The 284939-nt window shown below is 46.1% G+C and overlaps 7 protein-coding genes and 1 pseudogene across 19 annotated transcripts; 5 read left to right on the top strand and 3 right to left on the bottom strand.

Moving 5' to 3' along the window:
- The first annotated feature begins 65094 nt into the window (after positions 1-65094).
- Positions 65095-89156, top strand: LOC111156922 (ArfGAP with RhoGAP domain, ankyrin repeat and PH domain 3). Its single transcript, XM_022518065.1, is given in 34 exon segments — positions 65095-65116; positions 66711-67251; positions 67368-67429; positions 67536-67647; positions 71529-71729; positions 71888-71957; positions 72207-72327; positions 72426-72610; positions 72711-72817; positions 73074-73089; positions 73091-73274; positions 73371-73456; positions 73594-73776; positions 73920-74055; positions 74670-74786; positions 75213-75360; positions 75469-75571; positions 77423-77642; positions 78349-78412; positions 78912-79075; positions 80906-81118; positions 81409-81514; positions 82739-82886; positions 83168-83236; positions 83967-84041; positions 84139-84253; positions 85906-86034; positions 86114-86247; positions 86482-86564; positions 86880-86915; positions 87050-87113; positions 87202-87339; positions 87545-87583; positions 88118-89156. Coding segments are annotated over 33 exon segments (4629 nt in total). The 5' UTR covers positions 65095-65116; positions 66711-66727; the 3' UTR covers positions 88595-89156.
- Positions 89157-91210: 2054 nt separating this feature from the next.
- LOC111156957 (FCH and double SH3 domains 1) lies at positions 91211-101075 on the top strand. Of its 3 annotated transcripts, none has more exons than XM_022518135.1 (20): positions 91211-91308; positions 91542-91639; positions 92237-92282; positions 92686-92753; positions 93107-93242; positions 93329-93465; positions 93561-93624; positions 94428-94556; positions 95041-95163; positions 95345-95440; positions 95765-95890; positions 96293-96397; positions 96587-96748; positions 97604-97732; positions 97818-97901; positions 98079-98196; positions 98313-98533; positions 99310-99397; positions 100446-100501; positions 100630-101075. In XM_022518135.1, the coding sequence occupies exons 1-20, from the start codon at positions 91288-91290 to the stop codon at positions 100693-100695; spliced, it is 2073 nt and encodes a 690-aa protein (XP_022373843.1). In that variant the 5' UTR covers positions 91211-91287; the 3' UTR covers positions 100696-101075. The 3 variants fall into 3 exon arrangements, with proteins under 3 accessions (XP_022373843.1, XP_022373844.1, XP_022373841.1); XM_022518136.1 differs by having other exon boundaries at positions 91283-91308; positions 93101-93242; XM_022518133.1 differs by having other exon boundaries at positions 91283-91308; positions 93086-93242.
- Positions 101076-101147: 72 nt separating this feature from the next.
- Positions 101148-105136, bottom strand: LOC111156958 (RELT like 2). The gene is made up of 7 exons (XM_022518137.1): positions 104506-105136; positions 103843-104089; positions 103393-103458; positions 103220-103286; positions 102593-102778; positions 101945-102320; positions 101148-101817 (listed from the first exon to the last, which is right to left on the bottom strand). Exons 2-7 carry the CDS (start codon positions 104024-104026, stop codon positions 101785-101787), a joined length of 912 nt encoding a protein of 303 aa, XP_022373845.1. The 5' UTR covers positions 104027-104089; positions 104506-105136; the 3' UTR covers positions 101148-101784.
- A 294-nt stretch (positions 105137-105430) lies between these two features.
- LOC111156912 (histone deacetylase 3) lies at positions 105431-120642 on the top strand. Of its 5 annotated transcripts, none has more exons than XM_022518042.1 (15): positions 105431-105550; positions 105658-105740; positions 107061-107203; positions 112379-112460; positions 112591-112647; positions 112768-112823; positions 113200-113333; positions 113865-113945; positions 114298-114371; positions 114535-114599; positions 115660-115749; positions 115873-115931; positions 116222-116301; positions 116560-116717; positions 119986-120642. In XM_022518042.1, exons 1-15 carry the CDS (start codon positions 105496-105498, stop codon positions 120053-120055), a joined length of 1287 nt encoding a protein of 428 aa, XP_022373750.1. In that variant the 5' UTR covers positions 105431-105495; the 3' UTR covers positions 120056-120642. The 5 variants fall into 5 exon arrangements, with proteins under 5 accessions (XP_022373750.1, XP_022373753.1, XP_022373752.1 ...); XM_022518045.1 differs by lacking the exon at positions 119986-120642 and adding an exon at positions 118134-119936 and having other exon boundaries at positions 105432-105550; XM_022518044.1 differs by lacking the exon at positions 119986-120642 and adding an exon at positions 118129-119936 and having other exon boundaries at positions 105432-105550.
- Positions 120643-122943: 2301 nt separating this feature from the next.
- LOC111156878 (diaphanous related formin 1) lies at positions 122944-210133 on the top strand. Of its 4 annotated transcripts, XM_022518005.1 has the most exons (29): positions 122970-123086; positions 147606-147632; positions 148623-148778; positions 151205-151306; positions 151653-151783; positions 151955-152041; positions 152888-152951; positions 154194-154333; positions 156037-156145; positions 156987-157097; positions 157257-157375; positions 158023-158139; positions 158754-158869; positions 159611-159675; positions 160992-161171; positions 161911-162603; positions 163431-163545; positions 164030-164038; positions 192511-192609; positions 196514-196608; positions 196882-196983; positions 197210-197449; positions 197583-197712; positions 198399-198523; positions 199138-199302; positions 199430-199565; positions 201654-201740; positions 206493-206548; positions 208161-208259. In XM_022518005.1, exons 1-29 carry the CDS (start codon positions 122970-122972, stop codon positions 208197-208199), a joined length of 3732 nt encoding a protein of 1243 aa, XP_022373713.1. In that variant the 3' UTR covers positions 208200-208259. The 4 variants fall into 4 exon arrangements, with proteins under 4 accessions (XP_022373712.1, XP_022373713.1, XP_022373710.1 ...); XM_022518002.1 differs by lacking the exon at positions 206493-206548 and having other exon boundaries at positions 208161-210133; XM_022518003.1 differs by lacking the exons at positions 147606-147632; positions 206493-206548 and having other exon boundaries at positions 208161-208318.
- A 2213-nt stretch (positions 210134-212346) lies between these two features.
- On the bottom strand, positions 212347-244850 carry LOC111156924 (protocadherin gamma-C5). Of its 3 annotated transcripts, none has more exons than XM_022518070.1 (4): positions 244806-244850; positions 228527-228585; positions 220021-220109; positions 212347-214342 (listed from the first exon to the last, which is right to left on the bottom strand). In XM_022518070.1, the coding sequence occupies exons 1-4, from the start codon at positions 244833-244835 to the stop codon at positions 214116-214118; spliced, it is 405 nt and encodes a 134-aa protein (XP_022373778.1). In that variant the 5' UTR covers positions 244836-244850; the 3' UTR covers positions 212347-214115. The 3 variants fall into 3 exon arrangements, with proteins under 3 accessions (XP_022373778.1, XP_022373775.1, XP_022373776.1); XM_022518067.1 differs by lacking the exon at positions 244806-244850 and adding an exon at positions 231541-234167; XM_022518068.1 differs by lacking the exon at positions 244806-244850 and adding an exon at positions 232120-234167.
- LOC111156925 (protocadherin gamma-C3-like) lies at positions 242249-244870 on the bottom strand. The gene is given in 3 exon segments (XM_022518071.1): positions 242249-242337; positions 242340-242387; positions 242390-244870. Coding segments are annotated over 3 exon segments (2583 nt in total). The 5' UTR covers positions 244836-244870.
- A 39438-nt stretch (positions 244871-284308) lies between these two features.
- Positions 284309-284815, top strand: LOC111156974 (annotated as a pseudogene). Its single transcript, XR_002641266.1, has one exon. The product of XR_002641266.1 is annotated as a 60S ribosomal protein L21 pseudogene (transcript).
- The last annotated feature ends 124 nt before the right edge of the window (positions 284816-284939 follow it).

Raw genomic sequence — 284939 nt, 5'->3', positions numbered from 1 at the left:
AAGGGACCATGGGGTCCACTCCGTATCCTCAAGCCCCCTCAGGGAGCAAGTCTCAGAAATGTCACCAGCACCTAGGGTATCCTGGGAAATGTCAACAAATGCTGATTTAGGTCCCTTAGCACAGGGTGGAGTCAGCCTTTCTCTGCAGAGCCTCCTTCCACCATTTCCTAGGAGCAGAAGAAGCAGAAGCCAAAGGGCCCTTACAGCAAGCCCAACCCCACCATTTCATAGATGAAGGAACTGAGACCCAGACTCACAGAGCAAGCTGGTGGTTTTTTCTCTGCAAACACTGAGGACCCTGATGGATCTCCGTGCATCCACCCTATTCCTCCTTCCCTCTCACCTTCTGTCTTCCTCCAAGCCCTGGAGCCTGTACCCCCTTGAGTCAAGACACTGATTTTCCAACAGCCAGGGGAGCAGACGGAGGGCCTGAGGAGCAGCTCCAAGCTGTGGGCTAGGCATTGGGGGCTGCAGGATGGAGAACAGCTTGAGTCAGCACCACGCAGGCCTCTGTCCTCCTCACCCCCTCACTGGACTGACACCTGGACCAGGCTCTTGCAGAAGAGAGAAAATAAAGGTCTTGCTGAATGGCATAGTGTGGGCTGACAGTAACCTCCATGTGCTCTGGGCACGTGCCAACCTCTCCAGGTCCTGAGTGGCTGGCACTCCTGCCATCTCTCACCTCCTCCGTGGGGACCCCTTGCTCCATCCTTCCCACACCCTAACCAGGGAGGGCTGCTTCTCACCTCAGCCCAGTCACTGCTACTGAGGCTCTGCCCGTTGGTTTTCACCTCCACTGGCCAGCAAAGGGGCACCCCCTCCCATCCCAGGGACTCTTCCCTGGAGCCCTGGGGAGTCTGGGTTCCCTGTTTTCAGCTGCAGGGTTCACAACTTTCTCTTTTGCAGGCCGGCTCGCAGTTGTATCCAGCGGAGGCTGAGTCTTCTATGTGCTGTGTCTGTCTCTGCTTGCGTTGAGAAGAGTGAAGAGAGGGCCTGTCTGCATTTGTGCGGAACCCCCATGCCTGCCAGATCACAGGTGCACACTGAGGAAATAAATACTGGAGGTCCCAGATCAGGCCTGGACTTGACTTAATAGTCTGTACTTCTGCCCTGGAACACCTCGCAGGTGATTTTCCCCATGGATTACAAGCTCCTTGAGGGCAGAGATCATATCTTTCTGATTCACTTCTACATCATTAGTGATTAACTCAGTATCTGGCCCACAGTAGGCACTGAATAAATCTTCATGCAAGGGAATATGTAAATGGATGGAGAGAGAGATGGACAGATGGATGGAGGGACACATAAATAAATGAATGATCGAAGCAGGTTATTTTTCTCCTCTTGTTATGGTGGGGAAATAAGAAAGAGGATGGAAACCTGGAAGAGGCTTCCCAGACATTAAGTGGTAGAGTCAGGATTTCAATGCAGGGAAAGCTGGCCCAGGTAGCTTGGACTACTGACCAAGGAGTAAGGTGATAAGGGTGGGGTGACAGGCAGATGGAGAAGCCTCAGGACTGAGGCCCAGGCAGAGGGAGCCTCTGCCCAGGAGGAAGGACTTTCCTGGAATTATCTTGCCTCCAGGTGGAGAAGCAGGGAAGCCTAATTTGTTTTCTCAGCTCCCGGAGCTGGGTCCATAAATCATGGCTCCATTTAAGACACGGGTACCTCCTCTCTAGAGACCTAAGTGTGACTTGCTACACATTCCCAGGGACATGGGGAGGCTTGCAGCCTCCATGTGCTGGTGCCCATGCCACCCCCTGCCCAGAAGAGAAGGCCTGGCTCCATGGTGCCTGCCAGTCTGCTGCTGTGTGTGAGGTGTGCAAGCCCATGGGAGGAGCAGGTGGGGGAAGGGGCCCAGGAAAGGCAGGGAGCCCAGGGAGGGGGACAGTAGAAGCACAGCAGAGGCCCTAACAGCCTTCCTTCAATCCCACCCACCATTTACTGAGTGACTCCCTTGTGCCAGACCCTCTGCTGGGCACTGTGACCCCGGGGATGGCTCGGATGCAGGAGAGGGGGAGGGAGAGGCAGCTACAGAGACAATAATCACAACGCGGATGATAAGTGCTTGAGAGGGATGTACAAAGTGCTTTGGGAACTCAGAGCAGCAGGCCATTCATTCTTCCCTGGTGGGGAAAGATTTTGGAACATGTCACAGAGGAGGAGCTGTTTCAGCTGGATTGGATCTTCTCAGAGGTTGGAACAGGGAGGGAAGGGTATTTTAGGCAGAGGAGTATGTGCAAAGGCAGGGGATATGAGAGTAGGAACCAGAAAACTTCTGTATGACTGGGGCAGAGGGGAAGCAGGAGGAGAAACTGGACAGGGAGCCTCAGGCCAGCATTTGCAAGGCCATGAATGGTCCTACTAGAGTGTTTGGACTTGATCCAGTCGTGGGCAAAGGGGAGCCATTGAAGAATTTTAAGCAGGGGTGTGACAGGACTAGATTTGTGTTTTAGAAAACCTTCTCTTGGGGAGATAGAATGAGCCAGGACTGTGGCCAAGGGACAGAAAGAAGGGAATGGATTCTGGAGTTATTTTGGAGGAAAATGAGCAGGACTTTTTCCTTCCTAAGTAATTATTTTGGACCTTCTTGCCTTGCTACCGGGGCTCCATGTTCCCCAGGGGAGGGAGTTGCTCCCTCCTTTCTCTGTGTTCTGGTGCAGACTTATGCATTCACACAGCTGAATTATAGGGTCTGATTGACTGACAAGAACTGAGCAGCAGAACTGGCTCCCAGTGGCTGGGGAGTCCTGCTCTGAGGATAAGCTGGTGACTTCTCTGCAATTCAGTCCACAAGCCCCCCAGCAGGGTGAGGCTTAGTCCAGGCCTCTGGGGAAGGCCCATGACGTCCTCCCCTCCCTCTTTTCCCTTCCATCCCTTTCTCCCTTATCCTCCTCCCCAGAGCCCAAGCTTTCTTGCTGGGAGGCTCTCTGAGCCAGCAGAGCTGTGGATGAAATGGTTCGGTGGCTCCAGCCCAGCTGCTGCCATGGCAACCAGGCTGCCTGCCAGACCCACAGCCAGGAGCCGACCCAGCATTCCTGCTCTAGAACTACAATTCCCAGAATGCAAAGCACCTGGGACTGTGAGAGAAACCCATCTCTTAGATGGGTATTTAGTCAGAGGCTTCCAGCTTCAAAGAAGATATATATGGGCAACCCCAGAGGAAGACAGTATAGAATATGGGAAACTGGGGGGCCAGAAAGCAAGGCATACTTCTGGGGAGGCCTGGGAACCAATTCCTCCTTATGGTGGCCCGCTGGACATCTCAAAAGGAGGCCGACAGCTACAGGAATATGCAAAGACTGGGGATGGGTACTAGTCCTAGTTTTGCCACCAGCCTGTGGTGTTGCTTGACAACTTTATTTCAAAAACCACCTACTACCTTTGAGCTCCACCAGCGCCTTCCTGGTCCGAGCCCAGGTGGCTGCAATGGGCTACTGACTCATCCCTTTTCCTCACCCACAACATCCCCCCTCCTTCTTCATACTGAAGCCTGAGTGACCTTTTCAAAATGCAATTCTGATTATATCACTGCTGCCTGTGCCTGCCCCCCTGCTGTTTAAACTCTTCCGTGTTAAAACCCTTTGCTCTTAGATGAAGAAATAAATTCTTTACCTCACCTGACAAGCCCTGCATGGTCTGGCTTCTGCCAGCTTCCAGGCCTTCCCATTCACCCCACAACTCCAGATCTTCTGGTTTGTTACTTCTTTGTGGAAGACATGCTCCTTTCTGCCACAGGGCCTTCACACACGCTTTTCTCTCTCTCCAGAACACTTATCCCTACTGTTGTGCTACACAACCTTCTCCATCTCAGAGAAATGCTACCTTCTCAGGAAATTTCCCTGCCCCACTTAACCAAACCAAGTCCCCCTCTTAGGTACCCTTGTCAGCAAGATGAACCTCTACAAATACCTACCACAGTTGTAGAGAGTAATCTGTATGATTATTTGACAACTATCCATCGCTCCAACAGATTGCAGCCTCTGTGAGAGGAGGGAGGGTGACTTTTGGCCTGCCACCGCATCTTCAGAGTCTAACACTGTGCCTGACACATGACTGATGCTCAGTCTTGAACAAACCGTTCTAAGCCTCAATCTTCCCAGCTGAGGGCCCACCACAGGCCACATACCATGAGAGGTTGTACCAGGGACATGGTGGTGGACAAGACACAGAGCTGTGACCCCTCCTGCCATGGAGCTCACAGTCTAGTAGGGAAGACAGACACTGAATATGTAATGACAAGGGAGCTGAGTGTTACAAGCAGGAGAGGATGTCAAGCTGTGGTAGTGGAAAGCCAGGGGATCGGGAAAGGTCCAGCAAGGAACAGAGATAGGAGTTATCAGATGAGAGGGATGGAAGAGTATCAAAGAGCATTGTAAGCAGAGGGAAGAGCATGAGCCAGGGTGCCACTGAGGCAGAAGAGAGCCTGAAGTACTTGAGGCATGGAGTTAGGCCAGAGTTGCTGGAGCGTAGAGTGAATGGAAGGTGGTATTAGTTCCATCGATGGGCTTTTATTTTACTGGGAGGAAGTGGCACAGATGAGCTGTCCTTTCAAACTGGTTAGTCCTTGTCTTCCATACCTCCTCCCACCACTCTCAGGCCCAGGTGGAGGTCCAGCATGAACATATCCAGGTTGTCCCACTGCTCAGGCACGTTGTCCTGTACCTTCGAGCACCTACCACTGTATTTCAGGTGTCCTGTGTGGGCCATGCCTGTGTCTGGTACGAAGGGACTGTGACATTTGAGCTGGGGTGGGCTGGGAGCGAATGCAAGGGTAGCAGTCAATCAATCCTGGAGTATACATTGCTGACAAGTCTGGGGGAGGTCCCCTGAAGAGGCGGGGAGCCTGGCCTGGGGCTTGAGGGTGGTCTGCTCATCTTGCTTGGGAAATGAGCCATGACTTACCAGCTGCAGAAACATCAATGTGTTAGAGAACAGAGGCCTCTGAGTATGGGACAGGGAGGGGCCCCTCTCCTCCTCACATCTGTTGCCGCCTTCCTCTTCCTCCAGGCTCCTGGGTCAGATGCCAAACTGTCCTCGGTAGGCTCCCCAAAGGAAGGGGAGCTTTTCTTTTGAACTTGCGGGCTCTTGCACAAGTAGCTCCCAGTGTGTGGGTAGAGTGAGGTGACAACTGGCTGGAAATAATGGATTTTAACTTCCTCCTTCCCCTGCAGGTATACCAACAACACTCCTTACACACACACACACACACACACACACACACACACACACACAGAGCAGCCTAAGCCCCTGGTTCTGCTGAGACCTCCCTGGAGCAGGAGCCTCCAGTTCACCCATTCCCCAGAATAGTGTTTCTGAAAGTGTGAACTTCAGACCCACTGCATCAGATCACGTGGAGTACTTGTGAAGATACAGGTTGCCAGGGGACTCTGAAGCAATGAATCACAGACCACATTTGGAAAAGCTTTGTTCTGGAGGATACCTAATTCTATCTAAAGAACTAATGAAGCATTCCCTTCCCCAGAAATGTGTCCCCCAGTCCAGCCAGTGATGACATCTTTGGCAATACCATTCTGGACCCCTGCCAGGAGAGCAAGCCAGCCTGCCCCTTCAGATCTTCCACCACATGCAGTCAATAAATATTTAGCAATGACCTACTAGGTGCTGGGTGCTGGGGTGCCATGAGCAGTCATGATTCCTGCCCTATGGGTCTTCTAATTTAGGAGTGAGGACAAATATTTTAAAAGCCAATGAATAAATAAATAAGATAATAGTGGTAAGAGCTCTGAAGATGATAAAACAGAGCTATCAAAGAAAGCAGTGGGGGACCTGCTTCATTCAGGGGTTCAGGGACAGAGGCCACCTTGGTTCTTATGGAAAACAGCATTCTGAAAGTGAAAGAAAAAACCTTTCCTCTCCCTTTGCTACTGTTTTTTCCCTCTAGTCTTTCTTTTCTTTACCTCTGCTTGGCACTATTTCTCTGGTTTGACTCCCTCTTTGTCTCCTTCATTCTCTCCTCCTCTGCTTCCCCCCCACCCTCTCCCATTGCCTCCCTCTTCATTGAATCCCACCTCCTGCTCTTCTGCTTCCTCCAGAGAAACCGAAGAAACCAGATCTCCCTGCCTCTCTAGCCAGCCAGCAGTAATTGAGCTGTGGTCTTGCTCAAGAGCTGGCCCTGAGACCAGGGCTAGAGGAGGTCAGAGGGGAGCTGGAGGTGGAGGGAGAGCCGGGGAACGATGGGAAGCAGGGAGGGGCTTAGGGAGGGAGAGGGCACTCAGAAGGGCTGGAGGTGGCTGCTGAGCCAGGTAATCTAATCAGGGGGTGAGTCATAAAGATCACTCACTCCCCTGCGCAGGACAGCCTAAGAAATCACATTAATTTGAAGAGGGTGTAAAATCCACGGAGAATTCCCCTTTCTCCACCACACACATGAAGATAAACTGTCTTCAGCTTCCAATATGATCTTACAACAGCTTGTCAGTGACAAAACAGCCTCAAATCCTCCCATTTATCAAACGGCCAATCCTGTTAGCAGCTTAAAAGAGACATAATTACCTGCGGCCTTTTGTGTGATTCTTTATACTAACGCCGCTTCCTTCTTCCTGGCAGCATTCCAGAACGTGAGCTCAGAATTCATTCCTGGTGACTGGGGAGATCATCAGAGATGCGAAGTTGGGGGACGGGGCCGATGGTTGGGGTGGGAAGTTCTGCACCGCGGGCAAGTCTCGGGCTGTGATGTGAGTTAGCACCACGGACAGAGCCAGAGCCGGGAACCTAGGAGCAGATTCCTGAATGGTGGGGTAAGCAGGAGCCAAGGCCAGCCCGTGTGGGCAGAAGCCCGTGGACCGGTCAGGAGCCTGGCAGGCATCTCAAGGACTAAGTTTCAGCTGCCTTAACAGAACAGTGGAGACAACCTATGGCGCATCAGTACTGACAGTAGAGACAGGGCACAGAACAGGCTTGGCCTGTAGATTAGTAATCTGGGTAGAATTTTCCACCCTCAGACAGAACCAGGAGTCCCCTCTTTTGACTCCAATGTGGCTGACATATTTTGAGTTTTTCATGACTTCAGACTCTGCCATGCTGCTACTGGGGAGAATAATAAGGTTCCCAGCTAACATTTACTGAATGCTTGCTATGGGCCAGGTCCTGTTCTAAGCACCTACTATATGTGATCTTAATTAATATAAACATCATGAGAAATCTGTTCTATTATCCCATTTTATAGATGAGGGACCAGAGGGTGGGTGAGGCTGTCACATGTCCAAGGTTCCCCAGAACTAAATCAGACTCCTGGTCTGTGAGCTCGGCTGCCTACAAGGCAGGCTTTGGCCACGGTGAGAGATCAAGTCTATGGCTCTGGGTTGGTCTCTCTCCCTCTCCACACTTCTTGCTATTTCTCAGCCCAGTCAAGGCAGGTTTGGGGAGAGGGGTGAGATAACCTCATGACTAACCTTTTCTTCCGTGAGAAATAAAACACCTCGGAAACTGATTTCTCTCTGGCCAGGGCTGCTCAGCAAATTCACACTTTCATTTCCCCAGCCCCGCCCTCTCTCTGCTGGCCCCCCCCAGGACTCTCACTTTTACCCATTTCAAGAGGCCACCTAACCCCATTCCCCCCACTGCCTACTGCCAACCTCCTCCTTGCTACTCCCCACACTCTTCATTTTCCAGCAGCCCCAAGGGAATCCTCTACTGGGAGGAAACCATCAGAGTCTGTTTGGAAACCAGAAAAAGAGGCAGGCAGTGAGAGAGACTGCAAGAGATAGCCGAGAGACAGAATGAAAGTGAATCCTGAAGTGCTGCTGAGTTAATGATTGTGGTCAAATCCTATTGAAAGACAAAGCCCGGATTAGCTATCTGGGGGTATCTTACAGAATTTCTAGGACTCAGCTTTAACTGAGTTGGCTCCCTCTGCCCAACAGCCCTCCATCCTCACACTTACTGTTCTCTGGAACTGCCTCCCAAGCCAGCATCCTTTCCCCCACCCCAACCGGCCTCAGGGCATTCATCACTTGGGTTAGTGATTTATCAAAGGCTCCTACACAGTCGCTGTTGGCAAAATCGATCTGTGAAGAATGGGACCAACCCAGGGTCCCCTGTTCTCCTGAGCCCCCACCATCAATCTGCCCCAGAGGAACTCCATGGCTCTGATATCAGCCCTGCCCCCACTGCCCCACCGTCACCCCAGCTTTGTTTGGGTCTCTGGGATCCTTTCTGTTCTCAGAGAGAAAAGAGAGAGGGAAGGAAGAGGGAGAGAGAGGTGAGTTAGTGCCTTCTCTTAGATGTTTATTTTGTTGTTTTTAAGTGAGAAAGTCCCAGCTCTATTAAACACAATCAATAGCTGGCCCAAGAGATGCTTCCCTTCTCTGAGACATTTGAAATCTGGTCAAATCATTTCGCCCCAATACAAAGTAATTTATCAATTTCAAAACCCTTCTAATCAGTGGAGACTCTGGAGTTCCCATTCCTGCTATCTTCTGCTGCATGCAGTGTGTGTGTGAGTGTGCACGCGTGCGCGCGCACACACACACACACACACACACACACCCCTATGCACAAACTCCTCTATCCTCTCTGCAAACCCCCTTCCCTGCCTCCTTCCTCCCTCCCTCTTCAGAGGGACTGCAGAGTGTCTTCCCGCTCTGCTCAGCCTCCAGGCTGGGTGCGGTCCTCAGTGTCTCCAGCCCAGTCTGTGTGCTCCTGGCCCAGGGAGGCTACAGAGCCCTCCAGGTCTGTGATGCTTAGCCCTAGGGAGCTGGATGTGGGCACGGGCCCAGCCACGTGCTGCTGAGTGCACTTCTCTTCACCCAGGTAAAAAAGCCAAGTTAGGGGGATTTCTATTCACAGAAGAGGCCAGTACTGGAGCCGGGGGTGGGGGGCAGCTGGAAGGGGCCCAGGGCCACTAAAATCATTCCCTAGGACCTCGGCTTTGGTCTCCAAGGGGCAAGCGGGATCAGCTGTCTGGAGAGGGGTTTGCTGGCTGAACCTGGGGATGATGTCACAACACTCTCCTGCCTCTGAAGTTGCTATTTTTGCCTTTGAGGACAGCCTGTGTCTAAAGGGAGAAAGCGACAGCAGTGAAATCACCTTGCAACTCACCCTCAAGCTCCCAGGAAGAGCGGTTGGAGCCTTTGCAGCTCCATTAGATTGGATTCTCAGCAGGTCTTTTGTGGCCACGGCTGCAGTGACCAGATAGGCCACTGACCTTTGGGGAAGGGCCACGTACTGAATGGCTGATTCAGATGCTCTCCCTACAGTGGGTTCTGCCCTGTTGCTCCCTCAGAGAGCAATGGAGGAAATTGCCTGAGGCTGCCCCATAAGGGAGCTCAGGAACACAGATGGCACAGGAGCTAGGGGAGACCTCCAACCACACAACGGTCAATCCCAGGGCCTGACCCTGAACTTCTGGGCTCCCCATTAAGGAGTTCCTTAAGAGACAGCCTGGGCAAGAAGGACACTCAGACCCTTCTCTGTCTCCCTGAAAGCAGGAAATAAATCTCCCACGTGAAAGCTACCCTTTCTGTACCAGGAGATAAAGAGACTTCTTTACCAAGAGATGGGAAATTTAGACCAAGAAGACTGTATAAACAACCCTTGTTACTTATTACTAACTTACTAACTCCAGTTCCAAATCCCATCGAGAATTCCCTACTAATGGAAACTCCCAAAGTTAAGTTTTCTTTGTCTTATCACTTCCTCACAAATTTATTGTCTCTTTGTCTAAGAAGTGTAAAAACTGCCGGCCTTGCTCATTTCTTTAGGTCTCAATTTCATTATTGGGCCTCCGTGCACACATAATAAAACTTTGGGGGTTTTCCTCCTGTTACTGTGTCTCGTGTAAATTTAATCCATAGCCCGGCTGGAAGACCTTGAGGATAAAGGAAGAAATTTCCCTTCCTTCTAGTTCAAAGAGGTGAAGTCATTTGTCCCAAAGCACACTGAAAGTGAGGAATAAACCTGGGATCCAAGTTCTCTGAATCCACGTCCCAGAATCTCTCGTCATTCACTCACTCCCCAGACACAAGAAGAACATCTTTCTCACTACAAATGTTATGCTTTTCTTTTTTTAAGATTTTATTTATTTATTTTACAGAGAGAGAGAACAAGCAGGGGGAGCAGCAGAGGGAGAAGGAGAAGAAGACTCCCCGCTGAGTGTGGGACTCAATCCCAGGACCCTGAGATCATGACCTGAGCCAAAGGCAGATGTTTAACCGACTGAGCCACCCAGGGGCCCCAAATGTTACGCTTTTTTTTTTTTTTTTTTTAAAGGTTTCTTTATTTCTTTATTTGACAGACAGAGATCACAAGTAGGCAGAGAGGCAGGCGGAGAGAGAGGAAGGGAAGCAGGCTCCCTGCTGAGCAGAGAGCCCGATGCGGGACTCGATCCCAGGACCCTGGGATCATGACCTGAGCCGAAGGCAGCGGCTTAACCCACTGAGCCACCCAGGCGCCCATGTTACGCTTTTTTAATGGCAATTGAAAATGAGCTGACATTATCCCCCTTCCTCTGATTGGGAAATAGAGACTTCATGATGAAGTGATTTGCCCAAGGTAAAACAGGAAATAGGAGGCAGATGTAGATTAAGCCCAGGCCTTCTGATCTCAAATCAGGAGTCTTCCCCGTGGCACCACAACACACATTCACGATGGGCTTGTTATATGCCAAACACTGTCCTGCAATCTTCAGATCTGACATTGTTCTATTAGCACTCCCTTCTTCTTCTTTTTTTTTTTTTTAAGACTTTATTTATTTGAGAGAGAGAGAGAGAGAAAAAGCATGTGGGGGGGGCAGCGGGAGAGGGAGGGAGAGAAGCAGACTCCCCACTGAGCAAGGAGCCCTACCTGAGCCTGATCCCAGGACCCCGAGATCATGACCTGAGCTGAAGGCAGACACCCAACTGACTAAGTCACCCAGGCGGCCCTAGCAAGCCCTTCTGTACATGAAGAAAACAAAACTTTGAAAAGTCCAGTATCTAGAGACCAAGCTGGGATCCAAACAGTTTCTCTGACTGCAGAATTTGAGCTCTAGGTTATACTGGTTTACTGATCATGATAAAAGCACTCACTACACATCCAAATAACCAATATTTATTGACTGAGTATTCACGATAGATACAAAGTTCACAGCACAGCTAGGAAGATGAGCTATAAATTCTGGACTTCAGGCTGGCAGCTGGTCCTTGGTCCACCCTATCCCTCCCAACCCACATTTCCCGAGCACTCACTTTGTGGGAAGCACTGGGCAGGGCCCCTTGAGTGTACTCTCTCTTCGGATCTACATCATAAATAGAATTTTCCTCATTTGAAGGATGTGGGAACCAAAGCTCAGAGAGATTCCATCACTTGTCCCTGGCCACATAGCCTACCAAAGAGACATCAGTGTAGAGGTGTCATTTCTCTCTTCCACCTTGCAAACCATTTGGGGACAGCACTCCAGTCCTAGCTCCCCTCTAGGGATTGCACATGGGGATTATAAATACCACTTCGAGGCGCCTGGGTGTCTCAGTGGGTTGAGCCTCTGCCTTGGGCTCAGGTCATGATCTCAGGGTCCTGGGATTGTGCTCTGTGCTCAGCAGGGAGCCTGCTTCCCCCTCTCTCTCTGCCTGCCTCTCTGCCTGCTTGTGATCTCTCTCTCTCTGTCAAATAAATAAATAAACTCTTTTAAAAATAAATATCACTTTGCTGGGAGTTTGAGAAGAGAGGAGGAATATGACACCAAGGGCCACTGCAGCTGAAGGGAGTGTCCAGTGCTACCGAGAGTAGGGAGGAGCATAGGTCTAAGACTAAACCCTGCTGGGAGACGTGTGGTAGCTGAGACTCATTGAGGAAGTGATTGAGAGAGCACCTGAGTCTTGGGAGCTCCAGTGCCATTACTGGCTTGGATCCCCCAACCCCACCTCTCAAAAGCTGACGACTGCCCAAGCCTCCTCCAGAATGGGCCGGTCCCCCACCCAGAGAATGGATGCAACGCGAGCCAGCTCCAGACTTGCCCCGATTGCTTCGCACATTGATGGATGAAAGTGCCTCTGCAAATTGGAAAAATAACTAATGTACTACTCCCAGACCCTGCTGCCTGAGAGTGGAGGGAGCTCTTCTGGGTTAACCCAAGAACTGGGAGGAATCAATCCCCTGAATAACAACCCAAGGCAGCAGCAGGGAGAGGCTCCCAGCCTGGTGGGGGTGGAATTACATTTCCTACAGGGTATTCTCAGTGTCGCCTCTCATCACCATAATATTTACATCAAATGCAAAAGGCCTCTTCGGAATAAAACCCTGAGGTTGTAAATGCCAAATCCAAGAATGTCACCGAATGCAAAAGATCAGGTTCTTTGAGCAGCCGTCTCTCCCTCCCCACCAGGCAATGCCTGCCACAACCCTCTGGCGTGACCGGGTGGGCTCCCGAACAGTCCTGAACCTCAGCAAAGATCAGGAAAGGTTGGGAGCATGCAAGCAGCTGAAGGGTACCCAGCTCTGGTCCAGAGATGCCAGGCGGCCTCATCTCTTCCACCTGGCTTCACACAAAAGTCTTTTCTCAGACAAAAGTCTGAGAAAATGTGTCTCCACATACTTCTTATGCAGAAAGGCAGGACAGGTCATTCCATGGACAGACAGACAGGCGGAGTCTCTTCTATGGAGAGAGGCTCACAGCTCAGTGTCCAATGTAGTTTGCAAGCCAGCAGCCAAGTTCTCTGCCCATTGTGCCCCCTTACTCCTCCAACTGCCCCCTTGGGTACCAGGAAAGATTTTCTGAAGTCATTTGTCCATCAAACATTTATTGAGCACTTACTAAGCACCAGGCCCTGGGGATACAACAGTGAATACTTTGAAGGAGCTTATGTTCTAGTGGGCAACACACAAGGAACAGGTTAACATACAAATAACTTCAGATACTAAGTGGTGTAAAGAATAGAAATTGAGATGAAGGGGGGCGCCTGGGTGGCTCAGTGGGTTAAAGCCTCTGCCTTCGGCTCAGGTCATGATCCCAGGGTCCTGGGAGCGAGCCCCGCATCGGGCTCTCTGCTCTGCGGGGAGCCTGCTTCCTCCTCTCTCTCTCTGCCTGCCTCTCTGCCTACTTGTGATCTCTGTCAAATAAGTAAATAAAATCTTAAAAAAAAATTAATAAAAAAAAAAAAAAAGAAAGAAATTGAGATGAAGGGATAGAGAGGGAAAGAGCAGGCCACTGTTGCCCAGGTCATCAGGGAAGGCCTCTCCAAGGAGGTGGCATTTGGCCTGAAGAATAAGAAAACCCTCCATGAAGATTTGGAGGGAAGGTGTCCCAAAAAGGGGGGCAGCAAGTGCAAGAGCTTTGGGAGGAGATTGGACGCCTGTGCTAGAGGAACAGAAAGAGGCCTGTAGCAGGTTCAGGGGGAATGATGGGAGGGGTGTGAGGGAGGTGAGGTCAGAGGGGCAGGATCTTCCCAGCCAAGGAAAAGAGAAAGTTTTCCTGCAGAAGGCACTGGGAAACCCTGGGAGTGATTCAGGCAGGGGAGGGCACTATGTGATTTACATTTTTAAGTTCTGCTCAGATAATGAACGCTTGGTTGAGTTCTGGTTTCACAACTCATTCACCGTGTGATCTTGGGCCAAGTTCCTGCATTATTAAACCTTCGTTTCCTTAAGAACTTCCTGGGGAGTCAGAGGATGACATGAGCTAACATCCGCAGTGTGTCTAATTCAAGACCTGGTGTCACTAGGTGCACAGTTAATGTCCCACACTGTGTCTCTCCTGCTCGGTCTTTCCTCTGGGCCCTAGCCTGGGCCCCATCTCTCTGTGGCTGTCCACTCTGTGTGCATCCAGAGCTTAGTGAGGGTCCCACCCCTTTGGTGATAAGACCTCAGACTACACAAGGGCTCTCCAGGGGCTATGGGCTGCCCGTGGAGGGCCAGGCTGCCTGGGCACATCTGCATGCAGAAACTGCATTTCCATGTCCTTCACTGTACCCGTAGCGCAGGCAGAGCATCCGGGAGAAAGGTCACCAGTGCCACCCAACTTCATGTTCCTTTCCACTCATCTGCATTCCTCCCCAAGTCCTTTGTGCCTGATCTTTGACCTCGGACGTTGAGGGCAAATGAGAAAAAGCAGCAGGTGGAAGAAACTGGAGAGAGAGAATGATAAGGGCCCTGTTGGGCAGCTTAGAGACCACGCCAGGGCCAAGAGCAACCAGGGTGACCCCTGCTCCTTCCTAGAGCTGGGCTCACACTGCATGTAGCCCCAAAGTGGGGAGGGGGTGGCAGCTCAGAGACCAAATCCCCCAGCAGCTGCCTGATAGCCACTTGTCCACTTGACTGTCCTCAAGGGACAAGGCGCTTCTCTTCCTCCCCTCCCTTCCTGCGCTGTGCTCCACGGAAAGGATGTGATGAGGTTAATTAATTGCTTATAGAAAGTTCTTTAAAAGGAGGAGAAGAAGCAAGGGAGCCATCATGTCTGGGAGCCAGAGTGTTCTCGACACAGTATTGGCAGTCACGTCCTGGCGGCTACAACAGGGGTTGGGGGTGCGGGGCAGCAAAGCAGTTTGTGGGGGAAGGGGTGAGGGGAGTTTGTGTCAGTGGCTGCAGGCAGGCCCTGGAGGACAGTGGGGAAGCAGAGGAAAGGGGCATGGGAGAAGTCTCAGAGAACAGCCTCAGGCAAATCCCCAATCCAGGAATGTTTGGGGAGCCCAGGGGAGGAAGGGTTTTGTTGGGCAAGTCTGTGTGGGGGCCAAGGGTACTGACTGAAGTTCTCAAAGTGAAACTTTGTCTTGTCAATTCCCCACAAATGTATTGTCTCTTTGTCTAAAAAGTATAAAAACTGCCTGTCTTGCTCATTTCTTTAGGTCTCAATTTCATTATTGGGCCTCTGTGCACACGTGATAAAACTTTGGGTTGTTTTTTTTTCTCCTGTTAACATGGCTCATGTAAATTTAATCCTTAGCCCAGCTGGAAGAGCTTCAGGGTAGAGGAGGAATTTTTCCCTTCAGCTGGCAAGGCCCAGGTCGGTTCAGCCCAGTGCCGGAGGCAAGGAGGGGAGAAACACAACCCAAGCCACAGGTGCGTCTCCTTCTCTTCCCAGGGGCTGAGTCTGATGGCAGGAACAGGGCCACCTTGCCTCTACTCCATCCCCAGGCCTGAGCCCTGAGCCTTGGGAGATCCTCTTCCCTCCCTCTTTTAGGGATCAGCTTACTACATTATCCATGAGAAGCTCTCCTGCCTGTCCAGCTTCTCAGAAGATTTGTAGCCCAACAATATCCTCCAGTTTTACCTGTGGGTCTGCTGGCCTTTGCATCCCCACCCTGCCCGGAAGCATTAACATGGGGCAGGCTGGGGGGCGCCTGGGTGGCTCAGGTCATGATCCCAGGGTTCAGGGATCAAGCCCTGTGTCGGGTTCCCTGCTCAGTGGGGAGCCTGCTTCTCTCTCTCCCTTGTGCTCTCTCTCTCACTTATTCTCTCTCAAATAAATAAATAAAATCTTTAAAAACAAATGAAAAAACATAGGGGAGGCTGGCAGCAGGCAGAGAAAGTTAATGCTGCAGGAACCCGGAGGTACTGACTCAGGTCCTGAAAAGCTCCAGTTCCTTCAGCGGAACATTTGCAATTCTCCCTGCACACCCCTTCCGCCCATTCCCAGCCATACAACCAGCCTGCTGCATCTCCAAGACTTTGCCCTGAATGTGAACCACGTAAGGGCTGGCGAGTTAGGTCGCTCACCTCAAGGAGCTCCCTTAGCCTACAAGCTTCCTCCAGAGAGCACCAGCGTCCACCCCTCCCGTCCTGTCCTTAACACTGGCTCCGTCTGTTCTACCAGCCCTGTCAAGGACAGCCCCCTGCAATCTGACCATGGCAGCAGCTGGCAGGGCCCGAGGCTGCACTTGACATCCTGATCCAACCATATTCTCGGAGAGGAAACAGGTTGAGAGTTCCGCACGCTTGCACACACCTGCATGTACCAGGCGAACACTCCCTCCCTCAATGTCAGCCTAGATGAGAGAATTGGTTCTTAGATTTCCTGGGTCAAAGATCTTCTGGCTTCGATGAAAGCCAGACACCCTCTCCCCAGGAAGATGCATACATACACGTTTTGCATGTCCTATCAGGAAGGCTTGGAATACGGGTGGCCCTTCCCCTGATTGCTGCACTCAGTAGCAAACCTTGTCCACAGCTTGGGGTTCTGGGCAGCTGGGGATTTGGCCAAATCCCTGGGTGACCTTCTATGGGCTGAGTTTTGGGAAGTCCCCAGGAGCAGCTCCAGGGGGTTGAGCTAAGGGGCAAGAGAGATCTGAGCCACCTCCAAGGCCATCTCCAACTTTCAAATGTAAAGACTCCACGGTTCTGTCCACATCCACCTCCTGCTCACCGAGGCAGACCAGGCACAGTCCTCCCTGCGTGGTCATCTTGGGACACACAAGCTCTGAGCTCCGGATGTCTATCTGAGTCATTACACAGTCTGACCAGGATTTTGCTATCTACAGTGAGCACCAACCATGTGGACAAGGAAGCTGGGCTCTGTCTGGCTTCAAAATTTCCTGAGACTGGGCACAAACCCACTGCTTTGGGTTCAGTGCACACCTGCAAACCATATACACGCACCGGCACGCAAACCACACGCACACAGACCAAGACACACACAAACGACGTGAGAGCATGCGGAAATACACAAATCAGAAACAAGAAAAATGCAAAACTCCAAAAAGCATATAGATGAATACGCAAACCGTTCCCATACACACAATCACGTCCTGCAAACTGCATGTATACACGTTCATGCTCTAACACATAACTCCCATTCCCATTCCCATGTTCTAGGGACCATTCCAGCCCAATTGACTTTCTATTTCTCTCTGCTATGCACTCTCTGTAGTCTGCTCCCCAAGACAGAGTCACTCTTACCTCTTTTCCTCACCTGGCAGATGCCGAGTTAGCCTAGGAAGCCTCTGTATTGGGGTTTTCCTAGGGCTGCCATAACAAAATGCCACAAACTTGGTGGCGTATAACAACAGAAACGCATTCTCTCAACAGTTCTGGAGGCCAAAAGTCCTAAATCAAGGAGTCACCAGGGCTGGTTCCTTTTTGGGGGCTCAAAGAGAAAATCCGTTCCATGACTCTCTTAACTTCTGGTGGCTACAACTCTTGCCATCCCTTGGCTTGTAGAGACATCGCTCCAATCTCTGTCTCTGTAGTCACCTGGCTTTCTTCCCATGTGTGTGTCCAAATCTCCCTCTTCTTATAAGAACACTAGGCACTGAATTAGGGCCCACCCTCATCCAGTCTGACCTCATCTTAACTTGCTGATGTCAACAAAGTTTCTATTCCCAAATAAGGTCATATTTGTAGGAACTGGGGATTAGGACTTGAACACATCTTTTCAGGAGACACAATTTAATATTCAACAGACTCTCAGCCAAACATTTCCTTTTTCTTTTTCTGTTTTTTACAATTTTATTTTTACATAAGCTACACATTCAACATGGGGCTATAACCCATAACCCTGAGATCAACAGTGATACACTCCACTAAGCCAGCCAGTCACCCCCAAGTTTTTCCTTTGTCTATGAGTCCTTCCCTGACCTTCTCCCTAGAATGGCTAAATTTCTCCTTCCATGTGCTCTCCCCATCACAGCACTTAGCTCGTATTATTGTTATTGCTTCTTTAATGGTCTCTCTTCCCAGCTCCGAGGGGCTGGGCAGTCTATCTGTTTACTCACCACTGTAAATCTAGCACCTGGGATAGTGCCCAGTTGGGACACGGTCTCAATAAATCCTTGTTGAATGAGTTGAACCATTTATACACATGGCACAAATATGTTAATCATATCCACATACATAAGCACATACTGTACATATGTGTACAAACATGTAAATCAAGTGTATACACAGACACATGAAAACTATTTACCCATACAAATCCAGGCCTTGAATGCAGTCCAGCAAGTTCTAATTAGTCAGCCAATCATGGCTGAGTTCCCAAAAAGTCCAACCCTTCTCTAAGTGCACTGGGAGAGGCAAAAAAGGGTCACCTATGGTCTCCTGTCCTCCAGAGACTGACAGACTAATTGGAAAAACAAGACTAATACATGATGAGAGATACTATAGTATTCAGTTCTATTTTGTGAGCTATGAAGGCTCAGAGGAAGGAGCTCTTGTGGGCTAAAGTAGTCAAGGGAGGCTCCCTGGGAGCAGGGGAAGGTCAAGCTTGGCCCTCCTGTGTGGGCAGGATTTAGAAAGACAGGAGAGAGAGAAGAAGAGATAGCATGTATAAAGGCCCAGGGGCCAGCTTATAGACCCATGGTGAAGGGAGGAACCCACTCTAGTAGCTGGAGTATTAAGGGGAGATCTGGTTGCCGAGGCTACCAATGCCAGGCTAAGGATTTCTGGCTTCTCCTGGCACAATCAGTCTCTTCCTGCCAGGGGCAGGGAGTCATTTCTCCAGAGTCCTGTGATCCGGGCTTCAGGGAGCTGGGAGCAGACAGGGATAAGGTAGCTGTATATCTCAAGCCATGAGAACATGGGGCAGTCCCTGGCAGGGCTCCACTCTTCCGTCAGAAGCCGTGGGTAGCAGCAGCACCTGCTGGAAGAACAGGGTCAGGCTGAATGACTTGTCCCTCCACCCACTCCTTCCCTGGGAGAGGTTAGTGACAAGGTGGCAGAAAGCTTCAGTGATACCTTTGTTGGCAAAGCAGGCCCTGTCAGCCACCGATGACAGGGTGGGGGCGGGTGGCCAAGGGGTAGAGAGAAAGCCTCGCAAAGCTTCCTTCCAGGCCCTAAGCCCTGGCACCAAAAGTCTCCTAAGGGACAGGCCACGCAGTAATGAGAGGGGTAACAAGGAAGAGGGGCCACAGGGTCTGCTCTCACCAGGGAGGCTGGAGAGATAGTGAGCTCTTCCTTTTGGTACTGGAAGAAGTGAGAGTTTGTTCTAGCAAACTGCAGAGACACAGAAGGGCTGAGTCTGGGGCTTGAGAAGCAAATACAAGGCTTCTATTGTCTGACAGTTCCCCTCTCTCCCTTTGAAATTGTCCATTTCCTAGGGACATGGAACCAAAAGTAGTAGTTGTCATGGGAGTATAGAGAAATCACTAAAAAAAGAGTGGAGACCGCCAGGAAGAGGAGAGGAGCTAGGGGTTCAAGGATAGGAAATCTGGTCTGAGCACCTTTTTACCAAGGGACACTCTATCCCTGTCCCTTCATATGCTGCTCAGAAAGACGCCCTGTGGATAGGAGGAAAGAGTAAGGCCCCGTCTGCGTGAAGGTGAAGTGGTTTTGTTTTTTTTTTAAATATTTTATTTTTTTATTTGACAGAGATCACAAGTAGGCAGAGAGGCAGGCAGAGAGATAGGAGGAAGCAGGCTCCCCGCTGAGCAGAGAGCCCGATGCGGGGCTCCATCCCAGGACCCTGGGATCATGACCTGAACCGAAGGCAGAGGCTTTAACCCACTGAGCCACCCAGGCGCCCCAGGTGAAGTGGTTTTCTTAAACCTGCAGGATAGGGTTCTAGAAATCTGTTCCCTGGGGGCACCTGGGTCAGTCACTAGGGAGTATCTGTGCTACCAGGTGGAGTTGGAACCAGGAGCCAGGGAAGGACTGAACCACTCACTGGCTCCCAGACAGCACCGGGGAAGGGCGGGGGCTGCTTGCTCTGCAGTGACACTGGTCGAGGCCCTCATGCAGGAAATAAGAATAGGGTACGCATAACTCTGGAGAGCCAAGCTCCTAGGTTCCCCCAGAGTTCCCCACAAGCCTGGGACTGTTAGAGCCCACTGCCTACCTTCTCCTCCTCTCTAGAGAACCACTCTCCCAAGTCGTGGCTTAGACAGTGAGATTGATGAGGGAGGGGTTGAGGTCGTCCTAAGTGTCACCTTCTCTACTCTTCCTCTTTGTCTAGCCCCTGACCGCCTCATGGCTCCCCTCATGGCTGCTGGGCCCCATGAGCTTCTGTGAAACCCCATTTCCTTTCCATTCAATGACACAGTCCCTCCCTTAGACTCTGACTTCTGTCCCACATCCTGAGCATTTCTAGGCCAAAACCTCTAGCCACGAGGATCACAGAAGCCTGCTGGCCCGGCAGCTCCAAGTAGGGAGGAACGCTAATTGGCATTAACAGAGCCCAGGCCAGCAGCTCACAAAAGATCTTCTCTTCCTGACCAGAGTCATGCCTGGGGCACGGCCAGCTTCTGGTGTCTGCTCATGGGGGGAGGGGCTCCTTTGGATAGTGGCCAACAAAGAGAGGGGGTTCCCCACTGGGACTCTCCTGCCGGGGCTCCACAAGAACCTGGCCCTTCTTGCTGTCCCTCAATGCAACCCATCAGGTAGCCCAGAGCACACCGGGGACTCGGTCACCTCAAAGCCTACCTTACGTGCTCCAGATTGCCTGAGTTCCAGTACCGCATGTAACACGTGTGAACAGAGGCCAAAAACAGTGCCTCTGTTTTCTTGTCTGTGAAAAGGGAATAACACCACCTATCTCCCTGGGTTGTCATAAGATGAAGTGCTATCCATTAAAAGCTCCTTTCACAGTCCCTAGCATGCAGTGAGCACTCATTCCATAAACGGGAATTGCAGCTATATGATTAGGATTATTATTTCTTGGACCCACTTCCTTTTGTTGGAGGAAGTTCCCATTTCAGGACTTCAACATTGAGCAGAGAGAATGGAACATGCACCCCAGGGAAATCTGTTGAACAGATGGAAGGAAAGGAGAGAGAGGAGGGCAGGAGAAAGGAAAGCGGATGTATTTGCCACAGGTAAAACATTTTATGGGTGGACAAGAAAGACTCCCCTTCCATGGAGCTTCCATCTAACAGACTGTCATTGCCTAGAATTTCAACAATGTTGATTCATTCCTTTGAGTAAAGCACTGCCCTCTTCCTACACACGGGTCTCCTTTAAGATGCAAACAATCACACTTTAGTTTGAATGAATTAGAAGACTGACCAATGAGAAGAGGTGGTTTGAAGCCCTAGAGCCTTTGTGGGGAGGAAGAGAATTTTGATGTGGAAAGTGCCAAAAAGGGATCATACAATTTTGCAGGAGGCTGGCTCTAAGAAAATTGAGTGCAGGACACTGCAATTTCCCTTTGTAACAGTTCAGATCGGACAGAACCTCATAGGCAAGAATGTCTTCCTTGTCTCTGTCCCAAATCCTTCATGCTATGGATTGTAGAACAAAATAATCATCTTTTTCTCCACGTTGTTGGCCCAGCACAGAATGTATGACTGCATTTGTTCCTGAAGATTTTCTTTTTCTCGAGGTATGAGCTATCGACATGCAATCTCAATCATAAAGTGATTTTCATTTACTGGGGAAATTTGAAGACTATCTCTTGCCAGTCTGAGGTTAAACACAGAGGAAAATTTAAATGCAATTTTCCTGTTTGAGAAGCAGTTACAATATTTTTAAGCAATTGAAGCTTCAAAATTTCAAATTCAACATGCAGTTAGGCCTCCACCCCAGAAACTAGGAATTTGCAAAGTTTACAAAACAGTGGAATATCTCCAAGGCTTTTCCCAAGTGCTGAGTCTTTGAGTGTTTCACAAATGAAGATGTTCTGGGAGACAAGGTGCAGTTTTACGGGCATTTGGCGTTTGGCTGGAGCCTTTTAAAGCAAATGTTACATGGGGGAAACAGTAGAAGAAAAACGCTATAACGAAGTATCAGAACAATAATACATTTTAATAGCATTATTTATCAACATTTATCGGCATTTGGAATTAACAAGCACTCCAGTCCATCCCCATCGAGCATTTGCAATAAATTTCAAGGGCTTGTCTTGCCTTTGGCACAGAGAAGATGACCCAGCTAGGATCCTTGTGTAATTTTGCAGGGGCAGATTTTGGATGCAGGGATAGAGAGCACAGACACAGAGACCATAGCCAGCGCCCCCGTTTTCCCTGGTCCACTCCCCAGGCCTGGAGAAGCCAGTCTCCTTTAGGAGCTCCCCACAATCCTCTTCATGAACCGTACCCACTACAGCAAGCAGACAGAGGCCTCTGAAGACACGTGAATCACACTGTCCCTTCTGCCCACCAAGGCAACCAGAGGGGCAGCATAGGGGTCCTATCTCCATAGCCACAGCTGATAGGACCACTACCAGGCATGGGGTAGATGACCCTCAGGCCAGGAACCTCTGCTGGGGTCTGGTGGCAGGAAAAAGGTGACTCAGGTCAATCAAATTTTCTCTGCAGGGACTCTAAAGAGACAGGCATAAGGACTATGATGGATGTGTGTCATTTTTCGCCGGTGTAGCCTCATGTCACATTTTCTGGTCATAGCACCCCCATACTCCTTAGGGAGCAGCTCTGGAGTTAAGGTGATCTGGTTCCGCCCCCACATTCGGGGGTATAGCCGCAATCCTAGGTCTGGCCAGTCAGCAGATTTTATTCTCTGACCACAGCGATGCGTTCCAGAGGGGGAAGTGAATTAATTAAGGTTTTGGTCTGGCTACGGTAACGAAGAAACTCAGAGCAGTGGCTTCAACAGGACAAAAGTTTATCTCTTGCTCATATAAAAGCCCAAGTGGATGAAGTAGTCTGCTTCATGAAAATCCTTAGGAGCCCCTGGTCCTCTATCTTGTTGCTCTGTCCTGCTGGCCTTACTCTCGTCGCACCATGAGTGTGTTCCCACCAGCCAGGAGGCAGAAAAATGGAAGGGGGAACTTGGGCTTTCCTTTTAAGGGAACAATGCAGAAGTGACACGTATCACTTTTGCTTATAACCTATTAGCCAGAATTTAGTCCCAAACCACACCTAGTTGCAAGGGAGGCTGTACGGCCAGCTCGAAACTTCCATCATGCTAGAGGAAGAGGAGAATGGCGATGACGGGACAACCAGGGGCATCATCACCGTGTCTGGAGAGCGCGTTCAAAGATAGAGTTAACAGTGAGGAGAGACAGATGACAGATGGCAAGGACGTCATGGAGGCCGGCAGTCCAGCCATGCCGAAAGGCAGTTCTAGTCTATTTTTGATTTTTCAGTTATACCAGCCAAAAAATTCCTTTTTTTCTATTATTATTATTATTACTATTATTTTGCTTAAACTAGTTGAGTTTGGGTTTCCAGCTCTCAAACCTAAAGAGTTCTGCTAATTCATGGCAAGATCAGAAGGCAAAAGATGATAAGGGAGGAAGAGGGCAAAGGTACCATGAAGGGGAAGCCAACATCATGAGGAAATGGGACCCTCAAGACAGAAAAGCAGAAACCAGAAGACATGGAGAAGGTATAGTCAGTGGAGATGGTGACAAGGCAAGAGGTGAACACAGAGAGAGGCTAAGCCGCCTAAGCTACCCCCTCCTCCTGCAAGGGACCCTCCTGCCAAGTCACTTTGAGGTTCAAATTACCTTCTAACGCAGTTACAAGGTATGGAGATATATATTTATATTAACATATAATGTATTATTTGTTTCAGGGGTAAGTTATATATATATTTTAAAGATTTTATCTATTTGAGAGAGAGAGAGTGACAGAGAGAGCACAAACAGGGGGAGCATCAGAGGGAGAGGCAGGCTCCCCACTGAGCAGGGAGCACACCACAGGAGATCCCAGGACCCCAAAATCATGACCTGAGCCAAAGGCAGATGCTTAACTGACTGAGCCACCCAGTTGCCCTGGAAGGTTGTATTATTCTTCAAAATATTTGTCCTCCCTCTTTTGGGTGCCCTTTCTAAAGGAGGAATACCCTTCCCATTGATGTCAGGCTTGGCATAGGATTTGCGTTGACCAATAAGTTATGAAGGGAAGGGCTCCTGGGTGGCTCAGTCATTAAGTATCTGCCCTTGGCTCAGGTCATGATCTCAGGGTCCTGGGATCGAGCCCCACTTCAGGCTGCCTGCTCAGTGGGAAGTCTGCTTCTCCCTCTCCCACTCCCCCTGCTTCCTGTTTTCTCTCTCGCTGTCTTTCTCTCTGTGTCAAATAAATAAATAAAATCTTTAAAAAAAAATAAAAGATATGAAGGGAAGCTTTAAGACCTAGTGTGCTCCTTTGTCAGCCTGGGCTCCCAAGTGAAGAAAACACGGAGCAGGGCTGCAGCAGGCCCATGGCACACATGTGACATGAGGGAGAAATAAACATTTGTCATAGGCCTCTGAGATTTGGGGATTGTTTGTTACTGCGGCATAACTTAATGTAAGCCAACAGATACCAGGTCTGTGTTTACTGCAGTTCATACTGATCTTGAAACATGATAGCTCATCATTTCCTGGATTTTAAGGCACATACTGCTTGTATACACTTTTTTCTCTCCTGACAACTGAGAGTTCTATCAATGAAGCCAGGAATGACAGGCCTACATTCCATGATCAGGTACTCCTCTTTACTAAGTCTTCTCCAGTTCTTATTCCCCAATAGTTCCTGTAGCCCCGAGAGGACGTGGAATAGATCTGATTATTTTAAAACTGGGTAAATGCATAATATAAGTAATTTCATATTTGCAAATTTTACCGAACGTTTGTAATACAAAATCAGCAGTGGATCATTATAAAGATGTTGACTTCTCAAACTTAAGGACATTGTGGGTTAGGGTCCATGCTGCACTGGCAATGATAATGACTATGGTGACAAGAATTCGTGGGGTACTTTCCCGTTTCCAAAGTGTGTCACGTATTTGCCTGCTTTAAATTCACAGTAGCATATAGATATTATCCCCATTTTACATACAGGGAGACTGGGGGTGAGAAAGTCAAAGGGATTGAACAAATTATGGAGCTGATACTGCCTCTCCCAGCTCCTTGTCCCGCCCCTTCTCCCCTGCCTGTTGCCTTAGGCACAGCAGACACCCCCTGGAGAGGAAGAGGGCACCCACCTCCATGACAGGTGCTTGGGAAGGGCAATCAGGAAGCTCGTGATTTGAATAAATAAGTGAATATGTGACTAAATGGATGGATGGATGATGAATAAATGGATGTTGGATTGATGGGCAGATAAGTAGACGGATGGGTAGATGGGTGACGGTAAGATAAATGGCTGGTTGGATCTCTTTTGTATGGATGGACAGGTGGGTGGATGGATGGAGTTATATGGTCTGAGAGAAAAGGCAGTGGGGTTCTCCCAGCGTCTGGAAAGCATGCACACACACTCCTAGTACTCTACTACCCAGAATGCCCTACCCTTGGCCAATATCTTACCCTTGCCTGTCCAAGTATTTCCCTCACCCCCAAGATTAGAATGTGTTTCACCCACAAGGTTGTCTATTGCTACTCTACAGTTGATTGGCCGTGTTCACGTTATCTCTCCATGCCTCAGTTTCCTCCCAAGTAAAATGGAGATGAAAAGAGCACCTCCTTAGGGTTGTTGTGGGAATACATAATATATGAGATCATTTAGTAGAGTGCCTAACATATCAAAAGTTCTCTATAAATAATAACTATTATAATTATTATTCCCTGAAGTTTAGGATGGTTGCCTGCGGCGATTAAGGTAAGTCCCCAGTAAGCACACCATATTGTGATTAGGGTCTTTAGCCCTTTTTCATTAGTGGTAGAACCCATAATAATACAATAACCTTTATTTTATTACACAGCCCTTGGAAATTGAGGGTTTCATCCATGTCAATTAATTCCTTCGCAGCCCACGTTGGCAGTGACAATCAGAATGTCAAAATGTCTCAGAGGATTCCTAGGAAATCTGAGGCACTTCACGATGAGCCTGCCCGGGTGAGAGACCAGCCCGAGTGAATCCTTAATGCACTTCACAGGAAGGGGTACTCTCCTGAAATGCTAATACAATCAACCTGAAAGGCAAACTTCCAGCTTCCTGCTCTATGATCAGACCTGCGCTCCCAGAGTTGAGGTCCAGGGATGAGGCCAGAGGCCCTGCTCCCTCACCTACCCTGCTGGGAGCAGCAGCCAGTCCTCAGTCCTCAGCACTATCAGGCCCTTCCTGTCACCCAGATGGACTCTGGCCACCCGGACCTAGGTCTGTTCCGCAACCGCAACCGGAGGAAGCCCGGCCAAGAAACTGCCAGGAAGTAAAAAAGGGAGCTCTCTGGGTGAAAGAGGGACTGCCTAACTCCCAGTGTTTGCTCCCGGGACCCAGTCTGTAACACCCTCTGGAGCCAGACTGCTTTGGTCCAAACCCTGATTCCCCCACTTCCTAGCTGCCTGGCCTTGGGTACATTACTCAGTCTTGCATGCCTCACTTTTCTCATTTGTAAAGTGCATATGATATTACCTGCCTCTGGGGGTTGCATGAGGATTTAATGACTTAATAAATATAAAGCACTTAGAACAATGCTTGATGCAGAGAAAGCACTGTATACATGTTTACTCTTACTATCCATTCTTAATTCCTTCATTCATGCATACCTTACTTCTTCCACCCATCCATTTATTCCTGGGCTCATGCGTACATCCAGCTAACATCCCTATGTGAACCTCTGATGAGGTCATGTTAAAAATAAAAATGAATGATAAATATCAAAGTTAGATTTGAGACACAAAGAGCTACTAATGGGGAGCCTGGGGAAGTTTTCCTAGACCTCCACTGTATGCAGGCAACCTTCTACAAGATCTCCAACTGTACGGAAGAATTAATTGTGTTAAAATGTCCATACTACCCAAAACAGTCTATAGATGCAATGCAATCCTTATCAAAATACAAACAACATTTTTCATAGAACTAAAACAAATAATACAGAAATTTGTATGGAAACACAAAAGACCCCAAATAGCCAAAGCAATCTTCAGAAGGAAGAACAAAGCTGAAGATGTCATAATTTCGGGTTTCAAGATGTGTTACGAAGTTGTAGTAATCAAAATAGTATGACCCTGGCACAAAAAGAGTCACATAGATCAATGGAACAGAATAAAGATCCCAAAGACAAACCCATGCTTATAGGGTCCATTGAACTACAATAAAGGAAGCAAGAATATACATCAGAGGGGCACCTTGGTGGCTCAGTTGGTTAAGTGTCTGCCTTCGGCTCTTGGGTCATGGTCCCAGGGTCCTGGGATCCAGCCCCAAATCCAAATCCGGCTCCTTTCTCAGCGGGGAGCCTGCTTCTTCTGTTCCCTCTACTGTTTCCTCACTTGTATTCTTTGGCTCTCTCTCTGTCAAATAAATAAAATCTAAAAAAGAAAAAAAAGAATATACATTGGAAAAAAAGACTGGCTCTTCAATAAATGGTGCCGGGAAAACTGGACTACTTCCTTACACCATACACAAAAATAAACTCAAAATGGATTAAAGACTTAAATGTGAGACCTGAAACCCTAAAACTCCTAAAAGATAACACAGGCAGTAATCTCTCTGACATTGGCCTTGGTAACATTTTTCTAGATATGTTTGCTCAGGCAAGGGAATAAAAGTAAAAACAATCTATTGGGACCGCACCAAAATAAAAAGGAAAGGAAATTAAAAGTGAAGAAAGCCATCAACCAAGTGAAAAGGTAACCGACTAAATGAGAGAAGATATATGCAAATGCCATATCTGAGAAAGGATTAATATCCAAAATATGCGAGGAACTTATACAACTCAACACCAAAATAAACAAACATTCCGATTTTAAAAATGGGCAGGGAACCTGAATAGACATTTTTTTCACGGACTTCCAGATGGCCAACAGACACATGAAAAGATGTTCAGCATCACTGGTCGTCAGGGAAATGCAAATCAAAACCATGATGAGATGCCACCTCACACCTGTCAGAAGGACTAGAATCAGAAAGACAAGAAATAACAAGTGTTGGTGAGAATGCAGAAAAAAAAAAGAATGCTTGTGAACTGCTGGTGGGAATGCAAACTGACACAACCACTATGGAAAACAGTCTGGAGTTTCCTCAAGAAGTTAAAAATAGAAGTATCATACAATCCAGTAATCCCACTACTGAGTATTAAGCCAAGGAAAATAAAAGCACTAATTCAAAAAGATCCACGTTTTCCTATGTTTATTGCAGTATAGATGTGGAAGCAACCCAAGTGTCCAATGATACATGAAAGAAAATGTATATAAATATACATACAAATATATATAATATATACATTTTGTTGTTTTGTTTCAAATTTTTATTTAAATTCTAGTTAGTTGGGGCGCCTGGGTGGCTCAGTGGGTTAAAGCCTCTGCCTTCAGCTCAGGTCACGATCTCAGGGTCCTGGGATTGAGCCCTGCATTGGGCTCTCTGCTCAGCGGGGAGCCTGCTTCCCTTCCTCTCTCTCTGCCGGCCTCTCTGCTTACTTGCGATCTCTGTCTGTCAAATAAATAAAATCTTAAAAAAAAAAAAATTCTAGTTAGTTAACATATAGTGTAATAGTGTTTTCAGGAGTGGAATTTAGTGATTCATTACTTATGTATAACACCCAGGGCTCATCATAAGTGCCTTCCTTAATGCCCATCCCCCATTTAGTACATCCCCCTGCCCTCCTCCCCTCCAGCAACCCTCAGTTTGTTCTCTGTAGTTAAGAGCCTCTTATCGTTTGCTTCCCTTTCTTTTTTTCTTTCTTTCTTTCTTTTTTTTTTTTGCCTTCCCATATGCTCATCTGTTTTGTTTCTTAATTCCACATATGAATGAAATCATATGGTGTTTGTCTTTTTCTGACTTATTTCACTTAGTATAATATACTCTAGCTCCATCCATGTCATTGCAAATTGCAAGATTTCATTCTTTTTTTTTTTTTAAAGATTTTATTTATTTATTTCACAGACAGAGATCACAAGTAGGCAGAGAGGCGGACAGAAAGGGGGTGGGGAGCAGGCTCCCCGCTGAGCAGAGAGCCCGATGCAGGACTCGATCACCAGAACCTTGAGATCATGACCCGAGCTGAAGGCAGAGGCTTAAACCCACTGAGCCACCCAGGCGCCCCAGATTTCATTCTTATTGGTGGCTGACTAATAGGACAGTATATATGCCAGGATGTATGTGCATATATATATATACACACACACACACACACATATATATATACATACACACACACACATATATATGAATGATATGGGAGATACATATATATCTCTCCCACATCTTCTTTATCCATTCATCAGTTGATGGACATTTGGACTCTTGCCATATTTTAGCTATTGTTTTTGTTGTTGTGGTGGTGGTTATTGTTGTTGTTTTTGAGACACAGAGAGAGAGAGCACAAACGGGGGGAGGGTCAGAGGAATAGGGAGAAGCAGACTCCCCACCAAGCAGGGATTCTGATTTGGGGCTCAATCCTAGGACAATGAAATCACAATCTGAGCCGAAGATCAGTGACTGAGCCATCCAGGCACCCCTTTAGTTTAGCTATTGATAATGCTGCTATAAACATTGAGGTGCATATGCCCCTTCAAATCTTTTTGTATTTTTGTATCCTTTGGGTAAAAACTTAGTAGTGCAATTGTTGGGTCATAGGGTAGCTCTATTTTAACTTTTTGAGGAACCACCATACTGTTTTCCAGAGTGGCTGCATTCCCACCAACAGTGTAAGAGGGCTCCCCTTTTCTCTGCAACATCTGTCAAGAACTTGCCAACATCTGTAAAGAATTTATCAAACTCAACACTCAAAAAACAAATAATCCAGTTAGGTAACAGGCAGAAGACATGAACAGACATTTTTCCAAAGAAGACATCCAGATGGCCAACAGACACATGAAACGATGCTCAACATCACTCATCATCAGGGACATGCAAATCAAAACCAAGATGAGATACCACCTCACCACCTCTGCCAGAATGGCTAAAATTAACAATATAATATATATTTTTATATACACATGCAATGGAATATTACTCAGCCATAAAAAAGAATGAGATCTTGCCATTTGTGGCAAGATAGATGGACCTATAGGTATAATACTAAGTGAAATTAGAAAAAGAAAGACAAATACCATATGATTTCACTTATATGTGGAATCTAAAAAACAAAACAAAACAAATGAAAAAACAAGATTCTTCAATACAGACAGTAGACTGGTGGTGGCCAGAGGGGAGGGGTTAGGGAGATGGGTAAAATAGGTGAAGGGGATTAGGAGGTACAAACTTCCAGTTATAAAATAAATAAGTCACAGAGATGAAAAGTACAGCATAGGGAATAGAGTCAATAATATTGTAATAACGTTATACAGTGACAGATGGTGACTACCCTTATTGTGGTGAGCACTGAATAATGTATAGAAGATGTTGTACACCTGAAACTAATATAACACTATATTTTAATTATACTTCAATTAAAAAAAATCTTGGACCGTATGCCTTTGCTCACGGAGTTTTCTCTTTGGAGGATTCTCTCTCTCCTTTCCTCTTGGAAATCTCTTACTCATCCTTCAAGGCCCAGGGCGAAGGTTACCTCCTGGGTGAAACTTTTGTTAACTACCAGTCATAACTGTTTTCCATCTCTTTCTTTTTAAAAAAGATTTATTTATTTATTTATTTATTTATTTATTTGACAGAAAGAGAGAGAGAGCAGATAAGCAGGCAGAGCAGCAGGTAAAGGGAGAAGGAGAAGCAGGCTTCCTGCCAAGCAAGGGGCCTGATGTGGGACTCGATCCCAGGACCCTGGGATCATGACCCGAGCCAAAGGCAGATGCTTCACTGATGAGGCCCCCAGGCACCCCTGTTTTCCATTTCCTTAATGAATGTTTGTTTTAATGAGTAACAGGTTTATTAAATAAATAAAGCCTCCCAATGCTCTTTGTTCATATTAATATTCTAGCCTGTGTCACCTCGTATTATAATTAGCTACTTGTTGCCTTCCTTTTACCTAGAACACTCTTTCCCTACCAAGTAGGCCATTTCTACTTATAATTCAGGTCTTGGGTTAGAAGTTACTTCCTCCAGGAAGCCTTCTTTGACTTCCCAAATGTCATCTTGCGGCCTCTCCTGCAAGCTGTCACAGCTCCTGCTCCTCCTGTCTCACCACACTGGCAGGTAATCCCTGGTTCATCTGACCATCCCCCTGTGGACCACATCTTCTGTGAGGTTAAGGACCAGGTTGGGCGTCCCCAGTATCCAGTAACATGTCAGGTGCACGTGTCCATGGTAGGAACAGGCCCTCAGAGAGGTGTGGGCTACACAAGCATGTATGGCAACCCTGCCCTGGAATGGTGCCCGACCCGGATATTTGGCAGTAGATATTTGGTCAGTTCATAGATGGTGGCAAAGCTCAGCCATCCTCAGCTCTCTGTGCCCTGTGTCTCCCTGTTGCCACTCCAGGCCCCACCCAGATGGGGCAAAGTTGTCACAGCCCCCCTCCTTCCTCTTGCAGAAGCTGTCCTGTGTTTGGGAGTTCCCAGACCCCTGGAGGTAAGTGGATGATGAAATGGAATGGGATGGAAAGAGGTGGGTTCCATGAGCCTGAAAGTCAGGAGGCTGCTGCTTTCATCTTGATAACAGGGAACTCTGAGTGCTTTCTGGGGATAATGTAGGCCTCACTCCCCTCTCCCTCCAGATCTGCCAAAGCTACCTGAAGCCCCTCCTTCTCAAAATATTTAGGCATTGCAGGACTGATCCCACAGAAGGCGGTGTAGAGGAGTGGTTAAGAGTAGACCACATTCTAATTCCAGACCACTTTTTATGGCCTAAAGCTGTGTGGCTTTAGGCAGGTTGCTCACCCTTTCTGAGCTTCACTCTTGTCTGTTTAAAAATAATACCTCACAGGAGAGGTGTGAGGATTAAATGAAACAGCACAAGGAATATGCCTGAGTGAACGCTCCATAATGTTTGCTAATATTGTTATTTTGTTATTAATCATCATACTGGAGCCAGGTAGGAGCTCAGAACAGATGCACGGTGTGGCGTGGATCCATCCCCACCTCAGTCCAGCCCCTCACCGAGGCCCAGAGGAAAACGGGGATTTGTCAGAACGCGATTTGGCAGCACAACCAAAACATTCACGTCACACCTCACATCCATGCTCTTGCCTCTCCGTGGTCTGCAAAATGTCACTGCTGAGTGGGAACTCGCGTCATTCCTTTCCCTGTTGTTCGGAGGCTACGTATTTAGTGGAGGCTGAGACTGGCTTCCGGACTGAAACTCTGTCTCTTTAGCACCTACCAGTCCCGTGAGCTTAGGTGAGTCGCTTAGTCCCCCGGAGCTTCAGTGTCCTCATCTCTAAGATGGGAGTAATTATAGGAGTTCCTGCCTTAATGTGAAGCATCAGTAAGATAATCAGGATATGAGAGGAGAGCACTTAGTATGCCGCCTGGCTCAGAGTAACAGAGTAATAACTGTTCATTCTTATCACCTTATTTTATTAGCAAATCTTAGGATACATGACTATTGGGAGAGGGAGAATTTAAGCTATGTCCTTGATGGAGGCTTTTACTCTTCCTGGAATCCGGGCTCTGGTGCTCCTGACAAGTCACACCCCCTTTCCATCTCAAGCCTGGGGCCCCCCAGGATTACTTCCCCACTCCCTCCCACATTGTCCCTCCAACTCCACCCAGGCAAGCTGTGGCCTTTCTTTTCCTTCCTGGTGGGCCCACCGGGGGTCACTAACCTCACGGCACTCTCTCCAGCATTCCAGCGTCTGTGAGATACAATTCTTACCAGATGCCACATGCCAGAGGAACCAGGGCACTCTGGGGCGGGGCTGGCTGCCGGGGCTTGCTGAGTCTCCCACGACAGACGGAGCCTGTGCTGACCATGTCAGCCGACAGCACACTGCTGCGGGGGGTGCTCCTCTGTGCTCTGTTCCACCTGTCTGCAGCTGGAGCTGGGGGCTGGTCCTTGGGGATGACCAACTGGTCTGAGGTTGGTTGCCAAGTCAGCATCACCATCCTCATTCCAGTGTCATCCAAAGAGCTGTTTGTCTTTGTAGGTCCCAGAGCACCTGGCTGTGTGGGGGCCCCTTGACTCTGTCCTACCTGGGAGGTTATCTGGGCAGGGAGGACCCTTGGCCCCACCCCTGGCCCTCGCATCTCCCACCAGCTTCCTTTCTGGGAGCAGATCCAGGGCTCCCACGTCCAGGTGCCCAGAGGCCTGAGGAGTTATCGAGACCACTGAACCTGACATGTATAACTGTAGGAGATGCCAGCCGTTTCTTCCAGATGCAGGCTAAAAATACAGAGGAGCGAGTGCCTTCGGTAATGGAGACTGTAAGAGCCTGTGACATGCGGCAACGGCTGTGCGGCCGCTAATGAGCTCAGAGCATTCAGTGCCTGCGCCCTGAGTGAGCGCGTGGGCTGAGAGCATGGAGCGGGGTGTCACTCAGCATTTGTCCATCCTGGCTCAGAAACCTGGAATGTTGGTGTGGGCCAGGTGGTGGGGGACCAGCTCAAGCGACCCTCTGACATCCAGGTGGGGAGACTGAGGCCAAGTGACTGGAGGTGGGGAGACATAACAGGGAGAGGCAGAGACTTCAAGGGACCTCTGCCTCTCTGGCTCCCCATCTTGCTCCCAGCCCTGCACCCCCAAAGCCCAACATGAAACCTGCTCTGGGAGACCCTGGTGAATGGGTGATAATTGACCTAATGAATGAACAGATGAATGAGTGAATGACAATCATCTTCCTCACTGCGGCATAAGCCTTCCCGATTGATGGGGACTGTGACTCAGTCACTGCCGCTCCGAGAGAGAGGGGCACAGAGGACACCCACAAACACTGCTTGCTGAATGAATGAACACCTGATCTGCTTCTTGATCTAGCCCCTTCCTGAGGGTGGAGACAAGGTAGCCTATGAAAATCGTGCTGGGGGGTCTCTCACTCTTGTCCCACGACTCAAAGAGGCACGAGAGAGAATAAGTAACAGCTGCAGCAGAGTAGACTTCCCTTAAACTTCATTGGCTCAGTCCTAAGAACTCTGAACAAACTCATTCATTCAGGCCTCACATCCAACCTTACAAGTTGAATTCTGTGTTTTCCCCTATTTTATACAGAAGTAAACTGAAGGGCTCGGAGAGGTGAGACTTGCCCTGGGTCACCCACCAGGAAGAGGTGGGGTCAGTATTCAAACCTGTGTGCGCCTGCTCCCTTCCCTCTTTAATCACTGAGCTACCTCACCTTTCACAGAGCACAGCAGCAGTGGAGGGGAGATTCGTGGGCCAGAGAAAGCCACAGAGAAAGCCACGCGTAACAGAAGCAGAAAAATACCTGCAGGGCCCATAAAGTGTTTGATAAATTCCAGGAGAAGAATAGGAAGAAATAATGAGCATTTGTCAGAGCCTTTTATAGCATATAAGACGCTTTTGCCTGCATTCTCTCATTTGATCTTCACCACAGGCCTGGGAGGAAGTTATTATCATTATCTACATTTTATTGGTGAGGAAAGTGAGGCTCCCACACCTCCCAGCTCGGCCAGGCAGGCTGCATTCCTGGGGGTGAGTGTGGATCGTGGTGCCCTGATGGGGACTTGCTTCTCATTACCTGCAGGTTGTCATAACCTCTCCCCAAATTGTCATTGACTCAAAGCCTAAATCCAAGCCAGGGGCCGTATGACATTTCTGGGCTCCCTGTAATCACGGGGAAAGGCCAGCAGGGGGCAGAGTCCAGACCGAATGCCACCTCCTCCAAGGAGCCTGCCTGGACCTGCCCACCTCGTGAATCTCGCTCTTCTTGAACTGTCTATCTCGAGCATTCCTATGGCAGCCCCGCCCAAAGGAGGGCGGGGCTTATTATCTGCATCGCCGCTGCAGGTACTAACCGACGACTAGCCACCCTAGGCAGAGGGAAAAAAACGCGTGCTGGGGCACTGGTTGGTGATGGTTTAAGGACAGAAGGTATGTGTGGAATGAAACCAGAGCCCCTTGCCCTCTCTAGGGCCTTTCTGGCTCTCCAGCTCCTTCCTTAATGCTCCCCTGGAGAAAGGCAGTTCAGATCGAACACAATGGAGGACCAGTGTGGGGCTCCTGGCCTATTCCCAGCTGCACTAAATTTGCACTGCTGGAAAGGGAATGGGGGTATCAGGAAGGGATGCCCTGTGATCATTTGGAACGTTCTCAGTTCATCATAGAGCCAGTTGTGTACGGATCAGTCTTACCATCTTTACTTTTTGTGTCAATTCAGGTGGATGGAAAAATATAGTTTCCTACTAACCCCACAAAAATGAGAACCCAGATTTTATGTAATTGAATTTTTTGTACTCCAGTTAATGCCTACAGTGCGGTTTTGAAGTCCTTGTAATTGAAAAGGGGGAGCCAGAGCAGGAATGTGCCCAAACAGGATTCAGGCAAGCATTCACCAAACGTATCTGGAGCCCCTCCCATGTGCCAGGCACCGTTCGAGACTTGGAGGCCACAGCAGTGAACCAGGCAGACGCTCCCTATTCCCAGAAGTTTCCAGATCAACAGAGGACAGGCAAGCAAACTTGAGAGCATGGTAAATGCTCATAGGGGGTGGAGAGAAAGATGTTGTTTAGCCAGAAAGCCATGAAAGCTCACAGGAATCTCCTGACCCAATCAAGGAAAGAGGAGGCCCCCAGAAGGAGGTGGACCCTTGATGGCATCCTTAATGGACGTACAGGAGGCAGATGGTGTAGTGGTGATTAACTCCCGAGCTGGAACCTGGCTCTGCTGCTTCCAGCTGGTGACCTTGGGCAAGTCACTATACCGCTCCATGCTTCAGTTTCCTTATGCGTAAAACACGGGATTGTAATCCTAATTGACCCTATGGGGTTGTGAGGATTAAGTGAGTTAATACATGTAAAGTACTTGGAACAGTGCCTGGCAAATGGTGGGCATCTACTACCTGTCAACTGTGATTATTTTTCCTCATCACTGTTGTGAGGATTAAACAAGATAGCATTTGAGAAGCACTTAGCACAGAGTAAGTGCTCAATAAATGTAAAGTGCTATTATTTTTGTTATTAAGTAGGCATTTACCAGTAGTAGCCGGGTGGTTGGGAGGGGTGAGGAGGAGAGGAATCCAAGGCAGAGACAACAGCACAGGCAACGGCCTGGAGGCCAGAGAGAGCCTGGTGCATGCAGCAAAGTTTAGAAGTTCAATGAGCCTGGCACAGAGCCTGGGTTTGGGAGAGATGCAGGATTGGTCTGGAGGCGGGGAGGGCAGGGGCTGGATCTGGGGGCTTTGGGACTAATGAGCGCCCTCCCCTCTCAGACAGCTCAGCTGAGGATACCTAGGCTGATGCAGGCTGGCCAGGGGGAGGGAGGACAGGGAAGGGTGAGGGTGGGCTGCTCTGCCCCATCCCCCACCCGCCCTGTGCTCCTCCTGGAGCTGCAGGCTGTCAATTAGGCAGCCTCACGCAAAAGGTTCTCTTTCCTCATGCGATACATGTCACATCCGGGAACGATCAAAACAGCTTTGCTTTGGCAAAACGTCTTGTGCTACGTGTTTGTTCTTTGGTGTCTGAGCGTAACTCCTGTTGTTTCTGAGACACCTGTGATTTGCTGGTCCCTGACAGCCATTACCCACTCAAAGTCTCTGCCTGCCACACAGCCTGCCTGGCGGTACCCCTGTTCCTTTCTCTGACGTTCCCAGAGCATTCACTGCCTCTCCAGGCTACAGGGGTGGAGGCTGGCACTGGATGAGACACCACCTGCAAGGATGGCCAATTTTTGAAATCACCGCTACCATTTGGGAATACCAACTGTGTGCCAGGTGCTTTGAATGCCTTATTCATCTGCCCAGTCACCCCACAGTTAGGCCTGGTGATCTCTATTTGACGGAGGCACAGTAAGGCTGTGGAGCTCGCTCAAGTCCACCCAACCAGTGAGTGTCAGAGGGAACACTGCCCTCAGCGCCTCAGCCGTCCCCAGGTGACTACACCAGGCTGCCTCTCTCTGGCCCCCTGATCCTGAGGGAGGGACTTGGGGACGGTTGGGAGGCAACATAGGCAGGTCAGCAGATGAGAAGTCAGCTCACCTGACCCCAGGACCCCTTGGCCCCTGAAAACAGGCCTTTCAGAGAAACCGGGCCCCCAGGGTTGACCTCCAGGGCTCTGGCCCTGAGGAGCAGCTCCTGCAGGCAGCCCCTTTCCTTTCTTCCAGATCCTGCACTCACCCTTTGGCCTCTGCCGCCTACCTACCAGATCTCCCTTTGAGTTCATACATGTCAAGCATTCCATCTGAGTTAACGTATTATTATTATGGGTGCTATCATAGCCTATGTGAGGCTTGAGGACCCTTCCCTGTTCCCTGCCATGCTCCCCCCCATCTCACAGCTTCCCCACTTTTTGGGACCTCTGAGAGAGCGGGAGCTGAAGGAGGTAGAGATCCTGTGTTTTATGATAAGCTCCTTGAGGGCAGAGCCCTCCTATTCAGCCTTGTTTCCCCGGTGCCTTGAATTACAGCAGGTAATCAGAAAATAGCTGTTGAATAATCATATCCACAGCCGCTATCACTGAGCTGCACGGAGCACGTCACTTTGTGACCCTATCTAGTTGTGGTGGTGACCATATAAAGGGGGGATTATTTTCCCCACAAATGGCAAAACAGAGGCTCTGAAAGATGTTTCACGGACCCCATCGAAGAGGACGTAGAGCCGGGATTGCAAACTCAGCGTTGCCTGACTCCAGGCCTGTGTTTCTTAACCTCCTCCCCCACCTTAGACTCCCCCTTCATGTGATCAGTCAATGAAGAATCAGTGAGTGACTTGATGGAGGAGTATCACACGTGCTCCGCCCCCAGCTGCACCTGGTCTGACCCTCCCACAGTGTCCCAGGACACTAGAACCCTCTGCCCATCCTGTCCCCTCCCCTGACAGGCCCAGGGCAAAGCATCTCCCAACAAGGCTTGTTATTTCTAATCTTAGGTGAGAAGCCTCAGTTCAAAGGCATTTCAATTCCATTCGAGCCAAGGAACAGTTCTCACTTTGCCTCTCTGACCCCCTAGTACCCCCCACCTCCTCCTCCAACTGGCGCCAATAACACAAGATAAATCTTTCCTCAGAAATATAATAGTTGTTCTTCCTCTTCCCGTTGAAGCCTCTGCCAGGTAATTAGCATACGCTGACACCTTGATAGACGAAAAGAAAGGCATGAGATAATTCCCTTTTTCTTTAACCATTATAGTATGAAGAAGCCTTTCAATTTGCCAGTTACCCAATCCAGCATTCCTGAACGCAGCCCACCGTGTGACATGTTATTCTAGCTGATCCTACCATCTCTGGTATTCATCACCCACCCCGGGTCACACTTGAGAGAGCAAATTCTCCCTCTTCACACTGACACTTCTCTGGTGGGAGGGGCAGCTGCGGGGGACGGGGCGGGAGCGTGGGGGTGGGGGTGTTCAGTTGGTCTGGAAGTTGTGGGGATGATGTGGTCATACTTGGTTGGGCGCCCCCAACTGGCAGGATGAGGTCTTGCAAGGGCCTTGTACCTCTCTGGGACCCCTTCAGAATCCCTCCTCACTTCCTCTTTCCTGCTCTCCAAGAGAAGCAGGCCTTTAACCAGGGCTCTGGGAGTCCCTGCATTTGATGCGGCAGGAACCTCAGCTTGCAACTGGTGGTTTTCTCTCTACACACACACACACACACACACACACACACAACACCACGCACAAACGCACACTGTGTGAGCTCATCATGGGTCTTGCAGCCTGGAGTTGTGCCCGACCTCTTTAGAGGTACTCCATGGCCCTATCTATGCTCACATATATATGTTTTTCTCCTTGTCCTTTTCAGGTGTGAGTGGTAGGGGAATGAATGCCTTCATTCACTTAATTCTTTCATTTTACAAATAATTTATTAAGTGTCTGCTGTGTGCTAGGCACTGTTCTAGGTATTGAAGAGAGAGCAAGATGGACAAGACAGGCTAGGGTCACAGCCTCACAGAGTTTATAACCAGTCCAAGGAGGCATACAAGGAATTATTATTATTAATACATCTGTAAAAGATATGATTTCAGATGGTGACACATGCTTTCTAGGGAAACAAAACAAGTGAGTGCTGGGGAGGGAGTGGGAGGACTACCTGAGACAAGCTAGCCAGAGAGGGCCTGAGATTTGAACTGATGAATGGATGAAGGCTTACACACTGGCTAGGGAAGTGGGAACAAGTAATCACAACTCACAAACCAGTCTGAGAAACAACAGTTGGAGCCAACACTTTGGAGGGGTCTGTCCCGTCCTGACATAGCTCTGACTTTCCCTAGCACTAGGGAAGGTGGAGCAGGGTGGCCCAAGCAGCTTGCTCCTCTGTTGGGTGAGGGGAGAAGTAGCAGCCTGGGTCTACCAGTCAGCCGGCCCTGTGCAACGCTGGTGACCAGGCCCTGCACACCAGAGCAGAAACCAAAACCCGATCAACTGTGTCATCCTGCCAAAGGCTGGCCAAGGGAATCTTCTGCGCAATGCTCCCCCACCCCCGCCCCCCGACCCTGGTTCCTCAACCCTCTTCCACTCTGGGCAGGAGGCTCCACTCCTCCAGTCTTTCTCTCCCCTGTTTGTCCACCTACTCTTTCTCTTGGCTGAGACAGATTCCTGATACCCTTACTGGGCCCAGGGGCTGGGGTTTGGGGAATCGGGTTTCTGCCCCATCACCCAGGATTTGCCCTCTCTGTCCCTTGCCTAAGGATTACCATGATTCTCTCATTTGGCTAGTGGAGGCAGGAAGAGGGACGTCCAGGGGTCCCTGAACACTACCAGATCTCCAAGCTACCCTGGGGTCTTTCTGCTCACAGACCTCTAACCAAACCCCAATCTTTGCTCTTGCTCCCCTTCCCCTCAATCCAGGATCCGGCCAAATCCCTTCTCTGAACAGCCTCTGACAGCTCAGGCTGCTATGTTCTCTCCCCTCCCTGACCACCCACTGCATATATTGACTGCATCGTGCTTTCTGGCATTTGCTTTGACCTCGGCTGGCATTTGCTTCTGTTCTACTGCAGGTTCTCATCTCACTTGCCTGTCAGTTCTCCCCCAATGGACTTTAAATAATAATAATAATGATAATGATAATAATAATGCTCCTTCATATATGGGAAACCACTGAATACTCCTACAAAGGGCTTATATTTCTTTTATCTCTGTCTCCACAACCACCCTAGAAAGAAGAAAGTGGGGATGTAGAATCCTTCCCATTCTACAAATAAGGCAACTGAGGTTCAGAGAGGCTTACATCAGAAACCCCTCACCCCAACCTGCTTCCCCTGTCCCAGATCAGTCATGGGTACCACAGGTCACCAAGATCCCTAGACAAAAATTGGGCAACATCACTGTCCTTCACTGCATCCTTTCTCTCACAGCCAGACAGTCCACAGACTCAACAGACACCTACATGTCTTCCCAGACCACTCACTGCTTTCCAGCTCTACTACCTAGGCCCAAGGGAACTGTCTATCAGCCCTCCCCGGGGCAAGTGCAAAGTTCTCCCTTCCTGCCCCCACTACTGCCCCCCCACCGCCACCCCATCCTTTCCATACTCTGCATCGCAATGGTCTTTCTCTGATGCATGCATTCATTCATTCATTCCTTTATTCATTCATTCAACAGACAGTCATTGAAAGCTTACCACACGCCATGCCCAGGGCGCAGCAATGAACAAGACAAAGCCCTTGCCTTCATGGAACTTCTATTCCAGCAGGGAGGTGGAGAACCAATAAGAAATAATTAAGTCAATGTATAATATCTAGAGAGTGGTAACTGTCATGGAAAGAAAAAAGCAGAGGAAGGAAATAAAGAGTGCTCAGGCAGGAGAGAGGCCTGCAAGATGAGGGGGGAGCCCTCACTGAGCAACATCTGAAGGGAGTGAGGGAGGAACCCTTGCTGACTGACACGCAGGGCTCAAGCTTCCAGGCAGATGGAACAGCAAGTGCAAAATCCTCAGCTGGGACCAGGCAAGTTTATGTTTGAGGAAGTGCACAGAGACCAGCAAAGCTGGAGGAGTAAGAGAAGAGGGAGAGGCTTGGCAGGAGGCCACACCTTGCAGGGTTTGTAGGCCATTTTAAAAACTTTGGCTTTGACTGTGAGCGCAGTGTGGAGCCATTGGAGGGTTTGAGCAGAGGAGTGACACAATTTGATTTACATTTTAACAGGATCCCTCTAGCTGCCTCGCAGTGAACTGACTGTAGGGGAACAAGGAGAGAAGGAGGGAGACCAGTTAGGAAGCCATTGGAACAGAAACCAAAAACTGGATCAACCGTGTCATCCTGCCAGTGGCTGCCCAAGGGAACCTCCAGCCCCCCATTCCTCAACCCTCTTCTACTCTGGGCAGGAGGCTCAGCTGCCTCAATCTTTCCTTCCCCTGTTGTTCCATCTACTCTGTCTCTTGGCTGGAACAGGTTCCTGATACCCTCATTGGGCAAATCCTTAGATAAGGGACAGAGAGAGCAAATCCTGGGTGATGGGGCAGAAACCCCACTCCCCAAACCCCAGCCCCTGGACCCAATTATTATTTTTAATTATTTTATAATAATTATTATTAATACCTTACTAGGAATATACCCATTTTACAGGTTAGGAAACTGAGGCACAGAGAGGTTAAGTAATGTGACCGAGGTCACACAGCAGGTAAATAGCAGACCGAGGATTTGAATCCAGGCATCTGATCCCAAAGCTGTTTCTTTCACCATGAGAGACTGAAATTTCAGTTCCATAACCAGCCATGAGCTCATTCTCTTAACCTCTGTGCCTCCCAGCAGGCAGTTCCACACGCCTAGAAATTTTCCCTCCCATCCTTCACACATCCTCAGCCCTACCCCCTACTCCTTTGGCTAAGCAGCCTCCCTCTGGGAAGCCAGTTAGGGAGAAGTACCCCTGTTCCAAGCTCCCACGGCTGCCTGAGCTGGTGGTATAGGTCTGCCCACCCTGCCACCAGAGAGCCTGTCTAGGGACCCGATCTCCTCTACTAGATACAAGCTCTCTGTGCACGGAGGCCAGGCCTGCCTGTCTCACCACTGTGACCACAGGGTGGAAAAGCACGCTTGGGACCCAGGCATTCAACAATTACCTGTTGAGGGATGGAGGAGACACAGTTGAGCTAGGTGTCTGCCCCACTGCTTTGCCTTCTCACAGCCCCTACACTGCTGCCTCGGTGATAGATAATAATACTGGCATTAAATTCTTGCTTTGTACCAGGCACAGTACTAAGCACTTCACACCTGCGATCTCATTTTCCTCTCCATTTCACAGGTGAGGAAACTTCACCTCTCCAAGTTTCATTACCCAGGATCAAAAGGTGGTCCCAGGATGCTACACTAATAGTTGGTGAAGGGAACTGAGGACACTGGAATGAACTGGTGCCTGCTTTCTCTGTACCCACAGCTCTCAGCACAAGGCCAGGTGCAGAACGGATGAGCAAATCTGCAGTCCAGCTTTCAGGCCAGAGAGGAAGGCTTCCTCCTTTCCCTGAGAGCTTCTCTCCCCTGCTTCATCTGCCCCCTCACACCCTTAATAAAGGCCCTGAGAGGGGCCGATTGAAGGGTGTGATTTCCTCGGGAGAGTGGCAGCATTTACATGGGAACATTCAAACAGGAACAGAATTCTTCCATGGGGGCATGGGCTCCAGAATACAGCTGTGGATGGAGAGCTGTTGTTGGAGGAGGAGGAGGGGGGTCAGGGGATGGGGAAATGATCTTTTATTTATTTATTTCCCTCTCCGAGCCTTCACCTTTCATTAAAACAGCCTCCGGATGTAGGTGCAATCAAACATTCATTAGACAAGCAAGGTGCATTAAAAAAAAAAACAAAAAACCAACAACGCCCCGAGGAACACACACGCGCGCGCGCGCGCGCGTGCACACACACAGCAATAATCAATCTGTGAAAAGAAACTGGTCCTTCAGGCAGGAAAAGCGGGATGTGTTCCTCGGCACCGAGCTCCCTGGGCCCAGCGGCTGTCCGTAGGGACCGTGACTCTCTCTCTCTGGCCCCCTGTGAGCGCTCCGTCAGTAAGTTGATCATCCAGGAGCTATGACCCTGAAATCTGGGCCCTGCGTGCTGCAGGGTGTGCGCAGGAATCGTCCCAGCCGGCGCGCCTGACACAAGGGGGTCCTTCCAGGCCCTCCCAGTCTCCGCCTCGGCAGGTTTGCCCACAAGACTGAAGCACACACAGAGTTCTCCCTTACATCTGTTCGCACATCCTGACTGGAGGCTCAGACTCTGGCCCTGGGGATCGTCGTCTGCACAAGGCAGCGGGCATTTTTCCCAAAGCCCGGTGGTTGGGGGAGTGAGGAGTGGAAGGCGGTTGTCCCGCGCGACGTCGGCCCTCCTCCATCCCTCAATCACGACCAGCTTCCCGGAGGAGGGGACGACGCCGAAGCCGGGGAACGGGGGCAAGGAAGTGGCTCGACAGATGGGGAGTGGGAGGCTCTTCCAGCATATGGGGCCGCGTGGGCGGGAGGAGTCTGGGCCCGGCGAGGGGGAGGGGGCGGAGGGCTGCGGAGACAGTCCCCGGAGCAGGCACGCGCGCCGGTATTGGGGTGGGCGTGTGAATGGGATGGAGTGGGGAAGAGGTAACCCTCCAAAGGTGGGGGCCGAAGACCAGGGGGCGGCCTGGTTGCCGTCACCCCGGAGCCTGCGGAGGGCGCAGCACTCCGAGCGCCTTGCACAAGGGCGCCCCCTGATGGCGCCTCACGTGTCAGACACATTTTCCATTTTTCTGTTCGGTTTAACAATCCTTATTTCGCCCTTCCTAGGAGCCGGGGGCTGGGTTGGATCGTTGGAGGATACTGCTGTGTCCATTTTTCAGCCAAGGAGATGGGGGCCCAGCGAGATCATACACCAAAAGTGCATGATAAGAGCCAGGGTTTCAACCCAGGCGTTCATTTACTCAACAGTTAAGAAGCCCCTACCTACGGTGTGCTGGGGGTTGGGGATAGTGCTGTACACAAGACCGACCCTGGCCTCCTGGGGGCTTACAGTCTAGGTGAGGAGACAGCACACAAGTAAACAAATAAATGAGCAAAGTGATTTCAGTGCTGTGGAGGAAATAAACCAGGGTGCGGAGCTAGGCAGCGACTGTGCTCTCCAGCTTCCCCCAGCCTGCCTCCCCCTCACTGCTCCCTGGGGGGGGACTGGGATTTGTCAGCTTTGGCTTCAAGGCAGGCAGCAAAGGTGCCTCGGAGGGTGAAACCAAGGCGGGGAGGGAGGGGCAGATTCCAAGGCCAGGAGCTGCTCCCACCCTGGCCCCCCTCACACGTACCACCAGCAGCCTCAGGCTTTCCCACTGTGGCCAACCAGCTGAATTATTTCCTTATCTCAACCCAATGAGTTTTTAATCTGTCTTTATACAGAAGCCTGACTGCCTGCACAGGGATTATTACCGAGTTCTCTGCACATCGATCCTGCCTCCCCTGTCTGTTCTGACCAAGTGAGGCTCTGAGATGGAGGCAGGAGGGGGTCTCTGCCCTGGAAAGATTTAGAGAGCACTGGTGCTTGCCTTGAGCTGGGCAGAGGGGGTGGGGAGGGGGCCTGCAGCTTTCAGGCCCAGATGCTCAGGATTTCTGGAGGACTGTCCTGCAAGGGGATGGGGTCTGTCTTCGGTGTGAGGGAAGGGGTAGGAAAGGGTGAAGCCCTCCACTGAGCTCTGGAGATGGGGCTGTTCCAGCATGACCAGGTCACTATCTGCTCGGGAAGACTTAAGCAACAAGAGGAGAAATGAAAGGAGACAGGAGAGGCTGGGACGGCCTGGGACAGGGACAGATCAGAAGAGGGTTCTGGTCTCAATTTTGCTCTTTACGTGCTGTGTGCCTTTGGACAATGACCTCGTCTTCTGTGAAATGGGGGTGGTCACTGAGTCTTTTTAGTGAGGTGGTTTGTGCACATGGTCTTCACATGGTTAAATACTCAATAGCGTCAGCTCTTGTTATTAATACCATTATCTGTAAAATGGGAGTAGGAGTCCTGGTTCAGCTTCCTGGATAGATCTCTTAAGAGACTCAAAGGGACAGAGGCGCCAGGCCCACGTGAGGACTACTGTCGATCCACAGCTAGCTCACCGATGCTAAAGGGGTGAGGAGGCGTGAGGCAGACATACAGGTTACTCCCGCACTGGGTCAGTGACAGACACAGTTTGACAGCCGTTTAGACGTACAGCCTGGATATACCCTCCCCTGCCTGTACACCTGGCCTGAGAGCAGGGAATGTGGGACAGAAGCTCCCACTTGTGACTTTCCATCTGCCCTGGTGCCACGGGATACTGGAGCGTGGCCTTTCAAGCATGCAAATCTAAGCATCTCATTTACTGCCCTGGGACAAGCCCCAAATGCCCCAGATGTCCCCGAGGGAGTTTTCTGTTGCTGCCTTGCCTCCCACTTCTCCTGGCTGCTGCATCCAGAGCCCCCTGGGGTGCAGGCCACGGTGTCCTCAGCCCCTCATGCCTCTGCCTTCGCCAATGCAGTTCCTTCCTCCTGGGAGACTTTTCCCTGCAAACTCTAAACCCTTGAGGACAGAGACTTGGTGTCTTGGTTCTGCAAAAGTAGCTGACCCATAACTATATGTTGAATTCAACTGATTCTATCCCCATCCTGGCCAACTCTTTTTGGCCTCAGCTCAAACCTCACTGGTGAGGAAAGGACTTCTGCTATTGGGGCTGCAAGGAGCCTGTCAGTTTCCCCTTCTAAAGCCCGTTGCTCTTCCCCTTGGGAAAGGCCAATGCTTGGCATCCATCTCCTTTGCTAGCCTAACCCCGCAAAGTCAGGATAGCTCTGTCTTCTTTATTGCTCTGTCTTCAGTTATCCGGCATATAGGAGGTGTTCAAGATGGATTTTAGATGAGTAAATAAAAGAATGGATGTCACTAGGACTCCATCCTCCTGCTTTAGTCCCTCCCACTGACCCTCCTTCCCTGTCTTCAGAGACATGACTTCTGGCATCTCAGGGCCAGGTCTTTGCTTTCCAGCCTTTTATCTCATCCGTCCACAGCCATCCACTCCCAGACCAGGCCCTATGAGGGACATCGCTCTGGCTGGGCCCTTCCAGGCTTGCTACCTCTCACAGATGAAGAGCTGGGCCTGCTCTGAGCTCCTGGGAGCTGGCCTGGCCCTAGGCAGCCTGGACCCACCCTCCTTGCCACTCTCCAAAGAACACAGCTCTGGATCTGCAAACACCGGGAAGCAGGGCACCTCTTCCCTCGCCAGCCAGCCAGGCCTAGCAAATGCCGAGTCATTGCCAGCTGCTGCCTGCCTCCAGCTCCTCCAGCCTAAGGAGCCACCAGGAGCAAACCCAGAAGAACCACCCCTGGCAGCATCTGAAGCCCTTAACACCTGAACCCAAGGAGTTTCTGCTCCCTTCCTGCAGATTCCCACCTTTGCAACAGTGCATGGAGGCCCTAGAACCAGGAATTAGGCTTGGGATGGAAAAACCAACGCCATGCCATCTCAGTGCCACCTCCCCACACCCTGCCCTCTATCACCAAGGGCCTTTGAATACATGCTGACAGCCCAGCCTCAGTTTCTCTACGGGCCCCCTCTTTTACCAAGGGGCTGCCAAGGGAACATTTACAGGCCTGAGACAAAGCTTCGGGGCCTGTGAGTACGGACTAATAATTAAGTCCCTACAAACTGCCTATAGATAAGCATAATCCCTTGGGTTTATAAAATCCTGAACATGTTTCAAAGCTTTTTTCACGTATATTATCTCATATGATCTCCCACAGTAATCCTATTGGGTAGTTACTGGAAGGGAAATTAATGTCCTTATTTTGTAGAGGAGAAAACCAAGACTCAGAGAGGGAAGCATCTTGTCTGAGGTCACACAGTCCCAAATACAGGTTCCTCTTAATCATCCCTTGGCCCAGGATCCTGGAGGAGCTTCTGGAGCCCACCCCTTCAGCTCTTCTGCCTAGTCTGCTTTTCAACAGCAGCAGCAACAACAGATAGCTGTTGAGTGTATATATGCCACTTGAATTGGGTTATACCATTTAATTCCCAACACAACCTCATGATATTGGCAATATTATCAGCCCCCATGTTACAGATGATGTGGCCAAAGCTCAGAGGAGCTATTCACAGCCAGGGCATAATGCTGGTCTGTTTGAACAGTCTGACTTTAAGCCCATTCTTAGGCTCTCCCTGGCTTAACTGAGGCTCCTTCTCAGACCCAAAACCTCCAGAATCTCCTCTCTGGGGTCTGGGATTCTTAGGGGCATCTGTATTTTCTATGGTTCTATACACTCCCAGGTCACTCAGTCATTCATTCACACTTTCACTTGATAAACATTCATTGAGGCTTTCCTGTGCATGTGGCATTAGGAAAACCACAGTTATCAGTGGCTCATCTCCTGCTCTGGAGGGGCTACCCCAGCTAGAGAAATCTGAGAAGGCTTCCTGGAGGAAGGGGAACCCAAAAAGAATCTTGAGAGATGAGTAACGGGCAGGCAGCAGAGAAAGAAGGAAGAATATTCCAAGCAGAAAGAGCCAGGGGCAAGAGAGAGCAGCACCTGTTCAGGGACCCCCCATAGGTGAGAGAGCTTGGCTGGAGGAGAGAGGTGAGGTGAGGCTGGTGCTTTGTTGGAGGGGGGCATGGCAGTGATCTGACCAGGCTTGTGTTAAGTATGCTGTGGAGGCCATGCGGACAGTGGGTCTGACACTGGGGATAGGGTCCACTCTTGTGCGAGATCTTTTACAGTCACTTTTTGTCCTAGATCCTTGGAGCCAGCTCTGCAGGCTGTGGGAACGTGGGAGGGCAGGCTTCTAGAGCGCCCTTGGCTGAGCTTGGGAGAGACTGTGGAGGCCAGGTTAGGGAGACGGTTTGTGGATGGGGTAAGATATGAGAACCAAAGTTTCCCCACAGTGGTCTTCAATGAGGTACCCATGTGAGAGCAAGCATAAGGAAGGGCATTCTAGACAACGAGAGCAGCTTTGCAAAGACCCAAAGGCAAAATGCCCAAGACCAGCTGTGGAGCAAGAGTTCTTCAATATGGCTGAAGCCATGGTCTGGGCTGGGTGGAACCACTTCTGTGCAATAGGAGAGAACTCAGGCCTTAACCAATAAGAGTCCAGAGGCTCTGCAGATGGGACACTGAGTGGCAAATCCCAGCTCCTACCAGCTGTACATGTCCTTGAGCAAATTACTTAATTTCTCTGGTTCTTAGTTTTCTCCTCTATAAAATGGGATTGTGAGGATTATACAAAATAACACACAAAGCCCTTGGCATATAATAAACAATAAATACAACCTAAATTATCATCCTTACTATGATTAACAGTTCTGCAGTGGGAAATCTAAAGGGGAGTACCACTTTGTAAGGGAGGAATTTCATTTTAAAAAGTAAAAACAAGCTGCAACGTGTGCTTATCTATAATCTCCACATTCACAGATATGTGTGAAATTTCATCTGCAACTGTTTTCTCAGGGTGGCATCCCATCCCAAATCAAATGACGATGTTGGATGCTGGATGCCCTCACAGGAATGACAGGGGCATCACAGCAGCAGACAGCAGGCTTAAGGCTTGAGGCGGGTGAAGAGGAAGGGAGAGGGGGCCTCTCTCCGTCCGTGGAGGGAGTGACAAATCCCAAAGTTTTCAGCCAGGATGGTGGGGGGCACTTTGGGGCTTGGGAATGGCCCTCCCCAGTTGAGAGTTAGAATCAGCCAGGTTTTTCTGGAGTGAATGTGGTGAGTAAAGAGTGTAGGACACAGCCTCTGCCTCCAGAAGTTTACAGTCTTCTAGGCTATAAATTGAATCACTTAGAATCTGAATTGTTTAAACTCCAGGATTAAGATTTCAGGTGTTAACTATGAGAGGCATAGATCCAACATGGTCAAACAGGCAAGCCAGGACCAAGAAGGCCATGCTCCTGAGTCCTACCTGATTGGAATCCCACCTCCATCTATGTAATTGGGAGCCTTAGACAAGCTACTTCTCTAAGTTTGGGTTTTTTTATTATACTGGACTGAGTATTAGAACTCCCTCAAGGGTTGTGTAAGATTCCATGAAATAATGTATGTAGAGTGCTTGACACTCGGGGCCTGGCAGGTGATCAGAGCTCAAAAGCAAGTAGTGGTCATTGCTGATAGGATGTCCTTCTCCTTCCAGGAAGTTTGATAGCCATTCTCGTGACTCCATAGAGGAAGGTGAGTCAGGGGCCTCTTGCCTGGGGATGACAAATGTCTCGACCAGATTCCTGTCCCATTAGGCAATGGCAGGTGGGGGTCCGGACCCAGAAAGAGCACTGTGCCCTTGGGGGCACAGGACAGGGTGAGATGTGCATCAGGGGAGCTGGTATATGGTCTGGGTGGAGACAGGGAATGAGGCCAGTCATTTTCCAGGCCTTCTGAAACTCAGAAACATGAAGTTTTAAAAAACAGCACATACACAAAGAAATGGTTTTTTTGCAGCTGTTTTGGCAGTTGGGGAGTAATTTACCAACTTCAAGTTCAACTTAATGAATTTAGGGGTAGGCAGCTTCCCTGGGAATTCTGCTTCCTAGTAATCTGTGGTTGCCCAGACGGCAAAGAGGGCCGGGCAGGTGGTTGGTGGGGAGCATTAACAGTAACACGTTGTGTATTTGTCATCAGAATGGAGCCCCCGGGCACAAGGGTAGTGCCCAAGGCTGCTCAATGGTGTATTTGTCATGTGGCCACTGACACAATCAATTGACCCTCTTACACACCGGTGTTTATTAGCCATTGTATAAATATTTCACCCCTCCCCGGCTGACACATAATCTCTTCTTTGCTGCCTCTGACAAATGAACATTTCTCTGTAGACTCTTAAATGAGTATGTGTCACAGCTATGTCACTGATTAATTTTTTTTACCACCACGAACAACGATGCATAGAAATGTAACTTATATTCATTTCCCGGCTTGAGCCCAGCTGTCTAAAAAATTCCACCAGCAGCTACAACTGACAGACAGCTATCCCAGCACTTGGGCGGGCCGACATGTGGTTGTGTGAGTGTCAGCTTGTTAATTACGGGCTTTATCTTCCGGCCTGGCTGCCGAGTAACCAGCCACAAGGACCTTAATCACTGCTGGGGCTGCGAAGGGCCTGCTTCAGAGGGCTCCAGGGGCTGGCTCCCCAACCCAGCCTAACCACGCACGTTTTTTTCCTCCAAACATTGGCCACCTTTTCCTCTGGGCCTTGGTTTGGGGACACCCCTGAGGGCACCCCGGTAGCACTCATCGCCACCTTAAACTCTTTAAAAAAAAAAAAAGATTTTATTTATTTATTTGACAAGAGAGACACAGCAAGAGAGGGAACACAAGCAGGGGGAGTGGGAGAGGGAGAAGCAGGCCTCCTGCCGAGCAGGGAGACCGATGCGGGGCTCTATCCCAGAACCCTGGGATCATGACCTGAGCTGAAGGCAGACACTTAACCTACTGAGCCACCCAGGCGCCCCATCCACTTTGAACTCTTTACCCACCGATCTGTGAGACCAGGAGGGGAAGGGAGGGTCTTCTTGGCAAAGCATAAGTGGATGCTCCGGAAATATCTGCTGATATGAAATCAGCTAAGGTGCTGTTACTACCAACATACCGGGCCGATTGACATGTATTGTTTGCTTCATCTTTTCTTTTCTTTTTTTTTTTTTTTTTAAGATTTTATTTGTTTATTTGACAGAGAGAGATCACAAGTAGACAGAGAGGCAGGCAGAGAGAGAGGGGGAAGCAGGCTCCCCGCTGAGCAGAGAGCCCGATGTGGGACTCGATCCCAGGACCCTGAGATCATGACCTGAGCCGAAGGCAGCGGCTTAACCCACTGAGCCACCCAGGCACCCTGCTTCATCTTTTCAATGAATATTCTTGGAGCCCCTACTCTGCATGTCTGAGAAAAGGTGACCATTGCTTTGAGAAATGAGTATGTGGTTAGACTGGGGTGGGACGCCGGCCTCTGGAGCCTTCTAAAGTTGGCTCAACAGTGATTCAGGTCCCTGTGGCTCATTTCTTGGCAGTTAGGCCAAAAGGAAGTTTAGGTTCTGGTGGTAGAGAACTGGAGGTTGTTGGGGTACACACTCTTTGTGCCCTGGTTTGCAGCTGAGGAAACTAAAGGACCATTCTTGCCATGGGAGTCATCTCACCCCAGAACCAGCATACTGAACCATTTTCTGGCAACCACCCTGACCCCGTTGTCCTTCCCCCACGGGCTGCCTCAGTTTCTCCTCCACTATAGCTCCCCTCCCCTCCCTTCCTTTTTTCTCCTTCACACTTGCCTCTTCCTGGCAGATTCTCGAGTCACCTTGGGCTTCAGAGCCGACTCAGCATCCCTGTTCCCACCCTGACCCCGTCCATCTGCTGCTTCCCCCTCCCCACCTACCTACCCACTGGCATAGGACTGAACCTTCAGCAGGTGTCTAGGCTGCCCCCAGCCTGCCCCCTACCTCCGTGCACCTGTGTCCCGTGCACCTGTGTCCCCTCCCTGATGTCATGTAACCACTGGCTGGGAGCCAAGTGTATGACACCTGGGGACATTTCCAGTATATTAACTAGCTTACACCAGCTCTGACATTGCCCACAGGGCTCTCCAGAGACTGACCCAAGAAATAGAGAACCTTCCCCCCCGCACATTCAGGGAACTGATACTCCCTAATGCCATGCCCAGGGAGTCTACATGAATGGGTTAAAACCACTGATAGGTGTGGCGAGGCAGAGAGCATGGAATGGGAGTCCGCCTGCCTCCCAGTTCCTCTGTTTACCCACTGTGCGTCCTTGGGCATGTCACTCATTTTCTTCTTGTTTCATGCACTGGGGATGCTAGTGGTGATTTCACAGGACAACTGGGAAGGTGAAAAGAGCTCCCGTGAAACAACACCCAGCACGGTAGCTGGCACATCCCAGGGGCACAGTCAATGGCAGTTTCCTTTCAAAGAAAGAACTCTCAACTCTGTCCCATCTTGACCAATATTTCCCTGTGAGAGAAGAAGAGCTGGCCGAACCGGTCTCCTGAGACACAGGTATGACATCCCCACCCACGCCCAACCTAGGAGGTGGCCCTCTGAGACCCCGTGCGGCAGGTGACACTGCCGCCCTCCTTCCCTCCCAGCCTGAGGACTGGGAAGGAGGGGCAGCTCCAGGCAAGGGGATAAAACTGCTAGGGGTGGGGCTGCCCAGACGTTGTGCCCTGACTTTGATAAGCATCAGCCAAAATGATGGCCATGTATGAACGTAAAGGACATATTTATTTATTTGTCTGTTTATTTATTTGACAGAGAGAGAGCAAGAGAGGGAACACAAACAGGAGGAGTGGGAGAAGGAGAAGCAGGCTTCCCATTGACCAGGGAGCCTGACGCGGGGCTCGATCTTGGGACCCTGGGATCATGACCTGAGCAGAAAGCAGACACCCAAAGACTGAGCCATGCAGGCGCCCCTAAAGGACATGTTTATGTGCATTATCTCACTGGAAAGACAGAAACACTCTGAGTTCGGTAAGACTGACCTTGTTCCACTGGTGAAGAAACTGAGACCCAGAGGTTAAGGAAACTACCAAAGGTCACACAAAACCAGGACTTAACTGAACTGGAGCCTACCGGCTTGCCCCCCAGACCTCCTTCCCCACTAAGCTCACCAAGCCCTGGGGTCATGCTCCTGGGAGCCGGCAGCACCTGCTCCATGATGTCATCGAGGGCTTACACTATGACGTCAAGGATTCTTCCCGCGGGGACTTGGTGGCATTTAGGGCAAGGTCAGAGGAAGGAAAAGCCTAGACGACAGAGCTGGGTTGGGACCGGCTGGGGAGGGGGTTGCTGCAAGAAAGGGCCCACACAAAGAGCTTCGGTTGGAGGCTTGGCTGTGCCATCCCCCATAGATTTCCTTGTTCGAAATGGAGCATGGAGCCCCGGAAATCAGGACAAAAGCACCACCCACAGCTCTGGTCTCGATGAGTCAGATTCCACCTCCCACAGCCTCCTCCTGTGTGTGTTTCTGAATGTGTGTGTACCCGCGCATGTGCCCTGCCAGTGTGTGAGGCTGTCAGCTGTGCACGCGTGAACGCACATGCATGCACACGGATGAGGCCACATGGGCACACGCCTGAGCGTGCCCATCTGTATCCTTGTCTCCAAGTTTGAGCCCCGAGAATAGGATGACCAATGGGGTTGGTGATAATCACAATATAAAGAGCTAATGTTCAAAGGCAGCATGGTAAGCACTTCATACCACACAGCATTGTGTGGAATCTTTACAACAGCCTTATGAAGTGAATACTATCATTATTCCCATTCTACTGATGATGAAACTGAGGCTCAGAGAAATTAAGCTGTTTTTCCAAGGCCACACAGGCAGGAAATGGTGTAATTTTCAGATGGCAAAGTGTGTGCTCCTTAAGATGTGGTTCCCTCCTTGCCCCCTCTAGAGAGTTTGGAGACAAGACCCCAAGGGTCCTTTGTAACCAGAAGCCCCCAGGGTCCCTGAAGAAAAGGGGGCCAGAAGCCAGCTTTGGAAGAGAAGGGGGGTAAATAGCAAGATAGATGCCTGAGCAGGAGGGGGCAGGGCAGCTGTCTCTCAGAACAGGTGTCAGAGAAGCTGTGACAGCCACTTAGAACCACAGTGGCAAGCCTCCTTTACATGGCGATTTGCATATATTTGCATGTATTTGCATCACCAAATCTGTGGAAACGGCCTTAATGGTCCCTGCCTCAGAAGACAGGCAGAAGCTGAGAGGGTGGGAGTGACAGGGAGGGCCTGGGGAATTCAGGAAAGGAACGGAGGGAAGAGGCAGTGCTGTGGAGGCACTGGGAGGTGCTGGGCACTGCTCAATTTGGAGGAGAAAGCAGGAAGATTCTCTCCCAGGTGTCCTGGGAAGCCTGCTCGCCATGAGTCCATCCCTTGAGGGCGGCAGGGAAAGGGGTGGGAGATTCAGAGAGCGGGGAGAGCAGAGGAGGATTTGGACCTGGGTGGTGGGCAGCGCTCGCGAGGAAGGCCGAGGCTCAGACCTGGGTGGGAACCCCCAACGCGGGGTTCTGGGAAGGCTGGCCAGGAGAGAGAGAGGGCTTTGCTCTGTGTCTCTCCGCTGGGGGGCCGCCCACTCGGCGGTTCGAGCTCTGTGGCTCGGTGTTGGGGCGCCATCTAGTGGACATGCTCGGGAAAGGACCCTCTTCCTGCCTGCTCGGGCGCGGCTCCTTCCTTTGGGTACCTGGGCAGAACGTGTTTGGGCTTTGCCAGTGCTGAGAAGGGGCATGGTTGCTGAAGTAGAGGCTCCATTTCAGAAAGGCCCCCTCTCTGCTGTTTTCCTGCCAGGCCCCATTTACTCATGTTTCATATTTTGCCTCTGAATAAGCCAAAGAAGCTATGCTCCCACTTCAAGGGGGAAGCAAGAAGGTTAATCATTCTCTGAGTTTTGTCCTAGATCCCCACACACCTGCTAACACCTAAGAAGAGCCAGATCCCAAACACATTCTAGGACATTACCTTCAAACGAACCTCAGCTGATGCTGGCTACCTTCGGTAAGTTCTGAAATAACGCCAGGTGTTCACCTGACACTCGCCTTTGATTGGACCCCGCCACTAACTCCTGAAGAAACAGGTATGCCAGACCTTCTTCAGTATCAACAAACCCCTACCCCAAGCAATGACAAGACTCACTCCTCTCTCCAGACACTCCGCCTGCTCTCCTCTGTCACTCACACTATTCCATAAACTCTGTTTTCACTTTCTCTGGCTCACATTTGATTTCCGTCCTACGGTCAGCCTCTTGCCTGACCCTGTGGGACCCTCCTCCAGGTCCTCGGACCCAACCTGCCTGCATCAGTGCAGGCTGCTCCTGCAGCCCACATCTGAGTGGGATTTTGATTTTGTGGAAGATCACTCTCAGGGAGCCTCCCCTGGGGGCTCAGGCCAGGCTAAGTTGGGTGGATACAGCTGAGAGGTTAAGAGCTCGGGCCTTGGGGCTCCTGGGTGGCTCAGTGGGTTAAGCCTCTATCTTTGGCTCAGGTCATGATCTCAGGGTCCTGAGATCAAGCCCCGCATCGGACTTTCTGCTTGGCGGAGAGCCTGCTTCCCCACCTCTCTCTGCCTGACTCTCTGCCTATTTGTGATCTCTCTCTCTGTCAAATAAATAAATAAAATCTTTAAAAAAAAAAAGAGCTCTGGCCTTAAAATTGGGAAAACATGGCTGTGCTGGTTGCTAACAGTATGACTTTGGCGAATGAACCTTGGGATCAGTTATCTCATCTGTAAAAAGGGGTAGTAGTATTTACTTGTGAGAATGAATAGAGAAACATGTTAAGAGTTTATCGGTCGGGTCAGGACTAGAGAAAAGCAAGTGACTGGAGCCCAAAATTTAAGGGACTTGGCACTTGTATGACACTGAGAGCTTCTTAAAATTTGCACCCTAAGCTCCTCATTCTTTTCACCCTAGTGCTGGCCCTGCTTATCAGCACACTGCCTGGCACAAGAAGAGTGCCTATCAACAGGAGTTATTGTTGATGCTGTTATCATGTGGTTACTGAGTGAGGATGTTAAGGCCTTGGGAAGGCAGCACCCTGCCCCAAGACCCAGGAGGAAGTAGGACACTAGCTCCTGTCTAGCCTGGTCTGGCAAGGACGTGAAGCAAGACTGGAGGCCAGGGGGTGAGGGACCTGTTCCCAGTGAGTCAGGATTAGAGAGGAAGTCGTGGGCAGATAGGAATAGAGGGGAATATTGGGTCCTAAAGCTTGTGTCCCTTCTCAGATGACAAGGGACTCATAGATGGTTTGTGTGGTATGCTGGTGGGGTTTGAGGTGGACACGGCCCTCTGAGGGGTGACCCTAAAGGACAGTGGTGAAGAAAAGTTCCACCCAGTGTGCAAAACCTTGAGCAGTACGCTCAGTTATCAGCTTCACTTGGAGGTGAGGTGGTCTGAGATGTGGATATTCTCTAATTCTAGAGAAGTAGGGAATGGTTTGGCTCACTGGTCAGGAGCCTGGAAGGTACAAAACCAAGATCACTGACAAAGAGGACTAGGGAAAGGTAGATGGACAGACTTCCGGAAGTGGGCACCAAATGTGCAAGCTTCTGGGTCTCCAAACCCTACAGAGCACCTGCAGCCATATGCAGACAGAATGATTCCCGAGGTGAGAGCCCCTCTTCCTGTCCGCCCCAAATCCATGCACAATAGCTTTTAAACACAGTGGCCATGGTGCCAGGAATGGGGGCAATACTTGGGCCCAATACCTTGGACTCCCCCTCATCAAGACTGAGCCAGTTCCAACACTCTGAAGGTTCCATCTTTCTAAAGCAAGGTCCACGCCAAGCAGCAGGTGTGGTTCTCCTCCTCAGAAGATCAGCCGAGCTCCTGGTGGCAGGTGGGTTGCCCTGAATCCCTTCCTTCCATCCTGGAGAGCACAGTAATTCATCCTTACTAGAACCAGTGTGTGCTTGGGGTTCAAGATTGTCTTCCTTGTCCACTGTGCTTCCACGAAGAAGGTACCGTAATGAGGTCACCTCAGACTTATGCACTTTCAGCTCTTACATTTAGATTGTGACCCATTTTGAGTTAATTTGTCATATGCTATGATGTAATAATGATATGGTGATCCATGCAACAGATCCATTGGTCTTACTTAGTTGTGCCTTACCACCCAGAAGCAGGGAGCCTTGCAGAACAGTGGGGCAGCCTGTTGGAATGCTCAGAAGTCACCAGCAGCAACATGACACATGTGGGTGTGGGCCCTGAACTCCTGGGCATGGTGTTTGATTCGAATAGCACCGTGTCCCCCACACCTAGAAATTACAGGTCTCAGAATCAATGTGGAAGTGGAAGTGGCCCATCTCACTCTTGGATCTGCACAATTTTTGCTTCTTGTTCCCAAAACAGTGGGCTTTGCCAGTTAGAGGTCCTAGTTCCCATGAAGGCAGAACTGTACTAGGAAACACGGTAACGTCTGCACTAAAAAGGAAGTTGTGGCTTCCACCTGGCCCCTTTATGCTTCTCATGCGGGGGGCACCAAATAGCCAAAAAGGACATTCAATTCTTCGTTACCGTACCAGTCAAGGTCATTCATCCTGGTGACCATGAGGCACAAGAGCTGTGGGTGAAATGCATGTAGATGCAAAAAGGGCAGGGAAGGGTATGCCTGTACCCAGCCAGGAGATTCACCCGGCATCTCCTAGAACCTTCCACCCAGTTGTAATTGGCAATGGGCAGCCTCACCAAGGACAGTCCCCAAAGGGAAGGCAACCAAGGGATCAGAGCTCTCAGAGATGAAAACCTGTATCATCTCTCCTGGCAAGTAGTTGAGCTCTGCAGAGGGTTAACTGAGGGAAGGAGGAGGGAGACCATATCAATTACAGAGTTGGGACCAGCTACAGCAGTGGGGACAATGCTTGCTTCATTAACCCTCTTGTCTTTATCTTCCTTGATTCACATCTAGCGTCACCTTGAAGGGGCCTTGTTTACAGTGGATTATACCTCCCTTTCTGGGGAGAAAGTAATGATAACTTTGTTAACATGGACAAAAACGGAGGCCGCATGTTGTAGTAGGGAAGTCCTATGTAATGCAGGAGTGTGAGTGGATCTCAGTGGCACAAGGGTTAGATTGTACTGAGACACAAACCTTTCTTCTCGAATGCCTTGACTACTTCCCTGTTCTCTCTGACGTTGCTGCTCACCTTCGAGTGTAGATGAAAGGCCACGCTATGTATGTGGGACCTGGTTTCTGAGTGCTGCCAAAATTGGTTGACAGAACCCAGAAGCTTGGGGTGAACCCTGACCCATGGGGATAGGATATGGTTGGAAGCTGTGGGCTACTCCAAGGTATGCTTCCTCTTTACGGTCTTCTAGAAGAGTCTGACCACAAACTGAGTATACACACTCTGGCAGTGTATGCAGTGTATGCAGTGTCTCTCTTTGGCCCATATGAAGCAAGTCAACACAGTAAGGCATTGAACACCCCCTGTCTCATGTCTTCCCCGCCCAAATTTTCCTCTTCCTTGCCCTCAGCCCCCTGGACTTTCACCTGAATCCTGGCCACATGCTCTGTTCCTAGAGGACCTAGACAAGGGGTTTCCGAGAGCTTTCTCCCCCTGTGTGGCCCACATTGGGGTCAGTCCCAGAGCCGGAGTCTGACCACTCCAACGCTGCTGCTGAAACCAGAAGAATAGAGAGACCCTGTGGGGGCAGGAACTGACCAACTTCTTTGCAGATGGGGGGCAAAGGGGTAGACATCTGAGAAAAAAAGGAGAGGAGGGTGGGCAAGAACAGCAAGGAGGGAGAGGAGAGCAGAGGGTGGAAAAGTTAAGTCCCAATGAAGGTTGTCCCCTGTAAATGGGTCTGGTAAGAAGTTTTCTGGGAAGGAGTGGCTGGATCCAGCAGCACAAGGGAAGACAATATTCTTTCCTCAGAATGAGAGGACACACCCATCCATGCAGGGCAGGGAGTGAGTTTCTCTGAGCCCCCCAGACCTCCATATTCCTGGGTGGGGACAGGGTCTGACTCTCAGATGTTCTGGAAAAACAGTAAAAACATCAGGACTGAGCGGGTGGCACTGGGGGCGGGAGGAGGTAGCCGCAGGAAGAAGGTCCCGAGCAGCACACAGTGATTGCTCCCTTTTCCGGTGCAAGGAGGCCTTGAGGGGCTGGACTCGAGTCCAGGGACCCACCCTCTAGGCTTAGGTCTCCCACCCTCTGACTACTCCAAATCCCTCTATTCATAAACACTGTGGGGCCCATGGCACAATCCCATCTCCAGAGCACAGCCTCACATTCCAATGGAGTTGTAGCTGCAAGAGGAACCGGCCCAGTGGCATTTGGGTGGGTGGAAGCAGGGCAGGAGGAAGTTCAGGTCAATACCGAGAGAATCTCCTGTTACCCCTGCACCCAGCCCTTCACTACCTTGCCTTTCTTTAGATATGTGGGGAGTGTCCCAGGCTAGGGGCAGAAAACTAGGCTTACAACTGTGGTCTGTTAGTTCCTGGGACATCCCAGTCATTCCACCTCCAGGCAAGGACCCACTTTTCCTGCGTTTTTGAGGCGGAAAGAAGGGCAGAGTAGAAGGATCTGAGCTCCAGCCAGTCAGCTGTGCTTGCCTGGGATACAGAAATGGGACCAGAGGGGCCCATCTCTGATAGAGCACGTGGATATTTTTCTAAGGAGGAGTCCATAACTGTCATCAGATTTTCATAAAAGTTTATGATCTGCTCGTGCTGTCCAGTATGGCAGCCACTAGCTACATGGGGCTGTTTAAGGGTAGATTAAAAATAAAATAAAATAAAATAATACAGCTCTTGTGGCTCACCAGCCGCTTGTCAGTGTCTTCATGACCATAGGTAGCTAGTGGCTACCATGTTGGACAGAACAGATGCAGAACATGTTCCTTAGTAAGAAAGTTCTATTGGACAGTGCTGCCCATCACAAAAAAATTTTTTTCCACTTTACTGAGGTATAATTGCTCAATAAATTGTCTGACTTTAAAGTATACAACTTGATGATTTGATTTATATATATATTAGGAAGTGATTACCACAATGAAGTTAGTTAACACATCAGTCCCATCACATGTACCGTTTTGCAAGTATGTATAGTCAGAACATTTAAGATCCACTGCCTTACCAAATTCCAAGTATACAATACAGTATTTTTAACTATAGTCACCGTCCGGAACTTTAGATCCCACTCCAGTAAACCTGCACAGGGAAACTGAGACCTAAAGAGGGGGGTCAGCTGCCCAAGGCCCCAGTGGAAGCCAGTGGTAGTGGCAAGATGAGATGCCCTTCATAAAATGTAAGATTGTATAAAAATATCTTCTTATACCTACAGCTCACTGTTCCACAACAGTCTGGGATGGCAGAAGACAGGGCTCTAGTTGGGGCTCTAGATGGGGGGAAGGGCGAGGTACTGAGTTTGTTCCTCCCCTCCCTGCTCCCTGTGTTGGGGGGGTGCCCTAGCCCTTTAGGATAAAGAAGGCTTAGAGGACTGGGACTCCCTCCCCTCCCCCATGATGACCTCATCCTCACAAAAATGTGAGAAGGGCAATGGGGAGGGGCTTAATGGAGAGCAGCTGGAGAAGGGGGTGTGTGAGTGGGGGAGGTGGTGCAGTCCTCAGGCCAGAGAAATTGGAGGTGGGGAGAGCTGTGCTGATCCTAACATTCTCCCTGCAGGCGTCTTCCTAAAGTCCAAGTCTGTACCTATCACCCCATGCTTACACTCTTCTTGGAATGGAGACCAAATCCCACCCAAGGACTACAAGGGTCTACATGGCCTGGCCCCTGAGGTCTCACCCTTAATCTCAGGTGGCCTCAAACTCCCATCTCTTTGCTCTGTCTCTATTACTAGGTTTGCTCCCACCTCAGGACCTTTGCACTTTTGGTTCCTTGGCCTACGACATTCTCTTCCCACCCCCAGTTAACCCATCTTTCTGATCTCAGCTTAATTAAACACGGGTTCTAGGAGAGGCCTTCCCAGACCCCCCAGGCTAGGTCAGCTTCCTCTGATGTATACTCTTATACTGCTCACCTTTGTAACATTCATCTTGCTTTGTAACGACCCTACACATTTATTTGGGGGTTCTTTGGTAAATGTCTCACTCCCGTAGTAGACCAAGCTCCACACAGTCTATTTCTGCTCACTGTTATATCTCTAAACCCTTGAACAGTGGTTAGTCCAGAAGAGATGCTCAATAAAAATCTGAGAAATAAATGAAATGATTGCATGGAAGTGTTCCTTCCTACAAGAAACATGCTCCTCAGAGTCCATGCCCACTCCAATTGGCCCATCTCGTTAGGACCAGCAAGGGTGATCATGTGCCCTCTACCACCCAACAGGAAAGCAGGAGAACCAATGAGGAAAGCAGGAGAACCTGGAGGCCTCTGGAGACAGTCGAGGTGATCAGGAGTGCGGGGGTGCCGGGATACTGGGTGAGGAGTAACACAAGTGGTGGAATCGATAAGATGACAACCTTGGGAGGTGGGAGAAGCATGATGAGAACAATGTGGTCCAATGTGGCAATAGGGTGGTCGATGAAAACAAGATCCTGGCATGTACCAGAACGAGGGAGTGATAGGTAAGCTGGTTTTAATCCAGAGCCGCTGTGGAAGTGACACGCAAACAGAAATAAGGAATGGGAAACATTCACTGAGTGCTTAGAGTGAGTGCATCACACCCTTTCCATGTACCCGTATATTTCCACAGATGAATCTTTCCAACAACCCTGTGATAGGCACTGCTTTAACCTCTCCGTTTTGCAGAAAAGGAAACCAAGGTGCAGAGAGATTAAGTAACTTGCTCAGGTCACACAGCAGGTAGAGGTAGGTCAGGAAGGGACTCTGGAGCTGTCCTTACCTGCATCATTGTACCATCCCCTTTTGGGGGACAAAATGACCTCTTAAGCAATTGCGGCTATAGTGGACCATGATTTGGACGGGGAGGTGGAAGAGCAAAGAGAGAACTGGAAAGGGGTATTGGGACATTCCCTTCCCCAATCCCCACTGCTTGGTTCTGCCCTTCTTCTGCTCACTGGCACCCCTTTTGTTCCACGCGTCAGTCACATTTATTCTTACTCCTCCTTCCCTGCAAAATGCCAGCAAGGCTGAGTCAAACTGCACAGTAAAGAGTATGAGTGAGAGGAAGACTGTGCTGGCCAAGGGGAGGACTTTAGGGAGGTGGGGTGTAGCTGAGGGAGAAGTCCCAGACCACTGAGATTTATGACCAACACAGAAGGGTTGCTGTAGGTTGTCAGATCTTTTGAGAGATGAAACACTGAGAACCTGTTCATTTTTTTTTTTGGTTTCTGGGCTGTCCCTTATTTTTAAACTGTGGCTCCATGCATACACTGGGTCACATGAGCTCTACGATTGTCATTTGGATTAGACCAGGGCACGCAGATCGGATGGTGATGGTCAATAATGGCGTTTCTCTTGCCAGGGCGAACTGGTGGGAGTCCAGGATTAAGATTTGGAGAGGGTCCTTTCCTATCACCCTGAGCCCAGCAGGCCCTGAAGGATTCACAGGCGATATCCCAAAAGGGAATGGCAGTTCAGCCCAGATTCCCATCCATGGCAGTAAAGTGAGTAAAGTGAGTTCCCTGGCTCAGCATGGCATTGCTGATCTTGCTGTAGTAAACCCCTTGGACAATGAGGATGACGGAGGTCTGGCTAAAGGGCAGGGATCCACGACAACCTCTCAAAGAGGCAGCCCCTCCAAGGGACGCTAGCCACCCACGCAGTCTAAGTCTCACTCCTATGAACTAGTTCACCTCTCACACGACCATTCCCCTATTCTCTTTTCATAGGTGACTTCAGCTCTTTTAGGGCATTCCGTGACCACTCTCTGTCCCCATCTTTCTTAGACCAAGAGTCCTCCCCTCATCTAAATCTTCTTGGGAGGCATATACCACCCCAAGGGAAACAGTTGACTTGCTTGCTCTACCCCACTCTAAGTACTCAGGAAAGATCAATCCCAGAACTCTGTGCTCCCCTTCCTTGAGCCTACTGAGCTCCCTTCTGCCCACCCACTGGGGACCAGGGCAGACATCTGCTGCTGGCTTACCCTCTGAGTCCCTGTGCCTGCACACCAGACCTGGTCAGTACTCTCCCCTTCTCTGCCCAGGCACAGAGGAAGGCAGAAGATAGCCTTAACATCAGGATTCCTGGGAGTTTGGAGAAAGAGACACTGTATCCAAGCTCAGAGTCACAGAAGCTTTAGCCCTTACCTTCCAAAGCCTGAAATGTTTCCATTCACTGCCTTCATTCTCACTCATCTCTATCTTGACCTGTTTCTGCCCTTAAGGAGGTTGAGAATGGAAGAGAGAGTGGGGAAGGAAAACCCTTGCCTCTGGAGCCAGAGCTGCAGGCCCAGAGATACACCCTCTTCTAGTTCTCAAGGACCCTAGAGTTGGCATTGTCTTTGCCCCACTGGGCTCAGGCTACACCAATCCTTTGAATTTGCTCTGTCCCCTCAGTGACAGATTAAGGGGACAAAGAGAGAGGCACAGACACAGATAGAGGTACAGAGAGAGAAAAGGCAGAGAGATGGACACACAGAGAAGAACCATTAGAAGATTCAGAATGAAGAAAGAAATGTATTCAAAGGAAGACAGAAAGACAAATAAGAAGAGACAGAAATAAGAGAAACAGAGAAACAGATATGAGAGGTGCATGGTAGAGAGAGACAGAGACAAAGAGAAAGTGAGAAAATCAGGGAGAAAGAGGGAAGGGGGGTAAACCCAGGGTTCAGAGTCATCACCCATCCCCAAAGGGTTGAACCAGACAGGGAACCTGGGTCTCAGGAGAGAGCTGGGTCTCCCTCTCTGCAGCTCAGCCCTGACACTCTTAACTCAGGTATCCTTAATGTGGAGTCACTAAACTTGGATGGGAAAAAATATTATTTTCACTAATCTCTACTGAAATTTAGCATTTCCTTCAATTATGACAGTAGCCACAAACCAGTCGTATTAGCCATAATTATGGCTTTGCCACCAATAAAAATCACTTATATTTTTGTATCCTATTACAGTATTGCAGATATTTTGAAATATCATTTATGCTCCTCACAGCTTCAAAATTATGTGAGGTATCAACCCATTGCTAGATTTTATTTAAAGCATTAATAAAGAAGCACATATATTATGGTATCACATTAAAATAGTTTTATAACTGTATTACAATATAATTGGTTTCCTTTGTAATCTCCTACATATTTCATTTTATGCATTTTAAAGCATTATTCTGAGATTGGGTACCTAGGTTTTACCAGATTGCCACAGCGGAACTTGACACACAAAAGGTTCAGAACTCCTGCATTTAGCTCCTGATCAGGACCCCCCAAAACCTATCCCTCCAAAATCCCTGTGCCCCATAGTAATTTACCTGATTCCTTTCTTTTGTGGAGTTACAGGGAAATGTGGGAGAGAAAGGGAGCCAGGGGCTGGGATAGGGATGGAGAGAGCAAAGGAAGGAAGGTTGGGAGGAAGCATCCCGGACCCCTATGCAGCAGAAGGAAAGTTCAAGGGCACGGGGGACTCTTGAGTCAAGGTCAGCTGTCAGAGGAGTCCCATTCTTTTCCAGGAATGGGCCTACCTTAGGATCTCTACTAAGCTTGGTCACTGGCTGGAGACAGCCCTGTGGGATGCTGGCCTTAAACCAGGAAAGAATGGATTTCAGAGAGAAGCAGCTGAGGTCTTTGGTCAATTTTCAGTCTTTAGAGTAGGAGGTGGGTGAAGAGCATTCTCCTGTCCCCACAGTTGCCCATCCAGAAAAATGTCTCCTTATCTGCAAAATGGAGGTGATAAAATCCCCTATCTTAAGAGTTGTGAGAATTAATGGAAACTTGCAAAGCAGTATTTGCACAGGGCCTGGGACAGAGTCAGCTCTCTGTCAGTGGTAGCCATTACCATGGCCATTTTAATGATTAATTATTATTATCACTCTCTCAGAGAGAAGAGCTGCAGGAGGCTGAAGATGGCACATCCTCTCCAAGCTGGAGCAGCTGGGAGAGGTGGGGACCACTTGTCCACACTCCCTTTACCTTCTGCTGAGGCAGGGGTCTTCCCCTAGCTACTGACAGCTCCTGTGTCTGCTGACTCACAGCCAACTTCCTCTCATACAAACAGGAAAACACAGCCAGACAACGGTGCTCGCCTCCTCCCCCCTAACCCCAGAGCTAAGCCAGTCCAGCTGTGAGGGGGAAGTGCCTCAGGTTCTGGGGGACAGACTCCAAGGCTGGGGCTCCAAGCAAGATTTGGGAAGAGGAGAGGATCCATTTCTCTTCAGGCAACAAAGCCCCCCACCCCCACCCCAATTGCTGTAAGAGAATGAGAAGGGGTTTCTCCCAAGGAAGAAAAGAGTGCTTACTGGGTCACTGTGTTTGCAAGGCACCAGGCTTGTCCTCAAAAGGGCAGTCCCAAGCCCTGGTTTGGGAGTAGGAGTGTGGCCTTGCTGCCGTTCACCTCCGAGAAGAGACTTAGGCATGGCCCCTGGGGAGGGAGAAGCGGATGGGGACTCCTCGGCTGGGCATCTGCCCCTATCCCCCCAAGGGGTTCCCAGCTTGGAAGGCTATGGCTCTCCGAAACTTCTGGATGCTTGCTCCCGTCCTCCCATTAACAGGGTGCCAGGGTCCAGCCACCGTGCTGGGCGTGGTAGACGGCCTGCCACTCTGGGGTCTTAGGGCCAACCCCTCGGCCTCCTCTTTTGGCACGACGGGGAGGGAACAGCAGATGGGATGCAAAGCCGTGCTCCACACAGCGCCCTCTTTTTTGCGCTGGTTCTACCCCTGTCCCACCTCCATTCTGGGCTCTGCCCCTTTGTCCCTGTCTCTAAGTCTGTCTTGGCCTCCAGCTCTGTTCCGGTCCCTTTCTCGGCCCCTGAGAGGATAGAGCTGGCCAGGCCCCGAGATAAGCGCCGCGGTTGGGTAAGGAGCCCGGACATTTTGAAGGCCGGCGCTTGCACAAGGAGCGGTGGGCAGCCCGGGGAGGGAACCGGTCGGCGGGGCGGGGCCCGGCCCGTCGGGGGAGGGCTGAGGGGAGGCGGGGCCGGCGCGGCGCGGCCCGAGACTCGGACGGCGCAACAGGCACTGGGAGCGGACGGCGGCCGCGTAGTGAGGTGAGGACCCCCGCGTCCACGGGCCCCTGCTTCCCAGACTCCTCCCCGTCCCCTCCTCGAGGGCTCCCTCCGCGCCGGCGGCCCTCCCCTGCCCCCTCCCCGCCGCGACCCGCCCCTCCCTCCGGTGGCCCGGCCTCTGCCCCCTCCCTCCTTGCCCCCTCCCCTGTCTCAGCCCGCACAGCCCCGTGCTGCCCGGCCCGCCCCCGCCACTGCTGCCCCGGCACACCTCTCGGTTCCAGGTCCCGTGCCCTCGGATGGGTCTGAGTCACTGGGAAACTGGGCTCTGAGTCAGGCCCTAACAAGCTTGGGGATGGGGCCTGACCGCGGAGAGGCAGAGAGGCCAGAACTGATGCTGGGGCGACAGGCCGTCCTAGTCAGGACCCCACAGAGAGCAACAGGGAGGGAGCCTAACAGGCAGAGGCGGAGAGACAGAAGTCTGGATTCATGTACATCTAAAGGTCTAGTTACAATTGGAGACTGAGGCAAGGAGAGGCTTAATGATAGCAAAAGAAGGAGAGGAGCGAAGATGGATTTAGGTAGAGGTGGGGACTGATGTAGTGCTGTAGAGACAGGAACAGGCAGAGAGAACACTTCAGGGAGACAGAATTTGAGTCGAGTCCAGAGAATAGACCAGGGTCAGGGGCAGTTTGGCAGAATGGGACAGAGCCTCAGAGACCTGAGCTCAAGGGCAGGTGCAGGGAATGGGAAGGTTCTGGAGAGGAAGACTTGGAGAAAGCAGGGGCAGAGGGATGTCATTTCGCACTTCTGAGTCCCTACAGGAGGGTGCTCACATGTGCATACACATGTGTGAACATGCTGCAGGTTGGTGGAGAGGGAAGACCCTGGAGTACCCCTGGCTTCCTGTCTGCCTCTCTCTGACCCGATTCCCCACCCTAGCCTCACTCCAAGTGGTCTCTGCCTCGGGCCAGGTCCCTACTTGCTGGGGGACTTAGGGCTCTCTGGGCAGCCTGACCAAGGCAGACAGGATGTGGGGGCGGCCAGGGCCGGAGGGACAGGAAGGAAGTCTGAGCAGAGACAATAGGTGGAAGGGGAGGAGGAACTGGGAATGACCAGGTTTAGGATGGCCAAGAGCCTGGACCTCGGTTCTGGAAACCAGGGGGAGTGGGAGCTGCACCTCCTCCCTCCTTCCTTCTGCTATGCTACAGCTGCCCCTGTCCCCACTTATACCACATCATGGGGCCCCTCCTCCCCACCGTCCCACTTCATTTTGTCCCTGCGGGCTTCTCTCCTCTTGCCCTGTGCTTACGCGGTTGAGTGTGCAGGCAAGCGGAGGCAGACCTAGGTGGGGCAGGAGCTTGGGGGTCAACACTTCCACCAGCTCCTTGTGAGCCTGGGGCAAGCCTCTTCCCTTCTCTGGGCCTCAGTGTCCTCACCTGCAAATGAAGGACTTCTATAGTAAGAAAGCCCCTTCTGATGTTCTGGGATGGCTCTTCCTCCAGATTGCCGGCCACTGGTCATTTTTCTTTGGAGGAAGACTGAAGTCTGGTACCTACCCCCATCCAGACCTCAGACTTTGGGACAGGGAGGGGGAATCTCAGCCTGAGCCGTCCCTTCACCCTGCCGCTCCCCCCAGCAATGGCTTGAGCCCCCATGGCTGCCCCTCAGGACCTGGACATCGCTGTGTGGCTGGCCACGGTGCACCTGGAGCAGTATGCAGACACGTTCCGGCGGCATGGCCTGGCCACGGCGGGTGCAGCCCGGGGCCTGGGCCACGACGAGCTGAGGCAGTTGGGCATCAGCGCCACAGGGCACCGGAAACGCATTCTGCGCCTGCTGCAGGCAGGTGCTGCAGAGGGCTCCCTGGGTCCCCAGTCGGACAGTGCCATGGAGCCATCCCCTAGCCTAGCGCCCCAAGCCCAGCCCCCCAAGCCTGTGCCTAAGCCGAGGACGGTATTTGGTGGGCTTAGTGGCCCTACTGCCACCCAAAGGGCTGGAGTGAGCCCAGCCCTCTGGAGACCCGAAGTGTCCAGGAGCCCAGAGTCCAGCCCCAAGTCCCCACTTCTCCCCACCTCCTCCTCCGAGCAAATTTCAGCCTTGAATGCTATGGAGATGATGCCCAACGCCATCTACTTTGGCCTGGACTTAAGAGGCGGGGCCCAGACAGCTCAGGACATGTGAGTGGGGTTGGCTCCCTTGGGAGCCAGTGCTGGGTGGGGGCTGGGAGGAGCAGGACATGAGGGCTAGTCCTGTCTCCTCTCTCCCTTAATGATCACTAAACCTCTTCCCTCAGGGCCCCAGATAGCTCCCAGGCAGCTGCCCCTACCCCTGCCCTCAGGCCCACAGCAGGCACAGGTAGGTGGGTTAGCATGGATTGGGGGGAGAGGAACAAGGCCCTTCAGGACTGCAGACACTCCCCATCTGACCTCTTCCCTGTCTCCCCCATTCCTCTCCCTGCCAGTACACATCATGGACCCTGGTTGCCTGTATTATGGTGTCCAGCCTGTGGGAGCCCCAGGGCCCGCGGACAGGAGAGAAGGCAGAGGTGTCTGTCAGGACAGGGCTGAACAAAGGTGAGTGGTCAGTAGGGTGGTGATGGCAGGAAGAGGGATGCTTGAGGAGCAGTTGGCGGTGGCTGTGTACCCATTATTCATTAAGTGTGTGTTCAGTGTCCACTGGGTGCCAGCCGGGTACTCTAGATACAGCAGGATTAGGAAAGACCCAGTCTCCTCCTCAGGCAGCTTATGATTCAGTGGGCCAGACAGGAAAGGAGGCAAGCAGACAAATGGATATGTGACTTAAAATAGGGAGAAGTGCTTTTCATGCTTTCGTTGTTATATTTTTGTTTTTGTTTTTTAAGATTTTATTTATTTATTTGATGGAGAGACAGTGAGAGGGAACACAGTAGGAAGTGGTGAGAGAGGGAGAAGTAGGCCTCCCATAGAGCAGGGAGCCTAATGCGGTTCAATCCCAGGACCCCAGGATCATGTCCTGTGCCAAAGGCAGATGCTCAATGACTGAGCCACCCAGGTACCCCTTCATGCTTTTACTTAAGGCATCTTTACTGAGCACGTACTGCATGCCAGATATTGTAGATACTTGGGATAGATCAGAAATCCCAGCCCCTGTGGGCAGATAGTCAAGTAACAATAGATACAATAAGTAAGTTATTTCATATGTTAAAAGATGGTGAATGCCATGGAAAAAAATATAGCTGGGTAAGAAGGCCGGGATAGACTGAAGGGGATACACCCTGCAGTTTTTCATTAAGAATTGCCAGAGTATGGGTGCCTGGGTGGCTCAGTGGGTTAAGTCTCTGCCTTAGCTCAGGTCACAATCTCTGTGTTCTGGGATCAAGCCCCGCATCGGGCTGTCTGCTCAGAGCCTGCTTCCCCCTCTCTCTCTGTCTGCCTCTCTGCCTACTTGTGATCTCTCTCTCTGTCAAATAAATAAATAAAATCTTAAAAAAAAAAAAAAAAAAAGAATTGCCAGATTGTGATTTGAGCAAAATGAAGGGGGTGAAAGAGTTAGTTGTGACAGTATCCGGAGAAAAGTGTCCCAAGGCAGGGGGCAGTGGCCAGAATAGAGACTTTCAGGGGGGCCCAAGAGTGGTGACAAAGCCAGCAGGGCTGGGTCAGAGTGGCCAGAGCAGGAAGACTGGGAGATGACGACACAGAGGTCAAAGGGGCCAGATCAGGTAGGACCTTGTAAGGACTTTCGCTTTGACTCAAAGTGAAAGGGAAGCCTTTGGGAGGGTTTTGCCTTACATTTTAAGAACCCCTCTGGTCACTGTGTTGGGAATGGTCTGTAGGGGGCAAAAGCAGAAGCAGAGAGACCAAGTGAGGAGGTGGCTCCCGTAATCTAGGTGAGACACTTCCAGCGAGTGTCACGGTAGTGAAGATGGTGAGAAGTGGCTAGATTTGGGTTATATTTTGAAGGCAAACTGTCCTAAGAAGTTGGGGTGTGAGGAAAAAGAGCAGTCAAGAATGACTTCAGAGGTTTCAGACTGAGCTTACCCTGTCCAGTGTGGTAGCCACTAGCCACATGTGATTACTAAATACATGAAATACGGCTAGTCTGGAGTCAGATGCATTGGAACTCTACAACTACCAAATTTCAGAGACTTAGTATGAACAAAGCAATACTGGGTGTGTGTAACAGAAGTAGACATAAATTATCTTACTTTTTATACAGATGATATAATAAAATTTTAATATTTTGGATATGTTGGATTAAATAAAATATATTATTACAATTAGTTTCACTTGTTTCTTTTTATTTTTTAATGTGGCTGCTAGAAAATCGAAAATCACGTGTGTGGTTCTCACATTGAGTTCTGTTGGATAGCGCCATTTGAGCAACTGAAAGTTCCTGGAATTGCTCTGCTCTGAAATGGGGAAGACGGTGTATGAAGCTGGGGGTTGGGGGGAGATCAGGACTTCCATTTTGGGCATGCTGAATTTGAGGTATATGTTACAAGCCTGAGAAGAGATAACAAATAGGCCATTGGATATCCAAGTCTGGAGTTCAGGGGAGAGGTCTGAACTGGAGATCTAAATTTGTGGGTTGTCAGCCTCTCGGTCAGTGTATGTAGCTGTGAGTGCGTGTCGCTAGAGCAGAGGGCCAAGATCAGAGTCCTGGCACACTCCAGTATCAAGAGGTTTGGGAGAAGAGGAAGAACCAGCAAAACAGACTGAAAAGGAATGGCTGGTGAAGGAAAAGGAAGACTGGGAGAATGTGGCATCCTAGGAGCTAAGGGAAGAAAGGAAGAGGGGGAGGTCAGTGGTATCAAATCCTGCTGAGATCAAGGAAGATGAGGACTGAGAATTGGCCTCTGGCATTGACAACATGGAGGTCACTGAGGACCTTAATAGGGGGTAGAGGTGAAAGCTGCCTCAGAATGGTCTCAGGAGGTAACAGAAGAAGTTGGAATGTATAAACAACATTTTTGAGGAGTTTTTCTGCAGAGAAGGGCAGAGAGTTGAGTGGTTGTCGATAGTGGAAATGGAGCCAGGAAATGATTTTTGTAGGATGGACTGTTATGTATGTTTATAGGTGGAGTGGGAGAGAGGGATCTGGGAGGGAGGGAAAATTAGCTGCTGTAGGGGAGAGAAAGGGGAGAAAGTCTGGAGCAATGTCCTTGCATAGGTGAGAGGACAGTGCTCAGAGGAGGGACTGGCTTCAGACAGGGATGTTTATGATGGTGGCAGAAGGAATGCAAAGTATGTGTGAAACTTGGTAGGTGAGGCACTGGGAGTCTGTGGGGTTCTTGTCTGATTGCTTCAATTTCTCAGTGAAGTAGAAAACAAAGAGGGTAGAGAGGTGGTTCTCAACCTTAGCTGTGCTATAGCTGGGGGAACTTTCAGAACTAGAGATGCCTGGGCCCCACTCCCAGAAGATCAAACTCAGGGGTCTAGTAGGGGGCCCACATACCCGTATTTTAAGGTTTTGCAAGTGATTTTGTGCTACTGAGGTAAAGACTACTGGAAAGTGACAGAGAATAATAGAGGACTTTCTGGGAAGATGGTGTAAACAAAGACCTAAAAGATGGGGAAAAGCAGACTGGGGAAGCATGTTCTAGGCAGAGGCAGCCGCATGTGCAAAGATTCTGAAAGAGAAGAGAATGTGGCTGAACGGTAGAAAGCAACGGCGAGGATGATGCAAGAAAAGGGCAGGGGATTGGCCGAGGGTCTCATTGTATAAGATTTTGCAGCCTGTGGTGAGGAACTTGGATTTATCCTAATTGCAAATGGGAATTTATTGCAGGATTTCATGCAGGAGGGAGTGAAATGATCTCACTTGCATTTTTATTTTTATTTATTTTTATTTTTAAATATTTTTATTTATTTATTTGAGAGAGAGACAGTGAGAGAGGGCATGAGCGAGGAGAAGGTCAGAAGGAGAAGCAGACTCCCTGTGAGCTGGGAGCCCGATGCGGGACTCGATCCCGGGACTCCAGGATCATGACCTGAGCTGAAGGCAGTCGCTCAACCAACTGAGCCACCCAGGCGCCCCTCACTTGCATTTTTAAAAGAGCATTCTGGGGTTGGTAGAAAAACGGGTGTTGGAGGGAGGCCCTGAGGGGAAGCAAGTGACCAGTCAGGTCACCCTACTGAGAACCGACCAGGACTTGGTCCAGGGAGGGAAGGTCAATCCCTTTTTGGAGAAAGGACTGAGAAGACTTCTCGATCAGATACCAGCATCTGTGACAGAGAGCAAGATATGCAGCCCTTCCCCACCTTTTCTACCAAGTAACACTAATGGCAGAGGAGAGGGACTGAAATTGCTCTAACCAAAAATCTAAGTGTGCTCAGGGAAGAAACTCTAGGCTAATCTTTTGTGTTCCCAAACTCCCTATTTCCAGGACCTGCCAGGCATCGTACGAAGCACCGCAGGTGAGGATGGCCAGGGAACTGGGTCTAACGTGTGTTTCTCTGTCTTGCCCCACATTAAGGCTTAGCCGGCAGGATCTGGAGGCACGGGAGGACGCAGGCTATGCCAGCCTTGAGCTGCCTGGGGATTCCACCCTCTCACTGCCCACCCTGGATGTGGAAACCAACGATGACCTCATTTCACCCTATGCCAGCTTCTCCTCCACCGCAGACCGCCCCTCACCCCTTCTCAGTGGCTGGCTAGACAAGCTCTCCCCTCAGGGGTGGGCTGCTAGGGAGGGAAAAGGAGGGAGGGGAGGGAGGAGAGGGAAGGATGAGGCTGGGGTGGGGTGGGGGTCAGGTCTCCAGAACTCCCAGACCCTAGGAGTCCCCCAGGATACAGCCTCCCCTGCTCACTCATCTGGGCCCCTCCTATCCCCAGAAACTACGTTTTCCAGAGGCGCTTTGTGCAGTTCAATGGAAGGAGTCTCATGTACTTTGGCAGTGACAAGGTCAGGATCTGGCGAGAGGCTGGGTCGAGGCTGGGGAAAGGGTGGGGGCTGAGGACTGGAGGATGGGAAGCCCGTGGTGGGGGGTGTCACCATATGACTGATGTCAGCATCTAAAGTAGCTCGCCTAGCGGCCATACCCCACTGCCTGTGACATGAGTACTGACCTCATTAAAAAAGTTGGTGCCGGCTCCCAGGTCAGCACACATGGCTGAGTTTCTGTCCCTCTGTGCCCCTGGACTGTCTCTGCAGGATCCCTTCCCCAAGGGGGTGATCCCTCTCACTGCCATCGAGATGACCCGCAGCAGCAAGGACAATAAGTTCCAGGTCATCACCGGCCAGAGGGTATTTGTGTTTCGCACAGAGAGCGAGGGTGAGAATCAGGGCCTGCTGTGTGCCCCCCGGGTTGGGGCAGGAAGGCCGCGTAAGGACACGGCCCGCTGGCTCACCAGCCTCTCTGTCCCCCACCAGCCCAGCGGGACACATGGTGTTCCACTCTGCAATCCTGCCTGAGGGAGCAGCGCCTCCTGGGCAACCCCCGGCCCCCTCAGCCACCCCGACCCCTCCGCACAGGCATGCTGGAGCTTCGAGGACACAAGGCCAAGGTTTTTGCTGCTTTGAGCCCTGGAGAGCTGGCGCTGTACAAGAGTGAGCAGGTGAGAAGGGCCGGGCCAGGGCCAAGGAGCCTGGCCTAATCCATTCTGGCACCTTACTGTCCCTGCTCCAATGCCACACCCTCTCCCCCATCCCCACCAGGCCTTTTCTTTGGGCATCGGGATCTGCTTCATTGAACTGCAAGGCTGCAGCGTCCGGGAGACCAAGAGCCGCAGCTTTGATCTGCTCACCCCCCATCGCTGCTTCAGGTGGGGCCCAGACTGGCAGGAGGCAGGGCTGGGGGAGAGACTTGAGCAGGCGGCACAGGGCGGGCAGAGGACTGAGGCCTCTTCAGTAGGATGTCAGTGGGTGTGCTCTCACAGGAGTCCAGTGAACAGGGTCAAGGTCTCAGGAGGGTCTAGACTGGCCCAGCGGTGGCCAGTGGTGGCTCCTGCAGGAATGGCCAGTGGGATGGGACAGGTTGGAGGGGTCTCCATGCCCACAGACTGGCTGTCCGCCCCTCAGCTTCACAGCCGAGTCTGGGGGGGGCTCGGCAGAGCTGGGCGGCCGCTCTGCAGGAAGCAGTAACCGAGACCCTGTCTGACTACGAGGTGGCTGAGAAAATCTGGTCCAATCGGGCAAACCGGCACTGTGCGGACTGTGGGGCCTCCCGCCCAGACTGGGCTGCTGTCAACCTGGGGGTGGTCATCTGCAAGCAGTGCGCAGGTGAGGGCTGGGGCCTTTGGCTGAAACAGTGAGAGGGAGGGGGCTAGGTCGGGGGGCTCTGAGCATCTGTGCCACATACCCTCCATACCCTAACAGGTCAGCACCGGGCCCTGGGTTCTGGGATCTCCAAGGTACAGAGCCTGAAGCTGGACACAAGTGTTTGGAGTAATGAGATAGTGCAGGTGAGGAGTCTGAAGAGGGAGAAAGTGGGAAAAGGAAAGGAGAGCATCCCAAAAAGGCCTTGGGCCCAGCTTGGGGGCAGAAATGTCTGAGACCCTTGAGTTCCTCTTACTTGCCTCTGCCCCTTGTCATCCTGCAGTTGTTCATTGTCCTGGGAAATGATCGTGCCAACCGCTTCTGGGCAGGGGCACTACCCCTAGGCGAGGGGCTGCATCCAGACACAAGCCCAGGGCCCCGGGGAGAGTTCATCTCTCGGAAGTACCGCCTGGGTCTCTACCGGAAGCCCCACCCTCAGTATCCAGATCATAGTCAGCTTCTTCAGGTAGGAGCTGATGGGGAGGAGGGTAGTCTCTAAGTTGAAATGCCTAGACTTGGGGTGGTAGGGGCTGTTTTTGATGACTGGACGACTGTCCCCATGCTCTCAGGTTGGGTCTTGGCACTGACAGAGGCCCTTCCCCCCTGCAGGCACTGTGTGCCGCTGTGGCAGGACCCAACCTCCTGAAGAACATGACCCAGCTCCTCTGTGTTGAGGCCTCCGAGGGTGAGGAGCCCTGGTCCCCCGCAGCCCTTGATGGCAGCTTCCCCGGTCTCCAGCTCCCAGGTAATTCCCACAAGGGTCCCCTTTCTCACATTCCAAGAATTCTCAGCCCTGACCTGTGCCTTGATTGTTCCAGGAAGCCCCAAATATCCTCTTCCTCAGGCCATCACAATAGCCCAGTCTGGGCAGTTTCCCAAACTTCTAGATCCCCTAGGGTCTATTTCCTGATGTCATGCAATGCCCAGTGGTGGCCACTGCCTGGGGTGGATCTGGACATTTGAGGTGTTAGTGCTGGTTTACCCCTGACAAGGTGAATCCGTAAGCGAGGTCTCATCTCCCTGGGAGAAGTCTGATCATAGAAGTGGTCATCTAAAGAGGCTTTCCTCCAGTGGTCAGGGCAGAGGGTCTGAGACACTTATAGGATGGCCCACGCTCAGAGGCCCCCACCCTTGGGCTGACTGGCTGGTGGGCTCACTGGTGGGGACAAGAAGTGGGCAAGGGCTGGAGTCTCACTTCCTGCCACCCTCTTTTCTAATGTGGGAGGTGAGGAGTCCGGCTCCACTGGGCTTGACTTGGCCATGCTGCCAGTGGAATCGGGTCCCACTGTCTTCCTTAATCTGATCCTTTTTCCAGGGGGCTCGGCCATCCCCCGAACTGACAACTTCTTCCCCTTGCAGACCCTTCCCCTGGTGTATACAATGAGGTGGTGGTGCCCGCCACTTACAGCAGCTTCCTGTACTGTGGTCCCATCAGCAACAAAGCTGGACCCCCACCTCCTCGCAGGGGCCGGGATGGTGAGAGGGGAGCCGAGGGTGGGAGGAGATGGGGCAGAAACTGGGATGAGCAAGAGTGTACCACAGAGGGCTGGGAAGGGCAAGCAGGGCCATGTCCTGGCATGGGCTGGGTGCTGGGAGTAACAGGGGGACCATACTCAGTGGCAGCATTGGGTGAGAGGCTGAGAGCCCGTGCTGTGAAGTCAGACTGCCTGGGCCAAATCCCAGCTCTGCTACCTCCTATTTGTGTGCTTTGGGCAAGCTACTCAAGTGGTTGAGTTTCCCCATGGGCAAAAGAGAATTGAAAGTGATGCCTACCTCATAGAATTGTGACGATCACATGATGTCATACATAGGCAGAGGGTATGGCATGATTGTCTGGCAAATGGGAATTATGACAGTAGGGACAGAGGTGCTTTGCCTGTTGACCATCAGCCTCCTCCTTAGCTCCCCCCAGACTATGGTGTGTGCTGAGAGTGGCTCTGGAAATGTTTGCGTCGGAAAGCAGCCCTGAACCCCTCAGCCTCATCCAGCCCCAGGATGTTGTATGTTTGGGTGTGAGTCCCCCACCCACAGACCCAGGTGACCTCGACAGGTAACTGCACCCAGCGCTCCCTGCACCCCCACTTTGGCCTTCCCGATCCTGAGCCTGCCAGCCCCGTATTGGTCCCCTTTCTCCTCCTTGACCTCACTTTCTCTCTAGATTCCCCTTTTCCTTTGAGCTCATCCTAACTGGGGGAAGGATCCAGCATTTTGGCACAGATGGAGCTGACAGTCTGGAGGCCTGGACCAGTGCTGTGGGCAAGGTGAGCCAGCTAAGAACCCTCCCTGACAGTTCGTGGTTTTCCTGTCCCCAGCTGCCCCCATTCGCCCTCTCTTGTTCCTATAACCACTCCCACCACTGTCTACCGACAACTAAGATTAACTGCTGTGCTAGGACCAGTGTGAGGTTCTACTCACTCAATATCTCATTTAACTCTCACAGCAACCCACAGATGAAAGGATTATCAATATTTGACATATAGGGAAACAGAGTCACCGAGGTTATGAAGTCACTTGGTCAAGGTCACAGAGCTAGGAGGCAGCAGAGCCCAAGATCGAAAACAGACCTCTGTCTCCAAAGGTCATGGTCCAAACCTGACTGTGCAGGGCCTCCGCCCAGGGAAAGACTGCCTCTAACTCCTACTTCCCCCTCCCCCAAGTTCTCCCAGTCCAGAGGGAAGGCTGCATTTACATGCCCAGCATCTTCATTCCCAGGCAAGCCAGTCTCTCTGTCCTGAACCCTCTCGCTGGAGTTAAACATTCACACCCTAGAATCAGACATGCTGGGATCTGAGTCCTTCAACTCTCAGCCTCATGAGCTTTTCCACAGGGATAGAGTGGGTATATAAGACATGCCCCTTGGGGTTGAGGATTAAGTAACATGTGAGGCCCTTGCTGCCTGGCGCACACAGACCCTCCATCTGTGGGTGATGAGGATGCCAGTCGCTCCCATCCCTACCCAGTTTCTCTCTCAGCCCTGCTCTACCGTCAGCTCGTCACACTGGCGCCCTCCTGACAGCCTGGCAGAAGGCTGTGTACCCTGGTGGGATTGCACTTCCTCCTTAGCCCCTTGTGGCTGCCACTGCACCACCTCTGCCAGACTTCTGAGCGGCCACACTGCGGGGTGCCTAGTGACTTCCCATTACCAAAGCCCAAGGGCCTCCTCCTGGCCTTACCTGGTTCGCTCTGCAGCCCATGACACTCCTCTGTGGGAAATGCTCACCTGCTCTCTGGCCTCTGACCCCACCCTCCCCCACTCTGCTTAGAGGAGTAGAACTCCTGCCAGCAAAGAAGTGGTCTGTGTGTCCTTTCAGGGCTGTGTCATGGCCCTTATGGCCTCCAGGCTATCTCCTCTGATTGTCAGCTGCACTTTCCAAAAACATAGCTCATCCTTCAAGGCCGTGCTACCCAAAGCGCAGTCTGTAGCCTGGGACACCACACTGGCTCATTCTTTGTCATGGCCTCTGGCAGAATAAGAACAGAACTTGAGAGGGAGCGTTCAGAATCTTTCTTAACAATGGAACAAAGTGATTTTAGGTGTAGAATCTAATTTCTTAAAGTGGGGGCTTATATTTTACATTTCTCTTTTCATTTCACTTTGCTAGTAGTTCTTTCTTCTTCTTTTTTTTTTTTTTTAAATGAAAGTTCTGGTTAGTAACAGATTGGAATTTTGAACAATAACAACAAAAAGAAGAACCCCGTGTTCCTTCCCCACACGTGGTTGGGAAAGCACTCCTTTGGGACCACCTCAAACCCTTGTTTCTCTATGAAGCCTCCCCGGCCCCTTAGGATGCTGGGATTTCCCAGGGCATTGTGACTCTTCAGTTATAGCATTTTGGCTCCCTATTCTTTCTGGCCCCGATACCCTGCAAAGGGCAGGAGGCTGCCCTGTGTTCGCTGGAGCAAATTAAATTGAACTGAATTTCTTTCCTTTCTCCATCCATCTCCTGTCTCCTCGGGTCTTTCTTCTGCTCTCTCCAATCCCTTTTCATTCCTCTCTTTCTTTTGCTTTCTCTTCGTATTATTCCCTATCCTTGTCACTCTTATTTCTCTCCCCTACATCTTGTATCTTTCCTCACCCTCTTTGTTCCCCATGTCCTCCTCTTGCCTCACAGTGGTTCTCCCCGCTGAGCTGCCACCAGCTGTTGGGCCCCGGGCTGCTGCGGCTGGGCCGCCTGTGGCTGCGCTCTCCCACCCATTCAGCCTTGGCCCCTGGCCTCTGGCTGTCAGGGTTTGGACTTCTTCGTGGTGATCTCCTCTTCCTGTGTCCAGCATCGGGCCCTGGCCCTCCAGCCCCTGAGGACATGGTGCATCTGCGGCGGCTACAGGAAATCAGTGAGCAGGGGTGGGGACGGGGATGAAAGGTGGCCATGGAGTAGCGGGCAGTGAACCTTCATCTGTTTGGGGTCCCTATGGAAAAGAGCAGAACATAGTGGATTCAGGCATAAGCTCTGGAGTCAGACTGCCCAGATACAGAACCCCATCTCCATCACTTCCTAGCTATGTGACCTTGGACAAGTTACTTAACCTTTCTGTGCCTTAGTCTCCGCATCTTTACAATGGGCACGATACAAGAGTTGTTACGTTTCAAATGAAGCAATGCATTTAAAACACTTACCAAAGAGCTTGGCAGAAGGCATCTTATTAGTGTTTAATAAGTATTATTATATGTTATTAATGTTACTGTTAGTATTACTTGGAGTTGCTTGCTGGTTGGGGACTAGGAGAGGGGACTGGATACTTTCACTTCTTCCTCAAAGAGGAACAGTGTGGGATAATATCGGAGGGCTTTAGAGACAAGAGACCTGAGTTCAAGCCTAGATTTGCTATTTTATAACAAGTAAAGAGATAAGAAACTTAACATCTCTGAGCTTTAATGTGTCACCTGTAAAATGGGGATAATAGTATGTAACTTATAGGATTTAATGCAACATTCTTTGAAGACTCCTAGTCTGGCATCAAGATACCTTGAATACTTAGTGACTTATTGGTCAATATGATGAAGAAATTTTGATGATAATGTCTGATGATTCTTCTCCAGGTGTGGTTTCAGCAGCTGACACCCCAGACAAGAAGGAGCATTTGGTCCTGGTGGAGACAGGAAGGTAAGTGTTAACCCCTATCCTTGACCCCACATCCCTCTCTCAAGAGCCCAGCCCCAACCCTCTACCCTGGTCTGCTGGACCATGCCCACTTCCTCAAATTTGCCTGCCTACTGGGCACCTGGGTGGTTCAGTCGGTTGGGAGTCTGACTTGAGCTTGTGTCTTGGTCTTGGGGTCCTGGAATTGAGCCATGCGTGGGGTCTCTGTACTCTACAGGGAGTCCGTTTGTCCCTCTCCCTCTGCCCCCCGTCCCCCGCATGTGCATGCTCTCTTTCTCCCTCTCTCTCAAATAAATAGATTAAATCTTTTTTTTTTTTTTTTTAAAAAGGAAAACCTTAAAAAAAAAAAAGAAAAGAAAAATTCACCTTCAGGGACCCTGTCTGGTTTGAATGTTGCTGCCCCCTGCTGGTGGCTCTGGGAGGTCTGGTCCTTGCGATCCCGGGCCTCTTAGTTTAAAAGACCCTCTGGAGCTAGCTCTGACTCAGGCATCTCGGGTCTCAGGACCCTGTATCTGCAGGGGGAGGGACGGCTGGATTTCTCAGCATGGAACGCAGCCATTGAGGGGGCGGCTGGCGGGGGCGGCACAGGGCTGCAGGAGCAGCAGATGAGCCGGGGTGACATCCCCATCATCGTGGATGCCTGCATCAGTTTTGTCACCCAGCACGGTGAGTGGGTACTGGCCAATACTGAGCCAGCAGGGGATGGGGGACATGGGCACAGCCAGAGGGTGTGGTCTGCCTATAAGAGCTTTGTCTCCAGAGACTACAGCCTAACAGCAATCCACTGTATCTCTGTTGGCAAGCTGCTTTACCTGCCTGAGCCTCAGCTCCCCCATCTGTAGAATGGGGCTACTAACAGTCCTCATTTTCTAGTATAGTTGTGATAGTAAGATAACATATGGAAAGCTTTTAGTGCAGCACCTGGCAGCTAGTCAGTGTTCCAAGGTAGTTGTTGGTGGGGGCATGGGTGTGAAGGAAGAGGAGCACTGAAATAGGACTAGAGGGCCATAGAGAACAAAGAGAGGGCAGCTACAAGGCAAGAGCCAAGCTGTGCAGCAAAACACTTGAAGGTCTGAGCAGAATTAGTCCATGCAGGCATAAAGGATCAGCTCTGAAAGTGGTTCCCAGAATTCTTTGTGACTTTTTGACCTTTGCTTTTTTTCTCCTGCCCAAGGAAGGACTAAGTAGAATCTAGCTTCTTAGCAAACCTCCTTTTTAGAAGTCTGGACTCTTGAGAAGGAAAATTCATAGAAAACCAAGAAAGGCAGTAAAGGGCAAAAAAGGCACATCTATGAACTACAAATAGCATGGAGATTGGAGAGTCGGTGGCTAGAGACATTCTCCATACCTTGGCAGTAGCCTCAGGCAGTGACTTCCCTACTCCCTAGATCCCATCGTCTCTCAGTCTCCCTCATGTTCAAAAGAAGAATATGGGTGTTCATACCCACACTGCCGCTCTTCATTCAGCAGATGCTTACTGAGCGGCTCCCGTGTGCCAGACACTGGAGATATAGCAGTGAAGAGGGAAGGTTCTGGAAGCTCAGGGACTAGTGCGAGAGATAGGTGATAAGTAAGAGAAATATAGTCAGTGCTTGTTATTCACGGTAGTTTTGCTCTACGAAGTTACTGCAAACACTGAATTAGTGAATCCTAAATCATTACCCCAGTGGAAATACAGAGTCAGGTTCCTGGGAATCTCTGGTCACCTTTAATCAAGTGATCAACACGTAAAACTCATTTGAAGTGTGTTTCTGTTTAAAGACACTTTATTTAACATATACTTGTGATCTGTTAACTTTGAACTCACAGCCAGCAGCAGTGTAACTCACACAGGGGCAAAGCTTATCTGACTCACATATTCTCTCCATAAGGCACACACAGCCTTCCTGCGCTTAGCAACACTACACAGCCCTTCAGCACTTCACCTGGAGGCCATTTTAAACAGTGAAACCACCCAAAAAAAGCAGAAGAATGCAAAAAACGTGATTCTATATATATACCATGAAAACTACACTTGTTTACCATATGAGAGCTTAGCTGGGAATGTATCCAACAGGCAACTCAAATTCTTTTCCACTCGGCGCATGTTCACAAATGACTGGAAAAGTGCACCGAGTATTGATTTGGGGGTTACAATAAATTTTAGCAAGTAGATGAATTCACAATGTGGAATTTGTGAATAGGGAGGATCAACTGTAATGTAATTTGGGAGTGCTATCTCAAAATCAAAACAGTGAGGAGACAGAGAGCGATGGAGGCTATGTGGAATGTCATGGTTAGGGAAGAACCTTCTGAGCAGGACTTAAGCAGGGTCTTGAGCATCAAGATCCTGGAGGCAGACTTCCTCCTCTCTGGGCCCCTTACCCCAATAACGATACAGTATGTCGGTGGCGGGTGGGAGGATCACAGATACTGGATACTGGGTGGGTAGTTGGGTCTCTGGGCAGTGGTGAGCAGAGATGCTCAGTGGTGAGTGGAGATGCTGGCTGTTCTCAGGGCTCCAGCTGGAGGGCATATACCGGAAAGGAGGTGCCCGTGCCCGTAGCCTTCGGCTCCTGGCTGAATTCCGGCGGGATGCCCGGTCAGTGAAGCTCCGGCCAGGAGAGCACTTTGTGGAAGATGTCACTGATACACTCAAACGCTTCTTTCGAGAGCTCGATGACCCTGTGACCTCTGCACGGCTGTTGCCTCGCTGGAGGGAGGCTGCTGGTACTCCCAAGATCCCTAAGAACTCCTTGCAGGCAGGCGACCAAGGGGATGACCTGGAACTCCACCCTCCCCCATCAAATCCCTGAGGCTGTTTTGTGGGATTTGGCAGCCTGCTTCCCCGTTGCTCCCCTCCCTCATTCTCACTCCCCAGGATCACTCAGGGACACAGCTTAGGTTAAGGTGGGAAGGGGGCAGAGAGACATCCATTCTGAGGTTGTTTCTCTAAAATTCCGTCCTTGCTCCCTTCCCTGATCCTCTCCACCGCCCCCCCCCCCCCGACTCCATCCCAGAGCTACCCCAGAAGAATCAGCGCCTGGAGAAATACAAAGAAGTAATTGGCTGCTTGCCCCAGGTCAACCGCCGCACGCTTGCTACCCTCATCGGGCATCTCTATCGGTCAGTATGGCCAGACCCTCTGCAGGCTCCTCACTGACCCTTTATCACCACTGTCCAACTCCTTCCACCACCCTACTCCCACTACCTCACATTTATTCATTAAGTGAAAGTGTCAGTTAAGTGGACTGCAAACAGTTAAGTGAAAGTGTCATAGCACGAAGGTTCTGAGTGTGGACTTTGGGGTCAAGCAGATCTAGGCTGTACTCTGGCTCCACCATTCTAGCATGTGACTTTGGGTAAGTTATTTGCACTCTCTGAGCCTCAGTTTCCTCGTTTATAAAAGGAAGATGGCGTAATGAATAGTATCCACCTCCTAGATGATGGGAGTTAAATGAGATAATCCTTATAAAATTCTTACTACATCTCCTGGCATGAAGGTAGTAAGCATTCAGAAATGGTGAGCAACCAATGTTATTTTGTTCTATTATTCATACCAGGCAAAGGGCTGGAGGTAGGAGACACAAAGAACAATAAGATGCAGATCCACCTTGATCAGCCTATTGGGGAGACAGGTCTTTAAGGGATTCCAAGGTGAACCCTGGCTGTGTTGTATGGATTACTCTCTATCACAGGGATGGGCCAACTATGGCGCATGGGCTGTATCCATCCAACTGTCTGTTTTTCTAAGTAAAGTTTTGTACAGTTTCTGGGTGACTTTGTCGGTTAAGCATCTGACTCTTGATTTCAGCTCAGGTCATGATATCAGGGTCGTGAGATTGAGCCCTGCATTGGACTCCCTGCTCAAGGGGGAGTCTGCTTGAGATTCTCTCTCTCTTCATCTCCCTCCGCCCCTCCCCACTGTGTGCTTGCTCTCTCTCTCAAATAAGTAAACAAATCCTTAAAATAAATAAAGTCTTGTACACAAAGTGTGAAGGCACACCCATTCACTCATGCAGTATCTGTAGCCTCTCTCATTCTACAACAGTGGAACTGATGAACTGGACCAAAGAATGTATGACCCGCAAGCTTAAAATATTTACTATATGTCCCTTTCCAAAAAAAGCTTGCTGCCCCATACCAGAGTTATAATCACCCATTCCTCACCTGTCTCTGCCTTACACTGGGATCTCCTTGAGGCCAGTGTTGTGTCTTTCAACTGCATCCCAAGTGTTTAGCCCAGGACTTAGCATACTGACTCTAAGGATTTCCTGAATGAATGGATGCATGGGCAAACAGGTGAGCTCAAGCTGCATCCCTTATGACCCGTGTTGCACCCCTCTGCAGGGTACAAAAGTGTGCCGCTCTAAACCAGATGTGTACGCGGAACCTGGCCCTGCTGTTTGCACCCAGTGTGTTCCAGACGGACGGGAGGGGGGAGCATGAGGTGCGGGTGCTGCAGGAACTCATCGACGGCTACGTCTCTGTCTTTGATGTAAGCTCTCCTTACCCCCGACTATAGTCCTTTTTCCTGGATTCTGGGGCCTGGGCCCCTCTATCCCATAACCTCACTCCAAGTGCCCTTGCCCCCTTGGTTTTTAGCTCTTCTTGCCTCTAATGCTCTCATTCAGGTCTTCTGGTCTTACAAACTCTTCCTGTTTCCCTCTTTTCCTAGCACCCCGCCCCCTCACCCCCCAGTCCCCCGCCACCCCGGCCTCCCCCCTCCCGCCCCTACCTGTCCCACAATACACATGCTCCTTTTTGGCCCTTCCACAGATTGATTCTGACCAGGTAGCTCAGATTGACTTGGAGGTCAGTCTTATCACCACCTGGAAGGATGTACAGGTAACCTGTCCTGCCCTTAGACTCATGAGTGGAACGGAAGGGGCTATCAAGATAGGAAGGTGCCCTTCTGCTGCTGGACATTGGCCCTCACCTTTCTGAGACAGAGGGGAAACCCAAGAAAGGGAGTGCTTTGGGGAGAGGGGTTTGGTTTAGGATTGGCTCTGTTTATTCCACCATGAGGATCCTTCATTGCAAAATGATGGCAGCATACTTGGGTTCCGCCTGTAAGAGATCCAGGGAAGAGTTAGCTGAGGTAGACAAAGTGGTGAGCATAACAGCAGTAAATACAATAGCAAACAGCTAAGCACTTATCTTCCAAGCACCTGTGATCTTGCTGTAGCGTCACACAACTCCATGAGGCAGACAAAACCATTTTTTTTCAAATAAAGAAACAGAGGCCTTGAGGGTCCCTTATTCAAAGTCCTACTGTATCGAGTGTCAGAGTTGGAACCCAGAGAGTCTGACCTTAGACCTGTCCTTCCAAGCATATGCTTCACTGCCTGGGGAAGTACCCATACAGCCTGAAGATGCGGTTCTACCTCTCCTGGGATTCTCCCTTTTAAGGGCCTGAGCCACACTAGAGATGAGGGGTAGGAGGAGACTTTTGTGCCCAGGGTGGCAGGGGTGGGTGTGTGGAGATAAGAGCTTAGGAGGCAACATAGGGAGTCCTCTGATCTTGATTTTTTGCATCCTTTTGTGTCCTCCTGACTTCATTATGCCTTCCCCTCAGCTGTCCCAGGCTGGAGACCTCATCATGGAGGTTTATATAGAACAGCAGCTCCCAGACAACTGTGTCACCCTAAAGGTCAGTCCTGAGGGGACAGGAGGGGAGATGAGAGGATTGGGGGTGCTGGGTCAGTGGACTGACCGGCATGGGTCCTCTGCTCTTGCTCTGAACCCAGGTGTCTCCAACACTGACTGCCGAGGAGCTAACCAACCAGGTATTGGAGATGCGGGGGACAGAGGCTGGGATGGACTTGTGGGTGACATTTGAGATCCGTGAGCACGGGGAACTCGGTGAGCCTGCCATGCGTGTGTGCTTGCATGTGTGATGGGGGGTCAAAGTTACCAATGCTTTCTGGGTTACCAAATACAGTGACACTGTCATTGTGCACGTGCAGGGACATTCCCCTCTGTTGACCACTCCCTCTTTCTCAGTACTCTCTTTTTTCTTGACTTGTGGGGACCCCACAAGTCCTTGGTTTCCCTTCCTCTCCAAAGAAGGCTTTTCTTCCTCCTTTGCCTACATTCCGAATATTGGAAGGACCCAGAATTCAACCCCAGACCTTTTCCTTTCCCTATCTTCATTTCTCCTTGGATGACTCATCCATTCCAGTGGCTTTAAATGCTGTTAATAAGCTGGATTCTCTGGATCATGACCTGAGCTGAAATCAAGACTTGGATGCCTAACCGACTGAGCCACGCAGGCACCCCAAGCATCTCTAATTTTTTTAAAGATTTTATTTATTTATTTGACAGAGAAAGAGATCACAAGTAGGCAGAGAGGCAGGCGGGGCGGTGGGGGGGGAGCAGGCTCCCCACCAAGCAGAGAGCCCGATGCAGGGCTCGATCCCAGAACCCTGAGATCATGACCTGAGCCGAAGGCAGAGGCTTAACCCACTAAGCCACGCAGGCGCCCCCCAAGCATCTCTAATTTTAAACATGCGAGACTGAACTCAATTCCCAGACCTTTCACCTAACAAAAAGCCTAGGCCATTTCCTAGTTTTCCCTAACTCAGTCAGTGGCCCCTCCATTCACCCAGTAATCAAGACCAGAAACTTGAGTGTCCTCCCTTTCCTTCAACTTCCCACCTAATCCAACCAACGAGTCCTGCTGATTCTATTAGAATCTGTTGCTTCTACCCATTTCCACCATTACCACCAGCCAGGCCGAAGTCACCACTAGCTTTCTGCACCCAACATTAACCACTAACCCCAGAAAAGGAATAGCTGGCCTGCATTCCCGTCTTGCCTCCCGACATTCCATTTTCCACACAGTGGTCAACATGCATTTCAAACATAAATCAGATCATGCCATTACCTTCCAATGGCTTCCCACTGAACTTCAAATAGAATTCAAATTGCTTATTATGGTCCACAGACCCCGACTGTCTGGCCCTTGCCTATTTCTTGGACCTCATCTCACATAACTCATTCTCGGTGCTCGAGCCATGCCAGCTGTTTTTCAAACACATCTTTCTTGACAAAGAGCCTTTATTCTGGAGCTGCGTCCTCCCTGAAATCTTCTTCCCCTGATTTTAGCATGGTTTGTTCTTCCTCCTCCTCCAGGCCCCAATCTCAGCTTCAAATGCCCCCTTCTCCAAGACCTTGCCCAGTCATCACTCTGTCCCAGTAGCTGTCCTCCTCCTCTCTCTCAACTTCTTATTGTTTCTTTCAAAGCATTTAATTATTTGCAATTTTTTGGTCTACTTACCTGTATACTGTCTGCTCACTCACTTTGCTGTGGGTTTTGTGAAGGTAGGCCATGGGTTCCATGCTAACCATCATATCCCTAGGGCCAGCAATGCCTGGCAGAGAGTTGGCTCTTAAATAAATACCTGTGGCTGGGCTGTGGAATGGACACACGAAAGTGACTGGTGGAAAGGAGCTGGAGGTCCAGGGCATGGATGGATATTCTGGTTGATACCTGCTCCTACTTTACTCCTCAGAGCGGCCACTTCACCCCAAGGAGAGGGTCCTAGAGCAGGCCCTTCAATGGTGCCAGCTGCCAGAGCCCTGCTCGGCCTCCTTGCTCTTGAGAAAAGTCTCCCTGGCCCAGGCTGGCTGCCTCTTCACAGGTGAACCTCCTCCTTCAGCCCAGCACCCCCAGGCCTCTCCCCCAGGACCCTCCTACGAGTATCATCTGTTTGTGCCCAGGTATCCGGCGCGAGAGCCCGAGGGTGGGTCTGTTGCGGTGTCGGGAGGAGCCACCCCGCTTACTGGGCAACCGCTTCCAGGAGAGGTTCTTTCTACTGCGTGGCCGCTGCTTGCTGCTGCTCAAGGAAAAGAAGGTGAGGTGCTGGGGGGAGTGGGGATGGATGCTGGAAGCTCCTGAGGAGCAGCTATGCCTGCATCAACCTTCTCGCTCCATAGCTTGTGTGCTTATCTGTCTCAGTGCTGCCCTGGTTCTTTGACCTCTGTGATCCTGTGAGCACATAACCCCAGTGCTTCCATGATTTCTTGACCTGACTGATTGTGATCCTTCTCTCACCTCTTGACCTCACTGACTGCCTTCTTGTTCTCAGAGCTCTAAACCAGAACGAGAGTGGCCCTTGGAAGGTTCCAAAGTCTACCTGGGAATCCGAAAGAAGTTTAAGCCTCCAACACCGTGAGTTTTCTTCCCCAGCCCACATTTCTAGGACCTTGCTGCCATCACCCTTCCGGCATTTCTTTTTCTCTCTTTCTTTCTTTTTTTTTTTTTTTAAGATTTTATTTACTTGACAGACAGAAATCACAAGTAGGCAGAGAGGCAAAGGAGGAGTCAGGCTCCCCGCCAAACAGAGAGCCCGATGCAGGGCTCTATCCCAGGACCCTGGTATCATGACCTGAGCTGAAGGCAGAGGCTTTAGCCCACTGAGCCGCCCAGGTGCCCCCCTCTTCCGGCCTTTCTAATTGCCCATCTCTGTTGTCCTTTGGCTCTTAGGTGGGGCTTCACGCTGATACTGGAGAAGATGCAGCTGTGAGTACCTCTCGGCCTGGCTTCTCCCCTGGCCCAGCCCTGCACCATGTCCTCTTCCTCTCTACTTTTTCTATTCTCCATTGCTATAGCTACAACCCCTCCTCTCCAGCTAATTCCCCTCTGACCATCCCCAGATACCTGTCCTGCACTAATGAGGATGAGATGTGGGACTGGACCACCAGCATCCTCAAAGCCCAGGTGAGGGGACGAAAAGAGCTGAGGGTGAGGTCAGAGGTCCTAGCTGTAGTCCCATGCCCACTGTGCCAACTCCTTACTCTCCCTGCAGCACGATGACCAGCAGCCAGTGGTCTTACGACGCCATTCCTCCTCTGACCTTGCCCGTCAGAAGTTTGGCACCATGCCTTTGCTGCCCATCAGAGGAGATGACAGTGGGGCCACCCTCCTCTCTGCCAACCAGACCCTGGTGAGGTCCCCCTGGCCTGCTGCTGTGCCCTCCTGAATCCTGCCTGTGTCCTTGCTGCCCTGCAGGTGGGAGTGGTGTGCCTGCCTGTCTGGTGCCCGCCTCTGCCTTCTCTGTGTCCCCACACCCCACCCTTGCCTTCTGTTGCCAGACCTCACTGTGTCTCTGTGTCTCTCCCTCCCCTAATCCCCATCCCACCTGTGCCCAGAGGCGACTTCACAACCGGAGGACCTTGTCCATGTTCTTTGTGAGTACTGTACCTGTCTCAGCTTTGTGCCCCTCGGCCCCGTGTTCCTCTGCGCTGCCTGAATCCATGTGCCCTCTGTATTTGTTTGATGCAGGGCCATCTCTGTGTGTTTGTGCACGTGTGTGTGTGTGTGTGTGTGTGTGCATGAGACAGAGAGAGAGTATTGTGAGGGGCCAGAAGGAATGAGGAAAATGAGGCATGGGAGGATATGATAAGGAAAAGGGAAAGTGGTCACAGGCTCTGAGAAACAGAAGGAAAGTGGTTAAGTGAACACATCTTGGAGCCAGAGAGACCTGGGCTGAAGCCTCAGTTCTTCCATTTACTCACTGTGTGATCTTGGGCAACTTACTTTACCCCTCTGTACCTCGCTTCACTCACCTGCAGTGTAACCCGTTGTACAGAGTTGGTTTGATAGCACACATGAAAAGTATTTTACTGCATCTGGCCCAGAGGATGGGCTCAATAAATGTTAACAATTACTAACCCAGGAACTCTAACTCTGTGCCTGCATCATGCTGCCCCATTCCCATCCAGCCAATGAAGTCATCCCAGGGGTCTGTGGAGGAGCAGGAGGAACTGGAGGAGCCTGTCTATGAGGAGCCGGTGTATGAAGAAGTGGGGGCCTTTCCTGAGCTGACCAAGGACACCTCTACCTCCTTCTCCACAATGAGAGAAAAGACAGCCAACCCAGAGACCCCTCTCATCAGCCAGAGGTCCTTTGACAAACCCCCTTTCCCCAAGGCAGGTGGCCTGGACCCAGAGCAGAGGCCACCTGAGCCCCCTCCTGGACCCCCTTCAAAGAGCAGCCCCCAGGCACATGGGTCCCTAGAGAAGCAGCTGCTCCAGGAGCTTAGCAGCCTCATCCTGAGGAAAGGAGAGACTGCCATAGGCCTGGGCAGCCCCCCGCAGCCCTCCAGCCCCCAGTCCCCAAACTCCAATGGCCTTCTGACACAAACACCTGGTTTTCCCACCCAACCTTCCAGTTCACCCTCCAGCCAGCCCCTCACATGACCCTCAGACGAGTAGTCTGAAGGGGAGGGTAACCAGAAGACCCAAGTTCTCACCATGGCAGACACTGCCGGGAGTCTCCTCTGCTCTGGCTGGAAAGGCTCCAGAAGCCAGTGTGGTGCTATGGAAAGAGCACAGGATTGAGGGCTCTGGACTCTCCTGCCTAGAGAGGGTCAGACTACGGCCCCTCACTGAACCTCCACTCACTTATATGTACCATGAAGTCACTGAAATAAGGAGCCAGGGAACATCCAACTGTTTCTTAGAGCTGTAAGCCCCACATAACTTCCCTCAACAAGTTGAGGGAACTCCTGCTTTATACATACGATATGCAGGAGTTCTGTAACAGGTTTGGGGTTTGAAAGGAATAGTTTTTACTGCACTAAGGAAAAAAAAAAGGATTTGGAAGCCAGAAAGCTGAATGATCTCCAAGTCTATCTAACCCCAATTCCTACATTTGGGGACTATGCTGCAGACCTAGAGGGTGGAGGTTGATTGGGGTTGGGAGCTGGGGTGAAGAGGGGCCAAAAAGGATGTGTCACTGTTAATAAATCTTGGAACCAGAAAGCTATTATTGTTTATTTCATTCATTCATTCAACAAATATGTATTGAGCACCTAATTAGGTGTCAGATCTTCAGGGTAAAGTTTGTCTGGGTGGCTCAGTTGGTTAAGTGTTTGGCTCATGTCATAATCCCAGGGTCCTGGGATTGAGCCCTGCAGCCCCGAATTGGGCTCCCTGTGGAGCCTGCTTCTCCCTCTCTCTCTGCTGCTCCCCCTGCTTGTGCGCTCACACGCTCTCTCTCTCTCTGTGTCAAATAAATAAAATCTTTTTTTAAGATTTTATTTATTTGAGACAGAGAACAAGCAGAGGGAAAAGTCAGAGGGAGAGGGAGAAGCAGCCTTCCCGCTGAGTAGCAAGCCTGATGTGGGGTTCAATTCCAGGACCCTGGGATCATGCCCTGAACTGAAGGCAGATCTTGTCTGACTGAACCACCCAGGCTCCCCAAACAAATAAAATCTTATTTAAAAAAAAAAAAAAAGATGGGTCTTGCTTTTATGGAGCTCCCACTCTAGCAGGGGAACAGAAAATACACAAATTAATGCAGTGTTGTGAAGAAATCAAACCAAAGCAATGTGCCTGTGGTCGTGGCCTTTAGGCTGGGAAGATGGGGAAGGCTGCTGTGAAGAGTTAAAGAAGCCAGACATGTGAAGTACTGAGAGAAGGAGCACTCCAGAAGAAGAGGGAAAGTGTCAGGCATGAAGGCTCTGCGGTGGGAAGAGGCTTGGCCTGTTGGGGAAACAGAAAGGAGGCTGGAGTGGCTGAAGCAGAGTGAGTGGGGAGACAGAGAAGAGTATGGGCTAAAGGGGGAAAGACCGGCAGAGGCCCAGTAATGCACAGCCTTATAGGCCATGCTAGGGTGTTTGGATTTTATTCTGAAGCAATTGAGTAGTTTGAAGGGAGAGAGTGATGAGATCTTATTTCCTTTTAAAAAAAAACATCAATCACTCTGGCTGTTTTGTGAGCAGTGGGTTATTGAGGTGGTGGGGGGCGGGGAATGAGAGACCAGATATTAGGCGACTGATACTGGGGCTTGGACTAGGTTGGTGGTTTTGGAAATTGAAGAAAGGTGATTAATAAGAGATCTTTCAGAAATAGAACCTACAGGACTTGCTGATGGAAAGAATGAGGGATAGGAGAAATGGCACAATGACTCTGGGTTTCAGACTTTCCTAACCAGATGAAGAGAGGTACCATTTAGTGTTTTGTCTGGGGAAGATAACTGGAGAAGGATCAGGTAGAAAGAGCGGATTTAAAAATTTGAGGTAATTGTTAGATCTACAAGTTGGAGGTGTCAATGGGCTGTTGGAAATGTGAATCTGGGGTTTGGGGCCACAGATAACTGCTTTTCCAAGTCGGGGTGTGGGCCAAGGATAGGTGAGGGGAATGAAGAAAGGGTGTGGGGATCCTCAGAAAGTAGGGATTGCGCTGGTAGAACCTGGGGCACAGAGCCCGAAAGGCAGACCCTAATGGTGACAGGGCTTCCTGGGGTGCCAGGCCTTACACCCATCTCCCCAATTACATCCATTCACTGGTATCATTTAGTTTCCATTGGCCCCTGACATACCTTTCTTCCTCTGGGACTGGCTTCCTCCTGGCTCCGGGCAATCTTCTCATCACCACTCACTGGCTTTTCCAGTTCTGTGGGAATTTGGAAAAGGTCAGAGAGCAGCCCTGTTTCCCTTGTCAGAAGCATCTTTGCTCAGGTATCCAATGACAAATTGGTCACAAATTGAGTTCCTCCTCTTCAGGCGTCACCCTTCGCGCCCGAGGGAGGACAGGAGGACCGGAGATCTGCATATGTAAATGAGTGATTCGTAGTAATTACGGGCTGAGTCAGTGGCTCCACTAGAAATAGAACCCAGGCGTCTTGACTCAGAAACTTGGGGTTCCCCTACCGCGCAGCGGACGCCGCGTCCACTCTGCGGTCCTGACCCTTTCCGGGGCTGCCGCAGCACCAACAGAAGTTTCTTCGGTTTCTCCGCGGCACCTTCGCGCTTCGCAGCCCTGCGCGTAGCCGGACCAGGCGTGGGCGGGACGGGGGCGGAGCTGGGCCAGGTCCGGGGCGGGGCTTTGGCGTGGGCGGGGCTTCCTCGAGTTCCGGAGTCCAGTCGCTTCCCTTGGCCAGAGTGGAGATGCAGCCGCCGCCCCGAAAAGTGAGCTTGGCCTGGGAATGGGGACTCCTGGTGGGCTGGGGGAATGGTGGGAGTTGAGGGGGTCACCGGAGCCGCAGTGGGGGACGAGGAGTTGTAAGGGTTCGGGGCCTAACCCTGAAGTAACCCAGGAAACACCCCAGTCCCTCCCCGGTCCCGCCCCCTCACCGCTCCCTGCGCGGAGTGTTTTTCAGGTCCCGGCGCCAGGGGTCTTCAACCTCTTGTTACCCCCGCAGGTGAAGCCGGCCCAGGAGGTGAAGCTTCGCTTCTTGGAGCAGCTGAGCATCCTTCAGACCCGGCAGCAGAGGGAGGCGGATCTGCTGGAGGACATCAGGTAGCTTCTGATTCCTTCCACCATACCCTGACCTTTGCGGTTGCGCGCCCCTCCTCTCCTCGAACAGACCTGGGTCAGAGCTGGCCTGGGGAGGGGAAAGCAGGGGGTGAAGGGTTCTCCAACCTGCCCATTCCCGGCCCTCACTGTCGGCCTGGCTCTCCAGATACCGGTAGGGCTTATCCTTCCTCCTAACCCAACACACAGAAACACACAGGGACCCTCTCTCAAACCCATTGACTCCACACCCCTCCCTCTGCCCCACAATCAAGCTTGGGGCAGAATCTCCCCTCCCTCTTCCAGACTTGTTGGAAGGCTGGAATGTATCCAGGCCCCCATTCGTCCTCACCTCCAAGTCCAAAGATGGTTCTCCAGAGGTAGGGAGGATCCTGCTGAGGCTCTGAACAATGAGGTAAGGTTGTTCTGGGTTGCAGCTGCCTGAGGTGATCTCAAGGACTCTCTCTCCAGTCTCATTCCTTCCTGATGTACTCACACTTTAGGTCTGGCTCCCCTCTTCTTCCTGCCCAGGCTGAGGAGAGGATTGAGGGTGGGAGAACAGGACCAAACAGTGACACCATCCTGCCCCTTTAATCTTCATAGGTCCTACAGCAAGCAGAGGGCAGCCATTGAACGAGAATATGGACAGGTATGGGACTCCTTTTCCTGGACTTTCTCTTTTGTTGTGGCCTCCTTTGCACATGGCATTGTTTTTCTGCACATACTCCTCTTCTGGCCCACGGCAACGGCCTTGAGTTAGGCAGACTGGTGTCAGATCTCTCATGCTACTTGTTGGCTGTGTGACCTTGGACAAGGTGCTTAGCCTTTCTTGGCCTCAATTTCTTTCTCTGTAGAGTGGAATAATAATTGTAACTTTATATAGGATTGTTGTAAGGATGAAATAGGTAAATCACTTAGAGTGAGTGGCACATAATATGCATCTGATGAATAGCGTTTATTATACCTGGATTTTATTATACCTGGATTTCATGTTCTCCCAGTTGTTGAGAGTCTTTGAAAGGTAACTGAGTCTGTGATGACTTTCCCACCAGGCACTTCAGAAACTGGCAGGGCCATTCCTGAAGAGAGAAGGGCACCGGAGTGGGGAGATGGACAGCAGGTGCGTCCCATGGATGGGGGTAGTTCAGGGGACCTAGAAGGGGTGAGGAGCCCAACCCCAGGAACCTATGGGAATAAAGGGCCAGTGAGGGGAGAGGGCATGTGAGCTGCAGGTAGAGCTGACACAGCAGCCCGAGAGGAGCTGACCCAGCAAGGACACTGTGGGTGCAGGCGGAGGGCATGAGTGATCCTTGTGGCTGAGCTAATGCGCTGATCGATTGATAGGCTCCCAGACAAGGGGGAAGGGAAAGCACTGTGTCTCCTATGGTGTTGGGTTTGGTGGTGGGGGGGAGTGTCTCATGAAGCTTTGGAGTGCTCTCCTCCTCAACACAGACCTTCTCTGGGGAGAGGCAGGATGGTGTTTGGTGCCTGGCGCTGCCTGCTGGATGCCACCGTGGCTGGGGGCCAAGCCCGGCTCCAGGCATCTGACCGATACCGTGACCTGGCAGGGGGCACAGGGCGGAGTGCCAAGGAGCAGGTGCTCAGGAAGGTATGGCTCAGTGGATGGGATGAAGGAAGAGCTGGCTTGGGGTAGAAAGTGGTCTGGGTCAGGACTCTGTGCGTACACGCCCTTAGGGAGCAGAGAACCTCCAGAGGGCGCAAGCAGAGGTGCTGCAGTCTGTCCGGGAGCTGAGCCGAAGTCGGAAGCTGTATGGGCAGCGGGAACGTGTGTGGGCCTTGGCACAGGAGAAGGCGGCTGATGTCCAGGCTAGGTGGGGTCATGGGGAGTTGGGAAGCCTGACTGGGAGACGGGAGCCAAGGCACCACAGCTGAGCCTAACCTTGACTCCTCTCCCTTGCCTGCACAGACTGAACCGAAGTGACCACGGGCTCTTCCACACTCGGACCAGTCTCCAGAAACTCAGCACCAAGGTTTGGGGGGACGTGGACATGAGTGGAGGTGGGAAAGAGGTGGGCAGAGTAGTCTAGCAGTTTGGAACCCAAGGGCATAAATCTGAGAGACTGAGATGAATCCAGGCTTCCCTACATCTTCAATGTGTGACCCTGGTTAACTTGATCTCTCGGAGTTTCATGTTCTTCATCTGTAATGTGGAAATAGTATATTTCTTTTTTATTCCTTTACCATGCATTTATTGAGGACTCTGTGCCTTCAGAGTCTGATGAGGGGCAGATAGATAGTAAGTAAAGAAACAAATAATCAGATTAAGTGAAAACAAAACAAGGTGCTATGGTAAAGGGTAACAGGGTGTAATTTAGAGAGAAAAGCTATCTGAACACATGGCCTGAATGGCAAGAAGCAGCCAGCCATGCAAAGATCTAGGGGAAGAACATTCCAGGGAGAGGAAACGGTGAGTGCAGAGGCTCTGAGGTGGGAATAGCTTTGTGGGCTTCAAGAAACAGAAAGAAGGTCAGTGTGGCTGGAGCACTCTGAGCAGGGGGACAGGCACTGTGAAAACAGGTCAGAGAGATTGCAGGGGCCAGCTCTTGTTGCACCTGGCAAGCCACAGTAAGGAGCAATGGGATTTTATTTTAAATGGACATAGATGCCACTAGAGCATTTCAAGCTGGAGTTGTTGAGTGTGCAATATGTTTAGTGTAGCACCAGGTGCATAGTAAGCACTCAATAATATGAGAATCCATGCTGGATCTGGGTTGGCCTTGGAAGGATCCCACGGGTCCAGGGCTTCCTGTTGACACCTGTTTTCTCCTTCTAGCTCTCTGCCCAATCAGCCCAGTACTCCCAGCAGCTGAGAGCAGCCCGAAATGAGTACCTGCTCAACTTGGTGGCCACCAATGCCCACCTTGACCACTACTACCAGGAGGAGTTGCCAGCCCTGCTCAAGGCCAGTCCCAACCCAGATAGTCCTGCCTCTTGGCATGGGGGGGGGGAGGGGGTGTTGTATGGGAGAGCCTCTCCTTGCTTCCTACCATCTTCAGGCTAGGTGGTGCTAAGGTCCCAGCCTGCCTTGAGTGGCTGTAAGTTACATCCTTTAGTTCTGGTTTGGGTTTGTCTTCTAGCTGGCTACATGACATTTTGCAGAACACTTAGCCCCTCTGAACACCTAGTTGCCTCATTAGGGACAATTTTTGTTCTGCCTACTTTATAAAACTAATGGGGCTCAGGCGAGAGAATGGATATGAAAATGCTTTTTAGACTGTTAAGGTCTATGCATACATGAGGGCCTATTATTAGAAGCAGTAAAATGTCTCATTTCTTCCCTCTTTCCAATTCCTCACGCCCATCACCCATCTGAACCTGGGCAGAGAGCTTGCTTTGCAGTAGATGCTGGGGGAAGGGTGGGGTCACGATCTTGGGGTTCTCTCCAGGCCCTGGTCAGCGAGCTGTTGGAACACTTGAGGGACCCCTTGACCTTGCTAAGCCGCACTGAGCTGGAAGCTGCAGAGATGGCCCTGGAGCATGCCCGCCGTGGAGGGCAGGCAACCTCCCAGGTGAGGGCCGTGCCGTGTACGAGCTCCTCAGGGATCCCCTTCACCCTCCTCTTCAGTACAGACCACCCACTCTGTATCTGCCCCTTTGATTTTCACCTGTCCTTCTTTTTCCGAGAGGGGCTGGGGATAGGCTTGGAGGGGTAACCCATGAGTGACTAGTTTGACCTTTTTGAACCCCCAGGTAAGCTGGGAGGAGGATCTGAAGCTCTTTCTTCAGGAACCTGGAGTATTTTCCCCCACACCACCTCAGGAGTTTCAGCCTGCAGGGACTGATCAGGTGAGACTTCTCTCTTCATTGGAAGCCAACCACCTGTAAAGGGGACTGTGGTTTAGGCCTACTCCCTCATCACCCCTGTCCTGATTAGTGACTGTTAAACTGTGGAGAAGGGGTTTCAGAACTCTAGTTCCTCTTCCTTCTTCCTCTGTCCCATTTTGGGGACTCTCTGTGTGTCTCTGTCCACAGGAATGCACACCTGTGCCCTCACCTCTTTGTCCCTGTGGCTGGAGAAGGTTAGGACAGGGAGAAGGAAACAAGAAGGGACTGTAGAGAAGGAGCAACATCAGGTTCTCCTCTCAGCATCTGTGTACACTCTTCACATAGGTTTGCACCCTGGAGCTGGAGGGGGATGCAGGAGGCATGGCGGGGGACCGTAGCCTGGAGAAAGAGGTTCAGCGCTGGACGAGCCGAGCTGCCCGAGACTACAAGATCCAGAACCATGGGCATCGGGTGAGGTGGGGGGTGCAGGTGTTGTGGGTGGGTGGGAAGCGCTGAGAGACGAGGACTCCAGAGTCAGTGGGGGATGTCATAGGGCTGCATGCAGGAGAGGAAGGAAAGGGATTTTACTGCAATAGTGTGGCACAGTGGTTAAGAGCCCAGCTTTCAGAGCTAGACCCACCTGGGTTCGAATCCTGCTCGCTTGTTTTCTCATTATGTAACCCTGAGTAAGGGAGTGACTTAATCTCTCTGGACTTCAGTTTCCTTATTGTGAAGTGGGACTAATAACAGTCCCCACTGCATGAGGATGATTAAGTGACATAATGCATGCAAAGCAAGTAGCAAAGTGCCAGTCCATAGTAAGTTGTCTGCATAGTGTTTCCACCCACCCCTGTTCTCTGCCTTTCCAACCAGGTGCTGCAGCGGCTGGAGCAGAGGCGACAGCAGGCTCCAGGGCGGGAGGCGCCAGGTCTAGAACAGCGGCTGCAGGAAGTGAGGGAGAGCATCCGGCGGGCACAGGTGAGCCATAGCCCTGTTCCTGGGACCCCTGAGATCCCACCTGCTCACACAACACCCTCCTGCTGTCTAGCTACATGGTGGGGAGCAGGGAGGTGGGAGGTAGAATGTGGACATGTTTGGGGTGGCTCCACTCACCACCCAAAGGCAGGCCCATCCATGACCTTGGTTGATCTCTCTTCCCCATGCCAGGTGAGCCAGGTGAAGGGGGCTGCCCGGCTGGCCCTGCTCCAAGGAGCTGGCCTGGATGTGCAGCGCTGGCTGAAGCCAGCCATGACCCAGGCGCAGGATGAGGTAGAGCAGGAGCGACGGCTCAGTGAGGCCCGGCTGTCCCAGAGGGACCTCTCTCCCACGGTGAGTACCCTTTGCTCCCTACCCCTCTACACCTGGGAGGGTAAAGGGTAGATCTCCCCAGAGGAGGTCAGACCCTATAAAATGGGCATCCCAATAGTACTGAAGTCAAAGAGGTTGTTATGAGGCAGGAATGAAGTACGTATACTTTTTTGTATAGTTCGTAGCACAGAGTGCTCTCAGTGAATTTTTATCGTGACTATAGGATGGCAGTTATGAACTAAGGTTCTGAGTATGGGCTCTGGTTTATGCGCCAGCCACTCCACTTACTACTAGCTGTGTGGTCTTGGAAATTGACTTAACATTTCTGAGGCTCAGTTTTCTTATAAGTAAAATGAAGTAGGTGGCTCAGTTAAGGGTCTGAGTCTTGATTGCGGCTCAGGTCATGATCTTAGGGTTGTGAGATTGAGCCCTGCATCAGGCTCCATGCTCAGTATGGAGTCGGCTTGCCTCTCTCCTTCTCCCCCTGCCCTGCCCCCCAGTGCATGACATGCATGTGTGTACCCTTGCTCTCAACTAAATAAAATCTTTTTAAAACATTTGAAAAGTAGGTAAAACGAGATGATATAGTTATGCAAAATATCAGCGGGTTATTGTGAAGTTTCGATGAGGTGCTATACATAAGATGTTAAGTGTCATTCCTGGCCCATGGTAGGCACTCAGTACTGGAATTTTGCGATTGTTGTTGGTGTTACCCTGCTCTGTGGTGATTTTGCTTGTGATACATGGTGGACAGATGGGTGGTATTATCTTGGGTATTGATCTATTGGTGTTCTTTAAGGGTAGAATGGAGGAGTGGGGATTAAAATGGGTACTTGAGAGTGGGCCCCCCAGTGATGTCTGTTCTCTGTCCCCCAGGCTGAGGATGCTGAGCTCTCTGACTTTGAGGAATGTGAGGAGACAGGGGAGCTCTTTGAGGAACCTGCCCCTGTAGCCTTGGCCACCAGGCCCCTCCCCTGCCCAGCACATGTGGTGTTCAGCTATCAGGTATCAGGTGGGCACGGGGGCGGGGACCTCAGAGAAGTGGGGATGGGAGACAGCCATGTCCTGAATTCTTCCTTGTGGGGCCCAGGCAGGGCATGAGGATGAGCTGACCATCACAGAGGGCGAGTGGCTGGAGGTCATAGAAGAGGGAGATGCTGATGAATGGGTCAAGGTGGGTATGGACCGTAGGTTCTGACCTTGGCAGTGGGTGGGGGGGTGCGGCAGTGGGAAGAACTTCTCTGTGGCTTGCAAGGACCCAGCCAGACAAAGCTGGAAGCCTGAGGAGGAGGGCTAGGGCCATGGGCTGCTGAGTCAAGTCTGCTCTCTGTTCACATTGCTGCGTGAATAGGCTCGAAACCAGCACGGCAAGGTAGGCTTTGTCCCTGAGCGGTATCTCAACTTCCCGGACCTCTCCTTCCCTGAGAGTGGCCACGACAGTGACAATCCCTCAGGAGTAGAGCCCACAGGTAAGAATGGGAAATTCTGGGTCAGGGGACCTTGAGTCATGGTGGCCCTGAGGTGTCATGGCCCAGGGAACTACTCCCCATCAACTCCCCTCACCACCTCTCCTGGGCTTCTGCAGCCTTCCTGGCCCGTGCCCTATACAGCTACACAGGACAGAGTGCGGAGGAGCTGAGCTTTCCAGAGGGGGCGCTTATCCGCCTGCTGCCCCGGGCCCAGGATGGAGTGGATGATGGCTTCTGGAGAGGAGAATTCGGGGGCCATGTGGGGGTTTTCCCCTCCCTGTTAGTGGAGGAGCTGCTTGGTCCCCCAGAACCCCCTGAACTCTCAGACCCTGAACAGGTGAGGCTTCCTTCTCCCTGGGTCCCTAGGCTTCTCTGAGTTGAGCCTCCTACTCCAATGAGGCCCCATATTCATCTGAATGCCCCCTTCCTTCTCCCGGTTTACTTCCTACATTGGCTTGGACCTCCCAATCTCCTTTGGCTGGGCAGAGAAGAGGGAAACTTAGGCAGTTTTCCCTAAGAGTTTGGTGGTCCTACTTTAGTGCTAGATCTGAGTTTAGATTCATACTGCGTTGCCTTGGGCAGTGATATAAGCTTGGTGCTTACTTGTCATCTGGGAAAACTGGGGTAATAATACCTACTTCAGCAGCCCAACCCTCGTGTCTAGAGATAGGGAGGTAAAGCCCTTAGCACAGTGACCCAGAAGAGGTCGTTTAATATATGGTACCTACTCTTACAGCAGGAAGAGCCTAGGAGAGGGAGTCAGGAGAGCTGGGTTCTAGTTGGGACTCTACCACTAACAGGCTCCATGCTTTTCAATAGATGGCTTAACCTGAGTCTCATCTCTACAAGAAATCATAAAACAAAACTCCCTACTTCATGGGATGGTGTAAGGAATTAATTAGTGAGCATATGTGAAGTGCTAACAGAATGTCTGGGTCATAGTACCTATTGGCTATGGAAGTGTGTATCAGCTAAAGCCCCCATGTGTATAGAAGCATCTGGTTGCTGTCCAAATCAAGGAGGATGGGACAGGAATTGAAGATGAGATGAGAGGAAAAGGTGATGAAACCTTCCTGTGTGCCAGGAATAACCCCATGTGCCCCTCGTTCCTAGATGCTGCCATCCCCTTCTCCTCCTAGCTTCTCACCTCCTGTGCCCACCTCTGCCGTGGAGGGAGCCCCTGCACCTGCATTGCCTGTGGGTGAGTAGAGGGCACTGGGGGCCCTGGGAGGGAAAGAGACAGGCAGGAGGAGAAAGGTTGCCCTCGGCTTCTCTGCCTGCCCTCAGGAACCTCCTCCATCAGGCTCACAGAAGCAGGATGGTGAGAAGAGCTTGGGCTTTGGAGGGGAGGCAAGTGCATCATTGAGACTTTGCATATGACTTCCCAGTGTGTGGTTTGGGGTGGGATATTGAACCTGCCTGGGCCTTTACAGGGTGAGGAGAAAGGTCTCTATTTCACTGAGTTGTTGTGAGGGTTAGGAAGATGGGCCTAGGGGTGCCTGGGTGGTTCAGTCGTTAAGCCTTCTGCTCAGGTCATGATCCCAGGGTTCTGGGATCAAGCCCCGCATCAGGCTACCTGCTGAGCCTGCTTCTCCCTCTCCCACTCCCTCTGCTTGTGTTCCCTCTCTAGCTATCTCTTTGTCAAATAAATAAATAAAATCTTTAAAAAAAAAAGAAAGAAAGATGGGCCTAGCATTGTGCCTGGCACATAGTATGCATGCCTGCAGTAGCTGTTTCCTCATGAAGGTTATTTTACAAATTAGCCAGCTTTTCCCACTACGCATCCTCTGCCTTTAATGTTCTTGAATCCTGTAAACACTTTAGTTTGTGTCATCATTTTCCTTCTTGGAATGCCCACCTTTTCTAAAACCTTCTCATACTTCTACTTTCTTCACGGAGCCTCCCTCCCTGATCCCAGAGGTCCCTGTGACCATTTTCTGTACCCCCTGCTCCAGCCCCTATAGTTCACTTTGAATGATTTAGCACAATCATTCATTGTGTTTGTTGGTTTTTCAGTACTGGGTTCCTGACAGCCACTGGGAATGGGGGTGGTGTGAATCCCATCACCCCCTCTCAGCAGTTGCCAAGTAAGTGCTGAGGATGGATAGATCAATGGATCTTGTGGCTCTAAGACTAGGGACTATTCGTTAATTCATCAAATATTTACAGAGTTCCACTGTTCTAAGTGCTGGAGATGCAGCGATGAACAAAACAAAGCCTGAAGACTGACTTGTGGCTCTTGTTTGCAGACCGAGATCTGGACTGCCCTGGACCCCTGGACATGATGATACCTCGACTCAGGCCGGTACGGGTCCCTCCCTTGGAGGAGATTGTGTCATTCCAACGTGTCCTGTTTTGTCTGCGGGGCTGAGGGAATGGACAGGGATGTCCCCAAGGGAGGGTTCTGGAGCTCTGATTCTGTGTTCTCTACAGATGCGTCCACCACCTCCCCCACCAGCTAAAGCCCCAGATCCTGGCCACCCAGATTCTCTCACCTGAAGCCAGGGGGATTGCTGTCCCCCAGTGATGCTGCTGTCCCTATACCCAAGATGTCAGAGAACAACCCCTCTATGATCTGGAGTAATAACACAGCCAAAAGCTGGAGTTTCCCCCATTTCCACTCTTACCTCCAGGGGTAGAAACTTTCCCTCTCCCTATTTCCAGAGCTGGAACTCACTCCTTTCCCCTCATCATAATTCTACTATCTCTAGGGCTGGAACTATCCCTCTTTCTTCTGCCACCACCCCATCTCTAGGGTGGTAAAATGGATTGTGAAATCTCTGGGGCTGGAACCCATCTTCCAAAGTCTTGAGTGGCTCCAGCCCATCTGTGTCTCCACCCTGACTCTGTGACGCAGTCCACTGGGTCTGTGACCCATGGCCACTGGGGTTGGGGGCTGGGACAGGAGCAGGCCTGTCAAAAGGAGCTGGAGCCAGTATGCAACACAGCTGTAATGGTCTGAGCGGATTTATTGACAGTGAATAAAGGGCACTAAGCCCAAGCCAGGGCCTGGACCTCTTTTGCCAAGAGGGCAGGGGGCCTAAGGTGCTATTGCTTTAGGGGCCCACCAAGGGCAGGGGCCTGCTCCCAGCTGCCACGCTCTAGCAAATGGAGCGAGATAATGGGGAAGGGGTCAGGCGGCCTGTTGGCAGGCAGGGGAAGTGAAAGATACTGAGGGATGGGGTTGAGACTTCTCCCGAGGTCCCCCAGCCTGAGGCCATGCAACTCCAGATAGAAGTAGAGCTGGTTCCTCAGGTGGGGACAGTGCTGTCCAGTGGAGAGGAGGGCCTTCATGCCCGCCCACCCCCTGGCCCTGCCAGCTGGTAGTCCATCAGCACAATGAAGAAGGAGGCTTGGAGGAGAGGAAGGGTAACAGTGTTGCTTTCTATTCAGGATGTGTCTCAGCTTTCCCCTGGGGGCTGCAGGACCTTCCCTGTCTGCTGGAGCACATGCCCACTCCCCATCACTAAACCAAAGAATTTGCAGCAAAGGCCATCCTGGGGAGTACAGTGAGCTAATGGGCTTAGGTGGTGTAAGTAGGGGGTGGGAAGATGAGATTATCTGATTTGGGGCCCAGGCAGACTCACCTCACACACCCCCTGCTCCCCGTGGTGGGGATACCTGTGAGAGAGAAGTGGTCAACAATGGGAGAAGAGGATGTGGGTCCAATCAGTGCTACCTCCCCCTGCCCCCAGGGTAGGAGGCAATAAGAGCTGAGCCCACCATAGCCATGCCCATGCCTTCATACCTGGTGATCTGAGGTGTCCAGTTTGCTTGACTGTCCAATTGCCTCTCGACTGGCCAGTCCTGGGCTTGGGCCCCTCTCTCCAGCCCCAGGCATGGGCTCTGCGAAGGCTCTAGCGTTCCCCTCAAGTGCACAAGGGATTAGGCTGCCATCCCTGAGTCCTCCATTCTGCACTGGGGGACTGGCGAGGCCTGGGGGCTGTGGCCTTTCAGGGGGCACACTCTCAATGGCAGGTGTCCCTGCCCTGGGCTGCCCTCCCCCGGACCCCTGACTACCCGCTGTGTCCTGCCCTCCACCAGACCCCCAGCTCCTGTCCGTGGGAGAGCCATCACGATGCTCATGTAGCCCATAGCGCTTCTCAATGTGTGTCACCCGGAACCTGGGAAGGGAGGGAACACTGGGGCTTAAGACCACAACTCAGAGACTGCTAGGCTTCCCCCCAACCAGGGACATCCTGGGTTTCATGGTCACTTCCCTCTGGCCTGGGGGGAGGGGGGAGACTTCCCCAGATTATGGGGCATATGTACAGCCTGACTTCTGCTGTAGCTCACAGTCTAGGAGAACAGAGCTGGGGCCCACCTTTGGAGTCAGGTGCCTGGTCACTGGGGCTCCCACCTCAAACTCCCTTTCTCTGGGGCTTTCTGTCCCCACCTGCCCACAGAGAACACGGTGGTCTCTCCAGGCCGGGGGCGGCTCTTTCCTTCCTTGGAGCGTCCCTGACGAACAAGCGGGGGCCTCTTGTTGCGGCTGCAGTGGATACAAGGGGCTGCAGAGCCCAGATGCACTGTGTGATGATGGGAAGGGGCTCCATCTTGCAGGCTGGAGGTGGCATCCACGCTGGACGATAGGGAAGAAGGGAGCACAAGTGACATTACCATTTCCTTTCCTTTTCCATTTGTGTCTGTTCTTTCAGCTTCTTAAATCCCCAGATGCCACGCTTTCCCCAGGCCCCAGCACTCTTGTATTTATCTAATAAACACAATATTCAGATTTTAGTCATCATGTGTTCTCTTTCCCAGGGTTGTTTGCTAAAAAGAGGGCAATGTTTAACCCAAAGGAATGGCACAAGGGATAAATGTCAGGCTTGATGATATCCAGATGGGAAGTATGGTTTGAAGGACTCAGATTTCTAGAAAACTTCTTTCTTCTTATAGGCTAGCCAGCTTTGCCTCCCCCCTGGCCCCCCAGACATGCGAGGACATTGGGAAAGGATTGTGCTGGAGGAGAGGGTACTCTCCAAGGCAAGCTAAGTCATGCTGGCCCTTGTTTCCAGCTCACCTGGACAGCTGCACTGTCCCTTCTCCTTCACTGTCCCCCAGCATCTCCTTCAAGGCCTCAGCATTGGCTGAGGGGAGAAGGAAAAGAGGGAGTCAGTGGAGGTGGAGGTCAGGGCAAGAGAAAGTTGAGCAGGGGGCAGGGGCTGGGAGAGCAAACGGCCAGTCTACACCCACCTTCATTTTGGATGATGCAGCGAACAATCCTCTCTACGGTGTCCTCATTCATGTCATCGTCTTCAGCTGAAGGATGAGAGGTTGGCAAGGAAGCAGGAAGTGAGTCAGCTTTGGGTGGACATTACCTGGTGGCTTCTGTGGCTTACTGCTCAAGACCTATCCCTTTGTCTATTTGCCATCATGCTGGATGTTAGCATTTGGGGGCCAGGGCAGAAAAGATGGGAAAGTCAGTGGGAGCCCAAGACTATCAACAGTGGGCCCTTCCCACCCATGCTGCCTTTCCTAGGCTTGCTTTCAGGGTGGTGTCATCCCAGTTGCTGACTCAAGAAAGCATCATTAAGCCTTGGTCAGGATTTGGCCTGGGTCTCTTGATCAGGAAGTCAGAAAGAGGTGTGGGGTGAAGGAAATGGGAGGAAGGTGACTGAGCCGGGTTCTAGGCTCCTCACTCACGGGGCTGGAGCTGGGCATCGTCGGGCTCCGAGCCCCTCGACGTGCGGCAGCGGTAGCCCTTCTTCTTGAGCACGTGGCAGATCATGAAGCCTACGAGGCCCATGAGGAAGAAGACCAGCACAAGCAGGAAGAGCATGTATAGCCCATGTTGGGGCGGCTCCAGGTCAGGCTGTGGTTCCGACATGAGGCCCTGGGGGGCGAGCGCGGGCCAGGGCGCCTCCTGGGGTTAGGGGGCTGCAGCTAGGGACTAGGGGAGGGATAGGAATTCGGTCCTCAGGACCCGAAACCGACGAGCCTCTGAGGTCCGGCCCCACCCCCCTACCCAACCAAGGAGCTGTCCGTGCCAGGGGTGCTGGTCCGGGGCAAGGGTGCCAGACGGTGGCTGCGCAAGCCCTCTTCCACGACCCTGATCCTGCTTCCCCGACGCCCAGAGCGTTCCCCTTTCCAGCTTGTCCTGAGCTTCCGTCCCTCCCAAGGACACTGCAGAGCGAGATGGGACGGAATTCTCAGGCGGCCGGCGCAAGAATCGCGCCTGAGTCAGCGCCCGCACCTCCTCCGCGTCGGCCTGAGCCAGGCCTCTGCAACCCCCTCCCCTGCCTGTATTCCCGCACAACGCCACCCCTTTCGGTTCCTCCCATCCTGACCACTTGGCCCACTCGATACCGGTGGCTTGGTTCTGGCTCCGGCTCCGGCTCGGGTTCCGGCTCCAGGGACGTCCTAGTCCGGCTTAGGGCCCCCGACGCCCTCCCGGCGCTCATCCCTTGCTTCCTCCCCCTCCCCCCCTCGCCGCCTCACCGGCTCCGGGCTCTGGCTGCAGATACCGGTGCCGCGGCAGGCGGGGGGAGGGAAGGATGAAGAGGGATGCGGGCTGGTTAGGAGCTGCGGCTGGCTCCGGACAACTCCGGCTGTGGGAAGGGGAAGGAAATGGGGATGGCGGGGGGGCGCCGCCGCAGCCGCCCTAGGTTCCCAAATGCCTTCTCCAGTCGCCAGCCCGGGACCAGGGGGCGGAGCGCAGGTGTGCGGGGCGGAGAGACAGAGCCTTGCGTGCTTGTGAGCGCAAGTGTGGGGCGCGCGTGACTGCGCCGCCCCCCTCCGTCCCCTCCGGGGGGAGTGTGCGGCGCCGAGTCAGAGTTCGGGTGGGGAGGACAGGCAGTCAGAACAAAGTGCTCTCCACTGTTCTATCCTGCATGCTTGCCTCATCTCCTGCCCTCAGATGCCTCGGTCTGGTGGATAGCCAGGAATCTTCCCAGCGGACCAGGGGAAGCTTGCTTTCTGTACCGGAGAGGGACGCAGTGGCGGTTCTCCGGAGTCTCCTAGACTGGTGACAATGGCCTGCGCCCCGTTTGGGGCAGCTGGCTGGACGAGATGTCTCGGATTCCCGAGGATTTGACCCCTGCCCGGGAGGAGATGACCCTCGCATCCTAGAACCGATGCTACCCGTCTGCCGCAGAGCGCAGATGCTTACGCTCCGGAACCTGGAAGGGCGAAGCCAAGCGAGGGGCGGAACTCCGCAGGGGGCGTGGTCTAGGAGGCGGGGCCTGGACTTCCCGGTTCCGCAGAGGCAGGCTGCGTGCTGACGCAGCACGTAGGAGCGGGGGTGGGGCAGGCGGCCGGGCGGGTGGCGGAGGCGCGGGGCCTGCTCCCGCCGGCACCATGGCCAAGACCGTGGCCTATTTCTACGACCCAGACGTGGGCAACTTCCACTACGGTGAGGGAGCAAGGCTGTACGCGAGGGGCTTCGGGACGCGGAGGTTTCGAGGCGGGGGCTAAAACTCCAGCGACGGGAACTGACGAACTCTCTTCTCCCACCCCCAGGGGCAGGGCACCCTATGAAGCCCCATCGCTTGGCATTGACCCATAGTTTGGTCTTGCACTACGGTCTCTATAAGAAGATGATCGTGAGTCTCCCCATCGCTGCTGGATATTGAGGGTGCGGGCGAGCTGTGTGGCCATAGGATAGTTGGGCTGCCCTGAATGCACCAAGTGCGACCCACCCTTGGGGTGGGGGGCAGGGTGGATGGAAGCAGCCAGGACCACCCGCCATCAGCGGAGTGTTGGTGGGTGGGTCCACCGACTTAATGGAAATTATTTTTTTACCTTAGGTCGGCCACCCTTTGACCTCAGGTATATCAACCTCGGGCCTATGGTTAGGGTGGAGTGGGGGGTGGTTTGAAGAGAGAAAGTGTTTCCTCCCCAGCGTCTTAGGATGTGGGCAGTGCTGTGGCTTCAGGAGAGAGGGGATGGATCACTTTATCTGGATGTGCGGTGTTCCCACCGCAGTTCTCACCCTTTCACTGCCACCTCTAGCCACCTCCAAGGAGCTAGAGCTCCAGGGAGGACTCTGGAGCCCTGTGTGCAAATGTGCATGTGTGTGTGGAAGAGAGCGGGAAGTGTCCTGGGTACTTCCCTACCAACTTAGAATATCCCCCACAGGGTTCTACTTAATTGCTACCCAATCCTCCATCTCCCAGATACATACATGGAGGTGGGCAATCCCCAATTTGGAATTTATAGTTGTGATAGGCGATTGTAACAGTTAAGCTCAGCCCTCATGCGTCACAAGGGGAATTAGTCAACAATATGTTGTCCACTGTGCTGAGGCACAGACAAGTGAATTAGCTACAGAAAAGACTGAGGTGATGTTAGTGCATGAATCTATGACTCCCTTGAAATTGTTTGCTGGTATGTACCCATGTGCATTTTCTGGGGAGAGAAGCTTTTTGTTCTTGCCCAGTTTCTAAAGGAGTGTGTGAAATTCCCCCAAAGGTAGTAAGTTTCTAGCTTAGCACTGTGGCTCTCCTGGGTTTTGATTAAAAGGTTGTCATATATCCCATATTATTTAACTCTAAAATTAAGAATTCAGAGAAGAGAGAGGATGGAATCAGAGGCAGGGGGAGGAGATGAGTATGAAAAGAATAAAAAATAGGTGGATAAAGGCTCAAGGTTGAGAAAAGATGGGAAAGATTAGGCTGGAAGTGGGAAGGAGAAGGCAAGTGCACTGGTGTTTAGGAGGCTTGATCATAGTACCCCAGCTGGCTCATCAGAGCCTCTCTTCTTCACTGACCTTTGCTTCATAGAATAACAAGGATTGGAGGGGTAAGGGGACTGCTGATGTGTGTGGATGTGGACAGTCCACTGGGCTGGGTTCAGTGTGGGCAGTCTCAACCTAATGAATGGGACTGATCTCGCCGGGGTTCACCTTATGTTTCCATCCCGAGGTCTTCAAGCCATACCAGGCATCCCAGCATGACATGTGCCGCTTTCACTCTGAGGACTACATCGACTTCTTGCAGAGAGTCAGCCCCACCAATATGCAAGGCTTCACCAAGAGCCTTAATGCCTTCAACGTGGGCGATGACTGGTGAGGGGAGAACTGGGATTTTTAATGCCAGCCATTTCAAGGAGAACATTTGAGTGAGGTCTTGTGGCAGCAGTGGGAACATATGAAGGGGGTCTGTGTCAGTGAATCATCATTTACTCATTTGTTTATTTGACAAATAATGGCCGTTTGCTCTAGGCCAGGCCCTGTGCTAATTGTTGGCAATGCAGTGATATATAACAACAAAATTTAATATTACAGTTGTGCTAAGTCCTGTGAAGGAGAGATATGTGGCTGACTGAGAGTGTATACGCAGGAGAATTACCCATCTTGGGAGTTGGCTGGTCACTAGAGGCTGGAGGAAGTAATGGAGGTTGAGGGGAGATCTGAAGAAAGAGTAGGAGATAATTAGATGAAAGGTAGTTGGGCACATAGGTGGTGAGGGCAGAAATATTGTGGGAATTAGGGACAACATGTGCTGAGGGTCTGTGAGAGGTTGGTGTGTTCCTCATTTGAGGAACAGAAAAAAGGTCATTCACTGAATATGAAAAGAAAAGTGATCTGAATCGCGGTTAAAGAGATGGGCAGGGCCTTTAAAAATTAAACAGCCTCATGATGAATTGGGGCTCTTATCCCTAGAGGAGAGGGAAATTATCAAAGTGTTCTAAAAGCAAGAGAGTGATTTACATTGAGGGAGGTTTACACTGAGCTGAATCATATGAAAAAGACTCAAGAGTTGGGCCCTGTGGGGAAGGGAACAGATAACAAAGATAAGCCATTATCCTTGCTTACATTCTCATATATATTCATGAAAACATAGCAGTCATAACAGCTACCATTTACTCAATTTATTTTTAGACTTTTTTTTAAAGGAAAATTTCAAACATTTCTGAAAAAATAGTACAGTGAATTCCCGTGTATCCTTCACCACCTGAAACGTTTATGAGCATATAGCCAGGCTTGCTTCATCTGCGTCCCAGATTATTTTAGTTTGGGTGTTTTTTTTTGTTGTTGTTGTTTGTTGTTGTTTTTTTTTTTTTTTTTTTGGAGGGAGGGGGCAAGCCAGCAGGGGCAGGGTGGCAGGGATGCAGAGGGAGAGGGAGAGAGAGAATCTTAAGCAGGGTCCATGCCCAGCTTGGAGCCCATTAAGGACATGGGCAGGCACAGGGCTTGACGCCAGCTGGATCTCACCACCCTGAGATCATGACCTGAGTAGAAATTAGGAGTCTAATGCTTAACTGACTGAGCCACCCAAGAGCCCCTGCATCTCAGATTATTTTAAAGCAAATCCCAGATGTCACATTTTTTACCTGCAAATATTTTATTGTGTGTCTCTAAATGATACTCTTAAAAACAATCATGCACACACACACACACACACACATTGTCATTATCACACCTAAAAAACAGTAATTCCTTAATACCATCATATTTGCAATCAGTATTCAAATTTCTCTAACTGCCTCCTAATTTTTTTCTTTTTTGCAGTTGATGTATTTAGGATCTAAATAAGGCCCATACGTTGTATTTGGTTGATACGTCTCTTAAGGTTTTTAAATCTGTAATGTTTCCTTCTCTAACTTGAATTTCTTCCTTTTTTTTTTTTTTTAAAGATTTTATTTATTTATATGAGATACAGATAGTGGGTGAGAGAGAGAGAGTGCGCTGCGGAAGGAGGGGCAGAGGGAGAGGGAAAAGCAGACTCCCCTTGAGCAGGGTGCCTAATGTGGGGCTTAATCCCGGAGCCCTGGGGTCATGACGTGAGCCAAAGGCAGATGTTTAATTGACTGAACCACCCACATGCCCCTGTATCTTGAATTTATTTCTTGAAGAAACCAGGTTGTTGGTCCTATAGAATTTCCTATAACAGCAACTACTGAGTGCTTACTCTGTTGTGCTGAGGTTTGCTGGTATATCCACTTCATTCTTACAGCAACAGTGAGATGTAATAGTCCTTTGCCTTAATTTAGGGATAAAACCAAAATTTGAGGAGATTTGGGTAACTAACCAGAGTTAACAAAACTGATCAGTCAAGGTGGCAGGATTCAGATCCAGAGACCTGGTTTTTATTTATTTTGAATTTATTCTATTTATTTCAGTTTTTTAAAAAATTATTTATTTGACAGAGCAGGAGCACACAAGCAGTGGGAGTGGCAGAGGGAGGGTGAGAATCAGGCTCCCCGCTAAGCAGGGACCCCCATGTGGGGCTTGATCCCAGTACTCTGGGATTAGGACTCAAGCCAAAGGCAGTTGTCTAACCAACTGAGCCACTCAGGCACCCCCAGAGCCTTGGTTTTTAAACACTACACTGTTTCCCTGAAAGATCCTACTGATGGAAGCACTTCGGGCTGGAAGATAGAAGGCTGGCATTGAGCACCTTCCCGGGCTTATCCCTACACCCTTGTTTTCACAGAATGCCTTCCTGGAATGCCCTTTGTTTCTCATTCAACCTTTCCAAGGCCTTCCTGGCCTTCACACCACCTTCAAGCTTCACACCACTGAACCTTTTTTTTTTTTTTTTTTAAATTAAGATTTTTATTTATTTATTTGACAGAGAGAGAGAGATCACAAGTAAGCAGAGAGGCAGGCAAAAAGAGAGGGGGAAGCAGGCTCCCTGCTGAGCAGAGAACCCGATGTGGGTCTCTATCCCAGGACCCTGAGATCATGACCTGAGCCGAAAGCAGAGGCTTAACCCACTGAGCCACCCAAGCACCCCCCACTGAACCTTTCTTGACCACACCAGGCACAGAGATCTGTCCAGTACACATTGCAGTAGTCATTTGGTGCTTGGTTGCATGCTGTCCTAGGAGATTTCTTGTTTTGTTTTGTTTTTTAATGATTGCTGCTACTGTTGTTTCCGAGCTCACTTTGCAGGTGTGGGAATGCAGAGTCAGCCCTAAGGCCCCAGCTGGGGCTCTATAAGTGCTCTGTGCATTTAGGGAATACTACCACTCAGCCCTTGGCACCGCATCAGTTGTACTGTTCGACTTAAGCTACAGTCATGGTTATCTCTGTATTTCAGATGAGAATCAGGTATTTTCCCTTTTATTTTTGATTGTTTTCAAATTAATCTAATATAAAAAGCCCAATTATACTGCAAGGCTTTCAATGGGGAAAAAAAAGTCCCAGATCTTTGCCTCCCACTCATAAATCCCTCTCCCTAGGGGCAGCCACTTTCAGCTCATTTAGCTATTTCTTCTGGTATTTATCTTTGGGTTTCAAAGCAATGATACTAATCTACTGTTACAAATAATCTGTGATACTTAAGTAATGCCTACTCTGTGTCAGGTAGCATTTTAAATGCTTCAGAGGCATTAGGTCATTTAAGCTCCTCAATCTCTGTGAATCAGGGTCACTTATTGCCTCCTTTGACAGATGAGGACACTTAGGCACAGAAACTATAAACAGCTTATCTAGTCTCATGATCATTGGTAGGTGTTAAAAAGTCAGGCTTGAGGGGTACCTGGGTGGCTCAGTTGTTAAGTGGCTACGTTTGGCTTGGGTCCTGGGATTGATCCCTGTATTGGGCTCCCTCCTTGGTGAGGAGCCTGCTTCTCCCTCTGTCTGCTGCTTCCCCTCCTTGTGTTCTCTCTCTTTCTCTGTCAGGTAAATAAATAAAATCTTAAAAAAAAAAAAAAAAAAAAGAGCCACACTTGAACTTAGGTAGTCTGGCTCTAGAATCTGGGCTCTTAAATCAAGCTGCCATATTATCCTGTCTCTTATAATATGCTTGTGTTGCTATTTTTCCACTTTTCAACTTCAATCATTGCCTACAAAGCCCTTAGTATGGGAAATGAGCATTTAGTCTCCTCATACTATCACCCTGGCTTGCCCTCCTGTCCCATCTTCACAATATAGTTAGATCACAATTTTTATTAAATAAGCATTCTATGTTTACATTGTTAGAATCTTGAAAAATTCACTTACTATAGAGTCTAATAGTATACTGTGGTTTAGTCTTACTTCCTGTATATCTTTTTGTTTTTCCTAGAGTTGATAATTGCATTGTTTTTTCATTTGCTTGGTTTTCTGGGTATTAATCATTAATTCTTCCCAGAACCTTTGAGAAACTATGAAACTCTCTATAGCTTTCTTTATCACATGGTCAAATGTGTCAGCTGCACCATTTTCTATTTTTGAGACTTAAAAGTAAAAATCTTTTAAGCTTTTCTTTTTCATAAGTTAAGTTTTTGAAGGTATAATTTGCATGCAGTAAAATTCGCCAGTTTTAGGTGTGCAGTTTGAGAGTTTTGTTAGTATGTATCAAAGTATACATTATTTTCATTTTCCCACAGAGGGCTCTTATGCCCTTTTATAGTCAATGTCTTCTCTTCAGCTTACCTCTAGGTGACAACTGATCTGAGATATGTCTCTATATTTTGCCTTTTCCAGAGTTTATATAAATGGAGCTTTATAGTATATAATCTTTTGTATCTGGCTTCAGGCCTCTCCTTTTTATAAAAAAGAAGATGGTAATAATTAAGATTAATATTTATCGATGTGTAGAATACTAGGTACCACACACTGTGTTAACTGTGTTAAAGGCTTTCTGTGGATTATCATTATTACTATTTCAGGTATATAGGAATGCAGCTCTTGCTTAAAAATGTGACTTTTTTTTTTTAATATTTTATATATTTATTTGACACAGAGAGAGAGCGAGCGTGCACAAGCAGTGTGGGGGGGGAGTGGCAGGCAGAGGGAGAGGGAGAAGTAGGCTCCCTGCTGAGCAAGGAGTCTGATGTGGGGCTTGATCCCAGGAGTTTGGGATCATGACCTGAGCTGAAGGCAGACTTAACCAACTGAGCCACCCAGGCGCCCCAAAAATGTGCGACTCTGAAAGAATGTTATTGAACATTGTGTTAAAATATGAAATACATAAAAGAACATTGAAAGAGAAACAAAGTTTATGTTCCCTCTCAAATTATTTCTTTTATGGCATGTGTTCTTAAGTACCTAGAAGCTGCCTACTTTTCTTTGCAACCAGGATACAAACCCCCTGACAGAGTGAAATGCTTTTTTACTTCCCATCCAGTGCCTTACACAGGGCTTGGTATACAGTCCAAAATATTTGTTGAATAAATTTGCAGATAACTTAGGTATATAGGGGCTGGGAGTTTATTGAACAATGGAGGTTGGAGGGGTGTGGACTCAGGGGAGAGGTGTAGGAAGGGTCTAGACAGGTAAAGGGCTCTGACTTGCTTCTCTTCCCTGCAGCCCAGTGTTTCCTGGGCTCTTTGAGTTCTGTTCCCGTTACACAGGTGCATCTCTGCAAGGAGCAACCCAGCTGAACAACAAGGTGACTGTGGCCCCGAGTCCTGTTCTCCCTTTGGGGTGGGTCCTTCTAACCGAAGGCCTTAACCCTGACCCTGAGCTTCCAGCTTTGTGGGTGGGCGAGGAGGACTGTGAGTTGGGTGTTTGTTTTTCAGATCTGTGATATTGCCATTAACTGGGCTGGTGGTTTGCACCATGCCAAGAAGTTTGAGGTAAGTGAGGAGTTGATGGGGGAGACAATGACTGCCCTGGTGTAGGTGGTCAGGATGATAACAGGGGGAAGCTGGGGAGAGGAATCATTACTGCATTGTAAGATCACTGTCTCACCACAGGCCTCTGGCTTCTGCTATGTCAATGACATTGTGATTGGCATCCTGGAGCTGCTCAAGTAAGTAGCCTGGGAGGAGATGGAGGGACTTATGAGACCCATGGCCGAGGCGGTATCTCACACTGTGCTGGCCCGTGACCCGTTCCTCCAGCCCCACACTAGCTTCTCCACCGTTCTTAATGCTTTACTCAGACTACTTTCCCATGCCCTGCTGCACACTCCCTCCTGCCTGCTCACATTTCAGTCTTCACTACACATCCCTCTCCTGTCCCTGCCGCCAGGCTGGAGTCCAGAGTTGCCCGTAGGGAACTGGTGGTATTAGGTTTCAGGTGACTTGGGCTTCATAATTCCAAACCTTGTTTTGGGAGTTGTGGGTTGGGGGTTTTCTTGCTGGGGTTCCCCTCTACCTCAGACTCTGGCTTGGCTCTCATCCCAGGTACCACCCTCGGGTGCTCTACATTGATATCGACATCCACCATGGTGATGGAGTTCAGGAAGCCTTCTACCTCACTGACCGGGTGATGACAGTCTCCTTCCACAAATATGGAAACTACTTCTTTCCTGGCACAGGTATGGGAGTAGGGATGATCATCCCCTTTACACCCTCAGCTCTTTGCCACGACAGCCTCCTGCTCAGCCTTCAGGTCTTGGCTCAAGTGGCTTCTCTTCGGAGAGGTCCATCCTGACCACTGCAGTTAAAGTAATCCCTCCTTCCCTATTACTCTGTCATGTCACTATGCTTGCTTCTCTCAGAGCACTCACTGCTGTTTGTATATATGGCAGTGTTTTGTTCTGTTTCCTGTCTCCCTTATCATGCCCATCCCCCAGGAGTATAAGCTTGGTGGGATTTCATTCATTTCATTAGTTCTCTCTATTGCTGTAGCCCCAGTGCCTGGTGCACAGGTTGGCTCATAGTAGGCCCTCAAAAATTATTTGCTGAATGAATGCAAGCCACAAGAGATGAAGTGTCTCTAGAGAGTGTGTGGTGGAGGTACACAGATGTAGTGAGAGGCCCTCGGTGTACAGATTGAAGTTGAAGCAGATGGGTTGTGGGTGTCCCCTGTGTATAGCTCCTACCCCCTACTCTCCACTTGCCTATAGGTGATATGTATGAAGTTGGAGCAGAGAGTGGTCGCTACTACTGTCTCAATGTGCCTTTGCGGGATGGCATTGATGACCAGAGTAAGTATCGAGGTCATTTCCCTGCTTACTAGGCCCCTTCGTCCTCCTTGAATTAACGTCTTCTGCCTGGTATTGTCTACTGTTGGGCCAGGTGTCCTTAAGGATGAACCCCCCGGAAATTGTATGCAACATATTTATGTGTATGTGCATTTTTTCTGGGAAACGGGTCATTAGCTTCCATCAGTCACTCAAAATGGTCTGGGACCCCATCCAGAAGCTTAGAACCAATTATTTGGTTCTTTGGGTTGCCCCTTTTCCTGGGCTACATGCTCTCTCAACCCCTTTTTTCCTTTTGTTCCCTGTCTCCCCATCCCCTTGGGGTGCCAGGTGCCCATCTTTGGCCCTCTCCCAGGTTACAAGCACCTTTTCCAGCCGGTTATCAACCAGGTGGTGGACTTCTACCAACCCACATGCATTGTGCTCCAGGTAATACCGCTGGTGCTTTTTTAAGAGGGCTCTGCCTGGGCTTAGGGGAATAGAGCAGGGAGAAGGATAGCCCCTGCGTTTGTCGGGGAACAGAAGTGAAGGACATCTGGGTCATTCTGATCAGTCATCTCACTGCAGCTGCCTGGGGTTTTGCTTTTCACAGTGTGGAGCTGACTCCCTAGGCTGTGATCGTTTGGGCTGCTTCAACCTCAGCATTCGAGGACATGGGTGAGACCTGCTCTCCTCTGTCCCTGGTTTTCAAGTGGGTTTGGGCCTCAATACGTGGAGTAGGGGTAGTTGGGGAATGGGCCATAGGAAGACTAGAAAGAGAGAGTCACTCCCAAGCAATGAGAAGGGTCCATGCGGAGGAACTGAGACAGGAAAGAGCTGGTGTAGCCAGCCAGGAGATGAAGTCAGAGTGGGGAAGCAAGATCACAGGCAGCAGCCTGGAGGTGGTTTGACGGGAGGCCCAAGAGGTTGGCAGTGGTGAGGTCATGCAGAGCCCTTAAACCCTGGTGAGAAGTCTGGATTGAATTTCAAATATGATGGGAAACTGTGGGAAGGTTTTAAACAGGGAAATGACATGATCCAATTGATTTTTTTTTTTAAAGATCTTACTTATTTACTTGAGAGAAAGAGAATGAGAGACTGAGAGTGAGAGGGGAAAGGTCAGAGGGAGACACAGACTTCCTGCCTATCAGGGAGCCTGATGCGGGACTTGATCCCAGGACTCCAGGATCATGACCTGAGCCGAAGGCAGTTGCTTAACCAACTGAGCCACTCAGGTGCCCTCAAATTGATGTTTTAAAGTGACTGCTCTGACTGCTGAAAGGAGGAAGGCTTGGGGGTGGGGTGGGGGACAGGAGTGGAAGTGTAAGGCCAGTTAGGAAGGTGTTGGTGTTGCCCAGGCAGCAGACGTCATGCCTGGGTCTAGGTGGAGGAGGCGGCCAGTGAGAAGTAGGTGATGGGAGTTGTATTGTGGAGGCTGGAACTGACAGCACTTGCTGGTACTTCGATGAAAATAGTTGATTAACAGATGAGGTGCCAGAGTGGGTGTTGAGCTGGAGAGAGGTGGGAACGCCCAGTGTGTTTCAGTTTTTACTGAGACACACCATATAGACAATAAAGTACACATATCTCAAGGGTATAACTCGGTGAATTTCACTACCTAGATCAAGATTATGGAAGCTTCTCTAGTTCCCTTCTGCCCTTTCGAGGCAATACCTAGAGACGTATACTTTGCCTTTTGATTACTTCTTCCAGCCATTCCTCTGGTTCCTTCTAACAGGGAATGTGTCGAATATGTCAAGAGCTTCAATATCCCTCTACTGGTGCTAGGTGGTGGTGGCTATACTGTCCGAAATGTTGCCCGCTGCTGGTGAGCATGCTCCCTGGTTTTCCTTCTCCCCCTTGTCCTATGTGAGTTGGTGAGTTGGGGGCTCCCTGAGAGGGCTGGAGGGCCCACTTGCTCAGCCTAGCCCACTTTGCTGTTTGGTTTCAGGACATATGAAACGTCACTGTTGGTAGAAGAAGCCATTAGCGAGGAGCTTCCCTATAGTGGTAAGGACCACTCTCTGATAACCCACAGCAGGAGGCATTCTCAGAAGACCTCCAGAATGGCATAATTTCAAGGCAGATGGGAATTTAAAAATTTTTCTTTTTATTACAGATAGGAAATTTGACACTCTAGGAGCCCTGCAGACTAAATCGCTGAGTTCAGAGCAGGGAAAAGATTAGACAGCTATTATGCAGGGGTTTTGGATGGGAAGGAAATAGATTGGGAAGTCTTGGGACCTGGTTGTCTCTGTCTGAGCCATGCCTTCTCTTCTAATCTCCCTTTCCCCATTTAGAGTACTTCGAGTACTTTGCCCCAGACTTCACGCTCCATCCAGATGTCAGCACGCGCATCGAGAATCAGAACTCACGCCAGGTAGCAGCTGAACCCAAAAAGATGAACCCAGGGGTGGGGAGGGCCTAGGAGAGGTACAGGATATGGGGAAACTGGAGAAACCGGAGAAGAGAAAAAAGTTCTCAGCTGCCCTGTCACTGTTAAAACTAAGACACAGCCCAGGTTAAAGTAGAGGCAATCGGACTGGGGGGATTAGAACTAGGATCATAGGGGTGGGAGTCAGCTAGAAGGGTGGATGCTCTGGGAATCACTCACTCCGTATTCCAAATCCCCAACCAGTATTTGGACCAGATCCGCCAGACAATCTTTGAAAACCTGAAGATGCTGAACCATGCACCCAGTGTCCAGATTCATGATGTGCCTGCAGACCTCCTGACCTATGACAGGACTGACGAGGCTGATGCAGAGGAGAGGGGTCCTGAGGAGAACTACACCAGGTCTGGGGCAGTGACTTGAGAGCAGGGGTTTCCAGCAGGCTTGTCGGGGAAGTTAAGAGGGAAAAAGTATATTAGAAGGCATTAGCTTAGGGACGCCTGGGTGGCTCAGTTGGTTGGACAACTGCCTTCGGCTCAGGTCATGATCCCCGAGTCCTGGGATCGAGTCCCACATCGGGCTCCCAGCTCCATGGGGAGTCTGCTTCTCTCTCTGACCTTCTCCTCACTCATGCTCTCTCTCACTGTCTCTCTCTCAAATAAATAAATAAAATCTTAAAAAAAAAAATAAAAAGAAGGCATTAGCTTAATCATCCCTGGCTTACTTCCTTTGGGATGCCTGCCCTTTGCTCTTTTGTAATCCCCCACTCTTTCTGTATGTGTGATTGTGGCATAAATAAGTAACATATTTATTGTCAGAATTTTAAACGGCACCAAAATAATGTTAAGCTTGCATTCACAGGATCCTAGACCAGTTCCACAAAGTAACCAATATTAATAGTTTGATTTATATCTTTCCAAATAGACTTTTTCAATAGGGTTTAAGTATACTATCCAGCATGCGCATAGTAACACAAATATACATACACATGCATTCTTAGAGCTTGTGCATCTTTTTTTTAAAATGCTATTTGGATCTGTACTGGTTTTTTTTTTTTTTTTTTTTTTAAGATTTTATTTATTTGACAGAGAGAGGTCACAGGTAGGCAGAGAGGCAGGCAGAGAGAGAGGGGAAAGCAGGCTCCCTGCTGAGCAGAGAGCCCGATGTGGGGCTCGATCCCAGGACTCTGAGATCATGACCTGAGCTGAAGGCAGAGGCTTAATTCACTGAGCTTAATTCACACGCTTTTAAACAGCGTATTTTTCCATGTGATTATATATAGATCTGCTTCATTATTTTATCAGCTGCATAATATTCCGCCGTGTGGCTGTAGCATAATTTAACTAAGTACCATAGATGGCATTTGTATTATTTCCCATTTTTTCATCATAACAAAGATGTGGCCCTGAACCCCCTTCTGTGTGTATATATATATATATATATGTCTTTGCATGCTTGTGTGAGTGAATTAGATTCCCAGAATTGTTTCTACTTAGGTCAAAGGCTGCGTGCACTAAAATTTTTGGTATCTGCTGCCAAATTGCCTTCCAAACAATCTGTAAGGGTTTATAATCTTTCCAGCATTTTACTGGCTCCTTCCAGGTTCGGAGCTCTACAAGTCACTGCTCACATACTGCTATTTAAGGTCCTTTGATTTCTTTCCTCTGTTCATTTTTTTCAGATATAATAATTACATTTACAGTTATTTTTTTTTTAATCTTTATTTTTCTGAGATATATACTAAAATACAGATGCATTGAATTAGGAAAAAAAGAAATTCGGGTAGAGGTGTTTTTTTTTTTTTTTTAATCCCAGAATAGGCTTTTCTGAAAAATGAAGGGAAAAGACAGCAGAACACAGAAGTGGAGAAACGGATGCACTTAATGGAGAACAGATACCCTTACGTGGCTGAGGGATAACCACAACTGGACACTTGCACCTCCCACTCACTGTTAGAGGTCTGAGCTGACTCTGCTACAGAGTCACATGGCCTTCTCACACCCTTCCAGAATCTGCTTCTCTGTATCAGAGGTCAGCTTCCATATCTCTCCTTTAGGCCTGAGTTTTATTGCTTGGACCTTCGGGACTAGTCCACTCCTTCTCCTCCACGAACACTGCTTTATTCCCACTCCTGGTTGAGGAAGTATCTGAACATCTGGCCTCAGGATTCCTTTTTAATGTCTCACCACCTTGTCTCCTCTTTGTCAACTTCTCCAGATCTCTGAAGCTTGACTTCTAGAAATTGATTTTCTTAAAAACCTGCTTTAAGTTACTCCTTTTGGTTGAGTTTGGCTTTTTCATCTGTGGTTCTAGGCTGGAATCTGGGCCTAATGTCTGTACGATACCACCCCCTCTCAACAGCCAGCAGCAGCTCAGGCCTCTTCCTGCCCTAAGCCCTCCCTCCCTGTCAGACCACCCACCAAGTTCCTGTTCTTTGATGCCTATAGCTCCAACTTGCGTATCATTTGCAGAGTAGTAATAAGAGGAGTTACGACTTTCTGTGGGTTTGCTAAGAACCAGACTCAGTACTAAATGCTTTATATTAAAACGTACATACCATCATGTCATCATTCTGCTGTCATCAGACAACCCTGAGAGGTGGCTGTTAACATTCAGTTACCAGAGGAGGAATCTAAGGCTCAGAGAGGTTAAGTAACTTGCCAGACATCCTAAGGCTAGTTAAATACCAGGGCTGAGAGTCAAACCTGAGTCTCTGACTCAACACCTCCACACCTGAGGCACTCAGAAGTAACTGAGACATTGCTTACCAGGCAGATAGGGCCTTTCCTGACTTTGTTCCCCAGCTTCTCTTTGATGACTTTCTCCCTTCTTTCTTAGTTATCAGCTGTGGGCAAGGTAATTTAGTTTTCTGTGTTCTCCCAGAGAGGAGTTTTCCAAAAAGAAAGAAATGAGTATTGAGTACTTACTGGGCCCTGTGTTGCTTTCACATCACTTCACTCGCTTCTCTGCTTACAACTCTCCTTTCCATTGCTCTTAGAACAAAACCCCATTCTCTGATCATGGCTTTAAAGACGTGCTGGTGCTTACCTATGTCTGTGGTCTCATCTGTAACTACTCTCCTCCCTGCACACGGCTCCCCGCCATCCTAGCCTTATGCTCTTCCTAGAATACATCAGTCTCCCTCCACCTGATAACTCTGTATTTGGCTTTCTTTGCAGCTCAGAATGGGCTTCTTGAGATCTCTGCCTGGCCAGCCCCTTCTCAGACTTGAAGTCTTACCTTCCTAGAACAGCTGTCTCTAATAATTCTGCCTGGAATGTGCCCCTTTCCACCCTTCACTCTTGGTCACATCCCTTTATTTCATTGTGTCAGAGCACTTGCCAAGATGGGAAATTATCATCTTTATTTATTGACTTTGTTAGTTGTCTTGTTTATTCAGTAAGTTTATTGAGGATAGGCAGAAATTTTATCCAGCTTATTATCTACCATATCGCTATGGCTTATGATGGTGGCTGGCATGGAGTGTCTCTCCATAAATGTCTATTTAGACTGCATGAATGGATGGGATGGATAGTGACCAGTATCTGCCAATAGGAGAAGAGTGGTTCCTGTATAAAAGGGGCCTAGGAAGTGGTTCCGGAGAGGGTAGCTGTGTGGGAGAAGGTGAGAACCTGGAGAATAGGACCCTGATTTGTCTCCCTTGCTTTGCAGGCCAGAGGCACCCAACGAGTTCTATGATGGAGACCATGACAATGACAAGGAAAGCGACGTGGAGATTTAAGAGCAGCTGGGCTTGCTCTGTCCTGAGGAATTCCTTTTTACCTCTTGTTTGGGCAGGAGGGAAAAGATGTGGCAGCCCCAGCCCTCATGGTCACCTTCTGGGCTTTTACCAGTGCTGGAAGAGGGTTTGGAGACCACATCTGGTATTTGAACCAATGTCCCCTTTCCTCTTCTTCCCAAGGCCTGACAATGGTACTTATTAGGGATCAGACAGGGACAAGGATAACTTCCTCTAGGATATCCTGGGTAGTGGGCCCTAGAGGCCAGTCCCTGCCATTTTGGCCCCCTTACTCCTTCCCTGCTTCCCTCCAACCTGGAGACTTTTAGGGATGAAGGTGTAGACATGGCTGATGTTGCCGATTTTCTTCTTCCCTGGGTTCTCGTACTGCAGGCCTTGTTTCCAGTGCAGGTGAAGAGTGATGGATTTTAGTGTGCTCTGGCTCCCTAACACCTTAACCCCAGATGATGGAAAGTACGGTTTTGAGTCGGGGGGGGGGGGGAATGTGAAAATGTCCTGTTCTAACTTTTGGCTTTATGTCCATTTTACCACTGTTTTTATCCAATAAACCAAGTTGGTATTTTTTGTAACTTTTGCCTTCCTGGGAATATTCTTAATTCTTGCTAGCCGACTGTGTGTGAAAGGAGGGGGGGGGTGATGATGTATATAATAAAAATCGTAGTTAACATTCATTCAGCACTTATTTAGGCCCTGTGTATGCATTCTACATGGATTGTGTTACTCATATATAAGGAGTTAATAGAGCATTGTAATTATCAGTTAGATAAATGTGGGCAGATTATTGGTTTAAGAGCGGGAGTAGAAGATGAGTTCAGGTGTTTGAACTTGGGTGTTTGAAATGGTGTGATGCTAGTTGGTGAAGATCTACTGGGATAAAAGATGTCAAGTGCTTGTCACTGTGCCTGACATAAGTAGTTCCTCCTTATTTTAATGTCTGTGTAAGAGCGATGGTAGATACTATAGTAGCTGCAAATGTGGACCTTTCCCTAGAGCAGTCTACAATCCAGTAAGGAGTGAGATAAGTGATATAGCAGATGTAGACAGTGGTATGAGAAGGAAGAATGATAGATGGATCACTCCTTTCATGCTTTGATCCTGTCTGTCAGTACTCTAGCTAGAAAGTACGTAGTTTTTGAGCTGTTTTGGACAAACTGAGTTTGAAGGGTGGGCTCGACAGTTCTTTGCAATCGCCCCCAGGCGATTAGAAAGTGGAATGCAAGAGATGAAGGCCAGCTTTCTGAGCCAGCCAGCATTGGAGAGTCCCTGTAATATCCCAGGCTCTAGCCTGAACACCAGGGTCTCAGAGTTGTTGAGTCACTGACTCTACCCTCCAGGAACATATATTTAAAATCTTTTCCAGCTGCAGGTAAGATAATTAAGTCAATACTTTGCGGGCCTTCTGGGTGCCACATAACTTTACACAAGAGGAAGAGATGTAGCTGGGAGAATGGATGAAATTAGGGAGAAAGCAAGCTGGTCAATCAAAGAATACTCTTGGAGAACACCTGCTCTCTTCACTCAGGTTTGGTTTATGTCAGTAAGAAATCCTGGTCAAACAGGACTTCACAGACCTGGGTTTAAATTTTTGCCATTTATATGTCCTTGGGCAAGTCACTGTAACTCTCAGAAGTCCACATTTTCTATCTGTAAAATGGTGAGACTAGAGGAATCTATCACATGACAATGTGAGGATTCAGTGAGGAAAAACAGATTTTTGTTTTTTAAGATTTTATTTATTGAGGGAACACAAGCAGGAGGAGTGGGGGAGAGAGAAGCAGGCTCCCAAGGGACTGGATCCCAGGACCCTGGAATCATGACCAGAGCCAAAGGCAGATACTTAATGACTGAGCCACCCAGACACCGCCCAACCACCAAAAAAAAAAGTTTTTTGTTTTTTTTTTTAAGATTTGTATTTATTTATTTGACAGACAGATCACAAGTAGGCAGAGAGGCAGGCAGAGAGAGAGAGGAGGAAGCAGGCTCCCCACTGAGCAGAGAGCTCGATGCGGGGCTCGATCCCAGGACCCTGGGATCATGACCTGAGCTGAAGGCAGAGGCTTTAAACCACTGACCCACCCAGGTGCCCCCCCCCAGAAAAAAGTTTTACATAGTGCTGGGTTTAGAGCAAGTGCTTGGTAAATGGTAATTATTACTGTGTAGTCACATGTTGGCAATAGTTTTTCAGATTAAATAACAACTAGAAAATAGTAGACCTGCGATTCAAAAGTAGGTAATGTAACTCCAGGGCTAGTTGAGTTCCAGTCTAGCACTTGCTCTGGACCAAGCTCTGCTTTTAGCACATAGCTTTCAATAAATGATAATTTTTTCATGTGCTCCACTGATAGTGCACACATAAAAACTGTACCATCCCTGAAACACCGGCACTGGATTTTCGGCCGAGATGACACTCTCTCTTACTTGATTTTTGGTTTAGATATTATCCTGTTCTAGGGTGTGAGAGGGTCTGGGCATTACAGCCACGTGGGCACTGCGTGGGAGCGGGAAGGCTTGCGCCGTGCAGACCGCCAGGTGGCGCCATCCCGGGTTGAGGCCGCAGAGTTGCACCGCCCATACAGCCCCCCCCCACGTGGGTCCGAATGGTTAGGCCCGCCGGGCAGGTAGCTTGCTTCCGCGACTTCCCTCCACCCCCTCCCCCCATTGGTAGGAGCTGCGGGTCCGGGCGGAAGTGGGGCAGGCGGGCGGGAGCGAGGCGTCGCCGTTGTATATTCATGAGGCGCGCGCAGCCCGGCATACTAATGAGGCGGGGCGCGGCGGCGGGCTGAGGAGCTGCTGGGCGGCGGCGGCGGCAGCGGCGGCGGCGGCGGCAGCGGCAGGTCGGGAGGTGCCGGACGGGAGCGGCGTTGGCGCGGGGTCATCTCCCAGCGCGAACCTAGACATGGACCCCCTCGGCGGGGGCCAGGGCCCCGGCCGCGGGCCCCGGGACAAGAAGAAGGGCCGGAGCCCGGACGAGCTGCCTGCGGCGGGCGGCGACGGCGGCAAATCCAAGAAATTTGTGAGTGTCCCTCCCACCCGGTTCCCTCAGCCTGGCCCCTTAACCGCCCTCCGGTCCACGGAGACCCCCACAGCTGGCCCCAGGGTTGCACGCCTGTCTCTAGGGAGCCGCCCCCGCGCCTCTCTTTCTGGGTTTACTGGGTCCCGGGCTCCACAGTCCGACATCCTACCCCTCCGGGAGGGACCTAGGGAAACCCCAGAGTCCTACATTGCTCTCGCCCTGGCAGCCTCGGGGCTTTCTTCACACCTTCCCGTCCTCCCTCCCCCCGCCCGCAAGCCAGCTCTGCCCTCCGCCCGCATAGCCTGGCGGGTCTTAGCCCCATCCCTTCCCTCTTAGCCCCACTTCCTTTCTTCTTCTCTGTTACCCGCACCCGCCTCTGTCTTGTTCTCTGTGCTTTTCTGGGTCCATTTTCCCTTACTCCCCCCTCCTTTTTTTTTTTTTTTTTTTTTTTTTTTTTTTTTTTTGTATCCTCTTAATTTGCTTCTCCTAAAGGTCACTTCCTTCTCAAGATTGATCCCTTTCACCTGCTAACTTTCCTCTCTCCTAGCCCCAGCTCTGGGCCCTCAGCCTGGTGTCACCTGATAATCCTTCCCCTCTGGAATGTTACCTGACTTGGGCCCTACCTTCCCTCCTCCCTTACATGTTTGTCCTTGTGATGGCAGGAATGGGTTCCTGCCCAGGTCCATCCATGGTCATTGGGCATGACGTTAATTTGGTTCCCGGTATAGCTCCATCCAGAAAACCTGTCTCTTTGCCCTGTTGCTTATCACTTTTCAGGGGATTAGAACTTCTCATTATAATGATGTGCCCCTCTTGACCTAGGTTGGTGATTTAAACCTCTCCCGTAGGGAGGAAGTTACGCTGCAAGTCGAAGAAGTTTCTGAGTAATTCAGTTGCTTTTTGTACGTTTCCCATGATAACCATCTCAGCTTGTCTGCCACCTCCTGTGTGACAGCCTAGTGACATTCCTTTTCTGACCTGTAGAAGAGTATGGCTTTCCTCAGGTGCCAGTGACTTCTAATCCGAGTCTGAAGGAATACTGATATTCTTGTAACACTATCATATTTCATTATCTTTGCCTGCACTAAATCTTTTTTACTCCTTTCTCCAGGGAGCTGTTTGCTTTTTACTGTAAAAGCTTTGAGAGATATGGGGCACTATCCAAGAGAGGGAATCTTGAATCTTAGTAATCATTTGCTAGTTGTAAATGTAGTTATTTAGTCTTGTCTTCCAAGTAATTATGCCCTCATCCCAGGATCTCTTTGTACTAATCAACTGGGTTCTGACTCTTCGCTCTTTCTCTTTTCTCTTATCCCCAACCTTTAGTATTCTGACCCAACTCCACAAGTTTGGGTAGAAAACTGATAAAATGATGGAAACAGGAAGAAAATTTTCTTTGGGACCTAGAGGATTGAGATGTGGAGAGCACTAAGCAGAATTAAAATAGTGACTCATCTCTTCCTACCTATTTCTAGCAAGGCAGGTGCTTCTGGACTGCCCTTTCCAGTGACTTATGGGCTGTCTCAGTAACTGCCTGTTTTTCATGTGAACATCTTTTTTTTCCAGAAGTGTTGGGTTAGTGGTAGTGATGACCCTTCCCCTGTGGCGATTAAAGCAACATTTCCTTATGTTTCTTTAGGATAGGAATTGACACTCAGAGAGCTTTCCTTCTAAGACTTAAGTTCTGGGGCCCATATTCTGTTTTTATTTCTGCATATATATCTGTTATTTTTGTTTTGCTTTTGTTTCCGTGGGTACTGTTTGACCTTCCTCACCCAAATTCCAGTTATTCCTGCTAATCTATAGTGAACTCTGTGACTTTTGTAAATGTTTTTCAAGTCCTTTAAATAGAGTTTTATTTGTGTTTTTGTTTTATCTAACACTTGTGTGTTTCACAAGTGAAATTGTAGAAATCTAAGCGCATGTTAAAGTTGAGATACGTGAGGAAACTTAACTTTTCACCTGTGTTTTGGAATGTCCATGGAGTCTTGTATATGCTGAGTGGATTTGGCTCAGTTTTTGGTATTTGCTTTACAGAGGGTGGAGCTGAACCAAGTTCTCTTTTTCTGAGGTGTTGGTTTTAACTCTTAGCCTGCTGAATTGTTTAAAAAAAATACGGAGAACAGGTAGTGAGAATTGCATTCAGAGCTAGATGATTGGAAAGTTTTCTGAAAAGTAATGCTACTTAACTCCTTTCTTGCCAACGGTAACTCACCTCAAGGCATGGGAATTTTCTTTCTCATTGTTCTTTTTATGAGAAGTCTGTGGCAATGAGAGACTAGGAGAAGCATTGCAATCCACTTCTCTTTGTGTCTGAATGTGTGTGTGGGTGGGTGGAGGGGGAGAGATTGCTGGTGTGCTTTTGTTACCCATGGCTTAATTTTTTGAACTACAGGCTAAAAGCAAATTGAAAGCTGTTTTCCCTGTTCCACCTTTGCTAGAGTGTGTCCTCTGGAATTCCATAAAGAAGGTACTTTATAAAGCTGCACTGGTTTGGACCTTGTGTGCCTGAAGGTTATTTGTTTGCTTCTGCAGAATTTTTTGTCACTTCTGCTGCTCTGTACCTTTCCAAGCTTATACAGGTTCTAAGTATATATCAACTGAATGGGACACAGAGCTTACTTATTGCTGAAGATGCGCTCTTAACTCTCTGATGCATCTTGGGTAGAAAGCACATGGAGTCGAAGTTTAAAAAGTGGTTGGGAATCACCTTTTAAAAACACTTGGTTGTTAGAGATGCTGATGTGTGTGGCTCAAGCCAGATTGCCTGGTGTTCCCCCTTGATTTTTCAGGAGTCTTTCTCCTCCTGGGCCTTAAGCATATCCTTTCTCCAGCATTGTTGTACTTTGTTTCACAGGTCCTTAGGGTGAAAGAAAATAAAAATTGGGAACAACCAGAATGCATTCTGATTTTTCAGCAGCGATGAATGTGGGTGTCAAATAGACTGCTGGCTGAAATATGTGTAAAGGTAGTAATTACAACCAGAGTGTTAGGAGGCTGCAGAGTATTCCTGCATTTTATAAACTACGTGCCTTATACAATCAAGAGGTGGTTGCATTCTAAGAAAGAATATTGTTTCCTGAATCAGCTAGGGGCATAATTTTGTAAAACATGAGTTTTAGCATGGGATTAGAGAGAATAGAATATACGTAAGTTTTAAGATCTTGTTTAATTTCGGATGTGTATATTGAATTTTCACCAAGGGGTAGTTTCATGCCCTTCTAAAAGCAGAGTGATAATGAAAGTATAAATGTTTGGTTGTAGACCCCTGTCCATCCAAAAAGAACAGTCAAAGATAAACCATGTCAGAGAACTTTATACAAGTCATGTGGGTTTTTTTTGAAAGATGATAAACACGGGGATTGCTTGGTTTAGAAAGAGAAGGGAGCCTACAGGAATGTTTCTGAGGTTTACGATGACGGAATGATACCTTAAAATTGCTGCTCTTTTCCTGCCTTGTCTTTGAAGAGGTAACACAAGGATCTACTTGGTCATGTTTTATTTACTTGTCTCAAAGGAAATCCTCCTTTGCAAGAGGTCAAACTGAGGGAATGCCTCAGAATTAAAATCTCTGCCTTTGGAGAGTTGATAAACATTGGGATACTTTTATTTCAAAAAGACCTGAAAATTTTATGACTTGTGAATTATGTTTATTATAAAACCTGAGAAAATAGTAATAAGTGAGAAGTGGTTTAACTTTGTTGCTGGGCATATGGGTCAGAATAGACTAGTTTTATTTCCTGTATGATAGAATAACCTTTTGCTATCCCATGGGGCCCTCTGTATTTTATAAATGGATTGCCAAGTTATTCCTGGACAGTTATATTTTCTGTGATATATAATGGAGGCTTAAAAGATAAAGTTGTACCTCATACGATTTAGAAGAACAAGTTAAAGTCATGTTTATTAACAAGAAATGGTAGGTATTATAAAGAAAAAAAGGTTTGTATATGCAGATGGTTTTTCTCCCATTTTATGTCTCAGTTGAAGTCATTCATGATTGCAGAAAGCATTTCGATTTGAAACAAACCATGTATTACTTACCTGCTTTTCTTTATTATGTTGAGCCTCCTCTTCCCACACACTCTTGTTTGAAAGCAGTAGGAAAAAAATGTACCTCTTACTAATGAGCAAAGCAACATTTGGTGTTTGCCCCTACTTAGGGTTATATGACACAAAGCCAACCCTCTCCCCTTGCCCAGCTACTATCATTCCCTCTGTCTTTGTTTTTATTCCCTGTCTGCTTCTCTGAGGGCTGGTCCCAGTCCCATTGGCAGCTAGTCCTTTGAGGAATCAGGAATGGTAAAAGTGGTTGAAACTAAAATTTCTTAAGCTTCAAAGCTAAAATTGAAAAATAAAGAATGTTTAAAGACTGGAAACATATTTTACTTTCTTTTCCACCTCTCTTTTACTCTTTCTTTTTTCGGGCAAACATTAGAGGATTCCTTTTTAATAAAGTAAAAGAATTACTGAAGGAAAAGAGAAGTGTTGAGACCAGTATTTTTATGAATTTTACCACTGATTACAGGCTAACTGGATGTATCATTGTTCTTTCAGCTTTGAGATTCTTCCATTCATTATTAAAGCTTGCTGTGAATGGTAGCTTTAAAATTTTAGTGTTGTAAGGGGCTTTAAATGTCATCAAGTCCAAACACCCACTCAGTGCAGCAATCTCTTCTTACATTTGGAGTTTGGAAACATCAGGGGCTATGGGGTGGATATTGGATAAATGAATGGAGGAATAGAAGCTAAAATGTTGGATTCTGCATTTCCTTTAGTAAATTTCAAGATCTTGGAATAGCTAGAATAGTAGAAAGAGGTTATATAAGCAGAATGGATACACTAGAAGCTATGTGACTGAGAGGGAAAAGATTGAAGAAACTGGCTCTGTGTTGCTTGGCTCACTGACAATCACAGAGTTTCAGTTTGTCCTATAAATATTTGCTTAAATTTCTTCCCTCTCCAAGAAGGGGGATGGAACAGGTAAAGGAGAGACAAACGAAAGTTAGTATAATGAAACTGAATTAAGAGAAACACATGGCATTCTTATGTGGAATAAGTGTGTGAGGAGGGAGAGATAGAGAAAATGGAGAGAACCTCAGGCAGGCTCCACGACCAGCATGGAGCCCAGTGCAGTTCTTGATTTCACGACTCTGAGATCTGATTTTGAACCAAAATCAGGGGTTGGACATTTAACTGGCTGAGACACCCAGGTGCCCCTGTGGAAGTGTTCTTATATGGAAGATAGGAGATTCCATCAATGGTGGTAGTTTTAAGTGGTCCTTAGGTGGTAGTGACTTTGGCATTTTGTTGTGGTAGCGGATAGAGGTGGAGTTTATGGTGTCCTGGATTATTTTTCTGGATTTTTTTTTTTTTAAGGAATTTCTATTAATCCATGCAAGGCCTGGATGAATTTTAATTTAAAAAATTTTTTAAAAGATTTTATTTATTTAAGATAGAGTGAGAGTGAGAGCACACAAGGGGGGGCGTGCAGTGATGCAGAGAGGGAGGGAGAAGCAGGCTCTCCACTGAGCAGTGAGCTGGATGGAGCCTAGGACCCTGGGATCATGAGCTGAGCCACCCAGGTGCCCCTCTGGATTTCTGATTGTGTGATTTATTCCCTATTTTAGAAATACTGCTGTGTAAAAACATGGAATTTGCCAATTCCTTTTAAGATTTAACATACTTTAAGGATCCTGATTTATAAACTCCCTTTGATCCTGAAGGTCATAGAAAACCAAGAAGTATACCTTGGTATTGACCTTAAATCTCAGGTAAAGCTGCCTTTTTTTTTTTTTTTTTTTTTTTTTTTGGTAGGGCTCTGTTTAACTTTCTAAAAAATTGCCAAACTGTTTTCCAGAGTGACTACCATTTTACGTTCCCACAAACAATATATGAGTTCCAGTTCCTTGCTAACTCTGACTATGATGACCCTTAAATTTTATCCATTCTAGTGGGTGTGTAGTGGTATTTCATTGTGGCTTTTATTTGCATTTGTGTAGTGTTGAGCATCTTTTACTTTGTTTATTTGCTATCTGTATATCTTTGCTGAAGTGTCTGTTCAAAATTTGTCTTTTAAAATTTTTTATGGTAGTCTAAATGCAAGTCATTTGTTGGATATGTGTTTTAAAAATACTTTCTTTCTCCTGTGATTTGCCTTTTCATTTTTTTAAAACTGTGGAATGAAGAACAAAGGTGTTTAATTTTGAGGTCCACTTTTTTTTAACTTTTTGCTGTTTGTGTCATATTTCAAAAATCTCTGCTAAAATCACAGCTCCTAAGATTTTCTCCTTCTGTTTTCTTTTAGAAGTTTTATAGATGAAGCTCTGAAGTTCTCTACTTTTCTGCTGTGGATATATTAGTTCTATTCCACTCATGCTGTTTGGGGTGTAAATTTTGATCTATAGGCAAAGACAGAACATTTCTGTTACTTGGAATTGGGGAACCTTTGAGATTCAGTTTGTCCTGATGGCATTTTCATCTTAATATGTGGTGTTAGAAACCTTTTGTTTTTGTGTACTGTGTGTGTTACTGTATAATGCTAGTCTTCCTATCTATAAATGTTAATGTATGTTCAGCATCTTGATAGATAGGAAGGTGAATTCATCCCAGACGGGAAGGACAGGGAGTAGTAGTAATAGCAGTAGCAGTAGTAAGAGCGTTTGTTTGTTGCATACTTATTACAGCCCTGGGACTCTGCTAAAGAGCTTTCGATTCATTATCTCATTAATTTCTACCTCAGTCTTATAGGCACTATTGTAATTCCCATTTTATAGGTAATTGAACTGAGACTCAGTGAGATCAAGCAGCATGCTTTAGCTCGTAGAACTGGGATTCAAACTGAGATCTAGCTGATTTAAAAAAAAAAAATCTTATTCACTACATTGTACTGACATTTTATAAGCGTCCAGTTTTTGCACCTGGAGTATAAAAGAGTATTCACTGCTAGGAATTCCATAGAAAATTTTGATGTCATCTGTTAAGTCATTTGATGACTGGTCAATTAAAACTGGGCTGCCTTCCAATTCATTTGGTGGGAAAGAAGTTTGTGTCTAGATGGACAAAGTGCAGTGGTTAAATGGCTAACTGCTTTTTGCATTTAGTCATGTAGACTTTGGAGTCTTTGCAAGAATTATAATTAAACCTTTCTTAGGCATGAAGAGGTAGCTATTTCAGTGTATCAAAACCAGTCTTTCTTTTGGCTCATGAGTTATTATGAAGTTGCCAATTACTATTTTTAAAAATGCAACCTTATCTTCTTTATAAATGAAACACCTCTAATAACATCACCTGTCAGTTGTTTTTAGTTGTTTAAACTGATGACAGCAGCAAGCAGTGGTGACAAATGAGAAGGAGGAAGTTGTTGTTAGACCACCTCTAATAGTTATCTTTTTGTATTTTATCATTTTTTTAATAGATTTTATTTATTTATTTGACAGAGATCCCAAGGCCACCAGAGAGAGGGGGGAGGAAGCAGACACCCTGCTGAGCAAAAGAGCCTGATGCGGGGCTGATCCCAGGACCCCGAGATCATGACCCGAGCCAAAGGCAGAGGCTTTAACCCACTGAGCCACCCAGTGCTCCTCTTTTCTGTATTTTAGAAGTGGCATATGGTATCTTTAAAATCCTCTCGTTGTGGCCCTGAAACTTGACTCTAAGGATTGTGACTGGTTAATAACTCCAGGGTCTCTTCGGAGTCTGGGGCCTACTGATGTTTGTTCTTTAGACCTGGCAGTTATTTGCCCGTGGTTAATAATTAAGACATTGCCATAGAGATCTGGGTACCCGGAACTAGGATTTTCTCTATGACTAGTGGCAGAGAGTAGAGAGTAGAGTTTTTCTTGTCTGAATCCACATGGATCCAAAAGGCTAAAGATCAGGAAGTCATGTGGTTGTCCTATCACGTGTCCTGTTCAGCCCTTGCTTTTTTAATACATTGTCATCTCAGTCATGTCAGTAGGAGAATGGGTAGGAAAAGCTCAGAGGCTATGGACACAGAGGGTGAAAGCTGTAGAATTTCAGAGAAGTGAAGGAATTAAGTGGAATGAGTACTGGACTGTGAGTCAGAAGAAAAGTTTCAGAATCTTAGAATGCTGCAAGTGAAAAGGATGCTAAAAATTATTTCATTCAAACCCTTTATTTAGAAATGTGGGTCTAGGAAAGTAGTCTGTGTACATTTATAGCTAGACCTAGGAGTAGAACTCTTATCTTCCATTCCCACTGAAGTATTCTTTCCAAATATTGCTGTTTAGTCAGACTCTGCTACGGATTAACCATTTGAACTCTGGGCAAGTCATTCCACCTTTCTTGGTCTTTTCTTGTAATATTAGAGATTCAGCATAAGTGATTTCAAAGGCCTGTCCTTATGTCCCAAATTCAATAAAATATCTAGGATATAATTGTGGACAGTTATAATTAATTTCATAGAAGATGTGGAATATGTCTGCCCTTGGAGGGAAATACAAGGGTTGGCAGAGAAGGGAAGGGATTTCATGGTGTGGGGAGCGGTGTGAACAGAGGATCAGAGATAAGAATGTGTGGCTGTGGTAAAGAAAATGGCCCAGTTATAGCAGTCAAGAGGATTTATATGGGAGATCCGTCATTTAAGAAAGGTGAAGCCACTTCATAGGGATTTTTTAAAAAATATTTTATTTATTTATTTGACAGAGACACAGCGAGAGAAGGAATACAAGTAGGAACAGTGGGAGAGGGAGAAACAGGCTCCCCGCTGAGCAGGGAGCCTGATGCAGGACTCTATCCCAGGACCCTGGGATCATGACCTGAGCCAAAGGCAGATGCTTATGACTGAGTCACGCAGGCACCCCCATAGGGATTATTTTATTTCTGTTAAGGGCTTTTAGGTTCTCTTTCTGTAGAAACATGCAGACAGCAGGACTGAAAATTAGTGTTTTGTAGCATGTCATGGTGCATGTTGATGAGCAGTTTCTGGCCATGCGAATGTGTGGTGGTGACAGTAAATCAGCATATCCAAGAACAGAATAGGTAAGTGTTAACGTTTCAGCAGATCATTTCTGATACCTAGATGGAATTTAGATTAAGTTTTTTTGATTTACAATCCTTATCAATTTTAATACACCCATCTTTTCAGACTTTGAGCGATAAATCTAGATTTTAAAAATATGACTCTGGCTGGATCTCAAAACTGGATAGCCAAATTGTGGGCTCAGGTGGGAAATCCCACCATGGGGACAATCAGAACTTATCTTTGGGCTGTATTATTTCTTCTTAAAAGTTTCCTATAATGCCGTATGGGTTTTGCTTGCTTGCTCTTTGAAGTGTTCTTTAATCTTTTGTGAATGAAAAAACCCCCACATACATATTATATATAATATATATAGAGAGGGAAGAGGCAGCTTTTTGGGGGGATCTTATTTCTCATGTTGCTTGTGAGGTGCCTAAGCCCATTGGTGGTGTTTTGCTCACATTAGCAATATCCTCTTATGTATTTTAGTTTTAATGTTAGTCTTGGGAGTCTTGAGATGATTTTCAAGGTCCTCCATTTCTATGGTCTAATGTAGGAGATTGGCAGTTTAGAAACATTAGTCCTCTCTGACCAAGGGAACTGAGGTGAAGAGAACCACTAATGTTAACTGTATCTGACCAGAAGAACTCTGTTGAGAAAAGTTTATTATTCTTTAGAGATAGTATGTTCTAGTTTTGTGTTTAATGAAAGAAACTGTCTGTAGGATTAAAAATCTCTGCGTTATTTTAGATAGTTCTGCCAACTTTCAAACCATCATTTTGAAAGGAAGGGTTTACAGGGCTGCCAGCTTTCAACATTATGAATGAGAGCAGTATTTGACCCAGTTCTGTAGGGATTGTTAGCATACATTTAAAGTGAATAATTGGTAAGTCCCCATATTATTTTAATCTCTTGGTATCATGGTCTTTTAGGGCTATCTAAAGGTTTACATAGAATATTAGATAAAGAAGACAAGGATGAGTCTCCCAAGTCTTCAGGATATGTCTAGGTCTCCACAGAAGGTGCTAGTGACCTTTTTTCCCCCCTTCTAAAAACTTACACTCCTACCCATAGCTAATCTTCAATTTCTTCATTTGGTTGTAGAAGCAAAGTAGAGTGAAACTGTTCTAAAATTCTCTCATGTCTGCATGCATGGGACCTACAGAGATATTTTTAGTTCTGTTAGTTTTTATGAAAGATGTGTATTGGGCTCCGCAGGGATAAAGTTTCTAGTGATTCTTGATTCTTGTATTTTAGAAAGATGGGAGTTGGCTTTAGTTGGCAGCTCTTTGCATCCGCCAGGGCTTGTTCGTTACTTACTTCTAGGCCCATGGGTGACGTCTGTTTCCTGTGATTGAAACCACAAGAAGAAGTGGTGAGAAGCCACTGTAGGATATGCACTATCAGGCAAGCAGCAGGCATTGGGCTACCCTCAAAAAGAGCAGTAGTAAACTAAGCACAGTCTTTAAGGGCCTCTCAAGAGACTATAGAAATGATCTGATCGAGCTTCCTCATCTTAATATGAGGAGGTCACTGAGGCCTGGAGGTACTAATTTGCTTAAGGTCATGTATTTAGGTGAACTAGCTTTTAGACTATTCATTATTATTTTGAAAAAAGATTTTATTTATTTGAGATAGAAAGTGATAGAGAGAGTGCACAAGCAGGTGACAAAGGCAGAGGGAGAAGCAGACCCCCTGCTGAGCAGGGAGCCCCATGCGGGGCTCAATCCCAGGACCCCAAGATCATGACCTGAGCTGAAGGCAGACTCTTAACTGACTGAGCCACTCAGGCGCCCCTCATTATTCTTTCTTCCATTGCTTTGTTACCCCTAATTTTCCTAACTGTGCCCTGCCGGAGTGTTTCCTTAAGCAGAGTACTACTGGAGAAGAGTAAATACTAGTGGGCATTTTAAATATGGGAATTGGATAATGTTGCTTTGCTTTTAGGTGCTGTGCCATGATTTTTTTAACGCTCTTTTTTTTTTAATCATATACATATATTTTTAAAATAACAGTATCTAGACCCCAAATTTCTACTTTTCATTTTTTATTTCATTTTTATTTATTCATTTATTTATTTATTCATATTTATTCATTTATTCATTTCATTATTATTTAGTGTGTGAATATTTTAGTCATTATGTCTGTGCACAAACGTTTTTACAGTTGCAATTATAGCTTACACAAGTTTTATGCTTTTAAAGCAATTTATCATAAACATTTTCTAGCTTTCTAATCTTTGAAAAGTGTTACTTTTGTTATAAATGGAAATGTATTTTTTATTATAAAAGTGAAACACCTATTTATAAGAAAATATAGATGTGGGGGTTGCTGGGTGGCTCAGTTGTTAGGTGTCTGCCTTCAGCTCAGGTCATGATCCCAGGGTCCTGGGATCAAGCCCCGCATCCGGCTCTCTGCTCAGGGGAGGGTCTGCTTCTCCCTCTCCCACAGCCTTGCTTGTGTTCCCTCTCTAGCTGTCTCCCTCTCTCTGTCAAATGAATAAATAAAATCTTAAAAAAAAATACAGGTGTGTATGTAAATAAAACAGTCCCCTACCTTGCTTTCCATTTGTTATTTATTTTTATGTTTACATTTTGTAGCCTAAGGACTTTGGCCTGAAATTGTATGTTTGTGTTAGAACATACTTTTAGCAATTGTAGTGTGGAACTATCAGCAGCACCGTATTTTAACTCTTACTTGTATTTCTGGTGATAGAGGAATAATAAGATTTCACCTCATGCTCTCCTGCTTCTCTCCCCTGCCAGATTTTCTCAAAATCAGATCTTATTCTAGATTTAAATAAAATGTTTTCATACGATCATGTCTGTGTAATGTAATTTTTGGATCAGTTAAGCTGTTATCAGTAGGCTATGATTATTTCTGGGTGTTTAGGAATGATGTGTGGATAGGAAAAAAGGAGGTGTAACCATCATTTCGAAATGAAGGGTTTGAGAATGGGATTTAAAACAAGGTGGCCTGATTGGTCCCTGTATGTAGAAGTAATATCAGCTGCAGGAACTTCCTGTCAGCCAGGCCTTGGGTGTGTCATACATGTGCTAACCCTTGAGGAAGAGTAGATGTCCTGCTACTCACATCACAGCAAGGGAGGAGAAAACAGTTGCTACGGAGATTGGGAAACAGCATTCCTGAGTCACTGACTGTTTCCAAATGAGTGGACAACACCCCCTTTTTAAAGGAGCAATTACAATCTAAGCTCAGGCAATAAAGAGAAAGGCCCACACTAAGAAAGTGAAGAACAAGGATCGGTATTTGCAACTGGAGAAATGTGCCGAAATTTTGGGAAAATAGGTTAACATTAGTTATTGTTTTCTATACAGGCCCCCGGCCCATCTGATGTTCCTATGAAATCTTTCATAAACCAAATGACATAAAGCAAAGAAGCACTTACCAGTAATTTATATGGAAACATTTTCGAGCATTCCTAAAAATAACCTCTCAGGCTTTTCTGGTAACTTCGGCCACATCTCACTAACAGAGGCACAGAACAAATGGAGATAAAGCACAGATGCTTACAGCCACACTTCAGATTTACGGTGGCCTGATGTTGAGATGCTGAGCGTAGCCCTGCTTGGGGTGTGCACTGCCTCTCGCATAACAGTTCCCTGCAAAACAAATGCTGGATGCTATTTTCGCTTTTCACCGCCCCCCCCCCCGCTTTTTTTTTAAATAAAAGTGAAAATCTTTTAAGGATTTCTTACAGTTAGCAAAAACAGGTACTGATATAGGTCTTCAAAAAAGCAAAGTGGCCTAGCATGAACTGTTGACAAGTGGGGGATACTGCTGTGTGTCTTCAAAAGTTTTATCAGAACCTTAGGATGTTTGAAAGGGAGGAAGTTTTGCTTACTGATCTCTCACCAGATGACAGAATATATGTGCACTTCCTTCCCGACAGCAGAAGAGATGGTCATGTCTGCCACACCTTTTGACACTTGATAGGAAACTAGGCCTTCCAGAATATGAACACTTTATCTGTTGGCAGCTTGTTGTCCCAATCCATGGGTGGTTCATAGTGCAAGGGGCTGGCAGTTAGTTTGGATGGACTTGTCGGGGGAATGCAATGTTCCCAGCCTGGTTTCCACCTGCTCTGCTGAGCTAGAATAGTGAAACCTGAGTGGACTTCCCTTCTTTTCTTTAGGCTATCAGCTATCTGGGATGCAGGCTATGCTAGTCCCGGGCTTTAAAATGAGCTGAGCGTAGGCAAAATGTTACCTTTTCCTTTTCCCTAAGAGGCTTGCCTTCTTGAACTAACAGAGGACTATTAGAATGTATTTTGACCTGACAGAGGATTGAATCTTAATGTTAAGATAGTTTTCCTTCATTTTAATCATAGCTGGGAAATGTGGTTTATTTGAAAGCAGACTCTCACCAACTGATTTAGACAGTTGTATGGAAATTGAGTTTGTTCCTTTGCATTTCTAAGTAAATTGCTTCAGATTTACAACTAAATTACTGAAACAGGTAATGATTAATTACCTAATGTTCTTTGTAGGACATTTCTAACTCATACTTGACAAACATCACTGCCTGGAATCTCTCAAGGCATCCTGGGTGGGATCAGTAAAAAGATACTGGCTCTGGAAGGCAGGGGTAGATTCAAAGAACCCTCTTAATTAGGGCTCTTTTTTTTTTTTTTTTTAAGGTTTATTTATTTATTTGACAGGGAGAGACAAAGCACAAACACAGGGAGCAGGAGAGGGAGAAGCCTGACCTGGGGCTCAATCCCAGGACCCTGAGATTGTGAGCTGAGCCGAAGGCAGACCCTTAACTGACTGAGCCACCCAGGTGCCCCAAGAACTCTCTTAGTTAGGTTTAAGAGCTCTTGGACTCTCCTCTACTGCGTTCCTTTCTTTTCTTATATGAATTTTAACAAGCTAACTATCTAGTTCTGAGTTGAGCTTTGGGGCTGCTAAGGCAGCATGAAACTTAAATGGATGAGCTGCGAAGGTCTGACTCCTTTAGCAGTTTTCCCATAGTGATCATATTGAGCATGAGTGAGCCATCTCCATTTCTGGGGACTGCTATATAATCTTCAGGTTTCTTTCCCTCAAACCCATTTAACTTATTAATCTAAGTTAGCTTTATAGTTGATGTTTCTCAGTTCCTGGTCATTTTTGTGCCTTTCATTTAGTCTTCCTTTTTCTTGGAGATACCCGTTTTCTCTTCTTTTCCTCCCCTCCTTTCCTGTCTCTTTTCTTTCCTTTCTGGAAGTGGGTACTCCAGTTCTGCACAACTCTTAGGTTTAGGCTTTTGACATCATTAAGTAGTGATGTCAGACTCTATCTAATCTGTTTCTCTGCAAATGGTAGATGAAATACTGACTTAATTCAGTGTCATCCTTGGGCCATTCTTTGAAAATGGAAGGGAAAGTTCTCTACATTTGAAGTTCTCTACATTAGAAGATACCTGTTATTTTTTCTCTCTAGTTATAATTGACTTCTAAACAAGGACTGGGAATTGAAGAAGGGAGGCTGAAAAGTGTCATATGTTCCATCATCATATATTATTTAATTTTTACAAAGCACTTTGCAAAACAAGGTGCTTTCCATCCATTTTATTACTTTTCATACCAGCCTTATGAAATGATACAGTCCTCAAGATAAGAGTGCAACTGTGATAAAAAGAAAAACTCAGCCTGCCCTTACTGTCGCTCAGTGGAGTTGTGACAAATTTTTTGTCTGAGCTGGAATGGGATTCATTGGTAATTAAATTCAAGTGCACATGATAACTTCCTGTTACCTAAGGAACTATCCTAAGGAACTGAATGTCATTACTGTGATAGAATAAAGAGATGAATCAGAGCCAGACCATGCTCTCTGATCTGTATGATTCTGAATGACACATACCTTACCTGGTCCTTCCTGAGGATCTGAAAGAAGATTGTTGTTGGATTTCCATTTTACCTATAGGTGGCCTGTGTCTTAGGGTTTACTGCTTTTCAAAGGATGTGGAAGACTCCCTAGGTGACATGTGTCCCATAGTTGGATATTTTCCTCAAGGTCAACTCAAAGTGTGTTAAGTACCAATGAGCATTCCCTGTTCTCATGTATAGGGAAAGACATGACTCTTCAAGGTGTGGTCTTATGGTTGACTGACCTGTCCATAAGTCACATTGTCACAGACTTTAACTTAAGGAATTTCCTAGGTTTGCCTAATTTGAGTAAAGGAATTAATGAATGAATATACTATGCTTAGGATTATGCTCTTAAACCTATGCTGATGCTAATTCTTAGAATATTTATTAAATAGTGGCCACATCAAATGAACAAGACTTGGGTTCCTGCCCCTAAGCAACTTACAGTCCGATCCCCAGAAGCAGTTACAATAAACAGTCTGATAAAAGATATTGAGAGCCTGCCCTTGGTACGTTCTTTAGTTCTTTTTGCGAAATGACTGACTATGGCTAAATGTATAGTTGATAGATGAGGAATAGTTTTTTTCCTTTTGTTGTTGGAGCACAGTGTCAACTAGTCCCCTCTTCAGGTGTGTATTTTAAAACAAGTCTTTATGTAGTAATAACATTGCAGTTACCTTACAGAATGATCTCTTACCACTCCACTTTATGATCTCATAGTTCCCAGGAGATGTGTGTGTCTGCTTTGGCTTTGTTTTTAATAAATAAGGGAACCGAAGCATGAAGAATTAGTGATTTGCTCAAAATCGTACCTGTAGTTTTTTAGGATACCATAAATAAATAAACCAGGAGTCATAGTCTTTTTCCTTTAGCCAAAGTTCTAGATAAATTGTAATTTTGTCAGTTTGTTTAATGTATTAGTTTCCTCCTGCTACATAAGAAACTCAACAGTTTAAAAGGAAAACCCACTTATTAGCTCATAGTTCCATTAGTCAGAAGTCCAGCATGAATAGTGTGGCTGCATTCTCAAGAGTTGTCAGAGGCCAGTTCTGATCTGGAGTCACTTGGGGAGAATCTGCCTCCAAGCTCATTCAGTATTGGCTGAGTTCGGTTCTTGCCATTTGGAGCCCTTCATGCTCAAGTCAGAAATGACATATTGAGTCCTAGTGTCTCTAACATCTCACCTCAGACTTAAAGGGCAAGTGTGATCGGTTCAGGCCCGTGCAGATTATTTCCTTTTCTTAAAAGTCAATTGTGCCGAATAATAGAACCTAATCACAGGAGTGGTATCCTGTCATACAGTCCTGGTAATTATACAGGATGCATATGTCAGCTAGGAATCTTGGGGAACATCTTAGAATTTTATCTACCACTCTAAACATGTCCCTTATACTAGATTAGAAAGCCCTTGAGCAAGGGTGGATGTCAGAGAGGGAGAGGTATGAGTTGACCATCCTGAGGCAGTTAGTGAATTGCTTTGTGATTATAGGTATTTTAAGAAAACCTGTAGTTCCAAGGGAGCCTGGGCCTCTGGGCCTCTTAGAATCTTCTGGTGGTAGTCATTTAGCCAAGAGCTCTGATATGTGTGGTTTTAGCCTGAACAAAAATTTTTTTAAAAAGTGGAAGAAGAGTAGTGGAGGAATGAGCAAAAAAATGGGCGAAGGAGATTATGAATTTGCAGTTACAAACTAAGTCATGGCGATAAAAAATACAGCATAAGGAATATAGTAATACCGTAATACCTTGGTGAGCATTTGATAACATATGTAATTGTCGAGTCACTGTGTTGTACACCTGAAACATACTGTATATCAACTATACTTCAGTTACAATTTTTAAAAAGATTAAATATGTTAGTCTGAACAAAGTATTTGGAAAGTACTGAGATACAGGCTTGCAACTGGAGATTTATATTGTCTGTGCATGAGCCACATGTTTCATAAGATTATCATCCATGATTAACTGTTCTTGTGAAGCACCGTGGTAGGAATTGGAAACACTTTTTACTATGTAATATACTCTGTTTAAAATAAAGTTTAATCATATTCTCTTATTAGATCTTTGCCAACCTCTCTGCTGCTAAGGATACTACCTCACTACTTTTTGTTTGGCTATGTGAACATCTTGTGCCAAGAGACCATCCTTAATTGTTAGAGAATTCTGTCCTGTTTTCCTGCTGAGTGGGAAAAGTTAAAGATTCAGGAGTTGGGTAGAGGTGAGTCAGTCTCTGGAATGATTTTCTTATAGCCTTGAGTTTAAAAATTTGTCAGTTCTATTGCTAGGCAAACAAACAGAGGGTACCTGTATCTAAAAGACTGCCATGTTTAGTCCCATCTACTTACTTTTTAAAGATTGATTTATTTATTTCTTTAGGAAGAGAGACAGCATGTGTGGGCATGGAGGGGAAGGGTAGAGTCCTAGGAGGGGGAGTCCAGACTACTTGCTGAGCACACAGCCTAACATGGGACTCAGTCCCACTACCCTGAGATCATGACCCAAGCAGAAACCAAGAGTTGGACACTCAACTGAGTGTGCCACCCAGGGACCCCATTATCTACTCACTTTTTAAAAGCTGAAGTGTTAATAGGTATAACCACCACCACAACAAATCCAGTATGGAAGAGAAGTTTTATAGTTCATTTGCATTTGTTATGATAATAATCAGGGTATGTTTCATAGTCATTAAGTCATGATTAGTTTTGCCTCACAAGGCATACCTTGGGGTCTTTGGACTTTTTTATTTTTGGTTTCTTATAGAAGCTAAACTGTGAAGTGTCTAGGAAGTTTATTTCCTGTAGACGGTAACCAGAAGATTTATCTTACCACATATTACATTAGGATGTGGTGAGTGAATCAGAGCCTTGAATTGTTCTCTAGAAGGGGGACTGAGGGGACAGCTTTTCATTTTTATGGTGATGGATGGTCTTAATGCAGAGCAGTATCCATCCAAATATATTTTGTTTTATTTTTAAAGTGTATTTATTTTTGATCATGTTATTTTTTTAAAAGATTTATTTATTTGAGAGAGAGAGTGGGGGCAGGGTAGGGGCAGAGGGAGAAGGAGAGAGAAACTCAGGTAGACTCCTTGTTGAGTGCAGAGCCTGACTCGGGGCTTGATCTTATGACCGCAGGATCAGAACTGAGCTGAAACCAAGAGTGTACCCTTAACTGAATGGGGCATCTAGGCACCCCATTTGATGCTGTTACTTTTTTTTTTTTTTTTAAGATTTTGTTTAATCTTTTTTTTGACAGGCAGAGATCACAAGTAGGCAGAGAGACAGGCAGAGAGAGAGGAGGAAGCAGGCTCCCTGCTGAGCAGAGAGCTGGATGTGGGGCTTGATCCCAGGACCCTGGGATCATGACCTGAGCCGAAGGCAGAGGCTTAACCCATTGAGCCACCCAGGTGCCCCGATGCTGTTACTTTTGATGCGGTGCAGCTTTGAGTAATTTCTGTTGATTTGAATAAGATTTGATAACACAGAGCATCTTTTGGAAAAGATGAAGGTCATTTTGGTAAATGCCATTTTGTTGAGCTCTTTTCTGGTACCAGCTAATGACCTTTAGAAATAAATTTTTTTTTAATATATATTTATTTACTATATATTTTACTATAATATATTTTGTATTTATATACTATTTAATATATTTTACTATATATATAAATATATATACTTACTATATATATTTACTATATATTTTACTATATATTTATTTATTTAAGTAATCTCTACACCTAACTTGGGGCTCAAACTTACAACCTCGGGATCAAGAGTCACCATAGTTGAGCATCTGGCAAGGCTGTAGTGAGGGTCAAGTACTAGGAATCCAAGAAGAATATGGTCAGAGGAGTTATACTGCTTTATACTTTCTTTTTCTAAGCTTACCGTGGCCAATCTTAGTTCTTCTGGATAATTCAAACTAGAAAAACTCTGTGGGGTGGAGTTGACTGTCCTTGAGGTCCAGGCAGTAGACCAAGGAAGGAAAGGAAGAAATTATTAACATATGTTTCCAATAAGCCAAGAATCTGTCCGGGTCAGACTCACCAGGTATTACCAATTTAAAAGCCCAGAACAAAAGTGGATGATGGTGGTGACAGTATGGGGAGTCAGGTCCCACAGTCCCCTTTTAATTGTGCTCTCTGGCAAAGAACAGAGAAAATCTTTAAAAAAAAAAAAAAGAATTTGGCCTTTGATCTCAGTGCAGGTCTTTTTTTTTTTTTAAGATTTTATTTATTTATTTGACAGACAGAGATCACAAGGAGGCAGAGAGGCAGGCAGAGAGAGAGAGAGGAAGGGAAGCAGGCTCCCTGCTGAGCAGAGAACCCGATGCAGGGCTCGATCCCAGGACTCTGAGACCATGACCCAAGCCGAAGGCAGAGGCTTAAACCACTGAGCCACCCAGGCGCCCCAGTATAGGTCTTGATCTCAGAGTCATGAGTTCAAGCCCCATGTTGGATGCCATGCTGGGCATGGAGCCTACTTTAAGAGGGGAAAAAAAAAAGGAAGGGACTAACTAATTGGAAACTCAAGATGCACAGGTAAAGTATGTTAACCATGCACTTTACTATGAATAGACCTGTATAATAGATATATAATGTGAGTCCCACATGTAATTTCAGATTTTCTGGCAGCCACAGAAAAAGGCAAAAAGAAAAAAGCAAAAAGAAACATGTGAAATTAGTTTTAATAATACTAATTTAGGTAATCCAATAAACAACAAGATTTTAGTATGTAATACATATAACAGCATTAATGGGATGTTTTATATTGTTCTTAACACTAAGTTGGACTCCAGTGTATGTTTTACATTTATAGCACATCTCAATATATATGCTAAATTTTTGTTAAAAAATAGTTGGGGTATATTTAAAGATTTTATTTATTTTAAAGAGAATATGAGTGCATGGGGAAGGGGTTGGGTGGGGAGTAGAGGAGGGACAGAGGCAGAGGAGGAGGATGGGGCAGGCTCCACACTGAGTGTAGAGCCCTACGTGTTGCTCCATCTGACAACCCTGAGGTGACCTGAGCTGGAACTGAGAGTTGGATGCTTAACTGACTGAGTTACCCAGGCGCCCGAAGTTGAAGTATATTTAGATTTGATAAAATTTATGGGTGAAAGTAGATTCACATATCCAGGATATTCCAAACATACTTAAGTTTAATAATAATAATAATAGTAATAATAATATATTAGTTTTTAAATTTAAATTTATTTAAAATTAAATACAATTTGGGGCACGTGGGTGGCTCAGTCAGTTAAGTGTCTGACTCTTGATCCCAGGGTCCTGAAATTGAGCTCCACCCAGTGTAGGAACTGCTTCTTAAACAGCTGCCAGCCAATCTTCTTATTTTAGGCTCCTCCTCCTTCCAGCCCTCATTTCCATAGGTACGTCATGATGCTAATTCTTGTGCCTTTTGATAGTCTTTAAATATAATTACAATTGGTTATTGTGTTTTCAGCTTTCTTAGGTCTTTTGGGTTTACCACTAGTCTATTTCCCAGCTTCAAAATTTGGTTGAAGTTGTGCTGTTCTTACTCTTTCCAACCTGATAGTCTCCTTCCTTCCATCATTGTTTTCTTTCCAAAAAGAATCTTTTTCTGTAGATTTAGAAGGTTTTCAAAAGGGGAGAAATTAGGTGCTTTGTTCAGTCTACTGTCTTTTATCTAATATTTCCTATTAATCTGTATTCATGAGCAGATTTTGATATTTTTAAAAAGATTTCGTTTAGGGGCGCCTGGGTGGCTCAGTGGGTTAAGCCGCTGCCTTCGGCTCGGGTCATGATCTCAGGGTCCTGGGGTCAAGTCCCACATCGGGCTCTCTGCTCGGCAGGGAGCCTGCTTCCCTCTCTCTCTCTCTCTGCCTGCTTCTCTGCCTACTTGTGATCTCTGTCAAATAAATAAATAAAATCTTAAAAAAAAAAAAAGATGTCGTTTAGTATGTATGCTTCTTTCAGTATCTATAGTTAAAGGTTTTAGAGGAAGACTCAGGAGCGACAGGAAGATGAAGTATTTAGTCCCAACAGGTTAGGAGAGGAAGGGTTTGGTTTGGGGGTTTGGGGGCAGAAGAGAATTGACAGCAGGCAAGGAGAATGGTGAGAGTAGAAGCATTAAGAGACAGGTAGGGTGATGAGAGAAAATGACAAAAGCTTGGGCATCTGGGGGGTGAGGCACAAATACAGCTCCAGGAGCATTTATCTTCCTGGATACCCCTATTTTTAGTCATTTATACATTTTATGATCTGGGAATTCTTGTTCTTTATCTCAGAATCCACAGCACAACTAAGGATATAATTAAAATACTGAGTAAAGCTTACTGTTTGCAAGCATAGTATACAGAGATCTATAAGAAAAACGCGTAATAGTAAGTAAACAATACACCCTCAGTACAGTCTAGCAGCGGTCTACATTTCAGTAATTGAATTGAGCTTGCTCTTGGGGTGTTTTGTTGGGTTTTGAAACAGAATTTTGCCTATAGGGTGATTCGCTTTGCTGGTAGTTGCTGCCCTCTGTTGGACATTTTGGGAAAGTTCAACTTTGATCCTGTAGGCATCATTTTTGCTGTCCATACTCAAACTGAGTGCTAAAGTGTGGATAATTTTTTTAAAGTAATTAAATCTGTTTTTAGTAATGCACCAAAGAAAGCAAGAGAATGTGGTATCTTCCTTGTTATGAAAAGATATATTCACTTTTGTTTCTAAAGGCAAGAGTATGGGCCTTAAATGGGAACAAGGCAGAAGAATTTGGGGAATGCAAAGATTTTAGGCTTTGGAATCTGAAGACTAGAGTTCATACCCAGCTTGTTTCTGATCACGTGACCTCAGTGATTTACTCTACCTGTCTAGGCTTCAGTTTTTTTCATTGACACAATGAATTGATTTCAGAGTTTTTTCAGGGCTCTTGGCAGTTTAGGAAAGCAGCCCCAGATTATGGTATCTATTCGTAGGAAATACAATGACTAAGTCTCAGGCTCTGCCCTGAAGGAACTTAGTCTGGAAAGGAGCAGAGGAGGCGGACAGTCAAAAGACAACTGTAATCCACAACCAGTGCCACGAGACAGACAAGCACCTATTACATAACATAAGGAGAAACATAAGGAAACATAAGGAGAAGTACTTGTCCAATTAGAGTTGGTATCCTACTGCAGGGCCTGTTGGAGTTAGCCTTGAAAGCAAAGTCAAGACTGAGGGAAGGAGCAGCCTAAGGAAAGTCTGGGGTGGTGAGACAGCAAGATCTGTTTGTGGACCTGTAGCTCGTTCAGGATGCCCAGAAGATAGAGTTTGAAGTAGAGGGTTTATGACAGTTGGGAGCCATTGAAAGGTTTTAAATGAGGAAATACTGTGGACATTGTGGCATTTTAGAAAGATTACCCTTGGATACAGTATGGAGAATGGATTGGTGTAAGGTAGACCGGACTGGAGGCAGGGAGATCAGTTAAGAAGCTTTTGTAGTAAGTCGAGCAGGAGATAATAATGGCAAAAGCTTACATAGTGGTAGTAGGGATGAACAGAAGAGAAATGAAACTAGGCAGAAGGAACCCGTTGCTGGTTTCCTTTTCTTTAACTTAGCCTGCAGCTGTGAGCAATCCAACTGGCAGTGATTCATTAGCCCCAGGTTCTGTTCCCTGTGTTACATCCATCCCAGAATTGTTAGGGTTGTTGCTTGGTTCTGAAGGAACATTTTGAGTTTGGAGGACAAGTTTCTGGAAGCAGTTACTCTAGGTGCACTTAAGTTTAATCTTGGCAGTGGTTAAATTGTACATACTCATCCTTTTTGTAGCTTGTTTCCCCTGTGAATAAGGATGGTGACAAAAGGAAGTGTTAGTCTCCTTCAGTGTTGCTGCCTGCTTCACCATCCTTCTGCCTTCTCTCCCCAGTAAGAGGCACACACAAAGTAACTATAAATTCTGTTGATGCTGAGCAAGGTTCTTAAAGCTTCAGGTTTGTGATTAGCCCTCAGTCAGTGGAAACTTGACCTCCTCTGGACCATGGAGGGAAAAGTTGATTCACTATTTAACCAGATATAATCAAAGTCTGACGTGGGGAACATGAACATAATGGTAGAGATTTTTTCTTATCCGGAAAAAGGTTAGTAAAATAGCTCTGTGGCAGGGTGAGAGCTAGTTTTTCTTTCTTTCTTTTCTTCTTTTTTTTTTTTTTTTTTTGTGGGGGAGAATTTTTTTTTTAATAAAGATTTTATTTATTTATTTGACAGACAGAGATGACAAGCAGGCAGAGAAGCAGGCAGAGAGAGAAAGAAGAGGAAGCAGGCCCCCCACTAAGCAGAGAGCCCAGTATGGGGCTCGATCCCAGGACCCTGGGATCATGACCCGAGCTGAAGGCAGAGGCTTAACCCACTGAGCCACCCAGGTCCCCCCTACCTTTTTTAAGATTTTACTTATTTATTTGATGGGGAGAGAGACAGCAAGAGAGGGAACACAAGCAGGGGGAGTGGGAGAGGGAGAATCAGGCTTCCTGCTGAGCAGGGAGCCCGATTCAGGGCTCCATCCCAAGACTCTGGGACCATGACCTGAGCCGAAGGCAGTTGCTTAATGACTGAGCCACCCAGGCGCCCCTAGTTTTTCATTAGTTGAGGAAGGTTAGTCAAGAGGCCTTTGCTATATATATTCTTGTAAAAACATTAAGATAAAGAAGTACGGTTTAAAATTAGGTATTAGGACAAAGAATTCTGCTTTATCATCCCTGCTATTTTTTTTAAGTACAGCATGTATATGGAAGGGAACATAAAACACAGAATTATTAAATCAAACACCCATGTAATGATCATCCGTGTCAAAAAATAAATATTGTGAGCACCTCAGAAGCCCCTTTGTCCCCTTACGCAGGCACAACTTGTCCACTCAGCCCAACTAAGCATGGTTTTGACATTTGTGATAATCATTCGTTTATAATTTTACCTCCTAAATAATAATATAGTTGGCATGTTTTTAAGCTGAATATGAAAGAAATAACTCATTTAGTTTTAATGTTTGTGAGTTCATTTAATTTCTCTGTGTAATTGTTCCCCATTGTACATGGTACCAGGTTACCCATTCTACTCTTGATGGCTCTTTGGATTGTTCTCTGTTTTAGATATTGTTATAGTTTTGCTGTGATCATTCTTGTTACATATATCCTGGTACATACATGCAAGTTTCTGCAGGATAGATTTATAGAAATTGATGTGTTGAGTTGTATATGTGTGTATTTAACTCTATTAGATAATGCCATGCTGTTTTCCACAGTGGCCATAGCAATTTACATTACTGCTGACTGTGTGAGAGCTCCCGCTGCTCTCCAACCAGACAGACAAGAAAATGTTTGCCATCTGTGAGAGTGTGAAGCGATATCTCACTGTGGTTTTAGTTTGCATTCCCTCGTTTACTGATGAAGTTGAGCATGTTTCATATGCATAGTGGTCATCTTAGAGTCCTTGAGATTCTCTACTTGTTTTCCCCGCCAAAGAGTCCTATGTTAGTGACCTTGAAACTCCTTCATGCCTCTTACATGGGAGAATGTGGTAAGGAATAGTTTGCTGAAATCTTTAGATTGTAGGAAGTACCTTAGATCCTTTCAACTTACTGTTTTTCTCCCCCCAACCCATTTGGTGTTGGGGAATTCCACTGATCTATCTTCTTTTTCTTTTCCCTCCTTTTTCTTGTTTCCTAGACTCTGAAGCGGCTCATGGCAGACGAGGTAAGGAAATTTTGTTCAGCATGTGCATGTTCCAGCTCATTTCCTCCACTGTGATATTTACCACTTGTCATAACTTTGACTTCCTATAACTTGAAATGGTGATGTTGGTTCTGTTCTCAGAACCTCCCCAAATTTTTTCCGAACTCTTTGCTCTGTGTTTGGCCCATTGCATGCATCCCCCTGGGACATTTCATTGGCTTCCAAGGGTAGCCACATTCTTTAAACTCATAACTGACTTGCAGTCTGAATGCTACTCCCATCGCTTGAAATCCACAATGCTTAAAGATACTACTGTTATTTTCAAACAGGTAGAGCTAACAAACTTCAGCTTATTGGTGGCTCTTTGGTTTGAGCATCTGTACTGAGGTTTGGGGAATGGGTCATGAGTCTTGGGTTGACAGAGAGATAGCATACCTACCCCTGAAGTACACTGTATTCTTTGCAAAGGGGATTTTGAAGACTATATATTGAACTTTTGCTGCCTCTATAACACAGGGGCTTTGGAGTGTACAGAAGAAATGTACATGAAATGTACAGAAAGTAATGGTTCCTGGTTTTAAGGCATTTACTTGTTTATTCTTTATGACCTATACCTACTAAAATCTGTGTTCATACTCACCTCTGGAAGGGAGGGACCCTCTGAAGGAAACAAATGGCATTTTACTGAGCAAACTCTATATGTGAGGTGTTTTCAGTTCTGTATAGCTGAAGGGCTTAGAAATGGCCAGAGAACTCAAGAACAAGGTATTCTCTTTGTAGAGAAGTTTCAAATCTTAATACTTCAGTCCTCTTACTTTTGGATGAAGATGAGAGTACAGAATGAGTATACTAAATTAGGTAAGAGATTTCTTGTTTTAATGTTAGAAGAATCTTAAGTGCCCACAAACCAGAGGAACCATGCACGTATAAGAAGTTAGAGAGTTGACTACTTCATGTGTGGTTTGTTGTGTGAATGAAAATGGATCGCTAATAATTTTTTCTCTTTCTCAGCTGGAGAGATTTACCAGTATGAGAATTAAGAAGGAGAAGGAAAAGCCCAATTCTGCTCATAGAAATTCTTCTGCATCATATGGGGATGACCCCACAGCACAGTCATTGCAAGATATTTCAGATGAGCAAGTTCTAGTACTCTTTGAACAGATGCTGGTAAGTTTTCCACCCCAAAACTGCTTTTTTTCTGAAAATGCATTTGTGGGCCTGGTGGGCACTCTTTTGGGCATGATCCCCCTTAATTAGCCCTTAATTACAAAGAATTTCGGGTTTAACAGAGAATGTCTTAATAGTCCTAATAACAAAGGTACTAAATATACAAGCACCAGTCCATAGATGGAAATCAATGAGTTAGACTTGGACATGTCTAATGGATGCCCACCTTGTTAATGTCCTTCGGCACAACAGTATGTTAACCACAAAGACCTTAGGCAAGTGGACCAACTCATGTGGTGGTGTGGAGACCACTTTTGGGTTAGCTAGGGTGGATAAAGTTTTAAAGCATTTGCAATCAATTTTATATGAAAGGAGACTGAGGCATGGAAAGTCATCATTTACCCACGGTCTTCTATTTAGTGGTGAATCTGGAGAGATAATTCTGATGCTGTAATTCCTAGAAGACCTTTAAAGATTGTGGATGAAGTCAGTTGAGTAATGAAATGCACAGGGATGTGACTTGATTTCGTGTCCTCCCTGAGGGACACTGAGTGAGCAGGACACTCAGCGAATGCACAGTAGTGCTAATAGGTCTGGGAAAGTTGTGAGTACATGGTTCCAAGGTTTCCTATAACCTATATACTTGATAGATGATCTCAGATTCAAACAGAGATTAGCGGCAGGCCTAACTTAATAAAAGCATGGGTGTAAAATTCTTAACACTGGGCCTGGTATATAATAAACACTCAGCCAGTACTATTATTCTTTTTCACTATAGATTTCAGTTTGTCTCTCAGTCCAAGTGCTGTGAGAGCCTAAGACCATCTTTTGGGCTTGGATTGCAAATGTACATGTTTTCAGTGCCAAGAAGGCAGGAACAATAAGTTAAGCCAGATAGCAAGTGATGAAGAGGAGGGACTGTGGTCAAATGCAGAAGGACTTCAGGTGTTTTTGTTAAGAGGGCCAGGCCACAGTTCAATGCTGGTAGCTTCTGTAGCACTCCAGTTGGAAATGCCCAGTAGTACCGGATATTTCTGTTTTTCTAAAGAAGTCATAAATCTTCAATTCTTGAAAATAGTAATTGTTTAATAGTATCAACTATTATAGATAGCATTCAGATTTTACCAGTTGGTCATTTTCTTTAAAAAACTGTTCATTCAGGGGTGCCTGGGTGGCTCAGTGGGTTAAAGCCTCTGCCTTCGGCTCAGGTCGTGATCCCAGGGTCCTGGAATTGGGCCCCTTGTCCGGTGCTCTGCTCAGCAGGGAGCCTGCTTCCTCCTCTCTCTCTGCCTGCCTCTCTGCCTACTTGTGATCTCTGTCTGTCAAATGAATAAAAATAAAATAAAATAAAATAAAATAAAACTGTTCATTCAAATCACAATTCCACATAAAGTCCCTTGTACTAATGTTCTTTTAAGTTTTATTTCATCATAGGTTTTTGTCCGTCTCTTTTATCCTTGATATCACTATAAAAAATTGGTGGAGGAAACTGACCCATAGAGTTACACAGAATCTGAAATTTGATGATTGCATCCTTTATATAAAGTCTTCCAGATTTAAAATGTTGAACTAGCTAAGCAAAGCGTACCTTGTCTTTGGGTCTGATTCAGCCTGAAGGCCCCCACTTTGCAACTTCTGTGTTCAGTATATATGTAAAAGGAGGAAAAAAGCACCAGGAATTGAGTCAGAAAAACATCACACTTGTTTTACTATTTAGGGACAGTGTTTCCTTCTCTTTCTCTCTCACACACGCACACACCTGGAGACAGAGAAGAACTGGAATGTATCCGTTTTCCCCCTACCCTTTCCCCATTTCAAATAATATTTTGAACTTACTGGGTTAAATTTGTGCTCACTGAGGCAGTGGGCTCAGACACATGGCCGTACACGTAACAGGCTCAAGTTGAGCCTTTTCCTCAATACCACATCCAAGTTACATCTGTTTGAGGGACTTTATTACAGGGTTTCTAGTTCTTTCTTCGTGGGAAAGGAGTTTGTACAGAGACTGAGTTAACCAGTGCTAATGGGTGTTTACACCCTAGAGTGGTGCAGATCTTATGGGTTTGGAAGAATCTGGTCATCCAGAAGAGATTGTTAAGACCATCCCAAGTACAAAAAACATAATGTGTCCTTTTGTTTCAGTAATAAAAAATAGAATTTTCATCTAGCTTAAGAGTATATATTTGTTAGGAAAAACATTGTGTATAAAAGTGTCTGTAGGAATTTAGGCTAAAATGTTAACCATTAACATCCCTGAGGAATTTTCATAATCTTAAATCTCAAGCGATCAGGAAAGTTTACTGATTCAGTAAGCATTTAATGTGTTTAACTCTTGACTAAGTATACTAAATATTAAACACTGAAAACTTGTAAGGAATTTGATGCAGTTTTATTTTCTTCCCTTTTTTTCCCCCTCTGTCTACTAGTTGGATATGAACCTGAATGAGGAGAAACAGCAGCCTTTGAGGGAGAAGGACATAATCATCAAGAGGGAGATGGTGTCCCAATACTTGCACACGTCTAAGGCTGTGAGTCCTGGGGCAGGTACCCATGCCATGGGACACTCTGCCCTTATCTTGGACCTGTTTGTTTTACCAGTGTTGTAGAACATTTTATGTCTACACCAGTCTTATTTTATTCTGTCATATACTCATGTTTTACTGTCATTCAAGTTACTGTTATTAAGATACTTTTTACCTCATTCAGTCTTCATGAAGTGTGTTTGGGGAATGAGATGGGAAATTCTGAGTCCCACAGAATTTGGTGCTATGTATGATGTGTGTTTGGCTTGATATTCAAAAGATAATGACTAATGCTAGTCCAGTTTATGACTGCGTCCAGTATTGACTGATCTTCCCGTATGTTCCTGTCTAGGGCATGAGCCAGAAGGAGAGCTCTAGGTCTGCTATGATGTACATTCAGGAGTTGAGGTCAGGCTTGCGGGATATGCCTCTGCTCACCTGCCTGGAATCCCTTCGTGTCTCCCTCAACAACAACCCTGTCAGGTGAGGATTCTGAGGTGGTAACAAGAGTGAGATCCCAGGGTTAGGATTTATTGGTGGGTATCGAAGATCAGAGGAGCGAGGATGTTTGAGAGTTCTGGGTTGGGGGTAAAGAGTTGCTTGGGTGGATAAATATTGATTTAATATTGCATTGTCTCTGTCGATTCCTTATAGCTGGGTGCAAACATTTGGTGCTGAGGGCCTGGCCTCTTTATTGGATATCCTTAAACGACTCCATGATGAGAGAGAGGAGACTCCTGGGTGAGGACTTCCAACTTCTGACATATTTTCGGTGGAGGGTAGTAGGGGACTTGGCTCTTTGCTCTATAGGAGAAAATGGCACTAAAATGAGAAATTGTAGACTAGGAGAATATGCTGTTAGTTGCAAAGAGGGTTTGTCTTTGGGCAAACTAGAGGATGAGTGATGATTACAGACATAGCAAAGGGAAGAGGAACACAGTGGATAACATAGGCTGTGGACCACATAAGATTGTGGGTCTGCCAGCATAGGTTCTCACCCAATCTGGAAGTGGGGTCAGCATTCATTCAGAGCTCCCTTGGGACCCATTCTGGGTTATATCCCATTCAAAAGTCTTAAAATATTCTTGATAAATTTGGTACTAATTTTCTGACAGTCTTCAGGGTTGGAATAGTTCTTGGGATATCTTGGACTGTCTTAGGCTACCTTGAAGTCAGCCTGACCCAAAGTGACTTCTCTACTTCTTATGATCTTTCCAAAACCAAACATAGGGCCCCTACCTCCTGAATGGACAGGCTTGAAGCCTTTGTCTTAGTGAGGCAGGCAATAATAGATGGGATATACTCCTGATCAAATTTAGCACTTAGAAGCCTAAAGGGAGTTAAACAAAAGATTTTAATGTAGTACTAAATTTTTGGATTACGAGAAGAGTAACCAGAGGTTTGATGATGGCAGTTCCTCTCATCTGCTTGTTTTTGTCAGTGTTTCAAGGCAAATTGCTATGTCCTAGAATTTACTCAGCTACTAGTTGGGGATGTTCCAAAGACCTGTGTGTTCAAGATTGAAAAGTCAAATGGGAGAGGGGTATACAATAAAGGGAACTAATGAAGTATGTCTTCTACACACAGAAGCTATGATAGCCGTAACAAGCATGAGATCATCCGTTGCTTGAAAGCGTTTATGAACAACAAGGTGAGATTTTTCCTATTCTCATTCCAACCGTCATCATGACCCCTGTTCTTTGTTTTCTATTGGTAAACTCTAAAAAGGACCTAGGAATATAAAGTTCAAGACTGTTAGCTTTTCCTTTTAGTATTACAGCTTTTTGATGGCCGCATATGTATGTTTCTGTGGACCTTTTTTTCCCAGTTCTGATGTCTGTTTCAGAAGGTAGGCTCATTTTCTTTCCTATTTTTATACTTTGTTTTGCTAATTCTTGAATTTCCTAATCTGTATTTATTATTTTTGGAAGATTTATTTTCTGTTTGTTTGTTTTCCATACTCCTCCTACTGTAGAATCAAGCTACCTTACCCTTCCTCCTTCCCTGCTTCTTTTCTTTGATTTGTTCTTTCCTTCCTTCCTTCCCTCCTTCCTTTCTCCCATTTAAACTCTGGGATCTCACAGTTGTTTGCTCCAGAGTGCAGATCTGTCTTCCTCATTATTTAATTTTGTTAAATTTACTTACCCCCATTGGATCTGAGAGGCATTTGAAAGAAATGTAAGAATCAAAGTTTTTTTTTTTTTTTTTTAAGGCCTGGAATTGTGTTGTATCTAATGTAAAAGTGTATTGCTTCTCAGCCTTTTGGCTAAGATCAAGTGTAGTATCTAATATAAAATTGTATTGTATTTATACTCATCCCTATTTAGCTATGCTGGGAAGAGGTCTCCTCCTGTATTAGTTTGCTGTGGCTGTTATAACAAAGCACTACAAACTGTATATTAAACAACAGAAATTTATTGTCTCACAGTTCTTGGAGGCCCTAAATCCAAGTATTTAGGTATTTGGTAGTATTGAGTCCTTCTAAAGGCTGTGAGGGAGAGTGTATGTTCCATGCCTCTCTTCTGGCTTCTGGTAGCTTGCTGTCAGTCTTTGGCATTCCATGGCTTTTAGATGCCTCACCCCAGGGTCCGCCTTTGTGTTCACAAGGTGGTGGTCTCCTGTGCATGTCTGTGTTGACATGTTTCCCTTACGGGGACCACAGTCATATTGGATTAAGGGTCTACCCTACTCTAGTATGAGCTTGTTGTAACTTACCTAATCACATCTGCCAATGACCCTATTTCTAAATAAGGTCATATTCTGAGGTATTGGGGCTTAGGACTTCAACATAAGAATTTAGGGGGTCATCATTGAACCTATAACCACCCCTAACTTAGTCCTTGGTCAAATGCTGTCATCATTAAGCCTCCCTTCTCTATTCTTATCCTTCCAGTTTGGAATCAAGACCATGCTGGAAACAGAAGAAGGAATCCTGCTGCTGGTCAGAGCCATGGATCCAGCTGTTCCCAACATGATGATTGATGCAGCTAAGCTGCTCTCTGCTCTTTGTATCTTACCACAGCCAGAGGACATGTATGTAACTGGGTTATAGCTCTTCTCTATTCTCTCTCTTTCTCTCTCTTTTTTTTTTTTTTTTTTTTTTATAAGATGTATTTATTTGACAGAGAGACAGCAAGAGAGGGAACACAAGCAAGGGGAGTGAGAGAGGGAGAAGCAGGCTTCCCACTGAGCAGGGAGCCTGATGTGGGGCTCAATCCCAGGACCCTGGGATCATGACCTGAGCCGAAGGCAGATGGTTAATGACTGAGCCACCCAGGCTCCACCAGGCCCCCTCCATTCTCTTTATGACCACCTTCCCTAGTCTAGAGGAAAATTGAGTTGATTGGGTGTCCACTTTATCTTAAATACTAGGTAAGACCAAGGCATGAACACTGAATCATAATGGTTTTTTTTTTTAAGTTTATTTATTTGTTTATTTTAAGATTTTATTTATTTATTTGACAGAGAGAGAGCACAAGTAGGCAGAGAGGCAGGCAGAGAGGGTGAAGCAGGCTCCCCGCTGAGCAGAGAGCCCGATGTGGGGCTCGATCCCAGGACCCTGGGATCATGTCCCGAGCCGAAGGCCGAGGCTTTAACCCACTGAGCCACCCAGGTGCCCCTGAATCATAATGTTTAAGAAGGACTATGAGGTGTTTGGCGCCGTCCTCAGCATACTGGTGGTTATCAGAGGGGTGATCTGCAAGGTGTCTGTTACTGTCTCTATCGCCTAAGGCAAGGGTTACGTTTACTTTGTTTTTTTAATTCAGAAGTAACACAACTTTATTTTTTTAATTCAAACAGAAAAGAAACATATAAAGTGAAATTTAATAGCCTTATCCCTTCAGTAAATCCTTTTCTGCAGAGGCAACCAGTGTTAATGGCTTGGTTATAGTCTTATAGATTTTTTTTTTCTTCCTAGCACAAATAAATTGTATTTCTTGGATTCCAAGATGTTTTCTGTCACTCCAAAAGATAGAATTTTAGAATTAAGGAACGATGGCTTATGCCTATAAAACGAATCACATGCAAAGAATAGATTTTTATTGCTGTGGAACAGTGTGGTTTAATAAAAACTAAATCATACCATTCATTTCTTTCCACCTTTTCTTTTTTTTTTTTTGTTAATTTAACAGTTGATCTTAAACAGCTTTCTATGTTGGTACTTAAAGATCTACCTTAACTTTACTGGCTGTTTAGCATTCCAAAGTATATATGTCCCATAATTTATTTAACAGTTTCCGTGTTGCTAGACATTTTAGGTGAAATTTTTTTTTTTCTTAGCAGATTCTGGCTCTTGCTGTAGGTGATAAGAAGTTTTACTGTTACACATGATGCCATAATGAACATCTTTGTACATACATTGTTTCATATTTACGCATTTATGTTGGATAGGTTTCTAGAAGTATGCCAAAAGTTATGTGCACTTAAAATTGATACTGTTATCTACCCTTCCAAAAGTTATCCCAGTTTATACTCCATAGAACAGGTGTTCTAATTTGGTATCCATAGAAGAGTCTAGGAATGGGTTTTAGGAAATAGATTTTTCTAAGGAGATTGTCCTTAGCTTTCACCAGATTCTGACCCCCAACCCTAGGTGATGAGGAGAATAATGGAAGTCTGGACAGTTGATAATGTTCTATTTTCTAACTGATCTGTGCCCCTGTATAATTTACTTGCTATGCCTGTCTGTGCCAGGGGACTTAGACATTTCTCTCCCTTTCCTTTCTCCTGGGCAGGAATGAAAGGGTTTTGACGGCGATGACAGAAAGAGCTGAGATGGATGAGGTGGAACGCTTCCAGCCATTGTTGGATGGATTAAAAAGTGGGACCTCCATTGCACTCAAGGCAAGTATATCCTCCAAAACTGTCCAAGAATAGAACTCAAGATGAAAGGACTTAGGTTCATTTGACCTATTGATAGAACACATGGAATGGTTCCCAGCTACAGGCATTCCTTGGAGATACTGCAGATTTGCTTCCAGAACATTAAAATAAAGCCAGTATCTCAGTAAAGTGAGTTAAATGAATTTTTGGGTTTCCTAGTTTCATGCATGTAAAAGTTATGTTTACTCTATACCGTGGTTTATTAAGTGTAAATAAGATATGACCATGACAAATAAAATAATAATGAAAAAGTTTGTAATATTCTGAGAATTACTAAACTACGACACAGAGACGAGTGAGTGAACAAGTGCTGTTGGAAAATTAGCACTGATAAACTTGCTTGACGCAGGGTTGCCACAGACTTTCAATTTGTAAAAAACAAAAAAAAACAAAAAAAAACAAAACCATACTATATAGTGCAGTGTGATAAAGTGAAATGCAATGAAATGAGTTGCATCTGTATATGTTTTATATTTCAGGATTTGTTCTGAAGGGAAAATGATTATCCTTCTCTCCAAGAAGGCAGAGAAAGAGCAGCTTTCCTTATTATGAGATGGGGGAAAAGGCATTCTCTCTATTTATATGCTAGGAAAGCCAAGGCTGAGAACAAAGTCTCCCCATCAAATCCTTGGAAGCATTTAGACCTCTGAGCTCTCCACACCTGGGCTCAAATCAGGTCTTACTGCTCTAATAGGAAGCTGTTCTTATCGTTTTTGTACTGCATCTTCTACATATGCATGTAAAGAGAATGGAATCTTGATCCCTAGGAATCAGCAATGACACGCTTCCGAATTTTCTTTAGGTGGGCTGTCTGCAGCTGATCAATGCTCTCATCACACCAGCTGAAGAACTTGACTTTCGAGTGCACATCCGAAGTGAACTGATGCGCCTGGGGCTGCATCAGGTGTTGCAGGTGAGCCACAGCTCTCCATTAGGACAGCCACGCTCTCATGGCCCCATCATCTCTAGTGTCACTTTGGTTTTCTGTTTAAGAACCAGGTTGAAAGGCTTGGGTTTCTAGCCAGCAGAGGACACTTCTGGGTTCCCTGACTTGTACTTTGGTTGTTGACAGGACCTTCGAGAGATTGAAAATGATGATATGAGAGTGCAATTAAATGTGTTTGATGAGCAAGGAGAAGAAGATTCCTATGACCTGAAGGGACGGCTGGATGACATTCGAATGGAGATGGAATATCCTTTTATAAACTGGGTTCAGGACACATGAGACATTCAGTGTAGATCCCTGTATGGAATGGTGTGGGGTGATGACTCAGAACAGGGCATCAGTCTGCGTATCTTCTCAGTAGATGAGGCAGGTGTCTTTTGATTGCTGTGGGCTTTATTTCGCTCAGCATGTACTAGAGATCTTTGGGTTCCTTGAAATGGAAGTAACTATCAAAATAAGTATGGACCTCCTAGAATATGAAATCTTAGCTACTGTGGTATAGAGCTGGTCTTTGGAGAATATGCATAAGCCAGGGGCAGGCTTGTGATTTTGCTTTCTTCTCTGTGTCCCTGAGACTGACAGAGGGAATGGTTTGGCTGCATACTGCTACTTGACACAAGTGACTTGTGTGCAGTTACCTTATCACTTCTGCCTACTGCTTCATCTCCAGGCCAAGTACTGGGAATCCTTTATCTTTGTGTATACCACCACCCAGCTCACTGGTCCTTCAGCCTAAGGAAGCTTATGGAGCTTAAAATTTGGGGTAATTTACAGGAGAGGCAGCTGTTAGAATAGAAGTGGCATCTTATGACTTTTGCCAAGAGCAGGGCAGTCCACCTGTCAAACATGGTTTCTAAATATATGCTTTCCTTAGCTTCTTCCCCCTTTTCACCGACTTCAGTGATGTCTTCCAGATTCTCTTAAACACAGTGAAGGATTCAAAGGCAGAGCCACACTTCCTGTCCATCCTGCAGCACCTGCTCTTGGTCCGAAATGACTATGAGGCCAGGTAAGATGGTATACCTGTGAGAAGTATTGAATTTGAGCCTAAGTAGAGAGAGCAAAATCCTTAATTTCAAAGACTGTCTGTAAAGGGAAAAAGAAGAGACAAAGGCAAGGATTACAGTTCATTTTTAGTCACAGATATAAAAGGAGTTGTTAGTTGTCCTTTTAATCTGACTGAAAAGCATCCTTATGGAGGAGGTCAGACTATATAAGGTAAAATGTCCCTTTTTTGGAGAGAGGAGAGGTGAGGTGGGGTTATGATGATAGCAAAGGGAGGTACCCATTTCAGGTTCTTTCAGGTTGCCTTGAAGTAGAGGTTCAGGGGTAGTGCTATCTGTTACAGAAAGGCTTGAGCCTGAGTTTTAGATGGGAAATGATTGGCACCAGGAGGTAGATGGCAACAAGTTTTGATTATCTGAAGAAGATGGGTAGCTGTTGTACAATAGCGAGTTTCCTAACATGGCAGTGGATGTCTGCTAGTTTTATGAAAAGGTCTTTTCAGGAACACATCCCCTCAGGTCTCTCTCTTATCAAAGCAGTTAACTTTTCCTGATCCTGAATGCTTTGGAAAATTATATTTTGGTTTTCCTCTGATAGCCTTCTTCTCTTCTTCCATAGGCCACAGTACTATAAGTTGATTGAAGAATGTATTTCTCAAATAGTTTTGCACAAGAATGGGGCTGATCCTGACTTCAAGTGCCGGCACCTCCAGATTGATATTGAGGGGTTGATTGGTAAGTATGTTCTCCGATCTGTCTCCTTAAAACATTGCTCTGCCTTTCATGTTTTCTCTTTCTTCCAGTGAAATTTTCAGGAAAGGTATCTTTCTAGTCTCCAGGTATTTCCATTTTTGTCTTTAGGTGATAACAAACTTCTGTGCTAGGAACACAGAGACCTTTAGTTTACTGTTCTGTAAATCTAAAATTTACCCATACTCAAACATCACCCTACCTTTTTTTTTTTTTTTTTTTAAAGATTTTTATTTATTTATTTGACAGAGAGAGATCACAAGTAGACAGAGAGGCAGGCAGAGAGAGAGAGAGGGAAGCAGGATCCCTGCTGAGCAGAGAGCCCGATGCGGGACTCGATCCCAGGACCCTGAGATCATGACCCGAGCCGAAGGCAGCGGCTTAACCCACTGAGCCACCCAGGCGCCCATCACCCTACCTTTTGAAGGGACTTTACCTATTAACTGTGATTCCTGCTGGTCTTACAGATTTCTTAAGTATCACTTGTGGGCGGGCACTCTCCAGGCCATCCAGCACGATGGCCTTACTGTATAACAAGCACTCAGAAATTGCCTGTTGAACTTAACTGAAAGATCCATTTCTTTGTCTAGAGCAGAACGTTAAGAAGGGTAATAAAAATAAGCAAATGGACAAAAGATTGTCCTTTGGTTATATTGAAGGATGGAGGTAGTGAGAGGGAAAGACAAGAGAACTGGGAGCTTCACTTACTGGACTCTTCCTTTTCAGATCAAATGATTGATAAAACAAAGGTGGAGAAATCTGAAGCCAAAGCTACAGAACTGGAAAAGAAGGTGTGTGTGTGTGTGTGGGTGTGAGAGATCAAACAATTGAGGGCCTTTCTTTTTTATTTTCTTCTTTTTTTCTTTTTAAGGATTATGATATTTTTTCTGACATGTGAAACTGTTACCTGTGATATTTCGCAAGCATTCAGCCCCCAGTAGCAGTTCCTGGGGGAACCTTTCTGGCATAGGTTCGTCACTGGAGAAACTAATGTGGACGTGATGTGGAGGAGTTAGTGGTCCGCAGTTCGGGAGCCCCTGGGTAGGACAGGAACGACAGATGACTCTCATGTATAACCGTTCCTGGGGTTTTGCTGGCATCTCAGGCCACTTACCCCAGAACAACAGGGACTGGAATATGTCTCAGTTCCTTTTTTCTCTTCAGTTGTTAGGACTTCTGTTGTGGTTGATAGGGTTTTGCTCCTAGAAGCGGTTGGGATTATACACCATAGCTGCTCTGGTGTAAATGTCTTAACAATGTTAAAAATTTGTAAAAAAATTTAGGTTTGTTCTTGTTGTTTTTGCCACACCCCCCCACTTTTATTTTAAGCAAGCGCAGGGGGCGGTGGGGGGAGGAACACAGGGAGAGGAAGAGAATCTTAAGCAGACTCCGTGCTGAGTGCAGAGCCTGACACAGGGCTCAATCTCACAATTCTGAGATCGTGACCTGAGATGCAGTCAAGAGTCGGTTGCTTGACTGACCGAGCCACCCAGGTGCCCTGTTTGTTTGTTTTTTAATTGAAATACAGTTGACACACAATGTTAGGTTAGTTGTAGGGGCACAACATAGTGATTTGACAAGTCTATACATTACACCATGCTCTGCACAAGTGTAGCTGCTGTCTGTCACCACACAACACTCTTATGATACGGTTCACTATATTCCCTCTGCTGTATCTTTCATTCCTGTGACTTACTCCGTTTCTGGAAGCCTCTACCTTCCACTCCTTCACCCATTTTGCCCATCCCCCATCCCCATTCCGTCTGGCAAACACCTCTTTGTTCTCTATTTATCAGCTCATTTCTGCTTGTTTTTGTTCGTTCATTTGTTTTTTTAAATTCCATGTGTAAGTGAAATCGCACAATATTTGTCTTAGGTTGTTTTATGTTTGTTTTTAGAACTCCCAAATTAGAGAGACTGGAAATAATCTCTGGTTCCCTCTTCTTTAACCCTGATTTTGATTCAAAATTATAGTGGCCTTTTTTCCCAGTCCTTTTCTGGGAAAGTGAGCTCTGTAAAGGATTGGGACAAAACAGTGAATTTTGGGGACTAACACTCTGCTTCTTCCTGGACAGTTTACTAGGAGCCTAATTCCTTTCTCCTTTAGTTGGACTCAGAGTTAACAGCCCGACATGAGCTACAGGTAGAAATGAAAAAGATGGAAAGTGACTTTGAGCAGAAGCTCCAGGATCTTCAGGGAGAAAAGGATGTCTTGAATTCTGAAAAGCAGCAGATTGCCACAGAGAAACAGGACTTGGAAGCAGAGGTGTCTCAGCTCACAGGAGAGGTAATGTCTGAGCAGGGAAGGCAGAGTGACCTGTGCACCATCAGCAGCCTAAGGATGGGCCTGTCTTGGAGCAGGAGTCAGTCATCTTACTCCTAGGGAAGGTTTACTTACCAATAGGTGATCTAGTTAGATGATGCATCTTTTAAAAAATCATTTAAAAATCATCTTTACCAATAGGTGATAGCATCTTTTAAAAATCATTTACTGTAACACACAAGATAGAAAATTTGGAAAATAAATAATACAGAGAATAAAAGGAGTCATAGAACTACCCAGAAATAAAACTAAAAGTCATCTCATAAATTCAGGAGTAAAATCCCAAAAAACTAAATATGTTTGCTAGTTTTCTCTTATTTTAACTATTTCTGGGCAGATTAATGCCCACACTCTTTGCAGTTGCAGTTATTTAAATGATACATGATATCTGATAACTTGATCACTTATGTGCCTATCTCACTAGAATATTTGATTTACTTGAATTTTGCATTTTCTAATTAAAGGGAGAATTTAACATAGAGGTTAAAGTTGCTTTTTGAATGCAAAGCATGCTGAACTAAGAACTTGAAGACCTGAATTCTAAATATCTATGTGACTTTAGGTGAATCATTTCATCTGTCTGACTCCTTTCAGTGTCTTCATGCATAAAAAGAGAACTCTGGATTAAGTAATTTTTAGGTCCTTTCCAACCCCAGTGGTCCCTGAAGTGGAGTGAAGAGTTCTTCCATTGATGTTCCTCTAGGTTGCCAAGCTGTCCAAGGAACTGGAAGATGCCAAGAAAGAAATGGCTTCTCTCTCTGCTGCAGTTACTGCTATAGCCCCTCCTAGCAGTGCTACTGTTCCCCCTGCTCCTGGCACTGTTACTCCACCCCCAGCCCCTCCTTTACCAAGAGAGCTTAGCATACCCCCACCACCTCCTCCTCCACCACCTCCCCCTCCTTTGCCTGGGCATGCTTATATCCCCACGCCCCCTCCTTTGCCTGGAAGTGTTGGCCCCTCTGTACCACCTCTTTTGCCTGGGGGTGCTAGCATCCCCCCCCCCCCTCCTTTGCCTGGGGCTACTGTCATCCCCCCACCCCCTCCTTTGCCTGGAAGTACTGTCATCCCCCCACCCCCTCCTTTGCCTGGAAGTACTGTCATCCCCCCACCCCCTCCTTTGCCTGGGAGTGCTGATATCCCCCCACCTCCTCCTCCCTTGCCTGTAGGAGCAGGAATGCCACCTCCCCCTCCTCCTCTTCCTGGTGGTCCTGGAATCCCTCCACCCCCTCCATTTCCTGGAGGTCCTGGAATTCCTCCACCTCCACCTGGAATGGGTATGCCTCCACCTCCCCCTTTTGGATTTGGAGTTCCTGCAGCCCCAGTTCTACCATTTGGATTGACCCCAAAGAAGCTTTATAAGCCAGAGGTGCAACTACGAAGGCCAAACTGGTCCAAGGTGAGAATTTCTGTCCATTTTTTCCTCAATAGATCTTAAGAAACCAATTTAGTTTCCTACTTTGTATTTTGTGCCCAGGTGGGCTTCCGTTTCTTACGGTTGGCATCTTTCTATCTTCAGGTTCCACTCTTGCCTATGTTTATTCAGCACATACTAGGCATCTTCTCTGTGCCAGACATCACTTTGGAGAATTCTTTGAGCCTTTTACTCTGCTACAAAACCTAAACATATCCTTAAGTTAATGTTTTTGGCCTTTTCTTTGAGGATATGAGTGCCATGGTTATCCACAGTTTGATAATAGTCGTTTCACCAGGCTGTAAGCTGCTGATAAAGGTGCTGATCTGAGAGCTGTGGATTGATGGATACGCTCTGCTACCTCTTCCCTGTAAATGAGCTATAGAGGACATGTGTTCATGGCACAGTATTGTTTCCTCTCTGTGTTCGAGGCCCCTATGATTCTGCTTCAGCCTTCCGCTTCCAGAAACCAAGTAAAAGGAGCTTAGGGGTTTACTTATAAAATGAGCAAGTATGTCATAGTTAGCCAAATTGATGGGGAGAATATAATGTAGAATAAGAGAAGATGTGAAACACAGCCTCAGTACTTCTCAGTTTAGAGGATTTGAGGTTAGAAGGAGGATAAGCAGCATAAGTGAACCTAGCTCTTGTCCTTCCACGCGGAGCACAGCTCTTCTGTGTCTCCAGTTGGTCACTCTAGTAAGACATTGCTTAGAGCCACCACCCACCTCACCCGCATCTTGGTCAGTTTTCTAGGATGGAAAGTACAGGGCTCCACTTAGTAACACTTAACACCCTCCCCATATCCACAGTTTGTTGCTGAGGACCTGTCCCAGGACTGCTTCTGGACAAAGGTGAAGGAGGACCGCTTTGAGAACAATGAACTTTTCGCCAGACTTACTCTGACCTTTTCTGCCCAGACCAAGAGTGAGTACCTTCCTCTTTCATGCACAGGTCCAGTATAGGACTTTGAGTATCCTTTAAGTCACTTCCCTTCCCTGGGTGAGAATTGAAGAGAGGTGGTTTTTCCCATTCAGAAGAAATTAAGATATTTTTGTATTATGGGGACACTGGGGTTGGGAAAGAAAACTTGTGTTTTCGTATTTTTCTTCCCCAATGTTTTTCACATGTAAGTATTTTTTATCAGTATAACATGTTGGGGATATGAGATTAAGGTGACATAAAGCTCATTATGGGCCCATTTTGATAATACTCTTGAACGGATTCTGGCACTATCTTTAAGGTACCATCCCAGGCCTACAAACGTAATTATTAAGGGTTGGGCCAGTCTTTAACAGGTTAGGTAATTGAGTGACTGTCTACAATAACAACCATGTGTGATTCTTTTTCTTTTCTTCCATTTCTTTTCAATATCTGATGCTTTCATCTTCCTGGCCCTTTGTTCTTCCAGCTTCAAAAGGTAAGAATACAGAAGAGCTTTTTAATTGGGTATCTTGAACATTAGAGACAAGATGTAACAGATGTAAAGGAATTTCTCTTTAGAAATCTGAGATGAGATAGGGGATTGATTTATCTTCTGTCTCTCTCTCTCTCTCTCTCTGTTTTTTTTAAGAGTCCAGAAGGACCTGTAGCTGTGGTGTTTAACTGACAGCGTAGACAGTTGTTGTAAGTTTAAGTCGAAGCTGCCATGTAGTTGTTCTTTCTTCAGAAAGCGAGGGACTCCGCATCGGGCTCTCTGCTCAGCAGGGAGCCTGCTTCCCTCTCTCTCTCTGCCTGCCTCTCTGTCTACTTGTGATCTCTGTCAAATAAATAAATAAAATCTTTAAAAAAAAAAAAAAAAAAAAAAAGAAAGCGAGGGACTCCTTAAGTACTAATACCATCAGCTTACATTACTGTTGTGTTTTATAGTCTTCCAAGTGCTTTAACACATACTATTTCTTGGACCTGCCCAGAAATCTTAAGAAATAAGCAGGTTGTGTATTATCTCCATTCTGTAGCATGTTTGAAATGAATATAGGTTACTTGTCCAAGGTCAAAAGACCAGATCCAGTGATCTTGTCTTCTGGTCCATGGTTTTTTGCATAAATTCTCGCTTTTCTTTTTCACCTTCATACCTTCCCCTTTGTTCTAGAATTGCTGATCTGTTTTGCCCTCTTCTTTCTTCACTTCCTAATTCTTGTGGTTTTGTGCTGCCTTGTGACAGGGCACTTGTAGTTATTTCCCCTGAGAGACTCAGTGTTTGAATTTAATGACAGTTATGGCCTAATAATTTTGTATTTCCATCTTACAGGTTTTTTGTTTCCTTAGAGGTATATTTTGACCCTAGTGATGAAAATTAAGTGCAACTTTTGAGCATTTCCCCCTCTTTTCTCTGCCACCCTCCCGCCCCCAGTAAATAAGCATTTAATATTATTTTTTCCTTAAGTGAACTGATGGAACCAGGCTGCATTTTGTTCTATTAAGGAGCCTAACACTGCTAGGTGCCCTTGGTGGCCCCTACTTAGGTGTGTCTATCTGAGAGTATAAGATTGCTGGGCTCAGGTGTGACCTCTTGCCTTTCACTCAGGGCAAAGTGGCCTTGTACTGTAGAAAAACTGTCATCTGCTGAACTAAAGTGCAGCCAAGGGGTTGACTTCTACCTGCTTAGTGAAAAATCTGGGGATAGTGACTACTTAGGCTATTCTAGTATATCAGCAAAGACTAGTTGGACAGAAAAACTCAAAATCAAATGATATCCTAATTTGTAAGTTCACAGAATCTACCTCTGCGTTGGCTTCTGGTATAAGTCCCTTTCTCACACCTGTGCTCTGAGCACCACTGCACCTGCACGCTGGCTGGGCCCCTTTCCTCCCACCTCGGCCACCCCCTTCTGTACATTTGTATTACTAGTGATTATAGTGAGGTTTTCTGCACTTCCATGGTTTTCCTTGGCATTTTATTTTCACTGATAGTGTTTTAAAAATTGATAGTGTTTTAATTGATAGTGTTTTAAAAATACTCCAGCAACGGGCACCTGGGTGGCTCAGTTGGTTAAGCAACTGCCTTCGGCTCAGGTCATGATCCTGGAGTCCTGGGATTAAGTCCTGCATTGGGCTCCCAGCTCCACGGGAGTCTGCTTCTCCCTCTGACCTTCTCTCTTTACATGCTCTCTCTCACTGTCTCTCTCTCAAATAAATAAATAAAATTAAAAAAAAAAAAACAACCAGCAAGACCCTATCTTATCTTTTCTCATTTTCAGCCATGTAACCACATTTTTAAATGCTCCTTCAGCTTTCAGATTCTGCCCTAGACTACTTTCTTTTCTTTTTTTTTTTTTTTTAGATTTATTTATTTATTTATTTATTTATTTGACAGACAGAGATCACAAGTAGGCAGAGAGGCAGGCAGAGACGGGGGGGGGGGGGGAAGCAGGCTCCCCGCTGAGCAGGGAGCCCGATGCAGGGCTCGATCCCAGGACCCTGGGATCATGACCCGAGCTGAAGGCAGAGGCTTTAACCCACTGAGCCACCCAGGCGCCCCGACTACTTTCTTTTCATTGAATATTTTAACTTTCTACCAGCCTTGGCTCTTTTTTCCCCCAAAAAATCATTCTTAGAAAATTCGATATCTTAATCTGGAAAAAAAATGACTATGACTTGGTTGATTTAGTTTAATGGAGTATTGATTTTCAGGTAGTAGTAATCCACGCTACTAGATTGCTGCTCTTGTGATGAAGGAAATTCCTAGCTAGTCTTTAAATGTCCTTAGCTTCTTGGGCACCTGGATGGCTCACTTGTTTAGGCTGCTGCTTTTGGCTCGGGTCATGATCCCACAGTCCCAGCCAGGATCAAGTCCTGCATTCAGCTCTCTGCTCGGCAGGGTGTCTGCTTCTCCCTCTGACACCCACCCCCCATGCTCTCTCTCTCTCTCTCATAAAATAAATAAAATCTTTTTTTTTTTTTTAAGTTAAAAAATAAATAATCTTTAGCTTAGTTAGCGCTTTCAGGTGTTAAATTGGCACTCTCTCTTAATTTCCTTGTTTTTCCATTAGGAGACACTAGGGGATATGTTCACGAAAATTAAATCATGAGCAGTTTTCCAGACATTCTAAATCTTAATGATGTAATTTTCCTGTCAGATACAATCTTGAGTGTTTACTGTTTACTTGACTGAGTGACCCACAACACTCAGACACAACAGAACTTCCTGCTGCTCGTCACCCTTGCTGTGTCTGTTATCATTCATTTCCCCCAAATAAGAAACACCTCCCCCTTTTAAAAATTCTTTCTTCTTTGTATTTTTAATGTTGTCTGATTTATTTTTTCCTTCTCTGTTTATCTGCTCTCTTTTCCTTTGCATTAGTCTATAAATCTGTGATGATGCAAGAGGTATTAGAGTGTTGGGGTGTGTTGAACATGTCTTTTGGGAACAAAATAGGTGCTTTAATACCATCTGCAGGGGCCTCAGCTAGCAGCCAGAAGTGCTGTAGGGACCCCATGCCATGTGTAACTCCCACTGTGATCGTGCTAATTTACCTTTGCCTTTCCCGATACAATTTTGAACAACTTCTCTTGGTGCTCAGGCTGGCAAACTCAGTGTAGACTTCCCGATAGTCCCCTTGCTCACAACAACCCAGAAACACTTAGTAAAAAGGGCTTTGGTTTCTTAGTTAAAGTTTTTCTCAGCAAAGGAAAATCAAGCTTTAGCACCTTCAGAGGTGAGTGCTCAGAGGACCCACATCTCCTCAGTATGAAAGCAAGGTTTCTTTTGCTTCTGGTACTTTAAACATGTCCAGTATAAAATTTCAAATCTTTATCCTTAATCCCGTTTTTTTAAGTAGGTAGCCAGTTTCAGTTTCCACGTCTCTTATGGTCTGAATATTGATGATATAGTTAAATGATAGATGAATACTCATTACCACTCCATAAATATTCTGTCCTTCAGATAAAGAATTAGAGACACAGCTTGAATAACTTTTCCTAGGCTATATCGTAAGTGCCAGAGACCAGATTCAGACTCCGGGGTGTGTGACTTCTGCTTCCCAGAAGCATATGTCCCTGTCCTAAGAACTTCTGGAAGTTTAGATCCAGACAAAAGATGAAAGAAGGGGATTTGCTGGCTTTTGCCACCACTTCATTCATTCAGGCACTTCTCTTTAGTCCTTGAACTGGCAGGTGACTCTTAGTACAAAAAAGGAGCAACAGATTAGGGAAAGTAGGTGAAATGCTGGATATTTAGGGATGAAGAAGAGGAAACATGTTCTGTTTCTAGTATATTCAACTGTAACAAAATGAATCCAATTGGAGAAATAAGGCCTGCTTATCTAGTCCAATGGAAGCCCTGCTTAGATGATTTTAGGCCATTGGTTACCAGACTTGATGAGGAAGTTATTTGTACATGAAGTTTTCATAATATTGCATTATTTCCTCTCTCACTTGATAAACACAGGTCACTGCTATTTGTTAGACATGGCTGTATCCCTCTTATATTTTACTGATAGCCAAAACTTCCTATATACTCTAGGAATAGACATTAACAAGAACACCCGCCTCACTCTTTACATCTGCCTCCTGTGATCAGGGATCTCCAGTCACTGCATCATTATGGTTCAGGAAGATGTGAGCCTTTGTATTCAGAGAAGAAACCAGAGAGGCGAGCCAGTCTTTTGTGTATACTATATTTTCTCTTAAACATTTTTTCAAACAAGATTAGTCTCTTGTTTTTGAACTCTTGACTTCCTATAAATCATAGATTTACTCAGTCAGTTTATTCTTTGTCAGGGAATATTATGAATTCAGAGCTGATAGGCAGTACTATAAAACTTTGAGTTCTTTGCACTTTCTCACCATCCTTACGGCGATCAGCAAGGAGTGTTTTATCGTAGTCTCTTTGTTGACTCTCTCTTGAATTCGTTGGGAGCGTGTTCAGTAGTTAAACTTTTTTTTTTTTTCCAACTTTTTCGGGGGAGCATTTCCATCACTGTGGTGACCGAGGTCATTATTTGTATGAATGAGATAACTAGTTTTTCATTCAGCTTTCTCTCTTTTACTCTCTTTTGTTGATGACATGATCCCATGAAAAATAGTATGTGTTGAAACTGTGGGAAGTGCTAACTGATGTCCTAAGTACAGTGGCAATTTCCTGTTTAGGTTTATTCCTTTCTTCCAAAAACCTTTGGAGCTCCTAAGATCCATAAGCTAGTTACCCTCAGTAGGTGTGCATTGGTCAATATGTAGTGTTAGACCCCCTCCCTGTTAAAGTATGAGGTGCATTGTGGGAACTTTGAGCATCAGAACAGTTCTCCAGGTGGTTTTCAGTAGTAATTTAGAAAGAACTCTGGTAAAAAGGAAGATCTTGACCAGGAGCTAAGAATTTTATATACAATAACTGTATTCTAGTTAGGATTTGACTCTGTGTCAAACCCAGTGCAGACTTCCTGATAGCCTGCAAGAGCCCAGGGTTTGTGCTCTTGTCCCACAAGTCATAACTGTTGGCAACAATAGTCTGTTGCTCTCCCAGAGCTTTGTTGGTTCAGTCTTCAAGAACAGCCTGTGATGGGGAAGCAATCCCTTCTCTCCCCCGAGATTGAAGGGTCTTTTTTCTTTTCCCTGTAATTGTGTTCTTTTATCTTTTCTTTTTTTTTTTAAGATTTTATTTATTAATTTGACGGAGAAAGACACGGCGAGAGAGGGAACACAGCATGGGGAGTGGGAGAGGGAGAAGCAGGCTTCCTGCTGAGCAGGGAGCCCAATGTGGGACTCCATTCCAGGAGTCTGGGATCTTGACCTGAACCTAAGGCAGACGCCCAGGCACCCCATCCCTGTGATCCTGTTCTGTCCACTAGGTGGCACTCCTTCAGTTGGATCTTTATCAGGAAATGTCCGAGTGACTCTTTACAGTTTCTGCAACTTTAACCCCTTGAAACAAGATTTTGTTAGAGCTCAACATGCTCCACCTTATCAGTGAGTCTCTTCGCAGAAAGATGTCTGTTCTATCAGTTCCTTACTCCTCTCAAGTGTATAGAATAAGGACTCTTGCTATTTAAGTGAGTATTTGTTGGGATTGTTGTCTTTTAATTACTAATATTCTTGCGTTCTGAGTAGGATCAGACTATTAGTGCAAAGTGTTTGGGAAGTTCCATTATATCAAATGGTACTTCCTTGTGATTTTAAAAAAATCTGGGGCATCTGGTTTCCTCAGTCATTTAAGCGTCCAACTCTTGATTTCAGCTCAGGTCATGATCTCAGGGTTATGAGATCAAGCCCTGTGTCAGACTCTGTGCCAAGCGTAGAGCCTGCTTAAGATTCTCTCTCTGCCTCTCCCTTTGCCCCTCCCCCCCACCAATCTCCTGCTTGCACGAGTGTAGGTGTGCACTCTCTCTCTCTCTAAAAAAGAAAATAATAATAAAAGACCTAAATCTAGTTCTATCACCTAAGGTTATGATGAGCCCTGCACATTTGGATTGTCCTCTCTCATCATCAGGAGTATAAAAAAATAAACTACCCCCTCTTACATACCTCTTTCTACTCCCAACCTTTCCATCACTATTTACCTTGAATTTCATTGTATCTAATACTAGCTTGTTTATCTTGGTTTATATTACTTCCTATAGGGAGCCCCAGACTTCCAGGGCACCCTCATCTCCCATACTCGAATCCCAGGAAGGCTCTTTGTATCTCCTATTCAGTTTCCTCCTCTGATCCTCCCTGAGTACCTGAAACCCATTTTTTGTGCCCTCTGGAATTCATGTTCCATTACTAGAAAAAGCTCCTCTGACATCAACTTCACCTTGGTGATCTAACAGAGACCTGGCTTTCCCTCAACACTGCTTTCCTTCTTGCCCCCGCATCTGGTGGGTTTTTCCTCCCATAAACCTCATCCCAGTGGACCTGGACCCAGAGATGGTGTAGATGTCCTCTTTGTTGTCTATTGCCACTTTCAGATCATGCCACCTTTTTCTTTGCCAGAATCCCATAATTTTGAATCTCATGACATCACCCAGTTCCTCTCTCAGCGCCAGTCATCTACAAACATCCCGAGTTACTCCTTATTTCTCAGCCGGGCTGGCTGTTCCCGCTCTTGGCGGTACTCCCTGGCCACTTCCATCTTAGTTCTTAGCAATTATACACAAAAGGGTTGTGATCCTACCAATATGCTGGCTTCACAGTTCCTTGAAATGTTCTTTTTCCAGTGATCTTGTCCTCTACCTTACCCTACCCATTCAGCTGCAGTCTGTCTCCAATCTTAACTTCATGCCACCCGTGTTCTAGCTTTTTACGTCTCTCTCTTTAGGACCGGGACTGCCACAGTCCTCCAGCCCCACTGGGACATCCAGTCCATTTGTCCTATCCCCTTTCACTGTGTTTCTGCTCCTTGATGACTTCACTCTCCTCTTCAGCTAAAATTTTGTGGCTAATCATTATAATAATGACTGTCTTTGATGTTTTCCCCTTCCATTACCTCTTTCTGATTTCATCATAGGTGATTGGCAAAACAAGTCTCTCTCTCTCCACCCTGCAAGTGAATGTGAGTGAAAAAAAACCAAACACCTGGTCCTCCTAGATAGACTTTCTCCTCTTGGCTTTCAGGAGAGCAGACGCTCTTACTCTTCTGCCTCCCTGACTGTTCATTCTTCTGGCTCCTGTCTGCTCAGTTTGCATTGTTACATGCCCCCTTGGTCCTGCCGGGCAATCGAATATTAAATACTTCGAGTCCGTTCAACTTCCCATTCTCTTAAATGATTATTTCACTTTTTCTGTCTTCAGAGACCCAACACCCCCATTTTCATTCTCAGTTGAGCATGTTTTTCTTCCTGCTTCACTGAGAAAACTGAAGCCATTGGAAGAGGCACTTCTGTGGACGTCCAACATTACTGTACCTATTCTCTGTCTTCCTCTCTGTTACCATGGTCCTGTCTAAAGCCAGTCCTGTACTTCATTTCAACAAATGCATAGAGTACACTAAAAATAAAAATTAAAAAATCTCCCTCTCCTTTCCTGGAGTGACCATGGTTAACATACCTTTCACCTGCATGTATTACTCTAATAAAGGAATGAATGAAATCCTTTTCTTTTGTAGCTCAGGTGGGGGAAATATGGGAAATTTTCATAGAAGTTTGCCAGAAATTTAAGGGGCAGGGAAACTGAAGATAAAATTACATAAATATGATCATATACACATTTTTAATGTAATCTTGTGATCCCATGTGGTAGATACTGTTTTGCATTTTGCTTAATATGATTCAGCACCTCTTGATACCATTACACAGAGATGCACCTCATTATTTCTAATAGATAGTTTTATTCTTTTTTTTTTTCTTTTACTATTTATTTATTTCAGAGAGAGAAAAAGTGAGCACAGTTGGGGTGCAGGGAAGGAGAGAGGGAGATGGAGAGAGAATCTCAAACTCCCTGCCAAGTGCAGAGCCCCATGTGGGGCTTGATCCCAGGACCCTGAGATCATGACCTAAGCTGAAATCAAGAATCAGTTGGTTAACTGACTGAACCACTTGGATGGATAGTTGTATTTTGTGAAATGCAATATAAATTTGTACAGCTGATCCATTAGTGAGAAATGACCAGTTTTTATAAGTAGTACTGTAGGAAAAATCATATTTATCTGTGTGTTCTTGCATTTCTGCACAGTGAATTCTTAAAATTTGGGGGCACACACTGCTGGGTGTAGGATTGTACCAATTTACCCTTCCATCAAAAATAAACTACTTACTGTAACATCTGATAAGGGAAACTGATACCTCGTTTTAATCTGACCATTAACAAGATTGCACCAGAAATTTTCCTTCATACATTGACTCTTTGTTTCCTCATCTGTAAAATGAGACAGATAAACCTAAAGATATTTCGTAGTTTGAAACTTCTGGTCTTGTATTTTTTTCTTCTTTCTGCTTGCATAAGCTGTCTTTGGTGTTGCCTGCTCATCAACTGAAACTCCTTTGATTGTTTACTAAAAATGCTTGTAGTGTTTTCTTTGTTTTAATCTGCTTTTCATTCTTTTTTGCTGCACTGAAGTGGGCATTAGAAATTGCTGCTTGTTAAAGAGCTACACTGTTGCAAAACTGTGAAACTTTTGCATGAAGGTTGCTGGTTTAGTTTCCACAGAAGACTTACTGGTGGAGATTTAGGGAGGGTGTCATCAGATAAAGATAATTAAACTTTAATTCTTTCTAAACTGTAGGAATTGGATACATCCGCAGTGTGCAGTGTGCACTTTCTCCTTTTCACCACCAGATGGCACATGGATCGCTTCTGTTTTGGATGTGTCATTGTTACGTCTGGGAGTGATGCAATCACGTTAGAGAGAGCTGACCTCTGTTGGTTTCAAATACCAACTGCGTGGTATGCTGCCCTCTATCCGTCAGTAAATTGATTTGGAGGACTGATCAGTAAATTACAACAGAAAGCTGTTAACTTGCCGTTTTACAAAAGGGTTCTCCTCCCTTGCAGCTGCTGTCTTTTATAGGAGCAACATTGTATTTTTTGGAGGGCACAGAGGCTGGAGAATATTTTCGGTTTTGTTTCAGTCTGGTAACTTCGGGAAAGCATAGCCTTCCTTTTAAAGTGCTAAAAGAGAAAATTGTTTTTTATCTGCTTGGTAGTTAGTTATGTACATATTTGTGACCCCATGATATACATATTCCTAACCCCATCTCTGTCTACCCTGAATAGTTACTTGAAGCACATAATACAACTCGCTGCTGATTATATACTCGTAAGTTCCCAGAGACCATATGCTGTATTTGTTTCCTTGACGGAATTCCTTGGCCGACTTTGGGGAGAGTTTGCTGGTGCAGAAAGGTTTTTACTGTCAACCCCTTTGTTAACTCCTAATTATCCCAAGATAAACCCAGTTTTAGAGCCTCTTTCTAGCTATTCGAACTTCAGTGTGTGCCTCTAGTACTCCTCTTGACACACATAGACTGAAGCTGTATCTTTTAAACCCATGGCATCATCCAGCATTATCTGCAGATTTCAGATTTGATATTTGATAAAGTGTCTTTTTAAATGGTCTGAGGCTTCAACCAAACAGGAAGGGTATCAGTATTGTGTAAACTTCTGTCATCTTGAAGTCAGTCCCTACACTTATGTGTCTTTTTCTGTCAGTAATTCCCAACTTCAGTGTGTATAAGGATTACATAAGGAGCTTGTTTGTTAAAGATTATGAATTCTTGGGCTGTTCCTCCAGAGTCAAAGTTGCAGGGACTGTAGGAAGAGAAGTTTCTAATAAACACCTCAAGTAAGTTTGTGGTGGTAGTTGCAGTAACCTGGCTAGATCCACGGCTTACGTTTTTATTTAGTTTCCATTTTCCAGAAAAAGCTGCTCTGCTTTTTCTCATGATAATGTTTTGATGTCTTTCTGAGAATTGGGTAAGTATTACCCTTGTTTTTATGGAGATCCTTCAGATCAGTTAGTGGGCAAGCTGACATTTTCTGTGGACTGCTAACATTTTGGAGGCTCTACTTCAGGGACACTTGTTTTTACAAAATTTTTCTCTTGCCATTTTCTCTTGCCAGATCTCTCATTAGGCATCTTTGAAGGATGTTTTGAAGAGCTTCTCTGAGTCTGTGAAGTAGCTAGGAACTACTGAGAGACTGGGGAGGCTGGAGGGCAGATGATGGGAGATCTCTTGGGTTGTATAACAAAGATGGAGTTGTGTCAGCTCAGGATGTCCAGACCAGGATGAAGGGGCTGCAGCTATGCAGATATAACTCTTGTTCTTATTCAGTTAGTCCCTCACCATGCAGAGTAGGGATCGGAGATGTATGGAGGAGGAGAAGTGGGATCTAGGAAATGGAAAGAGCAGAGCTGGGCTTTGGGATAAGCAGGAGAGTGAGTGACCCAGTGTTCTCAGGCTGCTACTTGGTGGAGCCCAAAGCAGCTGCCTCAAGGGAACAGCACTGTTCTCAGCATCCCTTACATGCTTCAGGAATTGTTGGATATGTTACTTTTCTGCAAATATGGGACTCGTCTCCCTGCAAACATGAGGTTAGAGGCAGACCAGTTTTCAGGAGGTACTCAGCATATCTTCACCAGTGGGTAATTCCTCTGAGGCTTTTTTGTTTCTGTTACTTGTTTTTCTGCATAGGTAATCTAGGTAGTTGAGAAGTCAAGATAAAGTATAAAGAACTGTCATTGCCACCCTAGTGTTAACCCATCTCAGCCCTCCCCTCCCTACCCTTAGAGGTCATTGTTTTTGTTATTTTCTTGATTATGCTTTTAATGGTTTTTTAAAAATGCAGTTGTAAACAAATACTGATCAAGATTCTTATCCTCCTTCCCTTTACCAAAAGGTAACGTACTATCTGTATTTTTCTGTACCATCTATATCCTGGGGATTTTTCATATCAGTACATAGAGATCTTCCTTATTTTAAAAAAATCATAAATTTTCAATAAGCATGCATAGCTTTTCTAATGAAACTAGGATAAAACCAAAAATATGGTAATGGAACAATTTGTCCCTTTTTTGAAATGCTAGCTGCAGCAACTTAGCATGCCTGTGTTTCCTGTTGTTCTCCCTGCAAATTCTGTTATGGAATAAATGATTGAACACAACAACTCTAACTGTATGGCAGTTCCTACTGGATGGAGCCTTCCAGAAGGCTGTGGAAAAGAGACACTTGAAAAGTTCTGCCCTCGGCCCTTCTGGGCACCTGGCCTCCCTCTGGAGCATTATATTCCTGAGCAGGAGCAGAGGTTTATCTCACTAGCATAGGGATGCTACTCCATAGAGGGTTACAGTCTTCAAAGGAAAGGGATGACCTACTTCATTCTTTTCTTGCTTCCTTCTCAGTTTTGCTCTAGAGATAATCGCTCTGGAACTTAGTACACTGTAATTGTTGTGTTTATAATTCTGGCACCTCGACTTCACAGCATTTTGAAGTGTACTTCAAATGCTGAGGATTGAGTGTTAGGAAAAGCAGGATACTGTTATGTACAACCCTCATTGTAACTGTTTTACAGAAAAAGTGCAGAAGTAAAAGATTGGAAGGGAATATACCAGAATACTCTTAACAGAGTTTGTTAGGGTGCTTGATTTCTTTTCCTTCAGTTTCTCTATAATGTTGCCATCTTATTTTTTTTTTTTAAAGATTTTTATTTATTTATTTGACACAGAGAGTGAGAGAGCCAGAGAGCACAAGTGAGGGGAATGGCAGAGGGAGAGGGAGAAGCGGACTCCCCACTGAGCAGGGAGCCTTACCTGGGGCTCAATCCCAGGACCCTGGGATCATGACCTGAGCTGAAGGCAGACATCATCTTATTCTTTTAATGGGAAGAACAAAAGGTTTAAGAAGAAAGTTTGCCAGTGGCCAAGATGCTTTAAAAAGGGGCTTTTAGAAGCGCTTGGACCTAAGAAATGAATATTTACAAAGCAGAATGCTTTGTAAATATCCAGTTCTACAAAGCAGGTAACATTCTCTGTACTTGACTTCTCATGATGATTCTAGCCTGTCTGTCCTCGAAAAATCAGATTCCAATTTAAAAAGCTATTTGTTCTTCTCTCTGCATCCTTGAATAAGGGAACCCCAGTTATATGAGAGAAGGGCTTTGGTAACCCCACATATGATGCAGGATGGGATGGAATCTTTTGCTCCTTCCTGATCCTATGGTAATCCCAACTCTGTTCTTAGAGTCTGTAATTGTTCCTTTCATTATCTATTAGATTAGAATATAAGATTGTGTGTGTGTGTGTGTGTGTTTAAATTTCCTCTTGGAAAGAAAAACTGCTGAAATCCTTGAAGGAAGACTGACCCCTTTTCCTCTTCTGCTTGCATTCCTATTCTGCTTGCATTTTTCTTTTCAGCCACGGGGTGTGCGCAGTTGAGCTGTTTTGGCTCAGATTCCAGATTGTGAGGTCAGAGACTAGGGATTGGCAGAGAGTATCAGGTGACTTTCAGTTAATAGTGATGACGGTCTTGCCCCCCCCCCCTTTCCCCACCCTTTCCTGGCTTCCACCTTAGGAACAAAGAAGGGAAAAAAACAGCAGTATGATGGAGAAAACCAGCTGCTGCCATTGCAGACTCAGGCTGGGGGCTGGGTATTTATTCCATCTGTTCTCTTTGTTAGGCTCTTACCATGTTACTTCCCCTCCCAGAACCCTGGCTAAATTGGAGGGTGTTTCTAGGATCCTTTGCTACTGAAAATAGCTTAAGAAATGTGCAGTTTACTCAGGATTTAGGTGAGACCCAGCAAAGATTAAAACTGCTCCAAGTCCCTAGAAAAAGATGAAGGCATTTCTCTTTCTCAGTCTGATTTAAGAATACGTATTTGATGTCAGATGCTCTCAGTGGTAGGAGGTCATAATCTGTTCTTTTCAGTCATTGGAGCTGCCTAATAGGTGGTATCTTCGTTTTATAACTGAGAAATTGAAAGTATGGAATTAATTGTACTTTGTTTATTAAGATCTCATAGCAAGTAAATACCATGCTAGAATTTAATCCCAGATCTGTTAGGTTCAGAATCTAGCATTTAGGGGAAGGAAGTGGCACGAAGGCAGGCATTTCAGAGGGGCCTGCTTCTAGTAGCTGTTGCAGTACGGGGCCAGCACTCTGCATTTCCCCAGTGACCAGCCCTAATTTCTTTAACAAATAAATTTCCAGAGGAAAAATGAGATGAGGAACATACAGGTTAAAAGAGAATTTAAAAATGTCAGCCAGTTGTAATGTGTGGATCTTAATTAATATCTTTAAAGAAAAGCAAAAATTTTATACCAAATGCCACCTTTGGATGCCTTTTCTTCTGTCCTCTGGCTTTAGTGTCCCCTGTCTGTCCTTCCAGTCCACCTTCACCCATATCCCTGAGGCTGATCTCCTCCTGAGCACTCCTGTACTGAGTCACCTTCCTGGGTGTGCTGGGAAAGTGTCTGTGAGAAACTCACTGACTTCTTGTCTGAGTGATCAAATGTTTTTGAGAAGCGCCCAGATTTCTAATACTGCTTTTCTGCCACCCTTTCAGACTCCATTTGCTCCCTTCTTCCTAACTCTTAGCACTTGGTTTTTGTGCTTTGGAATTCAGTCCAGCTTTGTTCTTGTCCTTTAGGTTTATCCGTCTCTACCAGTTTGTTTCATCTCCTTGCACATCCATGGTGGCCTAGTTCTGGGGCCTTAGCAGATGGGTATTTGGTTTGGTCAGGAGGTCAGTGATAGGAATCTGGTTTTCCCTACTATGGTGTATACCTACATATGGCTCCAAGGTGATGAATTTTTTCCTCATGTATGTTATAGCTGTGGAGAATATAAAGTAGAAATCCTCCACTTAGGCAGTTTCTTAAATTAGCACTTGGTAGGGCCCTCTTGCTTTGGCCTTTCCTCAGAATCCAAGAGCTCATGTAGAGCTTAATGGACATGGCTTGGTGTCCTCCCAGGTCCTTGGGAGGACTTGGTGATGCCCTAGCTATGTTACCTTCACAGGTTTGTTGTTTTTTCCTGGGGGTCTTACTGATAAGTGTTCAAATCTTTTTAAGATAAGCTAGGCAGATCTAAGACTCTTCCCCAAAAGCCATGTTTTATCAGAGGGAACTATACTGGTACAGAGTCCACTTTTTTTTTTTTAATTTCCTATTATGGTTCTGTGCTCACATAGATTGTATGCCCTGCCTTTGTCTCTCTTCACGGATGCTGGATAAGCTCGGGCTTTCGTGAGTCAGTGGAAGGTGCCCATGACTTGGATCCACAGATGTCTCATCATGTTTCCACTTTCTTCACCTTTCTCATGTGTTCTTTCTTACTCAGAAAGTACTCTTTTATTCAAGGGAAGGATAGCATGAGATTATGGAGGGTGTTCCTTGTAGCATAGGGACAAATGCCTCAGGCTTCATCTCAGGCTGAGCAAGGAGTATGTGGGCCTGAGTCAGTGAGAACGAAGGTTAGGTGGAGTGGAGTATAACGCAGTAGAACTCAGCCGAAATCTTTCAGCCCTACAGAATCTTAAAGTCCTGCAGGCTTTAGAAGTTAGTCTGTGTTTTCAACAGTATTTTCCCAAAGTTCTTTTTCCTAGCTCACTTATTCACTCCCACCTGCAGTTCTTAAGAACCTAGTTTCCAGGATGTTGGGCAACTCCCTTCTCCTCCATTTCCTGTTTGTGGTCTTCATTGAGAGAATCCTGCGACAGGAATTCCTGGGGAAGTGATGGCTGCAGCTGCGGGACTCCGGGGGCCATTAGCTCATTACTGCAGTTGGGGAATACTCTGCTACATAGTGGGACCTCCCTTCCGTTCTGGGGGTCCGGAACTCAGTGGTCACGGGGACTTGGGCCGCTGACATTGTGCCTTGACTCTTTATTCTTCAGAGACTAGAAATTATCTTCCCTTCTTGTGCCTCAATCTGCTTAAATTTTAGAACTCAACATAATCAAGATTCAAGACAAAATTAGCTTGGACTCTGTAGGATGGATTCTTTAAACATATGCAAAATAGTCAAAAAAGAAAAATAGGGTCCTTCTGTTGGACAGCAGGGGGTGCCCTTTCCCTTTGCTTTATTGCCTGGCACTCCCTATCGCATTCAGCCATTTTAGACAAATTGTTTTTGCTCTTAGCTAACTCCATTTTGTGTTTGTGACGCAGGAAAAAAAGAATTGGGCAAGGGAGGAGCCCGACTGGGGGAGGAGTGAGACAGGCCGCGGCGCAATCAGCAGACTCCGTTACTCAGCCCTTGTTCATCAGGGCTTGCTGCAGGCTGCCTGCATTCTGAGACCGATCCAGCAGGTCCCCACCCTCTGAGCCAAGAACAGAGGGGTGCTGGCTACTGGGCACCTAACTGTGACAGAGTGTGCTGGCTTTTGAGACAAAAGGCATTGCATCCCTTCTCCCTCTTCAAGAATCTAAACCTGAGTTTAGGTGGTTTTTTTTCTTACCGAGATGTTGAAGGTGGTTTTCTCAATTATAGATCAGCTCAGAGGAATAGGAACCCTTTTCACTCAGTTGTCTTGAGAAGAATCTGATGCCCTAATGATCCCAGGGAAGCAGTCTGACTTAAAAACACACACAAAGCATTCATTTTTGAAAAAGTAAAGAACAAAACACACATGCATATGTAATACATAAATGCATACGCACATATGTATGTGAAGAGAAGGTTATGAAAACTGTCTCCATCACCCAATTTGTTTTATCGTATTATTTTTTTAAAGATTTAATTTATTTGAGAGAGAGAGCATGCACAAGTAGGCGGAGCAGTAGAGGGATAGGGAGAAGCTGACTCCCTGCTCAGTGGGGAGCCCGACTTGGGGTTTAATCCAGGACCCTGAGTTCGTGACCTGAGCTGAAGTCATGCTTAACCCTGTGAGCCACCCAGGCGCCCCATAACCCAGTTTAAAAACTCAGGGCTTATCTTGTTTTATCTATCAACATCAACCTTCTTTTTGCCATACCAGTTCTTTAAACTGTATCCTGATTAGTTATATCATTAGGCCTTAAGTAAGTAGTTCAGAATGTATATCAAAAAATGAGGACTTTAAAAAAAAAGAACTGTATTATCTTTATCACATCTAAAAAGTACTTTAACATTATCAGATATCCACTCATTGTTTCTCAAATTATCTTGCAGGTTTGTTTGTTTTTTTTTTTTTAAGATTTTTATATATTTATTTATTTGACAGACAGAGATCACAAGTAGGCAGAGAGGCAGGCAGAGAGAGAAGGGGAAGCAGGCTCCCCGCCGAACAGAGAGCCTGATTCGGGGCTTGATCCCAGGACCCTGAGACCATGACCTGAGCTGAAGGCAGAGGTTTAACCCACTGAGCCACCCAGGTGCCCATAGGGTCTTTTTTTTTTTTTTTTTTAATAGTTTGTTAATATGAATCAGAGCCAGATAAAGTCCATGCATTACAATTGATTGATGTCTTGGTAGTTTCCCTCTTCAGCTTGTACTGGCTCTTAATTTTTTATCTTGCAATTTGTTTCTAGACCTGATTTCTTAGGAAAGAGGGAGGATCCCTCAGGTTGGGACTGGGAAAGTACAGAGCCAGAATTCTTTTCACAGAGCACAGCTTCCCATCTTCAGGACATCCTCCAGAAGTGATGGGAGAAGTGAAGGGGGGGATGCCCTGCAGCCTTCAAAGAAAGGGCTGGAATATCTTACTAGGGGAGTGGCTTATTCTGACGTGATAGCTTGTTACCCAAAGTCTTAAGAAAAGTTTCAAAGGAACTTTTTTTTTTTTTTTAAAGATTTTATTTATTTATTTGACAGAGAGATCACAAGCAGGCAGAGAGGCAGGCAGAGAGAGAGGAGGAAGCAGGCTCCCCTAGAGAGCAGAGAGCCCGATGCGGGGCTCGATCCCAGGACTCTGAGATCGTGACCCGAGCCGAAGGCAGCGGCTTAACCCACTGAGCCACCCAGGCGCCCCTTAAGAAAAGTTTCAGACTGCTCTCAACAGAGTGGACCATGCTCTTTCCTAGGAATTAAAGGAGCACTTTTAAGCTTTGGTATATGGGATTTATCTGCTGTGTGATAGCTTATGTTCCTAGGGTGATTTCAGATGCTCAGCTTTATCACCCAGTCACCTTGCTTTTTTTTCAGTGGCAGCCTTTCTCCCTGACCAGACCTAATGAGTTAGCAGTACTTTACTTCAGAGACGGTCTCACAGAAAGAAAAGTCCTGTGGTGTGTGTTGGGGACAGGGACATGTGAAAATTCTTTCATGGCTTCAGCACTGTCACCTCCCTGCTCTGCCCCATGACCTTTTTGAAGATTGTCTTTGTGATTTGGATGAGGAGGTGAAAGCTTTTGCTTGATGCTCTTTCTCTCCTTTCTGAAATAGGGCAGTGCCTGACTGACAGCAGCTGGAGCAGGCAGTCTGTTTCCTTGCTTTGGGGGAGAGCATAGGTTACAGAAGGGAAGTTACAGGGTCTGACTTGGTGAGGCTGGCATGGCACTCGGCAAGTTTGGTCCATAGAGACTAGGTTGGCCATGTGCCTAGTTTGGAAGCTGTAGTTCCCATTAGCACAAGTGCCTAGAATCTGCAAAAGAGGTCAGGGTTGCTGCAGCTGGAGTCCTGGATGCTGGCGCTGACATGCTCTTTTCCTTAAGAGTCGGCTGAGTGATAGAGGTTTCTTTTTGCTCTTGTCAGCAGAGAGGCACAGTCATTTGCCAATAAAATTCTCTTTCCCTGGGGCGCATGGGTGGCTCAGTTGCTTAAACAGCTGCTTTTTGCTCAGGTCATGATCAGGGTCCTGAGATCGAGCCCCACATCGGGCTCCTTGCTGGGCAGGGAGCCTGTTTCTCCCTCTCCCTCTGCCTGCCTGCCTGCCTGCTGTTCCCCCTGCTTGTGCTCTCTCTCTCTCTCTCTCTCTTTCTCTGTGTCAAAAAAATATAGCTTTAAAAAAGAAAAAGATTCTCCTTTGTTCTCTAAGGCGTGCTGTATGTACTCGATGTTTTTGTCATGAATGAATTTCATACAATTCTACAAACTGAAATTACTCAGCTCTTGATGTCATTTTTAGTGTGAGACATGGTATGAGGCCTTTGTTTCTGGGCTTCTTGTCCTTGGTCTGGCAAAATGAGGGGTGGAGCCCAAGCATTGGTAAGTTTACATGTTGAATGCTATAATATTTTTATACTGAATCAATACGCCATTCCAGCAACAGGGCTGGGAAGGCTCTTAATGGGAGTATCCTATCAATTCTACATTGTGATTTTTTTATCTTCATTTTTAACTTTTTCTTAAGTAATCTCTATGCCCAGCATGACACTCAAGCTCATGAGCCCAAGATCAAGAGTTGTACGCTCTACTGACCGAGCCAGCCAGGCGCCCCTTGACTTTTTATCTTTACTGCTGGTTGTCCGTGAGTCTCCCTCAACCTACCTACCCAGTGTCAAAGCTGAACTAGGGTCAGCTCTCTAAGGATATGAAAATATTATAGGTGGTATCCAGACTCATTCCCGTCTTACCTGTCTCACAGTTTGCTGGTGAGTGACAATATTAAAAATGTACATGCTGGATAACATGACGACATTAACACAGCATATACCATTTTAGTTTTGTCCGTGCTGCTTGTAGTCTTTGCTTGTACAGTATATGTAGCATTTATGTTCTTGTCATCAGAGGGTGTATGTATATCACTTTTCTTATTTAAAGTATACAAAGCAGATGTGTATGGGTTAGTGAATTGTCACAAAATTCCACATGAAGTTTATATCCATGTAGTGAACACTCAGATCAAGAAAACAGAACATTACTAAGACCTGGAAATTCCTTGTACCCCCTTCAGGTTTTAGCTGATTGCTTACTCCTTTCACCCTGGCCCAGAGTAACCACTATTCTGACTTCTCGAACCACTTCTCTTATCTGGCTCCTTCTTCTGCAGTATATTTACAGTACCTTCACACCCACTCACTCATACCACTTTGCAACTCACATCTGCTAACGAAGAGGTCATACCTGTTTATGTCAAGCCTTTTTGCCTCTGTTTATAAGTCTAAAATCCATCAATTGCTTTCTACCTTCAGCCCCACCGTAACTGGGCCATGCCTTCATTTCTTATCTGAAATACTAAACCCTCCTCTTTTTAAAAGTTTTTATCTATCTCATTGACAGTCATTTTGTGTTGTATAGTAACACTTGAAATAATATGGCCTCTTTTGGCCTCTTTTTCTTGATTTATAAATGGAAGACTTTATCTTTTTCCTCTCCTCCAAATTGTCATTATCTGCTTTTTAGGTATTTTAATGTTTATACTTTTTATTGTTAAATAAAGACAAATATGGAAAGCTACATAAAACCAATATGCAACTTAAGGAATTTAATTATAAAATGAATGCCTTTGTAAATGCCACATGTCTGGAGATACACACTTCTCAAGGGGATCCTAGGAACCTCCATGTGTTTCTTTCCCACTAAGAGAAACAATTATCCTGACTGGTTTGGTAATCGCTTTTTTGTAATCATATAAGTTTATATTTCTGAACACTATAGTTAAGTTTTGCCTGTGTTTTTAAATGTCTTTGTCTCTCTTTATCTCTACCTTTCTCCCTTTTTTCTTTATTTTTCATTTGTTATAAGTTCATTTATTGTAAGAACTGCATTATTTGTCCTGTGGAATCTCTCATAATACAGGTTTTTGTGATTTTATTACCATAGTGTAGTTTCTGTGTTTCTGTCCCCTGTATTTGCTGTAAATGGATAAAATTGATCTAGAAGCTTAATCAGAATCAGGCTCTATTTGTGTCTTGCCAAGACTTCTTCATAATGTTAGGTTCCTCTTCAGACAACATAAAATGTCTAGCCGTCCCTTCTGTGATGTTAGCAGCCATCAGTTTTCAGTGCATAGACCTGTTAGCTCAGGAGGGTTGCAAAATGGACATAGTTCAAATAAAAGGAATAGCTTATATATTCTAGATACTAATCCTTTGTTACTTAGGTTTATCACAAACATCTCTGACTCTGTGGCCTGTCTTTTCACTTTCTTCAGTGTCTTGTTGACTAGTTCCTTATGTAGAGTGCTTAGATTTATCAGGCTTTTTCTTTATGGCTAATGCATATTGTGTCTTGTGTAAGAAATCCTTTAGTCATTGTAGTTTTGCCTTTCACATTGAGCTTTTTAATTGATTTGTAATTGATTTATTTGCCTATGGGTGCAACTTAGTTTTTTCATGTGACAATTCCAGTCCTATCTTTTGTGAATTCTGTCCTTTTCCCAGTCGTCTGACATGGCCAGTCTGTTCCCTCAAGCGCTCTTCTATGCGTGGGTCTGTCTTCTGGACTCTGCTCTTTGCTGTTGATCATTTTGTCTATCCAGGTGCCAATACCACATGATTTTGGTTTTCAATTTTATGATACGTTGATACCACCTATCTTTTGTTGCTTTTTAAAGAATGTCCTACCTTTGGAGTGCCTGGGTGGCTCAGTGGGTTAAAGCCTCTGCCTTCGGCTCAGGTCATGATCCCAGGGTCCTGGGATCGAGCCCTGCATCGGGCTCTCTTCTCAGTGGAGAGCCTGCTTCCCTTCCTCTCTCTCTGCCTGCCTCTCTGCCTACTTGTGATCTGTCTGTCAAATAAACAAAACAAAACAAAAAGATTGTCCTACCTTTGACACCTAGTATTTCCATATATATTTTAGAAACCACTTAGCAACTTAAAAAGAGAAACCTGTTAGGATTCTTATTCTACTGACTCTATAAATCAGTCTGGGAAGAATTCACATTTTAACTTTATTGTCCTTTAATCTACATATCTATAAACCTGTAAAACACTCACTTGTTTTTAATTTTTTCATTAGTGTCATATAGTTTGTCCATAGAGGTCTTGTACAGCTTAAATTTATTCCTAGATATTTCATATTTTTATATTTTCAATTTCATTTTTGCTTGCTCATAGTTTATAGGTTCTTTTGGATTTTTTTATGTTGACAGTTATCTCCAAATGAGTGTGTTGTATTCAGTATCTTGAATAAATTGCTCTATTTTGATATTTAAAAAAAGAAAAACAAATGAGAGTGTTCTTTCTTTCTAATCCTTAGAATTCTTGTTTCCTTTTCTTTCGTTATTACTACACTGGTTCAGAAACCCAGCCAGTGTTGTTGAATGAAGCGATGATAATGAATATTCTTGTGCCCCCCCCTTCTGTCATCACATCTCTTCTCTAACTTGACCTTCCTCCCTCCCTCTTATAACGATCCTTATAATTACATTGGGTCCATCCAAATAATCCTGAATAATCCTCTTCTCTCAGTATCCTTACCTTTATGGTACCTGCATTGTACCTTTTGTATGCAAGGTGGTTTTTCATAGATTCTAGGAATTAGGTTGTGGATTTCTTTGAGAAGCCGTTCTACTGTCTACAACAGTGAGTTTTCGGGATTTTTAAAATTTCGTATTCATTTCTAGCTAATGGCATTTCAGTCAGTGCTCTTGTAATTTTGGTCTTTAAAAATTTGTAGAGGGGCACCAGGGTGGCTCAGTCAGTTAAGTGTCTGCCTTCGGCTCAGGTCATGATCCCGGGGTCCTGGGATTGGAGCATCATCATCAGGCTCCTTGCTCAGCAGGGAGCCTACTTCTCCCTCTCCCTCTGCTGCTTCCCCAGCTTGTGCTTTCTTGCTCGCTCACTCTCCTTCTCAAATAAATAATAAAATTTTTTTAAAAAGGAAAGAAATTGGTAGATTTGGCTCTGAATATTAAATATTATAAATATTCTGTATGCACTTAAGCATGTATGTGTTCTTCAGTTTCATAAAGTGTTCTGTATATCTTCATTAGTTCCTTTTTATTAATTGTATTTAAATTTTTTATATTCTTGGGACACCTGGCTGTCTCAGTCAGGGGAGCGGGAGCATGTGACTCTTGATCTTGGAGTTGTGGTTTTCAGCCCACATTCAGTGGACTCAAAGATCACTTAAAAATAAATACATTTTCTGGGGCGCCTGGGTGGCTCAGTGGGTTAAAGCCTCTACCTTCGGCTCAGGTCATGATCCCAGGGTCCTGGGATCAAGTCCCGCATCGGGCTCTCTGCTCCGCAGGGAGCCTGCTTCCCCCCATCTCTCTCTCTGCCTGCCTCTCTGCCTGCTTGTGATCTCTGTCAAATAAATGAATAAAATCTTCAAAAAAAAATAGAAATAAAAAAAATTAAATACATTTTCTGTATCCTTTTTGTTTGTTTCATCAGTTACTGACAGAAATAGTTTAAAACATGCCACTTTGTGGATTTAGCATTGCAGTTCTGTCAGTTTTACTTCCTTTTTGTCTTTATTGGTTGGTTTGTTTGAAGTAGGCTTCACACCTAGTGTGGGGCTTAAACTGACTACCCTGAGCTTAAGAGTCACATTCTGTACTGACTGAGCCAGTCAGGTGCCCCATCTTTTTGAAAAGCTTTTGATAGTGATATAATTTCAGAGTTATGGAAGAGTTGCTAGAATAATACAAAAAATTTCCTGTACATACTTCATCACATTTTTGAGATGTTAATGTATTACCACATTTGCCTGTATAATGTGTGTATGTATATGTGTGTATCATTTTTTGGAATAAGTACACATGTGTGTATATGTATCATTTTTTTTCTGAAGATTTGAGAAGTTACAGGCATGATGTCTCTAACCTTTGGTGTACATTTCCTAATAACAGGTCCATAGCTACAGTAAATTTATCAGATTAGGAAATCCATATTAAAATAATTCTCTTATCTAATATGACCTTCAGATTATACCAGTTGTTACAATTATGTCTTTTACAGAAAAAATCCTGGATCATGCGTTATATTCAGTTATTCTGTAATCTTCTTTAATTGGAAATAATTCCTGTTACAGTCACCTGCAAAGGCAGATGGATCCCTGCTCAAAATTGGGTTTGAATGTCAAGATTAATGATGCCCTACACACACCAAGAGGGTATGAGAAGATATTATTAACTTAACTAATTGAGGCCTTTGGAAAGAGTAGGGCAGTCCTCTCAAGCAGGTTTGAAATGGCTACAGGGCAAGAAAAGGAGACTGGCACGGGTTTTAACTGAGGTTAGGATGTTGAGCCAGGGTGAGCTTCTGGCCCAGGTCAATACCTTGTGTCCTTGTAATCTGCTGCCAGCACCAAGATGTGGGGCACAAGGGCAGAGGGGACAGGGGAGCCTTAACAGCTGTCCACGAACAACAAAAAATGGAGTCAGCCTTCTCATTACAGTTCCTCAATCCTTATCTTTCATGACCTTGACAGTTTTTTGGTCACCATACTTTCTGTTAATTATTTACACATGCTTATATTTAGTTCTTTTTTTTTTAAATTAGTGTTTTACATTATTGTTAGTTGTACGTTAGTGTTAGTTGTACAACATAGTGGAACCCCCAGCTCTGCAGTTAGGCTCGCAGTCAGTGTAGCTGTCCTCTGTCACTGTACAGTGCTGTTAAAGCATCACTGACGATATTCCCTGTACCATACCTTTTGTTCTCAGGACTTACTTCCAAACTGGAGGCCTGTACATTCCATCTCTTTCACCCGTTTTGCCCATCCTTCCACCCTCCTCCCCTTTGGTAGCCATCAGTTCTCTGCATATATGAGTCTCTTTCTGCTTTTTGTTTATTTGTTGTTTTAGATTCTACATGTAAGTGTAATGAAAAGGTATTTGTCTGTCTTTGACTTAGTTCGTTTAGCATAATACCCTCCAGGTCCATACATCTTGTCACAGGTGACAAGATCTCTCTCTCTCTCTCTTTTTTTCCTTCTTTTTTTAAGGATTTTATTTATTTGAGAGTTGGGAGGGAGAGCATGAGCCAGGGGAGGAGCTGAGGGACAAGCAGACACCCTGGAGTGGGGAGCCTGACACAGGACATAGGGCTCCATCCCAGAACCCTGAGATCTTGACCTGAGCTGAAGTCGTACACTTAACCGACTTAGCCACCCAGGTGTTCCCCACATTTAGGTCTTTGATCCAGTTCATTTTTGTGTCTGGTGTTCAGAAATTGGTCCAGTTTCGTTCTTGTGCATGTGGTTGTCCAGCTTTCCCAACATCATTTATTGATGAGACTGTCTTTTCGCTGTTGTATATTCTGTCTTCCTTTTGTTGTAGATTAATTTACCCTATAGACCTGTGTTTATTTCTGGGCTCTTTGTTGTGTTCCATTCATCAATGTGTCTAATTTTGTGCCAAAACTATACTGTTTCGATTATTAGAGCTTTGTACTATATCTTGAAATCTGGGATTGGGATACCTAAAGCTTCGTGCTTCTTTCTGAAAATGGCTTTGGCTATTCGGGGTCTTCTGTGGCTTCATACAAATTTTAGGATTGTTGATTCTACTTGTGAAAAATACTGTTAGTATTTATTTATTTTTTTAAGATTTTTTTATTCATTTGACAGAGAGAGGGAACACAAGCAGGGGGAGTGGGAGAGGGAGAAGTAGGCTCTCCCACGGAGCAGGGAGCCTGATGTGGGACTCAGTTCCAGGGCCCTGGGATCATGACCTGAGCCAAAGGTAGATGCTTAACAGCTGAGCCACCCCGGCACCCCTACTGTTAGTATTTTGATAGAAATTGCATTGAATCTGTAGATTGCTTTGGGTGGTATGGTCGTTCTAACAGGATTAATTGTTCCAGCCATCAATGTTCCATCCATCTAACAGGATTAATTGTTCCAGCCATCAGTTGTTCCATCCAACAATGACACATTGTTTGTGTCAACCTTGACATTATTGAAGAGTACATACCTGTGAGCTTGTAGAATGTCCCTCAGTTTGTCTAATGTATCCTCATGATTAGTTTCAGATTATTCATTTTTGGGCTTTATGTATTTTAATATATAAATGCATAATGTTACTGGGTACATAGAAATTCAAAATTCTTATATTTTGCTGATAAACTTTTATCATTGTGATGTGTCCTTATTTATGTTCTATATGATTTTTGTTGCCTAAAAGACTGTTTTGTTAAAATTGACAGAATTTCATCAACTTTTTTTTTTAAGATTTTATTTATTTATTTGAGAGAGAGTGTATGAGCTGGGAGGAGGGGCAGGGGGAAAGAGAGAAGCAGATTCCCTGCTGAGTGGGGAACCCAACATGGGGCTCCACCCAGGACCTGGAAATCACAGCCCAAGCCAAAGGCAGATGCTTAACTGTGTGAGCCACGAAGGTGCCCTAAGCTTTTAGTTAGAATTTGCCTAGTGTAACTTTATACTTTTCATCCTTCATGTAGTCTTAATTCTAGATGTTTCATAAAACAGCATATACTTGGACCATTTTTTGTCTTTTTCACTCCAGTTGACAATACTGGTTTTAACGAGAACATATAATCCTTTTATATTTAACATAATTACTGAAATACTTAAGTTTCAATCTGCGATCTTATTTTGCCCTTTCTATTTATTCCATCTATTCTGTTACATGCTGATTTCATTCTGTTCAAAATGTTTTCTAATTTCTATTGTGATTTCTTACCTAACTTAAGAGTTATTTGGATATTTATTTGATATGAAATAGTTGGGGATTTTCTAGTTACCTTTTTTACTGATTTCCAAGTTGTGGTCAAAGAACATACTTTGAATGATTTTTACCCTTTGAAATTTGTTGAGGCTTTTTGATGCAGCATGTGGTGGGTGAATTTGGTACGTGTGCTGTGTGTGTATATGAAAAAAAGTATAGTTTTTCATTGTTGGATGCATTGTTCTAATATAGCAATTAGGTCAAGTTTGTGAGATGTGTTCACATTTTCTATATACTTTGCAACTTTTTGTTGGCTTGTTTTAGTTTCTGTACAAAAGGTATTAATTCTTCCACAGTGGTTGTAGAATTGCCCTTCTTTTGGTTAAGTCAGTTTTTACTTTATATATTTTGAAACTAAATTATTAGATGTATTTAGATTTAGAATTGTCTTCCTTGCGGATTGACCTTTTATCATTATTAAATGTGTGTTGTGTGTTCAAACCAGTAGCATTATTAGAGAAGAATTTTTTATTTGATATTAATATAACTACAACAGCTTTCTTTTGTTCAGTATACCTTTTCCATTATTTACCCTTAACATTCATGTCTTTATGCAAAGCGTGTCCCTTGTAAGCAGCACATATTTAGTGTGTTTGTTTTGTAAATCCAGTCTGATGATCTTAGTCTTTCGTTGCAAAGTATTTAATTCATTTGAATTCATATATACCATATTGCTATTTGGTTTGTTTAATTTTTTTTCCACTTTGTCTTTTTCTGTTCTTAATCTTCTCACAAATTCATTTAGAACTTTATATTTTTTAAAGATTTTATTTATTTATTTGACAGAGAGAGAGAGATCACAAGTAGGCAAAGAGGCAGGCTGAGAGAGAGGGGGGAACAGGCTTCCCGCCGAGCAGAGAGCCCAATGCAGGGCTTGATCCCAGGACCCTGAGATCATGACCTGAGCCGAAGGCAGCGGCTTAACCCACTGAGCCACCCAGGCGCCCTGATTGTCTTTTCTCTGTAGCCCTCCTGAGTTACTAGTTCTGGTAGTTCTTCATTGGTCTTTTGGTTGTTGTGAATTGCTATATGGAGTTACATCTTCCACAAAAATGACCTTTTCATCCTTCTTTCTTTCTTGTATTTGTACTTTATTTTTGTTTTACGGCCAAGCAAAAAAGTTGAGTCTGGTTTTTTTCTTTTTCAACATCAGCAGTGAATACGTAACTTTCTATTTTGCCTGTGTAAAATGAGAGCTTTACTTGTAACTTTTCTCCTCCCCTTTTTTCTAAGTTTTTGTAATACAGTCTGGATATTTTAATTCTCCATTTTTATCTGGCCACCCATAAGTTTCATTTTGTTACATAATCTGTCTTTAGTACCTCTCTGACTTTTCCTGACCTCCCCTCACTCTGTGTAGGTGTAATTTTTGCTTTTCTTTGAGCTCACCGGGCATGCTCCTTTCTCAGGCCTTTGTATTGGTCTTTCTCTTCCTGAAATGCATGCCCCTCACCCTGAAGATACTCACTTAGCTTGTGCTCTTGCTTTCTAAAAGGTCTTTTCTCAAAAGTGACATTCTAAGACTTTCCCTCATCCCCCTAAAGGTGTAATCCATTGCCCATTAAGTCTCTCTGTTTCTTCCCTACTTGATTTTCTTTTCACAGAACTATGACTAGCTAATACAGTATTTTATGTATTAACTGATTGTCCTTTCTCTCGATTAGAATATGAGTTCCATGAAGGCAGGAATCTTTCTCTATTCTGTGCGCTGTTTTGTATGTGTGTGTGTTTTTTAAGATTTTATTTATTTATTTGAGGGAGAGAGAACATGAGCAAGGGGAGGAGCTGAGGGAGAGGGAGAAGAACAAGCAGACTCTGCCTTGAACTTGGAGCCTGACACAGGGGTCCATGTGGGACTTGACCCCAGGGTCCTGACATTTTGACCTGAGTGAAAACCAAGAGTTGGACACTCAAGTGACAGAGCCACCCAGGTGCTCCTCTCTTTCATTCACTGTTGTATTCACAGTGCCCAGAATAACCTGGCACATAAAGATATTCCATAATAGGTACTCAGTAAGTGTTTATAAACGTAATCTTCATGTATTTAACATTTTCCTTCTTTAAGTCTTACTGACAGGCCAAAGGATAAGTGTTTTTGTTAGCTGTTGACACTTTTTGCCATTAACTTTCTTTTTTGTTTGCTTTATTTCTTATTTATTTTTACCAGGTAATATTTTTTGTGGGGTTTAAAATTCAACCAATATGGGTGCCTGGGTGGCTCAGTCTCACGTCAGGTGCAGGGGGTCTGCTTGCGGTCTCTCCCTCTGCCCTTCACCCTGCTTGCACGCGCACACACGCATGCACACTCAGTTGCTCTCTATAATAAATAGATCATTAAAAAAAAAGAAAAATTTGATAGACAACTCATATTCAAGATGGAGCTTGAAAGAAAACAGGATTTTTTTTAAAAGATTTTCTTTATTTATTTGTCAGAGAGAGAAAGAGATTGAGAGAGGCAGGCAGAGGGAGAAGCGGGCTCCCTGCTGAGCAAGGAGCTCAGTGTGGGACTCCATCCCAGGACCGTGGGATCATGACCTGAGCAGAAGGCAGACACTTAACTGAATGTGTCACCCAGGCGTCCAAGAAAACAGGATATTTAATAGTTACAAAAGGATAACGTGGTGGAAGGCTCCAGTACTAGGTTGGCAGACTACACCCCTCAGGCTGACCATCCATTCATTTATGTATCATCTTTGCTTTCATGCTGTAGTGGCAGTGTTGAGTAGTTGAGATAGATCATGTAGTCTACAAAACCTGAAATACTTATTATCTGGTCCTTCAGAGAAGGATCTGCAAGCAAATGATAGCATATAGGTGGAAAAGCATTATTGATAATAGTTAAAGAAATGCGAATGAGATGTTGACTGTAGTTGAAGGTGGATGTCAACAATAGAAGGGTGGCCAGTTAAAGAGAAGGAATACAATAGGGAAACCATTGTTAATAGGAAGTGAGGAGGCATTCCAGGCTGGCTGGTACAGTGGTTCAGTAAGACCCCAATGTGGCTTGTCCATAATCATGCTTTTCTCATCTTTCCCTTACTAGCCAAGAAGGATCAGGAAGGTGGAGAAGAAAAGAAATCTGTACAAAAGAAAAAAGTAAAAGAGTTAAAGGTGTTGGATTCAAAGACGGCCCAGAATCTCTGTGAGTATTCTCTGTGATCCCAACTATTTGAAATAGGAAGGGGTTCTTTTAAAAGCTTAATTTTGGTAGATCCAGGGTTTCTTGATTTGTTGAGTTCCTGATGCATGCCAGGCATTGGAGTGTGAACTTCCAGTATCTTGTTTAATTCCTCAGTAGCACTGCAAGTTTGTTTGTTTGCTATAAGACTAGACGCTAACAGCGGACTAGGCGAATTTCTATGATGCTAACAGTAGTTAAGAGTTTTAGGAATTTGCCTAGTTCCATAGGTGTAGTGAGAAACAGGTATGGGATTGGAACCTCAGATTTTTTTTTTTATTTCAAAGCCATTACTGTTTCCATTGGCTCCACAGGATAGTCTAGCCACTGTGCATTTCCTTCTTTCTTTAAGTACTTCTTTTAAATGCAGGCACTGGATTGACTTCACTTAAATCTAAGATAATTTTTTGGCTTAGAATAAATAATATAAATCCTGCACTTCTCAAATTCGGATCAGAAACTTCTCTGCAAAGATGTTACAGGTGGTACTTATTTGATGATCAGGGTGAATGTTCATTTTCTGTTTGTTTGGCTGTTGATCTCCTTTATGCTGAGTAATAGAGATTTAAACATTTCCTCAACAAATATTTGAGGTTCTGCCATGTTGCAGTCTCTCTTAGGCCCATACGAGACATGTGTTCCAGAGTTGAAAGGGTATGTATTCCATGAAACCTGCTCACTATCTTACAGTGTGGCTGTCGTCCCCATTTTTCCAAATGAGAAGACTAAAGTTTAGATATTGTGACTTGGCCAAGGTCACACAAGGAAACGATTACACATACCCATAAGTAAAATCGGGAATAGAGTGAGAACAGTAAGCCTTTACATTATTCTTTGCTGTATAGGCCTAGATCATGGACAACATATACTACCAAATGTTGTCTGTGGGTAAGTCTTTTTATGGAGATCAAAGTGATGTGAGATGGTTTCTCTTCTCAAGATTCTCTCTGGGAACAGAAAACGTGTGTAACTTTTATTTTAGAAAGTGATAACAGACTGTGGTTAGTACATGGTTCTTTCCAGCTGGCTGATAAAAGAGTACAGAAAACAGAACTCATAGAGAGAATGAGATTTGTTTAGGGGAGGATGGCCTAGGAGATGTAATGTGGTGATTCAGAAATTATTAAGTTCCTCTTATGTGTGAGGGACACTAAGCTGAATAAAGCACAGTCCCGGTCCTCAGGAAGCATGTGCCTGCTGCAGATGGAAAATAAATAATGGGAACCACACAGACGAAGTGCTGTGCTGGAGGTGAGCTAGGATGTGGACAAGAGCCCTGGGAAAGGGGCATCTGAATCACGTGTGGGCAGTACTGGAGGGAGCATGTCATTCGAAAGGAGGTACTGCTCACCGGGAGTTGAAAGAACGATGAGTCAGGAGTGAAGAGAAGGGTGAGGGCTGGCTTGTTTCCAGCAGAGGAATCAACACGTATGAAGACGCAGACACATGGAGTGGCAGTGCATTTGGCACACTGTAAAGGCCATACGTGGGGCGGGGAGTGGCAGGAAAAGCTTTCAAGAAATAGATAGAAGCTAGATGATCAAGAATTCTGACAGGCTTAGGCTAAGAAGTATCTGTGTTATCCTGAAGGGCCTTGGAATTTCTTAAAAGTATTTTAATCAGGAAAATGAATGATAGACCCTGTGTAATTCAGGGGAAGGCTACTTGGGGAAGGACACAGGCTGGATTGCTAGGGTCTGGGAAGACTGTAGGCAGAGAGATGAATTATGTTCTCACTTTAAACTAGGCGAGAAGGAATCAGGGCCTGAAACTAAAGTAGTGAGAATGAGTAGGAAGGCAGAAGATACTAAGGAGATAGAAATAATGGAACCTAGTGACTGGCTGAGGGAATGAAGGAGATGTTTTCTTCAGTTTACATCACTCTGTAGAGAATGATACCATTTACTGAACTAGGAAGATCCAGCCAGCAGTAATATGTCTTTTTGGGGAAGAGTGGTGGGTACTGAACATGAAGGAGAGGTGGCAGGGTGGTAAGTAGAAATGATGACTTGTAGGATAGAGTTTAAGGTGTGCTGGGACTTCTCCAGAAGGATGGGTGTGTTAGGCATTTGGGCATAGAAATCAGGAGTAAGGTTTGGCTGGAGGTAGGAATTTAGGAGACAGCATATTAGTCATAGCTAAAGCCATGAGTTTGTTTTGAAGGTCACTAATATTTCAGGGGCAAGTAGAAGGGGGAAAAGGGCAGGGAACTCAAAGGCTGGAAAGGAGCAACAAGAAAAATGGTATGACATAGTCCTAAGAAGTGGGGGTAGTCAGCAGTATCAGATGAAGACCGGAGAGCAGTAAAATCAGGACAGGACAGGTATCCCTTGGATCTGGCATGAGGAAAGTCCATAGCCTCAGCAAGAATTTCAGTATAGCATAGAGGTAAGGACAGAGCCTCCTGTAGTATTTAAATCATGCTTCCAACCCATACTGGCAGTGTAGGGGTTTGAGTAGCTTACTTTTAAGTATTAGTTTCCTTTTCTGTCAAGTGGGGCTAATAATACAAACATACAAGGATATCAGCAACAGGGTTAAATGAGATCGGGTATGTAGATTATGTTTAAGTTCTATCTGTGATCTCCGTAAGTAATTGTGGTCTTTTCATTGACTGGGGACAGGAGAGTAGATAAGAGCTGTGGAAGTGAAAGAGAATAGACTGTTGTGTTTTTAAAACATGGTAAAGTGAATGAAAGAAGTTAGTAATTAAGAATATCAGGTCAGGGTTTTGGGTTGTTTTTAAGATAGTAGAAACTTGGTTATGTGCATATGCTGAAGGAAAAGGTCCTCAGGGCCACCTGTTCTACTGAAATATAAGAAAAGGATGAGTACGTGGGTGTAGTTACTGATAAGCTTACACAAGTGTTGGCAGAAGTTTTCTTCTAGGTAATTCCAGATAGTCCTTATCCAAGCCTTTTCTGGCTTGGCTCCAGCTCAGAGCCCCCAGTGAATACTAGAATACTTAGCAAGTAATTTGACTAGTGGCTTCATTTTTTCTTTTTCACTGAAGAGGAACAAGAATTTTTTTTAAAAAATGGGTAGTGGGACAGTTGGGAGAATGGGGATACTTTGGAAGAGCTTCTAAGAGGGCCTTGTGTAGAACTACTGTTGTTGGTGCCTCTCCAATGAACTGTGCTCTGCAGAGTCTTTGCTAGCCGTATTCATCAGCCCAGGTGCAAGGTGGGAGATGACAGGGCTCACTGACCAGGAATTGGAAGGAGAAGGAGACAGGAATAGGAGCAGTAGTAACAGAGCTGGCAGTAATAGTAGAGACTGGCAAAGCTATAGACTGTAGGGTCTAGGTGAAGGAGAGAAGGCAAAGTGGAACTCGTACTTTCGGAGAAAATGGAATGGTCACCGCTTGCTCTGATGAGGTTTAAGGGTCACTGCAGAGACTAGTTAGAGAGTTGGAAGACAGGAAGTGTTTGTTGGGGAACAGGATATGGCAATTTAAGAATCTGAGCATTTGAAGGCAGTGGCAGCTTTGAGGATGGAGTCATGGGCGTGGGAAACTGAAAATAGAGTGGGATGAGTATCTTGGATGTATATAGAGAGAGAAGATCAAAATCTTTCTGTGCGAGCAAAGGCCAGGAGCCACAGTGTTTGTAGAATGTGGTGCTTGGAACAGGGTAGCTGGCATTTGATATGAATGTGGGCGTTCATGAGAAACCTGGGAGGTGGGAACCGTAGACTTTGGACTCAGGAACTTGGATTTTAACTACCCAGGCAGTGGAAAGCTGGTAGAGGTTTCTGATAGTGACTTTAAAAGAAAACTCTTAGGCAGATAGTCCAGCAGAGGTTTGTAGAATAGGCTGGAAGGGAGAGGAAACGGAGAAGAATGTCTTGATATCTCATTTTCTGGCAGCCATCTTTCTGGGTTCCTTCCGCATGGCCTATCAGGAGATTAAGAATGTCATCCTGGAGGTGAACGAGAGTGTTCTGACGGAATCTATGATCCAGGTAAGGAGCAAGATTGTTGTCTGAGGAGCTGGCTCTTCATGTCGTGGTGCACTAGCCATGGTCTTTAGCACTGGCACTTTACAGAATGCTGGCTTTGGGTCAGCGTCCATCTCTCCAGTGGTTAGATTATTTCTGGTGTAGTTTTCAAAAGTCCTGCCATCTCACTAGCTGCTCCAGCCCCCAGCCTGTTTTCTTCTTTGTGGTCCTTGGGCAGAGTGGGGGACTGAAAGGCTCAAGCTAACCGCTTTTGAGACCATCCCTTCTCTCTTTCAGAACCTCATTAAGCAGATGCCAGAGCCCGAGCAGTTAAAAATGCTCTCTGAGCTGAAGGATGAATACGATGATCTGGCCGAGTCGGAGCAGTTTGGTGTGGTGGTGAGTGAGGCCTGTGGCAAGAAGCTCTTCTCGGACTCCTTGCTCCCTTCCTCCCCCAGAGCAGCTGGGCCACTTGCTTCTCGCCTCTTGTCTATTTTGAACCTGTCTTCCTCTCTGTTCGGTGCTCTGGAACTCACAGCCTCCCACACGAGGCTCAAGCCTTGATGTTTTTCTGACTTGCTCTCTCCCTGTTGGCTGTACTGGAACTGCTTGTCTTCCCCACCAGATGGGCACAGTGCCCCGCCTGCGGCCTCGCCTCAATGCCATCCTCTTCAAGCTACAGTTTAGTGAGCAAGTGGAGAATATTAAACCAGAGATCGTTTCTGTGACTGCCGCGTGTGAGGAGTTACGAAAGAGTGAGAGCTTCTCTAGCCTCCTGGAGATTACCTTGCTTGTCGGAAACTACATGAATGCTGGCTCCAGGAATGCTGGTGCTTTTGGCTTCAACATCAGCTTCCTCTGTAAGGTGAGCCAGGTGGTTAGAGCAGAATGGAGAGGGGAAGGCCGCTGGCCTCTGTGGGCAGCATGTGGCAAACTGCTGTTGGCCTCAGGGGGTCTTGGGCGGGTCAGGACTAACACGTTTCTCCTCTTTCCCCAAGCTTCGAGACACCAAGTCCACAGATCAGAAGATGACATTGTTGCACTTCTTGGCTGAGTTGTGTGAGAATGACTATCCCGATGTCCTGAAGTTTCCAGATGAGCTTGCCCATGTGGAGAAAGCCAGCCGAGGTAGGGCAGGTTGAGGTGCAGCTAGAAGGCCGTTCCAGGCCCCCAAAATCTCTGCATTGGGACGGAAATTCTCATTTGCCTATCTTAGATGGGAGCAGGAGAGGGTGGAGGCACAGTGTCTAGGCCACAGCAAAGAGGATTATCAGGCACAAGGGAGGTCTTCGTGTATAGAAGTGGGAAGCATTCTTTCCCTTCCTAGGGAAACACCAAATGCTAAAAAAAAAACAACTGGAAGAAAGGCAAGTGTTTTTAGTCTAGGTCAGTGGTTCTTTTTATTGAGAAAGCATGGACTAGATTGACAAAAATCAGGCCTCACCGTCTTGGAACGAGGCACAGAAAAAGCAGCACTCAGTAGAAATGGGAACAGATTTCTGCCCTTCCTCTGTATTGCTGTGTACAACTCCTTCCTCCCAAACTCTCTCTAAAATAAATGAGACCAAGATCCTAGGGGCTTTCACAGGTTCCTGTTAAATTAAATGAAGCTTCTCTTCTTGAGGCTGGAGGTTCAGGCATCGAGTAACTTACAGTTTAAGTGGAAAGATGAAGAATATGATGTGTTGGAACCACTGGAGGAGGGGACCTGAGAGCTGCAGCTCACCATGTGCACTGATGCGGCGCCCTGACGACCAGAAGCTGAGGGTCTGGGGACTGGGAATAACTCTTGCTTTCTCTTTTTTCTCCTTTAGTTTCTGCTGAAAACTTGCAAAAGAACCTAGATCAGATGAAGAAACAAATTTCTGATGTGGAACGTGATGTTCAGAATTTCCCAGCTGCCACAGATGAGAAAGACAAGTTTGTTGAAAAAATGACTATATCCTTTCTTACGAGAGGAGGGAGTTCCTAGGATGCTTGCTGGGAAGGGAAGGAAGACTTCCCAGAGGGAGGACAGCTGGAGAGACCTGGGGGTAGAGAATTTTTCCTTCTTAAAAAAAAAAAAAACTCTTAAAAAAATTCTTTTCATTATATACATAGTTCTTGAGAGCATTCTCATTGTTGTGGTAGGCACACCACCAAAATTCCTCCCTGACCCCTTGCCCTCTGCCCCGTCTCCACTACACGAACGCACGTATTCTCTTTTCTCGCCCCTTCCTAACCACTGCCACTGGACTCCTCATTTTCAGCTCAGGAGTGTATTCTAAACAAAAACCGTGTTGTGTTGTTTTGCTTTTTGCACCTCCTGGCTCTCGGCCCTGACCCCACGGCAGCATGTGCGGAGCCACGTTACTGCCACGCCTGCTGTAGGTGAGCCATGGTTTACAGTTTTCCATTCTTGTTCTGGATATTTCGATTGCTTCTTGCCTTTGCTCTTACAAGCAGTGTCGTGTTGAACATCCTTGTGCATGCCAGCATGCGTCTCTGCGTGCTCCTCTGGGCCAGAGCAGTGGGTCTGCTTCCTGGCCTTGGTCCTTGACTCCCTGGCCGCACAGCTTCGTGAGGGACGCACAAGAGCAGTATAACAAGCTACGGCTGATGCACTGTAACATGGAGGCCCTCTATAAGGAGCTGGGAGACTACTTCCTCTTTGACCCCAAGAAGGTGTCGGTGGAAGAATTCTTCATGGATCTGCACAACTTCAAGAATATGTTTGTGGTGAGCCAGGGATACTGCTGACTGAATCCTTTGTGGACATTTCTCGCTTTCCACATGGCTTGCTGGGGGGTGGGCTTATGTGGAAGTGCACTCATGCCCACGTGTTTCGTTTTGCTTTCCTCCACAGCAAGCAGTCAAGGAAAACCAGAAGCGGCGGGAGACAGAGGAAAAGATGCGTCGAGCAAAACTAGCCAAGGAGAAGGCAGAGAAGGAGCGGCTTGAGAAGCAGCAGAAGAGAGAGCAACTCATAGACATGAATGCAGGTAAGAAGCGAGGAGAAGGGTTGATGGGCTGAAACAGGAACATTTGCAGGACTTCTCTGCCTAGAATCTCAAGGCCAGAGAGAACAGCTCATGTCTGAGCTCAGCTCCTGACAAAAGATTGTTGGCAGCCTTTTACCTCCAAGAGCCTGACACTGGACTTGAACCTCAGCTCCCCTGCATGTACATTCCAGTGCTCCATGCTCACCCCCCCCCCCACCCCCCGCCTTTGCTAGTTCCTGCGTTATGTCTCATCTCCCAGTGGGTTTAGTATTCCTGTAACGTGTACTTTTCTGCCTGGCCACATGGTCTTCTGGCCCATTTTTGTTCCATCTACTACATCTTTCATTCTTTTCCCCAAAATGTTTTCCTGGCTTTGCTCCTGTCTTTCACTGGTGGCTTGTCCTCCTGTCTGCTTATTTGCACTAAGTACTGTGTGCTCAGTACCTCCACACAGTCGTACACACTATGTACAAGCAAAACTGCGCATTCCTATGAGGTTATAAAAGGACTGAACTTCTGGATAAGGGGGCATGGGAACTGGCTACTCTCTTTTCTTTAGCAGAATCTGTTTCACTACCAGAAGCATGTCTTTGTTGAAACATATGGGCTCAATTACTGCCTTCTGTTTCCTGTCTCTGCTGCCTTCCTGCTGTTGATGCCCTGCCCCCCTCTGCTCCTTCTCTGGGTAGCAGGAATATAGCATACATTGTGCATGGCACTGAGCTGAGGCCACCCTTCTTGAACCTGAGGAACTACGAGCTATCTAAGTAAAGGGCAGGGGAGGTGGGGTAGCTAGGTGATGGGCATTGAGGAGGGCACATGATGTCATGAGCACTGGGTGTTACATGCAACTGATGAATCACTGAACTCTACCTCTGAAACTACTGATGTACTGTATGTGGGCTAATTGAATTTATATATAAAAAACTAAAGGGGTTCTAAAGCTGCCAAGTCTGGCAAGAATCAAAGTGCTTTGCTGAGCACAAGAGGCCAGAGCTGCTCTCACACCTCTTGCTCCCAAGGATATTACTTTGGCAGCTCCTGTTGCGGTAAAACTAGTGACCTGAAGGAGATGAACAGCCTCCCTTTTTTTCTTTTCTTGATACTTTGCTGGGATCTAGTTATATAGAAGCCACAGATTTGTTCTATTATTACTAATGCTGTTGAAGCCCACCCCTAGTGTCCTTTCCCTTCCCCATTCTCCCCTGGTGGCCAGTGTCTGTCCCCAGGTACTGTCTAGGAGGCATCAGGCTAAGGTGGAGTCCAGCGGAGATACAGGATGAGGGCTGCACCCCCTTATCTGGTGATGCAGCAAGCCCTGGCCCTGGTCCCCAAGGCAAGCAAATGAGGTCGGAATGTAGGTCAGCTGCACTGGTGATGTTCAGCCAGCAGGTGGCGCCGGGAGCGGTGAGCCCAGCCCAGTAGCTTCCAGCCTGCAGGCTTCTTGGGATTTCAGTTTCAGATTTCACCACCCAGAGCTGTTGCCATGGAAACAGAGCCAGGCTGGAACAGAGACTCTACATTAACTCTTTATATTCTAGCCAGGATGCTTCTCCTACATGCTGAGCTGGCTTCTGGAAGATGCAGCCACAAGGGGCAGTACTTAAGTAAAATTCAGCCGTGGGGTGGGTGTCTTCTTTTTCCTCAGCCCTGCTCTGAAACTGGAACTGGGCTGTCCCTGATGTGTTTATAGGAATTAGAGTGAAACACTTTAGGATAAAGAGCAAGTGATATGGTTGCATATTAATTTCATACTCCCAGTCTTTATACTTAACCTGGAATTAGAGTTGGGCAGTTCTGCAGTTCTCTGTGCTAGTCCCCAGGGGGTTGGGAAAGAACGTACTTCAAGGAAATATTCCAAGGTTTACATTGATTAGTAGGCAGTGAAACCTTTTCTTTTAACCACTGTCCAACAGATGCAATTAAACATGGGCTGTGAGGCTTGAGGTTTAGCCCTGTGTCTGCTCTGAGTCCTCAGCCACCGTGGGCCAGGGGTAAGCCAGGCAACAGTCATAGAGTTGGCATGGGACTTAACACTGTATGCTGCTCAGGCTGAAGAGCTTACATCTCCGTCTTTGTTCGTGACAGAGGGTGATGAGACCGGTGTGATGGACAGTCTTCTGGAAGCTCTGCAGACAGGTGCAGCATTCCGACGGAAGAGAGGACCCCGTCAGGGTAAGTAAGCAGATGGAGCCCAGCCTGGGCGTGTGGAAGGGGTGAGGTCTCTCTGCTCCTGGTCCTGATTGCCTTGGGCTGAAGAACAGGTAAAGATGTTCTGAGGGTTTAGGAACTTCCTCACGATAGTCCCTGCATCAAGAGTGGGTTGTCCAGTCCTCTACCTCCCATGTTAGAAAGCGTGGACTTGGAGAACTGGGTCTTCAGATCTGTTAGCAGATCTGTTATAGCTGATGATGACTGTACTTCTCCCCATTCTTGAAGCAGAAACCCGGAACAAGTGAACCATGGTGCAGGACACAGATTTGGGTGGGTGTTTGCAGGTATGAACAAAAACTGAGCTAAAAGCGTAAATCAGATGTAGGAAATAAAAAGTCAAGAGCCCTAAAAAAAAAAATCAAGAGCCCTTACTCTCAACTTCACAAGCAGAAAAGATAGAGGAGATTAGGCATCGTTATCCTCAAATGTATTAATACAGAGGAGCAGTCCAATGGAAGACACTGTCTCTGTCTGAGAATTACCCCCTCCTTGGGTGCGGTTAGCCTGCAGTGCTTTTTGTCTTCCCCACTGACTTCCCCACAGCCTCCTCTCCCAACCATCTGAAGATTTCAGTGGATTAAGTTGAGTCAGAGCCTTTAAGAATTATGGGGATAAGGGACGCCTGGGTGGCTCAGTTGGTTAAGCAGCTGCCTTCGGCTCAGGTCATGATCCCAGCGTCCTGGGATCGAGTCCCACATCGGGCTCCTTGCTCCGCAGGGAGTCTGCTTCTCCCTCTGTCTCTGCCTGCCACTCTGTCTGCCTGTGCTCACTCTCTCTGACAAATAAATAAAATCTTAAAAAAAAAAAAAAAAAAAAAAGGAAAAAAAAAAAGAATTATGGGGATAAGAAGACAAGTGATCCAGGCATTAGTGTGGGGAAGGATCAGTGGATAAGCTTCCTTAGAAGGAAGCACACAGTGGCCAAGAGACTGGTCCAGGAAAAGGTACTACAACCAACACTATCCCTTGGGTGGGTGAGGGCACTGTTGTGTTTAGTGAGGGCCCTTCTGGACTAGGAGAGATAGCTTCTTTCCTGGGTTGAAGGGTGGGAATAACAGAAAAGGCAGTCATGAAGGGTTTCTACTTTCGAGAGAGTGAAAGCTGTGTTCCGGTTGCCTGCCTGGGCTGTTCTGTAGATCTCTTTGATAAGAGCTTTAAGGTTATTGGAAGGAGGAATATTGTAGCTTGTTTTGGCCTCTGTAGGGCTTCCAATACTGTCATAGCCTGGACAGGGATCCTCTGGATCAAGCGTGTAGAGCATGCTAACCCCCATAAACTTAATGTCCCAAAGGTTGCTGTCTTTTTCAGCCCGTACTCTGAATTCCCAAAAGAAGATTCCCTTCTGACGGCTCTTCTGCGTGACTTCCGAACCTTCCCTAAATAGGAGAATCCCTAGTTACAAGTCCTCCCCATTTCCTGGCATCCTCTTGGCAGGCTTTGTAGTGAGAGGAGAGGTGCTTATGATGGACTTAGAATTTCCTGGCATAGTGCATTAAATCCTATAGATTGGTGTTTGGGTAGAGTGCAGCTAGTAGTATTTGTTTAGTTTTTAAAGGTTCTTATGAGATGCTTTCAACCCCCTGCCAATGTGGCCTTACATTAGGCATTTCCAGCCAAATGAAAGTATATTGCATCTCACTGTTGACTCTCTCAGCTAAATGCCAACCTGCATCTGACTGTTGGTGGGGAATTCCCTTTTTAAGCCTCTTCCTCTGAAACTGGACTAGAATCCCAGATGCTTCCTGTACACAGGCAGCTAGACATCAACGGCTCCTCTCTGTGGGGAGGCCCCATTCTCTGCTTCTTCCCAAGGAGGGAACCAGGACTCACAGGCAGAGGAAGCAGGGATTTTGTTGGAACATGACCTTTCAGCAGAAGATCTAAATTAGTCAAAGTGCTGTTCTCAGTGCAAGAAGGAATAGGAGACGGATACTAGGAAATACTAAGGGAAGCAGAGAAGTGCATACTTTTTAAATTGGTTCCATCCTGTAATCTTATCTTTCTGGGCTGTAGGTTCACAGAACAGGGATAAACGTATCTGAAAGCATCTCCCCAGGAAGACCTTTCTGGTTACTCTGGTATGCTGCTGAGGCGGTACATTCACATGCTGTGAAGTGACGTGGCCTCGTGCTTTTAAATGTAAAAACTCTACCACAATCCGAAGAGCATCAGGCTAGGTAGAGACCAAAGGACCCCAAGTCAAGTCTAACTCTGGTCCTGTCTAGGGTACCTCAGACAAGTTTTGGGGACTCAGTTTCTTCATGAGTTGGATTAAAATGGTCTCTTGAGTCTTTTCTAGCTTTAATTTTTTTTTTGACCAGAGACAGTAGAATTAAGACAGGAAAGAGGCTGGACTCAGAAGGCCTTACTCTCACTGTAAAGGCTGCAGGTTTCCCTCAGTGGCTACTGGACTTAGCTGGTCCACTCCTTCCTTCACCAACTCTGACTCTCCCCTATGGCCGATTGCCTTGAGCCAAAAAACTGAAGCGCTAGCAAGCAGATCTGTCTCACAGCCCTCCTCAGTCCCTGGGAAGCAGCTGTCCCTGCCTCAAAGACACTGGCCTTTTCCATAGGACTTAAAGGCATGTTTAAAAAAAAAAAAGTCTTCCGGTCTCTGGAGACCTGAGGGAGTGTAGACAGAGTACAGAGTATACAAAGCACCATTGAGGCGCTGGAAGAGGAGAGTTACTATCAGGGCTGGTTCACTAAAAGTGACATGTTAAGCTGCTGTGATCTGCAGGGTGTGGGAGAACAATGGTTTGAGTGTCAAAGAGAAGAATCCATGTGATTGTATCACAGCTACTATTCCAAGCTGATGATTGAGTCAGCGTGTGGTTTTAATGACTCAACTTTATCTCCATGTCTGAATTGTGGCCTCTTATACATAGGCCATCTGCTCACTGAGATAAAAGTCAAGGGAAGAAATTGGTCTTTCTCTTCCTTTCCTTCCCTCTAAGCTCCACCTCCACTAACCAGAACCTTAAGAGTCTGGAGAGTGTCTGAAGACCTCTAGTGATTAGCATCTGACCTCTGCATAGAGGAAAGCAATTAAGACCCAGAGAAACTCTGGCTGGCTCTGCTCTATACAGCTGGCCGAGGCTAGAGCGAGGAACTTTGGCCCCCCTTTTGTGATTCCAAGTCCAGGGCTGTGGCCACTAAGCCTCCTTGATGAACAGGACAGTGACCCCTCTGTGGAGGCCAGAGGTATTCGTTCCTACCTTTGAGTAGAGCGCGCATTGGACATGGTACAGTTGCTCCAGTGAGTTTCTGATGACTACCTGTCTACAGAAGGGAAGAATGTTTCCTAGACCACTACCTCTTCTCACTCTGCTTCTGTGAAAATAGGACAGAAAGTATAATTAGGTGACTTTAGACAGTAATGAGTTCTTAAGGACAGTAATGACTGCCCCATCTGTCCTAGTTTCCTCTCCCCTAAGGAAGCTTATGAACAAGAACACTTCCTCTTTGGGAGCAGTTTCTAGCCTCTGTTTTATAAATGTCTTTTTCTAAATCTAAATCTAAATCTAAATCTAAATCTAAATTAACCTTTTTCTGATTCATCTGTACTGGTGTTATATATGGTTGGTAGATTTTGCCGGTGTTTTTATCCTAGCCCACCCTAGAACATCTAGGAATCTGGCTTCAGAGAGCTTTGACCAGTGTCTCAGGATGGTTCCCTTTTCCCCACTAGACGGTGACACATTCTCTTGTGAGTTAATAATCCTCCCTGATCTAATATAGTCAAATTATGTATCTGCTTTTGTGGCTACTTTTCAGTAGTCTTAAATACCCAAGCTAGGGAAAAAAGGGGAAGAGTCACTTTCTCTGGATTGTTCAAACTGTTGAGTATAATTGTAGCCCTGAAGACAAAGTAGAAACCGGAATTCTTCCGTTCTGTTGATTCTCTTTCCAATTCCAGCTAAGAGCTTTCTCATTTCTGGTTCTAACCTTAGGCCACATCATGGCCGTCCCTAGGCTTAAAAGCTAAGTTTTGGTCTTCTCCCTACCTACCATCCACTCTTAGTTTTGGTAATGCATCAAAATCTTTTGGAATCTAGAAAATGTAGAAATAGTACTTGATGAGGTATAACTGGTGTCCTCTTAAAGGAAGAAATCAAAGAGAAACACCACAAGACATGCCACACTTGAACTCTGACTTTTCCCATGTTGCCCAGGACAGGTGTCTCTGAAGACTTGATGTTCTTTTTCTTCTGGGGTCTGGAATCAGGAATTCTTTCAGCCTAAACACTCCTTCAGTCACACACAAGTAGTTGGCAGTATTTTCTCAACTGCTAGAGACTGCACAGGAACACCAAAGTGACACCAAGCCACTGCCTTTCTGGACATGAGAAGTAGGGTCCTAGAGAAGGGAGTCCTTCAGAAAAAAGCTGAAACTAAGTGACTTTCTAGGTGCAGACAATGTAAATGCAGGGTGCAAGCCATGTGCTTGCTTTCCTGTGTGGAAACTGCACAGGTTTGGCTCCAGACTTGGCTGGAGAGACTAAGAAGATAGAAGCATCTACCTGTAGATCTTCCAGTGGGGGCTCCTTTTCCTCTCCTTTCAGTCACTGAGGCCAGAGCATGTGTTCATAATCCAAGGAGTGGTTTGTGTGAACGGCCTGGAGTCTGGGTCCCATTCCTTCCCCCTGGAACCAGATGATGAGCCCCTGTGCTGGTTGGTCAGGGCCTTCACTCTGCCTTCTCCTCTTGTTAGACAGTCCGTTGTGCCCCTGGGAGGAGGAGTTGGAGGAGGAGGAAACCCATACATTGGTAACCTTTGTGGGCATGCCGAGTGCTCCCTGATCTGCGGGCGGCCTCTGATGTGTGCACACAGTGGTGCTGCGTTCCACTTCTGGGGAAACTGGCAGCCCTGCTGAGAAGCTGACCCTGTTTGGCTTCCACCCTGCCATGAGCTGCTTGCTGGTCTAAACAAGGTGCAGGCATTCCAGGCGCTTTGTTGACCACCTCCTCTGGACCTTGCCTTCCTGTGCATGTCCTGAGGCTGCCCCCGTCCTGCCCTCTTCCTCCGGGAGGGCTAGGCTCATTTCACCTGTCCCTGCTTCTTTAATGCTTAGGCGCTGCTTTCTTCATTCATCTTTCCCATGACCCAGCAAGCAGGGTTTTTTGAGGTATAAATCAAATGCTTAAAATTCACTCTTTTAAAGTATATACTTCAGTGGTCTTTAGTATAGCTACAGGTTTTTGCAAACATCACCACTAATTCCAGAATAATATCTAATTCCCAGAAAGAAACCCCATCCCCATGAGCAGTCATTCCCCCACTCCCTGGCCATCATGAATCTACTGTCTCCCTGGATGTGCCCCTTCTAGACATTTCATAGAAATGGAATCCTAGCACATGTGGCCTTTGTGTCTGGTTTCTTTCATCCCAGGCAGGTCCTCTTGGTGTACATGTGGTCTCTCTGTGCTGTTTGTAGGGCATGGGAAGAGGCAGAGAGCATGAGCTGGGCAGAGTCCCAAGAAACTGCCTTTGTGTTGAAGACACTGGTGCCATAACTCTGCATCCCATAAATTAATGGGAGAGTCTTAGGGGTGGCTCCCAGAAGTTAGACCAGAAACTCATGAATTGGTTGGTTCTTCTCTTCCTGTTTAAGATGACAACTGGAGCTTCACAATCCCTTAGCCCACTGGGCTGAGATTTCTTTGTAGGGGCCCGTCCTTGACCCTAGCTCTGCCTTCCCTGATATACCTTTCCTGACCCACCCACCTCACAGCCACATACATACCTCATAGGGCCCTTGAAGAGGTGGGAAAGAGCTGGGCGTGTGGGCATGGGGAGAGGGATGGAGGGCTGGTGGGACATCTGGGAGCCTGACATGCATGCGGGGTCACTGCATGGCTGCCGCTCTGCTCCTTGCTGCAGGAGTCGCCCCAGGCAGCCTGAGGAAGGCCTTCCTCTGCTTGGGACAGCCCTCCCCAGGGTTCACTCCAAATGGTTTGGGCCTAGGAGATTCCTGGAAAACTGCCAAGTAAACAAAAACAATACTCTCTACCAAGCCTGGGTCTATTTAATTTCAGCAACCCAGGGATGAGTAAACCCATTTTGAGTACTTGATTTCGCCTTAAATTTTACACAAACTTGAACCACATGTGTCTGTCTCAGTATACTCGGACCTATGCAGCTTCCACACAGGAAAGCGAGCACACAGCTTGCACCCTCCATTTACATTGTCTGCACCTAGAGAGTCTATTCCATGTGTTCTTGGATCTCTGTTCCTCCTCCTTTAAAGTATGGGCTTCTCTGAACCAGATCGTGCAGCCCCCTTTGCATGGCCTTGGGCTGAATGTCTGCTACAGAGAAGGAAAGGGATTAGAAATTGGGCCTTCTGTGGACAAGCTCTCTCATGTCTTCTCTTTGCAGCCAACAGGAAGGCCGGGTGTGCAGTCACATCTTTGCTAGCCTCAGAGCTAACGAAGGATGACGCCATGACTGCTGTTCCTTCTAAGATGGCCAAGAACAATGAGGGAGTCTCCACAATCCTGGAGGAAACCAAGGAGTTGGTTGGCCGGGCAAACTAAGCTGGGGCCTGTGGCCATAGCAGCCCCCCAGGGCGCTCCAGACTGTCTTGCCCTGTAGCCTGTGCCTAAAGGGTCATGGAAGTATTCTTCTGCAGTGGCTGCTCCCACTATCCTGACCCTTTTTCTCTGGCCTGCCGCTCTCTGTACATCACACAAGCTTCAGCTGCCTGGAGGCCAGCAGGAAAGGGCACTGGGGGTCCGGGGGAGGCCTGAGCCCGATCCAGCCAGCCCTGGCTGTTGTATTACCAAAGCAGGCTCCTTGTTTGCTGCCTTAACCCCAAGTGTCTCCTCTCTGTCACCGAGGCCTTGTCTCAGACCAGGCCCCACCTGCTTTTCCAGCCCCTGCTTTTCCAGTGGGCTTTCACCTGGGTCAGTCTTGCTGGGTGTTTTTCTTTTGTGGTTTCTCCAGCCCTGAGAACAGCATGGGGCTTGTGAACCTTTGGGCTCTATCCCCCCTTTCATTGCTGTTACCTCTGCTCTGCTCTTCCCTCTCCTGGTTGTTATTTATTACTTGTGGTGTGACAGTGGGAGCCATGCGTAGAGAAGTGGGGAGCAAACCCCATCCTTACCACACCTTCCTCAGAAAGGCGTCCCAGAACAAAAAGGACCTGAAACCACTTGATCTGTTCCACCGTGGCCAAGGGCCTGTGGGGAGGCAAGGTACAGAGGCATTGTGGGACCTATCCCCAGCCTGCTGCCATGTTTGAGGATCCTGCCTCTGTGAACTCTCTACCCCTGCCCCAGGCGACTGAGCCACAGTCACTCCTCACACCTTCCCCAGAGCTTTGGTGCATCTCATCTGGAGTATGGGCTGTACTGTGACCATCCCAACACCTCACCCTCTGTCTCCAAGGAAATGGGAGGTGGAGCCTCCTGGCTGAGAAATTGTTTTGCAAATGGATCTATTTTTATATGAGATTTTTTTTTTTTTAAAGAAAATATTCCTTCCCCCTTTCCCCTTCATAATGTAAGAGGCTCTGATGGCAGGACCCAGCAACCCTGGGATTTCTCACCACAGGCCTCAATCCCGAGCAACCCTCAATCCTGGACTGCCACGTCAGCCCTAGAGCCTTCTGGGCCCTTTGAGGCCAGTGCAGATTCTCTCTCCCATTATCCAGTTTTGGGGCAGGAGGAAGCTCTTCCCTGACAGAGCTGGACCAGGCCTAAGAATAGTGGGAGCTCTGAGACCACAGAGTTTTTATAAATGTAATATATTTATCAAGCCAAATGTGCAAATGCTAACTGGACATTGGGCAAGGAAGCATAGGAGTATGGCCACATGGCATCCCCCGCTCCCTTCTGAACAGTAGGCAGGCCAAAACTGTTCAGTAGCCCTGGCTCCAGGAAGTTCAGATTCTCTGGCTCAAGGTGACACTTTGCCTCCTTGTGCTTTTAGCTTCCCACCACAGGTAAGGAGAGAACATGACACGGTTAGGGTTTGACCCAGAGTGAGAGTTGTTGGAGCAAAGGGGGGACTTACGTGACCTAAGGGTTCCTGCAGGGAGGCCTTCAGGCCAGGAACCAGGGTGCTGGTTGCTACAGCTGCCTGTGTGTGAAGCGGCAACAGCAGCTCCTTTGAGCTCTTCCCTGGAAGGTAGGGGTAGGGAGGAGGCTGCCTCCCTGGGTTCCTTCCTCCTCCCTGCTGATATCTGGGGCTTTGACCCTATCTTTTTTAATCTACTTTTGCTAGGATGCATTTAATAAAAAAAAAAAAAAAAAAAGGCAAACCTATTTCCCTTGCCTTTTGGGCTTCTGGGATGTCATCACCTCCAGTTATTGGGTTTGTTTCCAACTGTTAATAAAGCATTGAAACAGTACTGCCTTACTGCCTCTTTTGTGAGTTTAAGCTGTTTTCCAAAGCCCTGTTTGACCTGAAAAAAGTTGAAGGTGCCAGGGCGCCTGGGTGGGTCAGTCGTTAAGCACCTGCCTTAAGCACAGGTCATGATCCCAGGTCCTGGGATCGAGCCCTGCATCAGGCTTTCTACTCTGCGGGAAGCCTGCTTCTCCCTCTCCCACTCCCCCTGCTGTGTTCTCTATCTCTCAAATAGATAAGTAAAATCTTTAAAAAAAAAAAAAAAAAAGGTGATGGTGCCTAACATGTGCCAGACAAACACCCTGCTTGGGCTTCTGCCCTTACATTTGCTGGACCTAAAGAAATGGGGCCCAATTCTGCCCCATCCCCCTTCCACATTGCTGCCTAGGGGCTTGGCCCTTTTCTTGAACTCAGTTCTAGCTCCCCCACCTCCTCATGCCCCCAGTACCTGCAATACCTGTGCCTCTTTTTACTGAGGGAACCATCCTCCCATCTCCGCTCTTCTATCCCTGTCCTCCCACTCCCCCCTACCCCCCTCACCCCCCCTTCCCCCTTTTTGGTGGCCACAGACTAGAGGAACTTATACTGGGGTAGAAACCTGAGCCTGCCAGCAGAGGTCAGAAGCCAAAGGTCATGCTCCAAGGGACTTGCTGCTCAGATGTGCATGTTGTGACCTGCACAAAGGAACCTCACAAGCTATGAGCAGACCCAGAATAGAGAGCAGAGGCGTAAGAGGACCACAAAACCATTCGGACAAGCTCTAGAATTGGAAATAAAATCCTTTTAAATAGCCCTGGAGCCTGGGCAGCTGCCTCCCAGTCATGGCGGGGGATGTGGGGGTGGGCTGCTTTCCTCCTCCTCCCCCACCGGAGGCCACGCGTTTCTGGCTCAGAGCTTTACAGGCTCACATACCAATTAGGGGACCAACCACAGCTGCTCACAGGCTCTGCCAGTCTACTGCCGTGCCTGGAATAGAACCCAGGCAGCCAGCACCCCGCCCTCTGCAGCCTGGCTCTCAGAAACAAAACCCTGCTTCCATCTCAAACCGTGCACCACCACCCTTCCTCCCACGCAAGAAAGTCGCCTCCAGATGCTTCGTTGGAAGGCTTGGTTTCCATGACAACAGACCGGGAGCTGGCAGAACATGTGACCCGGCTCTGAGAGAGCCGATGCGCAGAGGAAGCCCAGAGACAGCCTCCTTCCAGCCTGTGGTTAGGCATCCCCTCACAGAACCTCACCGCCCTCCGCTCCAGATAACCCCAGTGGGTCTGCGTTTCTGTCCTTCCGCTCCGCCTTCTCTCCTCTGTACTTCCTGCAGCTCCTCTGACTGCAGCAACCTTGAATCCCACTGTGCTTCAAGGAAGCAGGCAGAGGAGGAAGGGAGGGGAGGACTACCAACTGAAGAGTGAACGGAAAAGCCGGGCGAGGGGTGGGGACGGGAGAGGACGATCTGCGTCTGCGGACAATCTCATTTCCTGCACACTTTTCAATCCCGACACAATTGCCGCCTCCCCAGCAACAGGGATGAACCTTCCAATTTCCTTGGTTTTGCTGCAGCGAGTGGGAGGGTGAATTCCAAATGGGTAAACTGAGGCCCAGCCTATTATAGACTGGGCCTCTAGAGAACCGCCTCCAGCATGCCCTCCCAATTCCACAGTGTTCCCAAACTCACTAGGCAGCGGACTTGGAAGGGAATTGGCAAAGGGGCATCCCCCCTCCTCCGGAGAAGCCCCCTGAGAGCACTCTGGGGTATTCATTTTAGCAGGGAAGAGGCGGGAACTAAGGAAACGTCCACCACCACCACCAGATTTCCAGCCGGCTCCAACGCACTCCCGCATCCCCCCCCCCCCCCCCGGAGTGTCCTCTTCTGCCTGGAGACTGGCGCCTAGAACCGTAGCGGAGATGGCGCAAGCACACTGACACCGCACACCCACTGGCTGTGTCCCGAAATCCCCGCCTCCGCCACAGACCCAGAAGCCGATTACACACAATGGAACACAATCACAGCTGTACACTGTGACGTCTAACAGGACTGCAAGCATACACAGCCACACCTGACAGCCAGAGACAGTCTCACAGGTAGGGACACAAAACCAAGACGCAAACGCAATCATCGCCTTGCGAGCCCACCCTTCTCCCAGCACACGCCGCTTAGCTCGCCGCTTCATCCACACATGCTCGGAGCCTCCATTCCTTACACAGAACCCATTCAACCTTTCAGAAGAAACCTTTTAATTTTTTTTTTTTCCAAAGAAAAAAAGCCATATAAATATTAGAGTATAAAACTTGCGTGAGACACAGGAAAGGGAGTGGGTGGGGAAGCTACATGACTATGCGAAGTAAAGCACTTAGAGGAGTCAGTACAGGGGAGGGGTCGCCGCAGCGCGTGGACACAGCACAAAACACAGCACGGGCCGCCGCAGGCAGATTCAAGGACAGACGGCTGCGCGGAGCCTTCTGCCCGCCCACCCGCCACCACGGAAAAGCACACCGCACTACACTATTGGCTATTCTACACCAGCCGAAAGAGGGAGGGGGCTCTACACTACTGTTAGGGCTGGGGTGGGGTTCTTGCACAGCCCCGCTGGAGAGACGGGACTGGGTGGGGGGTGGGCAGAGAAAGGTCTATGCACAAGGAGGCACTGGGAGACTTTAACCAGGCTCTGGCCACTAGTGGGCAGACGGGGGGAGGGGCGCCTGGGCAGTGGACTTCACAGAAAAGAAATGGCACCTGGCAAAATGAAGGAACAGAGGCTTGGGGAGTGCAGAGGCCCTGTGGAGAAGCTCTGATCTGGGGCTGAGACTTCCTGTTCACTTGGTCCCAACTCTAGCTCCATGCCTCCCCAACCCAAGGACCAAGAATGGCCCAGCTGACCCTCCCTTGCTGCTGGGGCCACAGTGACTCTTCTAACAGTGGCACCTCTGGGGTACCCAGCACCCACAGAGGGCCCTCTGACCTCTCCAGGGGATCTGGTCCTAAACATCCTCAAACCTTTCCTGGACTGTAATGCCACTTGAAATCCACTGATGCTAAAAGCTCAGCCCAAAGTTTACTGCCTTTATATGGTAAATGAGGGTCCAGCCTGGTACTTGGTTTATGGCTAGAACTGGGAATCTGGCCAGTACCCTGGGGACATACAGAGCCTTCTACAAGACCCTGATAACCAGTAAGTCAAGCTTTGTCCATCCCCACACTCTTCCCTTTATCTCACCACCCCATACTGTCTTGGAACATGCAGTGGAGTCTCTTGTTTGGGGAGGGGGAAGTCAACAGCATGCAGTGGGAACACCAAACAATGAGAAAGAGAACAAAAGACTGGTCCCAAGGGCTTTGGGAAGACGCATGGTAGCAAAGTGCCCTCCCTAAATCCAGCAAGCATCAGTACCATGGGAATGGTGACCATGTCTCCCAAAACTTGAGCTTGGTCCTGGGGCTCTGGAAGGAGATGAAAGGACTGGCACCAAACCATGCTTTGGGGGAAGTCTGAGAATTGGAAAGGCCTAAAGGTTATGATGCCCTTCCAACTCTTCAGAACTATGAGCCTTTTTAGGTCACCAGGTACCTCAACACCCCAACCACCTTACTTGAGAAAAAGGGGCTGCTGAGGGAGCGGGGTAGGATGGGTAGGAGGAAAGCAGGGGATGGTAGATGGGCCTGATTAAATTTGGAAGATGGCAAAGTTCAGCTGTAACTAAAGGGGGTGTGATAAATGGTGTCTACACGAACCCCACTACCCCCATGGGCACAGCAAGTGATTGGATGGGGGTTCCCAGCAGAACTCCCTTTGCATATTCAATCCCTTGGGGGCAGAGAGGGGGGTGTTGACTGGGCACTTGTTTCTGTTTCCCAAGGCGAGCATGGCCTGGATCCCTACCAGTATCCTGGGGGTGAGCCCTGAAAATCTGAGGCCTGGGTACAAGTAAGGAGAGACTGGGCTGGTTGGGGCGGGAAGCTGCCCTGTGGCTCCAAGCCTGGCCTCCAGATTACTTCTTCTCCTTTTTGCCAGACTTCTTCTTGTTGCCGTTGCCACCTGCAGGAGTCTTGCCATCTCGCTTGCCGGCTGCATTGGTCAGTGTGGCATTACTGCCTGGGATGTAGACATTCTGTCGATAGTCGGGCACGTGCTGCAGGGTAAACTGAGGCCCATAGCGGGCACTTAGGCCCATGGTGCCAGCACCTCCTCCCAGGGTGGAGCTCCCATCAGCGGCTTCTGCAAGAGACAAAGGAAGGTCAAGAGCTAGACTCTGGGTCGGCAACAGTCACTCTGTTAGAGCACAACCAGTTAATGAAGGCCTGCAAAGCATCTGGCCCTGATCCTGCTGAGTCCCGGGAACGTCCTCTCTCTTCACAAGGGGCAGAGGAAAGTGAGACACGCTCCATCTGATGCCCAGCTCTCTTACCTACTGATTTGGGGCAAGTCTACCTGGACTCCCCTATGTCTCTTCAGTCTTCTGATCTGTGAAACTGGTTAAAAACAGCATCCACCAGGGCACCTGGGTGGCTCAGTTGGTTGGGCATCTGTCTTTGGCTCAGGTCATGGTTTTGGGGTCCTGGGATAGAGCCCTGCATCAGGGTCCCTGCTCAGTGGGGAACTTGCTTCTCCCTCTCCTCCCCTACTCGTGCTCTCACTACCTCTGCTGCTATCTGTCTTTCTCTCTAAGAAATGAATAAAATCTTGGGGCACCTGGGTGGCTCAGTGGGCTAAGCCTCTGCCTTCGGCTCAGGTCATGATCTCAGGGTCTTGGGATTGAGCCCGCATTGAGGCTTTCTGCTCAGTGGGGAGCCTGCTTCCTCCTCTCTCTCTGCCTGCCTCTCTGCCTACTTGTGATCTCTCTCTGTCAAATAAACAAACAAAATCTTTAAAAAAAAAAAAAAGAAATGAATAAAATCTTAAAAAAGAAAGCATTTTCAGGTTTTGGATAAGGCTGACCAAGATTATGATGTACACAAAGCACCTAGAAGAGTGCCTACTATGTGGTAAGGACTTAAAACGTACTAGCTGTTAGTCTTCTCAGGGCTGAGTTAAAAGCTCTCAAATCCTTGCCCTAAGCCCTCCCTGGTGGCCACACTGGATCATGAGCTCCTGGGGGACTGCAGCTAGGCCCTGTTGGTCCTTCTCTCCTTGGGCCAGCGCCCACAGCGCCAGTATTGAGCAGTTCTGTTGTTTGTGTGGGGAGGGGACAGTTCCCAGGCATTCAGTTTGGAATAGCACCAGCAGCTGACACCTGTTCCTCGCCAGGCGCTCTGCTAGAGAGCACACAGGCTCAAAGGCCTTCACTTGCACAAAGCAACCCATCGAGATATGTGGGATTTACCCTACTTCACAGATGAGGAAAGCAAGGTCCAGAGAAGCTAACTCAAAGCCACAGCAGCCAGCATGGGTTAAAGCCGGGGTGTATCTAAGCACCCACTCTCGGGCAGAGTCCCCACCACCCCCAGCAGTGTGGGCGGGTCCCTCCCTCATCCCTCTGCTGGGAGCTGAGCTGGAGAGAAGACAGGGCTGAGCAGGGTTCTAGGAGGCTAAGAAGGTGACCAGGGAGCAGACAGAGGAGGGAGGGACGACGCAGACAGAGGCTCAGAGTATCAGAGCTGGGTGACACTGGAGAACACCTCAAGCCCAGCTTCCCATCCGGCACAAGAAGAAATGGGGTCTAGGGAAGTACAGATGGGGGCCCCAGCTCTGCATCACCCTGGGCGCTTGTTGGAAACGAGACTCAGAATCTGCACCTTAACAAGATTTCCAAGTGATTTTGATGCACACTGAAGGTAGAGAAGCACAAAATCACTTACCTCAATGGGTTTTTGTGAGGCTTCAATAGGACAATGCTTTGTGCAGTACCCAGGCCAGGCCTCAGTGCTCCGTGTGAGGTGCGGCCGCACCCCCTCACCGCCATAGGCCTTGGGAGCGACTTCTACTCTACACACCCCCTGACCAGGCCAGCAGGGAAAACCAGGAGCTGCCACACCTCAGACCCCAGGGCTTCTGCGGGACTCCTCTGGCAGCAGGAGGGTTAAAGCCCCGGGAAGTCCCAGCCCAGCTGGCAGATGTGCTCCCCCCGCTTTACTCCACCCTCGACCCTGGGAGTGGGTAGAGAGGGTGACTAAAGCCAGAGAGGCTGACTAATCCTGGGACACTAACCAGGGATTGAGAAACCGGAACTATTTTCTAGACCAGCACTAGAGGGGGAGGGGAAAGGAGAAGTGAACAGAGACGGGAAAGAGGAGCCCCAGCCTTTCTCCAGCCTTTCTGCCTCCCCGCTCCCACTCCAGGCGCTCAGGTTTCTACAACCTCCATTTCAAGTCCCAAATCTCAGGATGTGAGGGCTTTGAGGGTGTGTGTGAAAGAAAAGTCGGGTGGGAGGCAGCATCTGCCCACTTCCTTCTTTCTCCAGGCTGGTCCCCTCCCCCAGCCCTTTCATTCCACAGACTTTCCACAGTTTCCCTAAGTAACTCCAGGAGGGAGCCAAGCTCACCCTCCCCTCCCCTCCAGCATCCCCCATCCAGCCTGGGAAGGGAGGGAAGGGGGAGGAGGCGCAGAGTCGGCTTCAAAAAGCTAGGATTCCGGAGTGATTTAGGGTCTAAAGGGAAGACTTCAGAGGCGCCAGAGAGGGAGAGTGAGGGACGGACACATACACACACACACACACACACACACACACACACAGAGGCACGCACAAGAAAGGGAAATAAATGGGGAGAAACAGGAAGAAGGGAGGCAGGAACAGAGGGGCACAAAGGGCTTGACTGGGTAACCGAAGGCCAGGCCCACCCACATCCTGCACGCACCCTAGATCTCTGAGGAGCACCCAAGGAGGTGGAAATGACAAAGCCAGTTGTTGTCACCTCTTACCAGGAGCAAAGGCCCGACATTGGCCCATGGTCCCGTGGGGGGTGGGGTGGGCACTGAGGTCGGGCTGGAAGGAGAAGGGAGAGGATGTGCAAACCCAGAGCCTAAGACAAAAAGGCTGACGCAGGAGTTCCTTTTGGTCAGCTGTGCCACTAAAAAAACTAGGTGACCCTGGCAGAGGCCCTGCATGATTCAAGCCTCTGTTTCCCTATCTATAAATCTGAGGGGGAGAAGGTAGACTGTGGACAGATTCTACAGAAGGCGCTGACCTTCTGTAGAATCAATTCTTCAATGGCCCCTCCTTCTACTTCTCTGACACACACAGTGATCAGGGACCAAGATCTTTTCTATTCCCAAGAGAAGCATTCTTTAAAAGGCAGCAACAAAGGGGTGTCTGGCTGGCTCAGTCACTGGAGCAAGTGATTCCCGATCTCGGGTTGGGAGTTTGAGCCCTGTGTTGGGTGTAGAGATTACTTAAGGGTAAAGTCTTCAAACAAAACAAAACAGCTCAGGCCTGAAGGTGGGAGCAGCATGGGCCTCCTCTCTGGCTCCTGGCACCCAACCTCCCTCCCCCCTTTGCCCTTCCCACCCCAACCCAGGGCTGAGATAACTCCAGACAGGGAGGCCTCATCAAGCTAGACTAGGGCCAGTTGAACCACAAACCAGAACCTCCTTGAAAACACACTTCCCCCCAAATGTTTATTTAAAAAGCCTCCCAAGTGTACTTACTTTCCTTCTTACTTACTCCCCCTCAGCAGTGCCTGGCTGGGCTGGACTCCAGAAGCCTCTCGGGCTTCAGGGCAGGGAAGTGGGTGTGAAAGTGAGAGTAGGGCCTGACCCTGCCACTTCAACCCTCTGGATCATTCCCCAAGGCCCACGGTGGGATCAGGTCAGCTGCTGTGTGGGCCCAGGAGGGCGGAGCCCTGGCAGGGAAGCCAGCCTGCAGTGACCCAGGAAGTTGTGGGCCATAAATACTGATTCCATTTCTGTTTTTTAAATCTGGATTCAGGCCAACAATCCTGCTTCCTGGCCTTAACGCTAAAAACCACAACAGCTAAATATACCTGTTTACTTTCCTCAAGAACCTGACTTGGCATCTCCCAGACCCATCTGCCTGCCTCTTTCATACTCAGTATTGAGCCTGTCCAGGAGTACAGCACCCCAGACCTGGGCCAACTCTGTCCCAGAAGACTGGCCTCCCCTGTCACCTCCCTCCAACCCCTGCAACCCTGCACCTACCATGGGCCTGACTTCACTCAGCCTCATAGACATCCGGGAGAGGCTTGTCAGTTTTAACCAAAAAAAACACAGTGTGCTTGATTAAACTTCAACTTCAGATAAAAAATGAGCCATTTTTTATATAGTACGTCCCAACACTAATGTTGGGGGCCTACCTATGCTAAAATACTATTTGTTGTTTACATGAACTTAAAATTAACTGGGCATCCTGTATTTTATCTGGCACCTCTAGTCTGGGAGTAAAGCAGGACAGTAAGAGGAGTTCAGCCTCTGCTCCAACTCAGCTAAAAGGGAAAATGCAGGCTGCATCTAAAGGCAGATGTGGTCATTATAGAAGAAAAAGCATGAACCTGGGAGTCGGACTGTGTTAGAATCACCCATCTTGGGGCGCCTGGGTGGCTCAGTGGGTTAAAGCCTCTGCCTTCGGCTAAGGTCATGGTCCCAGTGTCCTGGGATCGAGCCCCACATCGGCTCTCTGCTCAGCAGGGAACCTGCCTCCTCCTCTCTCTCTCTCTGCCTGCCTCTCTGCCTACTTGTGATCTCTATCTGTCAAATAAATAAATAAAATCTTTAAAAAAAAAAAAAAGAATCACCCATCTGCAGCTCTAAATAGGGACTCTCGGATTTCTCAGTTCTCTCATTTGTCAGATATAAGTAAGCAATCACAGATCAGCCTTGCAGAGCTGGTAAGAATATTAACTGATGTGAGGCCCATCAAGCTTGCCAAGCATGCACCCGGGACAGTACGTAGGTGTACTTTCAGTGAATGCTGTCCTGATTCTACCTGGCTCTCTACCAGCCTTCCACGAGTGCTACAGGACACGCCTTTCACTCCACTATGTAAGCCCAATGCCTTCATCCTCTGACAGCCTCCAAGGAAGTCTAGGATTTGCGGTTCCTGCAATGAGTCCTTATTAATAGGTGATATTCAAAATCTGCCTTCTACGGGTCAATAAGGATAAGAATTAATCAACTTTAGCCACCGTGTATTGTGCCCTTACTCCATCATTCCTGTGCTGAGGCCTGACATTTGGACCTCACCACACCGCAGTAAGATCTGTCAAAGTGCTTGATTTATAGTCAGTGAAACTGAGGCCCCCAGGGACTGAGTACCTTCCTTGAGGACTCACAGCTAAACGTGGGTGCCAGGATTTGAATCCAGGGTGGCCTGCCTCCAAAGCCTGTGCCCCTAAGTACTAATATCATTCTGTTGTTCTGTTTCCCTAGCTCAGGACCCTTTTTGACTCTTCAGGGACAAAAACCCTCCGCAGAATCTCTATTGCATGGGAAGTTCTCTGTTAGCCTTCTAGGAAAACCCAGCTACAGGTGGGGTCAACAAAAAAGAGAAGGGCTCTCACAGGTCCATGTGCATTCTCTCACGCCCACTTGTATGGACGGAAGGCTTGCATGTGCCAGGCCCGTGGTTTTGTGCTCTCATTTAATCCTCATGACAACCTGTGGAGGCCACAGCCTCCATTTTCTGGGCTGAAGAAGGGTTAGGGAGATTAAGCCAACAGATCAAATTCCCCAAGAACGTAAGTGGCAGAATGAGGCTCTGACCTATGCTGTCCCCTGAAGCTGGACTCTTAATACTTCTGCCTACAAGAAATCTTTCCTTTTCAGCTCCCCTCGAGGCATCTCGGGAGCCTTAGCTCTTTCTCTTTCTGGCTTTTTGTCAGGAATGAGGAGTCCCCTCAGAACAGCTAAACAATCCAGAGGCGCCATGCAGGTGGACGGCCAGTCTTGAGGCCTGGCCGCTCGAGGACTGCCCCAAACCCCACACGCAGAGCTGTGCAACTCACCACTGGCAGAGGCCAGGATCATGGCCTGCAGCATCTCCGTATCAAACTGGTTGTTGGGCCATGTGCCGGTCTCATCCCCGTTCTGGGAGCTGTGGAAGAGAGAGTGGGGTGGTGACGACAGCCTCCCAGACCAGCACAGGCCATCCCCCTCCTGTCCTCTCCCAGGGAACCCAGATCTAGCACCCTGTGTCTCTGTCCCAGTCCCACGCCAAAAGAGGGCCCATAGGATCAAAACATGCAATGTTTGCAAGTCCTTTGGGAAAAAATCCCTCTGCTGAGCACACTTGCTGGTCTTGCACCATCTATACATAGCAATCCTTTTCTGAGGCACTTCCCTAATTCCTCAATCTCCCTCTCACAGCAAATCCAGCGCAAGCAGTGTTTTCTAGACCGCCAGTTCCCAACCTCTGCTTTGGTAACATGAATAAAATTTGTCAGAGGGGATGCCTGAAGCCCACCCAGACAGCCTGGCACCTCCTTGGGGCAGCCCCAGTGGCCCTGTTCCTGCTGCTGTGGCGTGTGCAGGGGGCAATGCCTGCCTGCCTCCCAATGAAGCACCCAGTTACCACCTTGAGACACTCCAAGCACTGAGGAAAACATGAGATGCTTGACAGTCGTTAACAATGCTAACCTAGAAAGGACCCAAAGGAATGCCAACACAACTTGGATTTTTCCCACAGTGACTATCTCCCTGCTTTGTTGGAATCTGGAAGTATGACATTATTTCTGTTTTTGAGGGGAGGGGACACCCTGACACAGACACAGTCTATCAGGTGATCCTTGGGACCCTCTGGCACACCAGAGTTCCTCAACAAACTGCCTGGATGAATGGGGGAAAAAGTCCATGGAGAGAGTTAGGTTACTATGAGGGAGGGATGGGGCACTAGGGGACCAGCTGCAGGGAGAGAGGAAAAGAGAGGGAGGGAGGGAGCACGAGAGAGTGAGTGCAAGCCAGAGCCAATCACAGTCTGTGCATTCCATCACAGTGGGTGAGCACAGCCAAGAAATGCTTTACAATTTTTCCAAGTTCTGTCCCTGCTTATGATTTCCCCTGATCTGGGATTCCCCATCCCCAGGAAGGTGGACTTAGTCTTGGGCTTAGATCAGAGCAAAGGTGCAGTGTGTGACCTCTACACCATCACATCCGACAGAGAGTTAGAGTTGGAAGGGAAAGTAGAAGGCTCATTTCTCTTTCTTCAGAGTGCGAAGAGATGGAATTCTGTGTCCATTTATTCCACCAACATTTACTGAGCAATGACCGTGCACCAGACCCTGCGCTAGATACTGGGGTTATAGTTGGGAACATGTCCAAACTAGTTTGTCTCTATGATGCTCACGGTCCATACTGAGAGGCTGACATTAAGTTAAGTACACAATTATTCAATCATGACTGTGACAAGGGCTGTGGGGGCAAAAAGCAGGGTGGAGAGGGAAGTCTTCATTTAGTAGGGGGCTAGGGAGCTCAATCAGTCCAGGCTTCCTTGAGGAAAAGGGAAATTAGAAGACAGGGAATTTAAATTGGAAGAAATTTCCAGGTGATTTGCAGGACAATTCTAGTTAAACAAAAGTATGAGGAATGACAGAAAATCACCACCTTCTAACCAGTCATCAGTGAATACTAAAATATTAAAAGTGGAAGTTTGCTGCACAGTCTCAAATACCACTCAGAGTACTTATTAATCAATTCTTTAAAAGTAGCTTTGTAATGGAGAGATAGGGAGACCACTTACCTAAGTGAACAAAGTGAGTATCACCAACACCTGGACAGACAGACACGAAAGCATCCCCCAGGTAATGCAGTGGGAGGCTACACAGTGTCGTACAGGCAGTATTCCTAAAAAAAAACTGTTAACCTAATTTCACTGTGAGAAAATGCAAGGCCAGATTGTGGGACATTTTAAAAGACAACTGGCTTGGACTCTAAAAAAGGTCTGTCATGAAAAACAAAGTAAGGAGGCTGTTCTACATTAAAGGGGATGACAGAGATATGGCAAGCAAATGAGATTCATGCTCCAACTGAATCCTAGATTAAAAAAAAAAAAAAAAATACCAGGGGTGTGGCTGGCTCAGTCGGTAGAGCATACAAGCTTAGAGTATGAATTCAAGCCCCATGTTGGGTGCAGAGCTTACTTTAAGAAGCAAACAAAAACACCAAACAGGTTAAAAGACATTTCAAGAATGTTTATGAAAATCTGCCAGTGGACTATATATTATTACTGCATTAATGTTAAATTTCTCAAACGTGATCATTCTTTTATGGTTTATAGGTGAATGCTACTATTGTTAGGGGTTCTATACTGAAGTTTTTCAAATGTTATGATGTCTGCCACTCTCAAATGGTTAAAAAAAAAGTTTAGTGTGTGTGTGTGGAGAGAGAGGGAGATAAATGTGCAAAATATTAACCATTGATTAATCTAGGTAAAAACAGTATTCCCATGTTCATCACACTATTTCTGACAAGTCAACTTTTTGACAAGCTTGAAACATTTTAAAGTAAAAAACTGAGAAGTAAAGTGAAGTATCTAAGAGAAGGTGTAGTGCTCGGGGATAGCGCTTTCCAGGTAGAGAGAGTAACATGTCCCAAGCCTCTGAGGCTCGAAGAAGCTTGGCCAGTTTGATGGGCTAAGGGAAGCCAGTGTGGCTGCCCCAAGGGGAGATGGTGTGAGGGGCTGAGGATGTAGAAAAATGGACACTAAAGATTTCTGGTCTCATTCTAAGAGCTCTGGCAAGTCACTCAGGTGTTTAAAGTGGGGTGGGGGGTGTCACGGTGAGATTTAAGTATTTAAAGATCCCTCTTGCTCCTGGGAAAGGACCAAGGGTTAAGGGTATCTTTGGGAGGACAGGAGCCCAGTGGTGGGGCCTCAGCCAGCTCTGTCTCTGTGGAAATTCAGGGATCTTAACTTGAAGCCCTGCTGAGCTGTCACTGGGCCTGTTAGAGGGCACAAGGCTGAGGCAGATGGGCTCATGCCTAGGTGAAGAGACTGACTGGGATAGAGTGGGGAGAACAAAGGTCAAGGAGGGGAAGCAGGAGAAGGGCTCCAGGGTGAACAACAGGGTCAGACACCAGGTTAGGAAGATACCATGTGGGGACTGGATAATGCTGTTGAGGGAATAAAGGTGAGGGAGGGGCTGGGTCTGGAACCATGATGGGCTGGGCTATGGGGAGGATTCTTGGACAATGGTTGAATACTGGAGGCTAAGAAGATGAGCAGGCTGCCAACTCTGTGAAGCTGGGCACGAGGTAAGCAGAGGGGGAGAGATTTCTTTTTGAACAATTTGCTGAGAACTTCCTATTCTCTGGGTTCTGGGCTAACTAAATTACATAGAATTTAGTTATATATATATATATATATATGTATATATATATATATATAATGTGGTTATATATATTTAGTTTATATACAGTTTATATTTAGTTGTTATATAGTAGCTATCGCTCAGTTAGCTTGCCTATTTGAGCCTCAGAACCACCTGCAGGTAAGTATTACTATGATTCTCTCTTTTGCCGCAGATAAATCCAGGGCTCAGAGGGGTTGAGAGTTGAGAGACTCCTGAAGCCACACAGCTGCTAACTGGCAGAGCTGCAACCTGGAAAAGGCCTGGTAGGACTCTAGCCCATGCTCCTCTACACAACACCATACTGGGCTTCCCCATGGAGGCCCTGGAGCCCTGGAAGCGGGGATAGGGGGCTCTTCCAGGAATTAGGAGATGGTGGAAAATAAAAATGGAGGAGATGGACTATCTCTAATTGACCATTTTCTAAGCATCCACGATGTGTCAGCACCCGTGACAGGCCAGAAGACGTAAGAGCTGAGGGATGGAGTTCTTGCCCCAAGGAGACTGGATTGCGGTGTGCTAGATATGTGTGTGGGGAGTGGGGTAACAGCCCAGAGGCTGGGCTGTGAAAAAATGCTCCCTGCAGGAGGAGGCAAAGAGGGAGAAATCTGGGCAAGTCACCTCTGATAACAGCCTGGATTTAACTGTGTTAAAATATAAACACATATGTATTTTTTGACACAGTAAAAGCCTGTCAGCCTTTTAAAATAGACATTTTGGGGCACCTGGGTGGCTCAGTGGGTTGAGCCTCTGCCTTCGGCTCAGGTCATGATCCCAGGGTCCTGGGACTGAGCCCCACAACAGGCTCTCTGCTCAGCAGGGAGCCTGCTTCCCCCTGTCTACCTACTTGTGATCTCTATCAAATAAATAAATAAAATCTTGAAAAAAAAATACACTATGTCCAGATGAGGAGCTATTAGGCAACAATTAACTTCTGAAAATTTTGTTCCTGCCATGGGGAAATTCTCGTGGCATACTGCGAAGAGAACATGAAGAGGTGATAATGCTGATGGAACTCAATTACTAGAGGAAAAAATGGTGAGAAATATACCACCTCACTGGGAGTAAGAGTTCATACTATTTTGTGAAGAAGTTTGTGAACAATTTAGGTGAATCAGACTTAAAAAAATAAAAAGAAGAAAGAAAGAAAGAAAAGAAAAGACACCTGTGCAGGTTGTTTGAGTGCACACACAAAAAAAAATGGTTTAGAAATACACATATGGGGACGCCTGGGTGGCTCAGTTGGTTAAGCAGCTGCCTTCGGCTCAGGTCATGATCCCAGCGTCCTGGGATCGAGTCCCGCATCGGGCTCCTTGCTCGGCAGGGAGCCTGCTTCTCCCTCTGCCTCCGCCTGCCACTCTGTCTGCCTGTGCTTGCTCTCTCTCTCTCTCTGACAAATAAATAAAAAAAAAATACACATATGAAAATGTTAAAGAGCTTAAGAGATTTGAGACACTGAACCAAATGCAAAATGTGGCCCTTAATTTGGGTAAGTGCACAAATGAGTTAACAGACATATAATTGGGGAAATGTCAATATAGACTGGATATCTGATGCTAGTTTATTAGTATTACTTAGTATTAACATATTAGTTTATTAATATTATTTTGAGTGCTTATGTGTTAAAAAAAAAAGAACTATCTGTTAAAGACAGTGAAGACTCAGATGAAACAACAGGAAGGCTGAGATCTGTCTCAAAATAATTCAAGGGGGTAACAGGGTAGGGACCCAAGTGAAACAAAGCAGGGCATTAGCTGGAGCTGGACAGTGGATTACAGAGGTTCATGATACCATACTCCTTGTGTACGGATTGGAAAATTTCCATATTCAAAAAATGTCAGTAGCGGGGGATCTCTGGGTTGTGAAATTTGAGTGCTTTCTCTTTTAAAATTTTCCTCTATTTCTCATGCTTCTATAATGAGCCTGTATTTTTTTATAAGCAGTCAAAAATAAGACGCTACTTGCCAGCTGAGTGACGGCCTAAACGGAGAGGGAGCAGGGAGAGTGTCTCACCAAGGAGAGGGAATGGAAGGGTAGGGAGAAGCCATCAAGGGAGAACAAAGTGGAGTGCAGGAGAAGCTAAATGGAGACTCTCCTTCTGTGCAGAGACTGGGAACAGCTGCAGGGTGGGGCCTGGGTTACAGCCTGAGAAGGGGCAAGTGGTTTGCTGGGTTCAGCGCCTGAGGTAATAGCCGCTGAGGTAAGAAGCTAGAAGGGTGACCTGAGAAGGGATACTGGCTGAAAGGAGGGGCACCTGGCAAGAAGGGACTTCACAACTTGGCCTTTTCCCTTTGGTCTAGGCAATGTGACCCAGTGCTGACTTGAATTAGGTTTCCTGGAGAACCCAACAGCAGCCCTGCTCTGAAGCTGGTGTGCCAGTAATCAAGATGGTAGGGAGGGAATGGAGCAGAGAAGCAGCGGAGGGCCAGAACCACGGTTAGACTGAATGAGAAAAACCTCCCCTCTTCATCCTCTCACTCCAATTTACTCACCAGAATGGCAGCAAAGAAAGAATTCATCAGACTGCTGATCCTGAGAGACCTTACCACAAGGCCTTTGCTCTTCCCTCCCTCTTTCAGATGGTTAATTCCTACTTAGCCTCTCAGCAACACCTCATCTCCTCTCAGATGACCTCCAGTTCCCCGACCAGATCAAATCCCTACTTTATGCTCTCACCACCAGGTACTGCTCTTCATAGCACTTGGGATAACTGCAATCTTACATTTATCTTTTTATTTTTGCTTAATATCTGTCTCACTCAACATATGGTAAATTCCTTGAGGTCAGGGAGCAGGCCTATTGTATTACCTCCCACACTCAGACTCTGACCTGGCCTCCAGGAGATGCTTACTAACTATGGAATGAATGAAGGAGAAAAGCTGCATTTCGGACCTCAATCAGGAATATGTGGCCCATCCACCTCAAGTTAACTAAAGGAAGGGAGCTTTCTCTTACATCTCCCCAAGAGGTTCTATGTGTATTTCAGGCTACCAAGTCTCATTCGATGAAAAGGGACTTGAGGCAGGGGTAAGGCGCTCAACCCGGAGGGCATATCACAAGCAGTCTGTGGGCCCTCCAGGTGCAGCAGGCAATTCTGCTTTAGGAGCAGTACACAGGCACAAGCTGACCAGTGCGCCTTACCACTTTGGCTCGTTTCCTCCTGGAGGCTTGCTCTATACTCACATGACCCTCTTCTTCACAGAACTTGCTATGATTCGTAACTAGACATTTGTTTAGTGTGATTTGTTGTCAGTTTTCTGTCTCACCTATTGGATTGGAAGTCTATCAGTTCAAAGATGATGTCTGCTTGTTCATTCTTGCAGGACAGTGTTTAGGACAGTGGCTGCCTCATAGTAGAGGCCCAATAAATAAGTGATGAATGAATGAACACCTGAGTGAGCACATGAATGACCTAACAGGTCAGTGATAGAAAGGCTGGCAAAGCCACTGGCGCAAAACAAGACAGATGGGGGTCAAGGGAGGGGCAAGGGCAGTCCAAGCCATCTGGCTTGCTGCCTCCTAGGGGCCTTCTAGGAAGTGTCCCGAGCTCCCGATATACATGAAGGACTGTGGGAGGCGGACGCTCCACTGTATACCAAGGTCTCCTGGGTCCTGGGGCAGTGCGGGCTCACCATCTGCAGCATGCGGGGATATGTGGGCCATAAGGACCTGGCCAGCAAGGGGGCAGGGAAGGGCGCCTAAGTTCTGCCCACCACCCCACTTCTCCTGGGTTCCTTGGACTCCTCAGGCTCCTGACTTCTAACAGGGAGACGTGGCCCCAAGCCCATCCCACTCCTCTCAGACTAACTTTAGGTCTTTCTATAGTTTCCTTCCCCACCACCCGCAGGGGGTTCCTGTCTCAGCAGGAATTCATACTGGATTGAAATGAGCAGCTGGGGCAGCCGGGATGGGAGGGTGTGTGCTGGTAAGCACTGATCAAAGACTCTGTGTGTGAGGAGTAGGAGAAGGGAGGGGGGTACGTGTGTGCTGGCTTGCCCACAAGCACAAAGAAATAAGAGACAGGATAAAAGGAAGACAAAGAGAGATAAAGAAAGAGTAACAGACTGAGGCTCGGGGATGCAGAGAGAGACAGACTATACACTTAGAGAGACATACAGAGAGGGGCAGAGACAAGGAAAGAGAAACAGGCTGAGAACAGAGAGGAAGGCAGAAATAGCAGGAGATTAATAAACCAAGAGACTGGAGACAGAGGAACACAAGGACACTAAGCAAGGGGGAGAAACAGAAAAGAGGTCAAGGAAATAGGGAAGCAGAAACAGATTAGACTAACGGAGAGTCCGATTTATTTATGAACTGCACCATTTCCTGAGCACCCAGCATGGCGGGGGGTGGGTGGGTGGTGGTGGTGACAGGGAACACAGGCACAGTTCCATGTAGGCACACACAAATGGCAGGGACCAAGATGCAGCTCTAAAGACAGAAACTAAACTAAACTAAACTAAACTAAATAAAGACAGAAACTGAAGCAGAGGCAGAAAGAGAGGGAGAGGCAGAGACTACAAACTGAGACTGAGGGCAGGGCAAAGAGGTAAAAAAGAGCGGCAGAGACGACAGGCCTATAGGTAGAGAGGCAGGACCAGGTGTGGGCTCTAGGGCAGCCTGGAGCCAGGACCAGAGAAACCTGCCCCTTGAGCTTCCTGCCCCCTCAGTCCTCCCTCCAGCCACACAGTTTCCACCTTCCTCCACCCTCCTCCACAGCTGCCTGGCCTCCCTCACCTCTGGCCCTGCTCTTTCCTGCTGACTCTGGAGGAGGCTCTGACTGCTGACAGCACCTCCCCTCCTCCTCCTGTCCCCCCAGTCTGCCTGAACCCCAGCCCAACCTGGAGCAGGGGGACAGAGGAATTAGATGGGTACAGAACACTTCCTTTCCCCCCCAGAGACCACCTGAAGACCAGGAGATAGGAAAAGGTTCACATGGGGAGAAGGCAGGGGCTGAGTGTGTGGAATGAGCTTTCAAAAGAGCCAGAGTAGAAGCCTCTTCCTTCTGGGGTCTGTGTACCAGCCCCCAATACACTAAAACCTCCCTGAAATCTGGAACTGAGGGAAGAAGCCATTTGTAACCAATGCTGAGCCCTCCCCCACCTCCTCCTACGTCATCACTGAGAAAATGCCGCAGAGAAGAGGGTGGGCTGGAGAGGCAGTCACCTACCCGCTGGTGCCGGGTCTCTGGGCCTGAGAGAATCGCCAGTCCGTGTTGGGCGGGGCTTGCTGTGGAGAAAACAGAGGAAAAGGGGCTGAGTACTCACAAGCAGTCAGAATGTCACCAGAGCTGGGGCTGGGCAGGGAGGAAAGAGGGGCATGGACACAGAGAAGAAAAGAGGCTAAGAGGAGGGAGGGGTAGACTCATCTTCAAAGACAAAGCGTACCCCAGGTCTCAGAGGTCTGAGGTACCAGAGGCAAAGAGATAAAATAATATTGATCTAACCATATCGAGGAGCAAACCCAGAAAGAGCCCATTCCTCCAAGCCCACTGACTCAGAACCGCTGAGCTGAGGTTCAAGGGCAGAAAGTATCTTCTGTGGAACTCAAGGGAGGGGCCCAAAGAATCACTCCCCCGCAGGAGATTTTCATGAGAATTCCACCAGCCCTAGAAAGAATTTATTCAGCTCCTCAGCTGGGAACAAAGCATCCTTGCAGCAAGATGGCTGCTGCTCCTGGTAACCCTTTTTGTGCCAGGTTGTGTTGTAACATATTCAGAGGGATGCCTCCTCCAGGCCCTTGGCTCTCGACGATCCCTTCCCACAGTTAAACACATTATTAATTTAGGAGTCATGCCAGACTGATTTTTTGCAGGGCATCCAAGCCCCAGGACACCTCTCACCCCCAGAACTCTGCCAGACAATGGCCATGACTGAGGAGGAGAGAACAAGGCTGCTCTGTCTGGGATACAGAAAACTGCTGGGATGGAGCCCAGCAGAGATCAAGCTCCCACAGCCTCCAAGCAGAGCCAGCTCAGTCTCCAGGGCTCCTAAGGGGTTGATCTGTAGTCATGTCCCACCTGGAGGAAGGGGTGGGACTTTGGCCAGATGCTTCACTCCGGAGTCCAGAGAGTACAGTACCCCGTCACACATAGACACGTGCGTGCGCGCGCACACACACACACACACGGGACACTCTGAGAGCCGTCTCCTTACCGGTTCTGAGGTGTGCTGGTAATTAACTCTCATATTCACTCCCAGAAGCAGAGGAGACATGTGAGCATCTCTGATTACACTGGGGAGAAGACAGACCAAGGCTGCCAAATGACTCACCCTGAGGCTCACAGGTGGCAAGGATCTGAGCAAAACCCAGAAATTTACCAGCACCAGTCCTGGGCCACTGTGGGAAAGGCACTGAGATGCCTACCCCTCAGCCTCAGACACAAGAGAATCTACACAGAGATACAAGAACAATGACAGACTAGAAGAGAGTTGCTGGGCAAAACTCACAACCTACATAAGGATGGCGGGTCCAAAGCATGTTCAGTGAGGGCTGCTGAGATAAGGAGCCCCAGAAAACTTTTCTCCAACATATAAAGCCATAAAAGAAAAGAATCACATCTGTGCCCCATCCCAGCAGATGCAGACTACCCTCCTGTCCTCCAGCTTTACAAGTGCTAATGACTCAACGTACAAATTCTGGAGTTAGACCTGAGCTAGAGTTTTCCCTAGCACTTCCCCTGCAAACTTGAGCAAGTCATATGACCGTGGTGAAATTCAGTCATAGGTGAGGAAGCTAGTATCTGTCCAACAAGAATGTTGGGAAGAACGAGTACGATGTGGTACAGTAAGGCTCTCTCAATCAGCTATCACATAGGGGTGTTGTTTCAAACTAGAATTCTGATTCGTTAGGGGTGGGGAGGAACATAACTGTAGTTTAAATAAAAGCTCCTGAGATTGTGCCAACTTGTGCCTTTTACTACTATAGTTGCCAAACATATGAGGGCTCCCTGGCATCTGGCAGAGGCTGGGCTTTCTATCAGGCCAAGAAGGAAGGACGTGACAGAAGATACTTTGGTCACTCCTGAAGCCCTGACCCTAAACTGCAGGAACACATCAAGATTACGACGGAGCCAAAAGCCTATCTCTGAGTGTCCAGGGTCCAGGTGCTCCACGTTCCCACTTCCTGCGTTAGGGCAGGCAGTGACTGCACTGACGTCCCAGGCTGCCCATCTATCCAACCCTTGGGCCACAGGGTAGCTCAGCCAGCCCCCGAGGCTTCTGGGCTGGAGGCAATACTGACCTCTGCTTGGAGCCCCAGCAGGGTAGAGCAGCCCACCCTGGCCCTAGAGTTCCCAGACTCATATCCTCTTGTACAGAGGTGACCTGGTCTAGCCCCAGGTGGAGGCAGGAAAAGGCTCCTCAGTCCTTGCAGGCCCTGGGAAACCATGCCACAGGATCCTCAACAGTGTATGATCAGTCAGCAGTGAGTATCTCTGAGGCCAGCTGCCAGGTGGTTTGGAAGCTATGAGGGGCCTGGGGACAGCCAGTGCATGTGAACTTGACAGCAAGCACTGGCAGTTAAAGGTGGTGTGCATGTAAGATCAAGTGCAGGTAGGTGTGTGTGCATGTGTATGTGTGCATGCAAATGAGGTGAGGCAAGCCCACTAGTCCACGTGGCCAGTGGCTGTGTTCTGCAGGGAGGATATGCGTGAAGCCTGGGTGTACACCTACCCTGTCTACAGATGTGTTTGTTTGATGGGGGGATAGGGAGAGTTGAGATTAACAGTGAAGTCACCCACCAAGGGAGTGGAAAGTGGAAACCTGAAGACTGGCAGAGCAAGCTGGCTCAGGATTCAAGGAGGCTGGGTGCCGGTGTAGATTCATGACTGATTCTACCCAGGAGCAGGCCCCCCACCCAACCCCAGCCATAAAAGATGACTGGACCCCAGCCTTTCCTGTATGTGGGCGGCAGGGATTGGTTCTACTTCCCCTCACCTACAACCACCACCTCCTCCTGGTACTCCAAGTCCTATCCCCACCTTAGTGTTCCACACAATCAGTCCAAATGGCCCCAAAAGTCAGGCAGAGTACAGGCAATGCTGAGCTCCATGCCCTCCTCCACCCCCACGCCCCCACCCTCTCCCCAAGAGGAGTGGATGCAGAAAGTCCCTTTTGTGGCGGGGCTACTTCTCCACTGCAGCCCATGGGGGTCGGTCACCCTGAGCAGTAGGGAGCCCCTCACCTGGCTCCGCTCCCGCAGTGTGTTAGAGCGAGACCGGTAGGCATCAGGCTCCAGCACCAGAGCTGAGGGCTGGTGGACACTGAGGGGCCTTAGAAAAGTGAAGTCACTGCCATCCGAGGCTGGTGAGAAGCACGTCCTGTAGCAGTGGCTCTGTGAGTCTGAAGGCCGCAGCGTCACCTCCATGTACTTGAGTGTGCCGTCTGAGCTCACCTGCAGGTTGGGACTAGACTGCTTATAGAAGTCCCGAGAGGGGGAGTCCTGGCGCCTGCAGCACTGGCTCCCACCCCCATCTGCATCTCTGTGCCCCCAAAGGCACTTAGCTGACAGGAAGGTGAAGGTGACTAAGGATAAGAGACTGATGGCTGCAAGAGCCACAATGAGGTAAAGGGTAAGGTCTGCATGCTCAGGAGGGTTTGAGAGGAAATCGCTGGACTTGGGCATCTCCTCGGGATCCTCATCCTCCAGAACCAGCAGCACCGTAGCTGTAGAGGAGAGTGAAGGGTCACCGTTGTCCCTCACCAGGACCACAACCTGCTGGGTGTCAGAGTCATCCTCCCGTAAGGCCCGGGCCGTGCGCACCTCGCCAGTATGTGAAGACACCAGGAACAGTCCTGGAACCGTGGACTGTGGCAACAGCGAATAGGAAAGCCACGCATTGTGGCCTGCGTCAGCATCCACAGCTGTCACTTTGGTGACCAAGGAGCCAGGAGGAGCAGAACGAGGGAGGCGCTGGGGGACTGAGAGTTCCCACCCGGGTCTTGGGTGCAGCACAGTCGGCGCGTTATCATTCTGGTCCAGGACAAACACATGCAGAGATGTGTTAGAATGCAACGGGGGAGAGCCAGAGTCTCGAACCCCCACCATGATCTGCAGCATTTGCAGCAATTCATAGTCAAAGGTGCGCTGGGCAAAGACTCGCCCATCCTCAGGGTTGACATATACGAAGGAGGAAGCTGGGGCTCCCTGAATCTGATTCCCTAAGATGGAGTAGGTGAGGTGAGCATTATCCCCAGTATCTGGATCCAAAGCAGCCACAATGCAGAGAAGGGAACCTGGAGGCCGATTTTCTGGGATGTATGCGGTATAGAGCTGCTGAGTAAAGTAGGGGGCGTTGTCGTTAACATCTGAAATGTTGAGCCTGATGGTGAGATGGGCGTGCAGGGGAGGTGAGCCTGCATCACTGGCCAAAAGCTCAATGGTATAGTGGGATGTGGTCTCCCGGTCCAAAGGCTGGCTGGTCAGCAGTGAGTAGTGGTTCTCAGAAGGCTTAATCTGAAATGGCAGGTCTGGGGAGATATCAAGGCTCACTTCACCATTTCTACCTGAGTCTCGGTCCCGCACATTGAACAAGCCCACTACTGTGCCCACTGGTGTGCTCTCCAGGATAGGGTTGACCAAAGAGGCCAGGAGTACCTCTGGGGCATTGTCATTGGCGTCTCCCACATCCACTTGAATCATACAGTGGCCTTCCATGGCTGGCTGTCCCTGGTCACGGGCTCTTGCATGAATTTCATAGAAACTCGACTCCTCAAAGTCTATGGGACCCAACACGTGGATTGCTCCACTGCTAGGGTCTAGGCCAAAAAGATTACGCACTACATCAGATGTGTGGTCCCCGAAAGAATAGTCTAGTTGGCCATTGGTGCCCTCGTCTGGGTCAGTGGCATTGAGGCGAAGCAGCAGTGTACCCACAGGTGCATTCTCAGGGAGCCCCACGCGAAGAACTGAGGACTGGAAGGTGGGGGCATTATCGTTGACGTCCAGCACAGTGACAGAGATAAGGGTGGTCCCTGAGCGGGCTGGGACACCCCCGTCCACAGCAGTGAGCACGAGCTGATGTCTCGCCTGGGCTTCACGGTCCAGCTGCTGCTCTAGCACCAGCTCTGGGAATAGCTTCCCATCTTTTAGGGTCTTCACCTTCAGAGAGAAGTGGCTGCTGGGGCTTAGAGTGTAGAAGCTCACAGTATTGGTGCCCACATCTGGATCCTGGGCACTATCCAGTGGGAATCGTGCCCCAAGTGCAGCTGATTCTGAGATGCGTATCTCCCGCTCTGAGGTGGCAAAGCTAGGAGAGTTGTCATTGAGATCCAGGATCTCTACCTCTACGCGCATTAATTCCAAAGGATGTTCAGTCACCACCTGCACGGGCAGCAGGCAGCTCGTACTGGCTCCACACAGGCTCTCTCGGTCAATCTTCTTATTCACTGTCAGAGCACCACTCATCAAGCTCAGGGAAAAATAGTGGCCATTCTCCTCAGACCCCAACCGCAGTCGGCGGCTCAACAGATCTGTCACCTTTAAGCCAAGATCCTGAGCAACATTCCCCACCAGCGTCCCCGGCTCTGACTCCTCCACCACTGAGTACCGAAGCTGCCCGGATGCCCAGCCCCAGCAGCACAAGGACAACATGCAGAGCACCTGCCATTTCCCAGCGAGCTGTGGGGGTGTCTCGGGTCCCATGACCCAGAAGGCCCTTCCTGGACACTGACTCTGTGCTGTCCTGTCTCCAAGGTAGACCCAGGTCTTGGAATGTAGCAGCGGAAATCTCTTCTGTCTCCTTCCAGCCTCTTAAAAACTGCTCCGAGGTCTGTCTGCCTGCAGCAGTTCTTCTTAGTCACCAAATGGCGGGGGTGGGTGGAGGGGGGATGGCAACTGAATCTGAGTGGAGCTGGGGAACAGGGGGAGGAGAGGTGGGCAGGAAGAGCAGATCCCCCACCTCTGCTCTGAGTCTGATTGGCCAAAAAGTCTGTCTGCTCTCAACCAATTATGAAGTCTCCTCGGTCCTGGAAACCTTAGGAACAGGCAAATCTGTGTCAATGAAGCCTCCTACCTACCCACTCATTTCAGGCTGCAGGTTGATTCAGCCCCCTTGGCAGCAAAGTTTGACAGCTCAGATGGTGCTCAACGGGGAAGACAAAGTGGTACAAAACTTCTCAGGGTTCTATCCCAGCAACTTCCCTCAGGACTTTAGAAGCTCTCACTACTTTTCGTCAACCAACAAAATTGTGTCCTTTCAGGGGAGGCAAAGCCCCTGTGAACCCCTCCTCCCCCATCCTGCCAAAGGCTGCTAAGGTGAGAGAAAAGTTCTGTTAGGATCCTGTAAAGCCTTGCTCTGAGTAGCCATCAATGCTTTGAGGAATCTCAATGTCAGCTGATGGTTCTAGGGCTCTGCTTTTCTGAGATCCCTGACTTGAGCTGTGGAATGAGCACAACAGCTTGTGGTAGGGGGAACGTTCCTGCGACTGATCCACGTCCCCCAGAAGAGTGACTAGAAACTAGAAACTACGCATGGTTTCTAGGATTTATGGCTTCACCAATTCAGAACTCTACTTAAAGACTCCCAGAGTGGCTGTCTCTGAGTTCCTCAGCTGTAAACCAGTTTTCTGACATTAAGTGATTTCACTTACACTATTCTTCCCGCCAAATAAATGATGCTCCCCTGCCCCCATTCTCCTGCATCCAGCTCAAACCTCAGTGGGGACCTGACTGGGATTCCTGAAGACTTGGACTGAAAGATCTCTGCATGCACCTTGATGCCTCCCTGACCCTTCAGTTCTCTCCTCTTTGTGCTTCCTGCTGTTTCAAGCAGAGAGTTCTCTCTATGGTGGGTTACGGAGTACCCCATACCATGGGGCAAATATATTAGTCCCCCTCAATTCACTGGGAAATGGTAGCCTAGAGTTAAGGTAGTCCAGAACCTGGCCTCCCCAATCAAGAAGAGAAAGCAACCTCTTGGGTTTAGGTGACTGCCTGGTCCACCTTACCCTTGTGCAGTAGAGCCTTCTATGCTCCCATATTCTGGCAGCAGGCTTCCACAATACCCTGACTCTTGATCATTACCTTCATTTCTTACCCTCAGATAAGGGCATAACCCACCCCAAGTACTCATCCATTATTCACAAAACACTTCTAAAGCACACCATCTACCACATAGTTACCATGCACTATGGGCTCTTGCAGAGAGACCAACAGTCGATGGGATGTGACCCAGCCATACGCCTGCATCAGCATAACCTCAAGCATTGGCTGAGCCTGCAAAGGTCTCACCTCTAGCCCATACAGAAGATCAGAGGGTGGGCAGCTTGGGCGAACAGGCTCCCCTGCCATGGGTGCACTGGGTGACTTCACCATCATGAAGCTATCACTCCGAGTGGGTGCAGAAGCCAAAGGTGTACAGCCATGAGAGTGGCCGCCCACATCAACAAACTTGATAGGATCATCTGACCCTAGCTGGATTCGCAGGATCCCATTGGAAGGAGGAAGCCCCTCCCTCCTTCGAGATCGGGTGAGACAGGCACAGGTGCCAGCAGGAAAGCAGGTCACTCCACAGGCAGCCCCACGCAGACACTTTGAGAGCAGTGCCACAAACGAGCCAAAGGACACAAAGCAAATTGCCACTAGCGATACAGCCAAGTAGAGGGTCAGGCGGGATTCTCCTTCCCTTGGAGCTGAAGATTCTCGAAGATCAGGGACAACTGGATGAGTATCTTCCTCCAAGGACACTAGTAAAGTGACAGAGGTAGACAGTGGGGGGCTACCACTATCCTTTACCACAATGACCAGCTTCTGTGGTGGGAGATCAGCTGGGATGGGAACTGCCGTCCGTACCTCCCCAGCATAGCGAGAGACTGCAAACAGGCTGGGGTCTGGGGCCTCCAGGAGCTGATAGGAAACCCAAGCATTGTAACCTGAATCCAAGTCCACAGCAGTCACCTTCGTGACTAGGTGCCCAGCACCAACTGATGGAGGCAGTGCTTGAGGACACAAGGAACCAGGCCGCGCCCTAGGGCGGAGCACAGCTGGGGCATTGTCATTGAGGTCCAGCACAAACAGACGAACTGTCACAGTGCTGCTGAGGGGTGGGTTGCCCCGATCCCGGGCCTGCACCTCAAACTGCAATGTCTGTGTTTGCTCATAATCAAAGGATCGAGTAGCATGAACAGCTCCTGTCTGGGGATTCAGAGAAATAAAGGAAGAAGCTGAAACATCTCGATTTCTGGGCTCCAGGAGAGAGTAGGAGATAAGTGCATTCAAGCCAGAGTCTGGATCAGAGGCTGCAAGGGAACAAAGCAGGTCCCCTGGGCGATTGTTCTCAGGAACAAACACCTCATGTGACCTCTGGAAGAAAGAGGGTGGGTTATCATTCACATCTGAAATATTGAGGAAAATAGTCCTCTGGGTACTCAGAGGAGGATTCCCAGCATCAGAAGCAGTGACCATGATGTCATAGCTGGATTTGGCCTCTCGGTCCAAGGGCCCAGCAGTCACCAGGGAGAACTGGTTCCTGAAGGCAGACTTGAGGGCAAATGGCAGGTGGTCAGGAATACGGAGGCTCACATCTCCATTCGACCCTGAGTCAGGGTCCTGCACACTGATGAGTGCCACTACAGTGCCAGGTTCTGCGCTCTCTGGAAGAGTCCCAAGCTCCGAGGTCACTGTGATGTGTGGGGCATTGTCATTCACATCTAGGAGATCCACCCGAAGGCTGCAATGTTGCTCCATGGCTGGAGAACCCCCATCGCGAGCCCGAATATCAAATTCATAGTAATTCTCGCTCTCAAAGTCTAGGGGCCCCTGAAGGGTAAGCTTTCCAGTAGTCGGGTGAAGGCTAAAGAGGTTTCTCACACGATCAGGGGTGTGACCACTGAAAGAAAAGGTGACGTTACCACTGGGACCCAGGTCTGGGTCAGAGGCATTGAGCTGGATGAGCAGCATGCCGGCTGGGGCACTCTCCAACACGCTAATCCTATAGCTGGATTGCTGGAAGGCTGGGGCGTTGTCATTCACGTCCAGCACAGATACTCGGAGCTCTGCGGTGCCAGATCTCGGGGGGTTCCCTCCATCCACAGCAGTCAGCACCAGGCGGTAGTCTGATTGCTTCTCCCGATCCAAAGGTTTTTCCAGGAGCAGCTCTGGGACCAGGCTGCCGTCGCTGCGCTTCTTGACATCAAGTGCAAAGTGTTCATTGGAGCTTAGTCTATAGCTGCTGATAGAATTGCTCCCCACATCTGCATCCTGAGCCTTTTCCAGGGGGAAACGCTGTCCTGGAGGAGCTGCCTCCCCAATTTCCAAGTCCAGCTGCTGCCGAGGAAATCGGGGGGCGTGATCATTCACATCCACAATTTCTACCTCCGCTCGGTACATTTCCAAAGGCCCTTCAGTTACAAACTCCAGGGGCACGATGCAGCTGGCACTGAGTCCACACAGTGCCTCCCGATCAATTGGATTCTTGATGAGCAGGGCTCCGCTGTCCAAATCCACACGGAAGTGTCTTTGGTTCACCTCTCCAGCAACCTGCAGCCTACGAGCTGACAGACTCTCTGTATCCAGCAGGAAATCTTGGGCGACATTCCCTACAAAAGTCCCCTCCTGTGACTCCTCTGGGACCGGGTAGCGGATCTGCCCACAAACGTAACCCAGGTGGCAAATGAGGAACAAAAGGGTAGCCCCCCAGCAGATTTCTACCCAGCTTCCCACCTTGAGGAGCATTGCTGCTTCCCGCTAGTCCTCTACCTGGTCCTGAGAAGCAGAAGAAGCCGACCCGCCCCAAACGGCAACAGCAGCTGGAGACACCTATCTCTCTTTCGTGGCGCCAGCTCTGGCGCGGCTGGGCCGGCGCCGCAAGGGTTACGCGCCGTTTTTTTGCTGGTGGCGGGGTAGATTTGTCTGCCTTCCGCCACCCGATTGGCAGACGGCAGCTCCTGGGCTCAGCCAATAGGCTGAGCAGAGAACATCCCAATAGCAGCAGGGTTAATGCGTCGCAGCACTGGAGGAAAAAAAAACCCAAAAAACAAAAACCACCTATCTTTTCGCCTTCCTCCCACTCAACATCATTTCTTTCTATAGGTTTATTATCTCTAGGAGAGACAGACAACATGTATATATGTCCTTTTTTCCCCCTAACACACCAACTTCCCCCGCCCCTTTTCGGCGGGGAGGCGGGGAGTGGGGGACAGAGAGCCAGAGCCCTAGCAACCTGCAGCCCAGAGAGAAGTAGCCATTTGAGACTGGTCACTTTGTACAAGCCCGTGTTGTCATCCACCAATATTCTAAATGGGTAGTTTCTGCCTCAGTCTGATGTATTGGAGCAACAACTAATTAGAAGCAGGGCCATAGACTCAAAACTCTGCCCCTCTGCAGATTATTCAGAAACATATCCATCTCTTTGCAGAAAGACTTACACATTAATGTAGCCAATTAAATTTATGCAGTGCACGTTCTTGTTGTAACAGGAGGTGCAGCAGAAACCGAATCTCTCTTATTCAGACACTAGCTAGAATTACCATTCATTGATTTCAAGGACAGTATAGAAGGAGATGAAGCAAGGTGGAGGGAGAGGTTCCAAATCAGTAAAGAATCAGTGTGCCTGCGAGGCGCTAAGGACTAGATCTCATTACCTGGCAGAATGCTAATGTTCACAGATTTAATAGCTTCCTTGAATGACTGAGATCAGCCACTAACAGCACTGTGCCTACAAATCCCCTTTATTTGACACCATGGCATGCTTGATTTGTTAATTACCAAGAGAGACAGTTTCAAATGAGCAAGCTTTTCACTTGGTGCCATGGGGCCTCTTGGAGCTGGAGACTGGATTCACTTTACTCCCACCCTGATCTAGACCCTCCCAGGAGCCTGGCTACCACCTCTTACACACAGAAACACAGATCATCCCACACTGTAGTTACCTGCAAACTATAATCCTAGTGACACATCAGAGCACAGAGAGACAAATCCAGCCTGATCTGGACATAAGATTTCTTTTTTTTTTTAATTTAAAGATTTTTATTTATTTGACAGACAGATCACAAGTAGGCAGAGAGGCAGGCAGAGAGAGAGGAGGAGGAGGCAGGCTCCCTGCTGAGCAGAGAGCCCGATGTGAGGCTCCATCCCAGGACCCTGGGATCATGACCCGAGCCGAAGGCAGAGGCTTTAACCACTGAGCCACCCAGGCGCCCCTGGACATAAGATTTCTTAACTCATCTGAATCCTCACCTAGGTCACCACAGGCTGCAAAAACCACCAGCAAAACCCCGATTTCTTATCCTCCCCAGATTTTTAACCAAACCTGTAATCCTCAGGAATATCCTTTTGACTATGGTGAAGCCAACAACCTACATTCTGGTCTCAAACAGAGGGATCTGGCTTTCTGTGTTCTTAAACATAAAACAGCTAAACCTCCTCACATAGGAGTAATGGAGATATCAATCAGAAGGTTTCAATCAGTCTGACCTATGAGGTGTTTGGGGTGGGATTCACTAGCACAGGTGAATGGCACCACCAACAACCCACCATGAATATTTTATACAATTCATTCATTTAAAATCCACAATTTGGGGCACCTGGGTGGCTCAGTGGGTTAAAGCCTCTGCCTTTGGCTCCGGTCATGATTCCAGGGTCCTGGGATCAAGCCCTGCATCAGGCTCTCTGCTCAGCAGGGAGCCTGCTTCCTCCTCTCTCTCTGCCTGCCTCTCTGCCTACTTGTGATCTCTGTCTGTCAAATAAATAAAATCTTTAAAAAAAATAAAATCCACAATTTGATGGTTTTTAGTATATTCACATATGTTAAAAGGTTACAACCATCACCACAATCTAATCATAGAATATTTCTGTCATCCCTCATAGAATATTTCTGTCATACCTCAGTTCCATACTGACCAGCTCTAGACTTTTTAAGAACAGCTGGCCAGATGCTAGTGGTTTAGGAAGATTTTCTCTTTAGATGACTAAAGCATCCTCTTATGTCTTCCCTACGTTGCTCCTCTAAAGCTATTCCAAACACAAATGTATTTTTAAAACACAATTGTTTCTGTATTTGGGTATAGTTGACACACACTGTTACATTAGTTTCATGTGTACAACACAGCAATTCAACAAGTTTATAGAGCTATTCTATAGAATATTTTAAGGCTGGAAATAACAGAATTTTCTAAGTTCAGCCTGGCCCAGTAAGTCTGGTTCTGTGAACACCAAAATAACACCTGGCTTCATAAATGTGTTGATTGATAGACTGATAATTTTAGAGCAGTAGTTTTCAAACCAGTCTGTACATTAGAATCACTTGGGGACCTTCAAAAAATACTGATCCCTGTGTCTCACCCCCAGACATTGTGCTTTAATTGGCCTGCGTGTGGCTCAGGCTTCAGAATTTTTAAGGGGTCCCCAGGTAATGCTAGTATGCAACCAAGTCTGACAGCTGTCATCTTTCCTTAGCGCCTTTCCATTTATGTCTCTACTATGTCTTTTTTGGCTGCCTCCAGATTTTCTCATTTCCAAGGTGTGTTTAAGATTGGGGGTGGGTAGGGGCACCTGGGTGGCTCAGTGGGTTAAGCCTCTGCCTTTGGCTTGGTCATGATCCCAGGGTTCTGGGATTGAGCCCTGCATCGAGCCCCCGCATAGAGCTCTATGCTCAGCAGGAAGCCTGCTTCCCCCTCTCTGCCTGCCTCTCTGCCTACTTGTGATCTCTCTCTCTCAAATAAATAAAATCTTTAAAAAAAGATTGGGATGGGTAAAGAATAAAAATGATGATAATAATAACAGAATTTTTTAACACTTAGGATACACCAGGCTCTGAGATTATCTTGGCCAAGGACTCACAGCTGGTAAGTAGTGAAGCCTCATCTGTCTAACTGACAAATCCAAGGGTTAGTAACAATAATATACTTATTAGTATATACTTTATTGATCATAAAATAGCAGTGGTTCTCCTACAACTGGAAGTGTGTATAGGCTTCACTCCAAGACAAAAGCCTCGTAGTTACCTGCACACCAGCCTGAATAAATGAAAGCTTTACCTTTCTCAAGTTACAAATTCTCTATCTCTTACATTGTGTGCATACTTAAGAAAAATAATGCTGGAAGGGAATAACACTGGGGGTACAAAAGAACTTTCAATTTGTACCACATGTTCTTTTGGATTGTCTGGATTTATTTATAAGGTAAATGATTACTTTTACTTCTATAATTAATGGTGACTACATCTTTAAATCTGGGGATTCATGTTAGTTACAATCATTTCTCCATATTTTTCTCTATTTTCTAAATTTTCTATAATACACATGCATTACTACTATGCCACTAAAATATTTTGTAAGTAATATACACATTATTTCCAGCAGTGTACTTGAATTAAAACTTGAAGGATGCCTAGAATTTTCTTTCTTTCATAGAAAATCAGCTGAGAACAAGGTCCAGGATCTGTGTAGGCAAAGGAACATTATCAGGGCGCCTGGATGGCTCAGAGGGTTAAGCATCTGCCTTTGGCTCAGGTCATGATCCCAGGACCCTGGGATCGAGCCCCGCATCAGGCTCTCTGCTCAGTGGGGAGCCTGCTTCCCCCTCTCTCTCTGCCTACTAGTGATCTCTGTCAAATAAATAAATAATCTTTAAAAAAAAAAAAGGAACTTTATCAGTACACCATTAGTTTTAATGAAGATGCAGCAATCAAATGAAAGATGGACAAATGGAATATTTGCTATATTCCAAGCATCTGTCACTGGTTAGAGATATCTAGCAGCTTGTTCTTAATGCAAATGACAGCAAGCTAAGTTCTGAGTGCTGAGATCTTGGCTTATAATTTAATGCCCCCTTAGCAGGATTGGTTAGTTGTGATGGCAAGTGAGTGCTGAGTGTGGGGATTGGGGCCACACATGAGTCAATCAAATCCACATTGTGTGGGTTCACAAACCAAACTCTAGTCAGGCCATCCCTTTCACAAAGGCATGATGCTTGATCTAGGCAGGGCAAGGTGAATATGTGGATGTATCATTAGGAAATCATGTTCATCATTAAAAAAACACTCCATTCCTTCCTGAACCTGGTGCAGGCATCAAAAAGCATTAATATCGTTCTGGGATGCTAACCCTTACCTGTCCGGGAGGGGAGCTCTCTGCACCCAACACTTGCCTATAGAACACTGGATCACAGCTCCGCAACGTGTTCTGGCGGCTGGCCAGTGGGCTGGCAGCACCAGTTTTCTTCAGCAGCAGGTCGCTGCGGCGTGAGTCGGTGGTGAGGTACACCTGATGGTAAAGGTGCGGTGGCATCAGGCCCCCCCGCACAGCGTCTGCATGCAGAGAGGACCCTGGTGTTCGGTACAGGGAGCTCACTGGGGCTCGGTACAGGTCCCTGGACTGCTTCCACTTGTAAACTTTGAATATAATCACTCCCAGTACTGTGACTGCGAACCCCACAGAAACCAGGATTAGAGAGAGGAGTAGATAAAAGGTGAGATTTTTATTCTGCTCCCGAGGGGCAGAGCCAGAGGGGAACTCAGCCCGGGCTTCAGGAGAATCCTCAGTTACTGACACAGTCAGTGTTGCCGTGGTAGACAGTGATGGCTCCCCATTGTCTTTGATCAAAACCATAAGAGTCTGCCTGGGCACATCTGTGTCCTGGACTGCGCGGGAAGTGCTGACTTGACCTGTGTGAAGCCCCACAGCAAAAAGGCTCTGGTTGGAGGCTCCCAAAAGGCTGTAGGAGAGCCAGGCATTGTGCCCTGCATCAGGGTCCCAGCCTACCACCCGTGTGACCACATGGCCAGGAGCGGTAGCTCTGGGCAGCATCTCCACCGAGCTCCGGCCAGGCCGAGGGTACAAGACCTGTGGGGCATTGTCATTACGGTCAGTGACAAATATATTCACGCTGATGTTGGTGGTCAGGACCGGAATGCCCCCATCACTGACATGAGCTGTTATTTCGAACTCTCGCCGATCTTCATAATCCAGGGACACTAAGGAAGACACGATGCCACTATCACGATTTATTGTGAAATAGCGGCCCACTAGCCCAGTTTCAGCTCCTTGCTCCAAGAGGAAGAAGGAAAGGTGAGAATTTTGTGGGGCATCTGGGTCCCAGACACTTAGATTTAGTATTGGAACCCCAGGGATGTTATTTTCCTCAACATAAACATCATAGGAGGACTGGGAAGACTGTGGAGGGTTGTCGTTGATATCAGAGACTTGTACTTGCACAACTGTAAGAGCTGAGAGGGAAGGGACTCCCGAGTCTTGAGCAGTGATGCTGAGGTTGTATTCTGGGACAGTCTCACGATCCAGGGCTGCACTGGTTTTCAAAGTAAAGTAATTCTTGAGGGAAGAAGTTAGGCTGAATGGGAGACCTGGAGGAATCTCACAAGTCACCAATCCATTCTCCCCAGCATCCAGATCGATCACGCTGAGCAAAGCAATGACAGTTCCAAGAGGAGCATCCTCGGGGACTGGGCTGTACACAGAGGTGACTGTGATCTCTGGGGCATTGTCATTCACGTCCAGAACCTCTACCAAAACTTTGCAATGTGCTCCTTCCGGAGTGGCGCCTTTGTCTTTGGCCTGTATGTAAATCTCGTGGAGTTTTGTGTCTTCGAAGTCCAGGCGACCCTTGATTGTCAGCACCCCAGTAACAGGATCTAAGGAGAAGAGATCTCGCATACTGGCACGATTGTGGCTGCCAAAAGAGTAAATGATTTCACCATTGGGGCCTTCATCCAGATCAGTTGCATGAACTTGCACAACGAGAGTGCCAGGGGATGCATCCTCCAGGACACGCGCACGGTACAAAGACTGATTGAAGGTGGGTGCATTGTCATTCGCGTCCAGCACGGTGATGCGAATGGGAAGGGTGGCCGAACGAGCTGGAGTTCCTCCATCCAAAGCCGTCAGCACCAACTGGAGACTTGGCTCTCGCTCCCAATCAAGGGCGCGCTCCAGCACCAGCTCCGCGTACTTGGTGCTGTCCTCCCGCGTCTGAACGCGAAGCGCAAAGTACTCATTAAGGCTCAGCTCATAGGTTTGTAAAGAGTTGCTTCCTACATCGGGATCGTGCGCGCTCTCCAGCGGGAAGCGCGTGCCTGGCGCCACGGCCTCGCTAATCTCCAATTTCATTTCCCGGGTAGGGAAAGAGGGATTGTTGTCGTTGATATCCTGGATCACCACCTCTGCGCTGAACAGCTCTAGTGGGGTTTCCACTACCAGCTCCAGAGTTACGGTGCAGGAGGGCAGTGTCCCACAAAGCTCCTCTCTATCCAGGCGGTCATTCACGAACATCTCTCCTGACTCCCGGTTCACCTCAAAGAACCTTCGGCTAGTCCCGGACAACACCCGCAGCCTTCGGGCTGACAGGCTGCCGAGATCCAAGCCAAGGTCCGTGACCACGTTGCCCACCGCAAAACCTCTCTCTCTTTCCTCCAGGATCTCATAGCGAACAACGGCAGAAGCCTTGTGCAAAGCACCAAGCAGAAACAAAACTCCCACCACTCTCCCGGTGCTTACCAGTCCGCTCCTCCAGGCCTCTGGGACCATCTCACTCAAAGGCAGTTCCTCTTAGCGGGGTCCAGATTTTTCTCGCTATTTCGCTGAGAAACTTTCAGCGGGTTAGCGCTTGAGCGCTGGGCGCGGAGTCAGACATGGCTTTCTGGATGCCGCTGATTTGCTCGCGGGCTGTTCAGTCTCTGCCTCATCCCGGGGCTCCGAGAGGGGACGGGCCGGGCCCGATCTCCAGCGTCTTCATTGGCCGACAGCGGCACGCAGAGTCCCAGCCAATAACTGCACGAAGAATGCGCTAGCGCCAGGCTCTCTGAGCGGGACAAACACTACGGACAGGAACTTCGCTTTCCTTTGGCTTCTTTCCCGAGTTTAGGGCCAAAGCGCCTTGGCAGTTATCTGTACCTCGGAAACCCACCTTAGCCTGCAAAGCCAACTGCAGAGCGATGAAGCTGGCTGTTCTGCAAGTTTTCAAACCAAACCAAAGCCTATTGTACGTTTTAATCACTGTCTTTTAGTAATCACAAGAAGGGAGCATCAAACCAAACTGAGAACCATACAACACTGTCTGGAAAAACACAAAACTGGTTTGTTGGAGGGCTGAGTAAATCCTATCCAGCTGGACTCTACATGTAAGGGGGCATTTAGCATTTCCGTGGAAATGTGAATAATTTCAGCTTTAGCTCTTACCAAATGAGAGTGTACAATTTTATTACTTCCTCAGTAGAGTAAATCAACAGGAGCCACTCTCTGTTTGGTTTAACTGTGTTTTATGAAATTTAAAATTCAGGTTTCTTTTAAAACTGGTGTTGTTCTTTAGCTCTCATTTCTTAAGAACCAGGGAGCAATGTGACATTTCCTTACCCCATCTTTCCCAACATAACCTCAATCATAAGGCATAATCTCATATACTTCCTTTTACACCATCAATCCATTTCCCAAGATCTTGTGTTCATATGCCGCAAAGAGAAGATGCATTGCTAAAAAAGGATAACATCCCTCCCCCCTCCAAAACAGAAAAATCCAGGCCTATTTATCACCTTTATAAAATGACTGAGATATGCAGCAAAGCCCCTTAGTCTTTAGAGAATACAAAGCCTTTAGCCCATAGAAGAAAGATCCTCAGGTTTTCTGCATTTAAGATTATAATTCAAGAAACAAACAAAATGGTAATAATTAGGATAATGAATTAGACAATCAGGTATGAAATAAACTGGCTAAGTTGTACACCTTGGGCAAGAAAGTACCTTCACAGGGTTTCTGGTTTCCTTATCTTATAAAATGCCAGGCAGGTAAAATGCCTGGCATAGAGTAAGCCTCAATTACTGATGCAAATCACCCTATTAAATATGAGACATAAAGTTTCAGAGCCTCATACTATTTCTGTATACTTGTCTTGGACATCACTTTGACTGCATTCAGTACTTTCCGAAGTGTAAATGAACTCTGAAGCAGGGAGATAGTCAAACAGGTTAAATAAGTAGATAAGTATGTAAGTATAAAGAGGATATTTACTGAAGAGATGAAAATCCCTTTTGGATCTGTTTCTCCATGTCCTCAATACTTTATTTTAAACCCCCTAGGTTTTTTTCTTATGAGTGACACAAGTGGGAAAGTTTATTAAAGCTCAAGTATACCGTCCAGATGTTAGAGCAGTTAGCCTGAAGAGAGAGCTGCACCTGAACTGGACATGAGCAGACACTTCTCCAAAGAAGACAGCCAAATGGCCAACAGTCACATGAAAAAATGCTCTACGTCACCTGCCATCAGGGAAATACAAATCAAAACCACAATGAGATACCACCTTACACCAGTCAAAATGGCTAAAATTAACAAGACAGGGAACAACAAATGTTGGCAAGGATGTAAACCCCATAGTTTTAATTTTTTTAAAGATTTTATTTATTTATTTGAAAGACAGAGATCACAGCAGGCAGAGAGACAGGCAGAGGGAGAGGTAGGGAAGCAGGCTCCCCGCCGAGCAGAGAGCCCGATGATATGGAGGGCTTGATCGCAGGACCCTGGGATCATGACCTGAGCCGAAAGCAGAGGCTTTAACCCACTGAGCCACCCAGGCGCCCTGAAACCCTCTAGTTTTAAATATTGTTTGACGACAGATCAGACCACCGAGAAGGCTGATGGGTATTTAAACACTGAAAATATTCTATAGAGTATTTTTAGAATATAGAATATAGCCTACTCACTTGCTACTCAAAGTGTGAGCCAAGAACCAATGGCATTAGGCATCACCTAGGAGCTTGTTAGAAATGCAGAAATCCTCTACTTTGTACCTCCTGACCAGATACTGATTTAACAAAATATCTGCGTGATTTGAATGAATATTAGGGTTTGAGAAATACTGATCCATGGTTTATTCAGAAATAATGACTTATCAATCTTTTTATTTTCCATTCGCCATCACTTAATTACAACATGGCTTTTGAAAACTAGCTTCTAAAAGCTGAGATGGTTTTCCCATTTGTAGTAAGGCCCATAGTTTTCTTAAGACGTCTTCATAAGCCAGCAGCACCCTCTTGGATCCATTTTCCATAGTAGCCACAATGATTTCTTTAAAAAATTTTTTTAAAGATTTTATTTATTGAGAGATACTGCACAAGCAGGAGGAGGCAAAGGGGGAGAATCTCAAGCAAATTCCATGCTGAACATGGAGCCCAACTCGGGGCTTTATCCCACAACCCCAAGGTCATGACCTGAGCTGAAACCAAGAGTTGGACACAAAGCTACTGAGCCACCCAGGCACCTTTGATCATCTTAAAATTTTAATTAGATCAGGGCGCCTGGGTAGCTCAGTCGTTAAACGCCTGCCCTCGGCTCAGGTCATGATCCCAGGGTCCTGAGATACAGCCCTGTGTTGGGCTCCCTAATGAGCAGGGGAGTCTGATTCTCCCTGTCCCTCTGCCCCACTCCTGTTCATGTTCTCTCTCCTCTCTCTAATAAATAAGTAAAATTTTTTTAAAAAGTATAATTGGCAAATAAAATTGTAAAAATTCAAGGTATAAACATGATGATTTACTATACTATAAAATAATTACAACAGGGGCACCTGGGTGGCTCAGTGGATTAAAGCCTCTGCCTTTGGCTCAGGTCATGATCTTAGGGTCCTGGGATCGAGCCCCGCATCGGGCTCTCTGCTCAGTTCGCGCGCTCTCTCTCTCTCTCTGCCTGCCTCTCTACCTGCTTGTGATCTCTGTCAAATAAATAAAATCTTTAAAAAAAATAATTACAACATAGTTAACACATCCATCACGTCTGTTAGTTACCAATATGCATGTATGTGTGTGCACATGCACGTATGTGTGGTGAGAACAATTAAGATACAGTCTCTCAGCAAATTTAAAGTATATCCTATAGTACTGTTAACTACAGTCAACATACTGCACATTAGAGTCCTAAAATGTACTCATTTTGTAACTGTAAGTTTGTACGCTTTGACCAACATCTCTCTACATTTAATGATTATTAATATAGCAATCTTCATGCCAATGGCCTAGTAATCATAAAATGCACTAAGGATTATATAGAGTCAATTATATGCATCCATTTTCCCTAGGTGTAAGAATTTTGGAAGATACGGTCACTCTTTCAAGCTACCAGTGGACCTAATGAAACTATTCCTTAACCTAATGATTTGAAAAATACAGTTTGCTAAAGAGGCAAAGAAGGTGTGGTAATACAACTTACACTGTGGGGCCGGGGAATGAAAACACCAGTGTTACAGAACAGCACAATTTTTCGGTCTCTATTTTCTTTCCTTTCTGTTCTGTAATTTCTTTTTTTTTTCTTTAAAGATTTTATTTATTTATTTGACAGAGAGATCACAAGGAGGCAGAGAGGCAGGCAGAGAGAGATGAAGGAAGCAGGCTCCCTGCTGAGCAGAGAGCCTGATGTGGGGCTCGATCCCAGGACCCTGAAACCATGATCCGAGCTGAAGGCAGAGGCTTTAACCCACTGAGCCACCCAGGCGCCCCTCTGTTCTGTAATTTCAAGAGAGCCTCTCATCAATGAGATAGAGCAAAGACAATTTTGACATAGAGAGTATATGTGTTACAGGTGTCCAGCGTGAAACCTTAGGGTCAGAAAGACGTGAGCTCCCGTACTGTGTATGACACTTAGTAGCTATGTAACCATAAAGTTTATTTTTAACTTCTCTTTCATTTCCTTTAACTTTAAAATGGGAATAATTACTTCACCCCTTGATTTAACCAAGCATCTCAATCTGTTATTTTTTTAACAGCTTTATACTCACCACAGAGTTCACCTAGACAATCAAGCATTTTTAGTAAATTTATATTTATGCAACCAACACCATAATCCAGTTTTACTATATTCCCATCATCCCAAAAGTCCCTTAATCCTGTCTTCTGTCAATCCTTGCTCATAACCCCAGCCTGAGGCAACCACTGGGTTAAAACTCCCAAGTCCACGGTGCCTGGCTGGCTCTGCCAGTACAACATGCAACTCTTGATCTCCGGGTTTTGAGTTCGAGCACCCACACCAAGCTTAGAGATTACTTACAAATAAAATCTTTAAAAAAAAATTCCCAAGTCATTCTTAACATCTTTTTTTTCATTTCCACATTCAATTAATTCCCAGTACATGCGAATGCTTACTACCTCCAATATGTATTTTGAATCTATCAATTACTTTCCCTCTCTACTCCCACTTCCTGAGTCAAATGTTATCTTATGACTGGCTACCCAATTTGTATGGCCAATAAAAATAGGGGGCTTCTTGTTTAAAAATTAATAATTTCAAGCTAATAACAGCAGGGCATTAGCCCAAATTCAGGGCCCTTCTAGGAAAGGGGACCCATGTGACTGTACAGATCACATGCTCATGAAGCTGTCCTTGCTGGCACAGAGGAACCTCTCCAAAAATATGTCCTAATATCATTTTCGTATATTAGGTGACTATATCATAAAACTATTTATTCTCAGGGTATCCAGTAATATCAGAAAATCCTGCTCATGGTACTGTTAAATTATTACATTCAAGGAAAAAGTATATGTATTACCCCTTTAAAACCCAAAATATCATCTATTAATCTTCCAATTAACCTAATTTGCCTATTTGAGAAATATTCCAAGGTCAAATTAAGAGATCATTTGAGGAGAACTAATATAAAAACAGATAACCAAGAGATTAATCAAACATGTACCACAATTTTTACACTGGTGGGAGATTCAAGGATTTGGTGAATAACCTGAAGAGTTTAGCCTTAATATTTACATGAAAAAATATCTTGCATACTTTTTTTTGGGAAAAAGATCTATTTGAAAAGATCTATGAATGGGGCGCCTGGGTGGCTCAGTGGGTTAAGGCCTCTGCCTTCAGCTCAGGTCATGATCCTGAGGTCCTGGGGTCGAGCCCCCCTGGGATCGAACCCCGCATCGGGCTCTCGGCTCAGCAGGGAGCCTCCTTCCTCCTCTCTCTCTCTGCTTGTCTCTCTGCCTACTTGTGATCTCTCTGTCAAAAAAATAAATAAAATCTTTTTTTTTAAAAGAAAAGACCTATGAATCTTAAAAATAAGTTTTATACCCATTCCCTCTCCCCTCAGAAGAAATTACCTCATCAATAAGAAAGAAAATAGAGGATTATAGGGGAAGGGAGGGGAAAATTAAGTAAGATGAAATCAGAGGGAAACAAAACATAAGAGATTCTTAACTATAAGAAACTGAGGGTTGCTGGAGGGGAGGTGGGTAGGAGGATGGATAACTGGGTGATGGGCATTAGGAGGGCACTTGATGGAATGAGCACTGGGTGTTTTATACAACTGATGAATCACTGAACTCCACCTCTGAAACTAATACAATATATGCTAATTAACTGAATTTAAATTTAAAAAATATTTTGAAACTACAGGGGTACCTGGGTGGCTCAGTCAGTTGAGCTGAGCGTCTGACTCTTGGTTTTGCATCAGGTCTTGATCTCAGGGTCATGAGACTGAGCCCCGCGTTGGGCTCTGTGTTCAGCAGAGTCTGCTTAAGATTCTTTCTCCCTCCCTCTCCCTCCAACCCTCCCCTTCCTCCTGCTCTTGCATATTTGTGTCCTCTCTCTCTCTAAAATAAATAAATATATTTTTAAAATATTTTGAAACAAATCAGTGATTTTGAAGCTCAAAAGTTTGGGGCACCTGGGTGGCTCAGTGGGTTAAGCCTCTGCCTTCAGCTCTGGTCATGATCCTGAGGTCCTGGGGTCGAGCCCCACATCAGGCTCTCTGCTCAGCAGTGAGCATGCTTCCCCCGCCCCGCCACCTGCCTCTCTGCCTACTTGTCACCTCTGTCAAATAAACAAATACAATCTTTAAAAAAAGGAAAGATCAAAAGTTTAAGAAAAAAGATTTTACCTCTTCACCTATTTGAAAGGTATTCTCATCTAGTCCTGATCACATTAGTACTCTCTTACTATTTATTAAATCAGAAACTCAAATATGCCAGGAAACTACCTGAAAAATACTAATTGCCCACTTGAAAATCTTCCAAGAGACCTAAATTCTCCTTAGATTAAATTTGTTCAATTTCCCCCAGCATACTATATTTTTATCTAAATTATCAGTTCTCACCAAATGAATAACCATGTGTGGTTAAATTGTTTATTTTTTAATCAAATAATGCACTTCATAATATGTTGATAAGTTTGAGTGAGAAGAAAGTGTAACTTTCTGATCTTTAAGCCTTCTATCAATATAATGATTCTATCTCAAATCACTGAAGCAAAGATTAAGTTTTTAATGAACAGTACTGAGACAACTGGACAGCCAGTTGGGGGGGGGAATATAAAATTAGATCCATACCTCAGCACACAGAAGAATAAAACCCATACAGATTAAGGATCCAAATGTAAAAAAAACACAAAAAATCATATAAGAACTAGAAGAAAACTGATGAATATTTCTGTAACCTCAGTGTGGGGCAAGGCTTTCTAAGCATGACTCAAAACCTAAATGTAATATAAGAAAAAATTATTAATTTGATTACATAAAAATATAAAGGAAAAAAGATTGAACTGCAAAAAACACTCTAAACAAAGCTGAAAGACAAATGATATACTGAGAAAAAACATTTGCAACTTACATCTTGGGCAATGACCTAATATCTCTAAATAAATGAATAACTTTTTTTAAATTTTAGGTCAAGACACTAAAAAATCATACAGTAAAATGAACATAAGACATGAACAATTTTTAAGAAGATATAAACAGGCTCAAATATGTGAAAAGATCTTTAAATTTAATCATAGTGAGAGAAGCTCTAATCAAAACTATCTTGAGGGGCACCTGGGTGGCTCCGTGGGTTAGAGCCTCTGCCTTCAGCTTGGGTCATGATCCCAGAGTCCTGGGATCAAGCCCTGCATCAGGCTCTCTGCTCAGCGGGGAGCCTGCTTCTCCCTCTCTCTCTGCCTGCCTCTCTGCCTGCCTGTGATCTCTGTCTGTCAAATAAATAAATAAAATCTTTGAAAAAAACTATTTTCAAAATTTTTAAATAATCACATTAGCAAAAATTAAAAATCTTGACAACATACTCTATAGAGGAGGCTATGGGAAAATAAGCTTTCTCATCTACTGGTAGGAATGCAAAACAGTAAAATTTATATGGAGGGAAACAGTTATATCTAACAAACCTATATATGCATTTGCCCTATGACTTAGTAATCACACTTTAAAAAATTTTTTAAATTTATTTTTAAAATTTCTTTTCAGTGTTCCAGAATTCATTTATTTATGCACCACACCCAGTACTCCATGCAATATGCGCCCTCCATAATACCCACTGCCAGGCTCACCCAACCTCCCACCCCCTACCCCTCCAAAACCCTCAGATTGTTTGTCAGAGTCCACAGTTTCTCATGGTTCGTCTCCCACTCCAGTTTCCCCCAACTCCCTTCTCTTCTCCATCTCCCCATGTCCTCCATGTTATTTCTTATGCTCCACAAATAAGTGAAACCATATGATAATTGACTCTCTCTGCTTGACTTATTTCACTCAGCATAATCTCTTCCAGTCCCGTCCATGTTGATACAAAAGTTGGGTATTCATCCTTTCTGATGGAGGCATACTACTTGATCAGGTATACGGACCACATCTTCCTTATCCATTCATCCGTTGAAGGGCATTTTGGTTCTTTCCACAGTTTGGTGACTGTGTCCATTGCTGCTATGAACACTGGGGGACAGATGGCCCTTCTTTTCACTACATCTGTATCTTTGGAGTAAGTACCCAGTAGTGCAATTGCAGGGTCATAGGGAAGCTCTATTTTTAATTTCTTAAGGAATCTCCACACTGTTTTCCAAAGTGGCTGCACCAACTTGCATTCCCACCAACAGTGTAAGAGGGTTCCCCTTTCTCCACATTCACTCCAACACATGTTGTTTACGGTCTTGTTAATTTTGGCCATTCTAACTGGTGTCAGGTGGTATCTCAATGTGGTTTTGATTTGAATCTCCCTGATAGCTAATGATGATGAACATTTTTTCATCATGTCTGTTAGCCATTTGTATGTCTTCACTGGAGAAGTGTCTGCTCATGTCTTCTGCCCATTTTTTGACATGATTATCTGTTTTGTGTGTATTGAGTTTGAGGAGTTCTTTATAGATTCTGGGTATCAGCCCTTTGTACTGTCATTTGTGAATATCTTCTCCCATTCTGTGGGTTGCCTCTTTGTTTTGTTGACTGTTTCCTTTGCTGTGCAGAAGTTTTTATCTTAATGAAGTCCCAAAAATTCATTTTCATTTTTTGTTTCCTTTGCCTTTGGAGATATTTATCTTGAAAGAGGTTGCTGTGGCCAATGTCGAAGAGGTTACTGCCTATGTTCTCCTCTAGGATTCCGAAGGATTCCTACCTCATGTTGAGGTCTTTTATCCATTTCGAGTTTATCTTTGTGTATGGTGTAAGTAACTACATTTTTAGGAATATATGCTTAAGACACACCTCAAAAATTATGAAAACACATATGTACCAGATTATTCATTACAGCATTATTTATAATTGCAAAAAGATTAGAAACTACCTAAATGGCAAACTATAGATTGACTGAATAAACTATGATATAATAGAGTTTTAGAAAGCTATAAAAAATAAACATCTCTATAAATTAATATACAATGATTCATAGGACACAATGTTAGTACAAAAAGCAAAGGGATAACTTTTACTTCTGCTCATGTGGAAGGAACCATATCATTATAAGCAACCTTGAACACTGATGAAAATATGTGGAAAATACTCTTAGACACTGGTTTAAAAGGAGTGTGAGACCAAGAGAAGGGAAACAAATAAGGTGAGTTCTAGGATCTCTAGTATTTTGCCCGGAGGTAATTTTCAGACCATGGGGCAAAAAAGGAGACACCCAAGAATAAAAAAGTGATCTTGCTGAATTCAGGAGTAGAAATTAAGAGTTTGGGGAGACCGAAGCAGCTAGAATTTGTGGAACAGAGAATGGAGCTACATAAAGAACTCCAGAAGTCTGGATAACATTCCCAAGTCTCTAGATGAACAATAGTTGAGTACATATAGACTGATAACTCTCCAGAAGCTGAACAAAGAACAAGGGAGCTATAAGCTGAAGAATTCTGAAGCTCACACAGGGATGATAAATATTTGGGTTCCATTCAGCCAGAATATAAAAATCATTATGAACAGCCAAAAAAAGATCACAACTTAGTAGCAGCGCTGATTAGTCCAATGCAAAGGTTTCTATAGACCTGTCCTAACAAAATTTAAAAACAAGTCGTGAAAAGATCAACCAGATCAGCAAATAACTGCCTTCCCAAACAAATTTCAATACTTTTTTAAAGAAAGACAACAAAACCCAAACATTCAACAATGTAGCATTTACAATATCTACCATCCAATGAAAACATTACTAGGCATGCAAATAATCAGCAAATTGTGACTTAAAACCAGGAAGAAAATCATCGCAAGAAATAACAAAGGTAATTAAATTAGCAGACAATGACTTTAAAACAGCTATTGTAAATACTCTCAAGGATTTAAAGGAAAACATGGAGACAATGATAGAAAGGAAAGAATGAAACAGAATTTCTAGAAAATGAAAAAGAACATATATGAAATGAAAACTTCACTAGTTTTAACAGCAGCCTAGACACTAAAGAAGATCACTCAACTTGAAAACATAGTAACAGAAAATATCCAGAAACACACAGAGAAGAAATGTGGGAAAATATCAATTTGTCTAGCATAAGTAAAATTGGAGCTCCATAATTGCGTATGTGTGTGTAATAATATTTGAATATAGCTCAAAACTTTCTAAAGACTTTCTAAAAACTTTCTATACTTTTAGATCCACAAACTCAAGACACTCAACAAGTCCCAAGAAGGATAAACATCAAGAAAAATGCACTATGGTCCATCATAATCAAGTTTCATAGATAAAGAGAAAAATTTAGAAGCAGCCAGAGGAAAAGAAACATTAAATACAGAGAAACAAAAAAGAAAGACTATAAAATTCTCATTAGAAACAACACAAGGCAGAACAGTGAGGAGTAACAACTTCAAAAAAACTGAAAGAAAAAAAGTATCAGTCTAGAATTCTATATCCAGCAAAAGTACCTTTCAACAATGAAGGTGAAATAATATTTTTTTCAAACAAAAAACAAACAAAAAAAATGTAACCAGAAGATCTGTACTGCAAGAAACATTAAAGGAAGTTCTTCAGTCTGAAGGACAATGACACCAGATGGAAACCTGGATCTATGTAAAGTGACAGAAATGATAAATACATAGGTTACATATGAAAAACTTCTCACTTTCTAGTTTCTTTAAAAGATAATTGATTGTTTAAAGCAAAAATAACAACATAATGTGAGGCTAAAAATATTGCAGAAGTAAAATGTGAGGCAACAATAGCACAAACACACAAAAGGAGAAAAATGGAAGTATAAAGGGTACCTGCATTATATGAAAAGTGGTATAATATTATTTTTATTATATTTATGTTGATAGATTAAAGGTGCATAGTATAAACCCCAGAATAACCACTTAAAAATTAAAGAGGATATGTGATAAATATCAGAAATAAAATGGAATACCAAACAATACTCAATCTAAAAGAAGGCATGAAAAGTTGAATGAAGAAATAAACAATGGTTGGGATAAGAAGAAAACAAAGAGTAAGACGGTAGACATATTACATTAAATGTAAGGTGATCTGAAAATTCTAATTAAAAGAGAGGGATTAAAAAAAAGCAAGACCCAATAATATCCTTTCTACAGAAAATGCACTTTATATACAAAGAATGGGAAAATATATACCATGCAAACACTAATTATAAGAAAGCTGCAGTGGCTCTATCAATATCAGAATAAGTAGGCCTTAAGAAGATAGACTAGGAGAGGGGCGCCTGGGTGGCTCAGTGGGTTGAGCCTCTGCCTTCGGCTCAGGTCATGATCTCAGGGTCCTGGGATCGAGCCCCGCATCGGGCTCTCTGCTCAGCAGGGAGCCTGCTTCCCCCCTCTCTCTCTGCCTGCCTTTCTGCCTACTTGTGATCTCTCTCTCTCTCTGTGTCAAATAAATAAATAAAATATTTAAAAAAAACTTTAAAAAAAAAGAAGATAGACTAGGAGAGATAAAGAGAAACATTTCAAAACAACAAAAAGGTCAATTTATCCAGTAAGAATATTTAACAATCTTTTTTTTAAAGATTTTATTTTATTAGAGAGAGAGAGCATGAGAGGGGAGAAGTCAGAGGGAGAAGCAGACTCCCTGCTGAGCAGGGATCCTGATGTGGGACTCGATCCCAGGACTCCAGGATCATGCCTTGAGCTGAAGGCAGTTGCTTAACCAATTGAGCCAACCAGGCACCGCAATATTTAACAATCTTAAATGTCTATTTACCCAAAGAAAATTACAAGAGACAACGAAGGACTTTGTATAATGATAAAAGGGTCAATTTTCTAGGAAGACATAGCCATCTTAAATGTATACATACCAAACAAGAGCACTTCAAAATACATGAAGCAAAATCTGACATAACTTAAATGTAAAATAGACAGATCCATCATTAAAGTTGGAGACATCGACAATCTGACAACAACTGACAGAACTAACAACAAGGGCACTGAAGAAGTGAACAATCAATTAAACTCTTTTTCAACAATTGACAAAATTACTAACTAGAATACAGAAAAAGTAAACAACGCCATTAACTAACAGGACCTAATTGACACTTACAGAACATTCCACCCGAGAGCAGAATATATATTCTTCTCAAGCACCCATGGACCATTCTTATCTTATCCAGGGTAAAAAAAAAAAATCTCAGAAAATTTTAAAGAAACAAACAAACAGAATATATGCTTTGACCATACTGGAATTAAACTGAAAATCAGTAACAGAAAAGTTAAGAGGAAAATCTCCAAACACTTGGAAATAAAACAACACAATTCTAAGTAATCCATGGGTCAATGAGTAAGTCTCAAAGGAAATTTAACAATATGCTAAACTGAATGAAAATGAAAAAACACTTATCAAAATCTGTGGATGCAACTAAAATTGTTCTGACAGGGAAATATAGCACTAAAGGTAAAAGTTCTCCCATCAGTCAACTACATTCCCACCTCAAGAAACTAGAAAAAAGGGGCACCTGGGTGGCTCAGTGGGTTAAAGCCTCTGCCTTCGGCTCAGGTCATGATCCCAGGGTCCTGGGATAAAGTCCTGCATCAGGCTCCCTGCTCCTTGGGGAACTTGCTTCTCCCTCTGCCTCTGCCTCCCTCTCTCTCTCTCTTTCTGTCTCTCATGAATAAATGAATCAATAAAATCTTAAAACAAATACAAGGTCATAAATCAATGAAACTGAATTCCTAGGTATATACCCAGGGGAAATTAAAACACATGTTCATACAAAGACTGCAGCAAATGTTTATAGCTATATTTTTCATAATAGATATATAGGTTGATTCCAGTTTATGGCTATCAAAGGACACATGTAGAAACAAAATGCGGTATAGCCCTACAATGAAACACTATTCAACAGTAAAACCAATGAAGGGCTGATACATGCTACAGTAAGGATGAATCTCAACAATGCTGTGCAAAGTGAAGGAAGCCAACATAAAAACTACATATTGTATGACTCCATTAGTATGAAATTTCTACAAAAGAAAAAACTATACAAACTGAAAGCTGTTCAGTGGTTGCCTGGGGCTGGGGCTGGAAACTGACCACAGACACAAAGGAAATCTATGGGGTGAAGAAAACGTTCTAAAACTGGACAGTGGGGATGGTCACACAAGTAAATGAATTTATTAAAATTTGTCTGTTTCTTAAAATAGGTAAAGTTTATGACATGTAAATTATACCTCAATTTATCTATTTTAAAACAAATATATAAATCAATAAAAACAAAACAGAAAAACAGAAAAAATCAATGGCACAAAAAGCTGGTGCTTTGAAAACTACTAAAATTAGTAAATTCATTAACTGACAAACTCTATCAAGATGGACAATCCAGGGGCACCTGGGTGGCTCAGTCAGTTAAGAGGTCAACTCTTGGTTTTGGCTTGGGTCATGATCTCAGGCTTGTAGGATGGAGCCCCATGTTGGGCTGCACATTCAGGGAGGGGTCTGCTTGAGAATCTCTCCCTCTGCCCCTCTCCCCCACTCATGCACACACTCTCTAAAATAAATAAATAAATCTTTAAAAAAAAAAGATGGCCAATCTGATATTCCCAGTGAAATGGGCTATCACTACAGATTCCTGAGATATTAAAAGGAATATAAGGGGATATTATGAACAACTATATGCATGTGAACTCAACAATTTTTTTTGAAGAATTTTTTTTTTTTTAAAGATTTTATTTATTTAGGGACGCCTGGGTAGCTCAGTTGGTTAAGCGGCTGCCTTCGGCTCAGGTCATGATCCCAGCGTCCTGGGATCGAGTCCCACATCAGGCTCCTTGCTCAGTAGGGAATCTGCTTCTCTCTCTGCCTCTGCCTGCCACTCTGTCTGCCTGTGCTCACTTTCTCTGATATCTTTTAAAAAAAAGATTTTATTTATTTATTTGACAGAGAGAGATCACAAGTAAGCAGAGAGGCAGGCAGAGAGAGAGGAGGAAGTAGGCTCCCTGCCAAGCAGAGAGCCCGATGCAGGACTCAATCCCAGAACCCTGAGATCATGACCTGAGCTGAAGGCAGAGGCTTAACCCACTGAACCACCCAGGCACCCTGAATTCAACAATTTAAATAAAGTGGACCAACTGCTGAAAAACAATTACTACAATACTGACCCAACATGAAATGGATAATCTATATAGTCCTATAGCTAGCAGACAAATTGAATTCATAGTTTAAAAATTCCCCAAAAAGAGTTTCCAGGCCTAGACTGTTTCACTGGAGAATTCTTTCAAATTTTTAAAGAAGAATTAACATCAATTATACACAATCTCTTCTAGAAAATGCTTTTTTAAAAAAAAAAATATTGATTTATTTGAGAGAGAAAGAGTGCACAAGTGGAGGAGGGGCAGAGGGAGAGAAGCACACTCCTCACTGAGCACAGAGCCCAACACAGGACTCAATCTCACAACCCTGAGTTCATGACATAAGCTGAGTCCAAGAGTAGGACCTCTAACAGACTAAGCCATTCAGGAACCATGAGAAAACACTCCCTAATTCATTTTATGAAGCCAATTTTACTGATACCAAAGCAGAAAAAGGCAGCACAAAAAACTACAAATCAATATCCCTCATAAATATAAATATAAAAATCCTGAATAAAATAGGAGTAAATGGAATTCAGCAACATGTAAAAAGAATTACACATCAAAACTAGTGGACTTTATTCCAGGGGTGCAAGGCTGGTTCAATATTTGAAAATTAATTAGCATTAATTCACAGTATCAACAAGCTAAAGAAGAAAAATTATACAATCATATACCATGCTGCAGAAAAAGCATTGGACAAAATCCAAGACCCATTCATGATTTAAAAAAAAGAAACTCAGAAAACTAAGAACAGAGGAGATCTTTCTCAATTTAATAAAGTGCATCCACACAAACTTACAGTAAACGATACTTCAGGTTGCAAGACTAAATTACCCGCCCCCCCCATTAGATCAAGAACAAAGGAAAGATGTCCATTCTCACTATTCTTAGTCAACATAGGATTAGAAGTTCTAGCCAGTGCAATAAGGCCAGAAAAAGAAAGAAAAGGCATAGAGATTAAAAGGAAGAAACACTACTGTCCTTATTTGCAAATTTGCAAATTATGTACAAAGAAAATCCCACAAGAATCTGTAAGAAAACTGGTAGAACTAAGTGACTTCATCAAGGTCACAGGATACAACAAATGAAAATCTATTTTATTTCTATATAATATGATTGTAGAAACTGAAATTTAGTTTATAGAAAACTGAAATTTCATGTAGAAACTGAAATTAAAAACTTGATGCCAAAAAAAAGACTCAATGCCATTCACAATTGCTCAAAAAATGAAAATCTAAAAGTATAACAAAAATATGCACACAACTTACAGACTGAAACTTCAAAAATTCTGATGAAAGAAACAAAAGAATATCTAAGTAAATGGAGAGAGAAACATAATATTTGTGGCTTGGAAGACTCAACATAGTAAAGAGGTCAATTTCTTCCCACCTCCACTTTCATTTCTAGGTTTAACACAATTCCTCAAAATACGATCATGCAAGGTATTTTTTCGTACTACTGACAAGTTTATTCTAACATATACATGTAAAGGCACAGACCCTAGAATAGCTAAAACAATCTTGAAACGAAGAATAAAGTGGGAGGACTTACTTCAACCAATTTCACCATATAGTTACAGTAATCTACAGAACGTGCTATTAGAAGAGAGATACATACAGAGTTCAACAAACCAGAATAAGGAACCCAGAAGTAGACCCACACAAGTATGGACAACTTATTTTTTTATTTTTATTTATTTATTTGACAGAGAGAGAGATCACAAGCAGGCAGGGAGGCAGGCAGAGAGAGGAGGAAGCAGGCTCCCCGCAGAGCAGAGAGCCCGATGCAGGGCTCAATCCCAGGACGCTGGGATCATGACCTGAGCCGAAGGCAGAGGCCCCAACCCACTGAGCCACCCAGGCGCCCCAGGACAACTTATTTTTTAAAGCCATAAAGAAGATTTATTGGCTTACATAACTGAAGTCCAGAAGTAAGCAGGCATCATTAGTTTGACCCGGGGTCATAAATATGTCACCAAGGACCTGATTTCTTTCCTTTTATTTATTTAACACACAATGGTATTCTTCATGGGCACCTCAATGGCTCAGTCAATTAAGTGTCTGACTCTTGATCTCAGCTCTGGTTACGATCTTAGGGTTGTTAGATTAAGCCCCATTGTGGGCTCTGAACTAGATGCGGAGCATGCCTAAGACTCTCTCTCTCCCTCCGACTCTCCCCCTCCCTCAAAAAAAAATTGTATTCGTCATGGTATAACTTCATGCTAAGGCAAACTTCCTCTCTTATGGTCTCACCATGACTCCCACCAACTCCTGCATATTTCCATGCCCTGTAGAATACAAAAGCATTTTCCTCAAATCCCCAATACACCCTTTCCCTTTGTTTAGCTTTGTTTGCTAACTGATTTTTGACAAAGGTACAAATGTAATTCAGCAGAGGAAGGTTAGCCTTTTTCAACAAATGGTACTGAAACCACTGGTCATCCATAAACAAAAAATTGATTCTCAACCTAAACCCTACACCTTATATAAAAATTAACTCAAAACGAACCACAGGTGCCAACATAAAACTTAAAGCAAAAAAACTTTTTAGAAGATAGAGGAGAAAAATCTTCAGGACTTAGGGCATGTGGACAGTTCTTAGATATGATGCCAAACCATGATCCATAAAAGAAAAAATTCATAAATTGTACTTCACTGAAAATTAAAAGCTTTTGTTTTAAGAATATCCTGTCTAGAGGATAAAAAGAAAAACGGCAGGGCGCCTGGGTGGCTCAGTGGGTTAAGCCTCTGTGAGCTTCGGCTCAGGTCAGGATCTCAGGGTCCTGGGATCGAGTCCCGCATGGGGCTCTCTGCTCGGCAGGTAGCCTGCTTCCTCATCTCTCTCTCTCTCTCTCTCTGCCTGCCTCTCTGCCTACTTGTGATCTCTCTCTGTCGAATAAATAAATAAAATCTTAAAAAAAAAAGACAAACAGCAGACTAAAGACAGTATTTCCAAACTACGTGTCTGACAAAGGACACCTACCTAAAATATATAAAGAACTCTCAAAATGCGAAAGTAATTAAAAATCCATTTAGAAAATGGGCAAAACACTAAATTTCTCTCACTGAAAAAGGTATATGGACAGCAAATAAGCATGTGAAAGCACGATCAACATCATTAGTCATTACAGAACTGCAAATTAAAACAAAAATGAGTTATCATACAACTATTAGAATAGGTGAAATAAGAAATCATGACAGTATCAAATACTGGTGAGAATATGGAAAAACTGGATCTCTCATAAACTGCTGCTGAGAATACAAAATGGCAGAGTCCTTTGGAAAAGTCTGGTAGTTTCTTATAAAAATAAAAACACACTTGCCATATGATACAGAAATTACATTCCTGGATATATATGCCAGAAAAATGTAAATTTAAATCACAGAAACTTCTACATGATGTTCACAGCAACTTTACGTATAATAGTCCCAAACCAGAAACAACCCAAAAGTCTTCCAAGAGGTGAATGGCTAAACTAACTCTTATATATTCATATAATAAAATACTACTCTCAGTAATTAAAAAAACAAACTCTTTTTAAAAGATTTTATTTATTTATAAGTAATTAAATCTTTTTAAAAAAGATTTTATTTACTTAACAGAGAGTGAGAGAGTCCTCACACAAGCATGGGGAGCAGGAGAGGGAGAAGCAGATTCCCCACTGAGCAGGGAGCCCAATGCAGGGCTCAATCCCCCAACCCTGAGAACATGACCTGAGCTGAAGACAGATGCTTAACCGAATGAGCCAGCCAGGGGCCCCAAAAAGGAACAAATTCTTGATACCAACAACAACTTTGATGGACCTCAATAGCATTATGCTGAATGAAAAAAAAATGGCCATAATGAAATATTATGAAGTGTAGGGTACCATACATACAACTTTTCCAAAATGACAAAACTATAGCAATGGTGGACAGATGGGTGGTTGCCAGGGTCTAGGGCCATAAGAGGAAGATTTTTGTGGTGATGAAATAGTTCTGTATTTGACTGTGGTAAGGGTTATACAAATCTATGCAGATGATAAAGTTGTGCAGCACTATTCATACACACAAGTGAGTGCATGTATAAACTGTTGAAATTTGAAATCTTTGGATTGTAGTAATGTCAATTTCCTGGTTTTGATCTTATGCTACATTTATGTAAGATCTTATTACTGGGGAGAAGCTGGTGATGGATATATGGGACCTTTCTATTTTGTTTTTAACAACTTTCAGTGTATCTATAATGATTTTAAAATGAAAATTTAAAAAGGAAGTATATGTACTTTCTTAATATATGAAACAATATATATATTATATATATATTATAAATAATATATGATACAAAAATTGATATAACCAAAGGTAGAAAGAAAAATCCATATTTGTAGTTAGAAATTCTGTCAGTGAGTGAAAGAACTAGTAGACAAAGCATAAGTTAAGATACCAAGGCCTCAACAACACTATCAACCAACAAGACCTAGTTTACAATTATTAAACACAACAATCACTAACAATAAAAACTGTTTTCAGGTATGCAAGGAACATTTGCCAAGACAGACCATATCCCATGCCATAAAACAAATTTTAACAAATTTAAAAGAAAAAGAAACAATACAAAGTATGCTTTTGTACTGCAAAAAAATTGAATTAATAACCAGTGACTAAAGAAATCTGGGTAAATCTCAAATATGTGGAAAATAACCAACATACTTTTTAAATAATCCATAATTCATAGGTCAAGGAAGAAATTGCAAGGTGTATAAGGAAACATTTTGTACTGTCTTTATTTTTAATGTTTTTATTTTAATTTTATTTTAATAATTTTAATGGAAACATAATATCAGAAATTAGTACAATGTGTCTGAAGCTCAGAGAAAAACTGATTTAACTACTTATATCAGAAAATAAGAGAAAGGTTAAAATCAATGATCTAAGCTGTAACCATGAAAATTTAGAAAAAGAAGAGTAAAACCCAGAGTAGGTGGAAGGAAATGATCAAGATAAGAGTGGAAACTAATGAGATGAAAAATGGACAGTAGTGCCTAGGTGGCTCAGGTGGTTAAGCAACCAAATCTTGATTTTGGCTCAGGTCATGATCTCAGGATCCTGGGACTAAGCTCCATATGGGGCTCTCCATTGAGTAGGGAGTCTGCTTGACATTCTCTCTCCCTCTGCCCCCTCCCCACCCAGCACTGCCATATGCCCATGTGCGCACACTCTCTCTAAAATAAATATATCTTTTTAAAAAATGGACAAATAGGGGCACCTGGGTGGCTCAGTGGGTTAGAGCCTCTGCCTTCGGCTCAGGTCATGATCCCAGGGTCCTGGGATTGAGCCTGCATCAGGCTCTCTGCTCAGCAGGGAGCCTGCCTCCCCCCCCTCTCTCCTTGCCTCTCTGCCTACTTGTGATCTCTGTCAAATGAATAAATAAGATCTTTTTAAAAAATGGACAAATAGGGGGTGCCTGGGTGGCTCAGTGGGTTAAGCCTCTGCTCTCAGCTAAGGTCATGATCCCAGGGTCCTGGGACTGAGCCCCACATCGGGCTCTCTGCTCAATAGGGAGCCTGCTTCCCCCTCTCTCTCTGCCTGCCTCTCTGCCTACTTGTGATCTCTGTCTGTTAAATAAATAAATAAAATCTTTTAAAAAAAAAAAGGACAAATAGGGAAAAACCAATGAAACCAGAAGCTCTTACCAAAACCATACAAAACCAAAGAAATAAAAAACAATAAAACTTCTATAAAATATAGGATAAAATCATCAGAACTGTGCAATAGGCAACAGAATCTTTTTTTTTTTTTTTTTTGAGAGCGAGAAAGAGAGAGAGAGCGAATCTTAAGCAGGCTCCACACCCAGCACAGGGCCTGACACAGGGCTCGATCATGACCCGAGCCAAAATCAAGAGTTGGACACTTAACTGACTGAGCCACCCAGGCACTCTTACCAACTCTTTTTTTTTTTAAGATTTTATTTATTTATTTTTTGACAGAGACACAGAGAGAGAGGGAACAGAAGCAGGGGGAGTGGGAGAGGGAGAAGCAGGCTTCACTGAGCAGGGAGCCCAATGGAGGGCTCAATCCCAGGACCCTGGGATCATGACCTGAGCCAAAGGCTGACACTTAATGACTGAGCCACCCAGGCACCCCACCCTTACTGACTCTTTAGTTGGATAAAAAAACGCAAACTATAGAAGAAAAAAATGAATAAATTGGGCTTATCAAAATTGCAGCTTCTGCTCTTTTAAAGAAACTACCAAGAAAATGAAAAGTCAAGTCAGTCTTTTAAGACAAGTCATAATTTACACAAAACATGTATGTGACAAGTCACATCCAGAATATATTTTTTAAACTCTAACTCAATTTTAGGAAGACAAATAACTCAGTTAAAGATGAATAAAAGACTTGAATGCACACTACAAGAAGACCACAGACAGCCAATACACACATGAAAATATGTTCAATCAGGAAGACGCAAATTAAAACCACAATGAGATAGTACTACATACTCCCTAGAATGGTTAAAATTAAAAAGGTAAACAACAAGAAGCATCGGTGAGAATATGGAGTTGAATCATCATACAATGCCGATGGGAATGTAAAGTGGCATTACCACTTTGAAAAACAGCTCTGCAGCTTCTTATAAAGCTAAACATACACTTCGTGTATTAAATGATCCAGCAATCATGCTTTCTAAATATTTCCCTGAGAAACTAAAAGTATGCTCACAAAAATATTCATACATGTAGGTTCACATCTTTTTTTTTTAAGATTTATTTATTTGTTGGGGGGGAGTACAAGCACAAGCAGGGGGAGTGGCAGGCAGAGAGAGAAACAGGCTCCCCACTGAGCAAGGAGGCTGATGTGAGACTCAATCCCAGGACCCTGGAATCATGACCTGAGCTAAAGGCAGACGCTTAACTGACTAAGCCACCCAGGAGTCCCTGTTCATATCATCTTAATGAAGAATAACACAAAACTGGGAACTCAAATGTCCATTAACAGCTGAACATATTTAAAAAATTGGGACATACCTATACAATGCATTACCACTCAGCAATTTAACTAGCTAATATGTGCAACAAGGTGAATCAAGTTCAAAACCATGCAGAACAAAAGTAAACACACACAAAAGAGTAGTGTTGTAGGATTCAGTTTACATACAATTCTGGAAAAGACAAAACTAATTTATGGTGACAGGAAGTAGACTGTGGTTGCCTAGAGCCAGAGATGTGAGGAAGTGATTGTAAAGGGGCATGAAAAAGCTTTTGAAAGTTACAAAATTGTTTTATATTTTGACTGCAGAAATGGTTACAAGGTGCAAATATTTGTCTTTTTTAATTGTTTAACATTTAAAGGTACATCTTATAGTATATAAATTTTACCATAGCAAAACTGATTAAAATTATTTTTAAAAAATGCAAAAAAGCATATATAGGCATTCCTTACTTAGCACAGTAGTGCAGGACTGTAAAAACGACTATGCAAACTGAAGCTGTGCAAAGTGATCTTAACAATCAATGGGGTAAATTAGAATTGTTCTGAGACCTTTAAAAGAGTTTATGAACACATGAAAAAGTGCTCCATATCACTCGGCATCAGGGAAATACAAATCAAAACCACAATGAAATATCACCTCACACCAGTCAGAATGGCTAAAATTAACAAGTCAGGAAATGACAGATGCTGGTGAGGATGTGGAGAAAGGGGAACCCTCCTACACTGTTGGTGGGAATGCAAGCTGGTGCAACCACTCTGGAAAACAGCATGGAGGCCTCAAAATGTTGAAAATAGAACTACCCTATGACCCAGCAATTGCACTACTGGGTATTTACCCTAAAGATACAAATGTAGTGATCCGAAGGGTGATAGCAAGCAAAACAATGGGGTCCTCAGTCCAATGATCCATGAGGAACAGAATTAACTCAAATAACTATGTAAGAGAGATTAGAAGTGGATCCTCCCTTCACTGAACCTTCAGATAAGAAGGCTGACACCTTTTTTGTAGCCTTATGAGAAACTTTGAACAGAAGCACCCAACAAAGCCATACCCAGAATCCAGATCCACACAACATGAGATAATAAAAGTCTGTTGTGTTAAGCCACTAAATCTTGAGTTAATTTTTGACACAGCAAAGGAAAATTACAAAAAATGTTTTAAATATAATCATGAGGAACCATAAAACAAGCCAAAATTAAGGGTATTCTACAAAATAAATGACTTACAGACTCTTAAATGTATCAGTGTTATAAGAAGACAAAGCAAGGGGCACCTGGGTGGCTCAGTCGTTGGGTGTCTGCCTTCGGCTCAGGTCATGATTCCAGGGTCCTGGGATGGAGCCCCGCACTGGGCTCCCCACTCAGCGGGAAGCCTCCTTCTCCCTCTCACACTCCCCCTGCTTGTGTTCCCCCTCTCACTGTCTCTTTCTGTCAAATAAATAAATAAAATCTTAAAAAAAAAAAAGAAGAGAAAGCAAGGCTGAACTTTACTCTTCCAGGTTAAAGTGAACTAAGGAGAGGTGCCTGGATGGCTCAGTTTGTTAAGCATCTGCCTTGGGCTCAGGTTATGATCCCAAAAGTCCCGGGATGGAGCCCAATATCGGGCTCCCTGGTCAGTGGGAAGCCTGCTTCTCCCTCTACCTGCCACCTGCTTGTGTTCTCTATCTCTTTATCAAATAATAAAATCTTAAAAAAAATAAACCAAGGAGACATGAAAACTAAATGAAAAATTACTGTTAAGTATTGGTAAAGTTTGACTGTAGACTATAGATAAACCTTCTATCACTGTTAAACTCTTATTTTCATATTAAAATTCAGTTATACAGAAGAATGTCTTTGTTCTTAGGAAATACACAATGAAGTATTTAGGAATAAAGAAACATGATGTCTACAACTTACTCTCAAGTGGTTCGTAAAAAATAGTTTGTGTACAGTGTGTACACACATATAAAATACATACACACCTATGTGTACAAACATAAAAATATATGGGAGAATGATGGAATAAAAAAGAATAAAGGAAATGTAGCAAAATATAAATTAATAGGTGAATCTGGGTAAAGGGTATATAGTTCTTTGTGCAATTCTTGAAACACTTCGAAAATCTGAAGTTATTTCAATATAGTTAAAAAGAAAACTTGCGAGAACTGCAAAACTCTAGCACTAGGGAAATACAACACACAGAATTCATGGTTTTTTTCCCACGATTTAGTCTTTCACCTTTAATTTTAAAATTTTCTTTCTTATTTCTTTTCCTTTTAATTTTTCTTCTTTCCTTTTCAACCAACTTCTTATCTTACCAACTCCTTTCTTAAAATCTTTTTAAATTTTGGGGCACCTGGGTGGCTCAGTGGGTTAAGGCTCTGCCTTCGGCTCAGTTCATGATATCAGGGTCCTGGAATCAAGGTCATGATCTCAGGGTCCTGCAATTGAGTCTCTGCTTGGCGGGAAGCCTGCTTCCCCCTCTCCCTCTGCCTGTCTCCCCTTGCCTGTTAAATAACTAAAATCTTTTAAAAAATCTTTTTTAATTTTAATTTTTACAGTTATAGTCTATCCATTCATTGCCTCTAACCTTATTTTCTGTGTGTGTATATATATATATTTTTTTTTTTCCTTCTTTCTTTAAAACTCTGGGATGAAGTTTCTTCTAACAGACCAAAATATATCCAAAATCTAGTGAATGGCTCTATTCTATTCACCTGCCTGATCACACTCTTTTTTTTTTTCCTTTCTTTTTTCAACCAACTTCTTATCAATTCCTTTTTTTATATCAATTCCTTTTTTAAAACTTTTTTTAATTTTCATTTTTATAGTTATATTCTATCCTTTCATTGTATTTAATCTTAACATATATATTCTGTTCTATTCACAAGCCTGATCATGTCTATTCTGATTTGTTTAGTGTATATTTCTCTGGGGTCATTGTTACCTTTTAGCATTCTGTTCCCTTGTTCATCTATTTCTCGCTGAACAAAATGACAAAACAGAAAAACTCACTTCGAAAAAAAGAACAAGAGGCAGTACTGATTGCCAGGCACCTAATCAATATGACATTAGTAAGATGTCAGAACTAGAGTTCACAATAATGATTATAAGATACTAGCTGGGCTTGAAAAAAAATATAAAATCAATGCACAGAATAAAGCATAGAAGACACCAGAGAATCCCTTTATGGAGAAACAAAATCTAACCAAGTTGAAATCAAAAAGGCTATTAGTGAGGTGCACTAAAAAACGGAGGCTCAGGGCATCTGGGTGGCTCAGTGGGTTAAGCCTCTGCCTTTGGCTCAGGTCATAATCTCAGGGTCCTGGGATCAAGCCCCGCATCGGGCTCTCTGCTCAGCAGGGAGCCTGCTTCCCCCTCTCTCTCTCTGCCTGCCTCTCTACCTACTTGTGATCTCTCTCTGTCAAATAAATAAATAAAATCTTAAAAAAAAAAACGGAGGCTCTAACTGCTAGCATAAATGAGGCAGACGAGAGAATTAGTGATATAGAAGACCAAATGATGGAGAATAAAGATGCTGAGAAAAAAAGAGATAAACAAACTACTGGATAACAAGGGGGAGAATTCAAGAGATAAGTGATACCATAAAATGAAACAATATTAGAATAATTGGAAACCCTGGAGAAGAGAGGAGGGGCAGAAGGTACACTGGAGCAAATTATAGGGGAGAACTTCCTTAATTTGGGGAAGGAAACAGGCATCAAAACCCAGAAGGCACAGAAAATATCCCCACAAAATCAAAATAGGTGAACACCCCGACATATATAGTAAAACTTACAAGTCTCAGAGACAAAGAGAAAATACTGAAAGCAGCTTGGGACAGAGGACTGTAACATACAATAGCAGAAGCATTAGACTGGTAGCAGACCTACCCATAGAGACCTGGGAGGCCAGAAAAGACTGGCATGATATATTCAGAGCACTAAACAAGAAAGATATGGAGCCAAGAATACCATATCCAGCTAGGCTGTCACTGAAAATAGGAGTAACAAAAAGCTTCCAGGACAAACAGAAACTGAAAGAATTTGCAAACACCAAACCAACCCTACAGGAAATACTGAAAGGGGTCCTCTAAGCAAAGAGAGAGCCCAAAGGTAACCAAAGACCAGAAAGGAAAAGAGACAACATACAATAACAGTCACCTTACAGGCAATACAATGGCACTAAATTCCCATCTTTCAATAGTTACCCTGAATGTAAATGGGTTAAATGACCCAATCAAGAGACACAGGGTATCATTTTGGATAAAAAAGCAAGACTCATTGATATGCTGTCTGCAGGAAACTCACTTTAGACCCAAAGACACCTCCAGATTTAAAGTGAGGGGGTGGAAGACAATTTACCATGTTAAGGGACATCAAAAGAAAGCTGGGGCGATAATCCTTATATCAGACAAATCAGATTTTAAACCAAAGACTATAATAAGAGGGCGTCTGGGTGGCTCAGTTGGTTGAGCAACTGCCTTCGGCTCAGGTCATAATCCCAGAGTCCCCGAATCGAGTCCCATGTCGGGCTCCAAGCTCCACAGGGAGTCTGCTTGTCCCTCTGACCTTCTCCCCTCTCATGCTCTCTCTCTCGCAAATAAATAAATAAAATCTTTAAAAAAGACTATAATAAGAGATGAGGAAGGACTCTATATCAACTTAAAGGGTCTGTACAACAAGAAGATCTAACAATTGTAAATATTTATGCCCCTAACATGGGAGCAGCCAATCATATAAACCAATTAATAACAAAATCAAAGAAACACATTGACAATTAATACAGTAATAGTAGGGGACTTTAACATTCCCCTCACTGAAATGGACAGATAATCTAAGCAAAAGATCTACAAGGAAATAAGGACTTTAAATGACACACTGGACAGATGGACTTCCCAGATATATTCAGAATATTCCATCTGAAAGCCACAGAATACACATTCTTCTCTAACACACATGGAACATTCTCCAGGACAGATCACATCCTGGGTCACAAATCAGGTCTCAACCATTTTTGGACCACAGTGCTTTGAAACTGGAACTCAACCACAAGAGGAAAGTTGGAAAGAACTCAAATACATGGAGGCTAAAGAGCATCCTTCTAAAGAATGAATGGGTCAACCAGGGAATTAAAGAAGAATTGAATTGAAAAAATTCATGGGAACAAATGAAAATCAAAACACAACTGCTCAGAATCTGGGATGCAGCAAAGGCGGTCCTATAAGAGGAAAGTATATAGCAAGACAAGCCTTTCTCAAGAAACAAGGAAGGTCTCAAATACACAACCTAACCCTACACCTAAAGGAGCTGGAGAAAGAACACCAAATAAAGCCTAAACCCAGTAGGAGAAGAGAAATAATAAAGATTAGAGCAGAAATCAATGAAATAGAAACCAAAAGAACAGTAGAACATATCAATGAAACTAGGACCTAGTTCTTTGAAAGAATTAGTAAGATTTATAAATCCCTGACCAGACTTATCAAAAAGAAAAGAGAAAGGACCCAAATTAATAAAATCATGAATGAAAAGAGGAAATATCACAACCAAAATGGAAGAAATGCAAACAATTACAAGAACATATTATGAGCAACTACACGCCAGCAAATTAGACAATCTGGAAGAAATGGATATGTTCCTAGGGATGTATAAACTACCAAAACTGAATCAGGAAGAAATTTTAAAAAACCTGAATAGACCCATAACCAGCAAGGAAACTGACACAATAATCAAAAATCTCCCAAAAAACAAGAGCCCAGGGCCAGGTGGCTTCACAGAGGAATACTACCAAACATTTAAAGAAGAACTAATACCTATTCTTCTGAAACTGTTCCAAAAAATAGAAATGGAAGGAAAACTTCCTAACTCACTTTACGAAGCCAGCATTACCTTGATACTGAAAGTAGACAAAGACCCCATTAAAAAGGAGAATTACAGACAAATATCCCTGGTGAACATGGATGCAAAAATTCTCACCAAAATATTAGCTAATAGGATCCAACAGTACATTAAAAGGAGCATTCACCACAACCAAGTGGGATATATTCCTGGATTGCAAGGTTGGTTCAACATCTGCAAATCCATCAATGTGATACACTACATTAATAAAATAAAGAACAACCATATGATCCTCTCAACAGATGCAGAAAAAGCATTTGACAAAGTACAGAATCCTTTTTTGAACAAAACTCTTTGCAGTGTAGGGATAAAGGGTACATACCTCAATACCATAAAAGCCGTCTATAAAAAAGTCACAGTGAGTATTATTCTCCATGGTGAAAAACTGAGAGCTTTTCCCCTAAGGTCAGGAACATGGCAGGGAAGTCCCCTATCACTAGTGCTATTCTACACAGTACTAGAAGTCCTAGTAATCAGACAACAAAAAGAAATAAAAGGCATCCAAATCAACAAAGAAGAAGTCAAACTCTCATTCTTTGCAGATATGATACTTTGTGTGGAAAACCCAAAAGACTTCATTCCAAAGCTGAACTCATACAGGAATTCAGTAAAGTGTCAAGATATAAAATCAATGCACAGAAATCTGTTGCATTTCTATATGCCAACAACGAGACAGAAGAAAGAGAAATCAAGGAGTCAATCCCATTTACAACTGCACTGAAAACCATAAGATATCTAGGAATAAACCTAACCAAAGAGACAAAGAATCTGTACTCAGAAAACTACAGAATACTCATGAAAGAAATTGAGGAAGACACAAAGAAATGGAAAAACGTTCCATGCTCATGGATTGGAAGAACAAATATTGTGAGAATGTCTATGTTACCTAGAGCAATCTACACATCCAATGCAATCCTTATCAATAACAGTTTTTTTTTTCAAATAAATGGGACAAATAATCCTAAAATTTATATGGAACCAGAAAAGAACCCAAATAGCCAGAGGAACGTTGAAAAAGAAAACCAAAGCTGGCATCTTCACAATTCCAGGCTTTAAGCTCTATTACAAAGCTGTAATCATCAAGACAGTATGGTACTTGCACAAAAACAGACAGATAGATCAATGGAACAGAATAGAGAGCCCAAAAATGGACCCTCGACTCTATGGTCAAGGAATCTTCGACAAAGCAGGAAACAATGTCCAATGGAAAAAAAGACAGTCTCTTCAACAAATGGTGTTGGACAGCCATACACAGAAGAATGAAACTGGACCATTTCCTTACACCATACACAAAAATAGACTCAAAATGGATGAAAGACCTCAATATGAGACAGGAATCCATCAAAATCCCTGAGGAGAACACATGCAGCAACCTCTTCGACCTCAGCTGCAGCAACTTCTTCCTAGTAACACTGCCAAAGGCAAGGGAAGCAAGGGCAAAAATGAACTATTGGGACTTTCTCAAGATAAAAAGCTTTTGCACAGCAAAGGAAATAGTCAACAAAACCAAAAGACCACCGACAGAATGGGAGAAGATATTTGCAAATGACATATCAGATAAGGGGCTAGTATCTAAAATCGATAAAGAACTTATCAAACTCAATACCCAAAGAACAAACAGTCAAATCAAAAATGGGCAGAAGAAATGAACAGACATTTCAGCAAAGAAGACATTCAAATGACTAACAGACACACAAAAAAGTGCTCCACATCACTCGGCATCAGGGAAATACAAATCAAAACCACAGTGAGATACCACCTCACACCAGTCAGAATAGCTAAAATTAACAAGTCAGGAAATGACAGGTGTTAACAAGGATGCGGATAAAGGGAAACCCTCCTACATGGTTGGTGGGAATGCAAGCTGGTGAAGCCACTCTAGAAAATATGTAGGTTCCTCAAGAAGTCAAAAATAGAGCTACCCTACAACCTAGCAATTATACTACTGGGTATTTACCCCAAAGATACAAATGTAGTAATCCGAAGGGGCACCTGTACCCCAATGTTTATAGCAGCAATGTCCACAACAGCCAAACTGGACAGAGCCCAGATGTCCATCAATAGATGAATGGATAAAGAAGATGTGGTATGTATGTATGTGTGTGCACATGTGCACACACACACACACGCACGCACACACACACAGGAATATTATGCGGCCATCAAAAATGATATCTTGCCATTGCAATGACATGGATGGAACTAGGGGGTATTATGCTAAGCAAAATAAGTCAATCAGAGAAAGACAATTATCATATGATCTCATTGATATGTGGAATTTGAGAAACAAGGCAGAGGATCACAGGGGAAGAGAGGAAAAAATGAAACAAGATGAAACCAGAGAGGGAGACAAATTATAAGATACTCTTAATCTCAGCAAACAAACTCCTCAGTTGCTGGAGTGGAGGGGAGTGGGAGAGATGGGGTGGCTGGGTGATGGGCATTGGGGAGGGTATGTGTTATGGAGAGTGCTGTGAATTGTGTAAGACTGATAAATCACAGACCTGTACCCTTAAAACAATACATTATATGTTAATAATAAAAAATACAAAAAGAAAAGAAAAAAAAAGAAAACTTACTCCGAAGGCACCTATCAACATTATAAACCTATTTACTCTTTGACTCAGCAATTCTACCTTTGGGAATTCATCCCATATATATACTGCACATGCACAAAATAATATAAGCACAAGACTATTAAATGAAGTTGTCTGTGATACTCAAAGACTAGAAACATCCCAAGTATTAATTTATTTACCAGGATAATAATAAATAGCACAATGGAATACCAAGAATCTGTTTTTTAAAAAAACCTCTCCTATATATTAATACGGAAAGATTTTTAAAGGATACATTGTGGAGTCATGAACTCAAGATAGAAAACAGTATAACTTTTTTGCAAGAAACCTGGAAAAAATATATATCCATACTTGCCCCTATCTGTATAAAGAAATGCTGAAAGGATACTTAAGAAACTAATAAAATACATGGGAGCAAGAGGAAACAGCAGTAGAAGAAGAAGTCCAGAATCAGAATAAAACAATATATACCTATTATACATCCTTTTGATTTTTGAACCATGTAAATGTTTCTTATCACAAAATAAACGAAATTACTCATATTAAGGTAGATGGCAAACCTAAAAGGACTCAAATGAAAAGGTGTTGGAAATATTATTAACTGGGAAAAGCAAGTTGCAGAACAGTATACTTAGTATAAAATAATCCCTGTTTTGCAAAAACACACACACATACCTATATATACCAAAAAAATGCCTGGAAGTACACATAATCAAATATTAACAGCAATGACCTCTTGGGGGTGAGTCTTGAAGCAACAGTGGGTGGGGGGAATGTGATGTTTTATTTATCTCTTTTTAAATTGAAGCATGGTTTATATACAGTGAAGAGCAAGGATCTTGAGTTCAGTGAATTTGGGCAAATGTATACACCCATATAATCCACACCTCTATCAAAATAGAAAATTTCTATCCCCTTAGGGGAAGAAGTTGTTCTACCATCATTAAGACTGTTGGTTTCAACTTAAAATGATAAATTACCATTAATTATTCATGAAATATTCCTTTAGAGTTTAACAATGTCAAGCACTGTTACAGGCCTTAAAAATATAGCATGAAAAAAAAATAAATCCTTGCCATGTAGAAGCTTATATTCTTGTTAGGGAGTGAAAGAGAACACAGTGAGGAAGAAGCAAATATATGTCAGATGAAAGTAACAGAACAAAAATTATCTTTCAATCATGGTTACTAAGGACTGTAAAGAGTGCCTAAGGTATGTGCGAATCTATTTTCCAAGTGTATTAGTAATATTAAAATCCAACAATTCTATTATTATTGCTATGTATCCTTTTCCCAAACATTCCTAATACAAAATTTTGCTGTTTGTAAGCCAGCAATAGATGGTGAAAAGATACTAGGCTTAAAAATTCATACGAAAAATACATAATCAAATGAAAAAAAATTAGGCAACAACAAATTAAAACAGCCTGGTAAATTATAATCCAAACACAATTTCAGAGGCAGAAAAGAACTGGATACCAGAACTAGTCTGAAAAGTAGGGTGAGCATGAATTAAATACTGAGGTTCTCTGGGTAACAGAAGTCTCTAATAATGAAAAAGTGAGGGGCGCCTGGGTGGCTCAGTGGGTTAAAGCCTCTGCCTTCGGCTCAGGTCATGATCCCAGAGTCCTGGGATCGAGCCCCACATTGGGCTCTCTGCTCGGCAGGGAGCCTGCTTCCTCCTCTCTCTCTCTGCCTGCCTCTCTGCCTACTTGTGATCTCTGTCTGTCAAATAAATAAATAAAATCTTAAAAAAAAAAAAAAAGTGATCAGGAAGAAAAATAAAGCACAGGGCTAACATTGTGATGAGCCCCAAAACATACCAGTGTAGAGCTATCAGGAATCTTATCATGCTCAGCCTGGTAAGGATCAACTCCCCTGAATGGATTATCACAATGGAAGGAATCAATGTAAAAGAATGGTTACCATATGTCCAACCACACTTTTAATATCTGCACTTGGATATTTCACATAATCTCAAATAACTTGTTTACAACTCCTAATTTCTCTGTAATATACCCTTCACTAGTCTTCCACAACTCACAAATGGTACCTTTGTCCATCCAGTTCCTTAGTTCACAAATCTGGAAATGATTCTTAATCCCCCCTTTCATCACTGTATTTAACGCAGTCAACAATATCTAATTGTGAATCTACCAGTGGCCAGGCGATGATCTTTCCAGATTTTGAGTAATAAAGAAAATAGTCCCTGACCTTAAGGAGTTTACATTCCACCATTCTACTACTGTCTTGTATCTATTTCCTAAATATATTTCCAATCCATCCATTTGTTTCTACATCCACTGCCTTCCTTTAATCCAATTCGGCACCATTTCTTAACAGAACACTGCCATAGTCTCCCATCTGTTCTTCCTACTTCCATTTATTACCCTCATAAATCAATCTGCCACACAGCAAACCAAAGAATCTTTTTAAAAATTCAAATCATGGGGCGCCTGGGTGGCTCAGTGGGTTGAGCCCCTGCCTTCGGCTCAGGTCATGATCCCAGGTCCTGGGTTCAGGCTCCACATTGGGCTTTCTGCTCGGCAGGGAGCCTGCTTCCTCCTCTCTCTCTGCCTGCCTCTCTGCCTACTTGTGATTTCTCTCTGTCAAATAAATAAATAAAATCTTTAAAAAAAAAATTCAAATCATATCTTGTCAATGCCTTGTTTAAAAACCATTCAAAAGCTCCTAAGTATGAAAGTACTTAGAATAAAATGCAGAATCTTTAACATTGTTTACAGAACTCTGCCTTATAATGTACCTCATGTCTACTTATTTAACGTTTTTAGCCTCCCTAGACTTTTCCAATTGCTCACCTTTTTTTAAAGGATCTTTACACCCATGATTTGCTCTGCCAATTTCTCCTTTAATCTCTTTGTTACCTACCTAACTTCTACTCATCTTTCACATCTCATGCTAACTTTATAAATTCCTGAAAGAACCTCTCCCTGATCCTCCCAGACTAGGGGAAGATCCCTATTACAAGCTCTCTTTGCATCCTTATTTTTCTCTTTGGAGGCATTTATCAGACTTATTAAAGACCATACCTTAGAAAGGAACCCATTAAGTCAAGAATCATATTTGCCTTGTTCATTGGTGCATCCTTGGAACCTAGGACAGTGTTTTGCATGTAGCAGGCACTTAATAAATATTTTTTAATAAATGAATGAATGATTCAACCACTGCTAGACTTGGGGAAAACACTAGTGTTTACTTTGTTTTTGTATGGGCTCTTCCAACCTATATATTTCAGAGAATGGATGCCTGAGCTTAAGTAGAGGTGGCTTAAGATTATACTATACTCTTGGGGTGCCTGCGTGGCTCAGTGGGTTGGGCCTCTGCCTTCGGCTCAGGTCATGGTCTCAGGGTCCTGGGATCGAGCCCCACATTGGGCTCTCTGCTCGGCGGGGAGCTTGCTTCCCTTCCTCTCTCTGCCTGCTTCTCTGCCTACTTGTGATTCTCTCTCTCTCTCTCTGTCAAATAAATAAATAAAATCTTAAAAAAAAGATTCTCTTCTTAAAAAAAAAGATTATACTATACTCTTACATTATATTCTCACTCAGTATGAGAATAGAGTACATTGCACTTCTTGTTTTTCAAAACCATAGGAAGTATTCAAAATTCAAGTTTTTCTGTAAGCCATCAACAATAAGAAAATGAAATTAAAATATATTTTATAATAACATCCAAAACCATAAAATACATAGGAATAATCTAATGAAAGATATACAATACCTCTATACTTAAAACTAATACCTCTATACTTAAAACTCGGAAACACTGCTAAGAGAAGGTAAAGATCTAAATATATGGAAATACAATACCATTCTCATAGGTTCCAAGTCTCAATGTTGTTCAGATGACCTCTCTCCCAAAAGATATATAGATTCAGTGCAATCCCATATGAACCCTTTGCAAGCTTTTTCTTTCTCCAGAAAGTAAGAAAATGACTTTTATTTGGAAAGAGAAAGGATCATGAGTAGTCAAAACAACATGGAAAAACAACAACAAAAAGATGGATTTACCTACCTGACTTCAAGACTTACTGTAAAGCTACAATAATCTAGACAGTGTGGTTGTGGCAAAAGAACAAAGAGATCCATGGCACATGACAAGGAGTTGAGAAATAGACCCATTTGTATCAAATGATTTTCAACAAGGATGCCAAAGCAATTCAATAGGAAAATGACATCCTTTCAACAAATGATACTGGAAAAACGGGGCATCATATGGGAAAAAACCTTGATTCCTACCTCATACCACATCCAAAAATCAGTTCAAAACAAGGCAAATAGAAGAGTCAACAGATATCAAATAAGTGCCCTTTGCTCACCAGGAAAATTCAGGGCCTTCCCTAACACACTGGTAGAGAAAATACTACACAAGTTAACATAGCTTAGACAACAGAATCCACACCAATAAGGAATCCTACCACAACTAACCAATCAGACACAATTTTATACATCTTACTAGTTTTCTTTATCTTGACTTGCCAGTAATTTTCTTTTCACTCTTTTCAGCTTCCTCATTACCCACTTTTCCTATATGTACTTTCCAACAGATATTTCCTTTTCCTTTTATATTTTGTATTTATATAACTTTAAATATTTATATTTCCTTGTTATATTTTAGACTGTAATCTTCCAAGCCACTGACAGTGATATATAATAGGGAATTTTATATGCAAATGTTGTTCTATAATTTTTCAAGTGTTTGTAAACTATAAGTTGAGTGAAAGCCACGCTAACATTATTCAGATCCACCTGACTACATGTAACTGTCCCTACCCAGCATTCTGCTCCAGCTCAAATTCACTTAAAGTACCCAAACTGGCCACAAGGGAGTAAGAGATACTGCTCTTGGGTCCAGGTCAGGATCTGAGGTGCAGACTTGGGCAATGGAGGTTCTGTGAGGGCTACTCTTGGCCATTTGGATCCCCAGGAGGCCTGGTGGAAAACTGGCCTGTTGATGTCACCAACACGTAGGGTGGCATTTCTGCTGGAGGAGAGAGGTGACTTGTTTTTTTCTGTGGCCATGATGGTAACATTGGTAGGCTCCCAGTCCAGGGCCCCATCTGTTGCAAGTATGTAGTTATTATCAGTAGAAGATTCAATTCTGACTTTATACCAGACATGAGACCTTCCTTTTTCTGCCAAATCTGGATCCTGTGTTTTAAACAGAGTTATTACCATTGAAGGTGCAGAACTTCAGGAATCATTGTGGAAAAAGAAGTAAAAATCAGGGGTGTCTGGGTGGCTCAGTGGGTTAAGCCTCTGCCTTCGGCTCAGGTCATGATCTCAGGGTCCTAGGATGGAGACCCGCATCACACTCTCTGCTTGGCAGGGAGCCTGCTTCCTCCTCTCTCTCTCTCTGCCTGCCTCTCTGCCTACTTGGGATCTCTCTCTGTCAAATAAATAAAATCTTAAAAAAAAAAACAAAACAAGAAGTAAAAATCAGCTCTGGGACTTTGTCATTATCATCCAGAATTTTGACCTCAACTATCCTAGGAAACCAGTCCTCCCCAACTTCCATCATTCCTTCCTTACCAAACCACAGAACATTTTTTAATCTCATCAAAGTCCACCATACTTTAAGTTTTTATCTCACCACAATTGTGATCAAGATTAAACTGGACACTATAAAGTGCTATAAAGACATATCTGATATCCACACTGCTACTTTCATATGGGTCAGTGACCTTCATCCTCACCATGGAGATGTCCAGGAGGCATGTATAGCTGCATCGACTACAAGGGTGGGGATCTGAGCAGTACTGCTTCAGGGCCATCTTTGCCATCTAAGGCTATCAGGACTAAACCGCATGAGTTTCGCTTTTCCTAGCCTAGTGGCTTCTCTAACACAGGCTTAACGTATTTGTTTCCACTTTGGTCTCTGTTACTTCAAAGACAAAGTGTTGCTGCTAAGCTGGCAATTTTGTAAAGTAATTGTTTCCAACATCAGTATCTTCTGTACTTTCTATTATAAATCTTGCCCCAAGCTGGGTCAATTCAGATATTTGAGTATTGAGTATTATCATTGGCACCTTGCACATCTATATTAAGGTGGAAAACATGTAAAGGATTTTCAACTACCACTTCCAAACGTTTGATACAAACTATGGTATATGGCTTTATATGTTCCAGGTCCATCCTGTTACAAGTGTCTACTTTCTTCATTCAGAGTGAACTATTCCTTTTCCACATTAATCCACAGCTTCTGAACAAGCAAGTCCTGGACACCTAGGCTCCATATCTTTGACAAGGTCCCATGAGGAAAGTCATCCAGCAAGAACCTTTATAGATCTCCTTGTTAATCCCTATTTTCATAATGACTCACAGTAGCGCTCTGAGTCCCTGCCTTAGGACTGCAACCTGAAGTAAGGAGAGCTCAGTGTTTTGGAGAGTTGAAACCAAAAGAAAGATGTTTCTCAATGGAATCTGCAGGCTGAAAGGTAGTATACTGTACAGGCTTATTCTTCCAATTAAATATTCCTGGGAATTCATATTCTCAGTGACTCCACCATATGAGGTCAAAGTTATGACTGCTTTTTATATTTTCTTGATACTTAAGATAATTTTTAGGCTATTCCTTTAAAAAATTTTTTTGTACAGAAGCTTTATTTTTTTCATATAATACAGATTCAGGATGAACTACTGGCTGGATCTTCAGCTGCAAATATATAGGAAGCTTCTAAGAAGTTACACAATAAAAAAAGAAGTTACACAATATGAAAAGCTCATGTATTAAGGCAATTATTTATTTCTGTATTCTTTGTAAATACCTAGTACTGCCATTGCTGGACCATAGAGAAGTTCTATTTTTAACTTTTTGATGATCCTCCATACTGTTTTCCAGAATGGCTGCACCAGTTTGCATTCCCACCAACAGTGGAAGAGGGTTCCCTTTTCTCTGCATCCTCACCAACATCTGTTGTTTCCTGTATTAATTTTAGCCATTCTGCCAGGTGTGAGATGATATCTCATTGTGGTTTTGATTTGTATTTCCCTGATGATGAGTAATGAACAACTTTTCATGTGCCTGTTAGTACATCTGGATGTCTTCTTTCTGGATGTCTGTTCATGTCTTCTGCCCATTTCTTAACTGGATTATTTGTTTTGGGGGCAAAGAACTGGATAAGTTCTTTATAGATTTTGGATAACCACCCCCCCCTTTTAAAGAATATTTATTTATTTATTTATATTTCTTTAAGATTTTATTTATTTATTTGAGAGAGAGAGAGAGAGAGAACATGAGAGGGGAGAAGGTCAGAGGGAGAAGCAGACCCCCCCGCCCCAGAGCTGGGAGCCCAATGCAAGACTCGATCCCAGGACTCTGGGATCATGACCTGAGCCGAAGGCAGAGGCTTAACCAACTGAGCCACCTAGGCACCCCTGGATACTAGCCCTTGATCTGATATGTCAGTGCAAATATCTTCTCCCATTACATTGGTTGTCTTTTAGTTTCATAAATGGTTTCCTTCACTGTGCAGAAGCTTTTTATCTTGATGAAGTCCCAATAGTTCATTTGCTTTTATTTCCCTTGCCTCTGGCAACATGTCTAGTAAGAAGCTGCTGCAGCCGAGTCAAAGAGGTTGCTGCCTGTGTTCTCCTCTAGGATTTTGATGGTTTCCTGTCAAATGTAGGTCTTTCATCCATTTTGAATTTATTTTTGTGTATGGTGTAAGAAAGCGGTCCAGTTTCATTCTCTTGCATGTTGTTGTCCAGTTTTCCCAATACCATTTGTTGAAGAGACTTGTCTTTTTTCCATTGGATATTCTTTCCTGCTTTGTCAAAGACGACCATTTGGTTGTGGGTCCATTTCTGGGTTTCCTATTCCACTCCACTGATCTATGTTAGAGACCACTTTCTAATCACTGAACTGAAGCCTTTTACTGAATATTTAGAAGAGGTATAAATCATCGTGTGAAATGCTTCAGAGACTTAAAAATGAACTAAGATGGGTTAAGGACAATGGGGAGAGGATATGCTATGGTGAGTGCTGTGAAGTGTGTAAGCCTGACGATTCATAGACCTGTACCCCTGGGGCTAATAATACATTATATGTTAATAAAAAATAAAAAATTAAATGAAAAAAGATGAACAAAGAAATTATATTTGTCATTAATGACATACATAGATCTTTTTATGGCTTCTCTAACAGAAATTGCAGAAGTATTGAGTCAGTGATTTATCTGATGACAATTTCTTCACATCTTTGTGAACCAGAACTCTTCCCATTTTATATTAAGGAAACTCTTCCTCTATCAAAGATCTTTTTCAATCACCTTTGCCATAGGCTATCTCTTCCTATTAATATTTTAAGAATCCCAAACAATATATTCTTTTTTAAAAGATTTTTTAATTTAATTATTGGACAGAGAGAGAGATCACAAGTAGGCAGAGCAGCAGGCAGAGAGAGAGGGGGAAGCAGGCAGACAGCCTGATGCAGGGGTGGATCCCAGGACCCTCAGATCATGACCTGAGCAGAAGGCAGAGACTTAACCCACTGAGCCACCCAGGCACCCCTTAAACAATATATTCTTTTATTGGTAACTTTTCATTATACATGGTTTCCTAAAAATGAACTCTTACATTTAACTCAGGAGAGTCAATCTCTTTCCTAATATATACACTCACTACTTTGATCAATATCCCTTCAGAGTTTGCTTAAAAATTTTTTTAAAGTAGCTTTATTGAGGTAGAGCTGATACACAAAGAACTACACATATTTAATGTGGAGGTGTTTAATTTTTAGAACTTGGTATCTTGCATGAAAAAAAGCAGGTTTTTCACCAGAAAAATTCAATTCATGATCACAGCTATACTGTTACATGTAACTGAGAAAACTGATATAGTCCTCTCATTTATCTTTAGCCTTCTAATTCATTTTAAAATGATCTATGGGTTGCATAGTCTCAACAAGTTGTGCAGTCTCACCAAGGATCCTAGCCTATTTCTGCTTCAAATAGCACAATATCTCTTCTAGAATGAATATGGGGGAAGAGTATCTGTTGAAAGATTACATTTCAACTTTAGATGCTATGAAATAGCGAAGCTGCAACTTTTAAATTATACCTGAACACTTTAATTTATTAGATTAAGTGAATGCAAACCCACCATTCTTAACCTATAGGAAGATAAGCCAAGTTCTCAATGTAATTTCATTACTGGAACCAGCACAAAAATAAACAACCAAAACCACTGCCTACTCTAAAAAAACCAACAAAGATCCTAATTATCAATCCTAAGTTATCAACAAATATCACTAAATACATTATGTTAGGGGTGCCTGGGTGGCTCAGGTAATGATCCTGGGGTCCTGGGTTGAGACCTGCTTTGGTCTCCCTGCTCAATGGGGTGTCTTCTTCTTCCTCTCCCCCTGCTTGTACACACACTCTCTTTCTAATAAATAAATATCTTAAAAATAATACATGATATTAACTTAAACTCTCATGTGGCCAAAACTAAGTAACTCCAGCTTTCAGCTTTTGATGCTCCATTCTCCAGTTAAATCATTCTAGCAATCCTAATGGAGTCAATAGGTCCTTTAAATAAGAAATTTCATAGGACCCTTGTTTAGGTTTCACTATGGTTCAGAAAGAGAAAAAGAGGGGTGCCTGGGTGGCTCAGTTCGTTAAATGTCTGTCTTCGGCTCAGGTCATAGTCCCGGAGTTCCAAGATAGAGCCCTGTATCAGGCTCCCTGCTCTCCTTCTTCCCCTCACCCCACTCATGTGCACTCTCTCTCTCTTTCAAATAAATAAATAAATAAAATCCTGTTTAAAACTTTCCCACGTCATTTTAAGCCATTAAAAAAAGGAAAGAAACCCCTTTCGGCTGGAACCGCCATCTTCCAGTAATTTGCCAAAATGACCAACACAAAGGAAAAGAGGAGAGGTACCCGGTACATGTTCTCTAGGCCTTTTAGAAAACATGGAGTTGTTCCTTTGGCCACATACATGCGAATCTACAAGAAAGGTTATACTGTGGACATCAAGGGAATGGGCACTGTTCAAAAGGGAATGCCCCACAAATGTTACCATGGCAAAACTGGAAGAGTCTACAATGTTACTCAGCATACTGTTGGTATTGTTGTAAACAAACAAGTTAAGGGCAAGATTCTTGCCAAGAGAATTAATGTACACATTGAGCATATTAAACATTCAAAGAGCCGAGATAGCTTCCTGAAGCGTGTAAAGGAAAATGATCAGAAAAAGAAGGAAGCCAAAGAGAAAGGTACTTGGGTTCAGCTGAAGCATCTGCCTGCTCCAACCAGAGAAGCACATTTCATGAGAACCAATGGAAAGGAGCCCGAACTGCTGGAACCCATTCCCTACGAATTCATGGCATGATAAATATAAAGAAGATAAAAGACCTCAAGACTGTAAAATTGTTTCTCTTGAGTAGAATTGTAGTGTCCTTTCCCCGAAAAAATATTTAAAGCAAACTTTGTGTCCTAATTCAAAAAAAAAAAAA

Source organism: Enhydra lutris, unplaced genomic scaffold (genome assembly GCF_002288905.1).
Source record: "Enhydra lutris kenyoni isolate GAN:26980312 unplaced genomic scaffold, ASM228890v2 scaffoldscaffold50, whole genome shotgun sequence".
Taxonomy (NCBI): Eukaryota; Metazoa; Chordata; class Mammalia; order Carnivora; family Mustelidae; genus Enhydra; species Enhydra lutris.
This window is presented reverse-complemented; position numbering and strand designations above follow the sequence as displayed.

Excerpts from the sequence above, each read along its gene's own strand:
- LOC111156957 (XM_022518133.1), top strand. The coding sequence starts at position 91,288 with ATGCAGCCGCCGCCCCGAAAA. Across the intron at positions 92,754-93,085 it reads AGTGGGGAGATGGACAGCAG|ACCTTCTCTGGGGAGAGGCA; the intron begins GTGCGTCCCATG and ends TCCTCAACACAG. Across the intron at positions 97,733-97,817 it reads ATGTGGTGTTCAGCTATCAG|GCAGGGCATGAGGATGAGCT; the intron begins GTATCAGGTGGG and ends TGTGGGGCCCAG.
- LOC111156958 (XM_022518137.1), bottom strand. The coding sequence starts at position 104,026 with ATGTCGGAACCACAGCCTGACCTGGAGCCGCCCCAACATGGGCTATAC. Across the intron at positions 102,321-102,592 it reads ACCGTGTTCTCTGTGGGCAG|GTTCCGGGTGACACACATTG; the intron begins GTGGGGACAGAA and ends CTCCCTTCCCAG. Across the intron at positions 101,818-101,944 it reads TGGACACCTCAGATCACCAG|GTATCCCCACCACGGGGAGC; the intron begins GTATGAAGGCAT and ends TCTCTCTCACAG.
- LOC111156912 (XM_022518042.1), top strand. The coding sequence starts at position 105,496 with ATGGCCAAGACCGTGGCCTATTTCTACGACCCAGACGTGGGCAACTTC. Across the intron at positions 113,334-113,864 it reads CTACTTCTTTCCTGGCACAG|GTGATATGTATGAAGTTGGA; the intron begins GTATGGGAGTAG and ends ACTTGCCTATAG. Across the intron at positions 114,372-114,534 it reads CCACATGCATTGTGCTCCAG|TGTGGAGCTGACTCCCTAGG; the intron begins GTAATACCGCTG and ends TGCTTTTCACAG.
- LOC111156878 (XM_022518002.1), top strand. The coding sequence starts at position 122,970 with ATGGACCCCCTCGGCGGGGGCCAGGGCCCCGGCCGCGGGCCCCGGGAC. Across the intron at positions 152,042-152,887 it reads GAGAGAGAGGAGACTCCTGG|AAGCTATGATAGCCGTAACA; the intron begins GTGAGGACTTCC and ends TTCTACACACAG. Across the intron at positions 197,450-197,582 it reads ACATCAGCTTCCTCTGTAAG|CTTCGAGACACCAAGTCCAC; the intron begins GTGAGCCAGGTG and ends TCTTTCCCCAAG.
- LOC111156924 (XM_022518067.1), bottom strand. The coding sequence starts at position 234,000 with ATGGGACCCGAGACACCCCCACAGCTCGCTGGGAAATGGCAGGTGCTC. Across the intron at positions 228,586-231,540 it reads CACTGCGGGAGCGGAGCCAG|CAAGCCCCGCCCAACACGGA; the intron begins GTGAGGGGCTCC and ends TTTTCTCCACAG. Across the intron at positions 214,343-220,020 it reads GATCCTGGCCTCTGCCAGTG|AAGCCGCTGATGGGAGCTCC; the intron begins GTGAGTTGCACA and ends TGTCTCTTGCAG.